The sequence below is a fragment of the Bombina bombina genome, chromosome 4 (assembly GCF_027579735.1).
Source record: "Bombina bombina isolate aBomBom1 chromosome 4, aBomBom1.pri, whole genome shotgun sequence".
Lineage (NCBI taxonomy): Eukaryota > Metazoa > Chordata > Amphibia > Anura > Bombinatoridae > Bombina > Bombina bombina.
This window is the reverse complement of record NC_069502.1, coordinates 28,562,882-28,851,239: the sequence shown is the minus strand read 5'-3', so window position 1 is coordinate 28,851,239 and position 288,358 is coordinate 28,562,882. Positions and strand designations below refer to the sequence as shown.

General features: G+C 38.0%; 1 protein-coding gene and 1 long non-coding RNA gene across 3 annotated transcripts in view; both read right to left on the bottom strand.

The window, feature by feature from the left end:
* The window catches only part of LOC128655224 (uncharacterized), a 23,651-nt gene extending 23,393 nt beyond the window's left edge, over nucleotides 1-258 (bottom strand). The window contains exon 1 of the long non-coding RNA XR_008401734.1: nucleotides 1-258. This exon is cut by the window's left edge and continues 164 nt beyond it. This is a non-coding gene — a long non-coding RNA (uncharacterized LOC128655224).
* A 116,993-nt stretch (nucleotides 259-117,251) lies between these two features.
* On the bottom strand, nucleotides 117,252-232,063 carry LOC128655856 (WAP four-disulfide core domain protein 3-like). Of its 2 annotated transcripts, none has more exons than XM_053709429.1 (7): nucleotides 231,911-232,063; nucleotides 177,524-177,709; nucleotides 172,748-172,897; nucleotides 172,247-172,387; nucleotides 170,960-171,109; nucleotides 122,001-122,145; nucleotides 117,252-117,567 (listed from the first exon to the last, which is right to left on the bottom strand). In XM_053709429.1, exons 1-7 carry the CDS (start codon nucleotides 231,984-231,986, stop codon nucleotides 117,537-117,539), a joined length of 879 nt encoding a protein of 292 aa, XP_053565404.1. In that variant the 5' UTR covers nucleotides 231,987-232,063; the 3' UTR covers nucleotides 117,252-117,536. The 2 variants fall into 2 exon arrangements, with proteins under 2 accessions (XP_053565404.1, XP_053565403.1); XM_053709428.1 differs by having other exon boundaries at nucleotides 177,524-177,712; nucleotides 231,911-232,061.
* Nucleotides 232,064-288,358: the final 56,295 nt, after the last annotated feature.

The following is a 288,358-nucleotide window of genomic DNA, read 5'->3' as shown; positions in this document are numbered from 1 at the left end:
CAAGGTTTCCCAGGGCAGTGACATCCACACCCACTGAAGCTCCTCACACCCAATGAAGCTCCTCACGCCCACTGCAGCTCCTCACACCCAATGAAGCTCCTCACGCCCACTGAAGCTTCTCACACCCACTGCAGCTCCTCACACCCACTGCAGCTCCTCACACCCACTGCAGCTCCTCACACCCACTGAAGCTCCTCACGCCCACTGAAGCTCCTCACACCCACTGCAGCTCCTCACACCCACTGAAGCTCCTCACGCCCACTGAAGCTCCTCACACCCACTGAAGCTCCTCACGCCCACTGAAGCTCCTCACACCCACTGCAGCTCCTCACACCCACTGAAGCTCCTCACACCCACCGAAGCTTCTCACACCCACTGAAGCTCCTCACACCCAATGCAGCTCCTCACACCCACTGCAGCTCCTCACACCCACTGAAGCTCCTCACACCCACTGCCTCAGGGAGATTTATTACTTTATTCTCATAAGGTAACTTATTTGTAGAATATAACATAAAACTGTCCCATGCCTTACATACTACTGACTAAAGTGATAGCAAGTGACACCCGGTATGGCTTCTGCACTACAGGTAACAACTATTCATTTTACAATGTTATGTAAAGAGGCTCCGTATGACCACAGGGGGTAACGCCTTACGGCTGCGTGCTGCTATAAGTGTATTTTTTTTATTAATCTCTTATAGTCTTTGTATAAAGTCACATTTACAAGCTGCATTTCTGAATTTTCCCCACTAATTGCACTCAAGTTATAATATTAGAGCATCCGGGTTTGTGCCAGTATTACAAGCTGAAAGTTAAAAGTTAGTATGAGCAAAAGATTCAGGCACACTAACTTCAGGAGGCACGCTAACTTCAGGCAGCACGCTAACTTCAGGCAGCACGCTAACTTCAGGCAGCACGCTAACTTCAGGAGGCATGCTAACTTCAGGAGGCACGCTAACTTCAGGCAGCACGCTAACTTCAGGAGGCACGCTAACTTCAGGCAGCACGCTAACTTCAGGAGGCACGCTAACTTCAGGCAGCACGCTAACTTCAGGAGGCACGCTAACTTCAGGCAGCACGCTAACTTCAGGCAGCACGCTAACTTCAGGCAGCACGCTAACTTCAGGAGGCGGCACGCTAACTTCAGGCAGCACGCTAACTTCAGGCAGCACGCTAACTTCAGGAGGCACGCTAACTTCAGGCAGCACGCTAACTTCAGGAGGCACGCTAACTTCAGGCAGCACGCTAACTTCAGGAGGCACGCTAACTTCAGGAGGCACGCTAATTTCAGGCAGCACACTAACTTCAGGAGGCACACTAACTTCAGGCAGCACGCTAACTTCAGGAGGCACGCTAACTTCAGGCAGCACGCTAACTTCAGGAGGCACGCTAACTTCAGGAGGCAAGCTAACTTCAGGAGGCACGCTAACTTCAGGCAGCACGCTAACTTCAGGAGGCACGCTAACTTCAGGAGGCACGCTAACTTCAGGAGGCATGCTAACTTCAGGCAGCACACTAACTTCAGGAGGCACGCTAACTTCAGGCAGCACGCTAACTTCAGGAGGCACGCTAACTTCAGGAGGCACGCTAACTTCAGGCAGCACGCTAACTTCAGGCAGCACGCTAACTTCAGGCAGCACGCTAACTTCAGGAGGCACGCTAACTTCAGGCAGCACGCTAACTTCAGGCAGCACGCTAACTTCAGGAGGCACGCTAACTTCAGGAGGCACGCTAACTTCAGGAGGCACGCTAACTTCAGGCTGCACGCTAACTTCAGGCAGCACGCTAACTTCAGGCAGCACGCTAACTTCAGGAGGCACGCTAACTTCAGGCAGCACGCTAACTTCAGGCAGCACGCTAACTTCAGGAGGCACGCTAACTTCAGGAGGCACGCTAACTTCAGGAGGCACGCTAACTTCAGGCTGCACGCTAACTTCAGGCAGCACGCTAACTTCAGGCAGCACGCTAACTTCAGGAGGCACGCTAACTTCAGGCAGCATGCTAACTTCAGGAGGCACGCTAACTTCAGGAGGCACGCTAACTTCAGGAGACACGCTAACTTCAGGAGGCACGCTAACTTCAGGAGGCACGCTAACTTCAGGAGGCACGCTAACTTCAGGAGGCACGCTAACTTCAGGCAGCACGCTAACTTCAGGCAGCACGCTAACTTCAGGAGGCACGCTAACTTCAGGCAGCACACTAACTTCAGGAGGCATGCTAACTTCAGGAGGCACGCTAACTTCACGAGGCATGCTAACTTCAGGAGGCACGCTAACTTCAGGCAGCACGCTAACTTCAGGAGGCATGCTAACTTCAGGAGGCACGCTAACTTCAGGAGGCACGCTAACTTCAGGAGGCACGCTAACTTCAGGCAGCACGCTAACTTCAGGAGGCACGCTAACTTCAGGAGGCACACTAACTTCAGGCAGCACGCTAACTTCAGGAGGCACGCTAACTTCAGGAGGCACGCTAACTTCAGGCAGCACGCTAACTTCAGGCAGCACGCTAACTTCAGGCAGCATGCTAACTTCAGGAGGCACGCTAACTTCAGGCAGCACGCTAACTTCAGGCAGCACGCTAACTTCAGGCAGCACGCTAACTTCAGGAGGCACACTAACTTCAGGCAGCACGCTAACATCAGGCAGCACGCTAACTTCAGGAGGCACGCTAACTTCAGGCAGCACGCTAACTTCAGGCAGCACGCTAACTTCAGGCGGCACGCTAACTTCAGGAGGCACGCTAACTTCAGGAGGCACACTAACTTCAGGCAGCACGCTAACTTCAGGCAGCACGCTAACTTCAGGAGACACGCTAACTTCAGGAGGCACGCTAACTTCAGGAGGCACGCTAACTTCAGGAGGCACGCTAACTTCAGGCAGCACGCTAACTTCAGGCAGCACGCTAACTTCAGGAGGCACGCTAACTTCAGGCAGCACGCTAACTTCAGGCAGCACGCTAACTTCAGGAGGCACGCTAACTTCAGGCAGCACGCTAACTTCAGGAGGCACGCTAACTTCAGGCAGCACGCTAACTTCAGGAGACACGCTAACTTCAGGAGGCACGCTAACTTCAGGAGGCACGCTAACTTCAGGAGGCACGCTAACTTCAGGCAGCACGCTAACTTCAGGCAGCACGCTAACTTCAGGCAGCACGCTAACTTCAGGAGGCACGCTAACTTCAGGCAGCACGCTAACTTCAGGCAGCACGCTAACTTCAGGAGGCACGCTAACTTCAGGAGGCACGCTAACTTCAGGCAGCACGCTAACTTCAGGAGGCACGCTAACTTCAGGCAGCACGCTAACTTCAGGCAGCACGCTAACTTCAGGCGGCACGCTAACTTCAGGAGGCACGCTAACTTCAGGAGGCACGCTAACTTCAGGCAGCACGCTAACTTCAGGAGGCACGCTAACTTCAGGCAGCACGCTAACTTCAGGAGACACGCTAACTTCAGGAGGCACGCTAACTTCAGGAGGCACGCTAACTTCAGGAGGCACGCTAACTTCAGGAGGCACGCTAACTTCAGGAGACACGCTTACTTCAGGAGACATGCTAACTTCAGGCAGCACGCTAACTTCAGGCAGCATGCTAACTTCAGGCAGCACGCTAACTTCAGGAGGCACGCTAACTTCAGGAGGCACACTAACTTCAGGAGGCACGCTAACTTCAGGCAGCACGCTAACTTCAGGAGGCACGCTAACTTCAGGAGGCACGCTAACTTCAGGAGGCACGCTAACTTCAGGAGGCACACTAACTTCAGGCAGCACGCTAACTTCAGGCAGCACGCTAACTTCAGGAGGCACGCTAACTTCAGGAGGCACGCTAACTTCAGGAGGCACGCTAACTTCAGGCAGCACGCTAACTTCAGGAGGCACGCTAACTTCAGGAGGCACACTAACTTCAGGAGACACGCTAACTTCAGGAGGCACGCTAACTTCAGGAGGCATGCTAACTTCAGGAGGCACGCTAACTTCAGGCAGCACACTAACTTCAGGCAGCACGCTAACTTCAGGAGGCACACTAACTTCAGGAGGCACGCTAACTTCAGGAGGCACGCTAACTTCAGGCAGCATGCTAACTTCAGGCAGCACGCTAACTTCAGGCAGCACACTAACTTCAGGAGGCACGCTAACTTCAGGAAGCACACTAACTTCAGGAGGCACGCTAACTTCAGGAGGCACGCTAACTTCAGGCAGCACGCTAACTTCAGGCAGCACGCTAACTTCAGGAGGCACGCTAACTTCAGGCGGCACGCTAACTTCAGGCAGCACGCTAACTTCAGGAGGCACGCTAACTTCAGGAGGCACGCTAACTTCAGGAGGCACGCTAACTTCATGAGGCACGCTAACTTCAGGCAGCACGCTAACTTCAGGCAGCACGCTAACTTCAGGCAGCACACTAACTTCAGGAGGCACGCTAACTTCAGGAGGCACGCTAACTTCAGGAGGCACACTAACTTCAGGAGGCACGCTAACTTCAGGCAGCACGCTAACTTCAGGCAGCACGCTAACTTCAGGAGGCACGCTAACTTCAGGAGACACGCTAACTTCAGGCAGCACGCTAACTTCAGGCAGCACGCTAACTTCAGGAGGCACGCTAACTTCAGGAGGCACGCTAACTTCAGGAGGCTGCTAACCTCAGGCAGCACGCTAACTTCAGGAGGCACGCTAACTTCAGGCAGCACGCTAACTTCAGGAGGCACGCTAACTTCAAGCAGCACGCTAACTTCAGGAGGCATGCTAACTTCAGGCAGCACGCTAACTTCAGGCAGCACGCTAACTTCAGGAAGCACGCTAACTTCAGGAGGCACGCTAACTTCAGGCAGCACGCTAACTTCAGGAGGCACGCTAACTTCAGGCAGCACGCTAACTTCAGGAGGCACGCTAACTTCAAGCAGCACGCTAACTTCAGGCAGCACGCTAACTTCAGGAAGCACGCTAACTTCAGGAGGCACGCTAACTTCAGGCAGCACGCTAACTTCAGGAGGCACGCTAACTTCAGGAGACACGCTAACTTCAGGAGGCACGCTAACTTCAGGCAGCATGCTAACTTCAGGCAGCACGCTAACTTCAGGCAGCACGAGGCACACTAACTTCAGGAGGCACGCTAACTTCAGGAGGCACGCTAACTTCAGGCAGCACACTAACTTCAGGAGGCACGCTAACTTCAGGCAGCACGCTAACTTCAGGCAGCACGCTAACTTCAGGAGGCACGCTAACTTCAGGCAGCACGCTAACTTCAGGTAGCACGCTAACTTCAGGAGGCACGCTAACTTCAGGAGGCACGCTAACTTCAGGCAGCACGCTAACTTCAGGAGGCACGCTAACTTCAGGAGGCATGCTAACTTCAGGCAGCACGCTAACTTCAGGCGGCACGCTAACTTCAGGCGGCACGCTAACTTCAGGCAGCACGCTAACTTCAGGCAGCACGCTAACTTCAGGAGGCACGCTAACTTCAGGCAGCACGCTAACTTCAGGAGACACGCTAACCTCAGGCAGCACGCTAACTTCCGGAGGCATGCTAACTTCAGGAGGCACGCTAACTTGAGGCACTTCACTAACTTCAGGCAGCACACTAACTTCAGGCAGCACACTAACTTCAGGCAGCACGCTAACTTCAGGCAGCACGCTAACTTCAGGAGGCACGCTAACTTCAGGCAGCACGCTAACTTCAGGCAGCACGCTAACTTCAGGCGGCACGCTAACTTCAGGAGGCACGCTAACTTCAGGAGGCACACTAACTTCAGGCAGCACGCTAACTTCAGGAGGCACGCTAACTTCAGGCAGCACGCTAACTTCAGGAGACACGCTAACTTCAGGAGGCACGCTAACTTCAGGAGGCACGCTAACTTCAGGAGGCACGCTAACTTCAGGAGGCACGCTAACTTCAGGAGACACGCTTACTTCAGGAGACATGCTAACTTCAGGCAGCACGCTAACTTCAGGCAGCATGCTAACTTCAGGCAGCACGCTAACTTCAGGAGGCACGCTAACTTCAGGAGGCACACTAACTTCAGGAGGCACGCTAACTTCAGGCAGCACGCTAACTTCAGGAGGCACGCTAACTTCAGGAGGCACGCTAACTTCAGGAGGCACGCTAACTTCAGGAGGCACGCTAACTTCAGGCAGCACGCTAACTTCAGGCAGCACGCTAACTTCAGGAAGCACGCTAACTTCAGGAGGCACGCTAACTTCTGGAGGCACGCTAACTTCAGGAGGCACGCTAACTTCAGGCAGCACGCTAACTTCAGGAGGCACGCTAACTTCAGGAGGCACACTAACTTCAGGAGGCACGCTAACTTCAGGAGGCACGCTAACTTCAGGAGGCACGCTAACTTCAGGAGACACGCTAACTTCAGGAGGCACGCTAACTTCAGGAGGCATGCTAACTTCAGGAGGCACACTAACTTCAGGCAGCACACTAACTTCAGGCAGCACGCTAACTTCAGGAGGCACACTAACTTCAGGAGGCACGCTAACTTCAGGAGGCACGCTAACTTCAGGCAGCATGCTAACTTCAGGCAGCACGCTAACTTCAGGCAGCACACTAACTTCAGGAGGCACGCTAACTTCAGGAAGCACACTAACTTCAGGAGGCACGCTAACTTCAGGAGGCACGCTAACTTCAGGCAGCACGCTAACTTCAGGCAGCACGCTAACTTCAGGAGGCACGCTAACTTCAGGCGGCACGCTAACTTCAGGCAGCACGCTAACTTCAGGAGGCACGCTAACTTCAGGAGGCACGCTAACTTCATGAGGCACGCTAACTTCAGGCAGCACGCTAACTTCAGGCAGCACGCTAACTTCAGGCAGCACGCTAACTTCAGGAGGCACGCTAACTTCAGGAGGCACGCTAACTTCAGGAGGCACACTAACTTCAGGAGGCACGCTAACTTCAGGCAGCACGCTAACTTCAGGCAGCACGCTAACTTCAGGAGGCACGCTAACTTCAGGAGGCACGCTAACTTCAGGAGGCACGCTAACTTCAGGCAGCACGCTAACTTCAGGAGGCACGCTAACTTCAGGAGGCACGCTAACTTCAGGAGGCTGCTAACCTCAGGCAGCACGCTAACTTCAGGAGGCACGCTAACTTCAGGCAGCACGCTAACTTCAGGAGGCACGCTAACTTCAAGCAGCACGCTAACTTCAGGAGGCATGCTAACTTCAGGCAGCACGCTAACTTCAGGCAGCACGCTAACTTCAGGAAGCACGCTAACTTCAGGAGGCACGCTAACTTCAGGCAGCACGCTAACTTCAGGAGGCACGCTAACTTCAGGCAGCACGCTAACTTCAGGAGGCACGCTAACTTCAAGCAGCACGCTAACTTCAGGCAGCACGCTAACTTCAGGAAGCACGCTAACTTCAGGAGGCACGCTAACTTCAGGCAGCACGCTAACTTCAGGAGGCACGCTAACTTCAGGAGACACGCTAACTTCAGGAGGCACGCTAACTTCAGGCAGCATGCTAACTTCAGGCAGCACGCTAACTTCAGGCAGCACGAGGCACACTAACTTCAGGAGGCACGCTAACTTCAGGAGGCACGCTAACTTCAGGCAGCACACTAACTTCAGGAGGCACGCTAACTTCAGGCAGCATGCTAACTTTAGGAGGCACGCTAACTTCAGGAGGCACGCTAACTTCAGGAGGCACGCTAACTTCAGGCAGCACGCTAACTTCAGGCAGCACGCTAACTTCAGGAGGCACGCTAACTTCAGGCAGCACGCTAACTTCAGGTAGCACGCTAACTTCAGGAGGCACGCTAACTTCAGGAGGCACGCTAACTTCAGGCAGCACGCTAACTTCAGGAGGCACGCTAACTTCAGGAGGCATGCTAACTTCAGGCAGCACGCTAACTTCAGGCGGCACGCTAACTTCAGGCGGCACGCTAACTTCAGGCAGCACGCTAACTTCAGGAGGCACGCTAACTTCAGGCAGCACGCTAACTTCAGGAGACACGCTAACCTCAGGCAGCACGCTAACTTCCGGAGGCATGCTAACTTCAGGAGGCACGCTAACTTGAGGCACTTCACTAACTTCAGGCAGCACACTAACTTCAGGCAGCACACTAACTTCAGGCAGCACGCTAACTTCAGGCAGCACGCTAACTTCAGGTGGCACGCTAACTTCAGGCAGCACGCTAACTTCAGGAGGCACGCTAACTTCAGGCAGCACGCTAACTTCAGGAGACACGCTAACCTCAGGCAGCACGCTAACTTCCGGAGGCATGCTAACTTGAGGCAGCACGCTAACTTCAGGAGACACGCTAACCTCAGGCAGCACGCTAACTTCAGGAGGCACGCTTACTTGAGGCACTTCACTAACTTCAGGCAGCACGCTAACTTCAGGAGGCACGCTAACTTCGGGAGGCACGCTAACTTCGGGAGGCACACTAACTTCAGGAGGCACACTAACTTCAGGAGGCACGCTAACTTCAGGAGGCACGCTAACTTCAGGCGGCACGCTAACTTCAGGCAGCACAAGGCACGCTAACTTCAGGAGGCACGCTAACTTCAGGCAGCACGCTAACTTCAGGATATCCTGACCCTGCAAACTCCTTCTCCCCATAGACTGCTATGGGGTGTGCTAAAAAAAACTATTAATTATAGCTTGCTCGCTAACCCAACACTACACTAGATCAACTGCTCTAAATCCAAAGGTGCGTTAAGAATACTTCACATTCCTCCGTTGGAGGAGTAGCTCTCTTTGCACGCTGTTCATGGTCCAGCGGCTCCAGAGGGTTGAATCAAGACCTACAACCCTTCTCCTAAACGAATAGGCCTTCGGCCGGACCCACACCGGCTATCTGGGCTACCCTGCCGCGGCATATTTTTTGCTGCAGCTTTTCGGCGGAAGTTTCAAACTAGCGGAGGCACCGCTACCTGTGCACAAAGGAAAAGACCTGGGACCTGCCTTGGTGACCAAGAAAGACCAGCCAAGTACTACAAACGTGGATTGCCCGCCTAAACTTCCACTCACCTTTGGGTGTCGACCGGGAATCCTGCTGAGGGGCGAAAAAAGAAAGCTCCTGCGCCCTCCTGGTAGGGCGAAGCAGGTTGAAGATGTCAGCTCCCTCCGTAGTATCCGGATGTTGGATCTTCGTTAGTGGCGGAGGTTTCTGAGAGTGTCACCGCTCTGCTGCCGTTCCGGTGGAAAGACGCACCTGGTTGGCGTCTGTGTTCCGTGACTTGCTGCATTGAAGTCTGGCCCTGCTCATACAGTAGCGGGTAAGAAAGAGAGGTTTCAGCAACGGGCATATTGTCTCCAGACCCTTCACTGGAAAACCGGTAAATTAAAAGGTGGGGAACATTAGTGTGTTTGGTCATCTAGGGCGGCGATCCCCTTGAAGCACTGGTACGTGAAACTTTTACATAGTGGGACATATCTCTTTTCTTTGGGGAATACATTATGGTATCTGTGCCCTGAAGTGGCTAAAAGTAAAGAAAAAATGTTACATAAAATCACTGATGCGGTATGAGATAAGGGAAAAAAAGGGGGACATATTGAAAATTCCTGAACTGGGATATTTAAAAGTTAAAGAAAGAAGAAAAAAAAAGAGAGAGGGAAATAAGGAAGAAAGGGGGAGTAATCCATATTAACCATGTTCACCTTTACACTGAACTTTATTCTGATCCCTGTCTAAAAAAACTTTTTGAGGAATACTGGGACTGTGCAATGGTTTTTGAATAATCCTCTCTAAAGAACTCCTGAAGAATATTGGGACTATGCAATGGTTTCTGACTAACAACAGTTTGGTTTTGCAGCTAAGAAACTGTAATTGTTAAATATTTATGAGTGTCCTTTTTCTTGTTGCTACCCGGGATGTTTTTGAACTTATTCTACACTGTCTAAATAATATATAGGTTATAAGAAGATTGATTGTGTCCTCAGGACCAATAGTAATATATATTGTGAGAGGTCATTTTTTATAAGGGTTGCCTCTTGTTTAAAAACATATAGTGTTGGTTTTCTTGGTTGATTTTCTTTTTTGTTTTTTGTAGTTTTTGCACGTTACTCACAGCCCAGGAAAGTGTAGGGGCAAAAGGGTAATTAGAAAGGGGGAAGAACTAAATAGGAAGAAAGAAGAAACATAAAAAAAGGAATATATATATACCCCCTCCCTTTACCTGGGTCATATATATATAATACACACTTTTCACTATATCTTTCTATTGGTAGTAAGATACACTAGTAAGTCAAGTACAGACTTTTTTCTTTGAATAAACTTTCAAATCACAAATAGGTCCGCACAAGTAGTTATTACCGGAAGACCATAATATATCTGTAATCTGTTTGGTCAGAATATTTGGTTATTCCGCTTCTAATATAAGTGTTTTATCACAGTTGGATTATAGTTCACATTGTTTTTTTTCTTTTTCTTTTTTTAGTTTTTTTTTTTTTTTTTTTTCTCTTTTTTCTTTATATATTGGCACTTTATTCCTTCATTTGTCTATGGAAAAATACCTCACTCAGACTAACCAACACTCTTCAAAAATGCCAACTAAACCTAGAGAGAAAAAAAAAGGGGCAGATGTGAGTCTTGATTCTGTTGAAACTCCTCTCACTGCTAATGATAATCAGTCTTTAATACTACAGTTTAGTAATCTATTCTCACCCCAGTTTGAGATTATTAAAAAGGAACTCAGTAGTATTTCATTAGAACTTAATACACTTAAAGGGACAGTATACTGTAAAATAGTTTTTCCCTTAATGTGTTTACAATTGCTTTTTTTACCAACTGCAGAGTAAAAAATTTATGAAAATTAGCTTTTTAAGGTTTATTTCTGTATATTAAAGCTCTGATTTTGTGTTTTGAAGCCACAACCTAATAAAATAGGTTGAGCTTGTAGGTATAATCAGATCTCATTACTGTATCACATTGTGCACATATACCTGTTTCTTTATCTTATATCTATCCTTAAAACAATCACCAATACTTTGAGAGAACAATGGAAAATCAACATTTTATTACCGTATCTCTGCTTTATCACACGGGGAGTGTAATTTCTTCTGCTGGCTGTGTTTACAAAGCTTATCTATAGCTGGTACGCGCGGCCACAAACTTTCAGAATAGGTGGGGATACCACATGCTAAATCAACAATTTCAAATGCCAATATAAGGGTAAAGGAGCTACTTGTAAACAATTTAATACACTCCAGCAGGTAAAGTGGATCATTGGAAACAAATTAAAGGAGAGAAAATTTTTGAGTAAACTGTCCCTTTAATACAGAAGTAAAACAATTCTCTATCAGAATGTCAGAAGCTGAGGATAGGATATCCGATCTGGAAGATACAATTAATAAACAAGAAAGTATCTTAAGTAAACAACAAGCTAAAATAAAAAATATTGAGGCAAGGTTAGAAGAACAAGAAGATCGCTCTAGACGAAATAACATCAGGATAGTAGGTATCCCTGAAACCCCAGAATATGACAATCTGATTGAATTTACCTCTTTAACTTTACCCCAAGCTTTAGGATTCCCTCCGCAGGCCTTACCCCTATCTATCGAAAGGGCACACAGAATCGGTCCTAGGAAACTTTCTGGAAATAGCCATAACAGAGATAGGGTCTGCATATTTAAACTTTTGAGGTTCCAAGATAAAGTTGAATTGTTGAGATTATATAGAAAAGTTGAAACATTTTCCATCAAGGATAAAAAAATCCTCCTATTTCAAGATTTCTCTAATGAGACAGTACAAAAAAGGAAAGCTATGTCCCCAATATGTACTGCAATGATAAATAAAGGAATAGAAGCACGTCTCATCTATCCCGCTAAGATTGTAGTAGAGCACAATGGTAATAAAATCCTCTTTTCTGAGGCCTCTAAAGTACAAGAATATATAGGGGCCCATTTATCAAAGGGCTTGCTGACCTGATCCGACACTGCGGATCAGGTCCGCAAGACCTCACTAAATGCGGAGAGCAATACGCTCTCCACATTTAACATTGCACCAGCAGCTCACAAGAGCTGCTGGTGCAACGCCGCCCCCTGCTGACTCGCGGCCAATCGGCCGCCAGCAGGGAGCTGTCAATCAACCCGATCGTATTCGATCGGGTTGATTTCCGGCGGTTCCTGTCCGCCTGCTCAGAGCAGGCGGACAGGGTTATGAAGCAGCGGTCTTTAGACCGCTGCTTCATAACTTGTGTTTCTGGCGAGTCTGAAGACTCGCCAGAAACACGGCCCTTCAAGCTCCATACGGAGCTTGATAAATGGGCCTGATAGACTCTATAGAATGTTAGAGGACCCTTATTTTAGTAGTCTGTGATATATTTGGCAGATTGAGTTTCTATTTTTAAATAATGAAACAGGATTACTTCAAATTGTCTAATTTTTTTACTTTTCCCGGTGTGTTCCCCCCCCCCCTTTTTTTTTTCTTTTTTTTTCTCTCTCCTTCTCTCTCTCCCTTGCCTCTCTCCCCCTTACATGTTAATGTTGAAATGGTGATGAAGTTGGTTGTATATATTGTGACTTGAGTTTAATGATATGTTTCACGCTAGGTAAAGTCTGATCTTTCACAGAGTTGTAAGAATATATGTATTAGCGTCTTTTGTGAAGAGTTTTCTTTTTTCTTTTTTGCTCTTCTCTAAATGGTTGATACAATAGGGAACTTAAGGATCCTTTCGTGGAATGTGGGGGGTATTAGTAATTCTGTAAAACGGAAACTTATTATTAAAAAACTGGGATCTCAAAATCCCAGTATTGTATTTTTACAAGAAACCCATTTAAAAAACCTAGAACTATCAAAGTTACATTGTAAGAGGGTAGGAGAGGTACTGGCGACTCCATGTAAAAATAGGAAGGCAGGGGTCGCTATTCTATTAAATAAGAATCTATCATACCAAATTTTATATTGTGAGTTAGACCCAGAGGCAAGATTTATGATAGTACAAATAAAAATCAATGGAGTTAGATTTATTTTATGTAATATATATGCACCAAACATATTCTCCAAAGTATTTTGGGAAATGTTAAAGAATAAATTATTCCCATTTGTAACGGAAAGAATGATAATAGGGGGTGATTTTAATCTCTCGCTTTGCCCGGTGATTGACAGATTTTCAAAAAAAAATCTGGCCTCATATAATAAACAAGTCAAATTTATGGAAAATTTTTGTTATCAATTAAAATTAACTGATATCTGGCGACTTCATAACCCTGATCAACGTATATATACATGTGAATCTAAAACATTTAGGACATTCTCCAGAATCGACTTTATTTTAGTATCAGAATCTCTATCACTACAAAAAATGGAAGCAGAAATTGGTGAGATAGTTATTTCGGATCATGCAGTTGTCTCTTTGTCGTTCCTTTTTCCTTTTAACCCAGCAAGAGGTAATTTAAATTTTATCTTCCCTGTAAAAGAATATGAAATTTAACCTATGGCTAAAACAAAAATGGAAAGACTATTGTACGTATAATATCTCATATTTTAACAAAATTGAAATCTTCTGGGAAGCCTCTAAAACATTCTTAAGGGGCGAAATTAAGGCATATATGTGTAAAAAGAAAAAGAAAGATAGAATGAGAGAAGTACAATTGGCCAACTTTGTTAGAAATAGTTATAAAAAATATATTAATGACCCTACGCTTGTCCACTGGGAATGTTACTCTAGAGCAAGAGCAGAAAGGGATATATTTTTTAAACAGAAATCCTTAGAAGAGGAGACTAAACTTAATATACGTTACAAGGGCTATTATGGATGTTCTGCAAAACACCTAGCAAATTTAATTAAAAGGAGGAAGAAAAAGAACTATATCCTATCAATTAAAGACCAAGATAATAGATATACCGAAGTAGCTGATATTAATAATATTTTTTTCTTATACTATAAAAATCTATATGCTCAGTCTAGTAACAATAAACAAAATCAAGAGAAATTTTGGTCTCAAATAAAAATCCCTCAAGTAGCAGATGATGCTCTTGAAAGTCTGAATTCCCCTATTTCGTTGAAGGAGATAGGGGATGCAATTGATAGAACTAAAGTAAATAAAGCTGCTGGGCCCGATGCATTCCCTGCAGAATTTTATAAGATCCTAGCGGATGAGATTAAGCCTACTTTGGAAAAACTTTTTAATACCTATTTTATGGGCGGCAGCCCACTTTCAGACTATTTTGCATCCGCTAATATCTCTCTTATACCAAAAAAAGATAAAGACCCTGAAGATATGGCCTCTTATAGACCGATCTCTGTACTAAATATAGATTATAAGATTTTAACTTCTATCTTAGCTACTAGACTAATGAAATGTCTTGATAAAATTATACATCAAGATCAAACGGGATTCTTGGTTGCTAGAAACTCATCGAAAAATATTCGAAAAATTATCACCCTTATAGACTATATTTGGAATTTAAACAAAGATGTTAGCAAACAATTTAGACATGATATTGCGCTTTTAACATTGGATGCTGTTAAAGCATTCAACTCCATAGAATGGGACTATTTATTTCAGACGTTGGAGAGATTTGGTTTTAAAAACCAATTCCTCCAATTTGTGCGTAACTTATATCATTCTCCTATCTCTTATCTTTTGATTAATGATACTCTTACTTCTGGTATAAGATTGCAAAAAGGTACCAGACAGGGATGTCCCCTCTCGCCCCTACTCTTTAATTTGGCGCTTGAACCTCTAGCGATCTGGTTGAGGCAAGTGATGGAAGGGGTTAATTTTGGTAAAATTTCTCTGAAAACCCTATTATATGCCGATGATTTGTTAATTTTTCTGTATAATACATCCAACTCTATTCCTATAGTTTTGGACGCTTTAAGTTTTTTTGGCTCTTTCTCCGGTTATAAGGTGAATTTTCAGAAAAGTGAAGTGATGTGGATTTCCAAACATAATATCAGGAGAACTAATATTCTGTTTAAAGAAGTGGAGATACTAAGATATCTAGGGATTTTCTTGCATAGAAACCCAGATAAATGGTATGATCTTAATCTTAAGCCTCTGTTACAGAAAATTGAATCTGATTTGAAGCTGTGGGCTGCTCTACCTCTATCATTATCAGCCAAGGTTAATCTTATTAAGACAATCATTTTTCCCCGTTTGCTTTTCCCGTTACAGAATCTACCTTTATTTTTTACCAAAACGGATTTACGGAAATTAAATACAAAATTCTCTCAGTTTATCTGGCAAGATAAGAAAAAGCCACGAATTGCTTTGGAAAAACTGACGTATTCTCGTGAAACAGCTGGCTTAGCTTTACCTAACATTAAGTTCTATAACAGTGCTGCCCTAGGGAAAATTGCAATAGATTGGCTGGCAGAAACAAATTGGTTCTCATCTAAAGAAATTGAAAGTTTTATGACATACCCATTTTCTCTCAAAGCATTACTACATATATCTATAAAAGAATTACCCAATAATATTAAGAGCTTAATCTCTATTAAAAATATAATTGTTGCTTGGTAAACTCTGTGTTCAATAACTGGTATAGAGTACTCCTTTTCTGAATATCTACCGATATTGGGTAATCCTGAATTTTCGCCGGGGATTAATCAAAAAATATTTAGAAGTTGGTCCAATAAGGGGCTTAAAGCAGTCCACCAATTGTTTACAGCCGATGGACAAATGGAAGAATTTGATCATTTGAGAAGTCAATTTAATCTACCAAGTAATAACTTTTTTTCCTATTTTCAAATCCTTCATTTTATAAAATCTAAGAAATGGAACGGCATTGAGGCAGCTGTATGGTCTGAGTTAAGAGCTTTTATTACTATTTCTAGAATCAAATCCCCTTCCATTTCACTATTATACAGTATTATGCTGTCTAAACAAAGCGACTCCTGGTTGGAAAATCTTAGCTCAAAATGGAGGGTAGCAATCCCGAGAATTGACCAAGATAAAATAAGAACTAGTTTTAAGTTAATTAATAAACTTCAAATACCAATAAGCTGGAAAGAGAGTCATATGAAGATAATCCATAATGCTTATTACACACCGCAGAGATTGGCCAAAATATACCCCAAGCAAAGCTACCCTTGTCCACGATGTTGCCATATAAATGCTGACAGCTTACATATGTTTGTATATTGTCCTAGAGTATATCAGTTTTGGAAAAAGGTAGCGTTTTGGTTTAATACTCTGTTTGGAACTAATATTTGTTTTGATTCTGATACTATTTTATTTTTTGATCAGTCTACCGGGGTGTCTTCTCCATATAGAAAAAGTGTAAATGTAATCATTCTCCTTGTTAGATATCTTATACTAAAGAACTGGAAAGCCAAAAAAATGCCGGGCTTCTCAGTATTCGTGAAGGAAATTCAAATGCATATAATTTTTGAATCTTTCCACTTGAGAGAAGCTAGGGAAAGAGAAATTAAGAAGTTTTTAGTAAGATGGTTACCGATTATTAAGTCATATCCAGAAGGAACTCAGAAAGGGATTTTATATCCATTTTTTAGTTCAGACAGTTTCTCGGATCTGGTCCTGCTGGGTGATTTCCCGGCGGAATGGATTAGGAGCTATAGAGATTCATAACACTAAAGCCCGGAACTGACTCAATTAGGAGGTGGAGGAGAGAGGTGGGGGAAGATGTGTTCCTTTTTTTTTTTTTTTTTTTTCTCTTCCTTTTTTTGTTGTTTTTTTTTTTCCTTGTCAAATAATAAATAAATAATAATAAAACTCTTATGCCAGAAGTGTAAAAGCAGATTTTGCAAAATTTATGTTTGATGTATTAAATCTAAAGAAAGTGAATAAGAGTTATTTCTATGGTAAATGATACGGTCTATGTAGACCTTTTCTGAGGATTCTGTGTTTTTGAAAGATTTCTACTGAAAAGGTGGCCCTGTGAGGTCTGTTTTTTTTCTTTGTTCTGTTGTTCTATATTTGTTACACTGATGGCATGTATAAATAAATAATAAAAAAAAAAAAAAAAGAATACTTCACATTCCTATGTTCTTACCATAGAATAAAATGTTCTTTTTATTTTTTTTATATATTTCTACATACATTAATATATATATGTCTTTGTTTTTTACTATATACATACACTATATATCTATATGAATATATACAAACATATAGATATTAGATAGACAGACAGTTGAGATATTAGATAGAGATAGATAGATAGATAACTAGATAGACAGACAGCTGAGATATTAGAAAGAGATAAATAGATACATAGATAGATAACTAGATAAACAGACAGACAGCTGAGATATTAGATAGAGATAGATAGATAGATAGATAGATAGATAGATAGATAGATAACTAGATAGACAGACAGATATTGATGCTAAAAATACAAAACAATTGTATATCTGTGCAATAAAGGATCTAGTCCTAAATGTGTATAATTTCACCTTCTGTAATAATCTTCTATTTGGACCTAAAAGAAAATGGCAGATGGTGAACTATGTAATCATAAATACAGCTTGTAAATGAAGAATCCGTACTCACATTCTTCTGAGCTTATAACTTAGCTCTCAAGCATACATATAAGGGCCTATTTATCAATCTTCATATGGTGCTTGATGCCGCGTGTTTCTCACAAGCCTTCAGACTCGCCAGAAACACAAGTTATGTAGCAGCTGTCTAAAGACCGCCGCTTCATAACCGGCCCGCCTGCTCTGAGGTGGCAGACAGACATTGCCGAAAATCAACCCGATCCAATACGATCGGTTTGATTGACACCCCCTGCTAGGGGCCGATTGGCCATGAATCTGCAGGGGGCGGCGTTGCACCAGAAGTTCACAAGAGCTGCGGGTGCAATGATAAATGCTGAGAGCGCATGCTGTCGGCATTTATCGGTGTGCAGCGGACATGATCCGCAATATCAGATCATGCACATATAAATACATAAATACACACATACACATATAAATACATAATACATATATACACATATAAATAAATAAATACACACATATACTTATAAATACATAAATACACATATACACATATAAATACACATATACACATATAAATACACATATATACATATATACATAAATACACATATATACACACACACACACACATACACACATATATGCACACATATATATATATACACACACACACATACATGTAGCCCAAAAGATCCGTACTCACTGCATTTTCTAGCGTAGCAAATTTATTCAAACATTAGTGACATTTCGGGAAACTCACTCTCCTTCCTCAGAGTGAGGTCGCTAAAATGTCACTACTGTTTGAATAAATTTGCTACACTTGAAAATCCAATGAGTGCAGATCTTTTGGGCTATTTAGATTCACCAGCCACTTTATTAGGAACACCTTGCTAGTACCCGATTGGAACCACTTTTGCCTTCAGAACTGTCTTAATTATTTATGGCATAGATACAACAGGGTGTTGGAAACATTCCTCAGACATTTTGGTCCATATTGACATGATAGCATCACACAGTTGCTGCAGATTTATCAGCTGCACATCCATGATGCAAATCTCCCACATGTGCTCTATCGGATTGAGATCTGGTGACTGTGGAGGCCATTGGAGTACAGTGAACTCATTGTCATGTTCAAGAAACCAGTTTGAGATGATTTGAGCTTTGTGACATGGGGCATTATCTTGCTGGACGTAGCTATCAGAAGATGAGTACACTGTAGTCATAAAGGGATGGACATGGTCAGCAACAATACTCAGGTAGGCCGTGGCATTTAAACGATGCTCAATTGGTACTAAGGGGCCCAAAGTTTGCCAAGAAAAAATCCCCCACACCATAAGACCACCACCTGTCTGAACTGTTGATACAAGGCAGGATGGATTCATGCTTTCATGTTGTTTATGCCAAATTCTGACCCTACCATCTTAATGTCACAGCTGAAATCGAGACTTATCAGACCAGGCAACATTTTTCCAATCTTCTATTTTGCAATTTGGTGAGCTTGTGCGAATTGTAGCCTCAGTTTCCTGTTCTTAGCTGACAGGAGGGGCACCCATTGTAGTCTTCTGCTGCTGTAGCCCATCTGCTTCAAGGTGCGACGTGTTGTGCGTTTAGAGATGGTATTCTGCATACCTTGATTGTAACAAGTGGTTATTTGAGTTACTGTTGCCTTTCTATCATCTCAAACCAGTCTGCCCATTCTCCTCTGATCTTTTTTTTCGTCCACACATCTGCCGCTCACTGGATATATTCTCTTTTTTGGACTACTCTCTGTAAACCCTAGAGAACGCTGTGTGTGAAAATCCAAGTAGATCAGCAGTTTTTTTAATACTCAGACCAGCTGTCTGGCACCAACAACCATGCCACCTTCAAAGTCACTTAAAACCCCTTTCATTCCCATTCTGATGCCCGGTTTGAACTTCAGCAAGTTGTCTTCACCACGTATAGATGCCTAAATGCATTGAGTTGCTGCCATGTGATTGGCTGATTAGCAGTTTGTGTTACCAAGCAATTGAACAGGTGTACCTAATAAAGTGTCCGGTGAGTGTGTATCAGTGGATCTGCTTCTGTCACCCTGGTAACGTATAGAGGATGTAAGAGCGCTTTACCCTGTTTGTTTCTTCATTATATACATACATATATATTTATATATACAGTATATTTATTTAGTTGTTACCGGCACTTCGCTGCTTTATATTAATCATACACAGTGTCTTTATAGTTAGCACATTACAGAGTTAAACCCCTACTTCTCTTCTAGTGATTCGATGAGGAATAAAGTAATTAGACAAAGAATGCCACATACATTAGCCCGTAGGTCACATACATTAGCCCGTACGTCACATACATTAGCCTGTAGGTCACATACATTAGCCTGTAGGTCACATACATTAGCCTGTACGTCACATACATTTTTTTTTATTTTTTTTTCTCTTCCTTTTTTTGTTGTTTTTTTTTTTCCTTGTCACCCGTTTCTGCAGAAAAAAAATAATAAATATGCCAGAAGTGTAAAAGCAGATTTTGCAAAATTTATGTTTGATGTATTAAATCTAAAGAAAGTGAATAAGAGTTATTTCTATGGTAAATGATACGGTCTATGTAGACCTTTTCTGAGGATTCTGTGTTTTTGAAAGATTTCTACTGAAAAGGTGGCCCTGTGAGGTCTGTTTTTTTTCTTTGTTCTGTTGTTCTATATTTGTTACACTGATGGCATGTATAAATAAATAATAAAAAAAAAAAAAAAAGAATACTTCACATTCCTATGTTCTTACCATAGAATAAAATGTTCTTTTTATTTTTTTTATATATTTCTACATACATTAATATATATATGTCTTTGTTTTTTACTATATACATACACTATATATCTATATGAATATATACAAACATATAGATATTAGATAGACAGACAGTTGAGATATTAGATAGAGATAGATAGATAGATAACTAGATAGACAGACAGCTGAGATATTAGAAAGAGATAAATAGATACATAGATAGATAACTAGATAAACAGACAGACAGCTGAGATATTAGATAGAGATAGATAGATAGATAGATAGATAGATAGATAACTAGATAGACAGACAGATATTGATGCTAAAAATACAAAACAATTGTATATCTGTGCAATAAAGGATCTAGTCCTAAATGTGTATAATTTCACCTTCTGTAATAATCTTCTATTTGGACCTAAAAGAAAATGGCAGATGGTGAACTATGTAATCATAAATACAGCTTGTAAATGAAGAATCCGTACTCACATTCTTCTGAGCTTATAACTTAGCTCTCAAGCATACATATAAGGGCCTATTTATCAATCTTCATATGGTGCTTGATGCCGCGTGTTTCTCACAAGCCTTCAGACTCGCCAGAAACACAAGTTATGTAGCAGCTGTCTAAAGACCGCCGCTTCATAACCGGCCCGCCTGCTCTGAGGTGGCAGACAGACATTGCCGAAAATCAACCCGATCCAATACGATCGGTTTGATTGACACCCCCTGCTAGGGGCCGATTGGCCATGAATCTGCAGGGGGCGGCGTTGCACCAGAAGTTCACAAGAGCTGCGGGTGCAATGATAAATGCTGAGAGCGCATGCTGTCGGCATTTATCGGTGTGCAGCGGACATGATCCGCAATATCAGATCATGTCCGCTGGCATCATGATAAATAGGCCCCCTTGTCTCTTCTTATTAGGCTCACAGACAAAACCAGGAATCAATTAAAGGTTAAAAATACATTTATTAATAAAAGGACGAGTTACTCGGGTGAACAACACCTTATAACAGAGACTGCTGTCCCATGGTAAGCCCACCCTCCTGGTGATGTCAGTTCGCATACACCTGACGCACATTCCTACTCATGCGCTAACCCCACATGAAAATATTAATATTTCATATCTTCTATTTATTCATAAATACATATTTCTACATACAGTATATCTGATGGTATTTTGGTACAATATATATATATATATACACCTGAATATATATCGGTATAGATATATACAGATATATATAGAAAAATCTATTTATAAATACTTAGAACATATTCTGTTATGTGCAGCACATTGGAATGTCACAGTAAATACACAGTATAACTCTTTTTACATGTTTTCATCTACCAAACTTCAAATGTACTTCTATATATGTATTTATATGTATACATATCTATTTATAGCTGTGTATATGTCTGTAAATACACACATACACATATAAATACATAAATACACACATATACATATAAATACATAAATACACACATATACATATAAATACATAAATACACACATATACATATAAATACATACATACACACATATACATATAAATACATAAATACACACATATACATATAAATACATAAATACACATGTACACATATAAATAAATACACACATATACATATAAATACATAAATACACACATATACATATAAATACATAAATACACATGTACACATATAAATAAATACACACATATACATACATAAATACACACATATACATACATAAATACACACATATACATATAAATACATAAATACACACATATACATATAAATACATAAATACACATGTACACATATAAATAAATACACACATATACATACATAAATACACACATATACATACATAAATACACACATATACATATAAATACATAAATACACATATAAATACATAAATACACACATATACATACATAAATACACACATATACATATAAATACATAAATACACACATATTCATATAAATACATAAATACATATATACACATATAAATAAATAAATGCACACATATACTTATAAATATACATATATAAACATATAAATACATAAATACACATATAAATACATAAATACACACATATACATATAAATACATAAATACATATATACACATATAAATACATAAATACATATATACACATATAAATACATAAATACACACATATACATACATAAATACACATATATACATATAAATACATAAATACATATATACACATATAAATACATAAATACACACATATACATATAAATACATAAATACATATATACACATATAAATACATAAATACACACATACACATATAAATACATAATACATATATACACATATAAATAAATAAATACACACATATACTTATAAATACATAAATACACATATACACATATAAATACACATATACACATATAAATACACATATATACATATATACATAAATACACATATATACACACACACACACACATACACACATATATGCACACATATATATATATACACACACACACATACATGTAGCCCAAAAGATCCGTACTCACTGCATTTTCTAGCGTAGCAAATTTATTCAAACATTAGTGACATTTCGGGAAACTCACTCTCCTTCCTCAGAGTGAGGTCGCTAAAATGTCACTACTGTTTGAATAAATTTGCTACACTTGAAAATCCAATGAGTGCAGATCTTTTGGGCTATTTAGATTCACCAGCCACTTTATTAGGAACACCTTGCTAGTACCCGATTGGAACCACTTTTGCCTTCAGAACTGTCTTAATTATTTATGGCATAGATACAACAGGGTGTTGGAAACATTCCTCAGACATTTTGGTCCATATTGACATGATAGCATCACACAGTTGCTGCAGATTTATCAGCTGCACATCCATGATGCAAATCTCCCACATGTGCTCTATCGGATTGAGATCTGGTGACTGTGGAGGCCATTGGAGTACAGTGAACTCATTGTCATGTTCAAGAAACCAGTTTGAGATGATTTGAGCTTTGTGACATGGGGCATTATCTTGCTGGACGTAGCTATCAGAAGATGAGTACACTGTAGTCATAAAGGGATGGACATGGTCAGCAACAATACTCAGGTAGGCCGTGGCATTTAAACGATGCTCAATTGGTACTAAGGGGCCCAAAGTTTGCCAAGAAAAAATCCCCCACACCATAAGACCACCACCTGTCTGAACTGTTGATACAAGGCAGGATGGATTCATGCTTTCATGTTGTTTATGCCAAATTCTGACCCTACCATCTTAATGTCACAGCTGAAATCGAGACTTATCAGACCAGGCAACATTTTTCCAATCTTCTATTTTGCAATTTGGTGAGCTTGTGCGAATTGTAGCCTCAGTTTCCTGTTCTTAGCTGACAGGAGGGGCACCCATTGTAGTCTTCTGCTGCTGTAGCCCATCTGCTTCAAGGTGCGACGTGTTGTGCGTTTAGAGATGGTATTCTGCATACCTTGATTGTAACAAGTGGTTATTTGAGTTACTGTTGCCTTTCTATCATCTCAAACCAGTCTGCCCATTCTCCTCTGATCTTTTTTTTCGTCCACACATCTGCCGCTCACTGGATATATTCTCTTTTTTGGACTACTCTCTGTAAACCCTAGAGAACGCTGTGTGTGAAAATCCAAGTAGATCAGCAGTTTTTTTAATACTCAGACCAGCTGTCTGGCACCAACAACCATGCCACCTTCAAAGTCACTTAAAACCCCTTTCATTCCCATTCTGATGCCCGGTTTGAACTTCAGCAAGTTGTCTTCACCACGTATAGATGCCTAAATGCATTGAGTTGCTGCCATGTGATTGGCTGATTAGCAGTTTGTGTTACCAAGCAATTGAACAGGTGTACCTAATAAAGTGTCCGGTGAGTGTGTATCAGTGGATCTGCTTCTGTCACCCTGATAACGTATAGAGGATGTAAGAGCGCTTTACCCTGTTTGTTTCTTCATTATATACATACATATATATTTATATATACAGTATATTTATTTAGTTGTTACCGGCACTTCGCTGCTTTATATTAATCATACACAGTGTCTTTATAGTTAGCACATTACAGAGTTAAACCCCTACTTCTCTTCTAGTGATTCGATGAGGAATAAAGTAATTAGACAAAGAATGCCACATACATTAGCCCGTAGGTCACATACATTAGCCCGTACGTCACATACATTAGCCTGTAGGTCACATACATTAGCCTGTAGGTCACATACATTAGCCTGTACGTCACATACATTAGACCGTAGGTCACATACATTAGACCGTAGGTCACATATATTAGCCTGTACGTCACATACATTAGACCGTAGGTCACATACATTAGCCCGTAGGTCACATACATTAGCCTGTAGGTCACATACATTAGCCCGTACGTCACATACATTAGCCTGTAGGTCACATACATTAGCCCATAGGTCACATACATTAGCCCGTACGTCACATACATTAGCCCATAGGTCACATACATTAGCCCGTACGTCACATACACTAGCCCGTAGGTCACATACATTAGACCGTAGGTCACATACATTAGCCTGTACGTCACATACATTAGACCGTAGGTCACATACATTAGCCTGTACGTCACATACATTAGACCATACGTCACATACATTAGACCGTAGGTCACATACATTAGCCCGTAGGTCACATACATTAGCCTGTAGGTCACATACATTAGCCCATAGGTCACATACATTAGCCCGTACGTCACATACATTAGACCGTAGGTCACATACATTAGCCCGTAGGTCACATACATTAGCCTGTAGGTCACATACATTAGCCCATAGGTCACATACATTAGCCCGTACGTCACATACATTAGCCCGTAGGTCACATACATTAGCCTGTACGTCACATACATTAGACCGTAGGTCACATACATTAGACCGTAGGTCACATACATTAGCCCGTACGTCACATACATTAGCCCGTACGTCACATACATTAGCCCGTACGTCACATACATTAGCCTGTAGGTCACATACATTAACCGTAGGTCACATGTGTATAAAGCTGCTGAACAGGAACCATAATGCCCTGAAGTCTTGTGCTATCTAATCAGCTGTCTGATCCTGCGCCTCCTGCTCTACTGGATACCTTACCCACAAGGTGAAGGTTCATGTGAATTTGTACAATAACAAGTTACCTGTGTAATATGAGGGTTAGTGTAAACAATCACTTTGTACAGTGTGTAATGACAATAACAAGTTACCTGTGTAATATGAGGGTTAGTGTAAACAATCACTTTGTACAGTGTGTAATGACAATAACAAGTTACATGTGTGATATGAGGGTTAGTGTAAACAATCACTGTGTACAGTGTGCAATGACAATAACAAGTTATACTATGCAAGGGTCACCGTGATAGAGCTTATCACTGGGCCCCTATAGGAGGCGCTTATTAAAATAGATTGATATTACAACTAACATCAGAACAAAAAGAAACAGTGTTATACACCAATTTGCTAACACAGTGCATAAAAAAAACTAAAAACAGCAAATATGTAAAGAAATAAATACAATACAGTGATATGTAGAACCCAATCTGGAAAGTCCAGCGAAACTCTTTAAATGTCCAACGGTATTTGAACAGGCTGCTCTCTGTCTTCACCCCACTGGATGATGTATTCTAAGACGTGAAACAAAAACAAAAACAGAGGCGCCACATGTGTAGATCAATAAAACCAGAAATCCAGTAAGAGTAGAATAAGGGTACTCACAAGCAAAGCGGCACTCTCTTGTGCCAAAAGGGGCGGGCTGGTTTTTTACAGCAAACCAGCTAGCTGTGCATTGCTAGCTTTGCAAAACTGCAAAGGAAGGAGGAGGAAGAGCTACAGTGCCCTTAGGTTACTGTTTAACTCTAATTTCCCATTTATCATCATTAGTTTTACGCTATTGATAAAGGTATAACCAGTGACATTACATTAGTCACAACTGCGCTTTCCCATTGGCTCTATAGCCATATGTAGGCATAATTACGTCACCCCTAGTAACCACAATGGGTTGAAACCACCGAGGCTTGAGCCGCAGTGATCATGTGACCACACGTCATTCCCTTTAGACGTAAATTACGGCAATAGCCTATTTGGCGCAACCACGATCACATGACATTATGATATGATCACGTGATCACACGTTATTACGGCAATAACTATTGGGTAGCTAACTTGGTACAACTTTGATCACATGACATTACGTCATGATCACATTTTATGCAGCCTAGAATGTAACCAATGGAATTTCCATGTCGGAACAGGCCCCCGATATGGCTGTAATCCCATTGGCTAGACACAGAACATATGCTAGTTTTTTACGAAAATAACATGATACATAATGAACAATCAAGACAGTCCATTATAGATCTAACCACTTATTTATATAGGAATATTAGAGACCTATAGATAAATGAAGTTATACAAATTGAAATTCAACTGAGGCACATATTTAGAACTAATTAACAGCACATATCCACAACAATGGGGAGTGTTTGGAAAGGAAGGACACGATAGGTTATCATTCTGTGTAAAGGAAGGGGAGGGTTCATTTGAACATTAGGTTACTAAACCCTATATAAAGGGCATTCATGCACTCCACATACATACAAGCCTGAGGAAACGGGGTGTCCCCCGAGAAACGCGTCGCAATATTGTATGGTCTATGGGGAGATAGGTTGTCATCACCCAGCTGTAATTTGTTATACCATTTGGTATTTTTATTTTGTACAATAAAATACTGATTTTATACTTTTACATAAGTCTGGTGTTGGTGTTACTACCCTCATAGCAGTAACCTAAGGGCACTGTAGCTCTTCCTCCTCCTTCCTTTGCAGTTTTGGACCAGTGTTTGATACCCGGGAGACAAACACCCTCCATCCATCTGACAGATGCACAGCTAGCTGGTTTGCTGTAAAAAACCAGCCCGCCCCTTTTGGCACAAGAGAGTGCCGCTTTGCTTGTGAGTACCCTTATTCTACTCTTACTGGATTTCTGGTTTTATTGATCTACACATGTGGCGCCTCTGTTTTTGTTTTTGTTTCACGACTGACAATAACAAGTTACCTGTGTAATATGAGGGTTAGTGTAAACAATCACTGTGTACAGTGTGTAATGACAATAACAAGTTACCTGTGTAATATGAGGGTTAGTGTAAACAATCACTGTGTACAGTGTGTAATGACAATAACAAGTTACCTGTGTAATATGAGGGTTAGTGTAAACAATCACTGTGTACAGTGTGTAATGACAATAACAAGTTACCTGTGTAATATGAGGGTTAGTGTAAACAATCACTTTGTACAGTGTGTAATGACAATAACAAGTTACAGGTGTAATATGAGGGTTAGTGTAAACAATCACTTTGTACAGTGTGTAATGACAATAACAAGTTACAGGTGTAATATGAGGGTTAGTGTAAACAATCACTGTGTACAGTGTGTAATGACAATAACAAGTTACCTGTGTAATATGAGGGTTAGTGTAAACAATCACTTTGTACAGTGTGTAATGACAATAACAAGTTACAGGTGTAATATGAGGGTTAGTGTAAACAATCACTGTGTACAGTGTGTAATGACAATAACAAGTTACCTGTGTAATATGAGGGTTAGTGTAAACAATCACTTTGTACAGTGTGTAATGACAATAGCAAGTTACATGTGTAATATGAGGGTTAGTGTAAACAATCACTGTGTACAGTGTGTAATGACAATAACAAATTACAGGTGTGATATGAGGGTTAGTGTAAACAATCACTGTGTACAGTGTGTAATGACAATAACAAGTTACCTGTGTAATATGAGGGTTAGTGTAAACAATCACTGTGTACAGTGTGTAATGACAATAACAAATTACAGGTGTGATATGAAGGTTAGTGTAAACAATCACTGTGTACAGTATGTAATGACAATAACAAGTTACCTGTGTAATATGAGGGTTAGTGTAAACAATCACTGTGTAAAGTGTGTAATGACAATAACAAATTACAGGTGTGATATGAGCGTTAGTGTAAACAATCACTGTGTACAGTGTGTAATGACAATAGCAAGTTACCTGTGTAATATGAGGGTTAGTGTAAACAATCACTTTGTACAGTGTGTAATGACAATAACAAGTTACAGGTGTAATATGAGGGTTAGTGTAAACAATCACTATGTACAGTGTGTAATGACAATAACAAGTTACAGGTGTGATAGGAGGGTTAGTGTAAACAATCACTGTGTACAGCATGTAATGACAATAACAAGTTACAGGTGTGATATGAGGGTTAGTGTAAAGAATCACTGTGTACAGTGTGTAATGACAATAAAAAGTTTCAGGTGTGATATGAGGGTTAGTGTAAACAATCACTGTGTACAGCGTATAATGACAATAAAAAGTTACATGTGTGATATGAGGGTTAGTGTAAACAATCACTGTGTACAGTGTGTAATGACAATAACAAGTTACAGGTGTGATATGAGGGTTAGTGTAAACAATCACTGTGTACAGTGTGCAATGACAATAACAAGTTAAAGGTGTGATATGAGGGTTAGTGTAAACAATCACTGTGTACGGTGTGTAATGACAATAACAAGTTACAGGTGTGATATGAGGGTTAGTATAAACAATCACTGTGTACAGGGTGTAATGACAATAACAAGTTACAGGTGTGATATGAGGGTTAGTGTAAACAATCACTGTGTACAGTGTGCAATGACAATAACAAGTTACAGGTGTGATATGAGGGTTAGTATAAACAATCACTGTGTACAGGGTGTAATGACAATAACAAGTTACATGTGTGATATGAGGGTTAGTGTAAACAATCACTGTGTGCAGTGTATAAGGACAATAACAAGTTACAGGTGTGATATGAGGGTTAGTATAAACAATCACTGTGTACAGTGTGTAATGACAATAACAAGTTACAGGTGTGATATGAGGGTTAGTATAAACAATCACTGTGTACAGGGTGTAATGACAATAACAAGTTACAGGTGTGATATGAGGGTTAGTATAAACAATCACTGTGTACAGTGTGTAATGACAATAACAGGTTACAGGTGTGATATGATTGTTAGTGTAAACAATCACTGTGTACAGGGTGTAATGACAATAACAAGTTACATGTGTGATATGAGGGTTAGTGTAAACAATCACTGTGTGCAGTGTATAAGGACAATAACAAGTTACAGGTGTGATATGAGGGTTAGTGTAAACAATCACTATGTGCAGCGTATAAGGACAATAACAAGTTACAGGTGTGATATGAGGGTTAGTGTAAACAATCACTGTGTACAGCATGTAATGACAATAACAAGTTACAGGTGTGATATGAGGGTTAGTGTAAACAATCACTGTGTACAGCATGTAATGACAATAACAAGTTACAGGTGTGATATGAGGGTTAGTGTAAACAATCACTGTGTACAGCATGTAATGACAATAACAAGTTACAGGTGTGATATGAGGGTTAGTATAAACAATCACTGTGTACAGTTTGTAATGACAATAACAAGTTAAAGCTGTGATATGAGGGTTAGTGTAAACAATCACTGTGTACAGTGTATAATGACAATAACAAGTTACAGGTGTGATATGAGGGTTAGTGTAAACAATCACTGTGTACAATGTGTAATGACAATAACAAGTTACAGGTGTGATATGAGGGTTAGTATAAACAATCACTGTGCACAGTGTTTAATGACAATAACAAGTTACAGCTGTGATATGAGGGTTAGTGTAAACAATCACTGTGTGCAGCGTGTAATGACAATAACAAGTTATAGGTGTGATATGAGGGTTAGTGTAAACAATCACTGTGTACAGCATGTAATGACAATAACAAGTTACAGGTGTGATATGAGGGTTAGTATAAACAATCACTGTGTACAGAGTGTAATGACAATAACAAGTTAGAGGTGTGATATGAGGGTTAGTGTAAACAATCACTGTGTACAGTGTATAATGACAATAACAAGTTAGAGGTGTGATATGAGGGTTAGTGTAAACAATCACTGTGTACAGCATGTAATTACAATAACAAGTTACAGGTGTGATATGAGGGTTAGTATAAACAATCACTGTGTACAGAGTGTAATGACAATAACAAGTTAGAGGTGTGATATTAGGGTTAGTGTAAACAATCACTGTGTACAGTGTGTAATGACAATAACAGGTTACAGGTGTGATATGAGGGTTAGTATAAACAATCACTGTGTACAGTGTATAATGACAATAACAAGTTACAGGTGTGATATGAGGGTTAGAATAAACAATCACTGTGTACAGTGTGTAATGACAATAACAAATTACAGGTGTGATATGAAGGTTAGTGTAAACAATCACTGTGTACAGCGTGTAATGTCAATAACAAGTTACAGGTGTGATATAAGGGTTAGTGTAAACAATCACTGTGTACAGCGTGTAATGACAAGAACAAGTTACAGGTGTGATATGAGGGTTTGTGTAAACAATCACTATGTGCGGCGTATAATGACAATAACAAGTTACAGGTGTGATATGAGGGTTAGTGTAAACAATCACTGTGTACAGCGTGTAATGACAATAATAAGTTACAGGTGTGATATGAGGTTTAGTATAAACAATCACTGTGAGCAGCGTATAATGACAATAACAAGTTAGAGGAGTGATATGAGGGTTAGTATAAACAATCACGGTGTACAGCGTATAATGACAATAACAAGTTACAGGAGTGATATGAGGGTTAGTGTAAACAATCACTGTGTATAGCGTATAATGACAATAGCAAGTTACAGGTGTGATATAAGGGTTAGTGTAAACAATCACTGTGTACAGGGTGTAATGACAATAACAAGTTACAGGTTTGATATGAGGGTTAGTGTAAACAATCACTGTGTACAGTGTATAATGACAATAAAAAGTTACAGGTGTGATATGAGGGTGGGTATAAACAATCACTGTGTACAGCGTACAATGACAATAACAAGTTACAGGTGTGATATGAGTGTTAGTATAAACAATCACTGTGTACACTGTGTATAATGACCATAACAAGTTACATGTGTGAAATGAGGGTTAGTGTAAACAATCACTGTGTACAGCGTGTTAGTGTAAACAATCACTGTGTACAGGGTGTAATGACAATAACAAGTTACAGGTTTGATATGAAGGTTAGTGTAAACAATCACTGTGTACAGTGTGTAATGACAATAACAAGTTACAGGTGTGATATGAGGGTTAGTGTAAACAATCACTGTGTACAGTGTATAATGACAATAACAAGTTACAGGTGTGAAATGAGGGTTAGTGTAAACAATCACTGTGTACAGTGTGTAATGACAATAACAAATTACAGGTGTGATATGAGGTTTAGTATAAACAATCACTGTGTACAGTGTGTATTGCCAATAACAAGTTACAGGTGTGATATGAGGGTTAGTGTAAACAATCACTGTGTACAGTGTGTAATGTCAATAACAAGTTACAGGTGTGTTATGAGGATTAGTATAAACAATCACTGTGTACAGTGTGTAATGACAATAACAAGTTACAGGTGTGTTATGAGGATTAGTATAAACAATCACTGTGTACAGTGTGTAATGACAATAACAAGCTACAGGTGTGTTATGAGGGTTAGTGTAAACAATCACTGTGTACAACGTATAATGACAATAAAAAGTTACAGGTGTGATATGAGGGTTAGTGTAAACAATCACTGTGTATAGTGTGTAATGACAATAAGAAGTTACAGGTGTGATATGAAGGTTAGTGTAAGCAATCACTGTGTACAGCGTGTAATTTTAATAACAAGTTACAGGTGTGATATGAGGGTTAGTGTAAACAATCACTGTGTACAGTGTATAATGACAATAACAAGTTACCTGTTTAATATGAGGGTTAGGGTAAACAATCACTGTGTACAGTGTGTAATGACAATAACAAGTTACAGGTGTGATATGAGGGTTAGTGTAAACAATCACTGTGTACAGTGTGTAATGACAATAACAAGTTACAGGTGTGATATGAGGGTTAGTGTAAACAATCACTGTGTACAGTGTATAATGACAATAACAAGTTACAGGTGTGATATGACGGTTAGTGTAAACAATCACTGTGTACAGTGTATAATGACAATAATAAGTTACAGGTGTGATATGAGGTTTAGTATAAACAGTCACTGTGAGCAGCGTATAATGACAATAGCAAGTTAGAGGAGACATATGAGGGTTAGTGTAAACAATCACTGTGTATAGCGTATAATGACCATAGCAAGTTACAGGTGTGATATGAGGGTTAGTGTAAACAATCACTGTGTACAGTGTGTAATGACAATAACAAGTTACCGGTGTGATATGAGGGTTAGTGTAAACAATCACTGTGTACAGTGTGTAATGACAATAACAAGTTACAGGTGTGATATGAGGGTTAGTGTAAACAATCACTGTGTACAGTGTATAATGACAATAACATGTTACAGGTGTGATATGAGGGATAGTGTAAACAATCACTGTGTACAGTGTGTAATGACAATTACAAGTTAGAGGTGTGATATGAGGGTTAGTGTAAACAATCACTGTGTACAGTGTGTAATGACAATAACAAGTTACAGGTGTGAAATGAAGGTTAGTGTAAACAATCACTGTGTACACTGTCTAATGACAATAACAAGTTACCTGTGTAAAATGAGGTTTAGTGTAAACAATCACTGTGTACAGTGTATAATGACAATAACAAGTTACAGGTGTGATAAGACGGTTAGTGTAAACAATCACTGTGTACAGCGTATAATGACAATAAAAAGTTACAGGTGTGCATCGAGGGTTAGTGGAAACAATCACTGTGTACAGAGTGTAATGACAATAACAAGTTACAGGTGTGATATGAGGGTTAGTGTAAACAATCACTGTGTATAGTGTGTAATGACAATAACAAGTTACAGGTGTGATATGAGGGTTAGTGTAAGCAATCACTGTGTACAGCGTGTAATTTTAATAAGTTACAGGTGTGATATGAGGGTTAGTGTAAACAATCACTGTCTACAGTGTATAATGACAATAACAAGTTACCTGTTTAATATGAGGGTTAGGGTAAACAATCACTGTGTACAGTGTATAACGACAATAACAAGTTAGAGGTGTGATATGAGGGTTAGTGTAAACAATCACTGTGTACAGTGTATAACGACAATAACAAGTTAGAGGTGTGATATGAGGGTTAGTGTAAACAATCACTGTGTACAGTGTGTAATGGCAATAACAAGTTACAGGTGTGATTTGAGGGTTAGTGTAAACAATCACTGTGTACAGTGTATAATGACAATAACAGGTTACAGGTGTGATATGAGGGATAGTGTAAACAATCACTGTGTACAGTGTATAATGACAATAACAAGTTACAGGTATGATATAAGGGTTAGTGTAAACAATCACTGTGTGCAGCATGTACTAACAATAACAAGTTACATGTGTGATACGAGGGTTAGTGTAAACAATCACTGTGTATAGTGTGTAATGACAATAACAAGTTACAGGTGTGATATGAGGGTTAGTGTAAACAATCACTGTGTATAGTGTGTAATGACAATAACAAGTTACAGATGTGATATGAGGTTTAGTATAAACAATCACTGTGAGCAGCGTATAATGACAATAGCAAGTTAGAGGAGACATATGAGGGTTAGTGTAAACAATCACTGTGTATAGCGTATAATGACAATAGCAAGTTACAGGTGTGATATGAGGGTTAGTGTAAACAATCACTGTGTACAATGTGTAATGACAATAACAAGTTACAGGTATGATATGAGGGTTAGTATAAACAATCACTGTGCACAGTGTTTAATGACAATAACAAGTTACAGCTGTGATATGAGGGTTAGTGTAAACAATCACTGTGTGCAGCGTGTAATGACAATAACAAGTTACAGGTGTGATATGAGTGTTAGTATAAACAATCACTGTGCACAGTGTTTAATGACAATAACAAGTTACAGCTGTGATATGAGGGTTAGTGTAAACAATCACTGTGTGCAGCGTATAATGACAATAACAAGTTACAGGTGTGATATGAGGGTTAGTATAAACAATCACTGTGTACAGGGTGTAATGACAATAACAAATTACAGGTGTGATATGAGGGTTAGTGTAAACAATCACTGTGTACAGTGTGTAATGTCAATAACAAGTTACAGGTGTGTTATGAGGATTAGTATAAACAATCACTGTGTACAGTGTGTAATGACAATAACAAGTTACAGGTGTGTTATGAGGATTAGTATAAACAATCACTGTGTACAGTGTGTAATGACAATAACAAGCTACAGGTGTGTTATGAGGGTTAGTGTAAACAATCACTGTGTACAACGTATAATGACAATAAAAAGTTACAGGTGTGATATGAGGGTTAGTGTAAACAATCACTGTGTATAGTGTGTAATGACAATAAGAAGTTACAGGTGTGATATGAAGGTTAGTGTAAGCAATCACTGTGTACAGCGTGTAATTTTAATAACAAGTTACAGGTGTGATATGAGGGTTAGTGTAAACAATCACTGTGTACAGTGTATAATGACAATAACAAGTTACCTGTTTAATATGAGGGTTAGGGTAAACAATCACTGTGTACAGTGTGTAATGACAATAACAAGTTACAGGTGTGATATGAGGGTTAGTGTAAACAATCACTGTGTACAGTGTGTAATGACAATAACAAGTTACAGGTGTGATATGAGGGTTAGTGTAAACAATCACTGTGTACAGTGTATAATGACAATAACAAGTTACAGGTGTGATATGACGGTTAGTGTAAACAATCACTGTGTACAGTGTATAATGACAATAACATGTTACAGGTGTGATATGAGGGATAGTGTAAACAATCACTGTGTACAGTGTGTAATGACAATTACAAGTTAGAGGTGTGATATGAGGGTTAGTGTAAACAATCACTGTGTACAGTGTGTAATGACAATAACAAGTTACAGGTGTGAAATGAAGGTTAGTGTAAACAATCACTGTGTACACTGTCTAATGACAATAACAAGTTACCTGTGTAAAATTAGGTTTAGTGTAAACAATCACTGTGTACAGTGTATAATGACAATAACAAGTTACAGGTGTGATAAGACGGTTAGTGTAAACAATCACTGTGTACAGCGTATAATGACAATAAAAAGTTACAGGTGTGCATCGAGGGTTAGTGGAAACAATCACTGTGTACAGAGTGTAATGACAATAACAAGTTACAGGTGTGATATGAGGGTTAGTGTAAACAATCACTGTGTATAGTGTGTAATGACAATAACAAGTTACAGGTGTGATATGAGGGTTAGTGTAAGCAATCACTGTGTACAGCGTGTAATTTTAATAAGTTACAGGTGTGATATGAGGGTTAGTGTAAACAATCACTGTCTACAGTGTATAATGACAATAACAAGTTACCTGTTTAATATGAGGGTTAGGGTAAACAATCACTGTGTACAGTGTATAACGACAATAACAAGTTAGAGGTGTGATATGAGGGTTAGTGTAAACAATCACTGTGTACAGTGTATAACGACAATAACAAGTTAGAGGTGTGATATGAGGGTTAGTGTAAACAATCACTGTGTACAGTGTGTAATGGCAATAACAAGTTACAGGTGTGATTTGAGGGTTAGTGTAAACAATCACTGTGTACAGTGTATAATGACAATAACAGGTTACAGGTGTGATATGAGGGATAGTGTAAACAATCACTGTGTACAGTGTATAATGACAATAACAAGTTACAGGTATGATATAAGGGTTAGTGTAAACAATCACTGTGTGCAGCATGTACTAACAATAACAAGTTACATGTGTGATACGAGGGTTAGTGTAAACAATCACTGTGTATAGTGTGTAATGACAATAACAAGTTACAGGTGTGATATGAGGGTTAGTGTAAACAATCACTGTGTATAGTGTGTAATGACAATAACAAGTTACAGATGTGATATGAGGTTTAGTATAAACAATCACTGTGAGCAGCGTATAATGACAATAGCAAGTTAGAGGAGACATATGAGGGTTAGTGTAAACAATCACTGTGTATAGCGTATAATGACAATAGCAAGTTACAGGTGTGATATGAGGGTTAGTGTAAACAATCACTGTGTACAATGTGTAATGACAATAACAAGTTACAGGTATGATATGAGGGTTAGTATAAACAATCACTGTGCACAGTGTTTAATGACAATAACAAGTTACAGCTGTGATATGAGGGTTAGTGTAAACAATCACTGTGTGCAGCGTGTAATGACAATAACAAGTTACAGGTGTGATATGAGTGTTAGTATAAACAATCACTGTGCACAGTGTTTAATGACAATAACAAGTTACAGCTGTGATATGAGGGTTAGTGTAAACAATCACTGTGTGCAGCGTATAATGACAATAACAAGTTACAGGTGTGATATGAGGGTTAGTATAAACAATCACTGTGTACAGGGTGTAATGACAATAACAAATTACAGGTGTGATATGAGGGTTAGTGTAAACAATCACTGTGTACAGTGTGTATTGACAATAACAAGTTACAGGTGTGATATGAGGGTTAGTATAAACAATCACTGTGTACAGTGTGTAATGACAATAACAAGTTACAGGTGTGATATGAGGGTTAGTGTAAACAATCACTGTGTACAGTGTGTATTGACAATAACAAGTTACAGGTGTGATATAAGGGTTAGTATAAACAATCACTGTGTACCACATACAATGACAATAACAAGTTACAGGTGTGATATGAGGGTTAGTATAAACAATCACTGTGTACAGGGTGTAATGACAATAACAAATTACAGGTGTGATATGAGGGTTAGTGTAAACAATCACTGTGTACAGTGTGTATTGACAATAACAAGTTACAGGTGTGATATAAGGGTTAGTATAAACAATCACTGTGTACCACATACAATGGCAATAACAAGTTAGAGGTGTGATATGAGGGTTAGTGTAAACAATCACTGTGTACAGTGTGTATTGACAATAACAAGTTACAGGTGTGATATGAGGGTTAGTATAAACAATCACTGTGTACAGTGTGTAATGACAATAACAAGTTACAGGTGTGATATGAGGGTGGGTATAAACAATCACTGTGTACCACGTACAATGACAATAACAAGTTACATGTGTGATATGAGGGTTAGTGTAAACAATCACTGTGTACAGTGTGTTATGACAATAAAAAGTTACAGATGTGATATGAGGGTTAGTGTAAACAATCACTGTGTACAGGGTATAATGACAATAACAAGTTACAGGTGTGATATGAGGGTTAGTGTAAACAATCACATTGTACAGTGTGTAATGACAATTACAAGTTACAGGTGTGATATGCGGGTTAGTGTAAACAATCACTGTGTACAGTGTGTAATGACAATAACAAGTTACAGGTGTGATATGAGGGTTAGTGTAAACAATCACTGTGTACAGTGTATAATGACAATAACAAGTTACAGCTGTGATATGAGGGTTAATGTAAACAATCACTGTGTACAGTGTGTAATGAAAATAACAATTTACAGGTGTGATATGAGGGTTAGTGTAAACAATCACTGTGTACAGTGTGTAATGACAATAACAAGTTACAGGTGTGTTATGAGGATTAGTATAAACAATCACTGTGTACAGTGTGTAATGACAATAAAAAGTTACAGGTGTGATAAGAGGGTTAGTGTAAACAATCACTGTGTACAGTGTGTAATGACAATAACAAGTTACAGGTGTGATATGAGGGTTAGTATAAACAATCACTGTGTACAGGGTGTAATGACAATAACAAGTTACAGGTGTGATATGAGGGTTAGTATAAACAATCACTGTGTACAGGGTGTAATGACAATAACAAGTTACAGGTGTGATATGAGGGTTAGTATAAACAATCACTGTGTACAGTGTGTAATGACAATAACAGGTTACAGGTGTGATATGAGGGTTAGTGTAAACAATCACTATGTGCAGCGTATAAGTACAATAACAAGTTACAGGTGTGATATGAGGGTTAGTGTAAACAATCACTGTGTACAGCATGTAATGACAATAACAAGTTACAGGTGTGATATGAGGGTTAGTGTAAACAATCACTGTGTACAGCATGTAATGACAATAACAAGTTACAGGTGTGATATGAGGGTTAGTGTAAACAATCACTGTGTACAGCATGTAATGACAATAACAAGTTACAGGTGTGATATGAGGGATAGTGTAAACAATCACTGTGTACAGAGTGTAATGACAATAACAAGTTACAGGTGTGATATGAGGGTTTGTGTAAACAATCACTATGTGCGGCGTATAATGACAATAACAAGTTACAGGTGTGATATGAGGGTTAGTGTAAACAATCACTGTGTACAGCGTGTAATGACAATAATAAGTTACAGGTGTGATATGAGGTTTAGTATAAACAATCACTGTGAGCAGCGTATAATGACAATAACAAGTTAGAGGAGTGATATGAGGGTTAGTATAAACAATCACGGTGTACAGTGTATAATGACAATAACAAGTTACAGGAGTGATATGAGGGTTAGTGTAAACAATCACTGTGTAAAGCGTATAATGACAATAGCAAGTTACAGGTGTGATATAAGGGTTAGTGTAAACAATCACTGTGTACAGGGTGTAATGACAATAACAAGTTACAGGTTTGATATGAGGGTTAGTGTAAACAATCACTGTGTACAGTGTATAATGACAATAAAAAGTTACAGGTGTGATATGAGGGTGGGTATAAACAATCACTGTGTACAGAGTGTAATGACAATAACAAGTTAGAGGTGTGATATGAGGGTTAGTGTAAACAATCACTGTGTACAGTGTGTAATGACAATAACAAGTTAGAGGTGTGATATGAGGGTTAGTGTAAACAATCACTGTGTACAGTGTGTAATGGCAATAACAAGTTACAGGTGTGATTTGAGGGTTAGTGTAAACAATCACTGTGTACAGTGTATAATGACAATAACAGGTTACAGGTGTGATATGAGGGATAGTGTAAACAATCACTGTGTACAGTGTATAATGACAATAACAAGTTACAGGTATGATATAAGGGTTAGTGTAAACAATCACTGTGTGCAGCATGTACTAACAATAACAAGTTACATGTGTGATACGAGGGTTAGTGTAAACAATCACTGTGTATAGTGTGTAATGACAATAACAAGTTACAGGTGTGATATGAGGGTTAGTGTAAACAATCACTGTGTATAGTGTGTAATGACAATAACAAGTTACAGATGTGATATGAGGTTTAGTATAAACAATCACTGTGAGCAGCGTATAATGACAATAGCAAGTTAGAGGAGACATATGAGGGTTAGTGTAAACAATCACTGTGTATAGCGTATAATGACAATAGCAAGTTACAGGTGTGATATGAGGGTTAGTGTAAACAATCACTGTGTACAATGTGTAATGACAATAACAAGTTACAGGTATGATATGAGGGTTAGTATAAACAATCACTGTGCACAGTGTTTAATGACAATAACAAGTTACAGCTGTGATATGAGGGTTAGTGTAAACAATCACTGTGTGCAGCGTGTAATGACAATAACAAGTTACAGGTGTGATATGAGTGTTAGTATAAACAATCACTGTGCACAGTGTTTAATGACAATAACAAGTTACAGCTGTGATATGAGGGTTAGTGTAAACAATCACTGTGTGCAGCGTATAATGACAATAACAAGTTACAGGTGTGATATGAGGGTTAGTATAAACAATCACTGTGTACAGGGTGTAATGACAATAACAAATTACAGGTGTGATATGAGGGTTAGTGTAAACAATCACTGTGTACAGTGTGTATTGACAATAACAAGTTACAGGTGTGATATGAGGGTTAGTATAAACAATCACTGTGTACAGTGTGTAATGACAATAACAAGTTACAGGTGTGATATGAGGGTTAGTGTAAACAATCACTGTGTACAGTGTGTATTGACAATAACAAGTTACAGGTGTGATATAAGGGTTAGTATAAACAATCACTGTGTACCACATACAATGACAATAACAAGTCACAGGTGTGATATGAGGGTTAGTGTAAACAATCACTGTGTACAGTGTGTATTGACAATAACAAGTTACAGGTGTGATATGAGGGTTAGTATAAACAATCACTGTGTACAGTGTGTAATGACAATAACAAGTTACAGGTGTGATATGAGGGTGGGTATAAACAATCACTGTGTACCACGTACAATGACAATAACAAGTTACATGTGTGATATGAGGGTTAGTGTAAACAATCACTGTGTACAGTGTGTTATGACAATAAAAAGTTACAGATGTGATATGAGGGTTAGTGTAAACAATCACTGTGTACAGGGTATAATGACAATAACAAGTTACAGGTGTGATATGAGGGTTAGTGTAAACAATCACTGTGTACAGTGTATAATGACAATAACAAGTTACAGCTGTGATATGAGGGTTAGTGTAAACAATCACTGTGTACAGTGTGTAATGAAAATAACAATTTACAGGTGTGATATGAGGGTTAGTGTAAACAATCACTGTGTACAGTGTGTAATGACAATAACAAGTTACAGGTGTGTTATGAGGATTAGTATAAACAATCACTGTGTACAGTGTGTAATGACAATAAAAAGTTACAGGTGTGATAAGAGGGTTAGTGTAAACAATCACTGTGTACAGTGTATAATGACAATAACAAGTTACAGGTGTGCTATGAGGGTTAGTATAAACAATCACTGTGTACAGCGTGTAATGACAATAACAAGTTACAGGTGTGATATGAGGGTTAGTATAAACAATCACTGTGTACAGGGTGTAATGACAATAACAAGTTACAGGTGTGATATGAGGGTTAGTATAAACAATCACTGTGTACAGTGTGTAATGACAATAACAGGTTACAGGTGTGATATAAGGGTTAGTGTAAACAATCACTGTGTACAGTGTATAATGACAATAACATGTTACAGGTGTGATATGAGGGTTAGTGTAAACAATCACTATGTGCAGCGTATAAGTACAATAACAAGTTACAGGTGTGATATGAGGGTTAGTGTAAACAATCACTGTGTACAGCATGTAATGACAATAACAAGTTACAGGTGTGATATGAGGGTTAGTGTAAACAATCACTGTGTACAGCATGTAATGACAATAACAAGTTACAGGTGTGATATGAGGGTTAGTGTAAACAATCACTGTGTACAGCATGTAATGACAATAACAAGTTACAGGTGTGATATGAGGGATAGTGTAAACAATCACTGTGTACAGAGTGTAATGACAATAACAAGTTACAGGTGTGATATGAGGGTTTGTGTAAACAATCACTATGTGCGGCGTATAATGACAATAACAAGTTACAGGTGTGATATGAGGGTTAGTGTAAACAATCACTGTGTACAGCGTGTAATGACAATAATAAGTTACAGGTGTGATATGAGGTTTAGTATAAACAATCACTGTGAGCAGCGTATAATGACAATAACAAGTTAGAGGAGTGATATGAGGGTTAGTATAAACAATCACGGTGTACAGTGTATAATGACAATAACAAGTTACAGGAGTGATATGAGGGTTAGTGTAAACAATCACTGTGTATAGCGTATAATGACAATAGCAAGTTACAGGTGTGATATAAGGGTTAGTGTAAACAATCACTGTGTACAGGGTGTAATGACAATAACAAGTTACAGGTTTGATATGAGGGTTAGTGTAAACAATCACTGTGTACAGTGTATAATGACAATAAAAAGTTACAGGTGTGATATGAGGGTGGGTATAAACAATCACTGTGTACAGCGTACAATGACTATAACAAGTTACAGGTGTGATATGAGTGTTAGTATAAACAATCACTGTGTACACTGTGTATATTGACCATAACAAGTTACATGTGTGAAATGAGGGTTAGTGTAAACAATCACTGTGTACAGCGTGTTAGTGTAAACAATCACTGTGTACAGTGTGTAATGACAATAACAAGTTACAGGTTTGATATGAAGGTTAGTGTAAACAATCACTGTGTACAGTGTGTAATGACAATAACAAGTTACAGGTGTGATATGAGGGTTAGTGTAAACAATCACTATGTGCAGCGTATAATGACAATAACAAGTTACAGGTGTAATATGAGGGTTAGTGTAAACAATCACTGTGTACAGTGTGTAATGACAATAACAAGTTACAGGTGTAATATGAGGGTTAGTATAAACAATCACTGTGTACAGTGTGTAATGACAATAATAAGTTACAGATGTGATATGAGGTTTAGTATAAACAATCACTGTGAGCAGCGTATAATGACAATAGCAAGTTAGAGGAGACATATGAGGGTTAGTGTAAACAATCACTGTGTATAGCGTATAATGACAATAGCAAGTTACAGGTGTGATATGAGGGTTAGTGTAAACAATCACTGTGTACAATGTGTAATGACAATAACAAGTTACAGGTGTGATATGAGGGTTAGTATAAACAATCACTGTGCACAGTGTTTAATGACAAAAACAAGTTACAGCTGTGATATGAGGGTTAGTGTAAACAATCACTGTGTGCAGCGTGTAATGACAATAACAAGTTACAGGTGTGATATGAGGGTTAGTATAAACAATCACTGTGCACAGTGTTTAATGACAATAACAAGTTACAGGTGTGATATGAGGGTTAGTGTAAACAATCACTGTGTGCAGCGTGTAATGACAATAACAAGTTACAGGTGTGATATGAGGGTTAGTGTAAACAATCACTGTGTACAGTGTGTAATGACAATAACAAGTTACAGGTGTGATATGAGGGTTAGTGTAAACAATCACTGTGTACAGTGTGTATTGACAATAACAAGTTACAGGTGTGATATGAGGGTTAGTATAAACAATCACTGTGTACAGTGTGTAATGACAATAACAAGTTACAGGTGTGATATGAGGGTGGGTATAAACAATCACTGTGTACCACGTACAATGACAATAACAAGTTACATGTGTGATATGAGGGTTAGTGTAAACAATCACTGTGTACAGTGTGTTATGACAATAACAAGTTACAGATGTGATATGAGGGTTAGTGTAAACAATCACTGCGTACAGGGTATAATGACAATAACAAGTTACAGGTGTGATATGAGGGTTAGTGTAAACAATCACTTTGTACAGTGTGTAATGACAATTAGAAGTTACAGGTGTGATATGAGGGTTAGTGTAAACAATCACTTTGTACAGTGTGTAATGACAATAACAAATTACAGGTGTGATATGAGGGTTAGTGTAAACAATCACTGTGTACAGTGTATAATGACAATAACAAGTTACAGCTGTGATATGAGGGTTAGTGTAAACAATCACTGTGTACAGTGTGTAATGAAAATAACAAGTTACAGGTGTGATATGAGGGTTAGTGTAAACATTCACTGCGTACAGTGTGGAATGACAATAACAAGTTACAGGTGTGTTATGAGGATTAGTATAAACAATCACTGTGTACAGTGTGTAATGACAATAAAAAGTTACAGGTGTGATATGAGGGTTAGTGTAAACAATCACTGTGTACAGTGTATAATGACAGTTACAAGTTACAGGTGTGATATGAGGGTTAGTGTAAACAATCACTGTGTACAGCGTATAATGACAATAAAAAGTTACAGGTGTGCATCAAGGGTTAGTGGAAACAATCACTGTGTACAGTGTGTAATGACAATTACAAGTTACAGGTGTGATATGAGGGTTAGTGTAAACAATCACTGTGTACAGTGTTTAATGACAATAACAAGTTACAGGTGTGATATGAGGGTTAGTGTAAACAATCACTGTGTATAGTGTGTAATGACAATAACAAGTTACAGGTGTGATATGAGGGTTAGTGTAAACAATCACTGTGCACAGTGTATAATGACAATAACAAGTTAGAGGTGTGATATGAGGGTTAGTGTAAACAATCACTGTGTACAGTGTGTAATGGCAATAACAAGTTACAGGTTTGATATGAGGGTTAGTGTAAACAATCACGGTGTACAGTGTATAATGACAATAACAAGTTACAGGAGTGATATGAGGGTGGGTATAAACAATCACTGTGTACAGCGTACAATGACTATAACAAGTTACAGGTGTGATATGAGTGTTAGTATAAACAATCACTGTGTACACTGTGTATATTGACCATAACAAGTTACATGTGTGAAATGAGGGTTAGTGTAAACAATCACTGTGTACAGCGTGTTAGTGTAAACAATCACTGTGTACAGTGTGTAATGACAATAACAAGTTACAGGTTTGATATGAAGGTTAGTGTAAACAATCACTGTGTACAGTGTGTAATGACAATAACAAGTTACAGGTGTGATATGAGGGTTAGTGTAAACAATCACTATGTGCAGCGTATAATGACAATAACAAGTTACAGGTGTAATATGAGGGTTAGTGTAAACAATCACTGTGTACAGTGTGTAATGACAATAACAAGTTACAGGTGTAATATGAGGGTTAGTATAAACAATCACTGTGTACAGTGTGTAATGACAATAATAAGTTACAGATGTGATATGAGGTTTAGTATAAACAATCACTGTGAGCAGCGTATAATGACAATAGCAAGTTACAGGTGTGATATGAGGGTTAGTGTAAACAATCACTGTGTACAATGTGTAATGACAATAACAAGTTACAGGTGTGATATGAGGGTTAGTATAAACAATCACTGTGCACAGTGTTTAATGACAAAAACAAGTTACAGCTGTGATATGAGGGTTAGTGTAAACAATCACTGTGTGCAGCGTGTAATGACAATAACAAGTTACAGGTGTGATATGAGGGTTAGTATAAACAATCACTGTGCACAGTGTTTAATGACAATAACAAGTTACAGCTGTGATATGAGGGTTAGTGTAAACAATCACTGTGTGCAGCGTGTAATGACAATAACAAGTTACAGGTGTGATATGAGGGTTAGTGTAAACAATCACTGTGTACAGTGTGTAATGACAATAACAAGTTACAGGTGTGATATGAGGGTTAGTGTAAACAATCACTGTGTACAGTGTGTATTGACAATAACAAGTTACAGGTGTGATATGAGGGTTAGTATAAACAATCACTGTGTACAGTGTGTAATGACAATAACAAGTTACAGGTGTGATATGAGGGTGGGTATAAACAATCACTGTGTACCACGTACAATGACAATAACAAGTTACATGTGTGATATGAGGGTTAGTGTAAACAATCACTGTGTACAGTGTATAATGACAATAACAAGTTACAGATGTGATATGAGGGTTAGTGTAAACAATCACTGTGTACAGGGTATAATGACAATAACAAGTTACAGGTGTGATATGAGGGTTAGTGTAAACAATCACTTTGTACAGTGTGTAATGACAATTAGAAGTTACAGGTGTGATATGAGGGTTAGTGTAAACAATCACTTTGTACAGTGTGTAATGACAATAACAAGTTACAGGTGTGATATGAGGGTTAGTGTAAACAATCACTGTGTACAGCGTGTAATGACAATAACAAGTTAGAGGTGGGATATGAGGGTTAGTGTAAACAATCACTGTATACAGTGTGTAATGACAATAACAAGTTACAGGTGTGATATGAGGGTTAGTGTAAACAATCACTGTGTACAGTGTGTAATGACAATAACAAGTTACAGGTGTGATATGAGGGTTAGTGTAAACAATCACTGTGTACAGTGTATAATGACAATAACAAGTTACAGCTGTGATATGAGGGTTAGTGTAAACAATCACTGTGTACAGTGTGTAATGAAAATAACAAGTTACAGGTGTGATATGAGGGTTAGTGTAAACAATCACTGCGTACAGTGTGGAATGACAATAACAAGTTACAGGTGTGTTATGAGGATTAGTATAAACAATCACTGTGTACAGTGTGTAATGACAATAAAAAGTTACAGGTGTGATATGAGGGTTAGTGTAAACAATCACTGTGTACAGTGTATAATGACAGTTACAAGTTACAGGTGTGATATGAGGGTTAGTGTAAACAATCACTGTGTACAGCGTATAATGACAATAAAAAGTTACAGGTGTGCATCAAGGGTTAGTGGAAACAATCACTGTGTACAGTGTGTAATGACAATTACAAGTTACAGGTGTGATATGAGGGTTAGTGTAAACAATCACTGTGTACAGTGTTTAATGACAATAACAAGTTACAGGTGTGATATGAGGGTTAGTGTAAACAATCACTGTGTATAGTGTGTAATGACAATAACAAGTTACAGGTGTGATATGAGGGTTAGTGTAAACAATCACTGTGTACAGTGTATAATGACAATAACAAGTTAGAGGTGTGATATGAGGGTTAGTGTAAACAATCACTGTGTACAGTGTGTAATGGCAATAACAAGTTACAGGTGTGATTTGAGGGTTAGTGTAAACAATCACTGTGTACAGTGTATAATGACAATAACAGGTTACAGGTGTGATATGAGGGATAGTGTAAACAATCACTGTGTACAGTGTATAATGACAATAACAAGTTACAGGTATGATATAAGGGTTAGTGTAAACAATCACTGTGTGCAGCATGTACTAACAATAACAAGTTACATGTGTGATACGAGGGTTAGTGTAAACAATCACTGTGTATAGTGTGTAATGACAATAACAAGTTACAGGTGTGATATGAGGGTTAGTGTAAACAATCACTGTGTATAGTGTGTAATGACAATAACAAGTTACAGATGTGATATGAGGTTTAGTATAAACAATCACTGTGAGCAGCGTATAATGACAATAGCAAGTTAGAGGAGACATATGAGGGTTAGTGTAAACAATCACTGTGTATAGCGTATAATGACAATAGCAAGTTACAGGTGTGATATGAGGGTTAGTGTAAACAATCACTGTGTACAATGTGTAATGACAATAACAAGTTACAGGTGTGATATGAGGGTTAGTATAAACAATCACTGTGCACAGTGTTTAATGACAATAACAAGTTACAGCTGTGATATGAGGGTTAGTGTAAACAATCACTGTGTGCAGCGTGTAATGACAATAACAAGTTACAGGTGTGATATGAGTGTTAGTATAAACAATCACTGTGCACAGTGTTTAATGACAATAACAAGTTACAGCTGTGATATGAGGGTTAGTGTAAACAATCACTGTGTGCAGCGTATAATGACAATAACAAGTTACAGGTGTGATATGAGGGTTAGTATAAACAATCACTGTGTACAGGGTGTAATGACAATAACAAATTACAGGTGTGATATGAGGGTTAGTGTAAACAATCACTGTGTACAGTGTGTATTGACAATAACAAGTTACAGGTGTGATATGAGGGTTAGTATAAACAATCACTGTGTACAGTGTGTAATGACAATAACAAGTTACAGGTGTGATATGAGGGTTAGTGTAAACAATCACTGTGTACAGTGTGTATTGACAATAACAAGTTACAGGTGTGATATAAGGGTTAGTATAAACAATCACTGTGTACCACATACAATGACAATAACAAGTTACATGTGTGATATGAGGGTTAGTGTAAACAATCACTGTGTACAGTGTGTATTGACAATAACAAGTTACAGGTGTGATATGAGTTTTAGTATAAACAATCACTGTGTACAGTGTGTAATGACAATAACAAGTTACAGGTGTGATATGAGGGTGGGTATAAACAATCACTGTGTACCACGTACAATGACAATAACAAGTTACATGTGTGATATGAGGGTTAGTGTAAACAATCACTGTGTACAGTGTGTTATGACAATAACAAGTTACAGATGTGATATGAGGGTTAGTGTAAACAATCACTGTGTACAGGGTATAATGACAATAACAAGTTACAGGTGTGATATGAGGGTTAGTGTAAACAATCACTTTGTACAGTGCGTAATGACAATTAGAAGTTACAGGTGTGATATGAGGGTTAGTGTAAACAATCACTTTGTACAGTGTGTAATGACAATAACAAGTTACAGGTGTGATATGAGGGTTAGTGTAAACAATCACTGTGTACAGTGTATAATGACAATAACAAGTTACAGCTGTGATATGAGGGTTAGTGTAAACAATCACTGCGTACAGTGTGTAATGAAAATAACAAGTTACAGGTGTGATATGAGGGTTAGTGTAAACAATCACTGCGTACAGTGTGGAATGACAATAACAAGTTACAGGTGTGTTATGAGGATTAGTATAAACAATCACTGTGTACAGTGTGTAATGACAATAAAAAGTTACAGGTGTGATATGAGGGTTAGTGTAAACAATCACTGTGTACAGTGTATAATGACAGTTACAAGTTACAGGTGTGATATGAGGGTTAGTGTAAACAATCACTGTGTACAGCGTATAATGACAATAAAAAGTTACAGGTGTGCATCAAGGGTTAGTGGAAACAATCACTGTGTACAGTGTGTAATGACAATTACAAGTTACAGGTGTGATATGAGGGTTAGTGTAAACAATCACTGTGTACAGTGTTTAATGACAATAACAAGTTACAGGTGTGATATGAGGGTTAGTGTAAGCAATCACTGTGTACAGTGTGTAATGACAATAACAAGTTACAGGTGTGATATGAGGGTTAGTGTAAGCAATCACTGTGTACAGAGTGTAATTTTAATAACAAGTTACAGGTGTGATATGAGGGTTAGTGTAAACAATCACTGTGTACAGTGTATAATGACAATAACAAGTTACAAGTGTGATATGAGGGTTAGTGTAAACAATCACTGTGTACAGTGTGTAATGACAATAACAAGTTACAGGTGTGGTATGAGGGTTAGTGTAAACAATCACTGTGTACAGTATGTAATGACAATAACAAGTTATAGGTGTTATATGAGGGTTAGTGTAAACAATCACTGTGTACAGTGTATAATGACAATAACAAGTTAGAGATGTGATATGAGGGTTAGTGTAAACAATCCCTGTGTACAGTGTGTAATGGCAATAACAAGTTAGAGGTGTGATATGAGGGTTAGTATAAACAATCACTGTGTACAGTGTATAATGACAATAACAGGTTACAGGTGTGATATGAGGGATAGTGTAAACAATCACTGTGTACAGTGTATAATGACAATAACAAGTTACAGGTGTGATATAAGGGTTAGTGTAAACAATCACTGTGTATAGTGTGTAATGACAATAACAAGTTACAGGTGTGATATGAGGGTTAGTGTAAACAATCACTGTGTACAGTGTATAATGACAATAACAAGTTACAGGTGTGATATAAGGGTTAGTGTAAACAATCACTGTATATAGTGTGTAATGACAATAACAAGTTACAGGTGTGATATGAGGGTTAGTGTAAACAATCACTGTGTACAGTGTATAATGACAATAACAAGTTAGAGGTGTGATATGAGGGTTAGTGTAAACAATCACCGTGTATAGTGTATAATGACAATAACAAGTTACAGGTGTGATATGAGGGTTAGTGTAAACAATCACTGTGTACAGTGTGTAATGACAATAACAAGTTACAGGTGTGATATGAGGGTTTGTGTAAACAATCACTGTGTGCAGCATGTACTGACAATAACAAGTTACATGTGTGATATGAAGGTTAGTGTAAACAATCACTGTGTACAGTGTGTAATGACAATAACAAGTTACAGGTGTGATATGAGGGTTAGTGTAAACAATCACTGTGTATAGTTTATGACAATAACAAGTTACAGGAGTGATATGAGGGTTAGTGTAAACAATCACTGTGTACAGTGTATAATGACAATTACAAGTTACAGGTGTGATATGAGGGTTAGTGTAAACAATCACTGTGTACAGCGTATAATGACAATAAAAAGTTACAGGTGTGCATCAAGGGTTAGTGGAAACAATCACTGTGTACAGTGTGTAATGACAATTACAAGTTACAGGTGTGATATGAGGGTTAGTGTAAACAATCACTGTGTACAGTGTTTAATGACAATAACAAGTTACAGGTGTGATATGAGGGTTAGTGTAAACAATCACTGTGTATAGTGTGTAATGACAATAACAAGTTACAGGTGTGATATGAGGGTTAGTGTAAGCAATCACTGTGTACAGAGTGAAATTTTAATAACAAGTTACAGGTGTGATATGAGGGTTAGTGTAAACAATCACTGTGTACAGTGTATAATGACAATAACAAGTTACAAGTGTGATATGAGGGTTAGTGTAAACAATCACTGTGTACAGTGTGTTATGACAATAACAAGTTACAGGTGTGGTATGAGGGTTAGTGTAAACAATCACTGTGTACAGTATGTAATGACAATAACAAGTTATAGGTGTTATATGAGGGTTAGTGTAAACAATCACTGTGTACAGTGTATAATGACAATAACAAGTTAGAGATGTGATATGAGGGTTAGTGTAAACAATCCCTGTGTACAGTGTGTAATGGCAATAACAAGTTAGAGGTGTGATATGAGGGTTAGTATAAACAATCACTGTGTACAGTGTATAATGACAATAACAGGTTACAGGTGTGATATGAGGGATAGTGTAAACAATCACTGTGTACAGTGTATAATGACAATAACAAGTTACAGGTGTGATATAAGGGTTAGTGTAAACAATCACTGTGTATAGTGTGTAATGACAATAACAAGTTACAGGTGTGATATGAGGGTTAGTGTAAACAATCACTGTGAACAGTGTATAATGACAATAACAAGTTACAGGTGTGATATAAGGGTTAGTGTAAACAATCACTGTATATAGTGTGTAATGACAATAACAAGTTACAGGTGTGATATGAGGGTTAGTGTAAACAATCACTGTGTACAGTGTATAATGACAATAACAAGTTAGAGGTGTGATATGAGGGTTAGTGTAAACAATCACCGTGTATAGTGTATAATGACAATAACAAGTTACAGGTGTGATATGAGGGTTAGTGTAAACAATCACTGTGTACAGTGTGTAATGACAATAACAAGTTACAGGTGTGATATGAGGGTTTGTGTAAACAATCACTGTGTGCAGCATGTACTGACAATAACAAGTTACATGTGTGATATGAAGGTTAGTGTAAACAATCACTGTGTACAGTGTGTAATGACAATAACAAGTTACATGTGTGATATGAGGGTTAGTGTAAACAATCACTGTGTACAGTGTGTAATGACAATAACAAGTTACAGGTGTGATATGAGGGTTAGTGTAAACAATCACTGTGTACAGTGTATAATGACAATAACAAGTTACAGGTGTGATATGAGGGTTAGTGTAAACAATCACTGTGTATAGTTTATGACAATAACAAGTTACAGGAGTGATATGAGGGTTAGTATAAACAATCACTGTGTACACTGTGTATAATGACAATAACAAGTTACATGTGTGAAATGAGGGTTAGTGTAAACAATCACTGTGTACAGCGTGTAATGACAATAGCAAGTTACAGGTGTTATATGAGGGTTAGTGTAAACAATCACTGTGTACAGTGTATAATGACAATAACAAGTTACAGGTGTGATATGAGGGTTAGTGTAAACAATCACTGTGTACAGTGTGTAATGACAATAACAAGTAACAGGTGTGATATGAGGGTTAGTGTAAACAATCACTGTGTACACTGTCTAATGACAATAACAAGTTACCTGTGTAAAATGAGGTTTAGTGTAAACAATCACTGTGTACAGTGTATAATGACAATTACAAGTTACAGGTGTGATATGAGGGTTAGTGTAAACAATCACTGTGTACAGCGTATAATGACAATAAAAAGTTACAGGTGTGAATCGAGGGTTAGTGGAAACAATCACTGTGTACAGTGTGTAATGACAATAACAAGTTACAGGTGTGATATGAGGGTTAGTGTAAACAATCACTGTGTACAGTGTATAATGACAATAACAAGTTACAGGTGTGATATGAGGGTTAGGGTAAACAATCACTGTGTATAGTGTGTAATGACACACTGGGTTTAAACAATCACTGTGTACGGCATACAATGACAGTAACAAGTTACGTGTGATTTGAGGGTTAGTGTAAACAATCACTGTGTACAGTGTATAATGGCAATAACAAGTTACAGGTGTGATATGAGGGTTAGTATAAACAATCACTGTGTACGCTGTGTATAATGACCATAACAAGTTACAGGTGTGATATGAGGGTTAGTGTAAACAATCACTGTGTACAGTGTGTAATGACAATAAAAAGTTACAGGTATGATATGAGAGTTAGTGTAAACAATCACTGTGTACAGCATGTAATGACAATAACAAGTTACAGGTGTGATAGGAGGGTTAGTGTAAACAATCTCTGTGTACAGTGTACAATGACAATAACAAGTTAGAGGTGTGATATGAGGTTTAGTGTAAACAATCACTGTGTACAGTGTGTAATGACAATAACAAATTACAGGTGTGATATGAGGGTTAGTATAAACAATCACTGTGTACAGTGTGTAATGACAATAACAAGTTATAGATGTGATATGAGGGTTAGTGTAAACAATCACTGTGTACAGTGTATAATGACAATAACATGTTACAGGTGTGATATGAGGGATAGTGTAAACAATCACTGTGTACAGTGTATAATGACAATAACATGTTACAGGTGTGATATGAGGGTTAGTGTAAACAATCACTGTGTACAGTATGTAATGACCATAACAAGTTACAGGTGTGTTATGAGGATTAGTATAAACAATCACTGTGTAAAGTGTGTAATGACAGTAAAAAGTTACAGGTTTGATATGAGAGTTTGTATAAACAAACACTGTGTACAGGGTATAATGACAAAAACAAGTTACATGTGTGATATGAGGGTTATTATAAACAATCACTGTGTAAAGTGTGTAATGACAGTAAAAATGTACAGGTTTGATATGAGGGTTAGTATAAACAATCACTGTGTGCAGTGTGTAATGACAATAACAAGTTACAGGTGTGATATGAGGGTTAGTGTAAACAATCACTGTGTACACTGTGTAATGACAATAACAAGTTACCTGTGTTAAATGAGGATTATTATAAACAATCATTGTGTACAGTGTATAACGATAATTACAAGTTACAGGTGTGATATGAGGGTTAGTGTAAACAATCACTGTGTACAGCGTATAATGACAATAGCAAGTTACAGGTGTGATATGAGGGATAGTGTAAACAATCACTGTGTACAGTGTATAATGACAATAACAAGTTACAGGTGTGATATGAGGTTTAGTATAAACAATCACTGTGTACAGTGTATAATGACAATAACAAGTTAGAGGTGGGATATGAGGGTTAGTGTAAACAATCACTGTGTGCAGTGTGTAATGGCAATAACAAGTTACAGGTGTAGTACAGTTTGTGACTACACTTGCTGAGTAAGCAGGTTAGTCACCCAAAAAAAGAAATGCTTATATACACTGAGATAATATCGTTTTAAATTATCATATATAGGTTACTGTCACTTGAGGAACAAGAGTATTTTTGTGTATTAAAAATTAACCTTTATTAGTATCTTTAAAAAGACAGCTTTTGTGGATGATAGTGCTGCCCTTAAAAATTAAAAACACTCTCACTGTGTTAGATGAATCAACAGCATATTCTCTTTATGTTAAAAAATTGTAACTGATCTTGTACGGTTTTTAGCAATAGATTTCAAATGAGCAGTATACTAAAGAGTTATATTGTATCACAGAATCCTGTTTGGCATATATTGGCTCTTTAATAGTATCCACATTGATGTGCTCATATATATAGAAATCTATATGTTATTAATAGATATATGCTAAAGCTCAAAAAAGTCCTGCTTGTGATATGACAATCTCAAGCTTCTGATATGTCTAGGTACAGGCAATCTATTGTGTACCTCTGGAGGTGACGGGCTATAAATAACCAATGAGACTTAAGTTATTATTTCAGATAGTTGGTTTTTACACCTCACTGTGGTGGGTAAATCATAAAATAGTGTGATAACCAGATATACCGTGTTTTATTTATAGCTGATCTCTCCGTTAAATAACACTGGTTATGGTGATAAACAGCATAGTTTACTCATAATGCTTGATGAGTGATACCTAGGGTGATATTCTAAATACTGCAGGGTGTGCAGAGAATACCCTTCTCAAATATATATGAGTTAATCAGTTTATGTTACAAATCGTAATCTATAATATTACAAGCTTATACAATTCATACTACTCACTAGACTTTATTATTCCGCCAAATAAAGGGCTAGTGAATTATCACTGATAGTATTTGGTTTGTAACATTTATAGAACGTAGTGTAACTGGATTGAGTCTAAGCTCTGGTGAAAGGCTAATTCTTTGAAACGATTGTGTTAGCGTGTGCTAACTGCTGGTAGTATTATAATAACTCCTAAGGCTGTAACATAAATCAGCGTCAGAGAAAAAAACCTATCTCTCAATTTCTCAGTAACAAACACCAAACCGAAGCTAAATTGTATGTGCTGTGTTTAGCTAGATTCTGTTAAAGTATTGAGCGTGAATTCGTATATCTGGCATTAGCGCCTATTCAGAGCTAAAGCGGCTAAGTCTTATGCAAATATTTTAAGTATTTTCAGTAAAGCATGCTGATATTTCTATATTTTAACAACAAGTGAGGCTTATTAAAAGTAAAGGAGACCCCTGACGCGGCGTTTCACTAACGCTACCTCAGAGGGGTTACGCGGGCCAACTAACATCCGGTGTTATATACCCGTATGTTGTGCTTGGATCTGAGTCCTGATTGGGCTATGGGTTGAATTATCTATTGGTTACAGGTGTGATTTGAGGGTTAGTGTAAACAATCACTGTGTACAGTGTATAATTACAATAACAGGTTACAGGTGTGATTTGAGGGTTAGTGTAAACAATCACTGTGTACAGTGTATAATGACAATAACAGGTTACAGGTGTGATATGAGGGATAGTGTAAACAATCACTGTGTAGAGTGTATAATGACAATAACAAGTTACAGGTGTGATATGAGGGTTAGTGTAAACAATCACTGTGTGCAGCATGTACTGACAATAACAAGTTACATGTGTGATATGAAGGTTAGTGTAAACAATCACTGTGTACAGTGTGTAATGACAATAACAAGTTACAGGTGTGATATGAGGGTTAGTGTAAACAATCACTGTGTATAGTGTGTAATGACAATAACAAGTTACAGGTGTGATATGAGGGTTAGTGTAAACAATCACTGTGTATAGTGTGTAATGACAATAACAAGTTACAGGTGTGATATGAGGGTTAGTGTAAAAAATCACTGTGTACAGTGTGTCATGACAATAACAAGTTACAGGAGTGATATGAGGGTTAGTATAAACAATCACTGTGTACACTGTGTATAATGACAATAACAAGTTACAGGTGTAGGTGTGAAATGAGGGTTAGTGTAAACAATCACTGTGTACAGCGTGTAATGACAATAGCAAGTTACAGGTGTGATATGAGGGTTAGTGTAAACAATCACTGTGTACAGTGTATAATGACAATAACAAGTTAGAGGTGGGATATGAGGGTTAGTGTAAACAATCACTGTGTACAGTGTGTAATGGCAATAACAAGTTACAGGTGTGATTTGAGGGTTAGTGTATACAATCACTGTGTACAGTGTATAATTACAATAACAGGTTACAGGTGTGATATGAGGGATAGTGTAAACAATCACTGTGTACAGTGTATAATGACAATAACAAGTTACAGGTATGATATGAGGGTTAGTGTAAACAGTCACTGTGTGCAGCATGTACTGACAATAACAAGTTACATGTGTGATATGAGGGTTAGTGTAAACAATCACTGTGTACAGTGTGTAATGACAATAACAAGTTACAGGTGTGATATGAGGGTTAGTGTAAACAATCACTGTGTGCAGTGTATAATGACAATAACAAGTTACAGGTGTGATATGAGGGTTAGTGTAAACAATCACTGTGTACAGTGTGTAATGAGAATAACAAGTTACAGGTGTGATATGAGGGTTAGTGTAAACAATCTCTGTGTACAGGGTATAATAACAATAACAAGTTACCTGTTTAATATGAGGGTTAGGGTAAACAATCACTCTGTACAGTGTGTAATGACAATAACAAGTTACAGGTGTGATATGAGGGTTAGTGTAAGCAATCACTGTGTACAGCGTGTAATTTAAATAACAAGTTACAGGTGTGATATGAGGGTTAGGGTAAACAATCATTGTGTACAGTGTGTAATGACAATAACAAGTTACAGGTGTGATATGAGGGTTAGTGTAAACAATCACTGTGTACAGTGTGTAATGGCAATAAGTTACAGGTGTGATATAATGGTTAGTGTAAACAATCACTGTGTACAGTGTATAATGACAATAACAAGTTACAGGTGTGATATGAGGGATAGTGTAAACAATCACTGTGTACAGTGTATAATGACAATAACAAGTTACAGGTTTGATATGAGGGTTAGTGTAAACAATCACTGTGTGCAACGTATAATGACAATAGCAAGTTACAGGTTTGATATGAGTGTTAGTGTAAACAATCACTGTGTACAGTGTGTAATGACAATAAGTTACAGGTGTGATATGATGGTTAGTGTAAATAATCACTGTGTACAGTGTGTAATGACAATAGCAAGTTACATGTGTGATGTGAGGTTCACCTGGAAATGTCACTTCACAGCAAAATAGCTTTCTTCCGTGAACTACCTAAGGAGCTCATTGCCGCAAACTCTTCAGACAAATAAAGGCTTAGATTAAAAGTTTTGTGTTAGCCTTAAAAATCAGCGTTGGCCGGTCCTAACGCTTCTTTTTAATGCCCGCTGGTATTACGAGTCTTGAAGGTACAGGCTCACCGCTCACTTTTTTGGCCAGACTTGGAAATACCGCAAATCCACTTACGTAAATTGCGTATCCTATTTTTAAATGGGACTTGCATAGCGCCGGTATTACGAGTCTGCCAAAATGTGAGCGGTACACCCTCTCCTGTCAAGCCTGATACCGCATTTTAAAGTCAATAGTTAAGAGTTTTACACTACAACGCTGTAGCAGAAAACTCTTAACTAAAGTGCTAAAAAGTACACTAACACCCATAAACTACCTATTAACCCCTAAACCGAGCCCCCCCCCCCCACATCTCAAACATTAAAATAAATATTTTAACCTCTAATCTGCTGAACCGGACATCACCGCCACTATAATAAATATATTAACCCCTACACCGCCGTACTCCTGCATCGCAAACATTAGTTAAATATTATTAACCCCTAATCTGCTGCCCTCAACATTGCCGCCAGTATATTAAAGTTACTAACCCCTAAATCTAAGTCTAACCCTAACCCTAACACCGCCTAACTTAAATACAATTAAAATAAATCTAATTAAAACCTACTATTAATAACTAAATAATCCCTATTTAAAACTAAATACTTACCTGTAAAATAAACCGTAAACTAGCTACAATATAACTAATAGTTACATTTTATCTATCTTAGGTTTTATTTCTATTTCACAGGCAAGTTTGTATTTATTTTAACTAGGTAGAATAGTTATTAAATAGTTATTAACTATTTAATAACTACCTAGTTAAAATAAAGACAAATTTACCTGTAAAATAAACCCTAACCTAAGTTACAATTACACCTAACACTACACTATCATTAAATACATTTCCTAAATTAAATACAATTAATTACAATTAAAAATGTTTATCTAAAGTACAAAAAAACAACAACACTAAATTACAGAAAATAATAAAGAAATTACCAGATTTTTAAACTAATTACACCTAATTTAATCCCCCTAACAAAATAAAAAAAGCCCCCCCCCAAAAAAAGCCCTACCCTACACTAAATTACAAATAGCCCTTAAAAGGGTGTGACAGACCCCTCTGTCAGTACTGGAAGGGTTAACTTTGTTCAGCTTTGATAAACTATTTTCTGAAAACAGGTTTCCTGACATCAGCTATTGTTTACTGTAATTAAGTTTAAGTGAAAAGCGTTCACATTGTTTAATCAGACTGCCAGGTGTCAAGAAGGACTCCCTTGTTTTCTTGTGTTTAATTGTTTATTTGGTTAAGTAATGCAATGCTATTGTATCCTGTAAAAGGGGATCTTCCCTCTATCTAATGTACTATCTCTTCCAATCCACCACCTAGGGAGTGTCAATTAGGTGGGAGACCTGCATAAATACTGGGCATATAGCCCTTAATAAAACACATTCTGTTTTACCTTCAAGATTGAGCTTGGTCTCATGTTTGGGGGGGGATTAATGGGTTTGTGTGTTGCTGATCCCGTATTCAGGGCATCTTTCCCCTGGTATTAACCCTTGATATCCGGGTTATACCATAACAACTGGTGGCAAGTGACAGGATGGTCCTTATCGCCCAGAAGAGCTACCCTTAAAGACCTGCTAGAACAATGGGGCCGACAAGCCAGTAACCTCAGGAAGAGGGAGATTATTACAATACTGACCGAGATGGACGGAGTACCAGGGCCCGAAGGAACCAATGAGCCCAGCATATCAGACAGAACCCCCGAAGAAGCAAGCTTTGACTGGGCGGTTAAAATAAGACTGGCACATTATGGCCCCAACCCGTCTGCTGAAATTATCGACTGGGTCATAGCAGCCGTGGAGGCCAACCTACTTCGCCAAAGTGGCGCTGCAGCAGTCCAAGTCACAGCAACCCCAGTGGAAAAGAGAAAGGTACATTTTGCAGCTTTTAAAAACTTCCTGGAAACAGAAGGAGAGATTGATGGGTACCTTGCGGATTTTGAGAGGCAATGTGCCCTACACAAGGTACCCGCAGAGGACTGGGTCACAATATTATCCGCAAGGCCAGCAAGGCTTTTCGGGCCATTCCGGATGAGGAAGTCGGGATTATAATGCTGTAAAAGAGGCGCTGCTCTCCAGGTATGCGGTTACACCGGAGGCATACAGGAGGCGGTTCAGAGACACTGTTAGACTAGCTGGAGATTCCTACGGCGAGTGGGCATGTAGGGTGCACCGCACAGCAGCTCACTGGATGGCAGGGTGCCAAGCCGTATCCGGGGAAGAGGTGCTGCAGCTATTCCTGTTGGAACATTGCAATATCCACAGGAATTAGAGAGTGGTTCGAGACCGTAAACCCTCCACACTGCATGAAGCTGCTCGCCTGGCACATGAGTATACGGATGCCCGCAAACTGGACACTGCTACCAGTAAGACCCCTGCCAGGGTGGAGTACCGACCCACAGTCACCCCAGCAGTTACCGGTTACCAAACCCCCGGCGCACCACTCTAGAGCACCACCTCCAACCACGAACAATCCTCAGCCAGCCCGGTTCAACTCACGGGAGTACTCACAGCCCATTCGGTGCTTCGGATGTAAGCAACTAGGGCACAAAAGACCAGAGTGTCCACTAAACCCAGCGAACCAAGCACAGTCCTGGAGAAGACCCGCCAGAACAAACCCATGTAACCCTCAGCCTGCTGCCCACTGCGTAGAGGAGGAAGAATGCTGGGGCATCCTACATGAAGCAGACCCCGTGCAAACTGCCCACCGGGATAACCGGCAGCAGCACCGGCAACTGGTTAAAGTGAATGGAAAGGAGGTCAGTGGTCTATTGGATACTGGTGCTACCATGACCTTGCTCCAAAAGATCTTGGTGTCTGAGAACCACCACACCAGAGACACTGTGGCTGTGAGGGTAGCAGGGGGCGCTGTGTTCCGCCTACCTGTTGCCCGGGTACATTTGGATTGGGGAGTGGGCTCTAGTTATGTGAATGTGGGGGTCATGAAGGACTTACCAGCTGATGTTCTCTTTGGAAATGACTTGGCCCCCCTTGTTTCTGCCTACGCTCCCATGGGTCCTGCCGATGTTAACCCTGTGACTACCCGTGCCCAAATCCGTGCCACCAAGACTGACCCACCTGCTGCTAAGCCCCAGGATGTTGAGCTCAGTAAATCTCTATCCGCTATTGATACGTGGAAGTCCCGTTACAACGCTGTGATGAAGGAGAAGAGTTAAGTAGAGGATGAAATGGTCACGTTAAACAATCACGTAACAGTGCTAGCGGGAGAGAAGAGGAGAGCAGAGGAAAAAGCACATTTAGAACGGGAATCTCTGCTAGACAAGCTACACTGACAGACCGCAGAAAACACCAGCTTGAGAGTGGGACATGAAACATTAAAGACAAACTTAGCTGGCTCATAGTGAGGTGCAGCAACTCAAGGGCACCCTACGTCAGTATGAAGGGCTTGTGGATACCTATAAAGAGCAGATACAAAAAACTCATAAAGAAGCCGATGAGATTTTTCTCCAACTGGAAAGAAGCGTCTCTGAAAACAAAAACTTGAAGGACTGTTTAGCCCTGGTCTGGGCACTGAAGAAGTTGAACCCTTATTTATACGGACAGGAATTCTCTCTCATAACGGGAATGCAGATGGATTGTCCCGGCAAACTGACATTCCTACCACCTCCTAGTCCGGTCATCCCCAAGTTGACCCGCCAAAGAGTCAAGCCGGGTCTGCCGGAGTGTACCACCAGGAGGGAGCCATGTGACAGACCCCTCTGTTAGTACTGGAAGGGTTAACTTTGTTCAGCTTTGAGAAACTATTTTCTGAAAACAGGTTTCCTGACATCAGCTATTGTTTACTGTAATTAAGTTTAAGTGATAAGCGTTCACATTGTTTAATCATACTGCCAGGTGTCAGGAAGGACTCCCTTGTTTTCTTGTGTTTAATTGTTTATTTGGTTAAGTAATGCAATTCTATTGTGTCCCTTAAAAGGGCGTCTTCCCTCTATCTAATGTACTATCTTCTTCCAACCCCCCATCTGGTCTCCTAGGGGAGTTCTGAATAAATACTGGGCACATAGCCCTCAATAAAACACATTCTGTTTTACTCTCAAGATGGAGCTTGGTCTCATGTTTGGGGGGAATTAACTGGGTTCGTGTGTATTCAGGGCATCTTTCCCCTAGTATTATCCATTGATATCCAGGTTATACCATAACAAAGGGCCTTTGCAGGGCATTGCCCCAAAGTAATCAGCACTTTTAGCTGAAAAAAAAATTACAATCCCCCCCAACATTAAAACCCACCACCCACACAACCAACCCTACTCTAAAACCCACCCAATCCCCCCTTAAAAAAACCTAACACTAACCCCCTGAATATCACCTTACCAGGAGACGTCTTCACCCAACCGGGCCGAAGTCCTCAACGAAGCCGGGAGAAGTCTTCATCCAAGCCGGACAAAGTCGTCCTCCAGACAGGCAGAAGTCTTCATCCAGACAGCATCTTCTATCTTCATCCATCCGGCGAGGAGCGGGTCCATCTTCAAGACATCCGACGCGGAGCATCCTCTTCAAACGATGGCTAAACACAGAATGAAGGTTCCTTTAAATGACGTCATCCAAGATGACGTCCCTTCAATTCCGATTGGCTGACAGAATTCTATCAGCCAATCGGAATTAAGGTAGAAAAAATCCTATTGGCTTATCCAATCAGCCAATAGGATTGAACTGGCATTCTATTGACTGATTGGAACAGTCAATAGAATGCCAGCTCAATCCAATTGGCTGATTGGATCAGCCAATAGGATTGAACTTCAATCCTATTGGCTGATTGCATCAGCCAATAGGATTTTTTCTACCTTAATTCCAATTGGCTGATAGAATTCTATCAGCCAATCGGAATTGAAGGGACACCATCTTGGATGACACCAACCTTTATTCTGTGTTTAGCCGTCGTTTGAAGAGGATGCTCCATGCCGGATGGATGAAGATAGAAGATGCCATCTGGATGAAGACTTCTGCCCGTCTGGAGGACCACTTTGCCCGGCTTGGATATAGACGTCTCTCGGTAAGGTGATCTTCAGGGGGTTAGGGTTAGGTTTTTTTTAAGGGGGGATTGGGTGGGTTTTAGAGTAGGGTTGGTTGTGTGGGTGGTGGTTTTAATGTTGGGGGATTTGTAATTTTTTTTACAGGTAAAAGAGCTGATTACTTTGGGGCAATGCCCCGCAAAAGGCCCTTTTAAGTGCTATTTGTAATTTAGTGTAGGGCAGGGCTTTTTTATTTTTGGGGGGGGCTTTTTTTAATTTTGTTAAGGGGATTAGATTAGGTGTAATTAGTTTAAAAATCTTGTAATTTGTTTATTATTTTCTGTAATTTAGTGTTTGTTTTTTGTACTTTAGATAATTTTATTTAATTGTAATTAATTGTATTTAATTTAGGTAATTAATTTAATTGTAGTGTAGTGTTAGGTGTAATTGTAACTTAGGTTAGGATTTATGTTACAGGTATATTTGTCTTTATTTTAACTAGGTAGTTATTAAATGGTTAATGTGCAATCACAGCCGCTACAGCTCATGGTCCCTCAAACAATGTTGTGTCGTGAGTTGATGACGTCATCCGCCGAACAAGCGTGTATTTAACCAGGTCTTCTTCCTTCTTGATCTAAATACCATACTAGGTTCCAGTGTTGTAGCTAGGGTGATTGGTTTCTTCGAAACAAATTTACAAGATCCCAATGTTTCTTTCAATATCTCATCAGTAGATAATAATTGTAGGTTGTTCTTAAGTATTTGTACTATTCGTGGAAATTGTTTAGTGTTTTCTGTTGTGAACAATATATCCCCTTTCTGAATGCCCTTATTCTTGGATTTTACATTGCTTTTGATATCTTTTGACTGTCCTATTTCAATTCTTGCTGCATTCAGTAACTCTGAGTCATAACCTCTCTTTTCCAGGCTTTTATACAGTTCCAATGACTGTTCCAAATAAACGTCTAGATCCTGAGTATTCCTCCTCAACCTTATTAGTTGGCCTCTGGGTATGGCACGGATAAGGTGACGCGGATGACACGATTTTGCATGTAAAATAGTGTTACCTGCACTTGATTTTCTAAACGTTCGTGACACTATTACCTTGTTCTCCATGTCACCCCTCAGGGCCACATCCAAAAAGTCAACACCAAGGTTACTGTGTATCCCTACAAATTTCAATCTCATGTCATTTGTATTTAGGAATAGTGATGTCGCGAACCTAAAAATTTCGGTTCGCGAACGGCGGACTCGAACTTCCGCAAATGTTCGTGAACCGGCGAACCGCCATTGACTGCAATAGGCAGGCGAACTTTAAAACCCACAAGGACTCTTTCTGGCCACAATAGTGATGGAAAAGTTGTTTCAAGGGGACTAACACCTGGACTGTGGCATGCTGGAGGGGGATCCATGTCAAAACTCCCATGGAAAATTACATAGTTGATGCAGAGTCTGGTTTTAAGCCAAAAAGGGCCTAAATCACCTAACATTCCTAAATTGTTTGGAATAACGTGCTTTAAAACATCAGGTATGATGTTGTATCGATCAGGTATGTAAGGGTTATGCCCGCTTGACAGTGACAGATCAAACTCCACGTGTAACGCACCGCAAACAACCGCAAACAGTCCATTTGCACAACCACGAGATAGATTTGATAGATAGATACATAGATTACATAGATCAATAGATGCAATATACATATGATAGATACTAATTACATAGATCAATAGATGCAATATACAATTGATAGATACGAATTACATAGATCAATAGATGCAATATACATTTGATAGATACGAATTACATAGATCACTCGATGAAATATACATGTGATAGATACAAATTACATAGATCAAAAGATGCAATATACAATTGATAGATACGAATTACATAGATCAATAGATGCAATATACGTTTGATAGATATGAATTACATAGATCAAAAGATGCAATATACAATTGATAGATACGAATTACATAGATCAATAGATGCAATATACATTTGATAGATACGAATTACATAGATCAATAGATGCAATATACATTTGATAGATACGAATTACATAGATCAATAGATGCAACATATATTTGATTGATACGATTGATAGTTAGATAGATTTGATAGATAAATTGATAGATTTGATAGATATATAATTTCCCTGACAGAGTATAACAATAAGACATGCGGTCTGGGACCCGTGGTGTGTTAAGTAGTACTATTCTTAGCAGTTTACTACTACCTGTTACCCCCCCTATCGGGGGAGGTCTATATGGCCTGCATTTTTGGAACAGGGAGATGGAAGAAGATGATTGGTCTGTCCTCCTACTTCAAATTTGGCCGAGATATGAGTGGTGTGTTAAGTAGTACTATTCCTATCAGTTTAATCACTGTTACGTGCCTTTTTTTTGGTTTGGGTTTTGTAGCCACAGTGCAGCACCAGTGGCCAGAAAAATTAGGTATTGTTTGACAGTTAAAAAGTGCCCTAAAACATTGCGGCTTGAACCATAGTTGTTGGCGGATAAGTCACACAAGTCATCCGCCATTCGAAGATAAAATACAGCAGCGTGTGTACCATTTGTAGCCCAAGGCAGCTCATCTCATCAGGCCTTTTTACTCTAATGATACTCAAATGTATCGCCCAATGTCAGTCCCTTAGGGATTCATCCCTCATTCATTTTAATAAAGGTTAGATAGTCAAGACTTTTTTGACCTAGGCGACTTCTCTTCTCAGTGACAAAACCTCCTGCTGCACTGAAGGTCCTTTCTGACAGGACACTTGAAGCGGGGCAGGCCAGAAGTTCGATTGCAAATTGGGATAGCTCAGGCCACAGGTCAAGCCTGCACATCCAGTAGTCAAGGGGTCCATCGCTCCTCAGAGTGTCGAGATCTGCAGTTAATGCGAGGTAGTCTGCTACCTGTCGGTTGAGTCGTTCTCTGAGGCTGGATCCCGAGGGGCTGTGACGATCCATAGGAGTTAAAATGGTCCGCATGTCCTCCATCAACAATACGTCTGGAAAGCATCCTGTCCTTGCGGGCGTGGTCGTGGGAGGAGGATTGCTTTCATCTCTTCCCCTGTTAGATTCCCGTTGTGCTGTGACATCACCCTTATACGCTGTGTAAAGCATACTTTTTAATTTATTTTGGAACTGCTCCATCCTTTCCGACTTGCGTGAATTCTGTAACATTTCAGTAACTTTATGCTTATACCGGGGGTCTAGTAGCGTGGACACCCAGTACAGGTCGTTCTCCTTCAGCTTTTTTATACGAGGTCCCTCAACAGGCACAACAGCATGAAAGACCCCATTTGCACAAGGTTGGATGCCGATCTAATCATGTCCCGTTCCTCGTCCTCACTGATCTCACTGAAGGTATCTTCTTCCCCCCAGCCACGTACAACACCACGGGTACCAGATAGGTGACAACAACGAGCACCCTGGGATGCCTGTTGTGCTTGGTCTTCCTCCTCCTCCTCCTCATAGCCACATTCCTCCTCTGACTCCTCTTCCTCACAATCCTCTTCCTGCATTGCTGCTGGTCCAGCAAGCGATGCTGATAAGGCTGTTTCTGGTGGTGATGGAGACCACAACTCTTCCTCTTCACGCTCATCTACGGCTTGATCCAGCACTCTTCGCAGGGCACGCTCCAGGAAGAAAACAAATGGTATGATGTCGCTGATGGTGCCTTTGGTGCGACTCACTAGGTTTGTCACCTCCTCAAAAGGACGCATAAGCCTACAGGCATTGCGCATGAACGTCCAGTAACGTGGCAAAAAAATCCCCAGCTCCCCAGAGGCTGTCTTAGCACCCCGGTCATACAAATACTTGTTAACAGCTTTTTCTTGTTGTAGCAGGTGGTCGAACATTAGGAGTTTTGAATTCGCAAATGAAGCGCCTCACTGGCAGGTTGTTTCAATGCTGGATATCTGACAAGTGCGCCATGGCCGTGTAGGAACGCCTGAAATGGCCACACACCTTTCTGGCCTGCTTCAGGACGTCCTGTAAGCCTGGGTACTTATGCACAAAGCGTTGTACAATCAGATTACACACATGTGCCATGCACGGCACATGTGTTAACTTGCCCAATTTCAATGCCGCCACCAAATTACTTCCGTTGTCAGAAACAACTTTGCCAGTCTCCAGTTGGTGCAGAGTCAGCCACTGATCCACCTGTGCGTTCAGGGCGGACAGGAGTGCTGGTGCAGTGTGACTTTTGGCTTTCAGGCAAGTGAACCCCAAGACGGCGTGACACTGCCGTATATGGGAGGTTGAATAGTACCTGGGGAGCTGGGGGGGGTGCCTGTTGATGTGGAGCAAGACGCAGCAACAGAAGAAGACTCAGCCGAGGAAGAGGTTATGGAAGAAGATGGAGTAGGAGGAGTAGAGGAAGTAGGTGTCACCAACTCCTCTGCAGAGCCACTCATTATATGCTTGTCAGCCATTAGCAGGTTCAACCAATGCGCAGTGTAGGTGATATACCTGCCCTGACCATGCTTTGCAGAACAGCTATCAGTGGTCAGATGGACCCTTGCCCCAACGCTGTGTGCCAGACAATTCCATTATTTCCTTTCGCACAATCGAGTACAGGTTGGGGATTGCCTTTTGTGAAAAGAAATTTCGGCCGGGTACCTTTCACTGCGGTGTCCCAATAGTAACAAATTTTTGAACGCCTCAGACTCCACCAGCTTGTATGGTAAAAGCTGGCGGGCTAAGAGTTTGATCAAAACAGCCAATAGAATGCGAGCTCAATCTGATTGGCTGATTGGATCAGCCAATCGGATTGAACTTGAATCTGATTGGCTGATTCAATCAGCCAATCAGATTTTTCCTACCTTAATTCCGATTGGCTGATAGAATCATATCAGCCAATCGGAATTGAAGGGATGCCATCTTGGATGACGTCCCTTAAAGGAGCCTTCATTCGTCGGTAGTCGTCGGTAAAGAAGGATGTTCCGCGTCGGCGGGATGAAGATTCAAGACCCGGCTTGGAAGATGACATCGCTCGGATAGAAGACTTCTTCAGCGCTTCTTGGAAGATGACATCGCCCGGATGGAAGACTTTTTCAGCGCCGCTTGGAGGATCAGTTCATCGGATGGAAGATTTCTTCAGCGCCGCTTGGAGGATCACTTCTGCCGGTCCGGGTCTCCTCTTCAGTTCCATCGGTGGCTCGGCTGAGTGAAGACGACTAAAGGTAGGATGATCTTCAGGGGATTAGTGTTAGGTTATTTTAAGGGGGGTTTGGGTTAGATTAGGGGTATGTGGGTGGTGGGTTTTAATGTTGGGGGGGTTGTATTTTTCTTTTACAGGCAAAAGAGCTGAATTCTTTGGGGCATGCCCCACAAAAGGCCCTTTTAAGGGCTGGTAAGGTAAAAGAGCTTTGAACTTTTTTAATTTAGAATAGGGTAGGGCATTTTTTTATTTTGGGGGGGTTTGTTATTTTATTAGGGGGCTTAGATTAGGTGTAAGTAGCTTAAAATTGTTGTAATATTTTTTAAATGTTTGTAACCTATTTTTTTTATTTTTTGTAACTTAGCTTTTTTATTTTTTGTACTTTAGTTAGTTCATGTAATTGTATTTAATTGTAGTTATTTGTAGGTAATTTATTTAATTTATTTAATGATAGTGTAGTGTTAGGTTTAATTGTAACTTAGGTTAGGATTTATTTTACAGGTAATTTTGTATTTCTTTTAGCTAGGTAGTTATTAAATAGTACTATTTAATAACTATTCTAACTAGCTAAAATAAATACAAAGTTACCTGTAAAATAAATATAATTCCTAAAATAGCTACAATGTCATTATTAATTACATTGTAGCTATCTTAGGGTTTATTTTACAGGTAAGTATTTAGTTTTAAATAGGATTAATTTAGTTAATAATAGAAATATTATTTAGATTTATTTAATTAATATTTAAGTTAAAGGGGTGTTAGGGTTAGTGTTAGACTTAGGTTTAGGGGTTAATAATTTTATTACAGTGGCGGCGGTGTAGTGGGGGGCAGGATAGGGGTTAATAAATGTATTATAGGTGGCGATGGTGTAGGGGGGCAGATTAGGGGTTAATAAATTTAATATAGGTTGTGGTGGGCTATGGGAGCAGCGGTTTAGGGGTTAATACATTTATTATAGTTGCGGCGGGGTCAGGGAGCGGCGGTTTAGGGGTTAATATGTATAGAGTAGCTTGCGGTGGGCTCCGGGAGCGGCGGTTTAGGGGGTAATAACTTTATTTAGTTGCGGCGGTGTAGGGGGGACAGATTAGCGGTGTTTAGACTCGGGGTACATGTTAGGGTGTTAGGTGTAGACCAGTGCTTTCCAAACTGTGTGTCGGGACACACTAGTGTGTCGGCAGCAGTGTGCAGGTGTGTCCCTGCTTCAGCACAAATTTTTTTAAATTTAATTTTTTTTTACATTTTTTTTTTTGGTTTCTGACTTTCTGCCTGCCTGCTTCGCATATCACATGGTTGACACGTGATTGATACCTAGGGGGGTCACAGATCATCTTAACATATTGGCGCAGCTCAGTGGAAACTGAAACTATTCCCATTGGCAGCACATTGGCTCCTGACTGCACTTGTAGACTCCTTAATTGGCTCGTGACTGCATGTGTAGTCTCTTTAATCGGCTCGTGACTGCATGTGTAGTCAGTGAGTGGGACAGCAGTGTGTTTGCAGCACGGGCAGTAGTCAATTGGACTCACCAAGCTCTGAGGGCGGCAGCTTAAACGCTGAGCTGAAGTCAGAGTTTTTTTTTTATGCAGCTAGCTTCCAGTAGTGCATTGCTGCTCTAGCTCTTGATATATGGATAGGAAAGGGAAGCTTAAAAATGCTTGATGATGAAATGCGAGTGTCTTTATCTAATATTCCACCAAATATTCTGAAATTGTGTTCATCCCATCAACCTCATACATCACATTAAAATAGTAAGTAGCCGTTGGTGTTATTAAACTTTTTTTAATTCTTGCACATACATACTGTTACTTGTAAATACATTTCATTATTATATCGTTTATGTTTGTGTCCGTATCTCTTAAAACAGTTTAACCTCCTTGTAACGGTACCAACCGGATACCAAGGGTTAACACCAGGGAACAATGTCCTGCATAGGGAATCAGCAGTTCACAACCCAGCCAGTTTTCAGGTTTTAAACAGAATAACTTTATTTGAAGGCAGCATACAGATTTATACAGGTTTTTGACCCCCCCCCCCAGATGGGGGTTGAAAGAATGTTGTACATTAGATAAAAGGGAGAAGCGCCCTTGACATGATACAATAGGATTATATTACTTAAACACTTCAACCACAGGACACTCTTGACTCTCCTTATCACTTAGGCGTTTCTCTCTGGGGGTGATCAAACAATAGAATGCTAAGCATTAATTAGATTGTAGCTGGAGCCAGCCACTTGTGGTTAGAAAATAAAGTTAACACTTTCAGTCCTGACCGAAGGGTCTGTCACAGACAACCTTTCTTACGTTATAGTCCAGAAGTGGCTAGGTTTGCCACAATGCTCCCCCAGAACCAAGCCGGCATACACAGTCTGATCCCAACGGATCGGCTTGGGGATGTCCGGGGCAACAACTTTCGGCTCAAGTAAGCTACGGGGTGTTCTCCGCCATCTGCTCCAACTTGGCTCAGTACTGCCCCCACCCCAAACATGGAAGCGTCTCTTCCCGGAGGGACTGGGCTTGGGTAGTCACAGGGTTAACATTAGCGGGATCCATGGGAGCATAGGCAGAAACAAGGGGGGCCAAGTCATTTCCAAGGAGAACATCAGCAGGTAAGTCCTTCTTGACCCCCACATTCACAAGTCTAGCGCCCACTCCCCAATCCAAATGTACCCTGGCAACAGGTAGGCGGAACACAGTGCCCCCTGCTACCCTCACAGCCACAGTGTCTCCAGTGTGCTGTTTCTCAGGCACCAAGTTCTCTTGAAGCAAGGTCATGGTAGCACCAGTATCCCGTAGACAACTGACCTCCTTCCCATTCACTTTAACCCGTTGCCGGTTATTCCGGTGGGCAGCTTGCACGGGGTCTGCTTCATGTAGGCTGCCCCAGCATTCTGGCACCTCTACGTAGCGGGCCACAGGCTGAGGATTATGTGGGATTCCGCCAGCGGGTCTTCTCCAGGACTGTGCTTGATTCGCTGCATTTAGGGGACACTCTGGTCTTTTGTGCCCTAGTTGCTTACATCCAAAGCACCGAATAGGTTGTGAGTAGCCCCGCGAATTGAACCGGGCTCTCTGAGGGTAGTTCGTGGCCGGAGGCCGTGTGGTATAGCGGTGCGCCGGGGGTTGGTAACTGGCAGCTGCTGGGGTGACTGGGGGTCTGTACTCCACTCTAGCAGTGGGCAATCGGTATACTGCTCCCCCTGCCCCTCGTACTGCCACGGATCCGCCAGTGGGTGCTGTATCCGGCACCAAATGGGGAGCTATCAGGGTTAAAGTAGCTCCCGAATCCCGAAGTCCCTGGACCGACATCACCTCATGCAGAATTCCCAGGGGTTCCTCGGCTTGGGTGCTCAACACCTCATGAGCGGCTGGCTCCGTTTGGTAATGGTGAGCAGCCGCCCTTGGGGCCAGGTTCTGTCTGACCTGGTTCCAAGCTTGTCTGCTCCGATTTTGGGTGCACTCACGTGCCATATGTCCCCACTGCTTGCAGGTGTGGCATTGTATATTAGCCCGTCCGTTGTTAGGCTGTAGTCCATGGTGCCTCCTGGCATCAAAATGCTGGTCTGCTAATCTGGCTGCTTCGGTTAAGGTGAGGGGTTTTCGATCTCTCACCCATTCTTGGGCTTCTGGGGACAAGCCGTTAAAGAATTGCTCCAACAGCATCAGTTGTCGCAATTCTTCCATGGTGGTAGCTTGGCTGGCCTGTATCCACCCCTGAGATGCTTGATCCAGCTTGTGGGCCCACTCTGCATGGGAATCTCTTTCTGGCTTGCGCAGGCCTCTAAACTTGCGCCGGTATGCCTCTGAGGTAATGGCATATCTTTCCAAGATCGCTCTCTTCACTTTAGCGTAATCCTTGCTGTCCTCTCTGGGTACAGCGCGATACGCTTCCGCTGCCCTACCGGCTAGCTTGCCTGCTAGCACCGGCACCCATACGGACTGCTCCAAATCATGTAACTCGCACAGTCTCTCAAAATCCTGTAAATACCCATCAATCTCATCCTTCTCCTCACAAAACATTTTAAATGCATGGTATGGGATTTTGGGTCTTACTGGGTTGCTGAGTGCGTCCAAAATGGATTCTGCTCGGGAGGATGCATTCCGCGGACTGTGTGCCATCACGTACTCCTGCACATCTGCCATTACCACGGATAGCATATCCCGTGGTACAGGTTGGGGTAAAAATTCCAGCCTGGTCCTCATTTCCCTCTGGTATAGGGTCTCCTCCATGGCTGCTGGAGGCGTAGCGCTGCGAGCTCTGTCTCCCTCCATCAGCTCAGCAATTAATATAGCCTTGGGTTTGCTGCTGCCTATCTTTCCCCTGGCTTCTAGCAGTTCCTTTTACGTTTGTCTCTTTAGCTTAGAATAATCCATCTCCATTCACTTCGGTCCCTGGTACTCCTTCCATCTTAGTCAGTATTGTAGTAATCCCCCTCTTCCTGAGGTTACTGGCTTGTGTAGTTGCTCTTCTGGGCGATAAGGTTCATTCCGTCGCTTGCCACCAATTGTAACGGTACCAACCGGATACCAAGGGTTAACACCAGGGAACAATGTCCTGCATAGGGAATCAGCAGTTCACAACCCAGCCAGTTTTCAGGTTTTAAACAGAATAACTTTATTTGAAGGCAGCATACAGATTTATACAGGTTTTTGACCCCCCCCCCCCCAGATGGGGGTTGAAAGAATGTTGTACATTAGATAAAAGGGAGAAGCGCCCTTGACATGATACAATAGGATTATATTACTTAAACACTTCAACCACAGGACACTCTTGACTCTCCTTATCACTTAGGCGTTTCTCTCTGGGGGTGATCAAACAATAGAATGCTAAGCATTAATTAGATTGTAGCTGGAGCCAGCCACTTGTGGTTAGAAAATAAAGTTAACACTTTCAGTCCTGACCGAAGGGTCTGTCACAGACAACCTTTCTTACGTTATAGTCCAGAAGTGGCTAGGTTTGCTGTTTGCCAGTACAACTGAATTACTGTGTCGCGAAATGATGTAGGTCTAAAAAGTGTGTAACCAACATAAAAAGTTTGGAAAGCTCTGGTGTAGACAGTTCCCATAGGAATCTATGGGATGTCTGGCAGCAGCGAACTTGTACTTTCGCTATGGTCAGACTCCCATTGATTCCTATGGGATCCGCCGCCTCCAGGGTGGCGGTCTGAAAACCAGGTACGCTGGGCCGTAAAAGTGCAGATCGTACCTGCTAGTTTTTTGATAACTAGCAAAAGTAGTCAGATTGTGCCGAACTTGTGTGCAGAACATCTGGAGTGACGTAAGAATCGATCTGTGTCGGACTGAGTCAGTCGGATCGAAGTTTACGTCACAAAATTCTACTTTTGCCGGTCTCTAGCCTTTGATAAATAAGGCGAATCAGCCTCGCCACAAATACGCTGCGGAATTCCAGCGTATTTGAGGTTGACGGCTTGATAACTAGTCCTCCATGTGCCTTCGCAAAGCAATTGTACCTAGGTGGGTGTTCGACTTCCCACAACTCAGTTTCTTTTGGCACAGGTTGCAAATGGCATCGCTGTTGTCAGAGGCAGACACACAAAAAAAATGCCACACTGCTGAGCTCTGCGATAACGGCATTCTGGTGGTGGCAACAGAATGCGTTGATTGGCGTGCTGTCTGGCTGACCCTGGGTGCCGATGCATGCTGTCTGACTGTGCCACTAGCTCCTTGCGACAACCTCCCCCTGATTCCAACTCGTCTCCTCCTCTCTGTCTCCCCATCTGAACTTTCCCCCTCTTCTTCTTCTCTTCTAGCGGGCACCCACGTGACATCCACGGACACATCAGTATCAACCGCTTCACTTGTATCTGACAAATCAACAAAGGAAGCAGCAGCGGGTACATGGCAAGTGGCCTCTGAACACTGTGCATAGTTGTAGGGTCTAAGGGAATCACAGCACCACGACCACGACGGCACCTGCGGGGTGGCCTGCCTCTGCCTGTCATTTTTTTTTAAATGTACACTTACACTACTATTAAACAAATTATCAGTGGTGGCACTGGGCAAGTGGGCACAGTATACGCTGTGAGCCTGACACAAAAAAGCAGACTGATGTTTCACAGTCCAAAAAGTTTTTTTTTTTAAATGTACACTTACACTACTATTAAACAAGATATGAGTGGTGGCACTGGGCAATGTTTATTTTTTAAATATTAAAAGTACTGTTACAACAAATATGAGTGGTGCCACTAACTTGGCAAGTGGGCCTGGCACACACGCTGGCAGGCAGGCAACTTCAATTAGATTACAATAGTAGACTGATGTTTCACAATCAAATTATTTTTTTATTAAATATTGACACTACTGTTATAACAAATATGAGTGGTGGCACTAGTTGGCAAGTGGGACTGGCACACACGCTGGCAGGCAGGCAACTGCAATTAGATTGCACTAGCTGACTGATGTTTCACAGTCAAAAAAGTCTTTGTTTGAAATATTTACACTACTGTTACAACAAATATGAGTGGTGCCATTAACTTGGCAAGTGGGCCTGGCACACACTCTGGCAGGCAGGCAATTTCAATTAGATTACAATAGCAGACTGATGTTTCACAGTCAAAAAAGTTTTTTTATTAAATATTTAAACTACTGTAATAACAAATATGATTGGTGGCACTAGTTGGCAAGTGGGCCTGGCACACATACTGGGAGGCAGGCAACTGCAATTAGATTACACTAGCTGACTGATGTTTCACAGTCAAAAACGTTTTTTTTTTAATATTTAGACTACTGTTATAACAAATATGATTGGTGGCACTAGTTGGCAAGTGGGCCTGGCACACACGCTGGCAGGCAGGCAACTGCAATTCAATTGTACTAGCAGACTGATGATTCACAGTCAAAAAAGTTTTTATTTTAAATATTTACAATACTGTTATAACAAATATGATTGGTGGCACTAGTTGGCAAGTGTGCTTGGCACACACGCTGGCAGGCAGGCAACTTTAATTAGATTATACTAGCAGTCTGATGTTTCACAGTCAAAAAAGTTTTTTTTTTTAATTTTTAAACAACTGTTATAACAAATATGATTGGTGGCACTAGTTGGCAAGTGGGCCTGGCACACATGCTGGGAGGCAGGCAACCGCAATTAGATTACACTAGCTGACTGATGTTTCACAGTCAAAAAAGTTTTTTTAAAAAATATTTACAATACTGTTATAACAAATATGATTGGTGGCACTAGTTGGCAAGTGGGCCTGGCACACACGCTGGCAGGCAGGCAACTGCAATTCAATTGGACTAGCAGACTGATGATTCACAGTCAAAAAAGTTTTTATTTTAAATATTTACACTACTGTTATAACAAATATGAGTCGTGGCACTAGTTGGAAAGTGGGCCTGGCACACATGCTGGCAGACAGGCAACTGCAATTAAATAATACTAGCAGACTGATGTAAAAGTTTTTTTTAAAAAAAGTTACACTAATGTTACAACAGATAGGAGTGGTGGCACTGAGGATGGAAGTAGACACAGTATATGTTGGCAGCCTGACACACAGGCTGGCACTAGTGGCAGGCTGGCCTGGCAACTAAAATTAAATAACACTAGAAGAATGATGTAAAAGTTTTTTTTTAAAAAATTTACACTAATGTTACACCAGATATAAGTGGTGGAAAACAGAGCAATTAATCACAGTATATGATGTGGGCCTGACACACAGGCCTGATGGAAAATGAAATTAGATTAGACTAGCAAAATGATGTAAAAGTTTTTTTTTTTTAAATTTACACTAATGTTAAGCAGATATGAGTGGTGGCACAGAAGAATTAATCACAGTATATGCTGTGAGCCTCACACACAAGCTGACAGGCAGGCAAATACAAAAAAAATGACAAAAAAAACAAACAAAAAACCCCCCACTTAAGTTCTAGCCCTAAAAAGGGCTTTTTGGGGGGGTGCTGTCCTTACAGCAGAGATCAGATGAGTCCTTCAGGACTGTAGTGGACACTGAATACACTAGCCTAGCTATCTATTTCCCTATAAAATCATCAGCAGCAGCACTAAACTTCCTCTCACTAAGAAAGCAAGATCGTAATGTATCTAAAATGGCTGCTGCCCAGGAGCTGGGAGGGTCTGTGAGGGAGTGTCTGCTGCTGATTGGCTCAAATGTGTCTGCAGACTGTGAGATACAGGGTCAAAGTTTCCTCAATGATGACGAATAGGGGGCGGATCGAACGCGAACAAGCTAAGATCGCCGGGAACTGTTCTCCGGCAAACAGTTCGCAACATCACTTTTTTAGGAATGTCATTAGTTCCCCAAAACGCTCTTCACCAAGGGGTTCATCGATAATAAAAACGGCATCATCGATGAATCTCTTGTACAGCAATATATTAGCCATAAAAGGGTTAAGAGGATCAAAAATATAATTAAATTCCCAAAAACACACATAAAGATTTGCAAAAGAGGGGGCATATTTCGCCCCCATTGCTGTTCCACAGCACTGAAGGTAAAATTAACCATCAAATGAAAATAAATTATGTGCAAGAAGAAACTCTAACACTGAACATATAAAGGAAATTGTATCTTCACTGAAGCTAGTAAATTTAGTAAGGAAATACCTGACCTTCAGGATGCCATTTACATGTGGAATAACAGTGTATAGCGACACAATATCCACCGCCGCCCATGTGTACCCCTCACTCCATATTAACCCATCCAGGCATTCCAATAAATGATGTGAATCTCTCAAATAAGAATGCAAGCCCTTGACTATTGGCTGTAAGATATCATCCATCCATTCGGACACTGGCTCCAAAATGGAGCCAATGCCCAAAACTATTGGCCTTCCTGGAGTATTCACAGGGTCCTTATGGATTTTGGGTAGGTAATGGAAGAGGGGCACAACTGGGTGGTCAGGGATGAGATGTCGTATGTCCTCTCACTAAACACACCTATTTCGACCCCATCATCTAATAAACTAGTCAGCTCCCTTCTGAACAAATTAGTAGGATTTCCTCTTAGATGAATATACGTATTAGTGTCTTGTAACTGGCGTTGTGCCTCTGCAAAATAATCTATTTTATTCATCACCACAATGTTACCTCCCTTATCGGAATTTCTGATTACAAAATCATCAATATTTTGCACAAGGCTTTTTTTTCCAAGGGAGTTAAATTAGAAGTATGTCTCTTAGTGTTACTCTCACTAACCTTATCCGCTAGCTGTACAATCTGCCTTTTTTTTTTTTTTTTTAAACATATTTTTTCTTTATTGAGGGATTCAAAATCATATACAGCTTCAACATTGAGCATTCCAAAGATAATGAGAATATCAGCATTACATGAGTCATCACTTTGACAATCTTACTTCTAAAAAACACAATAATAATAGCTGACAACAGTACATATAATATCACCTTGGAATCTCAAACCAAGTCTGCTCCTCTAATTTCTCTCATTATTGGAGTTCCATACATACATAAAAGGAAAGAGAAGAAAAGAAGAAAAAGAAGAAGTAAAAGAAAGAGAAAAAAAAAAAAAAAAAAAAAGGAGAGAGGAGAAAAGAAAAAGGGCCTGTACTAACTCTCTTTCCTCCACCCGGGGCCCCCACCCCTTCGCCTCAAAGAAATCATTGTCTCCAGAGATCAGGGTAACTCTCTGATAGAATTAATTGTAAAAAAAACGGTGAGTTACGAAAAATTTTTAATATCTGTAACTGGACCTCACTAGGTCTGCTCAAAATTACCTTATCCCATTTAGCAAAATATTTTCTTAATTTATTTTCCTCAAATATTAGCGGATCATATAGTTCTAGTAACATTTGATAGTGAACATTGTTTATAACTGACGCTATACTAGGAGCATTTTTCTCCTTCCATGCTTTGAGTATCATCTGTCTGACTAGGAGAATTAGAGTATTAATCAGAGGCTTATTATATGTTTTATTCGACACCAAGAAGAAGATAGCCAAGGGCTTCAATACAATTCTATCTGGCAGAAATCTATTCAACCAATATTCCACTTGTTTCCAAAGTTTGATCATTTTTGGGCAGGCATAGAATAAATGAAAAATGTCTGCTGACGGAAAGTTGCATCTATAACAAGACATATCCCCCTTCCATTTAGCCATCTTACTAGGCGTTAAATAGGCCCTATTAAGAAGCTTACAATGAGATTCTCTGATTGCCATACTGCTTGAAAATTTCCTTGCCCTATCAAAACTCTGCTGGAAAAAAACCCTGTCCAATTCAGGAAAGTCAAATTTCCAGATGGAAAAAAGGTTATCCACCTTCATCTCTGCCTCCTTCAATAACAGCAGTCTATAAATATATGATATAGAATGGTTTCCCTGTAAAAATCTGTTAATAACAGAATCAAGTGGACCCAAGGTCCAGGGGTCCTCGACCATAGGTTTCTTACTGTAATAGAAGTGTCTTATTTGTAAATAAGCATAGAAGGATCTTTTATCCAACTGAAATTCTCTAGTTAGTAATTCGAATGTTTTTATATGATTTGAAACTGGATCTACTACCTGATTCAGAAACCTCAACTCATTGGCAGCCCAATTCCTAAAAGCTGAGGATTCGCAGCCACCCTTAAAATCAGGATTACCCCTGATCGGTAAATAGCGAGAAAGTGTGTTTTCTATTTTTAATAATTTGCAGATTTTATGCCACGCTAGAACGACATTATAGAAAGTATGTTTTAATAGGAGATCCCGTACCTTTGCTGGGTGGGCAGTGTGTAACAGTGCCTTAAGGGCATATGGCGCTATGATACCCCCTTCCACATCAGAGCTAGCAATGAAATTTGCTCCTGTGAGCCAGTCTAGAGCAATTCGGGCGAGACATGCCAAATTGTAGTTTGCTAAATTTGGCAGAGCAAATCCGCCCAGATCTTTGGGATGCATTAACCTCGCTAATGAGATACGGGGTTTCTTTGGGGCCCAGAGAAAGATGGAACAGGCCGAATTAAACTTTTTAATATCAGCCCTCTTCAGAAATGAAGGGATATTCTGAATAAAAAATAATAATTTTGGAAGCGTTCGCATTTTGATCAATGCTATTTTTGCAGAGAGTGACAGGGGGAGTTTGCTCCATTTCTGGAATTCAGCTAAACAACTTCTCCAAATGGGGGCGAGATTCATATGGTACCATTGCTCTGGGTTTGCTGAAAGATTTATTCCCAGACATTTGATAGATTTATCAGTTACTTTAAAAGGGTTTTGAATATAACTCTTTCTATTCTTTATAATCCAGAGAATCTCGGACTTGGATAGATTTATTCTGTACCCAGCAAATTTACTGAATTCTGATAGAATATTAATTAAGATTGGGATATTTTTAGCAGAGTTTCTTATATAAAAGAGGATATCATCTGCGTAAAGAGAAAGCGTAACTTTATGTTGTTTTATTCTTATACCTTCCAAAATCTCTCGGCTCTTCACCGCCAGAGGTTCGATGGCAATATCAAATAATAATGGTGAGAGAGGGCACCCCTGTCTTGTTCCCTTATGCAGTATAATTGGGTCCGATAACAAATTATTAATATTAAGAAAAGATATTGGGTTCTGATAAAGGAGTGAGATATATTCATAGAAATGACCTAAAAAACCAAACTTGTTGAGAGCTGTTAACAAATGATCCCATAGGACAGAGTCAAAGGCTTTTTCTGCATCCACCGTTAACAACGCAAAATCTTGCTTCTGCCCTGACCCCGTCCTATGGGATGCTAAAATATATTCGATTATGGTCATAGCCCTTCTAATGTTTTTCTGTTCTGACCTGCCGGGAATGAATCCGGTTTGATCCGGATGAATCACATCCCCTATAACTTTTTTAAGACGGTTAGCTAATATATTTGCTAATAGCTTGTAATCGCTATTGAGAAGAGAGATTGGTCTATATGAGTCCATTAGATTAGGATCTTTTTCCTTCTTTAAGATAAGGGTAATATTTGAGGCGGTGAAAAACCGAGAGGGTCTAGAATGCAGCAGAAAATATTTATTGAACAGATCTGTGAGAGTCAAAACAATCTCCTCCGATAATATTTTATAAAATTCAATCGGTAATTGATCGGGCCCAGGTGCTTTCCCCAAAACTGCCTCTTTAATTGCGGTAAGTGTCTCCTCTGTGGTAATCTCATTATTCAAAACATTTAACTGATCTGAGGTGATTTTTGGTAGTTTAATGCTTTCCCAAAAAGACTTTTTCGCCTCTTGGTCAACTTCTGCAGGGGAGTATTTTTTCTGAAAGAATAGTTGAAATTGCTCAACGATATCTTTCGGAGTATTATACTTTTTACCCTCTGATATGATTGTTCCTATATAATTGTTTTTCCTCTTACTTTTAGAAATATTTGAGAGCATTTTAGCAGTCTTCGGGGAGAAAGTACCAAATGTAGCTTTGTTTTTCATATCTTCCTGTATCTGATTTTTAGATAGAAAAGTCTCTCTCTCACTCTTAGCCCTTTGATAACAGTCCCTGTGCAATCTATATGCCCCGAATGAATGTCAGCCACATTTCTGGGATGGATTATACGCAAAATTAGTTAATTACATAGATTCTCAATTGATTATAGGGGGCGATTTTAATAGTGTTTTTCTCCCTCAGCTGGATAGACTGAGAACTGGGGGCTCTTCTAGATCAAGAAAAGAGGCCAAAATATTGACCTCTTTTTCAAAAGGTCTCAAATTAAAGGATATTTGGAGAATCCAACACCCGGACGAGAAATTATTTACATGTGAATCGAAAGTACATCGTACCTTCTCAAGAATAGACATGTTTCTGGTATCTGAAAGATTACTGCAATTAGAGATGAACACAGATATTAAGAACATAATTCTATCTGACCATGCTATTATATCTCTCTCTATCCAGTTGAGGAACAGGGGGGCCGGTCTTGAGGCTAAATTTTTCTTTCCTAGCTTTTTGTATTCTAATATTCCCTTCAGAAATTGGCTGACTCAGAAATGGAAGGATTATGTATATCAGAACAAGGAATACATTCCTAAAACAGAAATATTTTGGGAGGCCGCAAAGGCCTGTCTAAGGGGGGAAATTAAGGCATATATGGTTAAAAGGAAAAGGAAGATTAGAGCGAGGGAAAGTCAACTGAACAATTATCTCAGAAATAAATTTGTTAAATATACTGATAATCCTAATAAGGACAACTGGGACTGTTATCAAACAGCTGTACAATCTGCCTTTAAACACTCTTTTGAAAGAGATGCAGGGCTTGTCCTCTATACTGGATAGGATAAAAATCCGATTTACTCTTCTTAGGTTTATATGGCCTGGTGTTTTGCAAAAGGGTATCACTATCAACATTTAATGATACCAATGTATTTAACGCACAAGCATCTTTAAAAGGAATACATTCATTACTTTTATTAGGAGCTTGATCACTATTCATGCAGTCCGAGTGTACATCAGGATTCAGACTGAAACATCTCTTCAAGGTTAATTTTCTCACAAACCTATTTACATCAAGCAAAGTAGTAAATGGTGAGAAATTCCGAGAGGGGGCAAAACCCAATCCCTTACTCAGTACACTGATCTGATCAGCACTCAAACTGCATGAAGAAGAAATATTGATTACACTTAAATCTAAAGTCCCATTTGCATTTAGGCCTTCTTTTTTCTGTGTGTTTTTCCTTTTGGATCTCCTGATTCTCCTAAAGGGACCTTCTGTTCCTTTTTTGAGACCTTTGGGCGTACCACTGGCTCTTCTCCATCTGTATCCTCAGCCGAGGTGACCTGCAGAGAATGGGAGCAAACAGAGAGAGAGAAGGTGGATACTTGGTAAAGATAACACTGTTGATGATGTGTATTATTTTCTGTTTTTAACAAATTGTCTGCATGTATCTTTAAATTTGTTATGTGTGGGCAAGTGTAAGGGCAACTAGTGCCCTATTTAATGATGGATGTTGTACACAATTATTGAGTCTCTGATGAAGCGCCACTAGGGGGCGTGAAACGCGTCAGGCTATCTACTTGTCTATGACTGTCTTGGTTATATTTCACCAATAAACCTGTGATATTCATTTGAACCCGTGTGCAGCCTTCCATTCGTATCAAATAGTTAATAACTATTTAATAACTATTGTACCTAGTTAAAATAAATACAAAGTTGCCTGTAAAATAAAAATAAACCCTAAGCTAGCTACAATGTAACTATTAGTTATATTGTAGTTAGCTTAGGGTTTATTTTATAGGTAAGTATTTAGTTTTAAATAGGAATAATTTAGTTAATTGTAGTAATTGTATTTAGATTTATTTAAATTATATTTAAGTTAGGGGGGGTTAGGTTTAGGGTTAGACTTAGGTTTAGGGGTTAATATGTTTATTATAGTGGTGGCGACATTGGGGGCGGCAGATTAGGGGTTAATAAATGTAGTTAGGTTGCAGTGACATTGGGGGCGGCAGATTAGGGGTTAATAAACATAATGTAGGTGGCGCCGATGTTGGGGGCAGCAGATTAGGGGTTCATAAGTATAATGTAGGTGGCGGCGATGTCCGGAGCAGCAGATTAGGGGTTAATAATATAATGCAGGTGTCGGCATTGTCGGGGGTGGCAGATTAGGGGTTAATAAGTGTAATATTAGGGGTGTTTAGACTCAGGGTTCATGTTAGGGTGTTAGGTGTAGACATAAATTTATTTTCCCCATAGGAATCAATGGGGCTGCGTTAGGAGCTTTACGCTGCTTTTTTGCAGGTGTTAGGTTTTTTTTCAGTCGGCTCTACCCCATTGACTCCTATGGGGAAATCATTCACAAGCACGTTTAGCCTTCTACTACTCTTACTTCTCTTCTAGTGACTTGATGAGGAATAAAGTAATTAGACAAAGAATGTCACATACATTAGCCCGTAGGTCACATACATTAGCCGTAGGTCACATACATTAGCCATAGGTCACATGTGTATAAAGCTGCTGAACAGGAACCATAATGCCCTGAAGTCTTGTGCTATCTAATCAGCTGTCTGATCCTGCGCCTCCTGCTCTACTGGATACCTTACCCACAAGGTTCATGTGAATTTGTACAATAGCAAGTTACCTGTGTAATATTAGGGTTAGTGTAAACAATCCCTATTATGTATATTTGTTTAGTTGTTACCGGCACTTTGCTGCTTTATATTAATCATACACAGTGTCTTTATATTTAGCACATTACAGAGTTAAACCCCTACTTCTCTTCTAGTGACTCGATGAAGAATAAAGTAATTAGACAAAGAATGTCACATACACTAGCCCCTAGGTCACATACACTAGCCCGTACGTCACATACATTAGCCTGTAGGTCACATGTGTATAAAGCTGCTGAACAGGAACCATAATGCCCTGAAGTCTTGTGCTATCTAATCAGCTGTCTGATCCTGCGCCTCCTGCTCTGCTGGATACCTTACCAACAAGGTGAAGGTTCATGTGAATTTGTACAATAACAAGTTACCTGTGTAATATGAGGGTTAGTGTAAACAATCACTTTGTACAGTGTGTAATGACAATAGCAAGTTACATGTGTGATATGAGGTTCACCTGGAAACGTCACCTCACAGCAAAATAGCTCATTGCGGCGAACGCTTCAGAAAAATAAAGTATTTTATACTTCATGACTGAAAGTTCCCTTTATTTGTTCCATTGTTAAATCCTAGAGTTTCACAAACGCAAGGATTTATCATCACTTTAAATGGAGCCCTATTATGTATATTTGTTTAGTTGTTACTGGCACTTCGCTGCTTTATATTAATCATACACAGTGTCTTTATATTTAGCACATTACAGAGTTAAAACCCTACTTCTCTTCTAGTGACTTGATGAGGAATAAAGTAATTAGACAAAGAATTAGACAAAGAATGTCACATATTACCATGACTTTGTAACTGCATCCTGTGCTAGTCATACATTGCATATTTTATCACCTTTATGTCTGCCCATCATGTTAAAAGTTAGTTTAATCAGATCAGGCCCATATATCTTTCTTATTATTTGCTAATGGTTTTATTTCCCCACATGGATACCTCTGTCTTATCTCTGTAATTTTTGAACTTTTGTTTTTGCTTGAATGACCCTTAGCTCAAATGTCCATAAATGCACCCTCCCCATTCCTTAACTTTTTTTGCAGGTCCATCTGACCCAATATATCTCTCTCCCTCAGCCTGATTTAAAATATATTCTGCCCCAGACTTGCAAGCAAAGACACAGACTTCCACTCAGCTGTTACACTGCCTTCTGCTAACAATGCAGTTGCTCCTGGAGGCAGGCAGAGCCTTGCCGTAGGGAGCTTTGACCATGGAGGAAGAGGCCCTTGTGATTGGGTGAGAAGGGGATGTGGGTGGAGCTTAGATGCTAGTATATAAAGCTGATCTGGGCGGGAAAGACAGCAGTTTGTTATTGAAAAATTATTGGAAGCATCTGTGACTACGTGTCTTTCCCGCCCAGTCCATGGCTTCTGTTGAGGATTTACTGGCGCAGCTGAAGGAGGCGGCAGAGTCCAGGGGACCTACCTGGTTGGAATCGCAGGTGCGGGCCTTGCTTGACATCCGCTCGGATCCGGTCCAGGAGCAGATGGTGACCTGGTAGAAGTTGTCCAGGCATTCCAGGTCTCCGGTCTGGCTTAGTCCTGATGGCGGTAGGCGACAGGGAGGCGGAAAGAAGAGCAGCTCTGGTTCAGGTAGGAGTTCGGATCATCCGGAGTCCTCTGATGCGACGGATCAAGTGGTGCCTCCGGTGGTGACATCAACAGAGATGATGAGCAACGGTGATCCGTAGCTGAGAGCCTATTCCAGGCGGTCCACCAAGGGTAAAGGGGGTGGTCCTAAGGTGGCGCATGGCCCGTGTGGGCCTGATCCTGTGGGGGAAGGGCCTTCTGGGCAGCAGGGGAGTTAAGGTCCAGCTGGGCCTCCTGATGATTTTTGGGGGGTTGTTGAGGATAGCGGGAGTGAGGGGGAGGGTGTTTGGTCTCCTGGCCAAGCCTTTGAGGTTAATGAGGGAGTGGTGGTAGGGCAACCCCTGCTTTGGGGGGTAGTAGCACAAGGGCTCTTGAGGGATGCCTCTTTAGGGATAGTGGGGTTGTGTCTGATAGGAGTTTGGTTAATGAAGATTATGGGTCTGGTGATGAGGAGGAGTTTGAGTTAGATGCAGGTGTTGTGGACTTATACTTAAATTCATCTGAGGAAGAATATGTCCCCCCTCCCCTGGGGCTCAGGGCAGTTCTGGGGTCCGCTTTAAGGGATTTAGTAACAGTTCTTTTTCTGGGGATAGGCCGGTGGGCCTCATGTCCCCTCCTGGGGGGATTTGGGTCTTCAAGGGTAGTGGAAGATTTCGGAGTGGGTACCTCACACGTCAGTTTTTTTTTCCAGGTACTGGCTCTGCGGGGCAATGGCCAGTGGCTCAGCCTGGTCCATCCATGGTGGCAGATGGGGTTGACGGCCTTGAGGAGGATTTCTCTCGCCTGCACTGCTCCTGGACGGAGTCTATTCATCTGGAGCCTGATGACAGCATGCACCAGGAGATTCGGCCTGTTGGCAGAAGGCAGGTGAGGCAGGTGTGTACAGACAAGGTGGGAGAGTTGTCTGGGGATCAAAGTGGGGCCAGGATATATAAGGCTGCTGCTAGAGGAGATAGGGGTGGACTCAAACGGCCTTATAGGCCTGGGGACTATGTTGGTGCATAAAGGGGAAGGTCGCAGAGACGGCCAGTGACTGAAGTTGCTTGGTCTGGTGGTGCTGGAGGCAGGGCCCCTAGGAGAGGGAGGGGTGGTTTTACGGCTAGGGATTCCAGCCTGCACAGGGGGGACAGGGAAGTAGAGGTTTTCCTCCCCTGGATATGTGTTCACGTTCTGCTGTTTTTCAGGATCAACCACGGCAGCCGGATCAGCCTGGGCCGGCGGCTGCCATAATGCCTGAAAGTGGACAACAGACAACAGAGCAACGCATGGGCGGGCTCTAGTCGGCGTCATCCTAATCTCAAATATTTTTTTTTATTTATTTTCTTTTTTTTCCGATTATTTAACCCATCTCTTTTTTCATTTACATCCCTTTGTTTAATTTCACCCCCAAGTTTTTATTTGTATTTGCAGGGATATAGATTAGAGATAGTTAGGGTCTAGATAGGTTAGGTAGTTCGTTTTGGGAATATTTAATTTAGGGTTTAGTTAGGTGATTTAGTGTAGTTAGATAAGCTAGGGACTTTAGTGTTAGGTTAGATTTAGGGAGGAAGGCAAAAGGGATGGATAGGCCTAGTGAAGTTGGGAGGAGGGTGGCTAGGGGGAGGGCAGTGGAGGGAGGGATAGAGGGAGGGGAGATAGGGAGTAGTATGGGCAGGTCTAGGGGCCGAGGTTTGGGTGGAGGATTTGTCCTTCCTCAAACCCTGGCAGAGGATGGAAGGAGAGAGGGTGGAAAAGTGGAGGTGGGCAGAGATAGGAGGAGTCAGCCACAACTAGGAACACAAAGAAGAGGGAGAGTGGGGCAGACTGTGGCAAGTAGGGGTGGGGCTGGTGGTAGCCTATCACAGCCTGCAGGGACAGAGGAGGGAAAGTGGGGCAGACTGGGGCAAGAGGGGTGGGGCTGGTGGTAGCCTATCACAGCCTGCAGGGACAGAGGAGGGAGAGTGGGGAAGACTGTGGCAAGAGGGGGTGGGGCTGGTGGTAGCCTATCACAGCCTGCAGGGACAGAGGAGGGAGAGTGGGGCAGACTGTGGCAAGAGGGGGTGGGGCTGGTGGTAGCCTATCACAGCCTGCTGGGACAGAGGAGGGAGAGATGGGCAGACTGTGGCAAGATGGGGTGGGGCTGGTGGTAGCATATCACAGCCTGCAGGGACAGAGGAGGGAGAGTGGGGCAGACTGTGGCAAGTGGTGGGTGGGGCTGGGGGTAGCCTATCACAGCCTGCAGGGACAGAGGAGGGAGAGTGGGGCAGACTGTGGCAAGAGGGGGTGGGGCTGGTGGTAGCCTATCACAGCCTGCAGGGACAGAGGAGGGAGAGGGGGCAGACTGTGGCAAGTGGTGGCTGGGGCTGGTGGTAGCCTATCACAGCCTGCAGGGACAGAGGAGGGAGAGTGGGGAAGACTGTGGCAAGAGGGGTGGGGTTGGTGGTAGCCTATCACAGCCTCCAGGGACAGAGGAGGGAGAGAGGGCTGGTCCCCAGTCACAGGAGGGAGAGTGGGGCAGACTGTGGCAAGAGGGGTGGGGTTGGTGGTAGCCTATCACAGCCTGCAGGGACAGAGGAGGGAGAGAGGGCTGGTCCCCAGTCACAGGAGGGAGAGTCTGTGTCTGCTGGCCCTTTAGGTGTGAAGGGCAGGCTAAGAGAGGAGAGGTACTCTGAGGAGGAGAAGGAGGCTCTTGTTGAGGCCTACTTGGAGAGGGCACAACGAGAAAAAAAAGGGGAGCATAGGTAAAGCACACAATTTTATCATGTATTTAAGCAGCAGGATAAAAAATACAAAAGTAAAAATATACTTGCATGTACAAGATAGAGGGTATGACGTGTTGCTGTCATCAGATACCTTAAAGTTCTCTCACACTTGTAGCCTTTTATAAGCATCTGTTAGTGCTGATTGGATACGTACAGTCACCATTGTGAAACCCCCCTTAACCCCTTAACATCCCTAATACTGCACTAAGTATGAAGATAACACTTGAACATTTTCTACTTAGTTCACATATTTATAAAACAAACACTGTCATTATGTAACACATTCTTGAGCCCTATGTAGTTAAACCTATATAGTGAAATAAATATACATTTGCACGCCCATAATTTTTATAGTTCAAAACATTCTGTAATATTATATAAATGCACTAAGGCATTAAACCTGATTTTGGCTATATTATACATCAGAATTAGAAGAACACTCACAAACAGTTTTTCTAGGAGATAGTATGATTTTATTGACATGCAACAGTAGATCCATATTTGTTTATAATACGGTTAAAATGACATTGGGTTTCAGTTAGTGAGTCTAAATACTAATATAAGGGAAATAAGAGGTTAATCGTATAAGCCAGGGATGTTTATTTCCAGACATTGATAATGTCTGCCTCTGTGTTAAACCCATGAGGCACTCTGGTGCGTAAGACAAAAATCCAGAAAGCTTTCCTTCTGTATAAGAGGCTATCAAGTTTTCCACATCTTTCTGGAGTCCTAACCTTGTCTATAACCAGCCATCATGGCCATTATGTTTTTCTATAAAGTGTTCTGCAAGAGAGGAGAGGGCACCTCAGCTGGGCGAGTCTCCGGAATAAGTTGTGGGAGGAGATACGAGTGGCAGTCAGCTGCTTAGGCCGCAATCGTTCTACTGCTACCATAAAGCATCGCTACCATGACTGCAGGAGGGAAACCACGGTAAGGATGGCACAGCAAGCTAAATATGCACGTGGGACAGGTGGTGGTTCTAGTAAGTGGATTCATCTGAAGTCATGGGAGAAGATGCTGTCTCATGTCATCTCTGGTGAAGCTGTCCTGGGATGCAAAGGACAATGGACACATCAGTGCCAGCTGAAGATGTCCATGAAGGTGAATATTAAATATCATATGTAATAAATGTTTTATTTTTGATTTACATATGGTTAGTAATCAACCCCAGGGCAGAACATTCTGTCATCTGAGATGTCATCGTAGAAAATGCAGCATGTCTGCAGAAAGAATGGGACACATGCAGGGACTGTTAGCATTCACTTTGCAGCAATGATCCACATAAGACTGTTCTCTTCAAACAGAGCTTTGCTCTGGCTGCACTGTGTAAGTCTTCCCTAATACAATGCATCCAGAGCAAAGTGCTGTTTGAAGAGAACAGTCAAATATGGAGCAGAGCTGCAAAGCAGCAGAGAATTTATTGTTGACTGACTCTCAGGGATTTTTTCAACCCCACCCCTAACCTTTTTTAAAGCTGTGATTTCTTTATGTAAGATGTTGTGAGCAATGCATCTTTTGTATAACTACATTTCTATCTTGTGATGTTTGATTAAGAGAAACAAATGTATTTGAGACATTTTAAAAACTTTGCTTTACTCTCCAGTTAATGAACACAGTGCAATTGAGCTGGTGTTTTGGTGTAACTGCCTAATTTAAAATGGAATTTTATTTCAAAAGGACCTGCAGAATATTTTTCACAAAAAAATCTCATCGCAGAAAGTGAAGAAAAGTTCTGCCTCTGAGGAAATCAATTGTTATTAAGCATCAGTGGAAAACATACCTTGGTAGATTGAGGACAAGTAATGTTTTACATGGTGCAAAGTCTGAGTTTCACATTTACTTAAGTTAGGGAAATTATATAACTATCAATCGTATCTATCAAATGTATATTGCATCTTTTGATCTATGTAATTTGTATCTATCAAATGTGTATTGCATCTTTTGATCTGCCTTGCTGCTCCTTTCAGGCAGGCCAGCTCTTTGCATACAGGCCCACAGACTCTGTAACAGATCTCTCTTGCAGGGAGAGGTGCAGCCAGAATGCAGGGTCAGAACCTCTGCAACTGGTATACTCGATTGTGCAAAAGGAAGTAACCTTACCATGGGTCCCAACCCGCACGTCTTTGTAATTCTCTGTCTGGGAAATTATATATCTTTCAAATGAGCTATTTATCTATCAAATCTATCTAACTATCAATCGTATCTATCAAATGTATATTGCATCTATTGATCTATGCAATTTTTATCTATCAAATGTATATTGCATCTATTGATCTATGCAATTCATATCTATCAAATGTATATTGCATCTATTGATCTATGGAATTTGTATCTATCAAATGTATATTGCATGTATTGATCTATGGAATTTGTATCTATCAAATGTATATTGCATCTATTGATCTATGCAATTTTTATCTATCAAATGTATATTGCATCTATTGATCTATGGAATTTGTATCTATCAAATGTATATTGCATCTATTGATCTATGGAATTTGTATCTATCAAATGTATATTGCATGTATTGATCTATGGAATTTGTATCTATCAAATGTATATTGCATGTATTGATCTATGGAATTTGTATCTATCAAATGTATATTGCATGTATTGATCTATGGAATTTGTATCAATCAAATGTATATTGCATCTTTTGATCTATGTAATTTGTATCTATCAAATGTAAATTGCATCTTTTGATCTATGTAATTCGTATCTATCAAATGTATATTGCATCTATTGATCTATGTAATTCGTATCTATCATATGTATATTGCATCTATTGATGTAATTTGTATCTATCAAATGTATATTGCATCTTTTGATCTATGTAATTGGTATCTATCAAATGTATATTGCATCTTTTGATCTATGTAATTGGTATCTATCAAATGTATATTGCATCTATTGATCTATGTATCTATCTATCAAATCTATCTATCTTGTGGTTGTGCAAATGGACTGTTTGCGGTTGTTTGCGGTGCGTTAAACGGGGAGTTTGGTCTGTCACTGTGAAGCGGGCGTAACCCTTACACTACCTGATCAATACAACATCATACCTGATGTTTTAAAGCACGTTATTCCAAACAATTTAGGAATGTTAGGTAATTTATGAAAAGTAAACAAGGAGGATCACACTACCAGTAAAGCGTTAAAACTCACAGCATACAGATAATCCAAATAGCCGATAGAGACCGATATTAGTCCAATACTGAATAGACAAACTTTCAGACAGAACTTCCCTCTTCACCTGCCACACCGCAAACGAACAATATCTTCCCATTTTATATGGAGACGATATATTGAAGGATATTATAAGTGATGGCTGTAAATTTGTTTATTCTAAGAATAGCACATTGGCTAATGTACTATCCCCCAGTATGCTCAAAACTAAAAGGAATAGAGATGATAGCTCATGGTTAAAACACAGTGGCAGCTTTAAATGCTGCAGTAGTCGCTGTAAAGCATGTGAGTACCACAATGTGACAAGTACCTTTACATCACATGTGACAGGAGAAAGCTTTAATGTACAGGGATGTGTCAATTGCAGTTCTTGCTATGTGATTTACTTAGTTGAATGCACCCTTTGTAAGGGTCAATACGTGGGTCTCACAACGCGTGATGTGAGAACACGTATAAGAGAACATCTAGGAGATATAAGAAATAAGGTACCCTGCTCAGAATTGAGCAGACACTTTATTTTTGAGCATAATCAATCTGTTAAATCCTTCAGCTGGAACATCATAGAAGCTGTTAAAACCCCAAGTCGAGGAGGAGATAGATCACAAATTCTAGGTACACAAGAGGTCTATTGGATATTTAAATTGAAGACACAGGTCCCCATGGGGTATAATTCTGAATATGACCTTGTAAATTTTTGGGAGTAATAAAGTCATTAGAATCATATCCAGATATCCAGACAATGTATGTTGCTGTTTAATCGTATATATTTTTGATTAAAAGTTTCAAGATAGGTTTAAAAAAATATTTGACAAATTGTCTATATATTTACTATATATTAAGAGCTAGTATTGCTTTTTTTAAAAAAAAATAATTATTACATGTAAATGATTTATACTTAATGTCTTGATTCTTTTAATATATTATTAATATACTGAATTTATCTGTGATGATATCTTGTACTGATTTTTAGGTCTCTTTGTCCCTAAGCTCTGTATACATATGTGTAATAACTTGTTTGCTTAATTACCTACACATAGGAATATTATTAGAATATTTTGAACATAGGATTATTTTTCAGTTTAATTATGAACATATACATTTAAAAGTTGTTTTTGTTTCTGAATTATTTCAATGTTAATTTATAAATATTTCCTAATGTGTATGATAGCTGTCTGATATAACTTCTTGATAATTTGGCCTTATCCACATTCCAGCAGTTAGCGTGTAAGGAGTTAAGTCCAGCAGGTAGAATTAATTAACTAATTAACTATAGATCTATGTAACAACTAAGTTTGTGGTCATAGGATATGGTCTATGAATACGGCAACAGCTAGCCGAAACGCGTTAGACCCTTTTCCATCACATTTTTAAATGTTTTTCTATATTCTACGCCTGTTTTAAATGGAACAATAAAGTATCTGTTTTTAGCTTACCTTTTTGGGACCGTTTCCTTTTTTCTATTTTTAGGTAATTTATGCCCTTTAAGGATTAAAACCAGACTCTGCATCAACTATGTAATTTTCCATGGGAGTTTTGCATGGATCCCCCTCCAGCATGCCACAGTCCAGGTGTTAGTCCCCTTGAAACAACTTTTCCATCACTATTGTGGCCAGAAAGAGTCCCTGTGGGTTTTAAAATTCGCCTGCCCATTGAAGTCAATGGCAGTTCGCACAGTTCGCAAGTTCGTGAACATTTGCGGAAGTTCACGTTCGACGTTCGCGAACGCAAAATTTTAGGTTTGCGACATCACTATTTGTGACTAGGAACATAGGAGATGAGAGGAAGAATCTTTAATTTATATTCTTCAAATTATTAACTACACATAAATTAAGTTGTTTGGAGAAGAAATTAGTATGTAGGATAGCGTTATGCTTATCTCAGGCAGTAATTAGTATGTAGGATAGCATTATGCTTATATCAGGCATTAATTAGTACATAGGATAGCCTTATGCTTATATAGACATTAATTAGTACATAGGATATCCTTACGCTTATCTCAGGTGGTAATTAGTGTGTAGGATAGCGTTATGCTTAGATAGGCATTAATTAGTATATTGGATATCCTTACGCTTATCACAGGTGGTAATTAGTATGTAGAATAGCGTTATGTTAATCTCAGGCAGTAATTAGTATGTAGGATAGCGTTATGCTTATCTCAGGCAGTAATTAGTATGTAGGATAGCCTTATGCTTATACCAGGCATTAATTAGTACGTAGTATAGCCTTATGCTTACATAGACATTAATTAGTACATAGGATATTCTTACGCTTATCTCAGGTGGTAATTAGTATGTAGGGTAGCGTTATGCTTAGATAGGCATTAATTAGTATGTAGGATAGCCTTATGCTTACATAGACATTAATTAGTACATAGGATATTCTTACGCTTATCTCAGGTGGTAATTAGTATGTAGGGTAGCGTTATGCTTAGATAGGCATTAATTAGTATGTAGGATAGCCTTATGCTTACATAGGCATTAATTAATACATAGGATAGCCTTATGCTTATATAGGCATTAATTAGTACGTAGGATAGCCTTATGCTTATATATGCATTCATTAGTATATAGGATATCCTTACGCTTATCTCAGGCGGTAATTAGTATGTAGGATAGCATTATGCTTATATAGGCATTAATTGGTATGTAGGATAGCCTTATGCTTATATAGGCATTACTTAGTATATAGGATTTCCTTACACTGATCTCAGGCGGTAATTAGTATTGTAAAACTCTTGAGAAAACTTAGGTTTCAACTTTTGGGAGGATCACAACTGCAGATAAAAAAAAGTATATTTGTATCACAAAGACAATTGGGCTATTATGACAGCATAGACCAAGCAGTCTGAGGTGAAATTTAATAAACTTAGGTAAGTTGCTGTTAATGCAAGCACAGCAAATCAAAGCACACTGATTTCTCAGATCTGTTATTGCCTCACAGATAGGAATCAGTGTAGAATTGCAAGTAATTATAAAAGTATTTTATGGTCACTAATAAGCAACACTATACATCCTTTATATACCTGCCTGCAATAAATTGAGAGATTATGCAGGAGTGGTTGTTTGTGCAAAAAAGAAGTGAGAGAGCAGCTTGATGTTTCTAGTTGTACTGTCTCTTTAAATAGCACACCGGAGCAGGTCTTGTGAATAAGCAAGTAAGTTGAAAGGAGCACAAAGTTTGTATAAGCAGAGTAGAGCTTTATATGTTATGGCTGTACATATATGCAGTTAAATGGAAAGCAGATTCTATTTAAGCAAAGCATTCTGTGCTGTTAAGCTCAAGATGTAATGTCAGCTTAAAACAGATAAATAGTCCTTACTTTACAAAGGTAGTCTCCCAGGCTTGTCTGTGTAATGCAGCAGGGAATGCACACAGCTTGAACTCCAGGCAGGCTGACAGGTTTAGTTCAGTACTTCAGTAGAAATAAATGAAGCTTGTAATTTTGCAAAGTAATGATGTCCGTTTGCAAACAGGTAGCAGAAGTGCAATGAATCCAATTAGGAAGGATCAAGAAAGGAGTCTGAAGGCTTAATTTCCAAGTAGCAGGAACAAGCAAACAAACTGTGAAACAGTACTATCTGCAATAACTAAGCACCTGTTTAATGTCAGGTGATCCCTTAAGTAAAGGGAAAGGTAAACCCATGTGATGTGGAAATGGAAGGAGAGATGCAAAACACAGAGTGGAATCCTCACATAAGCCCCCCTTCAAGGAAGCCGATCCTTGGCTAGTGATGTCGCGAACAGTTCGCCGGAGAACAGTTCCCGGCGAACATAGTTTGTTCGCGTTCACCGCTGCGGGTGAACACATGCGATGTTCAGTCTGCCCCCTATTTGTCATCATTGAGGAAACTTTGACCCTGTATCTCACAGCCTTCTGACACATTTGAGCCAATCAGCAGCAGACACTCCCTCACAGACCCTCCCAGCTCCTGGGCAGCAGCCATTTTAGATTCATTACGATCCTGCTTTCTTAGTGAGAGGAGCTTTAGTGTTGCTGCTGCTGAAATTATAGGGAAATAGTTAGCTAGGCTAGTGTATTTAGTGTCCACTACAGTCCTGAAGGACTCATCTAATCTCTGCTGTAAGGACAGCACCCCAAAAAGCCCTTTTTAGGGCTAGAACTTCAGTCGTTTTTTTTTTATTATTATTTGTTATTTTATTTGCATTTGCCTGACTTTCAGCCTGTGTGTGAGGCTCACAGTATATACTGTGATTAGTGCCACCACTGATATCTGCTTAACATTAGTGTAAATTTAAACAACAAAACTTTTAAATCATTTTGCTAGTGTAATCTAATTTCATTTTCTATCAGGCCTGTGTGTCAGGCTTACACAGCATATTCTGTGGTTAATTGCTGTGCCAGCAGCCACCACTCATATCTGCTTAACATTATTTTATTTTTATTTTTAAAAACTTTTAAATCATTTTTCTAGTGTAATCTAATTTCATTTTCTATCAGGCCTGTGTCAGGCTTACACAGCATACACTGTGGTTAATTGCTGTGCCAGCAGCCACCACTCATATCTGCTTAACATTATTGTAAATTAAAAAAAAACAACTTTTAAATAATTTTGCTAGAGTAATCTAATTTCATTTTCTATCAGGCCTGTGTCTCAGGCTCACACAGCATATACTGTGGTTAATTGCTCTGTGCCAGCAGCCACCACTCATATCTGCTTAACATTAGTGTAAATTTAAACAACAAAACTTTTAAATCATTTTGCTAGTGTAATCTAATTTCATTTTCTATCAGGCCTGTGTGTCAGGCTTACACAGCATATACTGTGGTTAATTGCTGTGCCAGCAGCCACCACTCATATCTGCTTAACATTATTGTAAATTTAAAAAAAAAAAAATTAAATCATTTTGCTAGTGTAATCTAATTTCATTTTCTATCAGGCCTGTGTATCAGGCTTCTGTGGTTAATTGCTGTGCCAGCAGCCACCACTCATATCTGCTTAACATTATTGTAAATTTTTTAAAAAAACTTTTAAATCATTTTGCTAGTGTAATCTAATTTCATTTTCTATCAGGCCTGTGTCTCAGGCTCACACAGCATATACTGTGGTTAATTGCTCTGTGCCAGCAGCCACCACTCATATCTGCTTAACATTAGTGTAAATTTAAACAACAAAACTTTTAAATCATTTTGCTAGTGTAATCTAATTTCATTTTCTATCAGGCCTGTGTGTCAGGCTTACACAGCATATACTGTGGTTAATTGCTGTGCCAGCAGCCACCACTCATATCTGCTTAACATTATTGTAAATTTAAAATAATACTACTTAGCACACCACGGGTCCCAGACCGCATTTCTTATTGTTATACTCTGTCAGGGAAATCATATATCTATCAAATCTATCTATTTATCTATCAAATCTATCTAACTATCAATCGTATCTATCAAATATAAATTGCATCTATTGATCGATGTAATTCGTATCTATCAAATGTATATTGCATCTTTTGATCGATGTAATTCGTATCTATCATCAAATGTATATTGCATCGATTGATCGATGTAATTCGTATCTATCATCAAATGTATATTGCATCTATTGATCTATGTAATTTGTATCTATCATATGTATATTGCATCTATTGATCTATGTAATGTATGTATCTAACTATCAAATCTATCTAACTCGTGGTTGTGCAAATGGACTGTTTGAAGTTGTTTGCGGTGCATTACACAGGGAGTTTGGTCCGTCACTGTGAAGCGGGCGTAACCCTTACACTACCTGATTGATACTACATCATACCTGATGTTTTAAATCACGTTATTCAAAAAATTTTTGGAATGTTAGGTGATTAAGGCACTTTATGGCTTAAAACCAGACTCTGCATCAACTATGTAATTTTCCGTGGGAGTTTTGCCATGGATCCCCATCCAGCATGCCACAGTCCAGGTGTTAGAAGTTCGAGTCCGCTGTTCGCGAACCGAAATTTTAAGGTTCGCGACATCACTATCCTTGGCTTGATGCTTAGGTCTGTGTGGGTAATGTCTGTGGAAATGAGAATGCAGCCTAGGGGCGTTGATATGAGTGTACGGTTCCCAACTATCCTCATCTGGCGAGTAGCCCTTCCACCTCACTAGATATTCTAACTGGCCATTGCATATTTCTAGAGTCCAGAAGGTCCAGAACCTCAAAGGAGTCATCATCAAGAGGTACTAGCTGTGGAGGGAGTATAGTCTTCGTTGTCGAAGAACTGGCAGGTTTTAGCAGGGAGACATGGAAAGTGGAATGAATGGGTAACGAAGATGGAAGATCCAAAGTAACAGCGTTGGAATTGATGACCTGAGTGATGGCAAACGGACCTATAAATAATCCGGCTAATTTTTTGCTAGGAACAGGTATTTTAATGTTCTTCGTTGAGAGCCAGACTTTATCACCCACAGCATATTCTGAAGACGGTCTTCTACAAAGATCGTAATATTTCTTTTGAGTAGCTTGTGCATTTTGGATGTTTTGACGTAAGAAGTGGAAGTTCTCAGCAATTTTTTGTAATAGATCATCTACTGAAGGAGATTTAAGAACCAGTGTGTCTTGTATGGAGAAAGTTGGATGATAGGCATAGTTAGCAAAAAACGGGGAGAGATTGGTTGAACTATGTTTGCTATTAACATCACAAAAACAGAACACTCCGGCAAACCTCCAGGCGTAAGAAAAAAACGTCCTTTATTTATAGCAGAAAACAAGCTAAAACATAAAAAATAAAAGCAAAGTGTCACAGCATGACTAGTGTCTGTTTCTACGTGTTTCGGCTATGATCAAGCCTTACTCATAGACATATCTATTACCCATCAGTCAGGGCTTAAATAGCCCTAGACTGATTAGTTAACCCTGTCCTGCTGTGGTTGAAAACACATTTAAAGGGGACCACACCAATGCAAAAAGAGAGATAAATAACCCTGGTGATAAACAAGTGTACATAATGAACGTTAAACAAATGTGCACATTCTTCAAATATTATTAAACAGACTTTGAAAAATGTCTACTTCCTTACAATGCAAAAATGGACCAATCTACATTAAATAAACCATATAGGAATCACAAATCCGTCTATACTTGTAGACAATATAAACCTAAGGACACTTTAACAAGCAGGTATCAAATATTGAAAAATTACAGAAAATTTGACTTTTACCTTCTAAGTCAGACATTCCTTCTATTTGGCACATATACATTACTTCTAGGTAAGCTCTATTAATAACTTTGTTCTTATAGCCTCTCTCCTTTAGCTGATTTTTAAGTATAATACTCTCTTTCTCAAAGTTCAGGTTACTCGAGCAGTTCCGTTTAATTTGGATAAACTGCCCCTTAGCAATGCCAAAACCCGTGTGGGGGGGATGATTGCTGCGTGCATGTAAAAATGCATTTGATGCAATAGGCTTACGATACAAAGTTGTATCAATATGACCACTGGATACATCCTCCATCAGGGTGATATCTAAATATGGAACTTCAGTCTGATGGTACATAAAAGTGAATTCCAAGTTCACTCTGTTATTTAAAAAATGGACAAATTCTTGTGCTTCCACTTGTGTGCCTGTCCACACCAACAGAAAGTCGTCTATGTATCTTTTATACACTTTGATACATTTTCTGTAGGGGTTTCTTTCTGCATAGATGTGGGACCACTCCCACCAACCCATGAAAAGGTTAGTGTATGCCGGAGCAAACTTTGCCCCCATAGCGGTCCCACGTCTCTGCAGAAAGAACTCTCCATCAAATTCAAAAAAATTATGTCTAAGTAGAAACTCAATAACCCTTAATAGGTACCTCTTCAATCCACTATCATAATTGCTGTACATGTTCAAAACAGTTTCAATAGCTTCTAAACCACATGAATGGGGGATGACAGAATAGAGCCCAACAACATCTATCGTAAGCCACGAGCAGTTGGCATCCCATTGCACTTCTTCCAGTGTCTTCAAAAGATGTTTTGTATCTCTTACAAAATAGGGCAACAGGTAGACTAAGGGCTGCAGGAGGGTCTCAACCCAACCGGACAATTTTTCAAACAATAAGCCTATACCTGATACAATAGGTCTTCCACGCACCTCCTCCAAGGATTTATGTACCTTAGGGAGGTGGTGGAAGATTGAGGTAACAGTTCTGGCCACAAAAAGAAAGTCTCTGGTATCTTGGTCAATTATACCCTCATGCAAGCCGTCGTCCAAAAGATGCCACAACTGATTTCGACTTCAACCGGGTTTCCTCTTAATTTACTATATACATTTACATCATAGAGTTGCCTTCTCACTTCTGCTATATAGTCAAATTTGTTCATAATAACTATACTCCCCCTTATCAGAATATTTGATAATAGTATCCCTTCTACTTTTCAACTGTGTGAGGGCCTGTTGTTGCAGTGTGTTCAAATTAGGGAAGACATGTTTGTGATTCTTAGCTAAGTCAATGAGGTCTTCCTCTATTCTGCGGTGGAAAGCTTCTAGGAAAGGTCCACGTTCTCTAGTGGGGTAAAAAACTGAACGGGGTTTAAAACCCCCATGTGCACTTCTAGTGTTGTGAGAGGTATCATAGGCAGAAGATTCAGAAAGAAGGTCATGCAAGGAGAGATAGTCACATGTGTCTGCAATATCTTTGGCTAGTTGTGTATTACCATATGTCATATCCTCAGTTTTGCTTTTGTTCCAGAAGAACTTTTTTAATGTTAAATCTCTAACAAGCCTATTTACATCGACTATTGTTTTAAACAAGTCAAAATTACATGTGGGTACAAATCCTAACCCTAGGCTTAATACCTGTTCCTCTTCTGGGGTGATCAATACATCAGATAAATTAATTATTTTCATATCCTGTACTTGTTGCGACCCACTCTTGCTCTCCTGTAACATCGTCTTCCTCTTTCTCCTCCCCCCTCTCTTTCCTTGATGTCCACCTGAAAAACCTGCTTATCATTAGTTTTGAAGCATGATTTCCCTGGGTGGTTTAAAGCAGTGATTTGCAACCTTTTTTTTGCCATGGCACACTTTTTTACATTAAAAAATCCTGTGGCACACCACATCCCAAAATTTTACAAAATCACACATTGTAGCCTAATACAGGATATATATACAGTATATATATATATATATATATATATATATATATATATATGTATACACACTGTACTGTGCTGTAATGCCATGCCTCCTACAAACTATACATTACATATTGACATTCATTCACAAACAATCATAATGAATGATTGTCTGTGAATGGATGTCAATGTCATGGTTGTAAATGATGCCTGATGAGCCTGTCACATACCTCCCAATATTTCAAAATTTTAAAGAGGGACACCCCCGCACTGTTGTCAGTCTGCCGCGGCACACCTGAGGATCTCTCGCGGCACACTAGTGTGCCATGGCACACTGGTTGAAAAACACTGGTTTAAAGGTCTAACGTCCCCTTCATTATCACTCAAGAATTCTAGTCTTCTGTCATCTAGAAGCTGTTCTGTGCTATTTCTCTCTGCATTAATTAACTTCTGTGAATTCCTGGTGATTATGGGATGAGTCCTAATAGTACTGTTTGTCTTCGGTCTAACTAAAGGTGTTTCTTCATCTGACAGACCACTAGAATCCCCTCTAGGGGATAATTCAGTTGTATCCTCATCAGAGGGTTCCGTATCACTGAAGGTAACTCTTCTCTTGTGCTGAGCTATTTTCCCTGAATCTTTGGCGAGATCTAAAACGCCTTTGTCTGGAACTAGTGGAGGTAGAATTATTGTGCCACACATAAACTCTATTAGTAGCATAATCAGTATTATCTCTATTAAATTTCTTCAATTTTAAATTGTCTAGTTCTGTTCTAAATCGATCTACTGTTTCTTGTAACAATTTATCCAGATCCTCAAACTTGGGGTGATCTACAAACTGATGTAGTTGGCCCTGTATCTTAACTACTTCTTCTCTTATGGTAACAAGCTGTATAGTTTTAAATTTAACAATCATGCCCATTAATTTCTTAGAACAGTCACTTAAAGTAGCATTCCACTCATTAATAAAATCCACATCATCAACCTGGAAGGTTGGAAATTTGTTTAGTCTCAGTCCTCGTGGGATTAAGTCCATCAACAAATATTTTTCAATGGCCCTTTTGTCCCACTAAACTTTATATTCTTTCAGAAGCATTTTTTCCATCCATAGGAAAGTCTCACTGATATTAAGTGTTGCTTGCTGTTTAATAAAGGTATCATCCAAGGTAAGTCTCTCAGTGTCAGTCTCAATTAGTGGTTTCAAAGAAAAAGAGCTTGTTTTCCCTACTTCCATTTTTGGCCTTAATGTATTTGGTATTCAGTCCAAATTACAATCCACAGTAAAAAAAAAAAAAAAAACTTTTTTAATTATGTTGATTCCGTGGGGCTTCAGGATAAATAACACTATGTGTCATAGTATAATAGTAGCAGTGTGGTAAAAAAGCTGAGCCCAGGAGAAAACAATAGAATAAACCATTCATAAACCACACACAATCTCTCGAAGTTGGCTGCAAGGCTTTTCTTAACTGTCACTAATAATCGGTCATTCACCCACTATGCACAAGCGGGGATATATTTTTATTTGCCAGCACAAAACACCTTAGACAGTCAGTAGGTAAATATAAGAAGAAAAGAATCTCACCGTTGGTCCGGTACCCCGGTCTCCTTTCTTTGTTGCATATACATAAGGAGCAGAAACAAAAAGGCCGGTACTTCCTCTTGACAGGTTTGCATGCACGCCGTCTCGACAGCAGGCCCCAATTCCAGTACATCTGTCACGGCCTCAGTGCTACCGCTCCACATCTGGACGTGCTCCTCCTACTGCTCGTGACGTGCTGATCTCCGATGATGTGTCCAGATGGGCCGCAAGAAGAAAGTAAACTCTGTGTGCTGTGTCCCCAGTGGCCTGAAGAAAACACCGCTTACTGCTGCTATTGATAACGCTGAGGTTCAAGCCAGGTAAAAATAGGTTTAGATATCACAAAAACAGAAAACTCCGGCAAACCTCCAGGCGTAAGAAAAAAATGTCCTTTATTTATAGCAGAAAACAAGCTAAAACATAAAAAATAAAAGCAAAGTGTCACAGCAGGACTAGTGTCTGTGTATGTTTGCTATTGTTGTATGCAAATTCTACCATGTAAAGATATAGGGCCCACTCTGTTTGCTGGTAGGAACAGTAGCAGTGGATGTACTGCTCTAGCCATTGGTTTAGACGTTCAGTCTGGCCGTTGGTCTGAGGATGAAAAGCTGTACTCAAACGATGATCTATCTGTAGATGTTGAGAGAGGGACTTCCAAAATTTTTAAGTGAACTGGACACCCCGGTCTGTTATGATATGAGGAATCCCATGGAAGCGTACAACAGAATTCAGGTAAAGCAGAGCGGTTTCGCTAGAAGTGGGAATCTTATGGTACGGGATGAACAGAGCCATTTTGGTGAGGATATCTGTGACAACCAGAATGGTGTTGTATCCAGAACTCAAAGGAAGTTCGACAATGAAATCCAATCCTATATGAACCCAAGGTCTTTCAGGGATATCCAACGGTATGAGGTGACCATAGGGTTTGTTCTTGTCCCTTTTGGAAGTGATGCATATCGTGCAGTTTTGAATGTAATCATGGACCGAATCAACCAGGTTTGGCCACCAATAATTTCGTGCCAGTAGATCCATGGTCCTTTTAATACCGGGGAGACCCAGTAATGGAGGATCATGATGTTTTTTGATTACCTCATTTCTGAGAACTTCTGGGATATATAATTTGGAGTCATGATAGTAAAGATCATTTTTGAGTGAAAGAGCATGGTGGGGAATCAGTTTATCAGATTGTAGAGCAGTTTGGAGTTGTAACTTGAATGTGGGCATCAAACCTAGGAATTTATCCGCAGGTATCATTGAAGTGGTTTCCTGGATATTCAGTGGTCTGGGATCTCTCCTGGAGAGTGCGTCGGCTTTGCCGTTTTTAGAACCGGGTCTGTATACGATCAGGAAGTTAAATCTACTGAAGTACAGACTCCATCTCACCTGTCTGCTGGAGAGTGTTTTGTTCTTCTGAAGGAATTCCAGGTTACGATGGTCAGTGTAGATAATTATTGGTTGTACCGTGCCTTCCAAGAGATGCCTCCAAGTGTCAAATGCTCGTTTAATTGCAAGTAGTTCTCTTTCTCCGATGGAGTAATTTATTTCAGCTGGAGAAAGTAATTTGGAATAAAAGGCGACCAGATGAAGCGGTTGTGTGAGACTTTTCCTTTGTGAAAGAATGGCTCCTAGGGCATAGTCTGATGAGTCAACCTCAAGCACAAACTGAAGAGAAGGGTCTGGAAACTGTAGAATAGGTGCATAGGTAAATGAACTTTTGAGATTGTTAAAAGCTTCATTAGCTGAGGTGTCCCAACGAAAAAGGTATGCAAGTGCTGATAAGCCTTGAGAGAGGTTTTATTTTCTGAGAGAAATTTCTAATGAATTTGCGGTAATAGTTACTGAAGCCGAAGAACCATTGTAGCTCCTTTCTATTAGTAGGTTGTGGCCAATTTCTGACAGATTCGACCTTGTTTTCTTGCATTTGAATACCCTTAGGTCCAATGGTATATCCAAGGAAGTCTATTTGTGTGGTGTGAAACACACACTTTTCTAATTTTGCGTACAATCTGTGAACTTGGAGTCTTGAGAGCACCCAGCTGACATGTTTCACGTGATCTTCCATGGTGTTTAAGTATATAAGGATGTCATCCAAATACACGACGACACAGATGTCAAGCAGGTCGTAGAAGACATCATTCACAAAGTACTGGAAGGTGGCATCACCAAATACTCAAAGAGGCCGTATCGGGTTCGAAATGCGGTCAGTCACTCTTTACCCTCTCTTATACGGACTAGATTGTAAGCCCCTCTTAGATCAAGTTTAGTGAGATCTTTGCATGTTGAAGACACTCGATGAGTTTGGGGATGAGGGGTAGAGGGGTAGAGGGTAGCGATTTTTTCTCGTTATTTTGTTTAACTCCCTGAAATCTATGATGGGTCGAAGTGAGTTATCTTTGTTTCTAACAAAGAAAAAAACAGAAGCTGCTGGTGAGACAGAAGGACGAATAAAACCTTTTTTAAAATTTTCAGCGAGGTAAGTTTTAAGGTGGTTCAACTCTGGTTGACAGAGAGGATATAAATGGCCAAAGGGAGGTGTGGTGCCAGGTTTTAAGTCAATAGGGCAATCGTAGGAATGATGGGGTGGTAAGGTCTCTGCCTCTTTTTTACTGAATACTTCTGTAAACTTTTTGTAAACCTGAGGAATCATGGGTTCTTCAGTCGAAGCCATTGCAGGCCAAGGACTATAGGAAAGAGTGGTGAGGTGATAACATTGAAACTAATATATTTTTTATGTGAATTAAGAGTGGTTACTAAAATGGGAACAGTGTGGTGTGTGATAGGTCCAGAGGAAATCTCAGAGCCGTCCACTACACGAATAAAAACTGGAGTCAATTTTTAATGAGAGGAATTTTATTAAGTGTAACAATAGATGTATCTATATAGTTCTCCTGTGCCCCTGTATCAATTATGGCCTCTTTCTTCAGTTGCTTGCAGTCCCACTGTAAAGAGAGGGGTAGAATGCAGTGAATAGGTTTGCTAAGCACAATCAAAGAAGTCAAATTTGGAGATGACTTACGGTTTTTGTTCTTGCGAATAGAAGCACAATTTCGTAGAGAGTGGGCGGCAGAACCGCAATACATACAGAGGCCCTTAGATTTACGTCTAAATCTTTCTTCTTCGGAGAGAGGGCCACGGATAAAACCTATTTCCATAGCCTCTGGGCTACTGGTGGATGAATGTGCATGATGGGTAGCCTGGATTGGTTGGATAGGTTTCTTATAAGGGGAATCAGCATAATATCGTTCCGACTTTCTCTCTCTTAGTCGTCTATCAATTTGCATGACCAATCTCATAAGGGCTTCCAGGGAATCAGGGAGGTCAGTACGAGTGAGTTCATCTTTAACCTGGTCAGAGAGACCTAATCTGAATTGACTTTTCAGGGCAGCTGCATTCCATTGGGAGGCGATTGCATGCTGTTTAAACTCAGTGATGCCTTGTCTTAACTTCAACAGTTTATTATCAGCAGTATGTTGAAGGTTAGAATCTGAATATAACTCATCCATGACAGCTAGGAAGGACTGTAGAGAGGAGAGTATTGGGCTTGAGATTCACGGGTGAATTACAACAACACACTATTTGTTTTTTAGATTTGGAACTCACTGGTAATCCTGAAAAAGGTACTATACTGACAGACACATATCGAAAACCAACGGCTGGAAATACCATACTCCATGCCAAATCATGTCATCCCCCTCATCTTATCAGATCAATTCCAAAGGCACAGTACATTAGAATGAGAAGAAATACTAACTCAAATGAGAAATTTAATTGTCAATGCACTGAGCTTACAAATCGACTCAAGCAGAGAGGATATTCGACAAAGGTCCTTAATGAATCCTTTGAGCAGATTAAATGTAAAACCCAAAGTGAAGTTATTACTTCTAAAAATAGATCAAAACAAGACTTCAGTAAGGATAAAATAATATTTACCACTAAATATTCTAAACAATTTAATGATATCAGAATGATCCTTAGAAAACATTTACATATATTGAAAGAGGATGAATCTTTGGGTAACATTCAAGAAAATTGTAAATTTGTGTCCAAAAAACCCCAGGTTGGTACTGTCATGAGATGCAGGACATATGCAGGACACAGCAATGATGGTACAACTCTATTTTATTACAGAGCATAGCAATACACATCCAGACAGGTTGATTGTACTAAACTAACTGCGACACAGACACCGGACCTAAGCCCCGCCCACCAGCTAGTGACATCACATCCTGCTATCATCACATCTTCCCCTTTTTCAAAGGCAAAGCATACATTCGCATATATTAAATAACAAGGTACACCAACAGGGTATACAACAACATTTTGTTTTAGAACATTATAAGAACAGATAGATTAGAAAACATGAACAAATAAATTACATCCTGACTTGGACATCGGGGTAGACTACCCTAGTCCACAGTGACCATGGGATTATTCTGCCCATACTTCCGGTCACTGTTCTAGCTAAAGTCAGTCCCTGTATCGGGCCGGAAGCCTCACCACTCTTCCGCTTGATGTAACTTTGCATGAACTGTCCTCTGATACAGAAGATGGTGAACAAGAGTCTGCTGGAGGCAAAGATATATCCCCGCTATGATCTTGCTGAGGGGAAGGCACCTCTCTTAGAACAGGAGATCCCACCGGCGGTGGTACTGAGGTATCCGGTTCCAGACTCTCAGGTACAGGCTGAAGATGTCTCCGGTTACGGCGTGTAACCGTCCCTCCCTCTGTAAGGACTGTGTAAGACCTTGGTTCTGGAGAGCGGCCCACTACCGTAGCAGGCGTCTTCCATTTCTTCTCATCATCCAGTTTAATTCTGACACTTTGGCCCGCTTTCAGTTCCTGTAAAGGCCTGACAGAATATCTCCTGTCGTAGAAGAAACGATAACCCTTTTTGGCCTCTTCATCCCTCCTAAGGACTTCGTCCCGAGGAACAGGGCCAGGCGGCTTGAAGACACCCACTGAGGGTAAAGTGGTGCGAATCTGGCGTCCTAGCATCAGCTGTGCCGGGCTAAACCCAGTGGCTTGAATGGGCGTCGCCCTGTATGACAAGAGGGCTAGGTACGGTTCAGATTGCTTTAGGATGAATTTTGTTGTTTGAACTGCCCTTTCAGCCATTCCGTTGGCCTGCGGATAATGTGGACTTGACGTGGAATGTACAAAATCATATTCCCTGCTGAAAGCACTGAACTCTGTAGAAGCGAACTGCATGCCATTGTCACTCACCAGCTCCATTGGAATGCCCCAGCGGGCGAACAAGCTCTTCAGGCGAATGATAACGGCCTGACTTGTGATATCATTCAGGGGTGCTATTTCCAAATACCTGGAATAGTAGTCGATAACAACAAGAAACTTTTTCCCGTGCAGTTCGCACAAATCAGCAGCTATTTTCTGCCACGGCCCCGCAGGCAGCGGAGTAGACATTAAGGGCTCCCTTCTCTGAGTAGGCCGGCGTTCCCGGCAAAAGGCACATTTAGACACGTGATTTGCAATGTCGGAGCTGATCCCAGGCCACCACACAGCTGTAGCTGCTCTTTCTCTGCACTTTGTAATGCCTAAGTGGCCATCATGAATCCTGTTTAACATCTCCTTCCTCATGCTGACAGGAATTACAATACGGTCTTGGAACAGCACCAACCCCTCCAGCTCCGTGAGCTGCGACCTCTCTGGCTGGTAAGCATTTAAAGACATCCAGGCTGCCCGGCTCTCGGGCCAGCCATCTCTTATGTACCTTATAACTTCTTGCAGATCTGTGTCCAAATATGTCTCTTTCTTTATCTCTTCCAGTTTCCTTGAAGAAATGGACTTAGAGGCCAGAACTGAATCAACATACACTTTTACATCCGATTCTGTAGAGGATTCTTCAGCAGCAGCCAGCGGGAGCCTGGACAGTGTATCTGCCACAACCAGCTGCTTCCCCTGCACATGCACTGCCTGAACATTGAACCTGAGCAGTCTCATTAAAAGTCTCTGGCATCTCAAGGGTGTTTTGTCGATGTCATAAGAATTGATAAGAGGGACTAGCGGTTTGTGGTCAGTTTCCAGACTAAATTTCTCCAAACCCACTAGATAACGCTGAAAGCGCTCACAGGCCCAAACTGCAGCCAGGCACTCTTTCTCAATTTGAGCGTATTTTGACTCCGCAGCCGTCAGTGTGCGGGAACAGTAGGCGATGGGCTGTAGTTTGTTGTCATTCAGCTGCAGGAGTGCAGCCCCCAACCCATAACTGCTTGCATCAGCACTAACCACAGTCTTTTTTGAAGGGTCGTAGAACCCCAGCACTGGGGCAGACCCCAGCAGGGACTTAGCATGCAGGAACGCTTTTTCTTGTGAGGGTCCCCAGACCCAGGCAACATCTTTCTTAAGCAACTCTGTGATAGGGTGCAAAACTGTAGATAAATCTGGAAGAAACTTGCCCACGTAATTTACTAGGCCCAATATCTGTCTCAGCTCATGTACATCAGAAGGGCTTTTCATCTGTTCGATAGCCCGAATTTTCTCGGGGTCCGGCTTGATGCCATCCCCGTTGATGATATGCCCAAAGTAGCATAATTCCGTTTTCCTAAAATGACATTTTTCTTTATTCAGCTTCAGCCCAGACTCTTTGATAGCCTGCAGCACACAACTCAAACGCTGATCATGCTCTTCCACTGTAGACCCATACACTAGAATGTCGTCCATGACGACTGCTGTGCCCACGTGGCCACTCAGGAGAGAACTCATTTCCCTCTGAAAGATCTCAGGAGCGGAGGATATCCCAAAGGGAAGTCTGCAGAAACAGAACCGACCTACCGGAGTGATAAAGGTAGTCAGTTTGCGGCACTTTGGATCCAGGGGGATCTGCCAAAAGCCGCTAGAAGCGTCTAATGTGGAAAAGAACTTCGCCCCAGCCAACTTCGGGGCTATATCTTCCAGTGTCGGCAGCACAAATCTCTCCCTCTTCACTGCCTCATTCAACCTTTTCAGGTCCACACAGATGCGCACCTTTCCGTTTTTCTTTGCAACTGGAACAATGGGGGCACACCAATCAGTTGCTTCAACAACCTCTTCAATAACCCCCATAGACTTCATGCGCATGAGCTCTTTCTCCACTTGAGGCATAAGCGGGAACGGAATTCTACGAGGAGTAGAAATACTGTACGGGACTGCGTCACTTTTAAGTGCTATACGGACAGGTTTGCAGCTCAGTAGGCCCAACTCGCCAAACATATCTTCAGAGATCTCATTCACTCTGGCCACGAGGCCCAAGTCACAGGCTGCTTTTCTGCTCAATAAACTGTTAACACACTGACCTCGGATCACATGCACCCACATGGTGAACTTCCTTTGTTTGTACTCACAGCTGGCAAGAAATTTCCCCACACAATCAATGCGGCCACCAGGACTATGAACATTTGTAGTAACCTTCGCCAGCTGGGGCTGTCGAGGCAGTCTCATAAATTCAGCAAAAGACATTACAGTGATATCTGCTCCTGTGTCAATCTTAAAATCAACATTGGCTCCCATTACAGTAAAGGTAACTTTCCAATCTTCCTCTGAGCTTGTCCGTTCCACAACAGACCCCACAAAAGACACTTCCTGACCCTCCTGGTCACTGTCCACCTGCATCTCCTTAATGTATTCAGTTTTACACACCACTTCAAAATGGCCTATTCTGTTACATTTTCTGCATCTTTTATCTCTGGCCGGGCATATAGCACTCTGATCATGAGCCCGGTAGCACCGTGTGCATCGGCCATGTTGCGCCCATCCACTTCTAGGCCTTTCCAGTACTTTAGATCTACCGCTCACACTGTGCCTTTCACTAGTAATTTTCCTAGACTGTTGCACTTCATCCACAATACTCTCAGACCTCAGATCAGCACTTTGCTTTTTCACCAGTTCACTCTGGCGGGCCATCCTAATAGCCCCGTCTAATGTTAAATCAGGCTCTAACTGCAGCTTCAGGGAGACTTCAGCATCTGCAATTCCAATAACTATTCTGTCTCTGATTTGCTCTTCTTTAGCAACACCAAACTCACAGAATTCAGCTAATTCATACAGGCTGCGCAAAAATGACTCCACAGATTCTCCCACACGCTGATTACGTTTGTGAAAACAAGCTCTCTCATGAATCACATTTCTTTTGGGCACAAAGTGGGCACTGAGTTTATCCATAACTATATCAAAGTTAACTTCTTCCCCTTCTTGGAAAGTAAAAGCATTGAACACTGGCTCTACATCTTTCCCCATAGAGTATAAAAGAGAATTAACTTGTACTTCACCACTCTCCTTGTTCAGTTTGGATGCAATCCTGAAGCGCTGAAACCGCTGACGCCATGTGGGCCAAGCTGCAGGCTGAGAAAAGTCAAAAGGCTCAGGTGGGGTAAACTTTGACATCGTCATCATCAGAAACAGAAGCGTAGTCCAGAACTTCTGACACCATGTCATGAGATGCAGGACATATGCAGGACACAGCAATGATGGTACAACTCTATTTTATTACAGAGCATAGCAATACACATCCAGACAGGTTGATTGTACTAAACTAACTGCGACACAGACACCGGACCTAAGCCCCGCCCACCAGCTAGTGACATCACATCCTGCTATCATCACAGGTACCAAGTATGGTAAATACAATTAAAAAGCAGGGGTGTGATTGGATAAGGAAAAAGGGCACTTATAAATGTGGTACCAGACCTTGCTTAACATGTGAGGTCATTAATAGAAGTGATACATTCACCAGTACAGTAACCAATGAGAGATTCTATATGGAGTTCTATGCTAACTGTAGGACTGAATTTGTTGTTTATTTAATGGAGTGCTCACTTTGTTCCCTTCAATATATAGGTCAGACGACCAGAGAGCTCAGATCGCGCATTAGAGAACATATTAGGGATACCAAGAACTACAATAAGGATTCGGCAGTAGCAGTACATTTCAATCAAACACATATGACCCACGTAGCACACATTACTGTTAAAGTTATAGATAAAATTCAGTCTCCCATCAGAGGGGGTAATAAGCTAAAACTGTTACTCAAGAGAGAACTATTTTGGATTTATAAATTAAAAACAACAGTACCTCAGGGTTTAAATAGGGAATGGGATATGTCTTATTTTGTAGAATAATTACCTATTTTTTCTTTAAGTTTTTTTTCTTTAAGAGATTTTTTAACCCTAATTTTAACCCTATTTTCACCCTTATACTTATCCGTAACAAGCTGCTATGTAGGGATACTAGTACTTTACCTTCATATGGCCAACATACATATATTAGAATGATTGTTTTATATACTATTCATTTCTAGTTTAATTATTATTAAACTCATATTTAGAAATCTAATCTAGCACTACTACAAACATCACATCTAGAAATTAAAACTTTAAGGCTAACTAAATTACAATCCTTATTTAGAGAAAGGTATTGATATGCTTATGTGCTTATGTCTTTTTGTTCTTTTTGTTCTCTTTCTATCTTTGAATTTCTCATATCATCTTATTAACCATACAGTTGACAGTGTTATGTTTAAATTTCAATTTGTATATGTTTCTATGATCATGGGTACATTAGTGTTTAAATTATGCTCAATCTCTCATATTACCCATATTATTTGTTTATTATTTACAGTGATTTTCTTCATTTATTTACTAAGAACTGTTTTTTCCATGTTTTTGGCAAGTGCTAAGTGAAGGCAAGCAGTTTTAAACACTAATTTGTTCAGGTGTTTTCTCAGCTTTGCCATCATTCGGTACTTCCCCTTTAAATAGTAGGGGTTGTACTATTACACCTTACTCCTATGATTAAGTGCCAAGCATAGGCACGAAACATGTAAGGAGGTTCCTATCCTGCTACCCTTTGTATCTATATATATTTTGCCTAATGGCTTTTTAATGGATTAATAAAGTATTGTATTTTTAAACATACCATTTTTTTTTTACCTCTGCTTGTTGCTGCCGCACTCTTTGTTTTTCAGAGAGTATTGGGCTGTTGGACTCAAACAAGGTATCCGCGCATATGTGGGGTTCACCACGTAAATAACTGATCATTGTTAACACTTTGGTGTTCTCATTGGGATAAGTGATAGGCTTCAAATTGAAGGTGAGAACACAGGCATTCCTAAATTGCCGATATGAATGTCTATCTCCATTAAACAAATCTGGAGGTAGGTTCAGTTGTATCCTGCACAGCAGCTGGTTTGCTGGTAATTGTATCCTTTATAACTTTCCTTAGTGTTTCATTTTCAACTTTTAATTCTCTCAGACCCTGGCTGAGTTCATCCACCCGTTGTGACAGGTTATAAACAATATTTGGGAGATCTGCTGGATCCATAATCAATAGGCTTAGTTATTCTGTAAAACTCTTGAGAAAACTTAGGTTTCAACTCTTAGGAGAATCACAACTGCAGATGAAAAAATATATATTTGTATCACCAAGACAATTGGGCTATTATGACAGCATAGACCAAGCAGTCTGAGGTGAAATATAATAAACTTAGGTAAGTTGCTGTTAATGCAAGCACAGCAAATCAAAGCACACTGATTTCACAGATCTGTTATTGCCTCACAGATAGGAATCAGTGTAGAATTGCAAGTAATTATAAAAGTCTTTTATGGTCACTAATAAGCAACACTAAACATCCTTTATATACCTGCCTGCAGTAAATTGAGAGATTATGCAGGAGTGGTTGTTTGTGCAAAAAAGAAGTGAGAGAGCAGCTTGATGTTTCTAGTTGTACTGCCTCTTTAACCCCTTAATGACCAACGACGTATGGGGTACGTCCTGCAAAAAAATGCAGTTAACGACCAAGGACGTACCCCATACGTCGTTGGTCTTTGAAAGCAGTGGAAGCGATCCTGATCGCTTCCAGCTGCTTTCATGTTATTGCAGTGATGCCTCAATATTGAGGCATCCTGCAATAACTGTTTTTAGCCATCCGATGCAGAGAGAGCCACTCTGTGGCCCTCTCTGCATCGGCTATCGATGGCCGTTATCGTTGGTGGGTGGGAGCTCATCCAGGGAGGCGGGTGGGCAGTCATTGGTGGAGGAGGGGGGAGGGATCTTGTGCGGGTGCGTGCGCGTGCACGAGAGCCGTGCACGGGCGCGCGTGCACGTGAGATCTATGAAAACAGCATCAATATGCTGTAGATCTGGAGGGTGGGAGAGAGGACTGGGGAGGGTGGGATTTTGAAATGAAGGCATCTGGGAGAGGGTGGGGGGTTGGATGTTGAGGGGGGGCAGCTACACTACAGAAATAAAGAAAATATTTAATAAAATTAAAAAATTAAAATTATTATTTTGCAAACTGGGTACTGGCAGACAGCTGCCAGTACCCAATATGGCGCACAATAAAGGCAGAGGGGGGGGGGGGGGTTTAAGAGCTGTTTGGGGGGGATCAGGGAGGTTGGGGGCTAAGGGGGGTCCTACACAGCAGAAGAATTATTATAAAAAAAAAAAAACCTAACCCCCCCCCAAAAACTTTTATTTTAGTACTGGCAGACTTTCTGCCAGTACTTAAGATGGCGGGGACAATTGTGTGGTGGGGGAGGGAAGGGAGCTGTTTGGGAGGGATCAGGGGGTGGGATGTGTCAGGTAGGAGGCTGATCTCTACACTAAAGCTAAAATTAACCCTGCAATCTCCCTACAATCTACCTAATTAACTCCTTCACTGCTAGACATAATATACGTGTGATGCGCAACGGCATTTAGCGACCTCCTAACTACCAGAAAGCAACGCCAAAGCCATATATGTCTGCTATTTCTGAACAAAGGGGATCCCAGAGAAGCATTTACAACAATTTGTGCCATAATTGCACAAACTGTTTGTAAATAATTTCAGTGAGAAACCTAAAATTGTGAAATATTTAAAGTTTTTTTTAATTTGATCGCATTTGGCGGTGAAATGGTAGCATTAAATATACCAAAATGGGCCTAGATAAATACTTGGGGTTGTTTACTACAATACACTAAAGCTAAAATTAACCCTACAAGCTCCCTACATGCTCCCTAATTAACCCCTTCACTGCTGCGCATAATACACGTGTAGTGCGCAGTGGCATTTAGCGGCCTTCTAATTACCAAAAAGCAACGTAAAAGCCATATAAGTCTGCTATTTCTGAACAAAGGGGATCCCAGAGAAGCATTTAAAACCATTTGTGCAATAATTGCACAAGCTGTTTGTAAATAATTTCAGTGAGAAACCTAAAGTTTGTGAAAAAAATTGTGAAAAAGTGATACCAAAATGGGCCTAGATCAATACTTTGGGATGTCTTCTAAAAATATATATATACATGTTAAAGGATATTCAGGGATTCCTGACAGATATCAGTGTCCCAATGTAACTAGCGCTAATTTTGAAAAAAAGTGGTTTGGAAATAGCAAAGTGCTAGTTTTATTTAGTGCCCTATAACTTGCAAAAAAGCAAAGAACATGTAAACATTGGGTATTTCTAAACTCAGGACAAAATTTAGAAACTATTTAGCATGGGTGTTTTTTGGTGGTTGTAGATGTGCAACAGATTTTGGGGGTCAAAGTTTGAAAAAATTGTTAGATATAAGATATGATGAAAATAATGATATCTTTAGAAAGTCCATTTAATGGCGAGAAAAATGGTATATAATATGTGTGGGTACAGTAAATGAGTAAGAGGAAAATTACAGCTAAACACAAACACAGCAGAAATGTAAAAAAGCCTTGGTCCCAAACGGTCAACAAATGGAAAAGTGCTCTGGTCACTAAGGGGTTAAATAGCACACCGGAGCAGGTCTTGTGAATAAGCAAGTAAGTTGAAAGGAGCACAAAGTTTGTATAAGCAGAGTAGAGTTTTAGATGTTATGGCTGTACATATATGCAGTTAAATGGAAAGCAGATTCTATTTAAGCAAAGCACTTTGTGCTGTTAAGCTCAAGATGTAATGTGAGCTTAAAACAGATAAATAGTCCTTACTTTACAAAGGTAGTGTCCCAGACTTGTCTGTGTAATGCAGCATGGAATGCACACAGCTTGAACTCCAAGCAGGCTGACAGGTTTAGTTCAGTACTTCAGTAGAAATAAATGAAGCTTGTAATTTTGCAAAGCAATGATGTCCATTTGCAAACAGGTAGCCGAAGTGTAATGAATCCAATTAGGAAGGATCAAGGAAGGAGTCTGAAATGAAGGCTTAATTTCCAAGTAGCAGGAACAAACAAACAAACTGTGAATCAGTATTATCTGCAATAACTAAGCACCTGTTTAATGTCAGGTGATCCCTTAAGTAAAGGGAAAGGTAAAACCATGTGATGTGGAAATGGAAGGAGAGATGCAAAACATGGAGTGGAATCCTCACAAGTATGTAGGATAGCATTATGCTTATACCAGGCATTTATTAGTACGTAGAGTAGCCTTATACTTATATAGGCAATAATTAGTATATAGGATATTCTTGCGCTTATCTCAGGCTGTAATTAGTATGTAGGATAGCATTATGCTTATATAGGCATTAATTGGTACCTAAGATAGCCTTATGCTTATATAGACACAGAGGCATAGCTAGGAACTGCAGGGCCCAGGTGCAAGAATCTAAGAATGCCCCCCCCCCCAAAAAAAAAAAAAACAACCAGGTGAATTTGATAAAAAATAAATAAAAAAAATTACATTTATCACAGAAAAAAAAATGTGAATCAGATTACATGTCTACAAAAGGAGGCACCCTGTGCCCACAGTCTGTGAGATGGTCTGACCCCCTATTACTGTATATAGTGACACTGCTTAACCCACCAGTACTGTATATAGTGAGTCAGTGACACAGTCTGTAATCTGCCGGTGAGATGGCTGGCCTGACCCTACCCGCCCCCATACTTTATAAAGTGACCAGAGTAGTCTGTGACATGGTCCAGCCCCCCTTACTGTACATAGTGGTACTGTATAGACTGACACTGTTTACCCCCCGCTCCCCCATGCTGTAGTAACAAGGTCTGTAATTTGCTGGTTCCACAAACATACACAAACATACACATAGTCACATACATACACACACACACCTTACACACACACATAAACACCAAAGAGTAAAACAGAAACACTAACCCCTGTAGTCAGAGACACTAGTGACACATCATGTCACACTCACATTATATCAGTGCAGGCAGTGGCAGGTCAACGTTTTTCCTTGAAAATTTTTTTTTAAGCTGGGCCCAGTCACAGTTGCAACCCGCTGCACCCCCTGTAGCTTTGCCCCTGTATAGGCATTAATTAGATATAGGATATCCTTACGCTTATCTCAGGCGGTAATTAGTATGCAGGATAGCATTATGCTTATACCAGGCATTAATTAGTATATAGGATATCCTTACGCTTATCTCAGGCGGTAATTAGTATGCAGGATAGCATTATGCTTATACCAGGCATTAATTAGTATATAGGATATCCTTACACTTATCTCAGGCGGTAATTAGTATGCAGGATAGGATTATGCTTATACCAGGCATTAATTAGTATATAGGATATCCTTACGCTTATCTCTGACGGTAATTAGTATGCAGGATAGCATTATGCTTATACCAGGCATTAATTAGTATATAGGATATCCTTACGCTTATCTCAGGCGGTAATTAGTATGCAGGATAGCATTATGCTTATACCAGGCATTAATTAGTATATAGGATATCCTTACACTTATCTCAGGTGGTAATTAGTATGCAGGATAGCATTATGCTTATACCAGGCATTAATTAGTATATAGGATATCCTTACGCTTATCTCAAGTGGTAATTACTATGTAGGAAACCGTTATGCTTATCTCAGGCCTTTTTTAAAGTCCACCACATTGTATTCCTTTACCAAATCTAATGGAAGTTAGACAATAATATAATTCTAGTGGAGCAGATTATTATTATTTGGATGACAATCACTTAATTGCTAAAAGGACATGAAGCCCATTTCTTGAATCATAGAAACTCACTCTTTCAAATTATTATTAGCACTGCGAAATCTGTTGGTGCTCTACAAATAACCGATAATAATAATAATAATAATAATTTCTTAAATCATAGAAACTCACTCTTTCAAATCTTATGATTGATTTCTAATCAGGGATAGGCAAGGTGTCCGTACATGAACACTGGTGTCTGTGACTGGCCCTTGCAGTGTCCGCCACCCGTTTTGTGGAGGGGAGGGAGGAGTAGGACAGAGATGAATGCTGGTCCTCACTGCTCCTTGACCCAAGCGGCGCTACGCTTAGTAGCGGGAAAGTGAGGGAAGAAGCAAGCTGCCTGCAGTCAACTAACCGTGAGTCATGACCCGTCCCAATTCCTTGATCTGTGCGGCAGTGTGGTGCTGGTGTCTGTGTGTAGAAGACCGCTGCCTACCTGAAAAACCTTACGTAACCAAGTAACCAACCAACCAACCATGATGATCATGCATTAATTATGCAGACTTTCAATATAACAAAAATAAAATAAAAGGTAATACCACAAGCAATCTTAATATAAATGTTATTTTAAACTTGTTTGATTAGATGACTAATTTGTACTTGTGGAACTAGACCAGGGGCATCCAACGTGCAGCCCATTTAACAGCAAAGTGTTGCTCTACTGACTTATAGAAACATAGAATATGTCGGCAGATAGGAACCATTCGGCCTATCTAGTCTGCCCAATTTTCTGAATACTTTCATTAGTTCCTGGCCTTATCTTATATCTAGCATAACGTTATGCCTATCCCATGCATGTTTAAACTACTTTACTGTCTCTACCACTTCTGCTGGATAGCTATTCCACCATGTATCCACTACCCTCTCTGTTAAGAGACTGGTTTTTGATGTTTTTAAATTTAAAATCTACCTTGGTGTCCTTCACTAACGTCTGTACTTTTAAAACTGTCCGCCACAGCCTTGGTCTGTGCCTATCCCTGTTTCTAATGTGAAGGGATTATTAAATTCTCTTGAAATTTCCATAACCTCCTAAATAAGAACAGTGCTGTGAGGTATTATCCATTGTTATTACAGTCAGCTGACAGCGGAGACACAGGAGCCTTCATTGGAAAAAACAAACCAACAAAAAACAAACAAACACGATTACAGCTTTTGTTTGAGGGGACTCCAGCTTGTCTATGTATTGTGGGGGGCAACTTAGGGCACACCAGACTTCTTGATGTAGTTCCATATGCCTATATGTCAGGTGATCACTGATGCCTAGCTCTTCATCTCATAGACACAGAGGGGGCTCTCCTTTTTCAGAAGTCACTGTAGTGCTCAGAGGCGTAATTAGAAACCACAGGGCCCAGGTGCAAGAATCTAAGAAGGGGCCCCCCACCGCCCCTCCCCCCTCCAAAAAAAGGTGAATTTAATACATTTTATTTTTACATTTAACACAGAAAAAAAATGTGAATCAGATTACATGTCTGCAAAAGGAGGTACCCTGTGCCCACAGTCTGTGAGATGGTCTGACCCCCTATTACTGTATATATATATATATATATATATATATATATATATATATATATATATATATAGTGACACTATTTAACCCACCAGTATTGTATATAGTAAGTTAGTGACACAGTCTGTAATCTGCTGGTGAGATAGCTGGCCTGACCCTACCTGCCCAGTACTTTATTAAGTGACCACAGTAGTCAGTGGCATTGTCCACCCCCCCATAATGTATATAGTGGTACTGTATAGTGACACTGTTTACCCCCTGCCCCCCCATGCTGTAGTAACAAGGTCTGTAATTTGCTGGTTCCACAAACACACACACATACACATACATGCATAAATACACACAGTCACATACATACACACACACACATAAACACCAATGGGTAAAACAGAAACACTAACCCCTGTAGTCATGTCACACTCACATCATATCAGTGCAGGCAGTGGTAGGTTAACGTTTTTTATAAAAAAAAAATGTAAACATTTTTTTATAAAAAATATATTTTTTTTATTTTTTTTTAAAGCTGGGCACCCACCGTCAGGGGCCCAGTCGCAACTGCGACCTCTGCACCCCCTGTAGTTTCGCCCCTGGTAGTGCTTGTTTTGGGGTTAAACCCATCATAAAAGTAAATTCCAGAGCAGAAATGGTAATAAACATGACTGTGGTTGCATATTAATAATGATTTATTGTTTACAATATTCATATACAGAAAAAAGAGAAGACGGAAAACCACTAATCCTGGTAAATATTACAGATATATTAAGCCTCAGCTATGTATTCCAGAGACATGAAACAAGACTGTATAACAGGACACAATTGTGTAAGATGCACAGAGTTGTATTCACAGCTGATGTTTCACGCAAGGTCTGTACAGCTTTACATAAAAGGAAGCCAACATAAGATTCTGTTCCATTGGGTCCGTTGTCATCAGTCTCTTGCTTGTAGTCACTCCAATTTCTGGATACTCTCTAATAAACTATACAAAGATAGAATGTTATTAGCAAACACCAAATGTCAAGTCACCACAACAAAATAATCAGGTATCACCTGTCTTATCTACATAGGATGGTAGCCTTTGATCTTTCTATACAGGCCTTGGGGTTTGAGTTGCTTGATATCATCTCTTGGAAGGGTTCAGCTTTCTTTACTATAGCAAAAGGTGATTTTCCAGTTACACAGTTATTACAGTAACAAATAGAGAAAAAACTCTCCTTGCTGGGGTTAATCATTTTCAGCCAGAAAAAAATGTGCAAAACTGTAATATTTTTGTATTTATCATTTTACAGCAGAATAAGAGCTGAAAAGCAATAAATACACATTTTTACACAGGTCATTAAAGGGATAGATAGGACAGAAATGAAATGTGCATAAATGCATTTTAATATGACATAAAAGCATGTAATAATACTCTGGGTGTCTAATTAAGGCTAATTATACTCTGTGGTATCTACTCTAGGCTAATAATACACTTTTAGGCTAATAATACTCTGTGGTGTCTACTTTAGGTTAATAAAACTTTGTAGTGTGTACTGTAGGCTAATACTCTGTGGTAACTACTGTAGGCTAAGTATACTCTGTAGTATCTACTGTAGGCTAATCATACTCTGTGGTGTCTACTTTAGGCTAAGTATACTCTGTAGTATCTGCTGTAGGATATTAATACTCCGTGTTGCCTACTCTAGGCTAAAATACTCTGTGGTGTCTAATCTAGGCTAAAATACTCTGTTGTGTTTAATCAAGGCTAATAATACTCTTTGGTGTCTACCCAAGGCTAATAATACTCTTTGCTGTGCACTGTAGGCTAATACTACTCTGTGCTGTGTACTCTAGGCTAAAATACTCTGTGGTGTGTACTCTACGCTAATAATACTCTGTGGCATGTACTCTAGGCTAATAATACTCTGTGGTGTGTACTCTAGGCTAATAATACTCACTGGTATCTACTGCAGGCTAATAATCATCTGTGTTATATACTCTATATAGTCTTATAATACTCGGTGGTGTCTATTGTAGGCTTATACTTTGTGGTGTCTACTTTAGACTAATAATACTCTGTGGTTTGTACTGTAGTCTAATAATACTCTGTGGTGTGTAATGTAGTCTAATTATAATATGTGGTATGTACTGTAGGCTTATAATACTCTGTGGTGTCTACTCTAGGCTAATAATACTATGTGGTGTGTACTGTAGGCTATGAATACTCTGTGGTGTTTATTCCAGGCTATTAATACTCTGTGGTGTGTACTCTAGGCTAATAATACTCTGTGGTGTCTAATCTAGGCTAATACTCTGTGGTGTCTAATTTAAGCTAATACTACTCTGTGGTGTCTAATTTAGGCTAATACTCTGTGGTGTCTAATCTAGGCTAATAATACTCTGTGGTGTCTAATTTAGGCTAATAATACTCTGTGGTGTGCAATCTAGGCTAATAATACTCTGTGGTGTCTAATTTAGGCTAATAATACTCTGTGGTGTCTAATCTAGGCTAATTATACTCTGTGGTATCTAATTTAGTCTAATAATACTCTGTGGTGTGTACTCTAGGCTAATAATACTCTGTGGTGTCTAATCTAGGCTAATACTCTGTGGTGTCTAATTTAAGCTAATACTACTCTGTGGTGTCTAATTTAGGCTAATACTCTGTGGTGTCTAATCTAGGCTAATAATACTCTGTGGTGTCTAATTTAGGCTAATAATACTCTGTGGTGTGTAATCTAGGCTAATAATACTCTGTGGTGTCTAATTTAGGCTAATAATACTCTGTGGTGTCTAATCTAGGCTAATTATACTCTGTGGTATCTAATTTAGTCTAATAATTCTCTGTGGTGTGTGTTATATGCTAATAATACTCTGAGGTTTGTATTCTAGCCTAATACAATTCTGTGGTGTCTACTCTTGGATAATTATTTTCTGTGTTGTGTACTGTAGGCTCATATTACTCAACTGTTGCCTAAAAATACTCGGGTGTCTACACTAGGCTAATAGTACTCTGTGGTATCTACTCATAATACCCTCTGGTGTCTACTGTATGCGTATAATATTCTACAGGGTAAACTGTAGGCTAATAATACTATGGGCTGTCTACTCATAATACCCTCTGGTAAGTACTGTAGGCGTATAATACTCTACGGGGTAAACTGTAGGCTAATTATACTCTGTAGTGTCTACTCATGATGCTGTCCTGTGTACTGTAGGCTAATACTACTCTAGGGGGTAGACTGTAGGCTAATGATAATCTGTGCTGTGTACTGTAGGCTAATACTACTCTACGGGGTAAACTGTAGGCTAATGATACTCTGTGCTGTTTACTCTAGGCGTATAATACGCTACTCTATGGGTAAATTTTAGGCTAATAATATTCTGTGGTGTGTGATACTCTGTGGTGTCTACTCATGATACTCTGTGCTGTGTACTGTAGGCTAATACTACTCTATGGGGCAAACTGTTGGCTAATAATACTGTGCGCTGTGTATTGTAAGCTAATAATACTCTACGGGGTAAACTGTAGGCTAATGATACTCTGTAGTGTCTACTCATGATACTCTGTGCTGTGTACTGTAGGCTAATACTACTCTACGGGTAAATTTTAGGCTAATAATATTCTGTGGTGTGTACTCATGATACTCTATGCTGTGTACTGTAGGCTAATACTACTCTACGGGTAAGTTTTAGGCTACTAATATTCTGTGGTGTCTACTCATGATACTCTGTGCTGTGTACTGTAGGCTAATACTACTCTATGGGGTAAACTGTTGGCTAATGATACTTTGTGTTGTGTACTGTAGGCTAATACTACTCTATGGGTAAATTTTAGGCTAATAATATTCTGTGGTGTCTACTCATGATACTCTGTGCTGTGTACTGTAGGCTAATACTACTCTATGGGGTAAACTGTTGGCTAATGATACTTTGTGCTGTGTACTGTAGGCTAATACTACTCTATGGGGTAAACTGTTGGCTAATGATACTTTGTGTTGTGTACTGTAGGCTAATACTACTCCATGGGGTAAACTGTTGGCTAATGATACTCGGCGCTGTGTATTATAAGCTAATAATACTCTACAGGGTAAACTTAGGCTAATAATACTCTTTAGTGTCTACTCATTATACTCTGTGCTGTGTACTGTAGGATAATACTAGTCTACAGGGTAAACTTAGGCTAATGATACTCTGCAGTGTCTACTCATGATACTCTGTGCTGTGTACTATATGCTAATACTACTCTATGGGTAAATTTTAGGCTAATAATATTCTGTGGTGTGTGATACTCTGTGGTGTCTACTCATGATACTCTGTGCTGTGTACTGTAGGCTAATACTACTCTATGGGGTAAACTGTTGGCTAATGATACTTTGTGCTGTGTACTGTAGGCTAATACTACTCTATGGGGTAAACTGTTGGCTAATGATACTTTGTGTTGTGTACTGTAAGCTAATACTACTCTATGGGGTAAACTGTAGGCTAATGATACTATGCGCTGTGTATTGTAGGCTAATACTACTCTATGGGGTAAACTTAGGCTAATGATACTCTGTGCTGTGTACTGTAGGCTAATACTACTCTATGGGGTAAACTGTTGGCTAATGATACTTTGTGCTGTGTACTGTAGGCTAATACTACTCTATGGGTACATTTTAGGCTAATAATATTCTGTGGTGTCTACTCATGATACTCTGTGCTATGTACTGTAGGCTAATACTACTCTATGGGGTAAACTGTTGGCTAATGATACTTTGTGTTGTGTACTGTAGGCTAATACTACTCTATGGGGCAAACTGTTGGCTAATGATACTTTGTGTTGTGTACTGTAAGCTAATACTACTCTATGGGGTAAACTGTTGGCTAATGATACTCTGTGCTGTGTACTGTAGGCTAATACTACTCTATGGGGTAAACTGTTGGCTAATGATACTTTGTGCTGTGTACTGTAGGCTAATACTACTCTATGGGGCAAACTGTTGGCTAATGATACTTTGTGTTGTGTACTGTAAGCTAATACTACTCTATGGGGTAAACTGTTGGCTAATGATACTCTGTGCTGTGTACTGTAGGCTAATACTACTCTATGGGGTAAACTGTTGGCTAATGATACTTTGTGCTGTGTACTGTAGGCTAATACTACTCTATGGGGTAAACTGTTGGCTTATGATACTTTGTGCTGTGTACTGTAGGCTAATACTACTCTATGGGGTAAACTGTTGACTAATGATACTTTGTGTTGTGTACTGTAGGCTAATACTACTCTATGGGGTAAACTGTTGGCTAATGATACTTTGTGCTGTGTACTGTAGGCTAATACTACTCTATGGGGCAAACTGTTGGCTAATAATACTCGGCGCTGTGTACTGTAAGCTAATAATACTCTACGGGGTAAACATAGGCTAATAATACTCTTTAGTGTCTACTTACAGTACATCAGGGTCGGAGCACTGTTTTGCACACTGTTGGGTGCAGCACTTCTTGGCATCTGGACAGTCCCCATCACTTTCACACTCTGGTGCCGGAATCGGAAGGATACAGTTTTTTAATGAAGCTGGGCAGCTACCAGGCTTCACTACAATGAAAAACATTTGTACAATAAGATTATTAAATGCAATGCAAATAGTGTTACTATTGTTGTATCTGTCTCTCTGTCTATGTCTACTTAGCTGTGAAAAACTGAAATTATTTAATTGCTGGAAAAAGTTTGACTTTTTAACAAAACTGATAACTTCTAGATTGTATTTGTTACCTCTATTCTCTGGCTTAGTAAAATGATCACATGTATTCTCAGTCACATCAGACAAAGGGGCCTAGTTATCAAGCCGTCAACCTCAAATACGCTGGAATTCCGCAGCGTATTTGTGGCGAGGCTGATTCGCCTTAGTTATCAAAGGCTAGAGACCGGCAAAAGTAGAATTTTGTGACGTAAACTTCGATCCGCCGGACTCAGTCCGACACAGATCGATTCTTACGTGACTCCAGATGTTCCGCACACAAGTGCGGCACAATCTGACTACTTTTGCTAGTTATCAAAAAACTAGCAGGTACGCTAGGCACTTTTCTGGCCCAGCGTACCTGGTTTTCAAACCGCCACCCTGGAGGTGGCGGATCCCATAGGAATCAATGGGAGTCTGACCATAGCGAAAGTACAAGTTCGCTGCTGCCAGACATCCCATTGATTCCTATGGGAGCTGTCTACACCTAACACCCTAACATGTACCCCGAGTCTAAACACCACTAATCTGTCCCCCCTACACCGCCGCAACTAAATAAAGTTATTACCCCCTAAACCGCCGCTCCTGGAGCCCACCGCAAGCTACTCTATACATATTAACCCCTAAACCGCCACTCCCGGAGCCCACCGCAAGCTACTCTATACATATTAACCCCCAAACCGCCGCTCCCGGTGCCCACCGCAAGCTACTCTATACATATTAACCCCTAAACCGCCGCTCCCGGAGCCCACCGCAAGCTACTCTATACATATTAACCCCTAAACCGCTGCTCCCTGACCCCGCCGCAACTATAATAAATGTATTAACCCCTAAACCGCCGCTCCCGGAGCCCACCGCCACCTACATTATACCTAGTAACCCCTATCCTGCCCCCCCCTATACCGCCGCCCTCTATAATAAAGTTATTTACCCCTATCCTGCCGATCCTGCACCTCGCCGCAACTAAATAAATAGTTTAACCCCTAAACCGCCACTCCCGGACCCTGCCGCAACCTATATTAAATTTATTAACCCCTAATCTGCCCCCCCTACACCGTCGCCACCTATAATACATTTATTAACCCCTATCCTGCCCCCCACTACACCGCCGCCACTGTAATAAATTTATTAACCCCTAAACCTAAGTCTAACACTAACCCTAACACCCCCCCTAACTAAAATATTAATTAAATAAATCTAAATAATATTTCTATTATTAACTAAATTAATCCTATTTAAAACTAAATACTTAATTTTAAAATAAACCCTAATATAGCTACAATATAAATAATAATTATATTGTAGCTATCTTAGGATTTATTTTTATTTTACAGGCATCTTTCAATTTATTTTAACTAGGTACAATAGCTATTAAATAGTTATTAACTATTTAATAACTACCTAGCTAAAATAAAGAGAAATTTACCTGTAAAATAAAAACTAACCTAAGTTACAATTACACCTAACACTACACTATACTTAAATAAATTATTACTATTTAAAACTAAATACTTACCTGTAAAATAAACCCTAACGGCTAGATTTGGAGTTTGGCGGTAAAAGGGCTGTTAACGCTCCGCGGGCTTTTTTCTGGCCGCACCATAAATTTAACTCTGGTATCGAGAGTTTAAACAAATGCTGCGTTAGGCTCCAAAAAAGGAGCGTAGAGCATTTTTACCGCAAATGCAACTCTCGATACCAGAGTTGCTTACGGACGCGGCCGGCCTCAAAAACATGCTCGTGCACGATTCTCCCATAGGAAACAATGGGGCTGTTTGAGCTGAAAAAAAACCTAACACCTGCAAAAAAGCAGCGTTCAGCTCCTAACGCAGCCCCATTGTTGTCTATGGGGAAACACTTCCTACGTCTGCACCTAACACTCTAACATGTACCCTGAGTCTAAACACCCCTAACCTTACACTTATTAACCCCTAATCTGCCGCCCCCGCTATCGCTGACCCCTGCATTACACTTTTAACCCCTAATCTGCCGCTCCATACACCGCCGCCACCTACGTTATCCCTATGTACCCCTAATCTGCTGCCCTAACATCGCCGACCCCTATGTTATATTTATTAACCCCTAATCTGCCCCCCACAACGTCGCCGACACCTACCTACACTTATTAACCCCTAATCTGCCGAGCGGACCTGAGCGCTACTATAATAAAGTTATTAACCCCTAATCCGCCTCACTAACCCTATCATAAATAGTATTAACCCCTAATCTGCCCTCCCTAACATCGCCGACACCTACCTTCAATTATTAACCCCTAATCTGCCGACCGGAGCTCACCGCTATTCTAATAAATGTATTAACCCCTAAAGCTAAGTCTAACCCTAACACTAACACCCCCCTAAGTTAAATATAATTTTTATCTAACGAAATAAATTAACTCTTATTAAATAACTTATTCCTATTTAAAGCTAAATACTTACCTGTAAAATAAATCCTAATATAGCTACAATATAAATTATAATTATATTGTAGCTATTTTAGGATTAATATTTATTTTACAGGCAACTTTGTAATTATTTTAACCAGGTACAATAGCTATTAAATAGTTAAGAACTATTTAATAGTTACCTAGTTAAAATAATAACAAATTTACCTGTAAAATAAATCATAACCTAAGTTATAATTAAACCTAACACTACCCTATCAATAAAATAATTAAATAAACTACCTACAATTACCTACAATTAACCTAACACTACTCTTGCCGGATAGGAGGAAGACTTTGGAGCACCGGATTATGGATCGCCAACCCCCGCTTGGGTTGGATGAAGATCTTGGAGCCAGGACGGATCGGTGATACCTGGATGGTGAAGACAAGGTAGGAAGATCTTCAGGGGATTAGTGTTAGGTTTATTTAAGGGGGTTTGGGTTAGATTAGGGGTATGTGGGTGGTGGGTTGTAATGTTGGGGGGGGGGTATTGTATTTATTCTTTTACAGGCAAAAGAGCTGAAATTCTTGGGGCATGCCCCGCAAAGGGCCCTGTTCAGGGCTGGTAAGGTAAAAGAGCTTGTAACTTTTTTAATTTAGAATAGGGTAGGGAATTTTTTATTTTGGGGGGCTTTGTTATTTTATTAGGGGGCTTAGAGTAGGTGTAATTAGTTTAAAATTGTTGTAATATTTTTCTTATGTTTGTAAATATTTTTTTATTTTTTGTAACTTAGTTCTTTTTTATTTTTTGTACTTTAGCTAGTTTATTTAATTGTATTTATTTGTAGGAATTGTGTTTAATTAATTTATTGATAGTGTAGTGTTAGGTTAATTGTAGGTAATTGTAGGTAGTTTATTTAATTAATTTATTGATAGGGTAGTGTTAGGTTTAATTATATCTTAGGTTAGGATTTAATTTACAGGTAAATTTGTTATTATTTTAACTAGGTAACTATTAAATAGTTCTTAACTATTTAATAGCTATTGTACCTGGTTAAAATAATTACAAAGTTGCCTGTAAAATAAATATTAATCCTAAAATAGCTATAATATAATTATAATTTATATTGTAGCTATATTAGGATTTATTTTACAGGTAAGTATTTAGCTTTAAATAGGAATAAGTTATTTAATAAGAGTTAATTTATTTCGTTAGATGTAAATTATATTTAAGTTAGGGGGGTGTTAGTGTTAGGGTTAGACTTAGCTTTAGGGGTTAATACATTTATTAGAATAGCGGTGAGGTCCGCTCGGCAGATTAGGGGTTAATAATTGAAGGTAGGTGTCGGCGATGTTAGGGAGGGCAGATTAGGGGTTAATACTATTTATGATAGGGTTAGTGAGGCGGATTAGGGGTTAATAACTTTATTATAGTAGCGCTCAGGTCCGCTCGGCAGATTAGGGGTTAATAAGTGTAGGCAGGTGTCGGCGACGTTGAGGGGGGCAGATTAGGGGTTAATAAATATAATATAGGGGTCGGCGGTGTTAGGGGCAGCAGATTAGGGGTACATAGGGATAACGTAGGTTGCGGCGGTTTACGGAGCTGCAGATTAGGGGTTAAAAAAAATATGCAGGGGGCGGAGTCAACCGCTGAACAGAGCAGCAGCACGAGTTGAGAGCTCTGCCAATTTAATCAGCATAAAATACATTTTAGCTAGCTAATACCTATTAAAACAGTGCCTAACTTCTACTTAAGGTAGTTAGACAAGCCTTATACCAGCCTGTGAACTTTAGGCTGCAAGAATTTGCCGTGACCTGGTTCCTGACCCGGCATTGGGAAGCTGGCCGCTGAATCGCTGGGTGCCTGCCACAGTACATCCTCTACAGCCTCCACTGCTTCGGAGGGTCGGGGCTCCGCTCCGAAGCACTTGTGGAGTCACTTGCAGATAGGAGGAGGTGTGACAGATCCTCGTACGAGGCACCTCATTGATAACATCCACCGCATCTGCAGCGACAGCGACAAATCTACCGACTGCGGTAGTGGATGCAAGCCTATCGCTCTGTGCTTAAGTCAGTGCCTCACTATATTACTAACCCCGCTTACGGCAGACACCTAATTCACCGCACCAGGGACTTTTGCAGCGACGCCACAGTCTTGAGTGGCGCGAACGGCCGCCATTTTAGGCCTCACAGAGCAGAGTGACGAAGTGCTTCCACACGCTCCCTTTAGTCGCCAAGCACCAACCACAGTCTCCTGGTCACCTTAAACTAAGCCCTCCAACAAATAAAGCTTAATAGGGGGTTTCCCTTGTGTGTCCTAACAGACTGTTTCATCCCACGTTAAGCGTCCTGATTCTGGGGAGACTCACGTGGAGGACTTAGGTCTGTTGCTCCTGACCCAGCTTGAGCCGCTTTTCCCCTTCTTTCATTTGATTGGGACTTAAGGAGCTATTTACCACAATTAGGTGAACTTTTAGCCGTGCTTCACATAAGCACCAACATACCGCCATAACGAAGTCACTCTACAATAAGAAGTTCCCGAAGACCCTACCTGCAATAACCTTCTTTACTCAGAGCGCTCACTGCCAGCTGTCCAGCTTGATCGCCACTGCTGCCCGGAGGGTCGGGGCTCCGCTCCGGTGCAGCAGCTACACACTACTCAGGCATCTGACGAAAGGAGGTCTCCCCGCGCTGTCGGCAACTGAGCCCCTTCTCACCTTGGACCCTGAGAGGCTGAGCCCGATCACCATTTGGCCCTACTGAAGGCGATCCCTGAAGGTCTAACTACACCACTTGTGCTTTGGCGCGAATAGTCGCCATTTTGCGGCCTAAGTTCTTACAGTGCCGCCGGCCTGCATGTGAAGAATCCTGTTCCGGACCCCATCAGAGATCACCGGAGGGTGAGGTAAGGAAGTCTGTTTGCACCTCACATGTCTACATGCCCTCTCATTAAGTTACTATCCCAGAGACCGGGAAAACCACTCTGACCAAGCTACCATCCCTGAAGTCTTGCCTGTAACAAGGGCAATTATATTTGTTGGTCACCCAGCCTTCTCACCCTCCTCCTAATAGCCCTGAAGATTAATATTGGATAGACTTCACCTCACTATCTAGCCTGTGGGGCGCCGGGAACTATCTAACCTGACTCTTTCAGACCTATTTACAGCTCCGCAGGGCCCAGGGAGCCTGAATAGTCTGCTGGTCCTTGGGACTTCCACTTACAAGGACCCTTGCATTGCCTTAGACCCTTTCTGATCACTCCTGGTCTCTCACTGGAAAGCAGGTCCTCATTTAACATAGTGCATGAAAGAAACTCTTTCTTCTAACTACCTTAATGAATCAACACACTCTGTTTTACTGTATCACTGTGGTTTGACCACAAAACACAGCTATCAAGCTTCCATAGTCCCAGCTTATTCCATCTGGGGTCATCCCTCACCACTATACAGTGTAACAGTTATATGGATGTTACTGGAACTGGTTTTCTTAATTAATATCATAGCTGCTGCGCCAGCTCAGGTGTCCCTGTGCTTCTTGTACAGGGTGTAGTGTTTTTTTTTTTTTTATTTTTTATTTATTTAACCTGCTTTTTCCTTTGTACAGGTTTACTCCTATGTTGCACACCCCACATACAGCTAGCATAAAAGCCTATAACACTGATTAATCAACTGCACCTTATTATTGAATCAGTTTAACTGTACATAACTCATATTTCCACCATCACTGTAAATACTGGTCTCTCACAAAAGGCTCTCGTGATCTAACCTGACATATATATTTACCTAAACCTACCAAGTAGTTTCACTAACAGTTACTCCCTGGGGCGCATATACATAGACACACATATTGACACGCCCCCCTAGCCACACACATACTGACACGTTGTTGCACCCACACTCACTACGCATAGCCTGATCTTCCCACATAGTACCACCCCTACTGAAACACACCTTTTGAAACCCTATATCTTGAAGAGCATCATCTACACCTGCACTCCTGACCCAACAGCTTAAGGTCTTAATAGCAGGGTATCTTAAACACCCCTACTCAGTATTCTGCTGAGTCACACTGTCTGTTAACCCTCTCTGGCACCTCTCCCTTTCCGGCCCAGCCAGTCTGGGTTGGTCACTTCCCTTTTCCTTTTTCCCTTCTACACAGTCGTATCCCATTACTCCCTGGGGTGCCAGTGACACATCTATTCACATTTGTATGTTGGGACCGAAAGGTTCAATTTCTACCCATTATGTGCTGCTGTAACAAAATGTCATAAATATAGAAGGTGTTATTGACCCCTGCTCCGCAGTCTAGCAATACATGTCAGAATTAGTAAACTTTACTATACGGTGCTTTATGCTTTTTTAGATTGTTTTCAGAGTGCTATATAATAGAAGGTTGGTGTTAATTTTTAACTTACAGGCATACCTAACAGTCTTAACAAAATGCCCCATGGGTCCAGACGACAGGGGACACCCTCCACTAACACTCAGAAGACTGTTTATGATCATTTTACTCAATCAGGAAAGGAATCTAACCCTATCACCAATGAGGAGATGAGCGACCCTGAATCGATAGATGCTGAATCTCAATCTAGTGTGCGCTCAGAAGCGCCATCACATCACTACATTACTAAAGCTACCCTACAACATATGTTAGCCAGTCAAACACGCTCTATCACCCAGGAAATTCAACGGTCCTCTGCGGAACTGAAAAAGGAAATCTCAGAGATTGGAGAAAGGGTCGAAGCACTAGAGCGGAAACAGGATGATTTAGCAGTAGACCAATCAAACCTACTCAATTACTCTGAAACCCTAGCAGATCAGATGACTCAACTTGAGTTTAAAATGGCAGACATTGAAGACAGATCTCGCAGAAACAACATCCGGTTTAGGGGCATCCCAGAAACTATAGAGAATGCCCAACTCCAACCCTACCTAAAGGAGCTATTTACAGAACTCGTGGGCACCCCAGATGGACACACTGATACAATGGAAAGAGCCCATAGAGCCTTAAGATCACGACTTACTCCCGCTGACAAACCAAGGGATGTAATTGTCTGCTTTCACAGCTACATATATAAAGATAAACTTATACAAGCAGCCTTCAAAAGGCCGCCTATGCCTGAAAAATTCAAGGATGTTCAACTCCTGCCTGACCTTTCAACTCATACACTACAGTACCGTAAAACCTTTCAACAAATCACTCTGACACTCAGGAAGGCTAATATTAAGTACAGGTGGGGCCATCCTACAAATCTAGTAGTCACCAGAAATAACCAGAGCCACACAATCAACTCTATACCTCAAGGTATGGCTCTCCTGGCAACATGGGGCTTACACCAGGAGCAACCTCCACCAGTACAGCCGACATACCCAAAGCTGAGAGCTTCGGCTCCCGAATGGACTATCAAAGAGCAAAGAGCTAAGAAACCTAAAACTAACCCACCGTAAACACACGTCTGGTACCCTTTAATGGAACTTATCTAGACTTCATTTAATCTGGAAGTTTGACCTGTCTTCAACAGATCATAACTGAGATTGAGTTAAAGTTTTAAAAAGTTTACTATTAGATAGTACAATTAAGTTATGTGTTTGATTGTTATTTTAAGGTTGTTGTCTTAATCTAAGTATTGCTCATATGTAATAGCAAGTTAATTTACTATGTTTACTGCGGAGCAGGGTCCACTTCAAAGACCCCTGTTTCTGTTCGCTTCTCGCCCCCCCACAGGCAGCCCACACTAGGGCTCCACCATAGCGAACTATTTTCGCTAACTCTCCTTCACTTTATCTGTTGCCTATTCCCCTCCCCTTGTCCTCCCCACCTACACTGACTCTTATTATTAAAAGACTTGACCTGCTCCCCACACCTCCCTATGCCACCCCTCAAAATACTAACCCATAATGTAAGAGGCCTAAATTCCCCACATAAGCGCAGCCTTTTAGCTAGATCACTCAAATTTCATAACCCTGACGTAGCATTCCTTCAGGAGACACATTGGTCATCAGACAACCCTCCCTACACAATATCTAAAGATTACACTGTCCTCGAACACACCTCTTTTTCAAAAAAAGCCAGAGGTACGGCAATTTTAATCCATAAAAGAATAGCTTATGAACCAATCCAAGTCCTAAAAGATCCCCAATCTAGATTTCTCATTCTAACATGTAAACTAGACCACACTGATCATACCTTAGTCTCTATCTATCTACCTAACTCACATCAGCCTAGATACCTCAAGCGGATCCTACACACAGTTGACCGGATAAAAATAGGCAGAGTCTTACTAGCTGGGGACTTCAATATGACTTGGGACCCAATACTAGACAGAAAAAGAACTTCCCGGACAAAACACACTACCCCTCCTGCTCAACTATTCCAAAAGTTCAGACAAATCATTACTCACTTCTGCTACTTCGATGTATGGCGTTCACTTCATGCCAGGGATAGAGACTACACTCACTTCTCATTTCCTCATAAAACATACTCCAGACTCGACTATGTTTTTTGCTCGGCAGAAACCCTTGACCAAGTCAAACACTCTACCATCTCCCTATGCCCATGGTCTGATCACGACTTAGTCACAGTAACCCTCCGTTCAGTGGAACGACATCATGTTAAGCCTTCATGGCGCCTCCCGCAGGACATCCTACAGGATGCTGCATTTAAGGAAACCTTGAGACAAGACATAGCCTTCTACTGCCAAACTAATGACAATAATCAGGTCAGAGACGACACACTATGGGGGGCGGCAAAGGCCACCTTTAGGGGTCTCATAATTAAAAAACAAGCTCACCTCAAAAAACTTTCTGGCCTACCCCTTTCCAAATCTCATATCGAATTACGTCGTCTAGAACTCCTAAACAGAAATACTCCCTCAGATGAAAACACAGCTCAAATTATACAGATTAAAAATCATATTAACCAACTAGAGCTAAAACGCACTCAGGCTAATTTATTTAAACTGAAACAGATTACTTACCACAAGAGTAACAAAGCAGATACACTATTAGCAAATAAACTTAAAAATAGGACAAGCACCTCAAGAATACATCAGATTCAATTTGAAAACCAGACATACCGTAAACCCTCAGACATTGGTACTTGCTTTGAGAGATTTTACTCAAACCTATACAATTTAGAAAAAAATGCAAGCGACAAACTAACTCCTGTTGACAAGATTAGCTCCTTCCTTCACAACTTAAATCTCCCCTCATTGTCGCCTGACGACCAAGAAACACTCTCATCCCCCTTCACCTCTAAGGAAATCAAATACGTAATAAAGCATCTAAAACCTTTCAAAACTCCGGGCCCAGATGGCTACTCGGCAGCCTTTTACAAAACATACACAAACGAACTAACCCCACTACTCTTAAGATTTTTTAACTATGCTAGAGAACAGGGTAGGTTTAGTCAGGAATTCCTGGAAGCAACGGTGATTACTATCCCTAAGCCCCAAAAAGACCCATCTTTATGCTCCAATTACAGGCCAATCTCCCTAATTAATTTAGACATTAAAATTTACGCTAAATTATTTGCTACACGCATATCTAAATTACTCCCGAAACTCATAAACCTAGACCAAGTAGGATTTATCCCTCATCGCGAAGGACCAGACAATACTAGACGTCTCTTAAATATCTGCACTGAATCCACCAGACTAAATAGGCCATTCTCTGTAATCTCATTAGATGCAGAGAAGGCTTTTGACCGTGTTAGATGGTCCTACTTATGGGAAACCCTTAAAATCTTTGGTTTCCCAGATCAAATTATCAAAGCGATACAGGCCCTTTACTCCACTCCCACAGCAGTAGTTAGAGGCCTAGGCTTTGCCTCACCCCCCTTCCCAATATCTAATGGCACCAGACAAGGGTGTCCACTCTCACCCCTTCTTTTTGCCCTGGCAATCGAACCATTAGCAGAACAAATCAGACAAGATATAAAAATTGATGGCATCCGCCTACATGGCACTATCCACAAAATTGCACTCTTTGCAGACGACATCACAATATTCTCATCAGACCCCCTATCTTCATTCCCGAGACTGATAGAAATCTTAAACTCCTTTGGAGACATGTCACATTACAAGTTAAATCTAGATAAAACAGAAATCTTTACTTGGGGAATTCCACAGAACACAGTTGACACCCTCAGAGTCCGATATAGAGTCCACTGCGTCAATAATTTTATCTCCCATTTAGGCGTTAAGATATCGAATAATATCCCTCAGATGATCAAAGACAACTACCTGCCCCTTTTAACCGAACTGCGCACCCTGAAAGACAAATGGGACTACACTTATATCTCATGGATAGGTAGGTTAACAGCCCTTAAAATGTCTTTTCTACCTAAAATTACTTATTTATTTAGATGTCTACCTCTCCGTATCCCGGGATATCTCCTTCGCCAATTTCAGAGTGAATTTACAAAATATATATGGCAACACAAACCCCCCAGAGTGGCGCATAAAATCCTTCAAAGCCCCCTTAGTAGAGGAGGTATAGCCTCCCCATCAATAACTAGGTATTATCGCAATGGGGTGCGAAAGATTCCCCTAGCAAATGGAAAACCATAGAACAAGCCTCCCTCCCAAGCCATATATTTTTACCCGATTTAATTTGGATCCCTGCCCATCTAAGACGTACCTCAGACATTAGCAATAACATAATACGAGAATGCCTCACCATATGGGATAAGCTAAGACACTACCCACACATCGCCCCACATCCTTCACCTATTACCCCCTTGACAGGTCTCCTACGAGGCTTACCTGACTCTCATCCTAATACTTGGACAAGAATTGGAATACAAACAGTAGCTGACCTCTGGGTTACTTCACCTTCCCCGCACTTCGTGACACTCTCAGAAATAAAAGCTAGCTCCAACTTACCCAGGTACATGACATACGAATACACAAGACTAAAGAGCTTTCTTATTAGCTGGGGATTTCGACCTGAGTTACACCGACCCCGTACACTCTGGGAAACGACTTGGCAACAAGGTAACAAACTTCACAGACCATTGTCAATGCATTACACCTTAATAGGAAACACAGACTCTGAGAATAAACTTCCTCACTTGCTCGCATGGGAATCAGTGCTGAACTTGACCCTGTCTCCACAAATATGGCATCATGTCATTTCCCTCACTAAAAAAGCACTACACTGTGTCACACTCTTCGAAACATATTATAAACTCTTAACGAACTGGTACCTTACCCCTGCGAGACTTAACAAAATGTTTGTCTCTACCTCTCCTTTATGCTGGCGTAATTGTGGCAAAAAGGAGACTCTCTACACATATGGTGGGAATGCCCCAGGTTAAAACCCTTGTGGAGTACCTGCTTCCGTACACTAGGGAGATTAGGCATAACACTTCCTATAACCCCTTCTAGTGCCCTCTTACACATAGGCATTACTAAACTTCCTAAACATCAAGCATACCTAACAATCTATTTGCTAACAGCTACTAAAGCGACAATAGCCAAGGCTTGGAAAACCGAGACGCCCCCAAAATGGTCATGCATCCTAAACTATATGGCATACATCTACAATATGGAGAAACCTATTTTTTACTCTCTGAATAATTCAGACCTATTTGAACTAGTGTGGGCAGACTGGCAATCTAATCACTCCATTACTTGGACCCCGAACTCCAGAGTAAACGCACACTAGGCAACCTTCTCCATGTACCATCCGCATATGAACTAAACCTCTGCCTCTAATAACAACCCCTCCTTTCCTCCCTCCCCAGTCCCTCCCCCCACCCCAGTCAACTCACCTCATCTGACTCGAACTATACTCTGTTCATTTTCCTCATTTTATGAACACATTCTGATCTGGCACATTTTTAGTGTATCATTTTTTTTTTTTTGTTCATACTTTCTGTAGGAGCCTGCGAGCTCCAAATTGTTTATTATGTCACTATCATATTTGAGAAATCTTTACTAATAAAAATTTTGAAACTTAAAAAAAAAAAAAAAAAAAAAAATATGCAGGGGTCAGCGATAGCGGGGGCGGCAGAATAGGGGTTAATAAGTGTAAGGTTAGGGGTGTTTAGACTTGGGGTACATGTTAGAGTGTTAGGTGCAGACGTAGGAAGTGTTTCCCCATAGGAAACAATGGGGCTGCGTTAGGAGCTGAACGCTGCTTTTTTGCAGGTGTTAGGTTTTTTTTCAGCTCAAACAGTCCCATTGTTTCCTATGGGAGAATCGTGCACGAGCACGTTTTTGAGGCTGGCCGCGTCCGTAAGCAACTCTGGTATCGAGAGTTGCATTTGCGGTAAAAATGCTCTACGCTCCTTTTTTGGAGCCTAACGCAGCATTTGTTTGAACTCTCGATACCAGAGTTAATTTTATGGTGCGGCCAGAAAAAAGCCCGCGGAGCGTTAACAGCCCTTTTACCGCCAAACTCCAAATCTAGGCCTTTATATTTATATCTTGTTACTCACTGTATATGTATATGTTGTTACTCACTGTATATTTATATCTTGTTACTCACTGTATATTTATATGTTGTTACTCACTGTATATTTATATCTTGTTACTCACTGTATATTTATATGTTGTTACTCACTGTATATTTATATGTTGTTACACACTGTATATGTATATGTTGTTACTCACTGTATATGTATATCTTGTTACTCACTGTATATTTATATCTTGTTACTCACTGTATATTTATATGTTATTACTCACTGTATATTTATATGTTGTTACTAACTGTATATTTATATCTTGTTACTCACTGTATATTTATATGTTGTTACTCACTGTATATTTATATGTTGTTACACACTGTATATGTATATGTTGTTACTCACTGTATATGTATATCTTGTTACTCACTGTATATTTATATGTTATTACTCACTGTATATTTATATGTTGTTACTCACTGTATATTTATATCTTGTTACTCACTGTATATTTTTATGTTGTTAGATACTGTATATTTATATCTTGTTACTCACTGTATATTTAATTCTTGTTACTCACTGTACATTTATTTGTTGTTACTCACTGTATATTTATATCTTGTTACTCACTGTATATTTATATGTTATTACTCACTGTATATTTATATCTTGTTACTCACTGTATATTTATATGTTGTAAATGTATATTTATATCTTGTTACTCACTGCATATTTATATGTTATTATTCACTGTATATTATATGTTGTTACTCACTGTATATTTATATCTTGTTACTCACTGTATATTTATATCTTGTTACTCATTGTTTATTTATATGTTGTTACTCACTGTATATTTATATCTTGTTATTCACTGTATATTTATGTTGTTACTCACTGTATATTTATATGTTGTTACTCACTGTATATTTATATGTTGTTACTCACTGTATATTTATATCTTGTTACTCACTGTATATTTATATCTTGTTACTTACTGTATATTTATATCTTGTTACTGTATATTTATATGTTGTTACTCACTGTATATTTATATGTTGTTACTCACTGCATATTTATATCTTGTTACTCACTGTATATTTATATGTTGTTACTCACTGTATATTTATATCTTGTTACTGTATATTTATATCTTGTTACTCACTGTATATCTATATGTTGTTATTCACTGTATATTTATATGTTGTTACTCACTGCATATTTATATCTTGTTAATCACTGTATATTTATATGTTATTACTCACTGTATATTTATATCTTGTTACTCACTGTATATGTATATGTTGTTACTCACTGTATATTTATATGTTGTTACTCACTGTATATTTATGTTGTTACTCACTGTATATTTATATCTTGTTACTCACTGTATATTTATATATTGTTACTCACTGTATATTTATATCTTGTTACTTACTGTATATTTATATGTTGTTACTCACTGTATATTTATATGTTGTTACTCACTGTATATTTATATCTTGTTACTCACTGTTAATGGTTGTGAGAGGAGTATGATTACTTTCACCTCTTCCCCTGTTATATTCCCGTTGTGCTGTGACATCACCCTTATACGCTGTGTAAAGCATACTTTTTAATTTCTTTTGGAACTGCTGCATCATTTCCGACTTGCGGTAAATCGGTAAAATTTCAGGCACTTTATGCTTATACCGGGGGTCTAGTAGCGTGGACACCCAGTACAGGTCGTTCTCCTTCAGCTTTTTTATACGAGGGTCTCTCAACAGGAACGACAGCATGAAAGACCCCATTTGCACAAGGTTGGATGCCGAGCTACTCATGTCCCGTTCCTCGTCCTCAGTGATCTCACTGAAGGTATCTTCTTCCCCCCAGCCATGATAGGTGACAACAAGCACCCTGGGATGCCTGTTGTGGTTGGTCTTCCTCCTCCTCCTCAAAGCCACATTCCTCCTCTGACACCTCTTCCTAACAATCCTCTTCCAGCGTTGCCGCTGGTCCAGCAAGCGATGCTGATAAGGCTGTTTCTGGTGGTGATGGAGACCACAACTCTTCCTCTTCACGCTCATCTACGGCCTGATCTAGCACTCTTCGCAGGGCACTCTCCAGGAAAAAAAACCAAATGGTATGATGTCGCTGATGGTGCCTTCAGTGCAACTGACTAGGTTTGTCACCTCTTCAAAAGGACGCATGAGTCTACAGGCATTGCGCATGAGCATCCAGTAATGTGGCAAAAAAATTCCCAGCTCCGTAGAGGCTGTCCTAGCACCCTGGTCATACAAATAGTCGTTAATGGCTTTTTCTTGTTGGAGCAGGCGGTCAAACATTAGGAGTGTTGAATTCCAACATGTCGGGCTGTCGCAAATCAAGCGCCTCACTGGCATGTTGTTTCGCCGCTGGATATCTGAAAAGTGCGCCATGGCCGTGTAGGAACGCCTGAAATGGCCACACACCTTCCTGGCCTGCTTCAGGACGTCCTGTAAGCCTGGGTACTTATGCACAAAGCGCTGTACGATCAGATTACACACATGTGCCATGCACCGCACATGTGTCAACTTCAATGCCGCCACCAATTTTCTTCCGTTGTCACTAACCACATTGCCGATCTCCAGTTGGTGCAGAGTCAGCCACTGATCCACCTGTGCGTTCAGGGCGGACAGGAGTGCTGGTCCGGTGTGACTCTCTGCTTTCAGGCAAGTCAACCCCAAGATGGCGTGACCCTGCCGTATCCGGGATGTGGAATAGTACCTGGGGAGCTGGTGGGGTGCCGTTGATGTGGAGCAAGATGCAGCAGCAGAAGAGGATTCAGCCAAGGAGGTTATGGAAGAGGATGGAGTAGGAGGAGTAGAAGAGGTGGCAGCAGGCCTGCCTGCAAGTTATGGCGGTGTCACCAACTCCTCTGCAGAGCCACGCATTCCATGCTTGGCAGCCATCAGCAGGTTTACCCAATGCACAGTGTAGGTGATATACCTGCCCTGACCATGCTTTGCAGACCATTTATCTTGTTACTCACTTTATATTTATATGTTGTTACTCACTGTATATTTATATGTTGTTACTCACTGTATATTTATATGTTGTTACTCACTGTGGCCTCTAGTTTAAACGCGTATACTTTACCTGCCTTCGCCGGCCCAATACGCCTGCCTAAGCTCGCCTACCATCGCCTCCGCGGAACTGAAAAATCTCGCCAAAGTTATCAATCAATCCGTCAAAAAGCCACGCACCAAGTACAGGGCGATGAGCAGCGGACTGTGATAGTTATCACTCATCCGATCTCGCTGCTCTTCGGCTTTTTGACAGCTTTATTGACAAGCTGTCACTAAGCACCCACACTAACTACACTGTTCTACACCCTATACCGGCGCCCCCGGAGCCCCCCACAACTAAATAAAGTTATTAACCCCTAAACCGCTGCTCCTAGACCCCGCCGCAACTCTTAGAAATGTATTAAGCCCTAAACCGCCGCTCCCGGACACCGCCGCCACCTACATTATACCTAGTAACCACTATCCTGCCCCCCCTATACCGCCGCCCTCTATAATAAAGTTATTAACCCTTATCCTGCCGATCCCGGACCTCGCTGCAACTAAATAAATAGTTTAACCCCTAAACCGCCGCTCCTGGACCCCGCCGCAACCTATATTAAATGTATTAACCCCTAATCTGCCCCCCCCTACACCGTTGCCACCTATAATACATTTATTAACCCCTATCCTGCCCCCCTATACTGCCGCAACCTATAATACATTTATTAACCCCTATCCTGCCCCCCCTACACCGCCGCCACTATAATAAAATTATTAACCCCTAAACCTAAGTCTAACACTAACCCTAACACCCCCTAACTTAAATATTAATTAAATACATATAAATAATATTTCTCTTATTAACTAAATTAATCCTATTTAAAACTAAATACTTACCTTTAAAATAAACCCTAATATAGCTACAATATAAATAATAATTATATTGTAGCTATCTTAGGATTTTTTTAACTAGGTACAATAGCTATTAAATAGTTATTAAATATTTAATAGCTACCTAGATAAAATAAAGAGAAATTAACCTGTAAAATAAAAACTAACCTAAGTTACAATTACACCTAACACTACACTATACTTTAATAAATTATTCCTATTTAAACTAAATACTTACCTGTAAAATAAACCCTAATATAGCTACAATATAATTAATAATTACATTGTAGCTATTTTAGGATTTATATTTATTTTACAGGCAACTTTGTATTTATTTTAGCTAGTTAGAATAGTTATTAAATAGTTATTAACTATTTAATAACTACCTAGCTAAAAGAAATAAAAATTACCTGTAAAATAAATCTTAAGTTAAGTTACAATTAAACCTAACACTACACTATCATTAAAGAGACATGAAACCCACATTTTTTCATTTGTGATTTAGAAAGAGCATGTCATTTTAAACAACTTTCTAATTTACTTCCATTATCTCATTTGCTTCATTCTCTTGATATCACTTGCTGAAAAGCATATCTAGATATGCTCAGTAGCTGCTGATTGGTTGCTGCACATAGAGGCCTTGTGTGATTGGCTCACACATGTGCATTGCTATTTCTTCAACAAAGGATATCTAAAGAACTGAGCAAATTAGATAATAGAAGTAAATTGGAAAGTTGTTTAAAATTACATGCCCTATCTGAATCGTGAAAGTTTAATTTTGACTAGAATGCCCCTTTAAATTAAATAAATAAATTACCTACAAATAACTACTATTAAATTAAATTAAATAAACTAACGAAAGTACAAAAAATAAAAAAGCTAAGTTACAAAAAATAAAAAAAAACAATTTACAAGCATTTCAAAAATATTACAACAATTTTAAGCTACTTACACCTAATCTAAGCCCCCTAATAAAATAACAAAGCCCCCCAAAATAAAAAAATGCCCTATTCTATTCTACATTAAAAAGTTAACAGCTCTATTACCTTACCAGCCCTTAAAAGGGTCTTTTGCGGGGCATGCCCCAAAGAAAACAACTCTTTTGCCTGTAAAAAAAAATACAACCCCCCAACATTAAAACCCACCACCCACATACCCCTATTCTAACCCAAACCCCCCTTAAATAAACCTAACACTACCCCCCTGAAGATCATCCTACCTTTAGCCGTCTTCAGCCAGCCGACCCACCGATGGAACTGAAGAAGAGATCCGGAGCGGCAGAAGTCATCATCCAAGGGGCGCCGACGAAGTCTTCCATCTTATTGAAGTCATCATCCAAGGGGCGCTGAAGAGGTCTTCCATCCGATTGAAGTCTTCATCCAAGCAGCGTCTTCAATCTTCATCCATGTTGAGCGGAGCAGAGCCATCTTCAAACAAGCCGACGCAGAGCCATCCTCTTCTTCCCGACGACTAACGACGAATGACGGTACCTTTAAGTGACGTCATCCAAGATGGCGTCCCTTCAATTCTGATTGGCTGATAGGATTGAAGTTCAATCCGATTGGCTGATCCAATCAGCCAATCAGATTGAGCTTGCATTCGATTGGCTGTTCCGATCAGCCAATAGAATGCAAGCTCAATCTGATTGGCTGATTGGATCAGCCAATTGGATTGAACTTCAATCTGATTGGCTGATTCAATCAGCCAATCAGATTTTTCCTACCTTAATTCCGATTGGCTGATAGAATCCTATCAGCCAATCGGAATTGAAGGGACGCCATCTTGGATGACGTCACTTAAAGGTACCGTCATTCGTCGTTAGTCGTCAGGAAGAAGAGAATGGCTCCGCGTCGGCTCGTCTGAAGATGGTTCCGCTCCGGATGGATGAAGATTGAAGATGCCGCTTGGATGAAGACTTCAATCGGATGGAAGACCTCTTCAGTGCCCCTTGGAGGATGACTTCAATCGGATGGAAGACTTCTTCAGTGCCCCTTGGATGATGACTTCTGGCAATCCGGATCGATTCTTCAGTTACATCGGTGGGTCGGCTGTGAATGGTGGGTTTTAATGTTTGGGGGGGTTGTTGTTTTTTTTACAGGCAAAAGAGCTGTTTTCTTTGGGGCATGCCCAGCAAAAGTGCCTTTTAAGGGATGGTAAGATAATAGAGCTGGTAACTTTTTAATGTAGAATAGGGTAGGGCATTTTTTATTTTGGGGGGCTTTGTTATTTTATTAGGGGGCTTAGATTAGGTGTAAGTAGCTTAAAATTGTTGTAATATTTTTTAAATCTTTGTAAAAAAAAATTGTAATTTTTTGTAACAGCTTTTTTAATTTTTTTGCACTTTAGTTTATTTAATTGAATTTAATTGTAGTTATTTGTAGGTAATTTATTTAATTAATTTAATTATAGTGTAGTGTTAGGTTTAATTGTAACTTAGCTTAGGATTTATTTTACATGTAATTTTGTATTTCTTTTAGCTAGGTAGTTATTAAATAGTTAATAACTATTTAATAACTATTCTAACTAGCTAAAATAAATACAAAGTTACCTGTAAAATAAATATAAATCCTAGAATAGCTACAATGTAATTATTAATTACATTGTAGCTATATTAGGGTTTATTTTACAGGTAAGTATTTAGTTTTAAATATGAATAATTTAGTTAATGATAGTGTAGTGTTAGGTGTAATTGTAACTTAGGTTAGTTTTTAATTTACAGGTAAATTTCTCTTTATTTTAGCTAGGTAGCTATTAAATATTTAATAACTATTTAACAGCTATTGTACCTAGTTAAAAAAAATTGAAAGTTGCCTGTAAAAATAAATAAATCCTAAGATAGCTACAATATAATTATTATTTATATTGTAGCTATATTAGGGTTTATTTTAAAGGTAAGTATTTAGTTTTAAATAGGATTAATTTAGTTAATAAGAGAAATATTATTTATATGTATTTAATTAATATTTAAGTTAGGGGGGGTGTTAGGGTTAGTGTTAGACTTAGGTTAGGGGTTAATAATTTTATTATAGTGGCGGCGGTGTAGGGGGGCAGGATAGGGGTTAATAAATTTATTATAGGTTGTGGCGGTATAGGGGGGGCAGGATAGGGGTTAATAAATTTATTATAGGTGGCGACGGTGTAGGGGGGCAGATTAGGGGTTAATAAGTTTAATATAGGTTGCAGCAGTATAGGGGTTACTAGGTATAATGTAGGTGGCGGCAGTGTCCGGGAGCGGCGGTTTAGGGGTTAATACATTTATTATAGATGCCGTGGGGTCTAAGTGCGGCGGTTTAGGGGTTAATAATTTTATTGAGTTGCGGGGGGCTCCGGGGGCGCCGGTATAGGTGTTAATACATTTTTTTATTTGCGGTGGTGTAAGGGGGGGAAAGATTAGGGGTGTTTAGACTCGGGGTACATGTTAGGGTGTTAGGTGCAGACGTTTCCCATAGGAATCAATGGGATGTCTGGCAGCAGCGAACATGAACTTTCGCTATGGTCAGACTCCCATTGATTCCTATGGGATCCGCCACCTCCAGGGTGGCGGTTTAAAAACCAGGTACGCTGGGCCGGAAAAGTGCCGAGCGCACCTGCTAGTTTTTTGATAACTAGCAAAAGTAGTCAGATAGTGCCGAACTTGTGTGTGGAACATCTGGAGTGACGTAAGAATCGATCTGTGTCGGGCTGAGTCAGGCGGATCGAAGCTTACGTGACTAAATTCTACTTTTGCCATTGTCTAGGGCTTGATAACTAAGGCGAATCAGCCTCACCACAAATACGCTGCAGAATTTCAGCATATTTGAGGTTGACAGCTTGATTACTAGGGGTCTGTATATTTATGTTGTTACTCACTGTATATTTATATGTTGTTACTCACTGTATATTTATATGTTGTTACTCACTGTATATTTATATCTTGTTACTCACTGTATATTTATATCTTGTTACTCACTGTATATTTATATGTAGTTACTCACTGTATATTTATATCTTGTTACTCACTGTATATTTATATGTTGTTACTCACTGTATATTTATATGTTGTTACTCACTGTATATTTATATCTTGTTACTCACTGTATATTTATATGTTATTACTCACTGTATAATTATATGTTGTTACTCACTGTATATGTATATGTTGTTACTCACTGTGTATTTATATCTTGTTACTCACTGTATATTTATATGTTGTTACTCACTGTATATTTATATCTTGTTACTGTATATGTATATCTTGTTACTCACTGTATATGTATATGTTGTTACTCACTGTATATTTATATCTTGTTACTCACTGTATACTCTTGTTACTCACTGTATACTGTATAGTGTGTTACTCACTGTATATTTATATGTTGTTACTTACTGTATATTTATATGTTGTTACTCACTGTATATTTATATGTTGTTACTCACTGTATATTTATATCTTGTTACTCACTGTATATTTATATATTGTTACTCACTGTATATTTATATGTAGTTACTCACTGTATATTTATATCTTGTATATTTATATCTTGTTACTCACTGTATATTTATATGTTGTTACTCACTGTATATTTATATGCTGTTACTCACTGTATATGTATATGTTGTTACTCACTGTGTATTTATATCTTGTTACTCACTGTATATTTATATGTTGTTACTCACTGTATATTTATATGTTGTTACTCACTGTATATGTATATGTTGTTACTCACTGTGTATTTATATCTTGTTACTCATTGTATATTTATATGTTGTTACTCACTGTATATTTATATCTTGTTACTGTATATGTATATCTTGTTACTCACTGTATATTTATATGTTGTTACTCACTGTATATTTATATCTTGTTTCTCACTGTATATTTATATCTTGTTACTCTATATTTATATGTTGTTGCTCACTGTATATTTATATGTTGTTACTCTATATTTATATCTTTTTACGCACTGTATATTTATATCTTGTTACTCATTGTATATTTATATCTTGTTATTCAATGTATATTTATATCTTGTTACTCACTGAATATTTATATATTGTTACTCACTGTATATTTATATGTAGTTACTCACTGTATATTTATATCTTGTTACTCACTGTATATTTATATGTTGTTAATCACTGTATATTTATATGTTGTTACTCACTGCATATTTATATGTTGTTACTAACTGTATATTTATATCTTGTTACTCACTGTTAGTGATGTCGCAAACTTAAAATTTTCCGTTCGCAAACGGCGAACGCAAACTTACGCAAAAGTTTGCGAAGAGGCGAACCGGGCGAACCGCCATTGATTTCAATAGGCAGACAAATTTTAAAACCCACAGGGACTCTTTCTGGCCACAATAGTGATGGAAAAGTTGTTTCAAGGGGACTAACACCTGGACTGTGGCATGCTGGAGGGGGATCCATGGCAAAACTCCCACGGAAAATTACATAGTTGATGTAGAGTCTGGTTTTAATCAATAAAGGCCATAAATCACCTAACATTCCTAAATTGTTTGGAATAACGTGCTTTAAAACATCAGGTATGTTGTTGTATCGATCAGCAGTGTAAGGGTTATGCCCACTTCACAGTGACAGACCAAACTCCCCGTTTAACGCTAGTGATGTTGCGAACAGTTCGCCGGATAACAGTTCCCAGCGATCTTAGCTTGTTCGTGTTCGCTGCGGCGGGCGAACATATGCGATGTTCAATCCTCCCCCTATTCGTCATCATTGAGGAAACTTTGACCCTGTATCTCACAGTCTGCAGACACATTTGAGCCAATCAGCAACAGACACTCCCTCCCAGACCCTCCCAGCTCCCGGGCAGCAGCCATTTTAGATTCATTACGATCCTGCATTCTTAGTGAGAGGAGGGTTAGTGCTGCTGCTGGTGATTTTATAGGGAAATTGATAGCTAGGATAGTGTATTTAGTGTCCACTACAGTCCTGAAGGACTCATCTCATCTCTGCTGCAAGGACAGCACCCCAAAAAGCCCGTTTTAGGGCTAGAACTTCAGTCTTTTTTTTTTTTGTATGTGAAGCTCACAGCATATACTGTGATTAATTGCTCTGTGCCACCACTCATATCTGGTGTAACATTATTGTAAATTTAAAAAAAAAAAAACTTTTACATCAGTTTGCTAGTGTAATCTAATTTCATTTTCCATCAGGCCTGTGTGTCAGGCTCACAGCATATACTGTGATTAATTGCTCTGTGCCACCACTGATATCTGGTGTAACATTAGTGTAAATTTTTAAAAAAAAAACCTTTTACATCAGTTTGCTAGTGTAATCTAATTTCCTTTTCCATCAGGCCTGTGTGTCAGGCCCACAGCATATACTGTGATTAATTGCTCTGTGCCACCACTGATATCTGGTGTAACATTAGTGTAAATTTAAAAAAAAAAAAACTTTTACATCAGTTTGCTAGTGTAATCTAATTTGATTTTCCATCAGTCCTGTGTGCCAGACCCACAGCATATACTGTGATTAATTGCTCTGTGCCACCACTCATATCTGGTGTAACATTAGTGTAAATTAAAAAAAAAAAACTTTTACATCAGTTTGCTAGTGTAATCTAATTTCATTTTCCATCAGTCCTGTGTGTCAGGCCCACAGCATATACTATGATTAATTGCTCTGTGCCACCACTGATATTTGGTGTAACATTATTGTAAATTTTTTTAAAAAAACTTTTACATCAGTTTGCTAGTGTAATCTAATTTCATTTTCCATCAGGCCTGTGTGTCAGGCTCACAGCATATACTGTGATTAATTGCTCTGTGCCACCACTGATATCTGGTGTAACATTAGTGTAAATTTAAAAAAAAAAAAACTTTTACATCAGTTTGCTAGTGTAATCTAATTTCATTTTCCATCAGGCCTGTGTGTCAGGCTCACATCATATACTGTGATTAATTGCTCTGTGCCACCACTGATATCTGGTGTAACATTAGTGTAAATTAAAAAAAAAACTTTTACATCAGTTTGCTAGTGTAATCTAATTTCATTTTCCATCAGTCCTGTGTGCCAGGCCCACAGCATATACTGTGATTAATTGCTCTGTGCCACCACTCATATCTGGTGTAACATTAGTGTAAATTTAAAAAAAAAACACTTTTACATCAGTTTGCTAGTGTAATCTAATTTCATTTTCCATCAGGCCTGTGTGTCAGGCCCACAGCATATACTGTGATTAATTGCTCTGTGCCACCACTGATATATGGTGTAACATTAGTGTAAATTTAAAAAAAAAAAAAACTTTTACATCAGTTTGCTAGTGTAATCTAATTTCATTTTCCATCAGTCCTGTGTGCCAGGCCCACAGCATATACTGTGCCTAATTGCTCTGTTTTACACCACTCATATCTGGTGTAACATTAGTGTAAATTTTTTTATAAAAAACTTTTACATCAGTCTGCTAGTGTAATCTAATTGCAGTTGCCAGGCCAGCCTGCCACTAGTGCCAGCCTGTGTGTCAGGCTCCCAGCATATACTGTGCCTACTTCCATCCTCAGTGCCACCACTCCTATCTGTTGTAAAATGAGTGTAAATTTTTTAAAAAATTTTTTACTTCAGTCTGCTAGTGTTATTTAATTGCAGTTGCCTGCCTGCCAGCGTGTGTGCCAGACCCACTTTCCAACTAGTGCTACCAATCATATTTGTTATAACAGTAGTGTAATTTTTAAAAAAAAAAAAACTTTTTTGACTGTGAAACATCAGTCTGTTAGTGTAATCTAATTGAAGTTGCCTGCCTGCCAGAGTGTGTGCCAGGCCGCCCACTTGCCAAGTTAGTGGCACCACTCATATGTGTTGTAACAGTAGTGTAAATATTTAAAATAAAAACTTTTTTGACTGTGAAGCATCAGTCAGCTAGTGTAATCTAATTGCAGTTGCCTGCCTGCCAGCGTGTGTGCCAGGCCCACTCGCCAACTAGTGCCACCAATCATATTTGTTGTAACAGTAGTGTAAATATTTTTAAAAAAACTTTTTGGACTGTGAAACATCAGTCTGCTATTGTAATCTTATTGCATTTGCCTGCCTGCCAGTGTGTGTGCCAGGCCCACTTGCCAAGTTAGTGGCACCACTCATATTTGTTGTAACAGTAGTTTAAATATTTAAAAAATAAACATTTTTGACTGTGAAACATCAGTCTGCTTTTTTGTGTCAGGCTCACAGCGTATACTGTGCCCACTTGCCCAGTGCCACCACTCATATCTTGTTTAATAGTAGTGTAAGTGTACATTTAAAAAAAAATAAACTTTTTGGATTGTGAAACATCAGTCTGCTTTTTTGTGTCAGGCTCACAGCGTATACTGTGCTCACTTGCCCAGTGCCACCACTCATATTTTCTTTAATAGTAGTGTAAGTCTACATTTAAAAAAAAATGAAAGGCAGATGCAGGCCACCATGCAGGTGCCATTGTGGTCGTGGTCCTGTGATTCCCTTTACCCTACAATAATGCACAGTGTTCAGAGGCCATGTGCCATGAAAGTTCTGAGGAGGACCTAGTTGAATCGCTAACACAGGACAACCAATCTTCTACAGCTTCCGCTCGGAACCTTGACGCACCATCCACCTCCAGCTTAGCTGCGGGCACCTCTCAAGTGACCAGTGCCACTCGCCCACCTGCCGCCACCACCAACACTAGCACCACAGCCGCTTCACTTGATCTGTCAGAGGAGTTATTGACACATCAGTTGGAAGAAATGAGTGATGCACAACCATCATTGACAGAGGATGTAGATAACAGTGATATGTCTCAGTCAGGCAGCATTACAGACATGGACGTACGGTGTGATGATGATGGTGATGTTGTACCCGCTGCTGCTTCCTTTGTTGATTTGTCAGATACAAGTGAAGCAGTTGACGATGATGCGTCCGTGGATGTCACGTGGGTGCCCGCTAGAAGAGAAGAAGAAGAGGGGGAAAGTTCAGATGGGGAGACAGAGAGGAGGAGGAGGAGACGAGTTGGAAGCAGGGAGAGGTCGTTGCAAGGAGCTAGTGGCACAGTCAGACAGCATGCATCGGCACCCGGGGTCAGCCAGACAGCACTCCAATCAATGCATGCTGTTGCCACCACCAGAATGCCGTCATCTCAGAGCTCAGCAGTGTGGCATTTTTTTTGTGTGTCTGCCTCTGACAACAGCGATGTCATTTGCAACCTGTGCCAAAAGAAATTGAGTCCTGGGAAGTCCAACACCCACCTAGGTACAACTGCTTTGTGAAGGCACATGGTCTCACATCACAAACGCCGATGGGATGAACACATGAGTAGAAGCAGCACACAAACTCAAAGTCGCAATCCTCCTCCTGGTCCAGCATCTTCAGCCACGTCAACCACTGCTGTCCTCCTTGCCCTCTCTCAACCATCTGCCACTCAGTCTCTCTTACGTAGCAGTTCCTGGTCATCTGCACACAGTCAGGTGTATGTCAAGGATATGTTTGAATGTAAGAAGCCAATTTTCCAAAGTCACCCACTTGCCCGGCGTCTGACAGTTGGCTTGTCTGAACTCTTAGCCCGCCAGCTTTTACCATACAAGCTTGTGGAGTCTGAGGCGTTCAAAACATTTGTATCTATTGGGACACTGCAGTGGCAGGTACCCAGCCGAAATTTATTTTCACAAAAGGCAATCCCCAACCTGTACTCGATTGTGCGAAAGGAAGTAATGGCATGTCTGGCACACAGCCTTGGGGCAAGGGTCCATCTGACCACTGATAGCTGGTCTGCAAAGCATGGTCAGGGCAGGTATATCACCTACACTGCATATTGGGTAAACCTACTGACAGCTGCCAAGCATGGAATGCATGGCTCTGCAGAGGAGTTGGTGACACCGCCACGACTTGCAGGCAGGCCTGCTGCTACCTCCTCTACTCCTCCTACTCCATCCTCTTCCATAACCTCTTCCTCGGCTGAGTCCTCTTCTGCTGCTGTGCCTTGCTCCACATCAACGGCACCCCCCCAGCTCGTGGATCAGTGGCTCACTCCACACCAACTGGAGATTGGCAAGGTTGTTTCTGACAATGGAAGTAATTTGGTGGCGGCATTGAAATTGGGCAAGTTGACACATGTGCCATGCATGGCACATGTGTGTAATCTGATTGTAAAACGCTTTGTGCCTAAGTACCCAGGCTTACAGGACGTCCTGAAGCAGGCCAGGAAGGTATGTGGCCATTTCAGGCGTTCCTACATGGCCATGGCGCACTTGTCAGATATCCAGCGGCGAAACAACCTGCCAGTGAGGCGCTTGATTTACGACAGCCCGACATGTTGGAATTCAACACTCCTAATGTTCGACCGCCTGCTACAACAAGAAAAAGCTGTTAACGAGTATTTGTATCACCGGGGTGCTAGGACAGCCTATGGGGAGCTGGGGATTTTTTTGCCACGTTAATGGACGCTCATGCACAATGCCTGTAGGCTTATGCTTCCTTTTGAGGAGGTGACAAACCTAGTCAGTCGCACCGAAGGCACCATCAGTGACATCATACCATTTGTTTACTTCCTGGAGCGTGCCCTGCGAAGAGTGCTGGATCAGGCCGTAGATGAGCGAGAAGAGGAAGAGTTGTGGTCTCCATCACCACCAGAAACAGCCTTATCAGCATCGCTTGCTGGGCCAGCGGCAACGCAGGAAGAGGATTGTGAGGAAGAGGAGTCAGAGGAGGAATGTGGCTTTGAGGAGGAGGAGGAGGAAGACCAAGCACAACAGGCATCCCAGGGTGCTCGTTGTTGTCACCTATCTGGTACCCGTGGTGTTGTACGTGGCTGGGGGGAAGAAGATACCTTCAGTGAGATCAGTAAGGGCGAGTAACAGGACAGGATTAGCTCAGCATCCAACCTTGTGCAAATGGGGTCTTTCATGCTGTTGTGCCTGTTGAGGGACCCTCGTATAAAAAAGCTGAAGGAGAACTACCTGTACTGGGTGTCCATGCTACTAGACCCCCGGTATAAGCATAAAGTTCCTGAAATGTTACCGAATTCCCGCAAGTCGGAAAGGATGGAGCAGTTCAAAATAAATTAAAAAGTATGCTTTACACAGCGTATAAGGGTGATGTCACAGCACAATGGGAATCTAACAGGGGAAGAGATGAAAGTAATCCTCCTCCTCCTCACACAACAATGCCGGCAAGGACAGGACGATTTCCAGACATGTTGTTGATGGAGGACATGCAGACCTTTTTAACTCTTCTGCATCGCCACAGCCCTTCGGGATCCAGCCTCAGATAAAGACTCAATTGACAGGTAGCAGACTACCTAGCATTAACTGTGGATCTCAACACTCTGAGGAGTGATGGACCCCTTGACTACTGGGTGTGCAGGCTTGACCTGTGGCCTGAGCTATCCCAATTTGCAATCGAACTTCTAGCCTGCCCCGCTTCAAGTGTCCTGTCAGAGAGGACCTTCAGTGCAGCAGGAGGTATTGTCACTGAGAAGAGAAGTCGCCTAGGTCAAAAAAGTCTTGATTATCTCACCTTTATTAAAATGAATGAGGGATGGATCCTGAAGGGACTGACATTGTGCGATACATTAGAGTAAAAAAGGCCTGATGAGATGAGCTGTCTTGGGCTAAAAATGGTACACACGCTGCTCTATTTTATCTTAGAATGCCGGATGACTTGCGTGACTTATCCGCCAACAACTAGGGCTCAAGCCGCAATGTTTTAGGGCACTTTCTAACTGTCAAACAAACATCAATTTTTCTGGCGGCTGCAACAATACCTAATTTTTCAGGCATTTGTACATGCCTAATTTTTCTGGCCTCTGGTGCTGCACTGTGGCTACAAAACCCAAACCAAAAAAAAGGCATATAACAGTGATTAAACTGTTAAGAATAGTACTACGTAACACACCACTCATATCTTGTGGCACAGTAGATTGCACGCACAGTGCCCCAAATTTGAAGTAGGAGGACCGTCCCGGTTCCGAAAAATTATCTCCAGGTTCCTAAAAACGATGCCATACCTGTACTCGATTGTGCAAAAGGAAGTGATGGCATATGGGGTCTTTCATGCTGTCGTGCCTGTTAAGGGTCAGGAACCCTTGTATAAAAACATGCGGTCTGGGAGTCATGGTAACTAGGTTGTGTTAAGTAGTACTATTCTTAGCACTTTAATCCCTGTAACTCCCCCTATCGGGGGAGGTCTATATGGCCTGCATGATCACCCTGACAAATTATAACAACAAGACATGCGGTCTGGGACCCATGGTAACTAGGTTTTGTTTATATTAGCACTTTAATCCATGTTACTCCCCCTATCTGTGTAGGTCTATATGGCCTGCATGATTACCCTGAGAAAATATAACAACAAGACATGCGGTCTGGGACCCATGGTAATTAGGTTGTGTTTAGTAGTACTATTCTTAGCACTTTAATCACTTTTACTCCCCTTAGCGGGGGAGGTCTATATGGCCTGCATGATTACCCTGACAAAGTATAACAACAAAACATGTTGTCTGGGACCCATGGTAACTAGGTTGTGTTAAGTAGTACTGTTCTTAGCATTTTAATACCCTTTAGTCCCGATATCGGGGGAGGTCTATATGGCCTGCATGATTACCCTGACAAAGTATAATAATAAAACATGTGGTCTGGGATGTGTCAATAACTCCTCTGATGTGTCAATAACTCCTCTGATGCGGTCTGGGATGTGTCAATAACTCGTCTGACAGATCAAGTGAAGCGGCTGTGGTGCTAGTGTTGGTGGTGGCGACAGGCGGGCGAGTGGCACTGGTCACTTGAGAGGTGCCCAAAGCACAGCTGGAGGTGGATGGTGCGTCAAGGTTAGGACTAGGAGCGGAAGCTGAAGAAGATTAGGTGTCCTGTGTTAGCCATTCAACTTGGTCCTCCTCAGAACTTTTCGCGTCCCTGGCACCTGGCCTCTGAACAATGTGCATATTTGTAGGGTCTAAAGGAATCACAGCACCACGACCACGACGGCACCTGCGGGGTGCCTGCCTCTGCCTGTCATTCTTTTTAAAATGTACACTTACAATACTATTAAACAAATTATGAGTGGTGGCACTGGGCAAGTGGGCACAGTATACGCTGTGAGCCTGACAAAAAAAAACAGACTGATGTTTCAAAGTCAAAAATGTTTATTTTTTAAATATTAAAAGTACTGTGACAACAAATATGATTGGTGGCACTAGTTGGCAAGTGGGCCTGGCACACACGCTGGGAGGAAGGCAACTGCAATTAGGTTACACTAGCTGACTGATGCTTCATAGTCAAAAAAGTTTATTTTTTTAAAATATTTAAAATACTGTTATAACAAATATGATTGGTGGCACTAGTTGGCAAGTGGGTCTGGCACACACGCTGGCAGGCAGGCAACTGCAATTCAATTGCACTAGCAAACTGATGATTCACAGTCAAAAAAGTTTTTATTTTAAATATTTTCAAAACTGTTATAACAAATATGATTGGTGGCAGTAGTTGGCAGCAAGTGGGCCTGGCACACACGCTGGGAGGAAGGCAACTGCAATTAGATTACACTAGATGACTGATGTTTCACAGTCAAAAAAGGTTTTATTTTAAATATTTACAATACTGTTATAACAAATATGATTGGTGGCAGTAGTTGGCAGCAAGTGGGCCTGGCACACACGCTGGCAGGCAGGCAACTGCAATTCAATGGCACTAGCAGACTGATGATTCACAGTCAAAAAAGTTTTTATTTAAAATATTTACAATACTGTTACAACAAATATGATTGGTGGCGCTAGTTGGCAAGTGGGCCTGGCACACACGCTGGCAGGCAGGAAATTGCAATTCAATTGCACTAGCAGACTGATGATTCACAGTCTAAATTTTTTTATTTTAAATATTTACAATACTGTTATAACAAATTTGATTTGTGGCACTAGTTGGAAAGTGGGCCTGGCACACACGCTGGCAGACAGGCAACTGCAATTAAATAACAATAGCAGACTGATCTAAAAGTTTGTTTTTAAAAAAGTTACACTAATGTTACAACAGATAGGAGTGATGGCACTCAGGATAGAAGTATGCACAGTATGTGCTGGCAGCCTGACACACAGGCTGGCACTAGTGGCAGGCTGGCCTGGCAACTAAAATGAAATAACACTAGAAGACTGATGTAAAAGTTTTTTTTTACAAAATTTTAAATAATGTTACACCAGATAGGAGTGGTGGACTGGCATTGAGGATGGAAGTAGGCACAGTATATGCTGGCATCCTGACAGTGTCTGACACAGGCTGGCACTAATGGCAGCGAGGCTGGCCTGGTATCTAATATTAAATAACACTAGAAGAAGACTGATGTAAAAAAAAAAAAAAACATTTAAATTTACACTAATGTTACACCAGATATAGGTGGTGAAAAAAAGAGCTATTAATCACACTATATGATGTGGGCCTGACACACAGGACTGATGGAAAATGAAAATAGATTACACTAGCAAAATGATTTAAAAGTTTTTTGTTTTTTTTAATTTACAATAATGTTTATGAGTGGTGGCTGGCAAAGCAATTAACCACAGTATATGCTGTGTGAGCCTGAGACACAGGCCTGATACAAAATGAAATTAGATTACACTAGCAAAATGATTTAAAAGTTTTTTTTTAATTTACAATAATGTTAAGGAGATATGAGTGGTGGCTGCTGGCACAGCAATTAACCACAGAAGCCTGAAACAGGCCTGATAGAAAATTAAATTAGATTACACTAGCAAAATTATTTAAAAGTTTTTTTTAAAAAAAATACAATAATGTTAAGCAGATATGAGTGGTGGCTGCTGGCACAGCAATTAACCGCAGAATATGCTGTGTAAGCCTGACACACAGGCCTGATAGAAAATGAAATTAGATTACACTAGCAAAATGATTTAAAAGTTTGGTTGTTTAAATTTACATTAATGTTAAGCAGATATGAGTGGTGGCTGCTGGCACAGAGCAATTAACCACAGTATATGCTGTGTGAGCCTGAGACATAGGCCTGATAGAAAATGAAATTAGATTACACTAGCAAAATGATTTAAAAGTTTTTTGTTTTTTTAAATTTACAATAATGTTAAGCAGATATGAGTGGTGGCTGCTGGCACAGCAATTAACCACAGTATATGCTGTGTAAACCTGACACACAGGCCTGATAGAAAATAAAATTAGATTACACTAGCAAAATGATTTAAAAGTTTGGTTGTTTAAATTTACACTAATGTTAAGCAGATATGAGTGGTGGCTGCTAGCACAGAGCAATTAACCACAGTATATGCTGTGTGAGCCTGAGACACAGGCCTGATAGAAAATGAAATTAGATTACACTAGCAAAATGATTTAAAAGTTTTGTTGTTTAAATGTACACTAATGTTAAGCAGATATGAGTGGTGGCTGCCAGGCTGGCACAGAGCAATTAACCACAGTATATGTTGTGTGAGCCTAAGACACAGGCCTGATAGAAAATGAAATTAGATTACACTAGCCAAATGATTTTTTTTTTTTTTTTTTCAATTTACAATAATGTTAAGCAGATATGAGTGGTGGCAGCTGGCACAGAAATTAACCACAGTATATGCTGTGTAAGCCTGACACACAGGCCTGATAGAAAATGAAATTAGATTACACTAGCAAAATGATTTAAAAGTTTGGTTGTTTAAATTTACATTAATGTTAAGCAGATATGAGTGGTGGCTGCTGGCACAGAGCAATTAACCACAGTATATGCTGTGTGAGCCTGAGACACAGGCCTGATAGAAAATGAAATTAGATTACACTAGCAAAATGATTTAAAAGTTTTTTTTTAAAATTTACAATAATGTTAAGCAGATATGAGTGGTGGCTGCTGGCACAGCAATTAATCACAGAAGCCTGACACACATGCCTGATAGAAAATGAAATTAGATTACACTAGCAAAATGATTTAAAATTTTGTTGTTTAAATGTACACTAATGTTAAGCAGATATGAGTGGTGGCTGCCTGGCTGGCACAGAGCAATTAACCACAGTATATGCTGTGTGAGCCTGAGATACAGGCCTGATAGAAAATGAAATTAGATTACACTAGCAAAATGATTTAAAAGTTTTTTTTTTAAATTTAAAATAATGTTAAGCAGATATGAGTGGTGGCTGCTGGCACAGCAATTAACCACAGTGTATGCTGTGTAAGCCTGACACACAGGCCTGATAGAAAATGAAATTAGATTACACTAGCAAAATGATTTAAAAGTTTTGTTGTTTAAATTTACACTAATGTTAAGCAGATATCAGTGGTGGCACTAATCACAGTATATGCTGTGAGCCTCACACACAGGCTGAAAGCCAGGCAAATGCAAATAAAATTACAAATAAAAAAAATAAAAAAACGACTGAAGTTCTAGCCCTAAAACGGGCTTTTTGGGGTGCTGCACTGGGCAAGTGGGCACAGTATACGCTGTGAGCCTGACACAAAAAAACAGACTGATGTTTCAAAGTCAAAAATGTTTATTTTTTAAATATTAAAAGTACTGTGACAACAAATATGATTGGTGGCACTAGTTGGCAAGTGGGCCTGGCACACACGCTGGGAGGAAAGCAATTGCAATTAGGTTACACTAGCTGACTGATGCTTCATAGTCAAAAAAGTTTATTTTTTTTAAATATTTAAAATACTGTTATAACAAATATGATTGGTGGCACTAGTTGGCAAGTGGGTCTGGCACACACGCTGGCAGGCAGGCAACTGCAATTCAATTGCACTAGCAGACTGATGATTCACAGTCAAAAAAGTTTTTATTTTAAATATTTTCAAAACTGTTATAACAAATATGATTGGTGGCACTAGTTGGCAAGTGGGCCTGGCATACACGCTGGGAGGAAGGCAACTGCAATTAGATTACACTAGATGACTGATGTTTCACAGTCAAAAAAGGTTTTATTTTAAATATTTACAATACTGTTATAACAAATATGATTGGTGGCAGTAGTTGGCAGCAAGTGGGCCTGGCACACATGCTGGCAGGCAGGCAACTGCAATTCAATGGCACTAGCAGACTGATGATTCACAGTCAAAAAAGTTTTTATTTAAAATATGTACAATACTGTTACAACAAATATGATTGGTGGCACTAGTTGGCTAGTGGGCCTGGCACACATGCTGGCAGGCAGGAAATTGCAATTCAATTGCACTAGCAGACTGATGATTCACAGTCTAATTTTTTTTTATTTTAAATATTTACAATACTGTTATAACAAATATGATTGGTGGCACTAGTTGGCAAGTGGGCCTGGCACACACGCTGGCAGGCAGGCAACTGCAATTCAATTGCACTAGCAGACTGATGATTCACAGTCAAAAAAGTTTTTATTTAAAATATTTACACTACTGTTATAACAAATTTGATTCGTGGCACTAGTTGGAAAGTGGGCCTGGCACACACGCTGGCAGACAGGCAACTGCAATTAAATAACAATAGCAGACTGAAGTAAAAGTTTGTTTTTAAAAAAGTTACACTAATGTTACAACAGATAGGAGTGATGGCACTCAGGATAGAAGTATGCACAGTATGTGCTGGCAGCCTGACACACAGGCTGGCACTAGTGGCAAGCTGGCCTGGCAACTAAAATGAAATAACACTAGAAGACTGATGTAAAAGTTTTTTTTTTACAAAATTTAAAATAATGTTACACCAGATAGGAGTGGTGGACTGGCACTGAGGATGGAAGTAGGCACAGTATATGCTGGCAGCCTGACAGTGTCTGACACAGGCTGGCACTAATGGCAGCGAGGCTGGCCTGGTATCTAATATTAAATAACACTAGAAGAAGACTGATGTAAAAAAAAAAAAAAAAAAATTACACTAATGTTACACCAGATATAAGTGGTGAAAAAAAGAGCTATTAATCACACTATATGATGTGGGCCTGACACACAGGACTGATGGAAAATGAAAATAGATTACACTAGCAAAATGATTTAAAAGTTTTTTTTTTTTTTAATTTACAATAATGTTTATGATTGGTGGCTGGCACAGCAATTAACCACAGTATATGCTGTGTGAGCCTGAGACACAGGCCTGATAGAAAATGAAATTAGATTACACTAGCAAAATGATTTAAAAGGTTTTTTTTAATTTACAATAATGTTAAGGAGATATGAGTGGTGGCTGCTGGCACAGCAATTAACCACAGAAGCCTGACACAGGCCTGATAGAAAATGAAATTAGATTACACTAGCAAAATTATTTAAAAGTTTTTTTAAAAAATTTTACAATAATGTTAAGCAGATATGAGTGGTGGCTGCTGGCACAGCAATTAACCACAGAATATGCTGTGTAAGCCTGACACACAGGCCTGATAGAAAATGAAATTAGATTACACTAGCAAAATGATTTAAAAGTTTGGTTGTTTAAATTTACACTAATGTTAAGCAGATATGAGTGGTGGCTGCTGGCACAGAGCAATTAACCACAGTATATGCTGTGTGAGCCTGAGACACAGGCCTGATAGAAAATGAAATTAGATTACACTAGCAAAATGATTTAAATGTTTTGTTGTTTAAATTTACACTAATGTTAAGCAGATATGAGTGGTGGCTGCCAGGCTGGCACAGAGCAATTAACCACAGTATATGTTGTGTGAGCCTAAGACACAGGCCTGATAGAAAATGAAATTAGATTACACTAGCCAAATGATTTAATTTTTTTTTTAAATTTACAATAATGTTAAGCAGATATGAGTGGTGGCAGCTGGCACAGAAATTAACCACAGTATATGCTGTGTAAGCCTGACACACAGGCCTGATAGAAAATGAAATTAGATTACACTAGCAAAATGATTTAAAAGTTTTTTAAAAAAAATTAAAATAATGTTAAGCAGATATGAGTGGTGGCTGCTGGCACAGAGCAATTAACCACAGTATATGCTGTGTGAGCCTGAGACACAGGCCTGATAGAAAATGAAATTAGATTACACTAGCAAAATGATTTAAACGTTTTGTTGTTTAAATGTACACTAATGTTAAGCAGATATGAGTGGTGGCTGCCTGGCTGGCACAGAGCAATTAACCACAGTATATGCTGTGTGAGCCTGAGATACAGGCCTGATAGAAAATGAAATTAGATTACACTAGCAAAATGATTTAAAAGTTTTTTTTTTAAATTTAAAATAATGTTAAGCAGATATGAGTGGTGGCTGCTGGCACAGCAATTAACGACAGTGTATGCTGTGTAAGCCTGACACACAGGCCTGATAGAAAATGAAATTAGATTACAATAGCAAAATGATTTAAAAGTTTTGTTGTTTAAATTTACACTAATGTTAAGGAGATATCAGTGGTGGCACTAATCACAGTATATGCTGTGAGCCTCACACACAGGCTGAAAGCCAGGCAAATGCAAATAAAATTACAAATAAAAAAAATAAAAAAACGACTGAAGTTCTAGCCCTAAAACGGGCTTTTTGGGGTGCTGTCCTTACAGCAGAGATTAGATGAGTCCTTCAGGACTGTAGTGGATACTGAATACACTAGCCTAATTATCTATTTCCCTATAATGTCAGCAGCAACACTAAAGCTCCTCTCACAAAGAAAGCAAGATCGTAATGAATCTAAAATGGCTGCTGCCCAGGAGCTGGGAGGGTCTGTGAGGGAGTGTCTGCTGCTGATTGGCTCAAATGTGTCAGAAGGCTGTGAGATACAGGGGGGTAGTTATCAACGTGTCTACTTTTCCTGCCTTCGCCGGTTCAATACGCCCGCCTAAGCTCGCCTACCATCGCCGCCGCGGACCTGCAAAAATTTGCCTAAGTTATCAAAAAAGCTGTCAAAAAGCCGCGCACCAAGTATGGGGCGATGACTGTGATAGTTATCACTCATCCGATCTCGCTGCTCTTTGGCTTTTTCACAGCTTTCTTGCTAGCCTATCACTAAGCACTCACACTAACTACACTATTCTACCCCCTATACCGGCGCCCCCGGAGCCCCCCGCAACTAAATAAAGTTAGTAACCCCTAAACCGCTGCTCCTAGACCCGCCGCAACTCTTATAAATGTATTAACCCCTAAACGGCCGCTCCCGGACACCGCCGCAACCTACATTATACCTAGTAACCCCTATCCTGCCCCCCCTATACCGTCGCTCTCTATAATAAAGTTATTAACCCCTATCCTGCTGATCCCGCAGCTCGCCGCAACTAAATATATAGTTTAACCCCTAAAACGCCGCTCCCTGACCCCGCCACAACCTATATTACATTTATTAACCCCTATCCTGCCCCCCCTACACCGTTGCCACCTATAATAAATTTATTAACCCCTATCCTGCCCCCCACTACACCACCGCCACTGTATTAAAATTATTAACCCCTAAACCTAAGTCTAACACTAACCCTAACACCCCCTAACTTAAATATTAATTAAATAAATCTAAATAATATTTCTATTATGAACTAAATTAATCCTACTTAAAACTAAATACTTACCTTTAAAATAAACCCTAATATAGTTACAATATAAATAATAATTATATTGTAGCTATGTTAGGATTTATTTTTATTTTACAGGCAAATTTCAATTTATTTTAACTAGGTACAATTGCTATTAAATAGTTATTAACTATTTAATAGCTTACATAGCTAAAATAAAGAGAAATTTACCTGTAAAATAAAAACTAACCTAAGTTACAATTACACCTAACACTTCACTATACTTTAATAAATTATTCCTATTTAAAACTAAATACTTACCTGTAAAATAAACCCTAAGATAGCTACAATATAATTAATAATTACATTGTAGCTATCTTAGGATTTATATTTATTTTACAGGTAACTTTGTATTTATTTTAGCTAGTTAGAATAGTTATTAAATAGTTATTAACTATTTAATAACTACCTAGCTAAAAGAAATACAAAATTACCTGTAAAATAAATCCTAACCTAAGTTACAATTAAACCTAACACTACACTATCATTACATTAATTAAATAAATTACCTACAAATAACTACAATTAAATACAATTACATAAACTAACTAAAGTACAAAAAATTTAAAAAAATAAGTTACAAACATTTAAAAAATATTACAACAATTTTAATCTACTTACACCTAATCTAAGCCCCCTAATAAAATAACAAAGCCCCCAAAAATAAAAAAATGCCCTACCCTATTCTAAATTAAAAAAGTTCAAAGCTCTTTTACCTTACCAGCCCTTAAAAGGGCCTTTCTTGGGGCATGCCCCAAAGAATTCAGCTCTTTTGCCTGTAAAAGAAAAATACAACCCCCCCAACATTAAAACCCACCACCCACATACCCCTAATCTAACCCAAACCCCCCTTAAAAAAACCTAACACTACCCCCCTGAAGATCATCCTACCTTGAGTCATCTTCACTCAGCCGAGCAGCGATGGAACCGAAGAGGAGATCCGGAGCGGCAGAAGTTATCCTCCAAGGGGCGCTGAAGAAATCTTCCATCCGATGAAGTGATCCTCCAAGCGGCGCTAAAGTCTTCCATCCGATGAAGTGATCCTCCAAGCGGCGATGTCATCTTCCAAGCGGGGTCTTCAATCTTCTTCTTCAGGATCCATCTTCATTCCGCCGACGCGGAACATCCTTCTTTCCCGACGGACTACCGACGAATGAAGGCTCCTTTAAGGGACGTCTTCCAAAATGGAGTCCCTTCAATTCCGATTGGCTGATAGGATTCTATCAGCCAATCAGAATTATGGTAGGAAAAATCTGATTGGCTGATTGAATCAGCCAATCAGATTGAGCTCGCATTCTATTGGCTGATCGGAAGGATAACTTCTGCTGCTCCGGATCTCCTCTTCAATTCCATCATCGGCTCGGCTGAGTGAAGACGACTAAAGGTAGGATGATCTTCAGGGGGGTAGTGTTAGTTTTTTTTAAGGGGGGTTTGGGTTAGATTAGGGGTATGTGGGTGGTGGGTTTTAATCTTGGGGGGGTTGTATTTTTCTTTTACAGGCAAAAGAGCTGAATTCTTTGGGGCATGCCCCACGAAAGGCCCTTTTAAGGGCTGGTAAGGTAAAAGAGCTTTGAACTTTTTTAATTTAGAATAGGGTAGGGCATTTTTTTATTTTGGGGGGCTTTGTTATTTTGTTAGGGGGCTTAGATTAGGTGTAAATAGCTTAAAATTGTTGTAATATTTTTTAAATGTTTGTAACTTATTTTTTTTATTTTTTGTAACTTAGCTTTTTTTATTTTTTGTACTTTAGTTAGTTTATGTAATTGTATTTAATTGTAGTTATTTGTAGGTAATTTATGTAATTAATTTAATGATAGTGTAGTGTTAGGTTTAATTGTAACTTAGGTTAGGATTTATTTTACATGTAATTTTGTATTTCTTTTAGCTAGGTAGTTATTAAATAGTTAATAACTATTTAATAACTATTCTAACTAGCTAAAATAAATACAAAGTTACCTGTAAAATAAATATAAATCCTAAGATAGCTACAATGTAATTATTAATTATATTGTAGCTATCTTAGGGTTTATTTTACAGGTAAGTATTTAGTTTTAAATAGGAATAATTTATTAAAGTATAGTGTAGTGTTAGGTGTAATTGTAACTTAGGTTAGTTTTTATTTTACAGGTAAATTTCTCTTTATTTTAGCTAGGTAGCTATTAAATAGTTAATAACTATTTAATAGCTATTGTACCTAGTTAAAATAAATTGAAATTTGCCTGTAAAATAAAAATAAATCCTAAGATAGCTACAATATAATTATTATTTATATTGTAGCTATATTAGGGTTTATTTTAAAGGTAAGTATTCAGTTTTAAATAGGATTAATTTAGTTCATAATAGAAATATTATTTAGGTTTATTTAATTAATATTTAAGTTAGGGGGTGTTAGGGTTAGTGTTAGACTTAGGTTTAGGGGTTAATAATTTTATTTCAGTGGCGGTGGTATAGTGGGGGGCAGGATAGGGGTTAATAAATTTATTATAGTGGCGATGGTGTAGGGGGGGCAGGATAGGGTTTAATAAATTTAATATAGGTTGCGGCGGGGTCCGGGAGCGGCGGTTTAGGGGTTAATACATATATTATAGTTGCGGCGGGGTCCGGGAGCGGCGGTTTAGGGGTTAATACATATATTATAGTTGCGGCGGGGTCAGGGAGCGGCGGTTTATGGGTTAATACATATGTTATAGTTGCGGCGGGGTCAGGGAGCGGCGGTTTAGGGGTTAACATGTTTATTAGAGCTTGCGGTGGGCTCCGGGAGCAGCGGTTTAGGGGGTAAACACTTTATTTACTTGCGGCGGTGTAGGGGGGACAGATTAGGGGTGTTTAGACTCGGGGCACATGTTAGGGTGTTAGGTGCAGACATCTCCCATAGGAATCAATGGGATGTCTGGCAGCAGCGAACTTGTACTTTCGCTATGGTCAGACTCCCATTGATTCCTATGGGATCCGCCGCCTCCAGGGCGGCGGATTGAAAACCAGGTATGCTGGGCCGTAAAAGTGCCGAGTGTACCTGCTAGTTTTTTGATAACTAGCAAAAGTACTCAGATTGTGCGGAACATCTGGAGTGACGTTAGAATCGAACTGTGTCGGATTGAAGCTTACGTCACAAAATTCGACTTTTGCCGGTATCTAGGGCTTGATAACTTAGGCGAATCAGCCTCGTCACAAATACGCTGCGTAATTCCAGCGTATTTGAGGTTGACGGCTTGATAACTACCCCCCACAGGGTCAAAGTTTCCTCAATGATGACAAATAGGGGGCGGATCGAACATCGCATATGTTCGCCCGCAGCAGCAAACGCGAAAAAGCTATGGCCTAGATTTAGAGTTGGGCGGTAGCCGTCAAAACCAGCGTTAGAGGCTCCTAACGCTGGTTTTTACCGCCCTCTGGTATTTGGAGTCAGTCATTAAAGGGTCTAACGCTCACTTTTTAGCCGCGACTTTTCCATACCGCAGATCCCCTTACGTCAATTGCGTATCCTATCTTTTCAATGGGATCTTTCTAACTCCGGTATTTAGAGTCGTGGCTGAAGTGAGCGTTAGAAATCTAACGACAAAACTCCAGCAGCAGAAAAAAGTCAGTAGTTAAGAGCTTTCCGGGCTAACGCCGGTTTATAAAACTCTTAACTACTAACTACTGTGCTCTAAAGTACACTAACACCCATAAACTACCTATGTACCCCTAAACCGAGGTCCCCCCACATCGCCGCCACTCGATTACATTTTTTTAACCCCTAATCTGCCGACCCCCACCTACGTTGTCCTTATGTAACCCTAATCTGCTGCCCCTAACACCGCCGACCCAAATATTATATTTATTAGCCCCTAATCTGCCCCCCTCAACGTCGCCTCCACCTGCCTACACTTATTAACCCCTAATCTGCCGAGCGGATCTCACCGCTACTATAATAAAGTTATTAACCCCTAATCCGCCTCACTCCCGCCTCAATAACCCTATAACAAATAGTATTAACCCCTAATCTGCCCTCCCTAACATCGCCGACACCTAACTTCAATTATTAACCCCTAATCTGACGACCGAATCTCGCCACTACTGTAATAAATGTATTAACCCCTAAAGCTAAGTCTAACCCTAACCCTAACACCCCCCTAAGTTAAATATAATTTAAATCTAACGAAATAAATTAACTCTTATTAAATAAATTATTCCTATTTAAAGCTAAATACTTACCTGTAAAATAAACCCTAATATATCTACAATATAAATTATAATTATATTATAGCTATTTTAGGATTTATATTTATTTTACAGGTAACTTTATATTTATTTTAACCAGGTACAATAGCTATTAAATAGTTAAGAACTATTTAATAGCTACCTAGTTAAAATAATTACAAAATTACCTGTAAAATAAATCCTAACCTAAGTTACAATTAAACCTAACACTACACTATCAATTAATTAAATAAAATACCTATAATTACCTACAATTAAACCTAACACTACACTATCAATAAATTAATTAAATACAATATCTACAAATAAATACAATGAAATAAACTAACTAAAGTACAAAAAATAAAAAAGAACTAAGTTGCAAAAAATAAAAAAATATTTACAAACATCAGAAAAATATTACAACAATTTTAAACTAATTACACCTACTCTAAGCCCCCTAATAAAATAACAAAGACCCCCAAAATAAAAAAATGCCCTACCCTATTCTAAATTACAAAAGTTCAAAGCTCTTTTACCTTACCAGCCCTGAACAGGGCCCTTTGCGGGGCATGCCCCAAAGAATTCAGCTCTTTTGCCTGTAAAAAAAATACATACAATACCCCCCCCAACATTACAACCCACCACCCACATACCCCTAATCTAACCCAAACCCCCCTTAAATAAACCTAACACTAAGCCCCTGAAGATCTTCCTTTCTTATCTTCACCATACCAGATTCAGATCCAGAAGAGCTCCTCCGATGTCTTGATCCAAGCCCAAGCGGGGGGCTGAAGATGTCCATGATCCGGCTGAAGTCTTCATCCAAGCGGGAGCTGAAGAGGTCCATGATCCGGCTGAAGTCTTCATCCAAGCGGGAGCTGAAGAGGTCCATGATCCGGCTGAAGTCTTCTATCAACGGCATCTTCAATCTTCTTTCTTCCGGATCCATGTTCATCCCGCCGACGCGGAACATCCATCTTCACCGACGACTTCCTGACGAATGACAGTTCCTTTAAGGGACGTCATCCAAGATGGCGTCCCTCGAATTCCGATTGGCTGATAGGATTCTATCAGCCAATCGGAATTAAGGTAGGAAAATTCTGATTGGCTGATGGAATCAGCCAATTAGAATCAAGTTCAATCCGATTGACTGATCCGATCAGCCAATCAGATTGAGCTCGCATTCTATTGGCTGATCGGAACATCATTGAATCAGCCAATCAGATTGAACTTGATTCTGATTGTACGATTCCATCAGCCAATCAGAATTTTCCTACCTTAATTCCGATTGGCTGATAGAATCCTATCAGCCAATCGGAATTCGAGGGACGCCATCTTGGATGACGTCCCTTAAAGGAACCGTCATTTGTCGGGAAGTCGTCGGTGAAGATGGATGTTCCGCGTTGGCGGGATGAACATGGATCCAGAAGAAAGAAGATTCAAGATGCCGTTGATAGAAGACTTCAGCCGGATCATGGACCTCTTCAGCTCCCGCTTGGATGAAGACTTCAGCCGGATCATGGACATCTTCAGCCCCCCGCTTGGGCTTGGATCAAGACATCGGAGGAGCTCTTCTGGATCGATCGGTGAACCTGGTATGGTGAAGATAAGGTAGGAAGATCTTCAGGGGCTTAGTGTTAGGTTTATTTAAGGGGGGTTTGGGTTAGATTAGGGGTATGTGGGTGGTGGGTTGTAATGTTGGGGGGGGGGCTATTGTATGTGTTTTTTTTACAGACAAAAGAGCTGAATTCTTTGGGGCATGCCCCGCAAAGGGCCCTGTTCAGGGCTGGTTACTTTTGTAATTTAGAATAGGGTAGGGCATTTTTTTATTTTGGGGGTCTTTGTTATTTTATTAGGGGGCTTAGAGTAGGTGTAATTAGTTTAAAATTGTTGTAATATTTTTCTGATGTTTGTAAATATTTTTTTATTTTTTGTAACTTAGTTCTTTTTTATTTTTTGTACTTTAGTTAGTTTATTTCATTGTATTTATTTGTAGATATTGTATTTAATTAATGTATTGATAGTGTAGTGTTAGGTTTAATTGTAGGTAATTGTAGGTATTTTATTTAATTAATTTATTGATAGTGTAGTGTTAGGTTTAATTGTAACTTAGGTTAGGATTTATTTTACAGGTAATTTTGTAATTATTTTAACTATTTTAGCTATTAAATAGTTCTTAACTATTTAATAGCTATTGTACCTGGTTAAAATAAATACAAAGTTACCTGTAAAATAAATATTAATCCTAAAATAGCTACAATATAATTATAATTTATATTGTAGCTATATTAGGATTTATTTTACAGGTAAGTATTTAGCTTTAAATAGGAATAATTTATTTAATAAGAGTTAATTTATTTCGTTAGATTTAAATTATATTTAACTTAGGGGGGTGTTAGTGTTAGGGTTAGACTTAGCTTTAGGGGTTAATACATTTATTAGAATAGCGGTGAGCTCCAGTCGGCAGATTAGGGGTTAATGTTTGAAGTTTGGTGTCGGCGATGTTAGAGAGGGCAGATTAGGGGTTAATACTATTTATTATAGGGTTATTGAGGCGGGAGAGAGGCGGATTAGGGGTTAATAACTTTATTATAATAGCGGTGCGGTCCGCTCGGCAGATTAGGGGTTAATAAGTGTAGGCAGGTGGAGGCGACGTTGGGGACGGCAGATTAGGGGTTAATAAATATAATATAGGGGTCGGCGGTGTTAGGGGCAGCAGATTAGGGGTACAAAGGGATAATGTAAGTAGCGGCGGTTTACGGAGCGGCAGATTAGGGGTTAAAAAAATATGCAGGTGTCAGCGATAGCGGGGGCGGCAGATTAGGGGTTAATAAGTGTAAGGTTAGGGGTGTTTAGACTCGGGGTACATGTTAGAGTGTTAGGTGCAGACGTAGGAAGTGTTTCCCCATAGCAAACAATGGGGCTGCGTTAGGAGCTGAACGCGGCTTTTTTGCAGGTGTTAGGTGTTTTTTTCAGCTCAAACAGCCCCATTGTTTTCTATGGGGGAATCGTGCACAAGCACGTTTTTGAAGCTAGCCGCGTCTGTAAGCACCACTGGTATTGAGAGTTGAAGTTGCGGTAAATATGCTATACGCTCCTTTTTTGGAGCCTAACGCAGCCATTCTGTGAACTCTCAATACCAGCGGTATTTAAAAGGTGCGGCCAGAAAAAAGCCAGCGTAGCTAATGCACCCCTTTGGCCGCAGAACTCTAAATCTAGGCGTATGTTTGCCGGGAACTGTTCTCCGGCGAACTGTTCGTGACATCATTAGTTGTTACTCACTGTATATTTATATGTTGTTACTCACTGTATATTTATATGTTGTTACTCACTGTATATTTATATGTTGTTACTCACTGTATATTTATGTTGTTACTCGCTGTATATTTATATCTTGTTACTGTATATTTATATGTTGTTACTCACTGTATATTTATATGTTGTTACTCACTGTATATTTATATCTTGTTACTCACTGTATATTTATATGCTGTTACTTACTGTATATTTATATATTGTTACTCACTGTATATTTATATGCTGTTACTCACTGTATATTTATATGTTGTTACTCACTGTATATTTATTTGTTGTTACTCACTGTATATTTATATCTTTTTACTCACTCTATATTTATTTCTTGTTACTCACTGTATATTTATATCTTGTTACTCACTGTATATTTATATGTTGTTACTCACTGTAAATTTATATCTTGTCACTCACTGTATATTTATATCTTGTTACTCACTATATATTTATATTTTGTTACTCACTATATTTATATCTTGTTACTCACTCTATATTTATATGTTGTTACTCACTGTATATTTATATCTTGTTACTCACTGTATATGTATATGTTGTTACTCACTGAATATTTATATCTTGTTACTCACTGTATATTTATATGCTGTTACTCACTGTATAATTATATATTGTTACTCACTGTGTATTTATATCTTGTTACTCACTATATATTTATATCTTGTTACTCACTGTATATTTATATGTTGTTACTCACTGTATATTTATATGTTGTTACTCACTGTATATTTATATGTTGTTACTCGCTGTATATTTATATCTTGTTACTGTATATTTATATGTTGTTACTCACTGTATATTTATATGTTGTTACTCGCTGTATATTTATATCTTTTTACTCACTCTATATTTATTTCTTGTTACTCACTGTATATTTATATGTTGTTACTCACTGTATATTTATATGTTGTTACTCGCTGTATATTTATATCTTGTTACTGTATATTTATATGTTGTTACTCACTGTATATTTATATGTTGTTACTCGCTGTATATTTATATCTTGTTACTGTATATGTATATCTTGTTACTCACTGTATATGTATATCTTGTTACTCACTGTATATTTATATGCTGTTACTCACCGTATATTTATATCTTGTTACTCGCTGTATATTTATATCTTGTTACTCACTGTATATTTATTTCTTGTTACTCACTGTATATTTATATGTTGTTACTCACTATATATTTATATCTTGTTACTGACTGTATAATTATATGTTGGTACACACTGTATATTTATATCTTGTTACTCACTTTATATTTATATGTTGTTATTCATTGTATATTTATATGTTGTTACTCACTGTATATTTATATCTTGTTACTCACTGTATATTTAGATCTTGTTACTCACTGTATATTTATATGGTGTTACTCACTGTATATTTATATCTTGTTACTCACTGTATATTTATATGTTGTTACTCACTGTATATTTATATCTTTTTCCTCACTGTATATTTATATCTTGTTACTCACTGTATATTTATATCTTGTTATTCACTGTATATTTATATGTTGTTACTCACTGTATATTTATATCTTGTTACTCACTGTATATTTATATGTTGTTACTCACTGTATATTTAGATCTTGTTACTCACTGTATATGTATATCTTGTTACTCACTGTATATTTATATGTTGTTACTCACTGTATATTTATATCTTGTTACTCTCTGTATATTTATATCTTGTTATTCACTGTATATTTATATGTTGTTACTCACTGTATATTTATATCTTGTTACTCACTGTATATTTATGTTGTTACTCACTGTATATTTATATCTTGTTACTCACTGTATATGTATATGTTGTTACTCACTGTATATTTATATCTTGTTACTCACTGTATATTTATATGTTGTTACTCACTGTATATTTATGTTGTTACTCACTGTATATTTATATCTTGTTACTCACTGTATATTTATATGTTATTACTCACTGTATTTTTATATGTTGTTACTCACTGTATATTTATATGTTGCTACTCACTGTATATTTATATCTTTTTACTCACTGTATATTTATATCTTGTTACTCACTGTATATTTAAATGTTAGTCATATCATTGTTTTTATATATTGCTGCAATATCCACTGATGTTTTATTGCTTGTTTTGGGAACCAGTTATTAAGTAGCTGTGTAACAATGTTTTATTGCTTATTTACAGAATCAGTTATTAAGTAGCTGTGTAACAATTTTATTGCTTGTTTGGGGAATCAGTTTTTAAGTAGCTGTGCAACAATGTTTTATTGCTTGTTTAGAGAACCAGTAATTAAGTAGCTGTGCAACAATGTTTTATTGCTTGTTTAGCGACCCAGTTATTAAGTAGCTGTGCAACAATGTTTTATTGCTTGTTTAAGGGATCAGTTATTAAGTAGCTGTGCAACAATGTTTTATTGCTTGTTTGGGGAATCAGTTATTATGTAGCTGTGCAACAATGTTTTATTGCTTGTTTAGAGAACCAGTTATTAAGTAGCTGTGCAACAATGTTTTATTGCTTGTTTAGAGAACCAGTTATTAACTAGCTGTGCAACAATGTTTTATTGCTTGTTTAGGGAACCAGTTATTAAGTAGCTGTGCAACAATATTTTATTGCTTGTTTAGCGAACCAGTTATTAAGTAGCTGTGCAACAATGTTTTATTGCTTGTTTAGGGAACCAGTTATTAAGTAGCTGTGCAACAATGTTTTATTGCTTGTTTAGGGAACAGTTATTAAGTAGCTGTGCAACAATGTTTTATTGCTTGTTTAGGGAACCAGTTATTAAGTAGCTGTGCAACAATGTTTTATTGCTTGTTTAGGGAACCAGTTATTAAGTAGCTGTGCAACAATATTTTATTGCTTGTTTAGCGAACCAGTTATTAAGTAGCTGTGCAACAATGTTGTATTGCTTGTTTAGGGAACCAGTTATTAAGTAGCTGGGCAACAATGTTTTATTGCTTGTTTAGGGATCAGTTATTAAGTAGCTGTGCAACAATGTTTTATTGCTTGTTTAGGGAACCAGTTATTAAGTAGCTGTGCAACAATGTTTTATTGCTTGTTTAGGGAACCAGTTATTAAGTAGCTGTGCAGCAATGTTTTATTGCTTGTTTAGGGAACCAGTTATTAAGTAGCTGTGCATTAATGTTTTATTGCTTGTTTAGGGAACCAGTTATTAAGTAGCTGTGCAACAATATTTTATTGCTTGTTTAGCGAACCAGTTATTAAGTAGCTGTGCAACAATGTTGTATTGCTTGTTTAGGGAACCAGTTATTAAGTAGCTGTGCAACAATGTTTTATTGCTTGTTTAGGGATCAGTTATTAAGTAGCTGTGCAACAATGTTTTATTGCTTGTTTAGGGAACCAGTTATTAAGTAGCTGTGCAACAATGTTTTATTGCTTGTTTAGGGAACCAGTTATTAAGTAGCTGTGCAGCAATGTTTTATTGCTTGTTTAGGGAACCAGTTATTAAGTAGCTGTGCAACAATGTTTTATTGCTTGTTTAGGGAACCAGTTATTAAGTAGCTGTGCAAAATGACCTGAGAGAAGAGGGGGCCTTCAAGGGCTTAGAAATTAGCATATGAACCTCCTAGGATTAGCTTTCAACTAAGAATACCAAGAGAACAAAGCAAAATTGGAGGTAAAAGTAAATTGGAAAATTGTTTAAAATTACATTCTCTTTCTGAATCATGAGTTTATTTTGGACTAGACTGTCCCTTTAAGTAACTGTGTAACAATGTTTTATTGCTTGTTTTGGTAACCAGTTATTAAATACTTGTGTAACAATGTTATTGATTGGTCAGTGTTCCTTTAAGTTGAGGGACTCTGGCTTAGTCTTTATTCATATTATTAAGTGACTTGTGGAGGCATGAAACGCGTAAGGAGTTTTGTTTGCAACCCTTCCCTATGTTTTAACTATGATAATAAAAGTTCAATTTTACCTTTATTTTTTCAGTGCCTCTGTGTGCAGCTTTTAGACTAAAAGAGGAACACATTTATGTTTCACTAAGCAAATGGAAAGATATATAAATAAATATTGATTTAAATGTTACCATTTAGGGCCTTCACACATTGCATTTTTCCGCCATAGTAACAGCACTTCCTGGGAACCAGACAATCAGCATCACTTCTGCAAATCTTTGTATCCAGATCTTGCATACAAGAAAGATTCTCTACATATGAAGGGCAGAAACCAGGATTCTCTGTGTAGAAAAACAGAGAAAGAGAAACAGAATATGAGAGAGAGAGATAATATGAAGTAATTAGAGAGAGAAAGAGAGAGAGACAGAGGGAGAGAGACAAAGAGAGAGAGAGAGAGAGAAAGAGAGAGACAGAGAGAGAGAATGTGTGTGTGTGAGAGAGAGAGAATGTGAGAGAGAGAGAGAATGTATATGAAAGAGAGAGAGAGAGAATGTGAGAAAGAAAGAGAATTTACAGAATGACACAAATGACAGCTTTTAACTATATTGATAAAAGCTTGTGATACTAAAATGATTAGATTAATAATATCTGGGATAAGCCACAAGGGTCTTTACACACATATTACTGGGAGGCATGAGTTTAACATCAGTAGATAAGACCCCTGTTACAATGCACTATTCTGTTGAAAGTATTGATCACAATATGGAGCAGAGGTGAGACCCACAGTCTGATTTTTCATCTGTAATTAGGGATGGGTGGATCTGTTCTATATTAAAGGGAGAGGGGCTTCAGCTACGTCTTTTTTGGGTCCCTTTGGGTTGTCAGTGCAGCACTGACTTTAAGCTACATACACTCACCCTTATCCCCTATGCCCTGATCAGCACACAACACATTATCTGCCCTAATACATATTCACTACATCACCAGCCCCTTGTATACTGCAGTATATATAGTTCTGCCCATCTGTTCCCTGAGCAAACACAACAGCAAGGTCTCTTTATAACCGCACTTAGCATTAACTGCACCTACTGTACGTACGTGTGACATATTCATTTTATAAAAATAATAAAAAGGCAGCGTCTTATATCTCAGTGCCTGAGACTGACGCTTCTACAGTATATACTCCAACATAAATAATTAGTTAGTTCTCAAATTAATGGTCTAGTTTGATATTTTTTTGTCTTCATATTCATGCAGGAACTTTTATTTTGTGGATTTTTCCCCAGATTATAGCTGATAAAACATGTTTCCCAATCTTAGTCACACTGAGCTACAGGTAAATATGTTTATTAGATGCACAACTCACACCTAATGCTAATAACATACAGCAGTGTGATGTCAGCTAGCAGGCTGGGTTTTCATGCAAGTAGCACACACAGATAATAGTTTATAAAAAAAAACATCACATTGTCAAGTACCTGGCTTTACATCAATGCATTTCATCCCACACTGGTGACAACACTTTTGCTTCCCAGGGCAATCATCATCCTGTTTGCACCGAGGCTCTGGCATAACAACTGGGCACTTTAGAACATCCACAGGACACTGCCATGGCTTTACTGTGATCAAAAAGCAAAAGATTAAATGACTTTTAAATGAATTAAAACTTTTTTACTACTTATTAAGTCTATCTGGAGAGTGAATTATTAGTAATTACTACAAATACCTCACAGGGCTTGTCAATAAATCATAGATCTGTACAGGATCATTAAACTATACAACCTCTGCAGAAGCAGAGAGAAAGGAAGCAGTGGCCCTCTGCTTGTTAACTTGTAGTTGCAGGGTCACACAAGAGACTCTGTGCTCCGAGTGGCATCTGCAGCTTGATAAACAGAGCCCTGTCAGTGCTTCCCATAAGTCATTATAACAGTAGTAGCAATTAAGCAACAGTCTGTCTATAAGTTATATTTGTCACTTACTGCTCACTGTGGCAGTGCACTGGCGTCTGCAGTTAATGAAACAGCATCTCTCGGTCCCGGGGCACTGCTGATCACTGTGACACTCATAAGGCAAGGGCTTGATTGTAGCGCAGGTGCCACAAAAAAAGAACGGGCACTGTCCATTTTTTTCTGTAGGAAAATGTCAGATGTTATATTAAAAATGATCAGGATTATTAAAATAAGAGAATGCTACCTATCTTATATCTACTTATCTGTATATGTCAGTATCTGTCTGTGTATATATGAAAGTTTAAATTCTAATACTAGTTATAAAGGGCATTCTCACCCTTTATACCTACTAGGGGAAGCAGAGAACAAAAAGGGACAAAATAATGCAAAAAAACAGCTCTAATGTGCTAGAGATTTTTATTATTGCACTATTGCTTCCATATAACCTTTCCATTAGTTAAATGTATTGTTAAAATCAGCTTCATAGCAACAATATACTACTGACACAGTGCTAAACTAATGACAACAGGCATATGTGTGTAGCACCAATCACCAGCTAGCTTCTTTCAATCAAGAACACCAAAAGATTAGAGAATAAAGTAAATTGATCACTGAAATCATTTGCCTGCTCTGTCTGAAACATGAAACTTTCATTTTGACTTTACTTTTCTATCAAAAGACTAGTTAAAAAAAAATAGAAAATGACATAGAAAAAGTGTTTTAGCTATTTTTTTAATTGTTAATGAATTATCTAGGACTAGATTACGAGTGGCACAAAGCAAAATGGAGTTTATCACTGCTGTCTGCGCGCGTTTGTTTTTTCACTCATATTCCAAGTTCAAAGTAAACAAGATCAATTGAGCACAATTAAATTTAACGTGCATCGGGGAAATGCGACCTCAGAGCTGTTGTTAACTGTTTAGCGAAACATTTATAATATATATATATACTGTTTAGCGAAACATTTATAATATATATATATACTGTTTAGCGAAACATTTATAATATATATATACTGTTTAGCAAAACATTTATAATATATATATACTGTTTAGCGAAACATTTATAATATATATATATATATATATATTCTGTTTAGCGAAACATTTATAATATATATATATATATATACTGTTTAGCAAAACATTTATAATATATATATACTGTTTAGCGAAACATTTATAATATATATATATATACTGTTTAGCGAAACATTTATAATATATATATACTGTTTAGCGAAACATTTATAATATATATATATTGTTTAGCGAAACATTTATAATATATATATACTGTTTAGCGAAACATTTATAATATATATATATATATATACTGTTTAGCGAAACATTTATAATATATATATACTGTTTAGCGAAACATTTATAATATATATATATACTGTTTAGCGAAACATTTATAATATATATATACTGTTTAGCGAAACATTTATAATATATATATATACTGTTTAGCGAAACATTTATAATATATATATATACTGTTTAGCGAAACATTTATAATATATATACTGTTTAGCGAAACATTTATAATATATATATACTGTTTAGCGAAACATTTATAATATATATATATACTGTTTAGCGAAACATTTATAATATATATATATACTGTTCAGCAAAACATTTATAATATATATATATACTGTTTAGCAAAACATTTATAATATATATATATACTGTTTAGCAAAACATTTATAATATATATATATACTATTTAGCGAAACATTTACAATATATATATATATACTGTTTAGCGAAACATTTATAATATATATATATATATATACTGTTTAGCAAAACATTTATAATATATATATATACTGTTTAGCGAAACATTTATAATATATATATACTGTTCAGCAAAACATTTATAATATATATATATATATATACTGTTCAGCAAAACATTTATAATATATACTGTTTAGCAAAACATTTATAATATATATATATACTGTTTAGCAAAACATTTATAATATATATATATATACTGTTTAGCAAAACATTTATAATATATATATATACTGTTCAGCAAAACATTTATAATATATATATATATATACTGTTTAGCAAAACATTTATAATATATATATACTGTTTAGCGAAACATTTATAATATATATATATATATACTGTTTAGCGAAACATTTATAATATATATATATACTGTTTAGCGAAACATTTATAATATATATATATACTGTTTAGCGAAACATTTATAATATATATATATATATACTGTTTAGCGAAACATTTATAATATATATATACTGTTCAGCAAAACATTTATAATATATATATATACTGTGTAGCGAAACATTTATAATATATATATACTGTTTAGCGAAACATTTATAATATATATATACTGTTCAGCAAAATATTTATAATATATATATATATATATACTGTTTAGCAAAACATTTATAATATATATATATACTGTTTAGCGAAACATTTATAATATATATATACTGTTCAGCAAAACATTTATAATATATATATATATATATACTGTTCAGCAAAACATTTATAATATATACTGTTTAGCAAAACATTTATAATATATATATATACTGTTTAGCAAAACATTTATAATATATATATATATACTGTTTAGCAAAACATTTATAATATATATATATACTGTTCAGCAAAACATTTATAATATATATATATATACTGTTTAGCAAAACATTTATAATATATATATACTGTTTAGCGAAACATTTATAATATATATATATATATACTGTTTAGCGAAACATTTATAATATATATATATACTGTTTAGCGAAACATTTATAATATATATATATACTGTTTAGCGAAACATTTATAATATATATATATATATACTGTTTAGCGAAACATTTATAATATATATATACTGTTCAGCAAAACATTTATAATATATATATATATATATATACTGTGTAGCGAAACATTTATAATATATATATATACTGTTTAGCGAAACATTTATAATATATATACTGTTTAGCGAAACATTTATAATATATATATATATATATATACTGTTTAGCGAAACATTTATAATATATATATATACTGTTCAGCAAAACATTTATAATATATATATACTGTTTAGCGAAACATTTATAATATATATATATATACTGTTTAGCGAAACATTTATAATATATATATATATATATATATACTGTTTAGCGAAACATTTATAATATATATATACTGTTCAGCAAAACATTTATAATATATATATACTGTTTAGCGAATCATTTATAATATATATATATACTGTTTAGCGAAACATTTATAATATATATATATATATATATACTGTTTAGCGAAACATTTATAATATATATATATATATACTGTTTAGCGAAACATTTATAATATATATATACTGTTTAGCGAAACATTTATAATATATATATATACTGTTTAGCGAAACATTTATAATATATATATATACTGTTTAGCGAAACATTTATAATATATATATATACTGTTTAGCGAAACATTTATAATATATATATACTGTTCAGCAAAACATTTATAATATATATATATATAGACATATAAACACAAAAAACATGTGTACACATTTAGACCTTTAGAAGTGCATTTGCGCCCCTTGCAGTTCAGTAGATGAAAACATATAAAATCATATTTATACAATATTTATATTTAATACATTGTTATACTGTGTATTTAATGTAAATATTTCACATTTCACTGTTCTACACATAAAAAGTATTTCTAAATATATATTCCTATATATATATATATATATATATATATATATATATATATATATATATATATATATGTATATATCTATATATAATCATGTATATAAATAGGCATAGATATCTAGTGTATCAAAATACTATCATATATATATATATATATATACTGTATATACGCAAGTCAGGTTATCGGACAAACGAAAACAGTTTAATTTTACCTTGTAATACAAGCACTAACCTACATACGCAAAAAAAACCTTACTTCTAGTGCAGTTAATGCTTGTTAAATAGTGATCCACTTGTAATCTGGCCCATAGTTATTTATTCTCTTTTTAATTGGCATTTTGTGTATGTGATTGTGGATTTCTACAAATGACACCATAACCTATGGAATAAAACTGTATCCTGTCTCTCTTTCGTGTGTCTGTATATCTGTATCTATCCGTCTGTCTATATCTATCTGTCTGTCCGTCTGCCTGCCTCTCTATATCTATCTATCTATCTATCTATCTATCTATCTATCATCTATCTATCTGTCTATATGTATCTGTCTATCTGTCTGCTGTATATCTGTCTGTATGTATCTGTAGAATGTATATCTATCTGTATGTCTGTCTACTGTATATCTATCTGTCTGTATGTATCTGTCTATTTGTCTACTGTATATGTATCTGTCTATCTGTCTACTGTATATCTATCTGTCTGTATGTATCTGTCTACTGTATATGTATCTGTCTGTCTATCTGTCTATCTGTCTACTGTATATGTATCTGTCTACTGTATATGTATCTGTCTGTCAATCTGTCTATCTGTCTACTGTATATGTATCTGTCTATTTGTCTGTCTGTCTACTGTATATCTATCTGTCTGTATGTATCTGTCTACCGTATATCTATCTGTCTGTATGTATCTGTCTACCGTATATCTATCTGTCTGTATGTATCTGTCTACTGAATATCTATATTTCTGTCTATCTGTCTACTGTATATCTATAAGTCTGTCTATCTGTCTCTATCTATATTTACAGCCTCTCCTATACTTACTTTGCAAGGGCGTCACACAGCTCCTTGTGCATCCGTACAAACAGCACTTCTTGTTTCCCGGGCACTGACTGTCTACGCTACATTGTGGCTTTGGTGAAAATGGTAATAGCTTACAAAGTGGGTAGTCCAATTCATTAGGGCAGGAGCCAGGTTTTACAAACGGTTTCGGAATGATGATAAGTTTTTCTGCTAAAAGAAATAAATGTATTTCAGTCACATGTAGTATTCATAATAATAATAATAATCATAATAATATTTATAGTAATAATAATAATAATAATAATAATCATAATAATATTTATAGTAATAATAATAATCATAATAATATTTATAGTTATAATTATAATAATAATAATAATAATAATAATAATAATAATAATCACAATAAGAATAACAGCAATAATATAATAGTAATAATAATCATAATAATAATAATAATCACAATAATATTCATAGTTATAATAATTACAATAATCAAAATAAATAATTACAATAATCACAATAATAATACTCATAATAATCACAATAATAATAGTAATCATAATCATAATAAGAATAGTAATCATAATTATAATCATAACAATAATAATAATAATAATCACCACAATAATAATCATAATAATAATAGCAGTAATAATAATAATCATAATATGTATATATAAAATGCTTCTGTACACGTATACAAAATACTGATAATCTTATCAATTTATATATTTTTTACATTTTTATTATTATTAATAATAATAATAAGGAGGAAACGTTTCTTGTCTTTTGATTTAATCTGTTACACCATAAGCTATATAATCTCTAGCTTTAAACAAGGACAGTGTACAGTAAAAGTGATACAGATAACACACATTTAAGTAATAATCACATACGGCTAGATTACGAGTTTTGCGTTATGAGCGTCTCAGTGCTAACTTGCAAGTTATTGTAACGGCTCACCTCCCTATAGCGCTGCTATTACAGGTTTGCAAAAAAACGGCATTAGCAGGCAATATGGTTGCTTTGAGCTCCATACGGCACACAAATACCAGTGCTGCTTTGAGCTGGTTTTATGTGCTCGTGCACAATTTCCCAATAGACATCAATGGGGATAGCTGGCTAAAAAAAAAGTATAACAACTGCAATAAAGGAACATAAAGCTCCGTAACGCAGCCCCATTGATTCCTATGGGGAAAGAAAAATTTATGTTTACACCTAACACCCTAACATAAACCCGAGTCTAAACACCCCTAATCTGCCGCCCCCGACATCGCCGACAACTACATTACTTATTAATATCTAATCTGCCGCCCCCGACATCGTCGCCACCTACATAAATTTATTAACCCCTAATCTACCACCCCCAACGTCGCCTCTACTGCCCCCGACATCGCAGACAACTACATTACATTTATTAACCCCTAATCTGCCGCCCCCGACATCGCCGACAACTACATTACTTATTAATACCTAATCTGCCACCCCCGACATCGCTGACAGCTACATAAATTTATTAACCCCTAATCTGCCGCCCCCAACGTCGCCTCTGCTGCCACTATACTAAAGTTATTAACCCCTAATCCTCTGGTCTCCCACATCACTAACACTAAATAAATATATTAACCCCTAAACCTAACCCTAAGTCTAACCCTAACCCTAACACCCCTAACTCAAATATAATTAAAATGAATCTAAATAAAAATTACTATCATACCCTAACTAATTCCTATTTAAAACTAAATACTTACCTGTAAAATAAACCCTAAGCTAGCTACAATATAACTAATAGTTACATTGTAGCTATCTTAGGTTTTATTTTTATTTCACAGCTAAGTTTGTATTTATTTTAACTAGGTAGACTAGTTAGTAAATAGTTATTAATTATTTACTAGCTACCTAGTTAAAATAAATACAAATTTACCTGTAAAATAAAACCTAACCTGAGATACACTAAAATTAAATAAATTACATTAATTAAATACAATTAACTAAATTACAAAAAAAATAAACACTAAATTGTACAAAATAAAAAAAGAAATTATCAAATATTTAAACTAATTACACCTAATCTAATAGCCCTATCAAAATAAAAAGTCCCCCCAAAATGAAAAAAAAAAACCCTAGCCTAAAAAACTGCCAATAGCCCTTAAAAGGGCCTTTTGCGGGGCATTGCCCCAAAGAAATCAGCTGTTTTACCTGTAAAAAAAAATGCAAACAACCCCCCTACAGTAAAATCCACCACCCACACAACCAAACCCCTAAATAAAATCCTATATAAAAATCTAAGCTCCCCAATGCCCTGAAAAGGGCATTTGGATGGGCATTGCCCTTAAAAGGGCATGTAGCTCTTTTTCTGTGCCCAATCCCCTAATCTAAAAATAAAACCCACCCAATAAACCCTTAAAAAAACACTAACCCCCGAATATCCACTTACCATTTTTGAAGACCGGACATCCATCCTCATCAAGCCAGGAGAAGTCTTCATCCAAGCGGCAAGAAGTCCTCAACGAAGCTGGGAGAATTATTCATCCAAGCGGCAAGAAGTCGTCCTCCAGGCGGGCAGAAGTCTTCATCCAGACAGCCTCTTGTATCTTCATCCTTCCGACGTGGAGCGGCTCCATCTTCAAGACATCCGGCACGGAGCAACCTCTTCTTTCGACTCCTCTTGAAGAATGAAGGTACCTTTAAATGACGTCATGCAAGATGACGTCCCTTGAATTCCAATTGTCTGATAGAATTCTATTAGCCAATCAGAATTAAAAGTGAAAAAAATCCTATTGGCTGATGCAATCAGCCAATAGGATTGAGCTTCAATCCTATTGGTTGATCGAATCAGCCAATAGGATTGAGGTTGAATTCTATTGGCTGATTGGAACAATTTGAGGGACGCCATCTTGGATGACGTCATCTAAAGGAACCTTCATTGTTCAAGAGGAGTTGAAAAAAGAGGATGCTCCGCGCCAGATGTCTTGAAGATGGAGCCGCTTTGCGTCGTAAGGATGAAGATAGAAGATGCTGTCTGCATGAAGACTTCTGCCCGCCTGGAGGATGACTTCTTGCCACTTGGATGAAGACTTCTCCCGGCTTCGTTGAGGACTTCTGCCCGCTTGGATGAAGACTTCTCCCGGCTGGATGAGGATGGATGTCCGGTCTTCAAAAACTGTAAGTGGATCTTCAGGGGTTAGTGTTATGTTTTATTAAGGGTTTATTGGGTGGGTTTTATTTTTAGATTAGGGATTTGGGCACAGAAAAAGAGCTAAATGCCCTTTTAAGGGCAATGCCCATCAAAATGCCCTTTTCAGGGCAATGGGGAGCTTAGGTTTTTTAGATATGATTTTATTTGGGGGTTTTGGTTGTGTGAGTGGTGGGTTTTACTTTTGGGGGGTTGATTGTATTTTTTTTAACAGGTAAAAGAACTGATTTCTTTGGGGCAAAGGCCCTTTTAAGGGCTATTGGCAGTTTAGTTTAGGCTAGGTTTTTTTTTATTTTGGTTGGGCTTTTTTATTTTGATAGGGCTATTAGATTAGGTGTAATTAATTTAATTGATAATTTCTTTTTTATTTTGTGTAATTTAGTGTTTATTTTTTTGTAATTTTGTTAATTGTATTTAATTAACGTAATGTATTTAATTTTAGTGTAATGTTAGGTGTTAGTGTAACTCAGGTTAGGTTTTATTTTACAGGTAATTTTGTATTTATTTTAACTAGGTAGTTAGTAAATAGTTAATAACTATTTACTAACTAGTCTACCTAGTTAAAATAAATACAAACTTGCCTGTAAAATAAAAATAAACCCTAAGCTAGCTACAGTGTAACTATTAGTTATATTGTAGCTAGCTTAGGGTTTATTTTACAGGTAAGTATTTAGTTTTAAATAGGAATTATTTAGTTAATTATAGTAATTTTTATTTAGATTTATTTTAATTATTTTAAAGTTAGGGGTGTTAGGGTTAGACTTAGGGTTAATGTTAGGTTTAGGGGTTAATAACTTTAGTATAGTGGTGGCGGCGATGTTGGGGGTGGCAGATTAGGTGTTAATAATATTTAGTGTTTGTGAAGCGGGAGTGCGGCGGTTTAGGGGTTACTATGTTTATTATAGTGGCAGCGATGTCCGGAGCGGCAGATTAGGGGTAGTTAATAATTTTATTTTAGTGTTTGTGATGTGGGAGGACCTCGGTTTAGGGGTTAATAGGTAGTTTGGGTGTTAGTGTACTTTTTAACACTTTAGCTATGAGTTTTATGATACAGCTTTGTAGCACAAAACCCATAACTACTAACTTTAGATGGCGGTACGAATCTTGTCAGTATGGGCTGTACCGCTCCCTTTTTGGCCTCCCAGGCAAAACTCTTAATACCGGCGCTATGGAAGTTTTGGCGTTACGGCCAAAAAGGTGTGCAGTGCAGCTATACCTAAAAGACTCGTAATAGAAGCGGTAGTGAAAAAGCAGCGTTATGAGCCATAATGCAAAATTTGTAATCTGTCCGACTGTTATCTTAAATATTCCATATTTAGCTGTTGTTCAAGATTGTGAAAAAACATAATTTATGCAAGAATTTACCTGATAAATTCATTTCTTTCATTTTGGCAAGAGTCCATGAGCTAGTGACGTATGGGATAGCAATACCCAAGATGTGGAACTCCACTCAAGAGTCACTAGAGAGGGAGGGATACAAATAAAAACAGCCATTTTCCACTGAAAAAAATAATCCACAACCCAAAATATAAATTAATTCTCATAAATGTGAGGAAAAAACTTAAATCAAAAGCAGAAAAATCAAACTGAAACCGCTGCCTGAAGAACTTTTCTACCAAAAACTGCTTCCAAAGAAGCAAATACATCAAAATGGTAGAATTTAGTAAATATATGCAAAGAAGACCAAGTCGCCGCTTTGCAAATCTGATCAACTGAAGCTTCATTCTTAAAAGTCCAGGAAGTAGAAACTGATCTAGTAGAATGAGCTGTAATTAACAAATAGACTAGAAGTCTTGCTGAAATCTTTAGTAGCTTCAACATAATAGTTCAAAGATCTCAATACATACAAAGAATGTAAAGATCTCTCAAAAGAATTCTTAGGATTAGGAAACAAGGAAGGAAAAAACAATTTCTCTATTAATATTGTTAGAATTTACAACCTTATTAAAGATTTTAAAAGAAGTCCACAAAACTGCCTTATCCTGATGAATAATCAGAAAAGGAGATTCATAAGACAGAGCGGATAATTCAGAAACTCTTCTAGCAGAAGAGAGAGCCAAAAGAAACAACACTTTCCAAGAAAGTAGTTTAATGTCCACAGAATGCATAGGCTCAAACGGAGGAGCCTGTAAAGCCTTCAAAACAAAATTAAGACTCCAAGGAGTATAGATTTATTTAATGACAGGCTTGATACAGACCAAAGCCTGCACAAAACAATGAATATCAGGAAGTTTAGCAATCTTTCTGTGAAATAAAAAAGAGCAGAAATGTGTCCTTTCAATGAACTTGCAGACAAACCTTTATACAAACCATCCTGAAGAAACTGTAAAATTCTAGGAATTCTAAAAGAATGCCAAGAGAATTTATGAGAAGAACACTATGAAATGTAATTCTTCTAAACTCGATAATAAATCTTTCTATAAACAGATTTATGAACCTGCAACATAGTATTAATCACTGAGTCAGAGAAACCTCTATAACTAAGCACTAAGTGTTCAATTTCCATACCTTCAAATTTAATGATTTGAGATCCTGATGAAAAAACGGACCTTGAGATAGAAGGTCTGGCCTTAATGGAAGTGGACAAGGCTGGCAACTGGACATCCAAACAAGATCCGCATACCAAAACTTGTGAGACCATGCTGGAGCCACCAGCAGCACAAACAATTGCTCCATGATGATTTTGGAGATCACTCTTGGAAGAAGAACTAGAGGCGGGAAAATATAAGCAGGTTGATAACACCAAGGAAGTGTCAATGTATCCACTGCTTCTGCCTGAGGATCCCTGGACCTGGACAGGTACCTGGGAAGTTTTTGTTTAGATGAGGTGCCATCAGATCTATTTCTGGAAGCCACCACATCTGAACAACTTGAGAAAACACATATGGGTGGAGAGACCATTCTCCCGGATGTCCCGCTTCCCAATTGTCTATACCTGGGATATGAACCGCAGAAATTAGACAGGAGCTGGATTTCACCCAAACAAGTATCCAAGATACTTCTTTCATAGCTTGAGGACTGTAAGTCCCACCCTGATGATTGACATATGCCACAGTTGTGATATTGTCTGTCTGAAAACAAATGAACGGTTCTCTCTTCAACAGAGGCCAAAACTGAAGAGCCCTGAGAATCGCACAGTTCCAAAATATTGATTGGTAATCTTGCTTCTTGAGATTTCCAAACCCCTTGTGCTGTCAGAGATCCCCAAACTGCTCCCCAACCTGGAAGACTTGCATCTGTTGTGATCACAATCCAGGTTGGACAAATGAAAGAGGCCCCTAGAATTATACAATGGTGATCTAACCACCAAGTCAGAGAAAGTCGAACATTGGGATTTAAGGACATTAATTGTGATATCCTTGTATAATCCCTGCACCATTGGTTCAGCATACAAAGCTGGAGAGGTCTCATATGAAAACGAGCAAAGGGGATCGCGTCCGATGCTGCAGTCATGAGACCTAAAACTTCCATGCACATAGCTACTGAAGGGAATGACTGAGACTGAAGGTTTCGACAGGCTGCAACCAATTTCAAACGTCTCTTGTCTGTTAGAGACAAAGTCATGGACACTGAATCTTTCTGGAAACCTAAAAAGGTTACCTTTGTCTGAGGAATCAAAGAACTTTTTGGTAAATTGATCCTCCAACCATGTCTTCGAAGAAACAACACTAGTTGATTTGTGTGAGATTCTGCAGAACGCAAAGACTGAGCAAGTACCAAGATGTCATCCAAATAAGGAAACACGGCAACACCCTTCTCTCTGATTACAGAGAGTAGGGCACCTAGAACCTTTGAAAAGATTATTGGAGCTGTCTCTAGGCCAAAAGGAAGATCAACAAATTGGTAATGCTTATCTATAAAAGAGAATCTCAGGAACTGATAGTGATCTGGATGAATCTGAATATGAAGATATGCATCCTGTAAGTCTATTGTGGACATATAATGCTCTTGCTGAACAAAAGGCATAATAGTCATTATAGTCACCATTTTGACTATCGATTCAAAATCTTTAGATCCAAAACTGGTCTGAATGAATTTTCTTTCTTTGGGACAATGAATAGATTTGAATAAAACCCCAGACCCTGTTCCTGAAATGGAACTGGCATGATTACCACTGATAACTCAAGGTCTGAAACACACTTCAGGAAAGCCTGAACATTTACTGGGCTCGCTGGAATGCATGAGAGAAAAAATTCTTCTCATAGGTGTTCTTACTCTGAATCCTATTTTGTACCCCTGAGAGACAATACTCTGAATCCAATGATTTTGGACCGAATTGATCCAAACATCTTTGAAAATTTTAATCTGCCCCCTACCTGTAAGGAGGTTAATTATCCCTTTAAGAAGCTCAGCTGCAGATTACTTCTTTTGCTATGAGTTAGTGGATACAGTACGTAATACACAGTTTATTTATAAAACAGGAGTAATAAACCTGGTTGTTGTTTGTGTCACTGAGGTTTTAGAATCCCCTTATATATATGAAGGGTATCTTTGTAGCAGTGAGTTTAATTATTATTGCAAGCAAGCAAGTTTTATTATATAAAGTCTGTAACAAGTATGAAGTTGCACAGATTAATTAATCCCAGAGATTCCGTTACTGAAGTTCAGGCTTTTGTAGTTATGTGATGAATATCAAAGGCTGTATTAATGAATACCTTGAATCATGCAGGATATATAGTTGGATATTACTTTTCTCCGGAATAATAATTACTTGGTATCAAAACAGTTCATCAATGCGTTTTTATTTAATAAGCGATGGTAAAGTTACCTTATTTGTTCCTTGCTGAATGAGGCTGACTTACACTGCAAACGGTTGCTCAGGTTCTGTCCCCGGCGTTTCCCTGCAGCGTGTGATGGCGGAAGCCTGTGTTGGGGGAGGGTTCAGCTTCAGTATATGGCTGTAGTACAGATGCCGATACGGTACGAAACAAACTGACTGATTTACAAGGCAGAGACAGCAGTGGTGAGAGTTGTGATATCCTTATCACTTCGATGTAATTTAGTATAACTCTTCTGAGGATTTGATGAATTGAGTTGCAGATTGATTGGTGTATTCAGCCACAGACGATGAAGTTGAATTTGTCCTTGTGAGACTGGAAAATAGTTAAACAGTGGATTTATCCCTTCTCAGGTGTATTTCAAGTTTAGCTCAGGTCTTCAAGAGTTTGTAGGTCAAACGAAAATTACTAAGCAGTGATTGCCAGGAAGTTGCAGGATTTTAACAGGAAAGCAACCAATAGGTGGAGAGAAAGGAACGTTACTGCTTAAAGGTACAGTGTCCCTGACATGATCCCCCCCCTAAGGGAGCTGTTCCACAGCTACCGGATGAGGACGATCTGGGTGTCTCCGATGGAAAGCAGAAATCAATCTGGGAGCTTTGAGGTTGTAAGCAGGTTCCCAAGAGTCTTCATCTGATGAGAAGTTTTTCCAGCGTATCAAATACTGTAATTTGCCAGAGCGCATACGAGAGTCCAAAATGGAATGAACCTCATACTCATTAGGGTCCAGAACAGTTGGAGGTGGAGGAAGTAAAGTGCTGGTGTCACGTAATTCTCCATAAGGCTTTAATAAAGATACATGTATGGTGGGATGGATCTTTAAATTATCAGGAAGTTCTAAAGTAACTGCATTTTGATTTACTATTCGTTTTATTGAATATGGTCCAATGTAAAGACTTGCCATCTTCTTACTGGGAATCTGTAGTCTAAGATTCTTTGTGGACAACCAAACTTTGTCTCCAATGGAATATGCTGGGGGTACCCTTCTACGAAGATCATAATACTTCTTTTGGACATCCTGGGCATCTTTGATATTTTGATGTATATAGTTAAAGTTATCCACAAGGGAGTTATGCAAATCGTCCACTAAAGGTGAATCAATGGTTTCTTGTGTAGATAATGTAAAAGTTGGATGGTACCCATAGTTCGCGTAAAAGGGAGTAAGTTTCGTAGAGGAGTTGACAGAATTATTATAAGCAAACTCTGCCATTGAGAGGTAATCCATCCAGTCGTTTTGATGATAAGCACAAAAACATCTTAGGTACTGTTCCAACCACTGGTTAATTCGCTCTGCTTGGCCATTTGTCTGCGGATGAAAGGATGTAGAAAACCTGTGATCCATGTGTGTTAGTTTGCAGAGGTTGGTCCAAAAACGAGAGGTAAACTGGGAACCTCTGTCAGTTGTGAGAGTTGGTGGTATTCCGTGTAGTCTGACTATATGGTGCAAAAAGAGTTGAGCTGTCTCTGATGAGGTTGGGAGTTTATGGTATGGCAGGAAATGTGCCATCTTGGTGAAAATATCCACAACAACAAAAATTGTAGTTTGACTTTTAGATATTGGTAAGTCCACAATAAAATCCATGGATAAATGTTGCCATGGTTTTGTAGGAACTGGAAGAGACATGAGCAATCCATATGGAGGTTTTCTTTCAGATTTGGAAGTAGTGCAAATTAAACAGGTTTTAACATACTGGTGTATAGTTTTATCCATCTTGGGCCACCAGAAAGTTCTCTTAATAAGTTCTGATGTTCTTCGGAAGCCTGGATGACCAGAGAGTGGTGAGTCATGTAAAGTCTTCAGTATAGTCGATCTCATGCCTTGGGGTACATAAATTTTATCACCATGATATAGAACCCCGGATTTAGTTGTAAGAGTGGAATGCTCGGATGTGACATCTTTTCTGTCTTTGATTGTGTGTTCTTTGATTTGTGACATAAGGGATGACGTTAATCCAATAAATCTTTCTTTTGGTATTACATCAGTGTTGATATACTCATTTTCTGGTTTTACTGGTAATCGTGACAAAGCATCAGCTTTCCCATTCTTATTAGCTGGTCTGTAAATGATGTTGAAAGAGAATCTAGAGAAATACAAGCTCCATCTGACTTGTCTCGCAGAAAGAGTCTTGTTACTTTGTAAGTATTGCAGGTTTTTGTGGTCAGTAAAAATCTTAATGGGGTATTTTGTACCCTCTAGTAAGTGTCTCCAATGTTCTAGGGAGAGTTTTATTGCTAACAGCTCTTTGTCCCCAATCGGATAGTTCCTCTCAGCTGAAGACATGACTTTGGAGAAATAAGATATTGGGTGAATGGGACAATCCGGTGACGTCTGTTGTGATAGTATTGCTCCTATGGCGTAATCGGAGGAGTCTACTTCTAGAACATAATACAAGGTTGGGTCAGGAAACCTCAAAATAGGTGCAGAAATGAAACAGTTCTTCAAGGTTTGGAAAGCTGAGTAAGCATCTGGAGTCCAATGGAATACAACAGACGAACTAGTAAGTCTGGAAAGTGGTTTTGCAAGTTTTGAGAAGTTTTTTATAAATTTCCTGTAATAGTTGGAAAACCCAAGAAATCTCTGGAGATCTTTTTTGGTCTTTGGTGTAGGCCAATTCTTCACAGCATCCACCTTTTCTTTCTGCATTTCTATGCCATAAGGTGAAATGTTATAGCCGAGGAATGACACTCTGTCGGTGTGGAACATGCATTTTTCTAGTTTTGCGTAAAGCTTATGTTGTCGTAACCTGGAGAGGACACTCCTCACATGTGCGACATGATCTGTATAAGATTTAGAATAAATTAAAATGTCGTCTAAGTATACGACTACACAAATGTCAAGAAGGTCACGGAAAACGTCATTTATGTAATGCTGGAATGTGGCGGGAGCATTACATAAACCAAAAGGCATGACCAAATATTCGTACAACCCATACCTGGTTCTGAACGCAGTAAGCCATTCATGACCTTCTTTAATTCTTATCAGGTTGTACGCTCCTCTTAAATCAAGTTTAGAGTATATAGTGGCTTCCGAGAGACGCTCAATTAACTCGGGTATTAGAGGGAGTGGATAACGTTTTTTTATCGTAACTTTGTTCAGTTGCCGGTAATCGATGATAGGCCTGAGACTTGAATCTTTATTTCGGACAAAGAAGATTCCCGCACCAGCTGGTGAGGTTGAAGCCCTGATAAACCCCTTCCTGAGATTTTCTTCCAAGTAGGTCTTTAAATGATCCAACTCAGGTTGACTGAGAGGATATAGGTGTCCGTAGGGTATAGTTGCTCCAGGTTGAAGTTCTATCGGGCAATCATACGGACGATGTGGTGGTAAAGTTTCTGACTCAGTTTTACTGAAAACATCGGAGTAGTCAGAATATTCAACAGGCAAAGCCGGAGTATTGGTATCAGTTTTTAACAGGATTTTATCTTGATTGCAATGATGTAAACAATATTGCGAGTTGAATGACACTTGTTGGGGAGTCCATGTTATTTGGGGGTTATGGTGCTGCAACCATTTAATGCCTAGAACAACAGGGAAATGAGGAGAAGGTAATACATCAAAAGAAAGTAATTCACTATGACCAGCAACAGAAATCTGTATGGGTATGGTGTGGTGAGTTATTGGACCAGTAGTAATTGTAGAACCATCAATGACACGGACACAGATGGGGTTTGCTTTTTGAATGATTGGAATTTTATTTGATTTTACAGTTTCTGCATCAATGATACTTCCATAGGCTCCAGAATCAATAATTCCATCAAGTGTCAACTGGCTTTGGTCCCACTGTAGGGAAAGAGATAAAATGCAGTAAGCAGATTTGTTAGCGTTAATGACTGATGTATAGATAGGGTTTAACTTACTTCGTTTATTTTTTTGTAGTGTAGGGCAATCTTGTACTGTATGTGCAGGGTTGGCACAGTACAAACATAGAGATTTAACCCTTCTTCTGAGTCGTTCCTCAGGAGTTAAAGGGCCTCTTATTATTCCAATTTCCATGGGTTGGTCTAATTGTTTAGTTGTAGAGGGAGCCTCCCTAGGTGGTAGAAAAGTAGAAGGTCTAGGACGAGCATCTATTGCATAACGCTCAGCGCGTCTTTCACGTAACCTGCGGTCCATTAAGGTGGCTGTACGCATGAGTGCTTCCAGAGATTTGGGTAGTTCAATCCGAGCTAGCTCATCCTTTAAATTATCAGCCAGACCAAGCCTAAATTGATTCCTGAGAGCCACTTGGTTCCATTGTGAATCTGTAGCATACAATTTAAAATCAGTTATGTAGTCCTCCACTGGTCTCTTACCTTGTTTTAGATTTCTCATAGAGGATTCTGCTGTGAGTTGAACGTCAGTGTCTTGGTATAATTCATCCAAGGAAGTAAAGAAATCCTCTAAGCTTCCCAATAAGGGGTCATCTGTTTCACAGAGGTTGTCTGCCCACGTGCGAGGCTCACCCCTGAGGAAAGAAATTGTACTCAAAACTTTAACCCTCTCAGTAGGGTATGTTCTAGGCTTTAAGTTGAATAGCAATTGACAGGAGTTCTTAAACTGTCTGTAAAGTTTACGATTCCCAGAGAATGGCTCTGGAAAAGCAATCTGTGGTTCTGGGGTTAAATCATGATGTGAGGGTCTAGTCGAAATGGAATCCCTAATTATGTTCCTGAGGGATTGATTTTCAATTTGTAAGTCATGCACTGCTTGTGCTAATTGATCTACCTTCTGTGTGAGGTTATACACTACTTGAGGAAGCTCTGCTGGCTCCATACTGGTGGCTTAGTAATTATGTAAGGAGGTTATTATCCCTTTAAGGAGCTCAGCTGCAGATTACTTTTTTACCTATGAGTTAGTGGATACAGTACGTAATACACAGTTTATTTATAAAACAGGAGTAATAAACCTGGTTGTTGTTTGTGTCACTGAGGTTTTAGAATCCCCTTATATATATGAAGGGTATCTTTGTAGCAGTGAGTTTAATTATTATTGCAAGCAAGCAAGTTTTATTATATAAAGTCTGTAACAAGTATGAAGTTGCACAGATTAATTAATCCCAGAGATTCCGTTACTGAAGTTCAGGCTTTTGTAGTTATGTGATGAATATCAAAGGCTGTATTAATGAATACCTTGAATCATGCAGGATATATAGTTGGATATTACTTTTCTCCGGAATAATAATTACTTGGTATCAAAACAGTTCATCAATGCGTTTTTATTTAATAAGCGATGGTAAAGTTACCTTATTTGTTCCTTGCTGAATGAGGCTGACTTACACTGCAAACGGTTGCTCAGGTTCTGTCCCCGGCGTTTCCCTGCAGCGTGTGATGGCGGAAGCCTGTGTTGGGGGAGGGTTCAGCTTCAGTATATGGCTGTAGTACAGATGCCGATACGGTACGAAACAAACTGACTGATTTACAAGGCAGAGACAGCAGTGGTGAGAGTTGTGATATCCTTATCACTTCGATGTAATTTAGTATAACTCTTCTGAGGATTTGATGAATTGAGTTGCAGATTGATTGGTGTATTCAGCCACAGACGATGAAGTTGAATTTGTCCTTGTGAGACTGGAAAATAGTTAAACAGTGGATTTATCCCTTCTCAGGTGTATTTCAAGTTTAGCTCAGGTCTTCAAGAGTTTGTAGGTCAAACGAAAATTACTAAGCAGTGATTGCCAGGAAGTTGTAGGATTTTAACAGGAAAGCAACCAATAGGTGGAGAGAAAGGAACATTACTGCTTAAAGGTACAGTGTCCCTGACACTACCAGCTGAGCTGGAATGAGGGCCGCACCTTCATGTGGACTCGGGGGCTGGTTTTGATCTCTTAAATGGCTTGGATTTATTACAATTTGAAGAAGGTTTCCAATTGGAAACAGATTCCTTGGGGGAAGGATTAGGTTTCTGTTCCTTATTTTGTCGAAAGGAACAAAAACGGTTAGAAGCTTTAGATTTATACTTACCGTATTTTTCGCTCCATAAGACGCACTTTTTTCCCTTTCAAAAGTAAGGGAAAATGTCTGTGCGTCTTATGGAGCGAATTTAACTGATAAAAAAAAAAAATTAAGAAATGACACCGCACAGCAATGTTCCCTCATATGTGTCCGGCCGCGCATTGATTTTAATAACACACCCACACTACTTTGTAGTGCTGATGTTCCCTCGGCCTCTAATGAGTGCGGCAGCAAATTGATTTAATTGGCCCTGCACACCTGTCAATCAAGGCCGGCGGCCACGCATCACAGGGGGCATTGATCATTCTGGAGCCCTTAGCACGCTAACAGTCTGTCAGCGGCAGACCGGCAGTGGTACAGTGCGCACTGCACAGTTGGGGTAGCAGCATTGTGGCGTGGACTGTATGTGTAAAGGAGCGGTGAAAGGCAGGAGCGTGCTGCCTGCTAAAGAGGACCAATATACAAGACTGACTAGCACATGTGAGTGTCACAGCAAGGTGATCAGCGCAGCGACAGGTTCTCTCACACTCTTTGGTGCACCTCCTGTGTCTGTGTCCATCGGTCCAATATAAGCAAGTAAGTAAAGTTGTCTAGCACTGCAGGGTTCATCATGGTCGGTGCCCCCCAGCCTCCAGGCTATGACTGTCCCGGACCCTGCCTCTCCGGTGTAGACAGTTTGTGGAATTGGCAATCTGGCTCCTTATTCCTTAATGATCATGTAACTTAAGTTACTTAGCACAATCCATGACACAGCTTTTTTTCATAGACACAGAGATAAAACTCAGAGGGGAGGTTGGCGGGAATAGAAATTTCTACTCCCGCCAACCTCCCCTCTGAGTTTTGTCTCTGTGTCTATGAAAAAAAGCTGTGTCATGGATTATATATTATATACAGGTATATGCAAGTCTGTGTAAGTTTTCTTCCCCATAAAGGTAACTGCTGATGAAGTCACTAGGGCATTGCAGCACTCATGCCGCTGTTTTACCCTACCTATCATTTTGGCAGCATAATCATTCCCTCTCACTGCTATTTGATCATTCTAGTGCTGCTGTGGTAGGGAAATATGTGCCCTTAGAAACATAGAAAAGTACGGTAGTTTAATGTTTACCATATCAGTGTAGCTTGCCCAATGAGAACAGGAAAAGAAATCAGAAAGTTTTGTGTATTTATAGTTAGTTATTGTGCTAATAGCTTCCTTTCTACTCTTGTGCAGGTCAACACCCTATCTTGTCACTTAAACTAAAATTGCTATATTATACATAAATAAATCTGTGTATTATAAATATGTATGTGTGTGTGTATAGTTTATGTACCCTGCTCTTCATTTTAAAATTATAAATGAAACTACACCTTTTAAAACACTAAAGCAGTGATGGGCAATTAAAGCCATATGAAACTTGTACTCTAAAATTTACTCCATTCTCTTCTTGGTATCCTTTGTTGAAAGTAGGTAGATTCAGGAGTGTGGGCACTATATGGCAATTTTTTCTTGTTTTCCTCCTCTAAAAACTAGGTGCGTCTTATGGTCAGGTGCGTCTTATGGAGCGAAAAATACGGTAGGTCTTTTATCCTGAGGCAAAAAACTCCCTTCCCCCCAGTGACAGTTGAAAATATTGATTCCAACTGAGAACCAAATAATTTATTACCTTGGAACGAAAGAGATAGCAATCTGGACTTAGAAGTCATATCAGCATTCCAAGATTTGAGCCACAAAGCTCTTCTAACTAAAATAGCTAAAGACATAGATTTAACATCACATCACAAATGAAATTATTAGCATGTTGAATCAACTTAACAATGCTAGACAAATCATGATCCGATACTTGTTGCGCTAAAGTTTCCAACCAAAAAGTTGATGCAGCTGCAACATCAGCTAAAGAAATTGCAGGCTTAAGAAAATGACCTGAATATAAATAAACTTTCCTTAGATAAGATTCAAGCTTCCTATCTAAAGGATCTTTAAAAGAAGTACTATCTTCCGTAGGAATAGTAGTATGTTTAGCAAGAGTAGAGATAACCTTCTCAACTTTGGGGATCTTTTCCCAAAACTCCAATCTAACTGCTGGCAAAGGATACAATTTTTTAAACCTTGAAGAAGGAATAAAAGAACTACCAGGCCTATTCCATTGTTTAGAAATCATATCAGAAATAGCATCAGACACTGGAAAAACCTCTGGAATAACCACAGGAGGTTTATAAACAGAATTTAAATGTTTGCAAGTTTTAATATCAAGAGGACTAGTTTCCTCAATATCCAATGTAATCAACACTTCTTTTAACAAAGAACAAATATACTACATTTGAAATAAATAAGAGGATTTGTCAGTGTCAATATCTGAGGCAGGATCTTCTGAATCAGATAGATCCTCATCAGAGAAGGATAATTCAGTACGTTGTCGGTCATTTGAAATTTCATCAACCTTATGAGAAGTTTTAAAAGACCTTTACGTTTACTAGAAGGCGGAATGGCAGACAAAACCTTCTGAATAGAATCAGAAATAAATTATTTTAAATTTACAGGTATATCTTGTGCATTAGATGTTGAGTGAACAGCAACAGGTAATGAACTACTACTGATGGATACATTCTCTGCATGTAAAAGTTTATCATGACAACTATTACAAACCACAGCTGGAGATATAACCTCCACAAGTTTACAACAAATGCACTTAGGTAGAACTGTTATCAGGCCGCAGAGTTCCAACAGTGATTTCTGAGACAGGATCAGATTGAGACATCTTGCAAATGTAAGAGGAAAAAACAACATATAAAGCAAAATTATCAATTTCCTTATATGGCAGTTTCAGGAATGGGAAAAAAATGCAAACAGCATAGCCCTCTGACATAGAAAAAAGGCAAATAGGAATGGGGTCTAAAATAATGAAAATATTTGGCACCAACAATGACGCACAACAAACAGAAAAATTTTTTTTTGCGCCAAAAACATCTGGAAAAGATACACTCGCGTCATAGAAGACTTAACCTTGTGAAGGACTTGGCGTCAACTTGGACGGCGGAAATGACAAATTTGCGTCAACGAACTTAACTTCGCGCCAAAAATATCTTGCGCCAAGAATGACGCAATAAACTTTGGCATTCTGCGCCCTAATTCTGCCCGCAAATTTAAAAGACAGTCAAATTGAAAAAGCGACTATACCGCAGATAAGAAATAAATCTTTCATAAAAAAGCATTTCCCAGATATGAAACTGACAGTTTGCAAAAGGAAATATACTGAAAACCTAAATCATGGCAAATATAAGTACAATACATATATTTAGAACTTTATATAAATACATAAAGTGCCAAACCATAGCTGAGGTGTCTTAAGTAATGAAAACATACTTACCAAAAGACACCCATCCACATATAGCAGATAGCCAAACCAGTACTGAAACAGTTATCAGTAGAGGTAATGGAATATGAGAGTATATCGTCGATATGAAAAGGGAGGTAGGAGATTAATTTCTATGACCGATAACAGAGAACCTATGAAATAGATCCCCGTGAGAAAAAACATTGCATTCAATAGGTGATACTAACTTCACATCCCTCTGACATTCACTGTACTCTGAGAGGAATCGGGCTTCAGCCTGCTGAGAAGCGCATATCAACGTAGAAATCTTAGCACAAACTTACTTCACCACCTCCATAGGAGGCAAAGTTTGTAAAACTTAATTGTGGGTGTGGTGAGGGGTGTATTTATAGGCATTTTGAGGTTTGGGAAACTTTGCCCCTCCTGGTAGGATGGTATATCCCATACGTCACTAGCTCATTGCCAATTACATGAAAGAAATAAAGCTTTCTTGCTGTATCTAAAATCTCTAAGGTTTTAAAGGGAAGGAGCAGTAAAGCTTAAAGCTTTAGACCTGGTAAGCTCTTTTCCTATAGGAGGATATTTCTGTAAAGTTTTTACACATTGTGTCTCATTTCTTTCTTCGCAGGTTTTTTTCTGTCTACTATTTTTGTTATATTTTTATTTTTTGTTGTAATTTTGTGCACTGAACTATTTTTCTACACTGGACAAGCACAGAGCAAATTGACTTTTATTCTATCCACTTTGGACACTCATAGGACTTCTGGAAATTGTTTAGGACATATTTAAGACACTTCACAGATTTGTTTTGGATTTTTCTGGAATTTTTTCGATTTTTTTGGATTTTTTAGGTATAAATTTTAGCACTCCTTGAATATTCAAGGACACCGCACACACAGTCATTTTTTAACATTTTTCACATTTGGATTGTTTTAATATTTTAACACAATATTTTTACACGGTCACTCACCACGAATTTATTTTTATTTTTATTTTCATTGCTGTTTACTACTTTTACTAGTTTTAAACTATAATCATTGTTTTTTATTATGTTCCTTTGGTAATACATAGGGACATATTGTACCGCATTGGGACACACTCAACAGTTTGTTCCTCATTACAGAGATTGATTGATTTTATATTTTATATTTTTAGACTAGTGGTTTTATAATTTTAGCGTGGATCCATGCAGATGTATATTTATATGTGAGTAAAATATATGTAAATAAATCCTCATTTTTAACCTTAGCCTCTGTATTGTTGGCGCCTGAGTATACCCTTTACACTTCTGTTCACACCTGGTGGTAGCTAGGTACCACCGTCTCAGGCATATAAGGTTTGGTTGGCGCTGGGATACACCTCCCCTTTTCATTATAAGCTTGGGGTAAGTAGACTTTACATTTTTACTTTCTACTGACAATATAAAATTCTTTGCTTTCTAGTCTTTTGGCCCCATATAGCATTCTTCATACTGACAAAGATATCACAAAGAGAACTTGTCCGAGTGCCGGGAGTAAAACAGAAACCAATAACACTTTACACCAGCTGAATGGTTTAATGATTTGCATTTCGCTTTTAACTCCACTAAATAAACCAGAATTTCTAAATGTAGCCACCAATCAGCAAGTGCTACCCAGGTTCTGAACCAAAAATGGGCCAGATCCTAAGCTTACATTTCTGCTTTTTTTAAATAAAGATTCCAAGAGAACGAAGAAAAAATGATAATAGATGTAATTTGAAAGTTGCCTAAAATTACTGCTCTATCTATATCATGAAAGAGAAAATGTGGGTTTCATATCCCTTTAATTGAAAGAAAAGCACTAGCTAGTTCCCAGGTAAGTTGACTGCTGTGACATCACAAGTCCTTTAACAAAATGGGAACTGGCATCTGTTTTTACTGTTTAAATTTATACTGGAAGTGCAATTTCAAAAAAGAAAATTGTACTTAAAAACAAAAAATATTTTTTTTAAATAAAAATAAATATATAAATAAATTGTATTTGTATGTCACATCTAGAATAAGACAGAAATCATAAACACAGACGCTGGCTTGGAACATGTTAATCACAGGCAATTTGTTTCAGGGGTGTTTATAATTGTTGGTCTTAAGACCTAAATTTGACTTGGATTATTGTTATTAGCAGTGGAGATATTTTACTTTAAAAATTATTGCAGTAATGAGTTTTTAACAGTTTCTGGCAGATGAGTATTAGAGCTGGTTGGTTGGTTGGTTAACTAATCATGTAATATTTCTTGGTATAATGATCTCACTCACCTGTATTTAATACCTAAGGGTTAATTAATCATGTAATATTTATTGGTATAATGCACTCACTACCTGTATTTAATACCTAAGGGTTAATTAATCATGTAATATTCTTGGTATAATACTCCCGCTCACCTGTTTTTACTACCTAAGGGTTAATTAATCATGTAATATTTATTGGTATAATGCTCTCACTCATCTGTATTTACTACCTAAGGTTTAATTAATCATGTAATATTTACTGGTATAATGCTCTCACTCACCTGTATTTACTACCTAAGGGTTAATTAATCATGTAATATTTATTGGTATAATGCTCTCACTCACCTGTATTTACTACCTAAGGGTTAATTAATCATGTAATATTTATTGGTATAATGCTCTCACTCACCTTATTTACTACCTAAGGGTTAATTAATCATGTAATAGTTATTGGTATAATGCGTTCGCTTGCCTGTATTTACTAACTAAGGGTTAATTAATCATGTAATATTTATTGGTATAATGTTCTCACTCACCTTATTTACTAACTAAGGGTTAATTAATCATGTAATATTTATTGGTATAATGCTCTCACTCACCTTATTTACTACCTAAGGGTTAATTAATCATGTAATATTTATTGGTATAATGCTCTCACTTGCCTGTATTTACTACCTAAGGGTTAATTAATCATGTAATATTTATTGGTATAATGCTCTCACTCATCTGTATTTACTACCTAAGGGTTAATTAATCAAGTAATATTTATTGGTATAATGCTCTCACTTGCCTGTATTTAGTACCTAAGGGTTAATTAATCATGTAATATTTATTGGTATAATGCTCTCACTTGCCTGTATTTACTAGCTACGGGTTAATTAATCATGTAATATTTATTGGTATAATGCTCTAACTCCCCTGTATTTACTACCTAAGGGTTAATTAATCAAGTAATATTTTTTGGTATAATTATCTCACTTGCCTGTATTTACTACCTAAGGGTTGATTAATCATGTAATATTTATTGGTATAATGCTCTCACTTGCCGTATTTACTACCTAAGGGTTAATTAATCATGTAATATTTATTGGTATAATGATCTCACTTGCCTGTATTTACTACCTAAGGGTTAATTAATCATACAAAAAACAGTCCCTCCCCGTTTTCAATAAATGAGCTAAGCAAATATGTGAATAAGTCCAAGTTGATCCATTATGATAAAAAGTCAGAAACTTTATTAGAAATATTAAAGGAAGGCAGACTCCAAAAATAGTTACTGGGTGAACAGCATAGAACAAGATAAAGATAACTTGGACTTATTCACATATTTACTTAGCTCATTTATTGATAACGGAGAGGGACTGTTTTTTGCATTTACATGTGGAGTACAGGGACTGCATCCCCCCTTTTTTCATCTCCGTTGTTCAGTCTTTTGAGCCGCACCAAGGGAGAGCCGCAAATCACAGAGGGTGCATCCAGAGGCGGGACTTATGGAGTTTACACGCAGAGCGCAGTGACGAGGTGTTTCAACAAGCTGAGGTATGCCGTCAGCTGTATCGGATTGAACAGGCTCCATTCTCTTGGATCGCTACAGGTACTATTGGAGCTTCACATTGTATTATCTGCAGAGGAGGCAAACAGTTTACCCGGATAACTGCAGTCATACAAATCTAAGCGGACATTTAAACTCGGAAGCGAATGTTTGCCGGTGCAGTAAGTAATAATCTACATCATTCATTGTATTACTTACGTGTGTATTTGCTCAGTACCTATTTATGGAGACCTGTAATAGCTTTCACATCATACAGCCTTTTTGACATTTGACTCAACAAAGTGACTACAGGATTAGTGCCAGTGGCTCTGTTCAGGACTTAACATATTACCCGGGACTCTTTTTACTTTATGAATGACTACCGGATGGGATTGTTAACCTGTATACTCACTATTAAATCTAAGCATACGGGGTTCAAACCCAAGTCCGTCTTCTACCCTACTAAGGAGAGAGGTCCCTTTTTGGAGGCCTTTCACCATAGGGTGGAAGAGGATTTGATTAAATTTACCAAATATCATAGAAGAGATCAAAACAATTTGTCCATGGAACAGCTGCGTGCCCTTGACAGCCTGAAAGAAAGAGATACGATTGTCATTAGACAGGCTGACAAGGGAGGGAGTATAGTTGTAATGGACAAAGTATCATATACCCAAGAAGCAGAACATCAGATTAAAGATCCTGAAGTTTATATTAACTTGCACAAATACCCCACAGCTGATTTTAAGCGTGAGTTGGTGAATTTGCTAAACGATGGGCTGGAACTAGGGATTCTTGACCAAGAAACTTTTGATTTTTTAAATGTTCAATCACCAGTTATTCCTATCTTCCATCACCTCCCCAAGGTTCATAAATCCTTGGAGGAGGTGAAAGGAAGACCGATCGTTTCAGGAATAGGTTCTTTATTTGAGAACCTTTCAGGCTGGATTAAGTCTCTGCTCCAGCCCATCGTCTACCAATTACCTTCTTATTTGAAGGATACCACTCACCTTCTTAACAGCTTGGATAAAGTCTCCTGGAATGAGGAGTGTGAATGGCTGACCATTGATGTGGTCAGCCTTTACTCCACTATACCACACGAACATGGATTAGAGGCTATTAAATTTTCTCTTGACATGTATACAACCTTTGATGATAGTCTTAAAGGATTTGTGATCAGGGTCATAAAGTTCCTCCTTGAACACAATTACTTTAAGTTTGGGGATGGTTTCTACCTGCAGAGATGTGGGACCGCTATGGGGGCTAAATTTGCCCCCTCCTATGCCAACCTATTTATGGGTTGGTTGGAGCGGTCCCACATCTTTGGGGAACAGAACCCATTTAGGTCCAAAATTAAGATATACAAGAGATTTATTGATGATCTCTTGTTTGTGTGGACGGGAGGAACTCAAGATAAGGCAGATTTCATTAAGTATTTAAATGACAATCAGGTCAATCTCAAATTCACTGCTGAATCAGGAATTGCAGAGATACCATATTTGGATGTAATCCTTAAGGGGTCAGTTTCCACAGGCAAAGTAGCTACTAGTCTATATAGAAAGCCCATATCTTCTAATACCATCCTCCACGCAAAATCCTCACATCCAAAACATACTGGGTTTGGCGTAGCAAAAAGCCAGTTTATCAAACTCAAGCGCAATTGCACTTTTGAGTCAGATTTTTTAGTTGAGGAAGATAGGTTGAGGTACCAATTAATGGAGAGAGGGTATTCAAATAAGACAGTAAATAGGGCTTTGCTTGAAGTCAAGAGACTAGATAGGGACATACTCCTACAGGGTTGTAAAAATAAAAATAAACATAGAACCCAGGATGACAGACCTTGCTTTGTCATGACTTACAGTCCCTAGTTCGAGGAAATATGCAATATTGTGAAAAGGCATTTAACAATTGTGACAGGAGAAGACAGTTTGAAGGACTATGTGTCAAAGGGATGTAGCTTTATTCCCAAGAGGGGTGCAACATTAGGCAATATATTATCGCCATCCATGATACAAAGTAAGAATAAGAGAACTAGCAGCTGGCTCACCTCCAAAGGTCATTATAAATATCACTTCTCACAATGCATAGCTTGCAATCATATGAGACCCACTAAACACTTTCAGTCTTATGCAACCCAAAACGTATTTGACCTAAGTGAGTGTACGAATTGTCGCACAAAATATGTGATCTATCTTGCAGAATGCTCCCAATGTAAATTACAGTATGTGGGGTGCACCTCAAGGGAGGTGCGCTCACGTATAAGGGAGCATTTAAAAAATATTGAGCAAGAAATAGATTGTTCAGATCTTGTGCGACATTTCATACAAGTGCATGATAAAAAGGTTACCACGTTTAATTGGTGTGTAATCGAACGCATACAAACAGGTCCCAGGGGTGGGGATAAAACAGCAAAGATGTTCCACAGAGAAGCCTTTTGGATATTTCTATTGAGAACCAGAAGACCTCATGGCTTCAATATTAGTGGCGACATAATTAATTTTTGGAAAAGAATTTAACTTTGGTGTCTTTTGAAAATTCTTTAAGACACATATTTTTGATTATACCCATTTTAGCACAGCATAATTTGGGTGATATAGATAAAAGCCCAAATAAGTATTTTCAATAAAGAATAATATTAGCTTTGAAAATTTAAGTGTAAATGTGTTTACAGTCAGCTAATTAAACAGGGCTTAACACAGTAGGCAAATAATATTCTGTCATGTTATTTTGTTTTTGTTTTATTTATTTTTTATTTTTATTATCTTTCTTTACACGCTTTCTATGGAACCATATATCACAATTGTTTAAGTTCATTTATTCATTCCACCATGTGCCCAGATGAGTTTCAAGGTTTGTTTTTTAGAAAATTCAGCCACAGTGTTTTTGTATTAATTTAATTAAGGTGGCTACTTAAAGATTGATTAGCCACTAAGAGAGCATCTACGATTAAGGCATACTAGCCGAAACGCGTCAGGTGCCATTCTAACAAAGCAGTTTTTACTACCTGACAAGTTGTATCCTGTGAAGGAGAAATAAAAAGTTCACTTAACTTTTTCTGAGGCTCGCTGGTTTTTTTCTTTACGTCTGAACCTGTATACTCTGTTTCATCTATTACTGACTGGTCACTTATTACGCTCAGCACTGACACCATAACTGCTGCTATAATTACTATACAAGTGATTACCGGAAGGATTTGCTAAACATCACTAATTGTTTTTGGCTTGTAATACACTACGCTTATTTGTTGGCAATAGCAGTGAATTGCCAATACCACTTCTGCAGCTGGTCAATATGTGTTTAAGGCTGCACACTAAAAGTGTATTCAAGACATTATAGATATACAACAAGTTTTGATAACACTGCTTAGCTCATATAGGTCCCAGGCCAGCTGTATACCGTTATATTTTTTCGTCTGTTTCTGTTAATTAATCATGTAATATTTCTTGGTATAATTATCTCACTTGCCTGTATTTACTAGCTAAGGGTTAATTAATCATGTAATATTTATTTGTATAATGCTCTCACTTGCCTGTATTTACTACCTAAGGGTTAATTATTCATGTAAGATTTCTTGATATAATGCTCTCACTTGCCGTATTTACTACCTAAAGGGTTAATTAATCATGTAATATTTATTGGTATAATGCTCTCACTCGCCTGTATTTACTACCTAAGGGTTAATTAATCATGTAATATTTATTGGTATAATGCTCTCAGTCACCTGTATTTACTACCTAAGGGTTAATTAATCATGTAATATTTATTGGTATAATTCTCTCACTTGACGTATTTACTACCTAAGGGTTAATTAATCATGTAATATTTATTGGTATAATGCTCTCAGTCACCTGTATTTACTACCTAAGGGTTAATTAATCATGTAATATTTATTGGTATAATTCTCTCACTTTACGTATTTACTACCTAAGGGTTAATTAATCATTTAATATTTATTGGTATAATGCTCTCACTAACCTGTATTTACTACCTAAGGGTTAATTAATCATGTAATATTTATTGGTATAATGCTCTCACTAGTTTGTATTTACTACCTAAGCATTAATTAATCATGTAAGATTTATTGGTATAATGCTCTCACTTGCCTGTATTTACTACCTAAGGGTTAATTAATCATGTAATATTTATTGGTATAATGCTCTCACTAACCTGTATTTACTACCTAAGGGTTAATTAATCATGTAATATTTATTGGTATAATGCTCTCACTAGTCTGTATTTACTACCTAAGGGTTAATTAATCATGTAATATTTATTGGTATAATGTTCTCACTTGCCTGTATTTACTACCTAAGGGTTAATTAATCATGTAATATTTATTGGTATAATGCTCTCACTTGTCTGTATTTACTACCTAAGGGTTAATTAACTAATTTAATTTACAGGCGCATACCACCCAGAATACAGGGGGCTGTGCCACAGGACAGTGCATAAGGTTGTTAAGGAACCCTAAATTTGGTGGCGATTAACTTTAAGGCCTAAAAGAGGAAGAAGTCTGATTTGAAAAGAGGAAGAAGAAGATATCTGTATAGAAAGAAAAAAGAGGGAGACTTTTTGGACACAATTATTGTGTAATGGATATATCACTTTCCGGTCTTCTCCTTTTCCCCCCATCCTTTTCCCTCTATTCTCCCTATATATTTCTATGGGGTTTGAGCTACTTTCTAAGAGACATTGAGGTATATATGTCTGATGCGTAATGGAGCTATGTAACATAATAGGTGTAGGTGTAAGTACATGGAAACAATATATATACCTGGCTAATTAAACATTATAAAGCTTCACTGGAGAAAATGTTATAAATGCTATGCAATGACCTATTAATGCAGTTATAATAGATAGGCTGCATATGCCATATAGTGTTTATTTAACCTAAGAATTACTAAGTGAATGTTATTCTACGAACTTTAACCATTTACAGGATTAGATATAAGGGTTTTGTGTGCTTTAATCTTTTAAAAATAATCAAAGAAGGTACTGCTAATAGACTGCCTATGTTTTACAAGATAATATATTGTCAGTGAGTTAAAAGGAGGTGGTAGATACTGTGTTTTGAGATTATGAGCCAGATGAGGTATAAGTGAGTAAGGGTCTGTAGTCTAAGATCCAGGTTCGCAGGGGCAAGGCAAAGCTCTATTAAAGGTCACTTGTCTCTGATTTAGATATTTCACATACACTTTATTTCTTTAAAAAAAAAAAATCTCACACAATTTGGCCAGCAGAGTGCGCTGACCAGAAGATTGATTGTCTTGTTTTCCTTTTTTGTATTTCATTTTATTTTTTACACTTGAAATAACACTGACACTGTGTTTTTTTGGGCACAGATAACACAATATATGGTGTGACGATTCTGCTCTCAGGATCCATACTCCCGCTAGGGGGGAGAAATATATTTCACTATCCTTGTCGGATACTCTAACACAGATTTTATTTTCGCACATTTTTTTTATATATATGGAAAAATTTATTAAAACAAGATCACCAGTCATGCCTCCCAAAACCAAAGATAAAAAATATCAAGTAAAGGTATTGAACAGGTCGCAGAAATTAATCTAGATGAGTCACATATAAATACAACGGATCCACACTCACTTATGCAACAAATTTCAGATTTAATACTACCTCAGTTTAACAACATAAAACAAGAAATAGCTACATTATCCAACGAAATCAGACAATATGCTAGCAGGTTAAATGAAGTAGAATCAAGGATCTCTAATGTAGAAGACCTGGTATACAATGTAGACCAAACACTAACTTTACATAACCAACAGATGCTTGCTATGCAGACCAAAATAGAAGACTTAGAAGATAGAGCCCAAAGGAATAATATCAAGATAGTGGGGCTGTCTGAGTCAACTGAATTTAAAGATCTAATTACCTTTGCATCCCAAACTTTACCACAATATCTAGTAATACCTTTGGAGGAACTCCCAATAAAAATAGAGAGAGCACACAGAATAGGTATTAAGAGATCAGAGCAAGACTATACAAAGGGGAGACCTATCATGATTAAAGTATTAAATTTCCAGGATAAGGTCACCCTATTAAGACAATACCGTAAACAACATGAATTTATGATAGCCAACAGTCAGATTTTTCTATTCCAAGACTTCTCAGCAGAGACAAGTAGTAAAAGGCGTGAGATGGCTCCCTATTGTACCAAGTTGATTGAAGCTAAATGGCCAGCGCTGATGATTTATCCAGCAAAAATCTGTGTGGAAATCAACGGTACAATGAGGACCCTTCTGACAACTACTGAGGCTAAAGATTTCTGTCTAGAACAGGGTTTGTGACAAGTATATTTTCCGGATCAAATGAAAAGCCATAAGGGCAAGATGTTGACCAAACAAGTTGTGTTTTTGTTGTTTTTATTCTTTTCTGTAAAGTACATTGGAATGTTATGCGGAATCTGTTTTAAGCAATTTTTTGTGGGTTTTTATCGGAGATGGCCGGGTGTGTCAGAGGGGGGGGGGGGGGGGTAGGCTGCTTAGAGAAGATAGCCCTGTGTCACTAAATGAGCTCAGGATAAAACTAGGAAGATGGAGAAAATTAATTTTTTATCCTGGAATGTAGGCGGCATCTCATCACCCATAAAGAGAAAGTTAATGCTAAAACAACTAGGACAACTTAAGCTGAGTGTGGTTCTGTTACAAGAGACACATTTAAAGCCCTTCGAAGCTGAGAAATTAAAAAGCAAGTGGGTAGGGCAAGTAGTAGCATCACCGTACTGTGGTAGGAAAAAAGGTGTAGCAATATTATTTAATAAGGACTGTGAATACAAAATAATAAACCAAGAAATAGATACCCAGGCGAGATACATAATTAGATATACAAATTGATAATTTAAATGTAATATTATGTAATGTATATGGCCCAAATAAGATAGATGACGGGTTCTGGGAGGGGCTGAGTAATAAACTGATGAAATATATAGGGAAGAATATTATCATAGGGGGGATTTCAATTTGACACCAGTGCCCCTAGTAGATAGACTTAAATGTAGTCAAACCAGGAATATCAAAAAAGAAGGCAGGATAATTTCATGAAAGGGCTTAGAGTGCAGGATATATGGAGAGATCAAAACCCTGATGTACGCGCATTCACATGTGTATCAAAAACATTCAAGACCCTTTCAAGAATTGATTTTTTTTTAAGTTCAGAAAATATGTTGGGTATGAACAGGAAAACGGATATCAAAGAAATATGTATTTCAGACCATGCGATCATAACATTAGAAATCCAGAACATAGCTCAAACTGGGGGGGGGGGGGGGGGAGATTGCATAATTAGATACCCCAGACACCTATCGTACAATATACATTTTAAGAATCATATTTTAGAAAAATGGAAGGAATATACATTTTTCAACAGCAGCTATATAGGTAAATGGGAGATATATTGGGAAACAGCTAAAGCATATATCAGAGGGAACATTAAAGCATACATGTGTAAATGGAAGAAGAAAAATAGGGAGCGGGAGTGTCAACTTAATAACCAAATTAAAAATGCATACAGAGCCTATATAAGCAATGCCAATCCACAGACTTGACTTAAATATCAAAATAGTAAACAAGAGAAAGATATATTCACAAAACAAATGGCTATACAACAAGATGAGAAAGACAGAGCCAAATACAGAGGATTATATGGAAGATCCGCTAAATATATAGCCAGATTAATCAAAATGCAGAGACAAAGGAATTATATATCAGCTATCAAAGTAGGGGCATATAGAGCAAGCACGACTAATGAAGTGAAGCAGTTAATGTTTAAATATTTTAAAGAGCTTTATACAAACTCTGTAGTGGATTCTCAGCATAAAACAGAGTTTTGGGACCAAATAGAAACTAGGAAATTTGAAGAGTCAGATATAGATAGGTTGAATTTACTAATAACAGAAGAAGAGGTAGCCCAGACTATTAGTCAGATGAAAAATAATAAGGCACCGGGACCTGATATGCTCCCGGCTGAATTCTATAAAATGCTAGGTATTGAAATCATACCTACTCTTACCAATCTTTATAATAGTTACTTCTTAAAAGGGGAAATGCACTCTAAATATTTCGCTGCATCCTCCATCACGTTAATCTTGAAAAAAGGTAGAGATCCAGAAGATCCAGGATCCTATAGACCGATACCATTACTAAACAGGGATTATAAGATTTTAACCACTATCATAGCAAACAGACTCAAACAAATCCTACTTAAAATTATACATATAGACCAGGTAGGTTTTATGATGGGACGTAATCCAGCTAGAAATATCCGTAAAGTTCTTATTACATTAGATCAATGTTGTCAAGGATAGTCCAGACCTAGCGGTGCTGGCGATAGATGCTGAAAAAGCTTTCGATGCTATAACCTGGGACCACCTTTTCACATCATTAGAGATGTTTGGAGTACAAGGGAATATTGAGTCCTTTATAAAACTTATATACGGGGATCCGACGTCTAACATAATTATTAATAATGAAACCACACCAGATATTGTGATTAAAAAAGGTACAAGGCAAGGCTGTCCATTATCTCCGATGCTGTTTAACCTGTCAATAGAGCCACTAGCTAGCAGGTTAAGAAAAGAACTAGAAGGTATTAAAATCCACCAGCAGAAGGTGGTTCTCTCTTTATTTGCGATGACTTATTATTATTATTTCTTTCTAATACTCCAAATAGTATTAAACAACTTTTGGATATTATAAAGCAATTTAGTTCATTCTCTGGCTATAAAGTCAATGTAGATAAATCAGAGATTATGTGGCTGCGTGGTGCAAGCCAGAAGCATAAAGGTTGCCCCTTCAGAGAAGTAGATCAGATTAAATACTTAGGCTTAATTATTACTAGAAATCCGAAACAATGGTACGACAAAAATATTACACCATGTCTGGATAAATGCATAGCAGACTGCAAAAGATGGAGCGCTCTACCTATTAACATCTCTGCCAGAGTGATGCTAATTAAAACAACAATTTTCCCACGAATATTATACCTTCTGCAGAATTTACCTATTATAATAAAACAGAAAGACTGTGTTAGGTTTAATAGGATGTGTAATAGTTTTATCTGGGCAGGAGGGAAAATAAGATGCTCAGCAGAGATAATAACTCTCCCCCTTAAAGCTGGGGGGTTAGCGCTTCCAAATCTCCAATAATACAATCTAGCCGCATTGGAGAAATATGCAATAGACTGGATTACCGATGGAAATTATGTCTCTTCTGGAGCGTTAGAAGCAGATATCTGTGCATCTTATACACTGAAAGCACTTCTGCATTGTGAGACAAAAAACCTCCCAAAAAAGATTATGCAGCAGTTAACGTTTAACAATATAATAGTGGCCTAGCATAAACTTGGTAAAGGAGTAGGAGTGAATATGTGTAAGTCAAGGTACCTACCGATCCTAGGGAATCCTAAATTTAAAGCAGGATGCAGTGAAAATAGAGTCTTCCATAGATGGCGTAGGAAGGGTATTGTTAATATCATACAACTAGAGGATAATATAACGCATATAGTTAAGTCATTTGATTAACTAAAAGGTGAATACCAGTTATCTAATACAGATTTCTTTGCCTACTTGCAAATCAAGCACTTTCATAATGAATTACAGGCTAAATGTGGGAATGATTGGTCACTAGGAGGATTAGATAAAATCATTACAGTGTTTGCACAAAAGAAATGCTCAATCAGCATGAGCTATAATTTTCAAATGAACCATAAAATAGAAACACATCTACAGATGCTGAAAGGTAAATGGAGGAAGACACACGTTATATTGACAAGGGAGTAACTAGTAGATAGTTTCAACACAGTAATTAGGACAACTAAGGTTACTACTTGGAGAGAATCACACTTTGAAATAATTAATCAATTGTATATCACACCTAGTAAAATAGCAAGGTAGTATAGGAATAAGGATATAGTATGCTATAAATGTGGTGCCAAAGAAGCAGACCTAGAACATTGCTTGTGTGTCTGCCCAAAAATTCGGCAGTTCTGGCATCAAGTACAATTTTGGTTAAATAAGTGGCTAGACCAAAAATTACAAATAAATAGTAAAATGGTGCTTTGTTTATACCAGGGTACAGACTGGCATGAGAACCCCAGTCTCATCAACACGGCAATCCTCCAAGGTAGAGCACTGATTTTAGGTAATTGTAAAGCTTCAAAAGCACCCAGCATCGCACATTTGTGAGAGGGATGAAGAACCAGATGATTCTGGAACAATACGATATTTGTTTTGATGCAAAGAAATCTATAAAAAGGTTTTTCCACAAATGGTTAAAATAATAGAAGCCGAGTCAGTGGATGTGCAATTCCAAATTATTAAACCTTTAATTAAGTCAAAGATAGTTAAAACTCTGATTGCTAAGGAGGAATTGCCGAGTTCCTGGAGTAGTCTGCTATAAGAAGTATCGTTTGAAATCCAGTAGGGTACCTCCCAAGAACCCCCCCCCCTCTCTGAACACACCAGAAGTAAGTCTGACCGAACTCTGAGAGAAACCCACGCTTGCGTTTTTCGTTTTTGTTTTTTTTTTTCTTGTTGCTGCTTTTTTTTTCTCTTTTGTTCTGCAGTTCCACTGTATTTTTTTTTTTTTTTTTCTCATTTTGGATTTTTTCCGACGTATTCTTTTTTCTTCTTTTTTCTTTTTTTTAACTATGTGTTGTTTTTGTACCCCAAGATGTTAAGCTTTGTAACAAAAGGGGTCTCTAGAGAATGCTGTATACTATTGAATTTTGTAGGGGGGACAAGGAACTCTGTGATATTTTGAGAATAATTGCATCTGTTTTGTTTAAATGACCTTGACTCCCCAAATATATATAAATATATACAGTATGTGTAAGAATAATAATAAAAAAAAATCGTAATATTTATTAATGTAATGCTCTCACTTCTCTGTATTTACTACCTAAAGGTTAATTAATCATGTAATATTTATAAGTATAATGCTCTAACTCCCCTGTATTTACTACCTAAGGGTTAATTAATCATGTAATATTTATTGGTATAATGCACTCACCTGTATTTACTACCTAAGGGTTAATTAATCATGTAATATGTATTGGTATAATGCTCTCACTTGTCTGTATTTACTACCTAAGGGTTAATTAATCATGTAATATTTATTGGTATAATGCTCTCACTTGCCTGTATTTACTACCTAAGGGTTAATTAATTATGTAATATTTATTGGTATAATGATCACACTCACCTGTATTTACTACCCAAGGGTTAATTAATCATGTAATATTTATTGGTATAATGCTCTCATCTGTCTGTATTTACTACCTAAGGGTTAATTAATCATGTAATATTTATTGGTATAATGCTCTCACTCACCTGGATTTACTGCCTAAGGGTTAATTAATCATGTAATATTTATTGGTATAATGTTCTCACTCATCTGTATTTACTACCTAAGGGTTAATAAATCATGTAATATTTCTTGGTATAATGCACTCACTACCTGTATTTACTACCTAAGGGTTAATTAATCATATAATATTTATTGGTATAATGCTCTCAGTTGCCTGTATTTACTACCTAAGGGTTAATTAATCATGTAATATTTCTTGGTATAATGCTCTCACTTGCCGTATTTACTACCTAAATGGTTAATTAATCATGTAATATTTATTGGTATAATGCTCTCACTCACCTGGATTTACTACCTAAGGGTTAATTAATCATGTAATATTTCTTGGTATAATGATCTCACTCACCTGTATTTACTACCTAAGGGTTAATTAATCATGTAATATTTATTGGTATAAGGAACTCACTTGCCTGCATTTACTACCTAAGGGTTAATTAATCATGTAATATTATTGGTATACTAATCTCACTCGTCTGTATTTACTAACTAATGTTTATTTAATCATGTAATATTTATTGGTATAACGCTCTCACTTGCCTGTATTTACTCCCTAAGTGTTTTATTAATCATGTAATATTCCTTGGTATAATGCTCTCATTTGCCTGTATTTACTACCTAAGGGTTAATTAATCATGTAATATTTATTGGTATAATGCACTCACTTGTCTGTATTTACTACCTAAGGGTTAATTAATCATGTAATATTTATTGGTATAAGGAACTCACTTGCCTGTATTTACTACCTAAGGGTTAATTAATCATGTAATATTTATTGGTATAATGCACTCACCTGTATTTACTACCTAAGGGTTAATTAATCATGTAATATGTATTGGTATAATGCTCTCACTTGTCTGTATTTACTACCTAAGGGTTAATTAATCATGTAATATGTATTGGTATAATGCTCTCACTTGTCTGTATTTACTACCTAAGGGTTAATTAATCATGTAATATTTATTGGTATAATGCTCTCACTTGCCTGTATTTACTACCTAAGGGTTAATTAATTATGTAATATTTATTGGTATAATGATCACACTCACCTGTATTTACTACCCAAGGGTTAATTAATCATGTAATATTTATTGGTATAATGCTCTCATCTGTCTGTATTTACTACCTAAGGGTTAATTAATCATGTAATATTTCTTGGTATAATGCTCTCACTTGCCGTATTTACTACCTAAATGGTTAATTAATCATGTAATATTTATTGGTATAATGCTCTCACTCACCTGGATTTACTACCTAAGGGTTAATTAATCATGTAATATTTATTGGTATAATGTTCTCACTCATCTGTATTTACTACCTAAGGGTTAATAAATCATGTAATATTTATTGGTATAATGCACTCACTACCTGTATTTACTACCTAAGGGTTAATTAATCATATAATATTTATTGGTATAATGCTCTCAGTTGCCTGTATTTACTACCTAAGGGTTAATTAATCATGTAATATTTCTTGGTATAATGCTCTCACTTGCCGTATTTACTACCTAAATGGTTAATTAATCATGTAATATTTATTGGTATAATGCTCTCACTCACCTGGATTTACTACCTAAGGGTTAATTAATCATGTAATATTTATTGGTATAATGCTCTCACTCACCTGGATTTACTACCTAAGGGTTAATTAATCATGTAATATTTATTGGTATAATGTTCTCACTCATCTGTATTTACTACCTAAGGGTTAATAAATCATGTAATATTTATTGGTATAATGCTCTCACTCACCTGTATTTACTACCTAAGGGTTAATTAATCATGTAATATTTATTGGTATAATGCTCTCACTTGTCTGTATTTTCTACCTAAGGGTTAATTAATAATTTAATGTTTCTTGGTATAATGCTCTCACTAATCTGTATTTACTACCTAAGGGTTAATTAATCATGTAATATTTATTGGTATAATGCTCTCACTCACCTGTATTTACTACCTAAGGGTTAATTAATCATGTAATATTTACTGGTATAATGCTCCTGCTCACCTGTATTTACTACCTAAGGGTTAATTCATCATGTAATATTTATTGGTATAATGTTCTCACTTGTCTGTATTTACTACCTAAGGGTTAATTAATCATGTAATATTTATTGGTATAATGCTCTCAGTTGCCTGTATTTACTACCTAAGGGTTAATTAATCATGTAATATTTATTGGTATAATGTTCTCACTTGTCTGTATTTACTACCTAAGGGTTAATTAATCATGTAATATTTATTGGTATAATGCTCTCAGTTGCCTGTATTTACTACCTAAGGGTTAATTAATCATGTAATATTTCTTGGTATAATGCTCTCACTTGCCGTATTTACTACCTAAATGGTTAATTAATCATGTAATATTTCTTGGTATAATGCTCTCACTCACCTGGATTTACTACCTAAGGGTTAATTAATCATGTAATATTTATTGGTATAATGTTCTCACTCATCTGTATTTACTACCTAAGGGTTAATAAATCATGTAATATTTATTGGTATAATGCTCTCACTCACCTGTATTTACTACCTAAGGGTTAATTAATCATGTAATATTTATTGGTATAATGCTCTCACTTGTCTGTATTTTCTACCTAAGGGTTAATTAATAATTTAATGTTTCTTGGTATAATGCTCTCACTAATCTGTATTTACTACCTAAGGGTTAATTAATCATGTAATATTTATTGGTATAATGCTCTCACTCACCTGTATTTACTACCTAAGGGTTAATTAATCATGTAATATTTACTGGTATAATGCTCCTGCTCACCTGTATTTACTACCTAAGGGTTAATTCATCATGTAATATTTATTGGTATAATGCTCTCAGTTGCCTGTATTTACTACCTAAGGGTTAATTAATCATGTAATATTTATTGGTATAATGTTCTCACTTGTCTGTATTTACTACCTAAGGGTTAATTAATCATGTAATATTTCTTGGTATAATGCTCTCAGTTGCCTGTATTTACTACCTAATGGTTAATTAATCATGTAATATTTCTTGGTATAATGCTCTCACTCATCTGTATTTACTACCTAATTGTTAATTAATCATGTAATATTTATTGGTATAATTCACTCACTCATCTGTATTTACTACCTAAGGGATCATTAATCATGTAATATTTATTGCTATAATGCTCTCACTTGCCTGGGATTTACTACATAAGGGTTAATTAATCATATAATATTTCTTGGTATAATGCTCTCACTTGTATGTATTTACTACCTAAGGTTTAATTAATCATGTAATATTTATTGGTATAATGCTCTCACTCATCTGAATTTACTAACCAAGGTTTAATTAATCATGTAATATTTATTGGTGTAATGCTCTCACTTGCCTGTTTTTACTACCTAAGGGTTAATTAATCATGTAATATTTATTGGTATAATGCTCTCACTTGTCTGTATTTACTGCCTAAGGGTTAATTAATCATGTAATATTTATTGGTATTATGCTCTCACTCGTCTGTATTTACTACCTAAGGGTTAATTAATCATGTAATATTTCTGGTATAATGCTCTCACTTGCCTGTATTCACTACCTAAGGGTTAATTAACCATATAATATTCCTTGGTATAATGCTCTCACTTGTCTGTATTTACTACCTTAGAGTTAATTAATCGTATAATATTTATTGGTATAATGTTCTCACTTGTCTGTATTTACTACCTAAGGGTTAATTAATCATGTAATATTTATTGGTATAATGATCTCACTCACCTGTATTTACTACCCAAGGATTAATTAATCATGTAATATTTTTTGGTATAATGCTCTTACTCACCTGTATTTACTACCTAAGGGTTAATTAATCATGTAATATTTCTGGTATAATGCTCTCACTTGCCTGTATTCACTACCTAAGGGTTAATTAACCATATAATATTCCTTGGTATAATGCTCTCACTTGTCTGTATTTACTACCTTAGAGTTAATTAATCGTATAATATTTATTGGTATAATGTTCTCACTTGTCTGTATTTACTACCTAAGGGTTAATTAATCATGTAATATTTATTGGTATAATGATCTCACTCACCTGTATTTACTACCCAAGGATTAATTAATCATGTAATATTTATAGGTATAATGCTCTCACTCGTCTGGGATTGCTAACTAAGGGTTAATTATTTATGTAATATTTATTTGTATAATGCTCTCACTCACCTGTATTTACTACCTAAGGGTTAATTAATCATGTAATATTTATTGGTATAATGCTCTCACTCACCTGTATTTACTACCTAAGGGTTAATTAATCATGTAATATTTAATTGTATAATGCTCTCACTTGTCTGTATTTACTACCTGTGGGTTAATTAATCATGTAATATTTATTGGTATAAAGCTGTCTCTCTTCTGTATTTACTACCTAAGGGTTAATTAATCATGTAATATTTATTGGTATAATGCTGTCACTGTTCTGTATTTACTACCTAAGGGTTAATTAATCATTCAATATTTATTGGTATAATGCTCTCACTTGCCTGTATTTACTACCTAAGGTTTATTTAATCATGTAATATTAATTGGTATAATGTTCTCACTTGCCCGTATTTACTACCTAAGGGTTAATTAATCATGTAATATTTATTGGTATAATGCTCTCACTCACCTGTATTTACTATCTAAGGGTTAATTAATCATGTAATATTTATTGATATAATGCTCTCACTAACCTGTATTTACTACCTAAGGGTTAATTAATCATGTAATATTTCTTGGTATAATGATCTCACTCACCTGTATTTACTACCTAAGGGTTAATTAATCATGTAATATTTATTGGTATAAGGAACTCACTTGCCTGTATTTACTACCTAAGGGTTAATTAATCATGTAATATTTATTGGTATAATGCACTCACCTGTATTTACTACCTAAGGGTTAATTAATCATGTAATATGTATTGGTATAATGCTCTCACTTGTCTGTATTTACTACCTAAGGGTTAATTAATCATGTAATATTTATTGGTATAATGCTCTCATCTGTCTGTATTTACTACCTAAGGGTTAATTAATCATGTAATATTTCTTGGTATAATGCTCTCACTTGTCTGTATTTACTACCTAAGGGTTAATTAATCATATAATATTTATTGGTATAATGCTCTCACTTGTCTGTATTTACTACCTAAGGGTTAATTAATCATGTAATATTTATTGGTATAATGCTCTCACTATTCTGTATTTACTGCCTAAGGTTTAATTAATCATGTAATATTTATTGGTATAATGTTCTCATTTGTCTGTATTTACTACCTAAGGGTTAATTAATAATGCAATATTTATTGGTATAATGCTCTCACTCGTCTTTATTTACTACCTAAGGGTTAATTAATCATGTAATATTCCTTGGTATAATGCTCTCACTAGTCTGTATTTACTACCTAAGGGTTAATTAATCATGTAATATTTATTGGTATAATGCTCTCACTTGCCTGTATTTACTACCTAAGTGTTAATTAAGCATGTAATATTTATTGGTATAATGCTCTCACTCGTCTGTATTTACTACCTAAGGGTTAATTAATCATGTAATATTTATTGGTATAATGATCTCACTCACCTGTATTTACTACCTAAGGGTTAATTAATCATGTAATATTTATTGGTATAATGCTCTCATTTGCCTGTATTTAGTACCTAAGGGTTAATTAATCATGTAATATTTATTGGTATAATGATCTCACTCACCTGTATTTACTACCTAAGGGTTAATTAATCATGTAATATTTATTGGTATAATGCATGGTCTCTATTTACTACTTAAGGGTTAATTAATCATGTAATATTTATTGGTATAATGATCACACTCACCTGTATTTACTACCTAAGGGTTAATTAATCATATAATATTTATTGATATAATACATGGTCTCTATTTACTTCTTAAGGGTTAATTAATCATGTAATATTTATTGATATAATGCACTCACTCACCTGTATTTACTACCTAAGGGTTAATTAATCATGTAATATTTATTGGTATAATGCACTCACTCACCTGTATTTACTACCTAAGGGTTAATTAATCATGTAATATTTATTGGTATAATGCTCTCACTCACCTGTATTTACTACCTAAGGGTTAATTAATCATATAATATTTATTGGTATAATGCACTCACTCACCTGTATTTACTACCTAAGGGTTAATTAATCATGTAATATTTATTGGTATAATGCACTCACTCACCTGTATTTACTACCCAAGGATTAATTAATCATGTAATATTTCTTAGTATAATGCTCTCACTCACCTGTATTTACTACCTAAGGGTTAATTAATCATGTACTATTTATTGGTATAACGCTCTCACTCACCTGTATTTACTACCTAAGGGTTAATTAATCATGTACTATTTATTGGTATAATGCTCTCACTCACCTGTATTTACTACCTAAGGGTTAATTAATCATGTAATATTTATTGGTATAATGCTCTCACTTGTCTGTATTTTCTACCTAAGGGTTAATTAATAATTTAATGTTTCTTGGTATAATGCTCTCACTAATCTGTATTTACTACCTAAGGGTTAATTAATCATGTAATATTTATTGGTATAATGCTCTCACTCACCTGTATTTACTACCTAAGGGTTAATTAATCATGTAATATTTACTGGTATAATGCTCCTGCTCACCTGTATTTACTACCTAAGGGTTAATTCATCATGTAATATTTATTGGTATAATGTTCTCACTTGTCTGTATTTACTACGTAAGGGTTAATTAATCATGTAATATTTATTGGTATAATGCTCTCAGTTGCCTGTATTTACTACCTAAGGGTTAATTAATCATGTAATATTTATTGGTATAATGTTCTCACTTGTCTGTATTTACTACCTAAGGGTTAATTAATCATGTAATATTTATTGGTATAATGCTCTCAGTTGCCTGTATTTACTACCTAAGGGTTAATTAATCATGTAATATTTCTTGGTATAATGCTCTCACTTGCCGTATTTACTACCTAAATGGTTAATTAATCATGTAATATTTCTTGGTATAATGCTCTCACTCACCTGGATTTACTACCTAAGGGTTAATTAATCATGTAATATTTATTGGTATAATGTTCTCACTCATCTGTATTTACTACCTAAGGGTTAATAAATCATGTAATATTTATTGGTATAATGCTCTCACTCACCTGTATTTACTACCTAAGGGTTAATTAATCATGTAATATTTATTGGTATAATGCTCTCACTTGTCTGTATTTTCTACCTAAGGGTTAATTAATCATGTAATATTTATTGGTATAAGGAACTCACTTGCCTGTATTTACTACCTAAGGGTTAATTAATCATGTAATATTTATTGGTATAATGCACTCACCTGTATTTACTACCTAAGGGTTAATTAATCATGTAATATGTATTGGTATAATGCTCTCACTTGTCTGTATTTACTACCTAAGGGTTAATTAATCATGTAATATTTATTGGTATAATGCTCTCATCTGTCTGTATTTACTACCTAAGGGTTAATTAATCATGTAATATTTCTTGGTATAATGCTCTCACTTGTCTGTATTTACTACCTAAGGGTTAATTAATCATATAATATTTATTGGTATAATGCTCTCACTTGTCTGTATTTACTACCTAAGGGTTAATTAATCATGTAATATTTATTGGTATAATGCTCTCACTATTCTGTATTTACTGCCTAAGGTTTAATTAATCATGTAATATTTATTGGTATAATGTTCTCATTTGTCTGTATTTACTACCTAAGGGTTAATTAATAATGCAATATTTATTGGTATAATGCTCTCACTCGTCTTTATTTACTACCTAAGGGTTAATTAATCATGTAATATTCCTTGGTATAATGCTCTCACTAGTCTGTATTTACTACCTAAGGGTTAATTAATCATGTAATATTTATTGGTATAATGCTCTCACTTGCCTGTATTTACTACCTAAGTGTTAATTAAGCATGTAATATTTATTGGTATAATGCTCTCACTCGTCTGTATTTACTACCTAAGGGTTAATTAATCATGTAATATTTATTGGTATATTGATCTCACTCACCTGTATTTACTACCTAAGGGTTAATTAATCATGTAATATTTATTGGTATAATGCTCTCATTTGCCTGTATTTAGTACCTAAGGGTTAATTAATCATGTAATATTTATTGGTATAATGATCTCACTCACCTGTATTTACTACCTAAGGGTTAATTAATCATGTAATATTTATTGGTATAATGCATGGTCTCTATTTACTACTTAAGGGTTAATTAATCATGTAATATTTATTGGTATAATGATCACACTCACCTGTATTTACTACCTAAGGGTTAATTAATCATATAATATTTATTGATATAATACATGGTCTCTATTTACTTCTTAAGGGTTAATTAATCATGTAATATTTATTGATATAATGCACTCACTCACCTGTATTTACTACCTAAGGGTTAATTAATCATGTAATATTTATTGGTATAATGCACTCACTCACCTGTATTTACTACCTAAGGGTTAATTAATCATGTAATATTTATTGGTATAATGCTGTCACTCACCTGTATTTACTACCTAAGGGTTAATTAATCATATAATATTTATTGGTATAATGCACTCACTCACCTGTATTTACTACCTAAGGGTTAATTAATCATGTAATATTTATTGGTATAATGCACTCACTCACCTGTATTTACTACCCAAGGATTAATTAATCATGTAATATTTCTTAGTATAATGCTCTCACTCACCTGTATTTACTACCTAAGGGTTAATTAATCATGTACTATTTATTGGTATAACGCTCTCACTCACCTGTATTTACTACCTAAGGGTTAATTAATCATGTACTATTTATTGGTATAATGCTCTCACTCACCTGTATTTACTACCTAAGGGTTAATTAATCATGTAATATTTATTGGTATAATGCTCTCACTTGTCTGTATTTTCTACCTAAGGGTTAATTAATAATTTAATGTTTCTTGGTATAATGCTCTCACTAATCTGTATTTACTACCTAAGGGTTAATTAATCATGTAATATTTATTGGTATAATGCTCTCACTCACCTGTATTTACTACCTAAGGGTTAATTAATCATGTAATATTTACTGGTATAATGCTCCTGCTCACCTGTATTTACTACCTAAGGGTTAATTCATCATGTAATATTTATTGGTATAATGTTCTCACTTGTCTGTATTTACTACCTAAGGGTTAATTAATCATGTAATATTTATTGGTATAATGCTCTCAGTTGCCTGTATTTACTACCTAAGGGTTAATTAATCATGTAATATTTATTGGTATAATGTTCTCACTTGTCTGTATTTACTACCTAAGGGTTAATTAATCATGTAATATTTATTGGTATAATGCTCTCAGTTGCCTGTATTTACTACCTAAGGGTTAATTAATCATGTAATATTTCTTGGTATAATGCTCTCACTTGCCGTATTTACTACCTAAATGGTTAATTAATCATGTAATATTTCTTGGTATAATGCTCTCACTCACCTGGATTTACTACCTAAGGGTTAATTAATCATGTAATATTTATTGGTATAATGTTCTCACTCATCTGTATTTACTACCTAAGGGTTAATAAATCATGTAATATTTATTGGTATAATGCTCTCACTCACCTGTATTTACTACCTAAGGGTTAATTAATCATGTAATATTTATTGGTATAATGCTCTCACTTGTCTGTATTTTCTACCTAAGGGTTAATTAATAATTTAATGTTTCTTGGTATAATGCTCTCACTAATCTGTATTTACTACCTAAGGGTTAATTAATCATGTAATATTTATTGGTATAATGCTCTCACTCACCTGTATTTACTACCTAAGGGTTAATTAATCATGTAATATTTACTGGTATAATGCTCCTGCTAACCTGTATTTACTACCTAAGGGTTAATTCATCATGTAATATTTATTGGTATAATGTTCTCACTTGTCTGTATTTACTACCTAAGGGTTAATTAATCATGTAATATTTATTGGTATAATGCTCTCAGTTGCCTGTATTTACTACCTAAGGGTTAATTAATCATGTAATATTTATTGGTATAATGTTCTCACTTGTCTGTATTTACTACCTAAGGGTTAATTAATCATGTAATATTTATTGGTATAATGCTCTCAGTTGCCTGTATTTACTACCTAAGGGTTAATTAATCATGTAATATTTCTTGGTATAATACTCTCACTTGCCGTATTTACTACCTAAATGGTTAATTAATCATGTAATATTTCTTGGTATAATGCTCTCACTTGCCTGTATTTACTACCTAAGGGTTAATTAATCATATAATATTTATTGGTATAATGCTCTCACTCACCTGTATTTACTACCTAAGGGTTAATTAATCATGTAATATTTCTTGGTATAATGCTCTCACTCATCTGTATTTACTACCTAATGGTTAATTAATCATGTAATATTTCTTGGTATAATGCTCTCACTCATCTGTATTTACTACCTAATTGTTAATTAATCATGTAATATTTATTGGTATAATTCACTCACTCATCTGTATTTACTACCTAAGGGATCATTAATCATGTAATATTTATTGCTATAATGCTCTCACTTGCCTGGGATTTACTACATAAGGGTTAATTAATCATATAATATTTCTTGGTATAATGCTCTCACTTGTATGTATTTACTACCTAAGGTTTAATTAATCATGTAATATTTATTGGTATAATGCTCTCACTCATCTGAATTTACTAACCAAGGTTTAATTAATCATGTAATATTTATTGGTGTAATGCTCTCACTTGCCTGTTTTTACTACCTAAGGGTTAATTAATCATGTAATATTTATTGGTATAATGCTCTCACTTGTCTGTATTTACTGCCTAAGGGTTAATTAATCATGTAATATTTATTGGTATTATGCTCTCACTCGTCTGTATTTACTACCTAAGGGTTAATTAATCATGTAATATTTCTGGTATAATGCTCTCACTTGCCTGTATTCACTACCTAAGGGTTAATTAACCATATAATATTCCTTGGTATAATGCTCTCACTTGTCTGTATTTACTACCTTAGAGTTAATTAATCGTATAATATTTATTGGTATAATGTTCTCACTTGTCTGTATTTACTACCTAAGGGTTAATTAATCATGTAATATTTATTGGTATAATGATCTCACTCACCTGTATTTACTACCCAAGGATTAATTAATCATGTAATATTTTTTGGTATAATGCTCTTACTCACCTGTATTTACTACCTAAGGGTTAATTAATCATGTAATATTTCTGGTATAATGCTCTCACTTGCCTGTATTCACTACCTAAGGGTTAATTAACCATATAATATTCCTTGGTATAATGCTCTCACTTGTCTGTATTTACTACCTTAGAGTTAATTAATCGTATAATATTTATTGGTATAATGTTCTCACTTGTCTGTATTTACTACCTAAGGGTTAATTAATCATGTAATATTTATTGGTATAATGATCTCACTCACCTGTATTTACTACCCAAGGATTAATTAATCATGTAATATTTATAGGTATAATGCTCTCACTCGTCTGGGATTGCTAACTAAGGGTTAATTATTTATGTAATATTTATTTGTATAATGCTCTCACTCACCTGTATTTACTACCTAAGGGTTAATTAATCATATAATATTTATTGGTATAATGCTCTCACTCACCTGTATTTACTACCTAAGGGTTAATTAATCATGTAATATTTAATTGTATAATGCTCTCACTTGTCTGTATTTACTACCTGTGGGTTAATTAATCATGTAATATTTATTGGTATAAAGCTGTCTCTCTTCTGTATTTACTACCTAAGGGTTAATTAATCATGTAATATTTATTGGTATAATGCTGTCACTGTTCTGTATTTACTACCTAAGGGTTAATTAATCATTCAATATTTATTGGTATAATGCTCTCACTTGCCTGTATTTACTACCTAAGGTTTATTTAATCATGTAATATTAATTGGTATAATGTTCTCACTTGCCCGTATTTACTACCTAAGGGTTAATTAATCATGTAATATTTATTGGTATAATGCTCTCACTCACCTGTATTTACTATCTAAGGGTTAATTAATCATGTAATATTTATTGATATAATGCTCTCACTAACCTGTATTTACTACCTAAGGGTTAATTAATCATGTAATATTTCTTGGTATAATGGTCTCACTCACCTGTATTTACTACCTAAGGGTTAATTAATCATGTAATATTTATTGGTATAAGGAACTCACTTGCCTGTATTTACTACCTAAGGGTTAATTAATCATGTAATATTTATTGGTATAATGCACTCACCTGTATTTACTACCTAAGGGTTAATTAATCATGTAATATGTATTGGTATAATGCTCTCACTTGTCTGTATTTACTACCTAAGGGTTAATTAATCATGTAATATTTATTGGTATAATGCTCTCAGTTGCCTGTATTTACTACCTAAGGGTTAATTAATCATATAATATTTATTGGTATAATGCTCTCACTTGTCTGTATTTACTACCTAAGGGTTAATTAATCATGTAATATTTATTGGTATAATGCTCTCACTATTCTGTATTTACTGCCTAAGGTTTAATTAATCATGTAATATTTATTGGTATAATGTTCTCATTTGTCTGTATTTACTACCTAAGGGTTAATTAATAATGCAATATTTATTGGTATAATGCTCTCACTCGTCTTTATTTACTACCTAAGGGTTAATTAATCATGTAATATTCCTTGGTATAATGCTCTCACTAGTCTGTATTTACTACCTAAGGGTTAATTAATCATGTAATATTTATTGGTATAATGCTCTCACTTGCCTGTATTTACTACCTAAGTGTTAATTAAGCATGTAATATTTATTGGTATAATGCTCTCACTCGTCTGTATTTACTACCTAAGGGTTAATTAATCATGTAATATTTATTGGTATAATGATCTCACTCACCTGTATTTACTACCTAAGGGTTAATTAATCATGTAATATTTATTGGTATAATGCTCTCATTTGCCTGTATTTAGTACCTAAGGGTTAATTAATCATGTAATATTTATTGGTATAATGATCTCACTCACCTGTATTTACTACCTAAGGGTTAATTAATCATGTAATATTTATTGGTATAATGCATGGTCTCTATTTACTACTTAAGGGTTAATTAATCATGTAATATTTATTGGTATAATGATCACACTCACCTGTATTTACTACCTAAGGGTTAATTAATCATATAATATTTATTGATATAATACATGGTCTCTATTTACTTCTTAAGGGTTAATTAATCATGTAATATTTATTGATATAATGCACTCACTCACCTGTATTTACTACCTAAGGGTTAATTAATCATGTAATATTTATTGGTATAATGCACTCACTCACCTGTATTTACTACCTAAGGGTTAATTAATCATGTAATATTTATTGGTATAATGCTGTCACTCACCTGTATTTACTACCTAAGGGTTAATTAATCATATAATATTTATTGGTATAATGCACTCACTCACCTGTATTTACTACCTAAGGGTTAATTAATCATGTAATATTTATTGGTATAATGCACTCACTCACCTGTATTTACTACCCAAGGATTAATTAATCATGTAATATTTCTTAGTATAATGCTCTCACTCACCTGTATTTACTACCTAAGGGTTAATTAATCATGTACTATTTATTGGTATAACGCTCTCACTCACCTGTATTTACTACCTAAGGGTTAATTAATCATGTACTATTTATTGGTATAATGCTCTCACTCACCTGTATTTACTACCTAAGGGTTAATTAATCATGTACTATTTATTGGTATAATGCTCTCAGTTGCCTGTATTTACTACCTAAGGGTTAATTAATCATGTACTATTTATTGGTATAATGCACTCACAAAAACTAGCTCCAAGTAAAGTAGTTATATCCAAAAAGAACAACATACACCACCCCACACTTAATGTAAATAAAAGAATGAAAGCAGGAGTCTTTAAATGTAACAAATCACGATGCAACATGTGTAGTTACATAACACATGGGCATACATCTGTGAAATGTCATACTACAGGGGAAATATTCCCCATTAAAAACAGAATAGATTGTGGCACAGAATATGTGATTTACGTTCTGACCTGCAGATGTGGCCTGCAATATCTGGGCCGTACCTGCAGGAAGATACGTACGAGGTGGAGTGAACACCTAAGAAATATTAAAAAACTATCACTTAAACATAGTGTATCTAGGCACAGTACAATCCAGCACTCTGGACATCAACATACATATGGTATAACTCCGCTTGAACACTTACCCTTGCAAATAGGTCTCAACAGGTACATCCACCTGCGCCAGATAGAAACATACTGGATATACAAATTCCAGTCCCTGTTCCCCTCTGGCTTAAATGAAGTCATTGATCTGGCAGCCTTCTAGACTTCTGGTTACTGCTCCCAATATGTTATTGTTATTTTTGCCTTTTTTTTCATTCATAGTTTAGATTTTCACGAAACCACCTCACACAGTGAAGTTCACATATTTATAATTTATTATTAATATTTCATTTTTAATCATAGTATTTTCATACTACTAATATTGATATTTCATCCACAGCATTTTCATGTTACATTAACTATTTAGCCCCTCTTTTTCCTTACACACAGTTAGACACTTAAGTTTGTAACATGAGTTATTTACCCTTCCCTTGGCACTTTTTCATTTTCCACCCCAACCATTATTCACACCCTACTATAGCATTCACTGTTAGACTATTCTCCATTCCCTCTTTTTCCTCACACATTTTCAGACACATATTCTCACAATACCAGTTATTTCATTTTATTTTCCTGTGGCAGTTTACATTTCAATCTATATTCAATCAGTATCACTACACAACCACTAGAATTTCACTCCGCACTGTTACTTGGAATATATACCTTATTAGGTATATAGGTCACATCATCGAGTTAAGACTCGTAATTTATAAATGTTGTTGTTAGGGCAATAGCCATACACTGAATACTTCAGGAATAACGCCATCCGCTATTACAGCACAGACGGAATCTTTGTATGCACCTCAATACCGTTTAATCCAAAAGACCTTCACTATCTTCACCATTGCACTAATGTTTCACAGACCACAACAACACACGGCTACAGTAGCACTCATTATAAAGCTAAAAGGGATGAGATCATTGCTTACTTTCCCTTCGTAACATCAATAGAAATATGCCAAACAATGTAGACATAGAGATATATCATTGTTATGATTACAATAGTTACCAAGGAAACATCGACAGCTTCACCAATCACTGACTAACTTACAGAAAGACATTGATTGGTCAGATGGAACACACCCACACAAACACACTAAATTTGATCCCCACGTCATGCGACTATAACCAATAGAATGGTGGTAAAAGGAACCAATAGGAGGGGAGTATTTACGCTTCTGTAAACATCAATACATGACATTTATTGATTCACGATCTGACTTCAATAGGATATAAAATTTAATAAAAGCTACATAGATTGCGATGTTATTGGTTGATCTGATAGAACAAACGAATGTACACACTACAATCTGTATTCATTGATGTGTAAAAAACTTTACACCACACAGGGCACTTACACACCTTTAATAGTTAAACAAAAGGCAGAACTTCCCATCAATACAAAAGGGAAAGGGAAGGGGGGTCATTTCTCTTGCTCATTACTTACATCATTTAGGGAATTTGTACACACGCTAGGAATTTTGGACATATATTTGTATATATATAGACATTATGTTTATCATATATTGAATTTGATTAAGAATGTATACATTTGTAATTGCAAACGTGGTGTTTACTTATTTACACATATATATATAGGAGAGCAACAGCTCACCTACAACTCAGAGAATTGGTATAGTCTAGACAGGTGTACCATATCAACTAATTGAGAATCACAATTCACTACAGGGAGGTTAAATGTTTAGCAGTAGGGTATATAAGGCAGTGATGGGTAGATATATGTTTTTTATGCCTGATGAAACGGTCTGAGAACCGAGAAACGCGTTGCAGCATTTGGGGATCATTTAACACCCCATTATCCACCTATACCAGCAACTATTGTGTTGTTGTTTGTTTTTAAAACCTTGTATTTTTTAATAAATTTGGATACATTTTTTACTCCTTGAGTGGATTTCATTCTACCCTACATCTGCCTATACCCATATACAAAGATCAGCCCAATACCTGAGTGAGCCAATTGGGATTTCTATACACCTGAGACATCACTACCAAGATACTACTTGTTTGGGTGAGCTGCCACACCTACTGTAATCTGCAGCCTGCTTCCACAAGCACATTGGTGTGCTCCGTGAGTATGTGAGTACCCTCTGTACTAAGAAAATACTATTGGTTATATCATTAATAGTCTGCACATGTAGTGCTTGTACTTTATGTCTCTATTCTAGCACCTACACCTCTTGCTAAGAGTGCCTGTCAGTGGGTGAGCTGTCACACCTCTATAATTCTGCAGCCTGTCTCTACTAGCACATGAGTGTGCTCTATGAATATGTGAGTACCCATTTGGCTTGAGCTGTGTCATTTGATTATTGTGAACTTGACGATACCACACATGAGGCGCCCCTCTGTTTTTCTTCATTCTCTCTAGTTTTACCTGAACCTGGGATTTACAAAAGCTAAATGAGGAATATTTATGAGCACTAACGCTCAGCCAGATTACGAGTTTTACTTTATGAGTGACTCGCTAATATCTTGTAAGTTGTTTACACTGCCCACCTTTAAAAGCGCTGCTATTACAGGTTTGCAAAAACCCAGTGTTTGCGGGCAATATGGCTGCATTGCGCTCCATACTGCACACAAATACAAGCGCTTCTTTGAGCTGCTTTGACGTGCTTGTGCACAATCTCCCTATAGACAGCAATGGGGAGAGCAGAGTAAAAAAAGCCTAACACCTGCAATCATGGTGAGTAAAGCTCCGTAACGCAGCCCCATTGATGTCTATGGGGAAAGAAAATGTATGTTTATACCTAACACCCTAACATAAACCCTACATCTAAACACCCCTAATCTGACGGCGCCGACATCGCCGACACCTACATTACACTTATTAACCCCTAATCTGCTGCCCCAATGTAGCCGCGACCTACATAAATTTGTTAACCCCTAATCTGCCGCCCACAACGTCGCCGCTGCCACTATACTAAAGTTATTAACCCCTAAACCTCTGGCCTCCCACATCACTAACACTAAATATATTAACCCCTAAACCTAACCTGAAGTCTAACCCTAACATAACCCTAACACCCCTAACTTTAATATAATTAAAATAATTCTAAATAAAACGTAATAACTAAATATTTCCTATAAATACTTACCTGTAAAATAAACCCTAAGCTAGCTACAATATAACTAATAGTTACATTGTAGCTATCTTAGGTTTTATTTTTATTTCACAGCTAAGTTTGTATTTATTTTAACTAGGTAGACTAGTTAGTAAATAGTCATTAACTATTTACTAGCTACCTAGTTAAAATAAATTCAAATTTACCTGTAAAATAAAACCTAACCTGCCTCACACTAACACCTAACATTACAATAAAATTAAATCAATTAAATTAAAAAAATACATTTATCTAAATTACAAAAAAATAATATACACTAAATTACACAAAATAAAAAAAGAAATTATCAAAAATAAAAACAAAATTACTCCTAATCTAATAGCCCTATCAAAATAAAAAAGCCTCCCCAAAATAAAAAACCCTAGCCTACAATAAACTAACAATGGCCCTTAAAAGAGCTTTTCGCAGGGCATTGTCCCACAAAAAAGGCATTTGGATGGGCATTACCTTTAAAAGGGCATTTAGCTCTTTTACATTGCTCAAAACCCTAAGCTAAAAATAAAACCCACCCAATAAACCCTTAAAAAAGCCTAACACTAACCCCCGAAGATCGACTTCCAGTTTTTTAAGACCGGACATCCATCCTCATCCAGCCGGGAGAGGTCTTCATCCAAGTGGCAAGAAGTCCTCAATGAAGCCAGGAGAAGTCTTCATTCAAGCGGCAAAGAAGTCATCCTCCAGGCGAACAAAAGTCCAGACGGCATCTTCTATCTTCATCCTTCCGGCGTGGAGCGGGTCCATCTTCAAGACATCCGGCGCAGTGCATCCTCTTCATACGGTCCCAGTCGTACACTCAAGGTTCCCTTTAAGGGATGTCATCCAAGATGGCGTCCCTTGAATTCCGATTGTCTGATAGAATTTTTATAAGGGCAATGCCATCCAAATGCCCTTTTCAGGGCAATGGGGAGCTTAGGTTTATTTAAATAGGATTTTATTTAAGGGGTTGGTTGTGTGGGTGGTGGGTTTTACTGTTGGGGGGTGTTTGTATTTTTTTATACAGGTAAAAGAGCTGATTTCTTTGGGGCAAAGCCGCGCAAAAGGCCCTTTTAAGGGCTATTGGCAGTTTAGTTTAGGCTAGGGTTTTTTTTTATTTTGGGGGGGCTTTTTTATTTTGATAGAGCTATTAGATTAGGAGTAACTAGTTTAAATATTTGATAATTTCTTTTTTATTTTGTGTAACTTAGTGGGATTTTTTTGTAATTTAGTTAATTGTGTTTCATTAATGTAATTTATTTGATTTTAGTTTAATGTTAGGTTTAACTGTAAGACAGGTTAGGTTTTATTTCACAGGTACATTTGTATTTATTTTTACTAGGTAGTTAGTAAATAGTTAATAACTATTTACTAACTAATCAACCCTAACTAATCAACCTAGTTCAAATAAATACAAACTTACCTGTGAAATAAAAAAAAAAAAACTTAAACTAGATACAATATAACTATTAGTAATATTGTAGCTAACTTAGGTTTTATTTTACAGGTAAGTATTTATTTAGTTTTAAATAGGAATTATTTAGGTATTAATTGTAATTTTTATTTGGAATTATTTTAATTATGTTAAGTAAGTGGGTGTTAGGGTTACATTAGGGTTAGGATTACGTTAGGGTTAAGGTTAGATTTAGGGTTAGGTTTAGGGGTTAATAACTTTAGTATAGTGGCGGCGACATTGGGGCAGCAGATTATTGGTTAATAAGTGTAGTTAGGTGGGTGTGATTTTGGGGGCAGCAGACTAGGGGCTAATAACAGTAAAGTAGGTTGCAGCGATGTTAGGGGCAGCAGATTAGGGGTTAATAAGCTCATGTAGGTGGCGACAACATTGGGGCAGCAGATTAGGGGTTAATAATATTTAACTAGTGTTTGTGATGCGGGAGTGCGGCGGTTTAGGGGTTAATATGTTTATTATAGTGGCGGCGATTAGGGGTTAATCATTTTATTTTAGTGTTTGCGATGCGGGAGGGCCTTGGTTTAGGGGTTAATAGGTAGTTTATGGGTGTTACTGTACTTTGTAACACTTTAGTTATGAGTTTTATGCTACAGCTTTGTAACGTAAAACTCATAACTACTGACTTTCAAGTGGCGGTACAGATCTTGTAGTTATAGGCTGTACCGCTCACTTTTTGGCAAACTCGTAATACCGGCGCTATGGAAGTCACATTGAAAAAGGAAAGGTTTCTTTTGAAAGCTGCGGTAGTTACGTTGTGATACGGCCAAAAAGGTGTGCGGTACAGCTAAACCTACAACTCCTGTAATACCAGCGGTAGTGAAAAAGAGCCATAACACTGCTTTTTCACTGATAGCGCACAACTAGTAATCTAGCTGATTGTTTGCAATATTACAGCTAAATCTGCACAATCTCATTCATATTATTGTCTGTAATAATAAATAGTAGAACAGGTATTTAGTGATGTGCACAAGCCTCTCATTAGCATCACATATTATTGTCTGTAATAATAAATAATACAACAGGTATTTAGTGATGTGTACAAGCCTCTCATTAGCATCAGATATTATTGTCTGTAATAATAAATAATACAACAGGTATTTAGTGATGTGCACAAGCCTCTCTCATTAGCCTTACATATTATTGTCTGCAATAATAAATAATACAACAGGTATTTAGTGATGTGCACAAGCCTCTCTCATTAGCATCACATATTATTGTCTGCAGTAATAAATAATACAACAGGTATTTAGTGATGTGTACAAGCCTCTCATTAGCATCAGATATTATTGTCTGTAATAATAAATAATACAACAGGTATTTAGTGATGTGCACAAGCCTCTCTCATTAGCCTTACATATTATTGTCTGCAATAATAAATAATACAACAGGTATTTAGTGATGTGCACAAGCCTCTCTCATTAGCATCACATATTATTGTCTGCAGTAATAAATAATACAACAGGTATTTAGTGATGTGTACAAGCCTCTCATTAGCATCAGATATTATTGTCTGTAATAATAAATAATACAACAGGTATTTAGTGATGTGCACAAGCCTCTCTCATTAGCCTTACATATTATTGTCTGCAATAATAAATAATACAACAGGTATTTAATGATGTGCACAAGCCTCTCATTAGCATCACATATTATTGTCTGTAATAATAAATAATACAACAGGTATTTAGTGATGTGCACAAGCCTCTCTCATTAGCCTTACATATTATTGTCTGCAATAATAAATAATACAACAGGTATTTAGTGATGTGCACAAGCCTCTCATTAGCATCACATATTATTGTCTGTAATAATAAATAGTAGAACAGGTTTTTAGTGATGAGTACAAGCCTCTCTCATTAGCCTCACATATTATTGTCTGTAATAATAAATAATACAGAAGGTATTTAGTGATGTGCACAAGCCTCTCTCATTAGCCTTACATATTATTGTCTGTAATAATAAATAATATTACAGATATTTAGTGATGTGCACAAGCCTCTCTCATTAGCATCAGATATTATTGTCTGTAATAATAAATAGTAGAACAGGTATTTAGTGATGTGCACAAGCCTCTCTCATTAGCATCAGATATTATTGTCTGTAATAATAAATAGTAGAACAGGTATTTAGTGATGTGCACAAGCCTCTCTCATTAGCATCAGATATTATTGTCTGTAATAATAAACAGTAGAACAGGTATTTAGTGTTGTGCACAAGCCTCTCTCATTAGCATCACATATTATTGTCTGTAATAATAAATAGTAGAACAGGTATTTAGTGATGTGCACAAGCCTCTCATTAGCATCAGATATTATTATCTGTAATAATAAATAATACAACAGGTATTTAGTGATGTGCACAAGCCTGTATTATTAGCATCACATATTATTGTCTGTAACAATAAATAATACAACAGGTATTTAGTGATGTGCACAAGCCTGTATTATTAGCATCACATATTATTGTCTGTAACAATAAATAATACAACAGGTATTTAGTGATGTGCACAAGCCTCTCATTAGCATCACATATTATAGTCTGTAATAATAAATAGTAGAACAGGTATTTAGTGATGTGCACAAGCCTCTCTCATTAGCATCACATATTATTGTCTGCAATAATAAATAATACAACAGGTATTTAGTGATGTGCACAAGCCTCTCTCATTAGCATCACATATTATTGTCTGCAATAATAAATAATACAACAGGTATTTAGTGATGTGCACAAGCCTCTCTCATTAGCCTTACATATTATTGTCTGTAATAATAAATAATACAACAGGTATTTAGTGATGTGCACAAGCCTCTCTCATTAGCATCACATATTATTGTCTGCAGTAATAAATAATACAACAGGTATTTAGTTATGTGCACAAGCCTCTCTCATTAGCATCACATATTATTGTCTGTAATAATAAATAATACAACAGGTATTTAGTGATGTGCACAAGCCTCTCTCATTAGCATTGCATATTATTGTCTGTAATAATAAATAATACAACAGGTATTTAGTGATGTGCACAAGCCTCTCTCATTAGCATCACATATTATTGTCTGTAATAATAAATAATACAACAGGTATTTAGTGATGTGCACAAGCCTCTCTCATTAGCATTGCATATTATTATCATATACTCACCTAGAATCTGTGCTGTGGCAGAAGTCACTGTGCCCAGAACGAGCACCAGGAGGAGGGAGCCGGTTGCTGGAGTCATGTTGGTCTCTAGTTAATGATCTGATGATTGCTCCGTCTCACACTGGGATTTATACCCTGACTTCAGTGATGAATTTAAAGGGGACAAGGAAGAAGAAAATGGTTGGGAAAGTCCACAACAACCTAAACAATCATCTAACACACCTAACATAGGTCACCCAGATCTTAGAATATCTCACATTCCAGTGATCAGAAGATATGTGTTTCATTATGTACATTATTGTGTCCTTAAGCCACGAGTCATATTGTTTGTATAATAAAGTATTGTAATATAATGCGCTGCTTTTAATTTGCTTAACCCCCTCAGCACATTGAGTTGTTTGTTAAGCGAGAGCACATCAAAGAAACCTATTACTTCCTAAAGCACTTTATCCATACAGCAAAGTAAAGTATTTAAGGCTAGATTACAAGGGAGGCGCTAACTGTTGTGCACAAGCAAAAATGGGTTCATAGCGGCTCTTTGCACGTGTGAGAAGAAATGTGCATATTTTTTTTCATTTATTATGTGTCGGGATAGCGCAAATTCAGAGCTCTAGTTCACTGTTTCACAAGAAAACAAATGTGCAGAACATCAAAATGACATTACAAAGTACGTTACAGTCATAATATCATTATCTAATTGTTAAAAAAAGATATTCCTCAAAGATATGAGAACTCAGGTGTTAACAAAAAAAGTCTGCAAAGGGCTTTGACATAGGGATACATAAATATACATGTCTAAAGATAATATATATATATATATATATATATATATATATATATATATACACATACACAGTATCCAGCAAAAGGGAGTACACCCCTCACATTTATGTAAATATTTTATTATATCTTTTCATGTGACAACACTGAAGAAATGACACTTTGCTACAATGTAAAGTAGTGAGTGTACAGCCTGTATAACAGTGTAAATATTTTATTATATCTTTTCATGTGACAGCACTGAAGAAATGACACTTTGTTACAATGTAAAGTAGTGAGTGTGCATCCTGTATAACAGTGTAAATATTTTATTATATCTTTTCATGTGACAACACTGAAGAAATGACACTTTGTTACAATGTAAAGTAGTGAGTGTACAGCCTGTATAACAGTGTAAATATTGTATTATATCTTTTCATGTGACAACACTGAAGAAATGACACTTTGTTACAATGTAAAGTAGTGAGTGTACAGCCTGTATAACAGTGTAAATATTTTATTATTTCTTTTCATGTGACAACACTGAAGAAATGACACTTTGTTACAATGTAAAGTAGTGAGTGTACATCCTGTATAACAGTGTAAATATTTTATTATATCTTTTCATGTGACAACACTGAAGAAATGACACTTTGCTACAATGTAAAGTAGTGAGTGTACATCCTGTATAACAGTGTAAAAATTTTATTATATCTTTTCATGTGACAACACTGAAGAAATGACACTTTGCTACAATGTAAAGTAGTGAGTGTACATCCTGTATAACAGTGTAAATTTGCCGTACCCTCAAAATAACTCAAAACACAGCCCTTAATATCTAAACCATTGGCAACAAAAGTGAGTACACCCTTAAGTGGAAATGTCCAAATTGGGCCCAAAGTGTCAATATTTTGTGCGGCCACCATTATTTTCCAGCACTGCCTTAACCCTCTTGGTAATGGAGTTCACCCGAGCTTCACAGGTTGCCACTGGAGTCCTCTTCCACTTGTCCATGACGACATCACAGAGCTGGTGGTGTATGTTAGAAACCTTGTACTCCCCCACCTTCCATTTGAGGATGCCCCACAGATGCTCAGTAGGGTTTAGGTCTGGAGACATGCTTGGCCAGTCCATCACCTTTACCCTCAGCTTCTTTAGGAAGGCAGTGGTCATCTTGGAGGTGTGTTTGGGTTCATATCATATTGGAATACTGCTCTGTGGCCCAGTCTCCGAAGGGAGGGGATCATGCTCTGTTTCAATATCACAGTGCATGTTGGCATGTATGGTTCCCTCAATGAACTGTAGCTCCCGAGTGCCGGCAGCACACATGCAGACCCAGACCATGACACTCTCATCACCATGCTTGACTGTAGGCCTCACCTGGTTGCCGCCACACACGCTTGACACCATCTGAATCATTTAAGTTTATCTTGGTCTCATTGGACCACAGGGCATGGTTCCAGTTATCCATGTCCTTAGTCTGCTTGTCTTCAGCAAACTGTTTGCAGGCTTTCTTTTGCATCATCTTTAGAAGAGACTTCCTTCTGGGATGACAGCAATGCAGGCAAATTTGATGCAGTGCACGGTGTATGGTCTGAGCGCTGACAGGCTGACCTCCCACTCCTTCAACCTCTACAGCAATGCTAGCAGCACTCATACATCTATTTCCCAAAGGCAACATCTGGATATGACGCTGAGCACATGCACTCAACTTCTTTGGTCAACCCTGGCACGTCCTGTTCTGAATGGAACCTGTCCTGTGAAACCGCTGTATGGTCTTGCCCACTGTGCTGTAGCTCAGTTTCAGGGTTTTAGCAATCTTCTTATAGCCTAGGCCATCTTTATGTAGAGCAACAATTCTTTTTTTTCAGATCCTCAAAAAGTTATTTGCCATGAGGTGCCATGTTGAACTTCCAGTGACCAGTATGAGAGAGTGTGAGAGCAATAATACAAATTTAACACACCTGCTCCCCATTTACATCTCAGACCTTGTAACACTATTGAGTCACATGACACCAAGGAGGGAAAATGGCTAATTGGGCTCAACTTGGACATTTCCACTTAGGGGTGTACTCACTTTTGGTGCCAATGGTTTAGACATTAATGGCTGTGTGTTGCGCTATTTTGAGGGGGCAGCATATTTACACTGTTATACAGACTGTACACTAACTACTTTACATTGTAGTAAAGTGTCATTTCTTCAGTGTTGTCACATGAAAAGATATAATAAAATATTTTCAAAAATGTGAGGGGTGTATTCACTTTATGGGATACTGTATATCATATGTGTGTACATATGTATTTATGTACTTATATGTGCATATATGTATTTACAGACTTCTATAACCATATAAACACATACATATATATATACAGTGTTTCCCCGAAAATAAGACCGTGTCTTCTATTAATTTTTTGCTCCCAAAGATGCGCTAGGTCTTATTTTCAGGGGATGTCTTATTTTTCCATGAAGAAGAATACGGTACACATTTATTGCTGAACAAAAAAAAAAGAAAATTTATTGCCTGTATACGGTAGGAAATGTAGTCCTCCTGTGTCATTTTGATTCCCCCCTCTGATCCTCCTGTGTTATTTTAAGTGATCCCCCCACCCCTTTATCAGACATTTCCCCCCTACCTCGCTCTATAAACCTTTAACCCATATCTTCCAATCTAACATCTACTAAATTGGGGTCAGAGACAATACGCCTGACTCTCAACAGTTGACTTTTTGGGAGAGAGTTTATCAGGGATGGAGAATGTGCACTGTCATAGTGTAACAAACTGTTACGATCAGTACTTTTCCTGAATAAATCAGTTTTTAAAGTGCATCCATCCTTAATAACTCTGGTGTCCAGAAATTCAATGGTTTCCTCATTCCATGTTAGTTTAAATGTGAAATGTTAGTGGCAGCATTCAGATCTGCCACAAATGCCATTAGGGTTCCAACGTTGCCCAGCCACACCCCAAAGATGTCATCTATGAAGCGCCACCAGGTGGCGCCACATAGAGTAAACCAACTGTTACAAAAAACAAATTTTTCTTCAAATATATTCATAAAGATGTTGGCGTAGTTTGGGGCGACGTTGGAACCCATGGCAGTTCCCTGGATCTGCATATAGAAATTGTCTTCAAAGAGAAAATAATTGCAATTTAGTACCATATCAAGTAACTGTAATAAAAAGTCAACCTTCTGTCTATTCAATTTAGGATCATTTGCAAGCACTGACTCTATAGCTCCCAGACCACTGGCATGTGTAATAGAGGTATATAAACTGTCTACATCTAAGCTAAAAAGAATAAACTTACTTGAAGAAAAGTTTAAAGTATCCAATTTGAGAAGGAAATCGCTGGTATCCTTAATAAAAGATGTAGACAGTTCTACATAAGGTCTAAACATCCGGTCTAAAAAAAAAGATACATTAGTCAATACAGAGTCAGTGCTTGCAATGATAGGACGACCAGGGGGGGTTTCAAGATTTTTATGTATCTTTGGAAGGACATACATAACTGGAATGTGGGGATGTTTCACTGTTAGAAACCTAACCAAATCTTCATCTATCAAATTATTTCTTAAGGCAGTATTTAATACATGATCCAATTCTTTTTGTATAGAGAATAAAGGATTTTTTGTTAGTTTCTTATATACAGTGGTATCCTCTAATTGCCTGTAAATTTCATTGATATAATCACTTTAAGACATTATAACTAAAGCTCCACCCTTATCGGCTCTTTTCAGTATGATATCTCTCTTTAGTTTTATTGCTTCCAAAGTTTCAAATTCCTTTTTATTAAAATTCACTAATTTTTGATTGTTATTTTGACAGTGTTTCCTATAGTTAAATTTCTCATTAACTTCAGTAATATGTTTAAGGGTGGAGCTTTAGTTATAATGTCTAAAAGTGATTATATCAATGAAATTTACAGGTAATTAGAGGATACCACTGTATATAAGAAACTAACAAAAAATCCTTTATTCTCTATACAAAAAGAATTGGATCATGTATTAAATACTGCCTTAAGAAATAATTTGATAGATGAAGATTTGGTTAGGTTTCTAACAGTGAAACATCCCCACATTCCAGTGATGTATGTCCTTCCAAAGATACATAAAAATCTTGAAACCCCCCCTGGTCGTCCTATCATTGCAAGCACTGACTCTGTATTGACTAATGCATCTGTTTTTTTAGACCAGATGTTTAGACCTTATGTAGAACTGTTTACATCTTTTATTAAGGATACCAGCGATTTCCTTCTCAAATTAAAACTTTAAACTTTTCTTCAAGTAAGTTTATTCTTTTTAGCTTAGATGTAGACAGTTTATATACCTCTATTACACATGCCAGTGGTCTGGGAGCTATAGAGTCAGTGCTTGCAAATGATCCTAAATTGAATAGACAGAAGGTTGACTTTTTATTACAGTTACTTGATATGGTACTAAATTGCAATTATTTTCTCTTTGAAGACAATTTCTATATGCAGATCCAGGGAACTGCCATGGGTTCCAACGTCGCCCCAAACTACGCCAACATCTTTATGAATATATTCGAAGAAAAATTTGTTTTTTGTAACAGTTGGTTTACTCTATGTGGCGCCACCTGGTGGCGCTACATAGATGACATCTTCAGGGTGTGGCTGGGCGACGTTGGAACCCTAATGGCATTTGTGGCAGATCTGAATGCTGCCACTAACATTTCACATTTAAACTAACATGGAATGAGGAAACCATTGAATTTCTGGACACCAGAGTTATTAAGGATGGATGCACTTTAAAAACTGATTTATTCAGGAAAAGTACTGATCGTAACAGTTTGTTACACTATGACAGTGCACATTCTCCATCCCTGATAAACTCTCTCCCAAAAAGTCAACTGTTGAGAGTTATTGTCTCTGACCCCAATTTAGTAGATGTTAGATTGGGAGATATGGGTCAAAGGTTTATAGAGCGAGGCTATCCACAAGCTTTAATTAAAAAAGAAATAAAATCTGTTTTGTCTACTCCAAGAGAAAGTCTATTACAGACTACAAATAAGAGAAAGGAGACTGACAAAGACAGTAGATTAGCCTTTGTCTCAGAATTTTGCAGCCTCAGCCCAGCTATACAAAAAATAGTGAGGAAACGTTGGAATATATTGAGTGAATGTAACCCTAACATTCTAGAATTCCAGAAACCACCAATGCCTGAATACAAACGTAGCAAAAATCTCCATGATCATTTAATCAAGGCAGATATGGGATCTAAAACATTTATGAATCAAAGATATATAACTACCAACAGATGTGGTTCATATGCATGCCTAAACTGTTCATGTTGCGGGAATTTGATTAAAGGCCCTGTGTTCTATCACCCATGTAATGGGAAAAAATATCACATCAAGGGATACTATACCTGCAACACTGACTATGTTATCTATCTAATTAAATGTCCCTGTGGGCGGAGCTATATTGGAGAGACAACAAGGAGTGTACGCAATAGAATTATAGAGCACAAAAGCTCTATAAGAATTAAAAATCTAAAAGCTCCAGTCGCTGAACATTTTTTAGATAAAAAACATGCCATAAATCAACTCCGTTTTCAGATCATTGACCATGTCCCTAAATTACGTAGAGGTGGGGACAGGGAGAAAATGCTAAAACAGCGTAAAGCATTCTGGATTCATGAATTGGGTACCATGTATCCCAATGGCATGAATACGGATTGGGACTTGTCAGTGTTTCTTTAGGGACATTATCTCTGTGAATGAACTTAAAAATTTAAAAATCAAAACTTAAAACCTAAAATTTAAATATTCTGATAATTAACTTTGAATTTAATATTGCACTTTAAATTCTATTTGTAATTTTGAACTAAATTGTTGAGGTGTCTATTTCTGAGTATTTTTTGTACATTGCACTTTAAATTTTGTACATTGCACTTTAAATTCTATTACTAACTTTGAATTATATAATTGAGGTGCTAATTATGGAGCATTTTTTGTACATAATTTAAATGTGTTATATGATAAGTATATCCAGTATATAAGAGGTTAACTCTTACCTGTGTTTTTAGCGCCACCTGGTGGTAGATTGCTATATAAGGTGTTTGAATTTATTGTACACATTAGCTTGACAAAGAGACAGAAGTCTCGAAACGTTGCTGTTTGCCCTGCTGTCTCAAGAATAAATATCTATGCTGTCACTACTCTCTGTTTGTGATATTCTGACCAATCTATCTGCCAGTATAATTCCACCCTTACATCGGTCATTCACACTCTGGCCCCTCCAACCTTAGCTCAGAAACCACACTCTCATCCTCAGCCCTGGCATACTCCTCTGACATGATACCTATGCAGATGCTCCTGTACTGCTGAGCAATATTGGAGGAAATCTCGGAGTTCAGCTGACTTTCTTCACTACAAGTTCATCCTGAACTCCAACTATTCTGCCCTCAATCTTTATAAGCAACAATATTTTTCTAATCTCATCTCTACTCTTTCCTCTAACCCTAAACGTCTGTTCTCCACGTTCAACACTCTTCTCCGCCCACCCCCACCTCCTAACACAACCTCTCTCTCAGCTCAAGATTTTGCAAGCCACTTCAAAAACAAAATTTGCTCCATCAGAAGTGAAATCAGCTCTCATTATACTTCCAATCTCCCACCCCCTCAAAAGCTCACAATCACCCAAAACCCAAATATCCAAAAATGCAGCTCTTTTGCCCCTGTTAATGAGGATGAAGTTTCTGCCCTTATACTGTCCTCCCACCTCACTACCTGTCCCCTCGACCCCATCCCCTCACAGCTACTCCCCTCCCTCTCTTCTACTCTCACCCCCATACTCACACACATTTTCAACCTCTCCCTCAGCACTGGTATATTTCCCTCATCTCTAAAACATGCAATGGTCACACCTATCCTCAAAACTTCCCTTGATCCAATCTCCCCTTCCAATTACCGCTCTATTTCCATACTCCCTCTTGCCTCAAAGCTCCTTGAAAAGCTAGTTTACGCACGTCTATCCCATTTCCTTACACTAAACTTAAACTAAACTAAACTTGACCCACTGCAATTTAGATTTCATTCCCATCACTCTACAGAGACAGCAATTATCAAGGTTATCAATGACCTACTTACAGCAAAATCCAAAAGGCTACTTCTCTCTGCTTATCCTCCTTGACCTGTCTGCAGCCTTTGACACTGTTGACCACCCTCTTCTGCTCCAAACCCTCCAATCCTTTGGCATCTGTGACACAGCTCTCTTGTGGTTCCCTTCCTATCTGACTAACCGTACATTTAGTGTAGCCTTCTCCGGAGCATCCTCTGCCCCGTTACCACTTTCTGTTGGGGTACCTCAAGGCTTTGTCCTTGGTCCCCTTCTCTTTTAAATCTACACGTCGTCACTAGGTTCCTTAATAAAGTCCCATGGGTTTCAATACCATTTGTATACCGATGACACCCAAATCTACCTCTCTGCACCAGACCTACCTCCTTCCTTACTAACCCGTGTCACTAACTGTCTTTCTCACATCTCATCTTGGATGTCCTCTCACTACCTTAAGCTAAATCTCTCCAAAACTGAACTCCTTATTTTTCCCCCTTCTTCCAATGTCTCCACCCCCAAAATTTCTATATCTGTTGATAATTCCATCATTACCCCTACCCCACACGCCCGATGTGTTGGGGTCACACTTGACTCAGATCTTTATTTCACTCCTCACATTCAGTCCTTGGCTAAAGCCTGCCGCTTCCACCTTAAAAACATTGCTAAAATTAGACATTTACTTACAAAAGATACAACCAAGATTTTAATCCACTCTCTCATCCTTTCCCACCTTGACTACTGCAATTCTGTCCTCTCTGGTCTACCTAGCTGCCGCATAGCTCCTTTACAATACATTATGAATGCCTCTGCCAGGCTCATCTTCCTTACTCGTCGCTCTTCATCTGCTGCACCTCTCTGCCAATCCCTTCACTGGCTTCCTCTTGCCTCTAGGATTAAACATAAAATCCTCACCCTGACATATAAAGCTCTCAACTGCACTGCTCCCCCCTACATCTCAGAACTGGTCTCTAGATACTCTCCCTCCCATCCCCTTCGAACAGCTCAGCATCTCCTCCTCTCTTCCTCTCTTGTTACTTCCTCACATTCCCGTTTACAGGACTTCTCCAGACTGGCCCCCATCTTGTGGAATTCCCTGCCTCGCTCCATAAGACTCTCCCCTAGTTTTAACAGCTTCAAGCACTCCCTAAAATCTCTACTATTCAGGGATGCATACAACCAACACTAACCTTTCCTAACGCCATTGCTTTCCCCTTGAACCCCTTAGATTGTAAGCCTATGAGCCCAGCTGTTTACAGATTGCTTCATAAGAGCCGACTACAACAGTGAAACTCTCGGCAGGGCCCTCTACCCACTTGACCCCTACAAAAGCTATCCTGTACACCGACTATGTGTACAGCGCTGCGGAATCTGTTGGCGCTCTACAAATACCTGATAATAATAATATTAGTGTGTATATATATATGTGCATATATATACATATATATATATGTGTGTGTGTGTGTGTGTATGTATATGTATATATGTGTATATATATATATATATGTATATATGTATATATATATATATATATATATATGTATATATGTGTATGTATATATATATTTATATATATATATATATATATGTATGTGTGTATATATATATATATATATATATATATATATATATATATTTATATGTGTGGCAAACCTAGCCACTTCTGGACTATAACGTATGAAAGGTTGTCTATAGACTGTATATTGTGCTATGTAGATGTGACAGACCCTTCTGTCAGCACTGAAGGAGTTAACTGTGTTCAGCTTTAGCCTCAGCTATTGTGCACTGTCATTAATGTTATTGATAAACAGTCCATTGTTTAATCACCCTCAGAGAGAAAACGCCTAAGTGATAAAAAGAGCCAAACGTGTCTGGTGTTTAAGTTGTTATCTGCCTAAGTAAAGTAATGTACAACATTCTTTCAACCCCCCTTCTGGGGGGTCTGACCTGCATAAATACTGGGCATATGAGCCTTAATAAAGTCATTCTGTTTTAAACCTGAAAACTGGCTGGGTTGTGAATTGCTGATTCCCTATGCAGGACATTGTTCCCTGGTGTTAACCCTTGGTATCCTGTTGGTACCGTTACAATATGTATGTATATATATGTATACATACATATATATATATATTTATATATATATATATATGTATATGTATGTATATATATATATGTATGTGTGTGTGTGTGTATATATATATATGTGTGTGTGTGTGTGTGTATATATATATATATATATATATATCTGTGTGAATAAATAGAACATAGTCTGCTATGGTAAAAACACTGGAATGTGAGACATTAATATTTATATGTTGCTTTAGCGCACTTGAGAATATGCTACCGGGTTTGCATGACTTGTTTGGTATTAGGTTTTTTCCCCCTCTTTGTGCTGCATTGAAGTCTATGGGGGAATATGTTAACACGTCGTGATATTGAGACTTCTGCTTTTTAGGGTATGAAGTTACCGCTTGTGCAAAACTTTTTTACTTTCAACTTGTAATACGAGTGCAACCTGTCGTGCACAAAAACCTTAAATCTAGCGGATTTAACCCGCAAGTGGGAGCACAAACTACAGCTCTGCTTGTATTCTATCCCTTAGATATTCTGGGATTAAAAAAATATATTCTCAGCCTATATCGCCCTATTCCGACCATTCCTGAAGTCCTTGTTTTCTTTATCATCTAATGGCCAACAACAGGTTTCATTGGATACTCATGGAATTATTCAAAGAGTTCATCCTCTATAGTCAAATGAACAGTTATTATACAAAATAAGTGATTATGATATAAGGATATAGTCATATCTATACAATTATTGTTATATTCCGATTCCAGATAAGTTCTGGGGAATCTTCTCACCTCACCAAAGTAAAAGTGACTATAATATAATACTGCCTTTATATTATTAGCAACAGGTAACGCCAAAAGCTTATTCACATATGGTGGAGTCAAAAAGACTTGATTTTATACTTTCAGGAAAACAGTACCACCTCATCACCACCACATCACCAACTCATCACCACATCACCACCTCATCACCACCTCATCACCACATCACCACCACCTCATCACCCCCTCATCACCACCACCTCGTCACCACCTCATCACCACCTCATCACCACCTCATCACCACCACATCACCACCACATCACCACCACATCACCATCTCATCACCACCTCATCACCACCACATCACCACCTCACCATCACCACCTCATCACCACCTCATCACCACCTCATCGCCACCTCATCACCACCTTATCACCACCACATCACCACCACATCACCACCTCATCACCACCTCATCACCACCACATCACCACCTCATCACCACCTCATCACCACCACCTCATCACCACATCACCACCTCATCACCACCTCATCACCAACTCATCACCACCTCATCACCACCTCATCATCACCTGAGCCACAGCACAAATAGTACACAACTATGCAGTTTTTATAGTTATAATAAATCAGTAATAATCAAAGCAATCAACATAACATATCCAGTAACTTGTATCCACATAGTAAATATCATTATCTCCAGTGATAACAATTGCACTTTTATTATAACATGTATAATATCTAAAACCAACCTTCACAGGCTGTAGAAAGGCAACTTAGGTAATTACTATCATTGAAAGGAAATTGGCATGGTGCAAAAATGAAATAGGAAAATATATTAACAGTATTAATCTTTTACTAACTTGCTACAGATGTAACATTAGAGATATACTCACCTATGGAAAAAACTATATCAATGTGTCCAATAAGCATCTATCATTAACCATATTAGCATCAAATATTATTAGGCCTCATAAAAAAACGCAATAACATTTAGATTTATATATCTAGTCAATCTCCAGCAATTAAACTACATAACTATATATATTTACCACATGACCACCTTTCACAATGATAGAATGGAATAACTATATCAAACCCTATACATATATCACAATTTGATACACAACAGACCATAACAGTTTCTATCACACCCACTGCTAAACAGTCATTTGGTAACTTACAAGAATTCAGTGTAGCTTGCGGCAGCCGTATGAATATCCTATTCTATGGGAATTAAAGGTTTTCCCTTGGTGTGATTCCTATTTCCTACAGCAGATAGAAATAGTAACTTAGGCGTATTCTATATCTAGGGTTGTAAATAACCCACGTCTCATCTGGCCCCCTCTCCTAATCACTGAACACTATAACAAAGTAAAATATAATCAATTTGGATAAAATACCACCTGGGTATAGGATGAACCGCCTAGGCTATCAAATCTCCTTACGCCTGGATTCGCTCTAGTGGTGAAAAGGTGGATGACACCTTGATCTCTAGTGATATATATTGCTCTCCTCAATTCCTTTCACCTCAATGTTGTCTCCCCTTTTCCTTTCTGATCCCTTGTCTTTTATGTAGGCTGTTCTCATTATCCAGGGATCTGCCTTAGGGGTTTACTTGGGGGCTGTCTTATGCCTTTTTGGTCCCTACAACTTAATCATTAAAGGGTTATTTATGTAATCATTAATGTTACCTGTCCACTAGAGGTCACTATGTGATTAAATATCCCTTGGTTATTTTCTTAAATTCTTTAAGGATTGTCTCTTATTTCTTAGATAATGTAGTTGGAATATGCTATAATCTTTGTGTTGCTTATAAAATTGACGATTGATACATTTAGAATGTGTCATTATCCCAAAAGAAAATATACATCTGCATATATATCAGTGCTATTTTATTACATATACATATATATATATATATATATATATATATATATATATATATATATATATATATATATATATATATATATATATAGGCGTATTTATGATCATGTGTTTTCATATAATCATTTAATTGTAATGGTTTCTCAGATATTCCATAATTCATGATCATTATCAGACTGTATCCTTTAAAGATATATATGTATATATATACAGCTGGGAGTCTGATGGCGGTGTGTCACGGTGGGGGTAAGTAGGTATTTAAGTTGTGCTGTGATTAATGTCTGTAAGTGGTCTGAGGACGGGGGAGACCCCGAAAACGTTTACCATTAAACGATTTATTCAAACGGAGAGTGCCTTCTTTGCTGTGTAGATATTTGACTGTTTGAAAGTGCACCCCGGCAGCTGGATGATAAAAAAAAAAAAAAAAAAAAAAAAAAGTGTGCTGGTTCCCTGCTTCTATTTGTATACGTATTGATTGGACCTACAGCACCTTGTGGAAGAAATTGTCCACACCCTGGGATAACTGACTGGGACACTATTTGCTTAGCAGATTGATTCTGCTAAATTGTTTTTAAAACGGTGACGGTGTGGTGCAGCATTTGTTGTTGTAATATTAAACACAGACTGAAGTATGAGCCAAGAGGACACGGAGGCCTCTCAGGTGGATGATCAGCTTGAAGATAACATAGAGGGAGCTAATGTGTTCCAATTCTCTGAAGTTGATGCAAATAGAATCCGGTTTGATGCCATTACTATCAGAAAACAAAGGGAACAACCTGATCAGATATTTAACTATGTTGTGAAACTAAGGAAGAAGAAAATTGATTTACAGCTTCATGGGTGTTACTTATCAGAATACCATAGGAAGGCATTTATTCCAAAAGGATTTAGGATTAAGAACATACCCACTATTGGGCGTAATAACCCCACTTTCTGCCTTAAGTGGTGTGGTATTCTGAACAAGGGCTCTCTAGATTTGATGTTGTTGGTCATACAAGAGGTAAGTGACCAATTAAAACAAATTGAATTAGAACTACAGAACTTTGAGTCTACTCATATGATTAAACTTACTGAGGATCCCAGTGAGGCATGGCTTGATAAACTAAAAGCAAGCATTGATACCTATGAGAAAGAACTGTTAACCTTTAAAGAACGTAAATGGGAAGCAGTAACACAGGACTACAAAGAAAAGCGCATTTACAAATGGCTGCTTGGTCCCCAAGAAAGGGGTAACTTTTCTAGGTACAGACGTGCACGAGTGTTCAAGCCAAGGTCACTGACTACAGTGGAGAGCTCGGATAACAGCTCTGATCCAGAAGGTCATTTGCCCACTCGGAGTGAGTTCCCTCAGGGATCCCAATCTATGACTACTCGCTCAAAAAAACAAGCAGGGCATAGGCCACACCAGAGGCGGGGGCGACGTGGGTCGCAGAGCAAGAGGGAGACCTCCTCGGCAGTGGCGCAAATAGACAACACTGATGGGTCTAGTAATATCATTATGAATCTAAGCTCATATGTTCTGACCAAATCTGAAGAAGCAGTATTGCAGAAAGGTCTAAAATTTATCCCAACCTTATATGCAAACAAATTTTTTCTCAATGTTGATCTCTTTAAATTTCAGAGATCCTTGAGGTTGAATGAACACTTTGGGATCCCCAAAGAGGAACCAGTGGGTTTACGTAAAAAGGGCAAGTTTGATCCAAAAAGCACTAATGCAAGCATTGCCACTTATGCAAGAATGACTAAGGGGGACATGATGAGAGATCTTCATGACCATAAAAACAGCTTTAGGAATAACTTGAATAGAGAACAGCGCCTAGCTCTCAAAAGCTTACAGAATAACAAAGATTTGGTGATACAGGAGGCGGACAAAGGAGGGGCCCTGGTCCTGCAAGACTATCGTGATTATAAGCAGGAAATTGTGCAGCAATTATCCGATGGTGATACATACAGACGGCTACCGGGCAATCCTACTGGATCCTTTAAGACAAGAATTGACAACTATCTGGAATGTCTTTACCAACAAGGCATTATTGATAAAGCCCTGAGGGATTACTTACAAGTTGAGCATCCTATTGTCCCTGTGATCTACACCCTGCCGAAGGTGCATAAAAATCCAATCACACCTCCAGGAAGACCAATTGTGTCAGCCAGGGGATCTATTTTACAACCCCTGGCTACTTTTGTAGACAGTATTCTGCAACCAATCGTGAGGCACACTAGTTCCTTTCTTTTGGACTCCATTGAGCTTATCCAGCTGTTGAAGACCTATCGTACATCTAGTGAAGATGAGCTTCTGGTCACATTGGATGTGACCAGTTTATATACCGTGATTCCCCACGAACAGGGAATGGCTGCTGTTTTGAACCATCTTCTTAGACACCCTTATATTGGCCCTCCGGTTGATGTGATGTCTGAACTATTGGACTTCTGTTTAAGATGCAATTATTTTAAATTCGAGAGGGACTTTTTTCTACAGATCTCAGGAACAGCGATGGGGTCCAATGTGGCCCCATCTTATGCGAATCTGTTTATGGCCCACTTTGAAACGGTTGCCACCACTGCCTTTGAAGATCCTAGAATAAGGTTATACCGACGGTACATAGATGACCTCTTCCTTATCTGGTGTGGTACAGAGGATGAGTTACTGGTGTGGTATTCAGAAGTAAACAATGAGAATCCACAAGTACAATTTAAGATGACCTATGATGTACATACCATCAACTTCCTGGATTTAAGGATTTTCAAGGAGAACACAGTCATCAGTACAAACTTATACCACAAAGAAACTGACTGGAATTCATTACTGGATGCCACAAGCTGTCACCCTCCTAGTTTGAAAAAATCACTGTCAAGGTCACAGTTTAAGCGTGTGGTACGCAATAATAGTAATCAAGAAAGGAAGGAACAGCAACTACAGGAGATGTACAAGAAATTTACGGACCGTGGATATGGATCTAAGTATCTTGATCAGTTATTACTGGAAGCATCAGGGCTTACACAGGAACAGGCACTCACTAAGGTGGAGAGAGATAAGAGTGAGAAGAAAATTATTTTTACCACCATCTTTTCACCTGAAAAACTACAGTTCTCCAATATTTTGAGGGAACATTGGGACATTTTGGAGAGTGACAAAACATTACCCTTTGCATCCTGTGTGTCACCACTGGTTGGGTTCAAGCGTGGGAGATCACTGAAAGACATGTTATTAAGACCCGACAACAGTGACAGTTATATGCCTAGTACATGGTTAAAAACCACGAAAAAAGGTTGCTTCCGCTGCAGTGGTTGCACTACCTGTGGTGGGCTAACCCAGAGTAACACATTCCAACATCCATGGTCTAATAAGAAGTACCACATCCTGCATAGGGTTACTTGCACAACCACGTATATTGTGTATTTATTACATTGTCCGTGTGCTAAATTTTACGTGGGTAAGACCCAGGATGATCTCAGGACGAGGATGGCGAACCACCGGTCAGCGATTCGGCTGGCAATTAAGAATGGCGATTCAGACCAACCGGTGGCTCGCCACTTCAGTACCAGTGGGCATGCTGTGTCTGACCTTCGATATATCATCATAGACCACGTCCCACGCAATCCTAGGGGGGGTGACAGGGGCAGGCGTCTACTACAACGGGAGTCTCAGTGGATTTTTAATCTGGAGACTATGTACCCAAAGGGGCTGAATGTCCAGTTGGACTACCAATGTTTTTTGTAAAAGTTGTAGTAGATGTATGCCCACTGCCTCCTTCATGTTAATATGAGAGCTAAAGCTAATATGAATATGTACGTCCATTGCTGCAATGAGTATATGCAGTGAAATTTTAGTACAGTGGATGATCTTTACAGCTGGGTTCCCCATTTATAATAAAGTATCTGCTTAATTGAGGATGCCTATCAGGTATTGAAGATGGTAGATTGGGGGGTGCTTCGTGGTAAAGTAACACTTCCTTGAGCTCAATCTCTTTTGGTCTGTGAAATGGGTACTGTGCTAATGGTTTTGACTATGTACTTAAGTCCAGTTGGGGGCATGAGTTTAACACATTAAGAGTATTGTCAGTACGCACAGGCAGCCCCTCTATGTAAATATGAATATAAATTCTCGCATAAAGTTTTGCAGGGATTAGAATGTAAAAAAACATTATATGTGTAACTTGTGAAGATAGCATGGGGGGTAGGTACGATCTGTGCAAATTACATTATGCTTAGTGTAAGGTAGAAATATCGATATGTAACACAGTACCATCTTCAGCTATTTTACTATATTGCTGCATTAGTTTTTGTTATGTTGATTTTAACTTTCGCTTTTTATTTGGTAGTTGGTCCCCGTCGGCTCCCCTTAGTTCCGGGCGCGCATGCGCAGTTGCGCTACACGGAAGCTGGGAGTCTGATGGCGGTGTGTCACGGTGGGGGTAAGTAGGTATTTAAGTTGTGTTGTGATTAATGTCTGTAAGTGGTCTGAGGACGGGGGAGACCCCGAAAACGTTTACCATTAAACGATTTATTCAAACGGAGAGTGCCTTCTTTGCTGTGTAGATATATATATATATATATATATATATATATACACATACATACATATATACACACACATTTACACACACACACATATATATATATATATAAATAAATACACACACACACACACATATATATATATATATAAATAAATAAATACACACACACACATATATATATATAAATAAATACACACACAAACACACACACACACACACATATATATATAAATAAATACACACACACACACACACACACACACATATATATATATAAATAAATACACACACACACATATATATATATATATATATATATATATATAAATAAATAAATAAAGGAATAACCCTGTAGAAAGAAATTGAAGAGACCCCACTAGGAAGCAGGGCATGGGGTGAGAGAAAGGACAAGGGGGTGGGCTAAGCAAAGGGTTGATAAGGGGCTGACAGGAAGTAGCAACAAACATTTGGAAAATAACAAGCACTGATAGCAGGAGCAGCACGGTGGGCAAATTAGGACTACAGTCTTTGCTTACCTGTCATGGAAGCTTTACTTGCTGAGCTGATGAAGGTGGCCAGAGAGAAGGGAGCAGGCTGGATTCAGGAGCACCTGGGCGCAGCAGAGAAAGCAGCCGGAGGAGGAGAGGAGGAGAGGCCAGGTCCTAGCGTAGCTGGGCCCAGGAGGAGTGAGAGGCCCACAAGGAGATCCAGACCGCCTGAGCGTTTGAGCCCTGAGGCGGTAAGAAGGAGGTCGGGCAGAGGCGCCGGTGGGGCCTCAGGGAGGATGCCAGAAGTGGTTCGGCAAGAGGCGGGACCGGTGAGGACGGCCAGGCCCAGGGCAGGCTCGCGGCCTAGTGCGGCTGATGCGGGAGCGGAGACGGCCCGGCAGGCGCAGTCGAGGCCTCAGTTGCGGAGGAGCGGCAGGAGATCCGGGGACCTGCAGGATGGAGAGCGGGCCACAGCGGGACCGGAAGCGACGGCCAGGCCGGGTACAGGCTTGCGGCCTACAGCAGCGCGGCCGGATGAGGCGACGGCCAGGCCGGGTACAGGCTTGCGGCCTACAACAGCGCGGCCGGATGACGTCACGGCCCGGCGGTCGCAACCGGGCCTTGGGACCAGAGGAGTGAGCAGCGGAGGTCACCGGGCGCAATCGGAAGGAGCAGGTGAGAGCGGGAGGGGGGGGGGGCTCCGGGGGCTTAAGCCTTGCACCGGGAGGGGCCGGGGGGGGGCGGCTTAGGAGGGGGGTGCCCGTAGGCAAGATGGGGCACAAAAAAGGAACTACCGGGCCAGGGGCAGACCAAGCAGGGTAAGGGCCGCAAAGGGCGGCATCCAGAGGACATAGTTGGAGGCGGCAAGGGAATTTGAGAGGAGGGGGGGGGGCTCAATGCAGCAGGCAGGAAGGCGTAAGGTGTAGGTGGAGGATTTGCAGGTGGGGACAGGTTCAGAGGCCATAGGATGTGAGGCGGATGGGAAAGAGAGATGAGGTTCTGGGAGCGGGGTGCCTGGGGACCACAGGTAATTATTGAGGGGAGAGGTGGGAGTCAGGGGGTGATACCCTTAGCAACTGGATGTACTAGCAAGCAGTTAGGGGATGAGGGCCGGTAGGAGAAACAGTGTGTGGGGGGGGGAGTAGGGGGAGATCTGAGGCAGGGATAGTTGGGAGGGGGGAGGGAAGAGGACAGGGAGTCTGTTAAGGGGTGCGGTGTTGGGTAGGGGGTACCTATGCTGCAGGGTGGGGGTGTGGATATAAATAAAAAAAAATAAAAAAAAAAATAAAGGGGGGTGAGTGAGTTAGCACAAGGGAGAAGGGGGGGGGATTGAAGGGGTTTAGGGGGGGGGAGGGGGATAGGATGCTGGAGGTGTGAAGGGAATGATGTTGATGTTATGATTTGTTTTACAGAGGGAAGGGCCGCTACGGCCCGGGGAGAGGTGGCGGGCAATGCCACAAGGGAGATCGATGATATGGAGCTGTGGACGGAGCCACCGCTTGAGCTGGACACCAGCGGTGACTTCGAGGAGGAGGAGGATCCGTTGGAGGGCACATCGGCAGGAACGGCGACGGCTGGCCAGGTAGGGGGGATGGATACACTGGCGCAGCTATTGAGGTTGTTGTCCCCACCACGGGGAGGGGTCAGGCCAGGAAGTGGTGAGGGGAGGCCAGAAAGGGGGGATGATGTGACGGGTTTGATCTCTTTACAGACGGCAAGACCAGGACGTGATACGGGGAGGGATCCCACTCCCCTGAGGAGGCAGGACACAGATAGGGGGCACAGAAGGTCACGGTCGCCAAGGCGCAGGAGGAGAAGAGGAAGGGAGGCGTCGTCGCCCACCTGGGCCAGGTTGGAGAGGTCAAGAGACAGGAGCAGAGGCGGCAGGGGGAGGTCCCCTGCCAGGAGAGGGACGGCGAGACGCATACTGGAGGTAGACGGAGCGGGGACGGCCGGGAGGCCTAGGGGCTCCAGTCGGGACGGACGCATGCCAGAGGCGGGAGTCTCTGAGGAGAGGAGAAGACTAGGACCGGCAACAGCGGTGCAGTCAGCAGGTGAGGCGGCTGCGCTGCTCCCTAGGATGAATGAGGGTTTGTCTGGGGAGCGTGAGTTGATACTGACAGGGTTGAAGGGCTTGATTGCTACATTGGAGAAGGCTCAGGGGCAAAGGGGTTCGCCGGCGGCGGCATGGGCGCAACCGGCAGGTGAAGCGCAGAGCGGAGGGGCTCAGGCAGCATCTGGTACGGGGGCTGCAGTCGGTGCGGGGACTGGAGAGACGCTGAGGGTTCCAGAGGATGCATTAAGGAGACCGTGTCTATGTTCGGTGGGGCCTCTGGGAATACACCTCACCAGTGAGCTGAAGGAGAAGATCTGGAAACGTGAATTTCTGGAAATTTTCTCGCTGCTCCCCTTGGATCAGGTACTGGAGGTGAAGGAGGACGATAAGGAGAAAGGTAAGAAGGAAGACTAGGAGAGGAAGAAGCGGTGGAGGAAGTTGCCGAAGACGTTTGGGAATTGGTCCAGGGCATTTCGCATCATGGCGAGCGTGGTGTGCGAGAAATTCCCAGAACAGGGGTCGTCCCTTTTCTGTTACTACGATGAGATCGGGAATGCGTATGGGACATACGGTGGAACGGCGTGGTGGCGGTATGACGAGAGGTTCCGGCAGCGAATGGCGGTTAGGGCTGAGATGCGGTGGGATGATAGGGACATGGGCATCTGGTTAGAGATCATGACGCCCCTGAGAGGGGGTCAGTCCTTTCGGGCAGGCGGCCAGGGACCTTGGAGCAGGGGCGGGAGCGGAAACACAACAACAGCAATACGGAAGGGCCTCTGCTTTCAGTTTAATGAGGGGCAATGCAAATTCGGGGCATCATGCAAGTACAAGCATGAATGCTCGGGATGTGGGGGAATCCACTCTCTTGCCAAGTGCTTCAAGAAAGCGAGGCAGGGAGGAAAACCCGGGGAGGTGGGTAGTGCGAGCGCGGACCCCAGTGAGGGTCGAAAAGATGGTGCCATGGCTAAAGGAATACGCCAATGGGGGCAAGCACTGTGTTGGTGTTAAAAGAGTTAATGTTATCTAATGTTATTTAATGTTATTTATGTTATAAGTTATGTTAATAAAGGAGCTGCGGCCTTTCAATCCCAAAGAAGGTGTGAGGTGTTTTTGTGGGGGGGTTTGTTACAATGGCAACTTGACTATGTGGGGTCAAGGAATAACCCTGTAGAAAGAAATTGAAGAGAGGGTAATGTGACCCCACTAGGAAGCAGGGCATGGGGTGAGAGAAAGGACAAGGGGGTGGGCTAAGCAAAGGGTTGATAAGGGGCTGACAGGAAGTAGCAACAAACATTTGGAAAATAACAAGCACTGATAGCAGGAGCAGCACGGTGGGCAAATTCCCGCCCTCCCTCCCTGGTGATAGGCTTCAAAACTGTCGCAGCTGTGTTGGGGTGCTTGCCCTGGGTGGTAGAGGCTTACGCCTGTTATGATGTGATGGGACTTCCTGTTTCAACAGCAGGGGGTTGGTTTGATGGTGGTAGCCCCTCCCTTGGGTAGGGCGGGGCTTGTGGAACGTGGAATGGGGGCAAGCACTGTGTTGGTGTTAAAAGAGTTAATGTTATCTAATGTTATTTAATGTTATTTATGTTATAAGTTATGTTAATAAAGGAGCTGCGGCCTTTCAATCCCAAAGAAGGTGTGAGGTGTTTTTGTGGGGGGGTTTGTTACAATGGCAACTTAACTATGTGGGGTCAATACACACACACACACACATATATATATATATATATATATATAAATAAATACACACACACACATATATATATATATAAATAAATAAATACACACACACACATATATATATATATAAATAAATAAATACACACACACACACATATATATATATAAATAAATAAATACACACATTTATGCACAGACCTAGATATACTGGCACAATTGTTTTACCTTTTTTTTGCACCTCAGACAAACATTATAACAAACTCTATAGTTTAGTAAAAATAAACACTTGTTGTTTGCAATCTCTTTATAGGACAATGTTCTTCCTGGTGTGCAGTGGATTAGAGATTAATATTCTTTATCTGTATATGTTTGCCCTCCATTGTCTGTTCAGGTTTGGCTAGTAAATGTCTCAAGGAGTTGTAAATGAAAATCTATGGAGCCAACACAGATCAAAGTGGCCTTGTGTAATTCGAAGGGGAATTTCAGGTCATGCTATGTCCTCCATTTTGTCCATTTTATTTATACATATAAAGGTGCATTTATTTTCCATATTCTCCCACTTATAGATGCTCCAACAATGTTCATATAAATATACAGTATACACTAATTGTCATATAACTGCATGTAACAGACACTACTATACAGAATATGTACAGATACTGATATAAATATACAGTATACACTAATTGTCATATAACTGCATGTAATAGACACTACTATACAGAATATGTACAGATACTGATATAAATATACAGTATACACTAATTGTCATATAACTGCATGTAACAGACACTACTATACAGAATATGTACAGATACTGATATAAATATACAGTATACACTAATTGTCATATAACTGCATGTAATAGACACTACTATGCAGAATATGTACAGATACTGATATAAATATACAGTATACACTAATTGTCATATAACTGCATGTAATAGACACTACTATGCAGAATATGTACAGATACTGATATAAATATACAGTATACACTAATTGTCATATAACTGCATGCAATAGACACTACTATACAGAATATGTACAGATACTGATATAAATATACAGTATATACTAATTGTCATATAACTGCATGTAACAGACACTACTATACAGAATATGTACAGATACTGTTATAAATATACAGTATATACTAATTGTCATATAACTGCATGTAATAGACACTACTATACAGAATATGTACAGATACTGTTATAAATATACAGTATACACTAATTGTCATATAACTGCATGTAACAGACACTACTATACAGAATATGTACAGATACTGATATATATATATATATATATATATATATATATATATATATATATATATATATATATATATACAGTATACGCTAATTGTCATATAACTGCATGTAACAGACACTACTATACAGAATATGTACAGATACTGATATAAATATACAGTATACACTAATTGTCATATAACTGCATGTAATAGACACTACTATACAGAATATGTACAGATACTAATATAAATATACAGTATACACTAATTGTCATATAACTGCATGTAATAGACACTACTATACTATACAGAATATATACAGATACTGATATAAATATACAGTATACTAATTGTCATATAACTGCATGTAATAGACACTACTATACAGAATATGTACAGATACTGATATAAATATACAGTATACACTAATTGTCATATAACTGCATGTAATAGACACTACTATACAGAATATGTACAGATACTGATATAAATATACAGTATACACTAATTGTCATATAACTGCATGTAACAGACACTACTATACAGAATATGAGAGTCTTGAAAAAGGTCTATGTTTGACCGAAACGCGTCGACTGGTGAGTAGCATTCCAATTTATATACCTGTTTGAAAAACCATCTGCACTATTATTATTTCTTTTGGCAGAAGGAATAAAAAACCTGGGTGACGCTGGAGCTGCAAATTGTCTATTTGACGCTGAAGCCCAACCCCCGCTACAGGCAATTATACCTCACATTGGCCTAGATTTGGAGTTTGGCGGTAAAAGGGCTGTTAACGCTCCGCGGGCTTTTTTCTGGCCGCACCATAAATTTAATTCTGGTATCGAGAGTTCAAACAAATGCTGCGTTAGGCTCCAAAAAAGGAGCGTAGAGCATTTTTACCGCAAATGCAACTCTCGATACCAGAGTTGCTTACGGACGCAGCCAGCCTCAAAAACGTGCTCGTGCACGATTCTCCCATAGGAAACAATGGGGCTGTTTGAGCTGAAAAAAAACCTAACACCTGCAAAAAAGCAGCGTTCAGCTCCTAACGCAGCCCCATTGTTTCCTATGGGGAAATCCGATCAGCCAATAGAATGCGAGCTCAATCTGATTGGCTGATTGGATCAGCCAATCGGATTGAACTTGATTCTGATTGGCTGATTCCATCAGCCAATCAGAAAATTCCTACCTTAATTCCGATTGGCTGATAGAATCCTATCAGCCAATCGGAATTCGAGGGACGCCATCTTGGATGACGTCCCTTAAAGGAACCGTCATTAGTCGGGAGACAACGGAAGAAGAGGATGGATCCGCGTCGCCTGCTTCAAGATGGACCCGCTCCGCACCGGATGGAAGAAGATCGAAGATGCCGCTTGGAGAAGATGTTTGCCGGTCCGGATGTCCTCTTCTTGCCGGATAGGAGGAAGACTTTGGAGCCTCTTCTGGACCTCTTCAGCACCGGATGATGGATCGCCAACCCCCGCTTGGGTTGGATGAAGATGTTGGAGCCAGGACGGATCGGTGAACCTGGTATGGTGAAGACAAGGTAGGAAGATCTTCAGGGGCTTAGTGTTAGGTTTATTTAAGGGGGGGTTTGGGTTAGATTAGGGGTATGTGGGTGGTGGGTTGTAATGTTGGGGGGGGGTATTGTATTTATTCTTTTACAGGCAAAAGAGCTGAAATTCTTGGGGCATGCCCCGCAAAGGGCCCTGTTCAGGGCTGGTAAGGTAAAAGAGCTTGTAACTTTTTTAATTTAGAATAGGGTAGGGAATTTTTTATTTTGGGGGGCTTTGTTATTTTATTAGGGGGCTTAGAGTAGGTGTAATTAGTTTAAAATTGTTGTAATATTTTTCTTATGTTTGTAAATATTTTTTTATTTTTTGTAACTTAGTTCTTTTTTATTTTTTGTACTTTAGCTAGTTTATTTAATTGTATTTATTTGTAGTAATTGTGTTTAATTAATTTATTGATAGTGTAGTGTTAGGTTAATTGTAGGTAATTGTAGGTAGTTTATTTAATTATTTTATTGATAGGGTAGTGTTAGGTTTAATTATATCTTAGGTTAGGATTTATTTTACAGGTAAATTTGTTATTATTTTAACTAGGTAACTATTAAATAGTTCTTAACTATTTAATAGCTATTGTACCTTGTTAAAATAAATACCAAGTTGCCTGTAAAATAAATATTAATCCTAAAATAGCTATAATATAATTATAATTTATATTGTAGCTATATTAGGATTTATTTTACAGGTAAGTATTTAGCTTTAAATAGGAATAATTTATTTAATAAGAGTTAATTAATTTCGTTAGATGTAAATTATATTTAAGTTAGGGGGGTGTTAGTGTTAGGGTTAGACTTAGCTTTAGGGGTTAATCAATTTATTAGAATAGCGGTGAGCTCCGGTCGGCAGATTAGGGGTTAATAATTGAAGTTAGGTGTCGGCGATGTTATGGAGGGCAGATTAGGGGTTAATACTATTTATTATAGGGTTAGTGAGGCGGGTTAGGGGTTAATAACTTTATTATAGTAGCGCTCAGGTCCGCTCGGCAGATTAGGGGTTAATAAGTGTAGGCAGGTGTCGGCGACGTTGAGGGGGGCAGATTAGGGGTTAATAAATATAATATAGGGGTCGGCGGTGTTAGGGGTAGCAGATTAGGGGTACATAGGGATAACGTAGGTGGCGGCGCTTTGCGGTCGGAAGATTAGGGGTTAATTATTTTAAGTAGCTGGCGGCGACGTTGTGGGGGGCAGGTTAGGGGTTAATAAATGTAATACAGGGGTCGGCGGGGTTAGCGGCAGCAGATTAGGGGTACATAAGTATAACGTAGGTGGCGGTCGGCAGATTAGGGGTTAAAAATTTGAATCGAGTGGCGGCGATGTGGGGGGAGCTCGGTTTAGGGGTACATAGGTAGTTTATGGGTGTTAGTGTACTTTAGGGTACAGTAGTTAAGAGCTTTATGAACCGGCGTTAGCCAGAAAGCTCTTAACTCCTGCTATTTTCAGGCGGCTGGAGTTTTGTCGTTAGAGCTCTAACGCTCACTTCAGAAACGACTCTAAATACCGGCGTTAGAAAGATCCCATTGAAAAGATAGGATACGCAAATGGCGTAGGGGGATCTGCGGTATGGAAAAGTCGCGGCTGAAAAGTGAGCGTTAGACCCTTTAATCACTGACTCCAAATACCAGCGGGCGGCCAAAACCAGCGTTAGGAGCCTCTAACGCTGGTTTTGACGGCTACCGCCGAACTCCAAATCTAGGCCATTGACTGATAAACTACAGAAAGAGGAATTACCTAAACTTGGAAACACTTTAACTTTGACTTTTAACGAAGAAATTTTAGTCACACACTTTTTTAATTTAGATAACAGTTTGGCGGTTGCAATCATGTTGGTCACTAGTGATATTTGAGGGATATATTGGTGCACGTTTTATCATTTGGGAGACGTTTGTGGATTAAGCTTTGATTCTGAACACCCATTTTGACACTAATTTTGTATTGTAAAATTCTGGATTTCTGCTTTCAAATATCGATACACATTATTTTTTGACGACTGAAAACTATATACTTTTTTATTTATATTCTTTTTTATTTATATATACTTTTTTTGCACTTGGGACCTGTAAAATAACACCAACTGAATCCTCTATCTTTATTTTTGGATTGTATTTTTGGCACCAACCAAAATTTATATTTTGAAATTTATATTTTGTTATATTTTGTTGAATTTGTTTTTTTCACGAATAACCTGTTACACAATTAGCTTAAATAGAGCACACATCCTCTTTCCTTTTCGCTAGCGGAGAACGGTCACTGATCCTTTAAAGGTACAGCTGATCGGTTCAATTCTTGCCACATATAACTTAAGGGACTTATTTGGAAAGAATATCCACAGAGAGACAAAAAAACCACTCTGGCCTTGGTCATGTGTTAAAGTTATTATCATACACAACCGCATTAGAGATATCTGTAAATAGTCTGTTTTATACTGTACAAATATTCTAGCAGGTAACATTGTTATAGAATCATATGCTTTTCTGCATAATCTGCGAACCGGTCTGATAACCATAGTAGGTAGCACTGTTATAGGATCGGTTATAATTCCAATTTTAATTTTATTTTTTGAGATATACTATATTTTTCTGGTCTGATTACTATAGTAGGTAACACTACTATAGGATCGTTTTTTACTCTATTTTTTACTCTAATTTTGGAAGTTTCTGAGTTACCAAACTTGAGAAATCCATAATTACTGCAGGTACTACAGATAAACACTGTTGTAGGACCAATTGTTTTATTAATTGGTTTATTATTTAGAAGGCACCTTATATTGTCATAAAGCATTATGTGGATCCATGTTAGTTAAATCCACTATATATATATATATACCAAATTTGGACACTAATTGTTTTAAACCTTCAAAGTATTGTCAAGAACTTATGTTTTAATATTTGGAATAAACCACTTTGTTTTAACCCAATTGTGAAGAAATTGGTTTCACATTCTGAACCCTGCCGGTTCGCTGGCGCTTTGATATTTTCTGATTTTACTATACAGAATATGTACAGACAGTGATATAAGTATACAGTATACACTAATTGTCATATAACTGCATGTAATAGACACTACTATACAGAATATGTACAGATACTGTTATAAATATACAGTATACACTAATTGTCATATAACTGCATGTAATAGACACTACTATACAGACTATGTACAGTACTGATATAAATATACAGTATACACTAATTGTCATATAACTGCATGTAATAGACACCACTATACAGAATATGTACAGATACTGATATAAATATACAGTATATTGGTAATATTGGTATCCTACAGCGCTGCGTTTGGTGACCTCTTGCTCCTGTCTGATGTGGGTCCCCCAAATGCCCACTAGGTTAATAGAATGTGAAAGGATAAATAGATAGGAGCGCCAGGAAAAATATATAGGCAAGGTCTTATATGATTGGTAATTGTAGTTCTGATGTTAGACTCTGAGTTAGGATAGCTTATATGAGATGTTCAGAAAAATTTCTCTATATGAAATCATGTGTTATAAGGATAGACTTGGAACTTGGGTATAATGTAATTAACAAAGAATATTTATTACAATTTGCACAAAATATCGTATAATTAAAAACAACTGGGTACAATTCACAGAATATTACATAGTTAAAACAATTTAAGTACATGGATCCATATTGATAAAATCCTATTACATATAAAGGTGTCTTAAAAGATGATCTAAAAACAGATGTGGCTGTATTAATATAAAATACTGTGAGTCTCACATATACAGTATGGTGGTGAGGTCGTACTGGAGACAGACCTCCCTAGTATAGTAAACACAACAATTGTATAGAAAAAAGCAATAATATCGATATACCAAGAAAATTGAGTAAAAAGAGTTGAACGTTGTGATCAAAAAATATATATTTAAAACGTTGTGATCAAAAATTGTATGTTAAAATATATTTAAAACACTCTCAAGGAATGAGATCTACAAAAACAGTTATAATTAGCATGTGGATAATTTAGAGTAGGGATGTGGTCTACAAAAACCATATACGTGTATTTCAATACAAATATGTGTGTATCAAAACAAATCTCAAAGATCAAAAAATTGTGAAAATACTGAAAAAATGATAAACAAATCTCAAAAAGTAAAAATTGTGAGAATACTGAGAAAATGATAAAAAAATGATAAAAAACTTGTGATAAAAAACAATGTGAACAACAGGTGTGTGCTCAAATTAGTGTGATTTAAAAAGTCATTGTTGGAGGTGTGGAAGTTTCCTGGAATTCAGTCCGTTTGGTATAATGGTCCTTTGGGGATCCTTTGTTTGTAATCCTAAAAAGGCATTCGAAGTCCAAAAAAATGTTTGAAGATCCAAAGTGTAAAAAAATAATAATATATACAAAATTTTGTATATATTATTATTTTTTTACATGTACTTAAATTGTTTTAACTATCTAATATTCTGTGAATTGTACCCAGTTGTTTTTAATTATACGATATTTTGTGCAAATTGTAATAAATATTCTTTGTTAATTACATTATACCCAAGTTCCAAGTCTATCCTTATAACACATGATTTCATATAGAGAAATTTTTCTGAACATCTCATATAAGCTATCCTAACTCAGAGTCTAACATCAGAACTACAATTACCAATCATATAAGACCTTGCCTATATATTTTTCCTGGCGCTCCTATCTATTTATCCTTTCACATAAATATACAGTATACACTAATTGTCATATAACTGCATGTAATAGACACTACTATACAGAATATGTACAGATGCTGATATAAATATACAGTATACACTAATTGTCATATAACTGTATGTAACAGACACTACTATACAGAATATGTACAGATACTGATATAAATGTACAGTATACACTAATTGTCATATAACTGCATGTAACAGACACTACTATACATAATATGTACAGATACTGATATAAATATACAGTATACACTAATTGTCATATAACTGCATGTAATAGACACTACTATACAGAATATGTACAGATACTTATATAAATATACAGTATACACTAATTGTCATATAACTGCATGTAATAGACACTACTATACAGAATATGCACACATACTGATATAAATATACAGTATACACTAATTACATATAACTGCATGTAACATACACTACTATACAGAATATGTACAGATACTTATATAAATATAGAGTATACACTAATTACATATAACTGCATGTAATAGACACTACTATACAGAATATGTACAGATACTGATATAAATATACAGTATACACTAATTGTCATATAACTGCATGTAATAGACACTACTATACAGAATATATACAGATACTGATATAAATATACATTATACACTAATTGTCATTTAACTGCATGTAATAGACACTACTATACAGAATATGTACAGATACTGATATAAATATACAGTATACACTAATTGTCATATAACTGCATGTAACAGACACTACTATACAGAATATGTACAGATACTGATATAAATATACAGTATACACTAATTACATATAACTGCATGTAATAGACACTACTATACTGAATATGTACAGATACTGATATAAATATACAGTATACACTAATTGTCATATAACTGCATGTAACAGACACTACTATACAGAATATGTACAGACACTGATATAAATATACAGTATACACTAATTACATATAACTGCATGTAATAGACACTACTATACAGAATATGTACAGATACTGATATAAATATACAGTATACACTAATTGTCATATAACTGCATGTAACAGACACTACTATACAGAATATATACAGATACTGATATAAATATACAGTATACACTAATTGTCATATAACTGCATGTAATAGACACTACTATACAGAATATGTACAGTACTGATATAAATATACAGTATACACTAATTGTCATATAGCTGCATGTAATAGACACTACTATACAGAATATGTACAGATACTAATATAAACATACAGTATACACTAATTGTCATATAACTGCATGTAATAGACACAACTATACATAATATGTACAGATACTGATATAAATATACATTATGCACTAATTGTTATATAACTGCATGTAATAGACACTACTATACAGAATATGTACAGATACTGATATAAATATACAGTATACACTAATTGTCATTTAACTGCATGTAATAGACACTACTATACAGACTATGTACAGATACTAATATAAACATACAGTATACACTAATTGTCATATAACTGCATGTAATAGACACAACTATACAGAATATGTACAGATACTGATATAAATATACATTATGCACTAATTGTTATATAACTGCATGTAATAGACACTACTATACAGAATATGTACAGATACTGATATAAATATACAGTATACACTAATTGTCATTTAACTGCATGTAATAGACACTACTATACAGAATATGTACAGATACTGATATAAATATACAGTATACACTAATTCATATAACTGCATGTAACAGACACTACTATACAGAATATGTACAGTACTGATATAAATATACATTATACACTAATTGTCATATAACTGCATGTAACTGACACTACTATACAGAATATGTACAGATACTGATATAAATATACAGTATACACTAATTGTCATATAACTGCATGTAATAGACACTACTATACAGAATATGTACAGATACTGATATAAATATACAGTATACACTAATTACATATAACTGCATGTAACAGACACTACTATACAGAATATGTACAGATACTGATATAAATATACAGTATACACTAATTACATATAACTGCATGTAATAGACACTACTATACAGAATATGTACAGATACTGATATAAATATACAGTATACACTAATTACATATAACTGCATGTAACAGACACTACTATACAGAATATGTACAGTACTGATATAAATATACAGTATACACTAATTGTCATATAACTGCATGTAACAGACACTACTATACAGAATATGTACAGATACTGATATAAATATACAGTATACACTAATTGTCATATAACTGCATGTAATAGACACTACTATACAGAATATGTACAGATACTGATATAAATATACAGTATACACTAATTGTCATATAACTGCATGTAATAGACACTACTATACAGAATATGTACAGTACTGATATAAATATACAGTATACACTAATTGTCATATAACTGCATGTAACAGACGCTACTATACAGAATATGTACAGATACTGATATAAATATACAGTATACACTAATTGTCATATAACTGCATGTAACAGACACTACTATACAGAATATGTACAGATACTGATATAAATATACAGTATACACTAATTGTCATATAACTGCATGTAATAGACACTACTATACAGAATATGTACAGATACTGATATAAATATACAGTATACACTAATTGTCATATAACTGCATGTAACAGACACTACTATACAGAATATGTACAGATACTGATATAAATATACAGTATACACTAATTGTTATATAACTGCATGTAACAGACACTACTATAGAGAATATGTACAGTACTGATATAAATATACAGTATACACTAATTGTCATATAACTGCATGTAATAGACATTACTATACAGAATATGTACAGATACTGATATAAATATACAGTATACACTAATTGTCATATGCATGTAACAGACACTGTAAGTAAATATTTTCTATGCCTGTTACTAACTAACTACCCCAAATACGCTTTTTATCAATAGCATTTCATTAACATATCTCTACCGTATATCAGAAATCTTGCCTGCAAATTTAATTGTTTTCCAAACCCACTATGTGGGTATCCTTTGCTCTGTACCAATCCGTTTACAATACCTAGGTTTCAAAATGGCGCTTTAATTAAACACAAAGTTATTGGTTTAAGTATTTTGAACATGCAGTGCTGAAAATAGTGGGCAGGATAACGTGACATCATCGGCAAATAAAATATATAACTTTTCGAACGTTATGAAACTTCGTTTTGGAGAAAATATAGGTCAGTAGGTTTTAATTAATGTTTATTAACTTTAATATGTTAGTTGTTTAGCTTAAAAATTATAACAGAAAGTAATCCTTTAAATAAAATAAAGACAGAGACTTAGATTTGGATAAAGATCTGGCCACAGCCTGTTTATTAAATAACACATAACTTTAAATAACACTTATAAATTAACCATTGTTAAAACACAATAACCTGATGAAAATCAATAACCATTTTCATTTGTATTTTGCCAGCACCAATATAATGTATAATCCACTTTCCAATCCACCATTTTATTTATTGACCAGGCCGTCTTTATTTCCTCTGGACATAGCAAGGTGCCCAGTCCGTATTTATTTAACTCTTTCTCCAGCTTCAAGGGACCCCGTGCCCAAGTAGCAGATTACCCAGCTCTCCCACCCCTTGGGGAGGCTACCCAACAAAATACATTTTTTGCCATGGTCATAAAATTTTGGTGCCTAGCACAACCGCCACAAACTGGAAGGATAAAAGTTCTGCCACCCCTCACATCAAAATTTTTAATTTCTCTTGAATGTTGAGAATGAAGAGCCGGAGCCCAAACTCGTTCAAATGAACGCCATCACACCTATAAAACTCTCCAACACCCACATCCTCCAAATCATCATGGTAAACCACTGCACCCCCAACTTTTTTTTACAAAAGAAGCTACAAGCTTGTTTACTTTTTGCCTATTGTTATCCAGACAACATTGATCCCAGGCTGCCCGCCAGATCAGACGCGGCACAATATTGGACCACACGATCATTACGTTCGGAAACAAAACCTTTAGCCTTGCACAGTCATTTTCAATCCGCCACACAAGGTCTCTCTGAGGTATGAAACCCAAATCATTACCTCCAGCGTGTATGACTAACACCTGTGGAGGGGGGAAATTCTTCGCATTCTCCAAAACCGTGGCCAAAAGGCTGTCCCACCAGAGGCCCCTCACTCCAAACCACAGAAACACTGCCTTCTCCTTCTCAAAACCCAGCTGCAATCCGTTTTCCTTCAGCAGAGCTGCTCTCTTCGCCCAGTAAACAAAAGCATAGCTAGGCTAGTGCATTTACAGTCCAGAAGGACTCCACTCATCTCTGCTGCAAGCACAGCACCCCAAAATTCCCTTTTTAGGGCTATATTTTGTGCCGTTTTTTGTTTTGTTTTTTCGTTTTTTTTTTTATTAGCATTTGCCTGGCTTTCAGGCTGTGTGTTTAAGGCTCACAGCATATGCTGTGATTACTGCCACCACTGATTTCTCCCTAACAACATTAGTTTAAATTTAACTAACCAAAAAATTTAATTATTTTTCTAGTGTAATTTTTTTTCATTTTCTATCAGGCCAGTGTCACACAGCATATACTCTGGTTCACTGCTCTGTGCCAGCCAGCAGCTACCAGTGTTAATTTCCGTTTATAACATTATTTTAAATTTAAAAAAAAAAATATGTATTTTGCTAGTGTAATCTAATTACATTTACTATCAGGCCTGTGTCTGTCAGGCTCACTCAGCATTAATATACCTCATTTTTTTTCAGTCTTTTGGTTAATTGGTCTGTGCCAGGCAGCCACCCAGCACTCATATCTATTCTTCTTCACCTTAATTTTAATATAAAAAAAAAGTTTAAATTTGTTTGCTAGTGTAATCTAATATAATTTACTATCCGGCCTGTGTGTTTTGCTGACATACAGAGCCTACTGTGTTTACTTGCTGCCCTCCCTAGTCTATGAGCCACGACTCATATGTGTTTAACCTTTTTTTAATTTCCCCCCCCAAAAAAATAATTTCAATCATTTTTCTAGTGTAATCTAATAGTATTTTCTATCAGGCGTGTGTGTATCCGACTTACAGAGCCTACTGTTTTTAATAGCTGCCCTTCCAAGGCTATCAGCCACGACTCATATGTATGTGCTTAACCTTTTTCTTAAAATTTCCAAAAAAAAGTCTTTAAATCATTATGCTAGTGTAATCTAATTGTATTTTCTATCAGGCCTGTGTCTAACTGTCTATCTGACTTACACAGCATACTGTTGTTATAATTGTTGCCCTACGTAGCAGCCAGCCAGTGCGACCACTCATAGAGTCATATGTGCATTGCACTTCTTAACATAATTTTAATATTAAAATCTAAAATTTTAAAATATTTTGCTAGTGTAATCTAACTTAATTTTCTATCAGGCCTGTGTTTTTGTCACTTACACAGCATACTGTGTTAAATTGCTGCCCTTCCTACCATCCACGACTCATATCTGCCAGCCTGTGTGCCAGGCCCAACTAGCCAATTAGTGGCACCAATCACAATTCTTGTAACAGTATATAAAAAAATAAAAATCATAATTTTTTGGACTGCAAACATTCAGTCTCCTAGTGCCATTGAATTGCATTTACCTCCTGCCTGCCACTGCCAGCCTTTTGTGCCAGGCCGTCTAGCCAACTATTTACACCAATCATAATTGTTGTCACAGACAGTATAGTTACTAATTAAAATTAAAAAAATTTGATTGTTGATCTTAATCCTCAGTTTGCTCGTGCCCTAGAATTGCAATTTTCTACTGCCTTCAAAGCCTGTGTGCCAGGCCTACTTGAAAAATATTTACACCAATCATAGTTGTTGTGACAGTATTCTTAATAATTAAAAATTAAAATTGTTGGTAATATTTGTTGAGAATCCTCAGTTTGCTGGTGCCATTGAATAGCACTTTCCTGCTGCCTTGCAGCCTGCTGTGAGCCAGGCCCACCTAGCCAATTGTTGCCAGCAATCATATTTCTTTTAACAGTATTGCAAAAATTGTCAATCATCACTGTTTAGACTGTCAGTAATCAGTCTCCTAGTGCCCTTGAATTGCATCTACCTCCTGCCTGCCATCCTTTTGTGCCAGGCCGTCTTGCCAACTATTTACACCAATCATAGGCCTAGAGTTAGAGTTGGGTGGTAGCCGTCAAAACCAGCGTTAGAGGCTCCTAACGCTGGTTTTTACTGCCCGCTGGTATTTGGAGTCAGTCAGGAAAGGGTCTAACGCTCACTTTCCAGCCGCAACTTTTCCATACCGCAGATCCCCCTACGCCATTTGCGTATCTTATCTTTTCAATGGGATCTTTCTAACGCCGGTATTTAGAGTCGTGGCTGAAGTGAGCGTAAGAAATCTAACGACAAAACTCCAGCCGCAGAAAAAAGTCAGTAGTTAAGAGCTTTCTGGGCTAACGCCCGTTTATAAAGCTCTTGACTACTGTGCTCTAAAGTACACTAACACCCATAAACTACCTATGTACCCCTAAACCGAGGTCCCCCCACATCACCGCCACTCTATTAAATTTTTTTAACCCCTAATCTGCCGACCGCACAACGCTGCCACCTACGTTATCCCTATGAACCCCTAATCTGCTGCCCCTAACACCGCCGACCCCTATATTATATTTATTAACCCCTAATATGCCGCCCCCAACATCGCCGCCACCTACCTACAATTATTAACCCCTAATCTGCCGACCGGAGCTCACCGCTACTATAATACATTTATTAACCCCTAAAGCTAAGTCTAACCTTAACCCTAACACCCCCCTAAATTAAATATAATTTAAATCTAACAAAATAAATAAACTCTTATCAAATAAATTATTCCTATTTAAAGCTAAATACTTACCTGTAAAATAAACCCTAATATAGTTACAATATAAATTATAATAATATTGTAGCTATTTTAGGGTTTATATTTATTTTACAGGCAACTTTGTATTTATTTTAACCAGGTACAATAGCTATTAAATAGTTAATAACTATTTAATAGTTACCTAGTTAAAATAATTACAAATTACCTGTAAAATAAATCCTAACCTAAGTTAAGTTACAATTAAACCTAACACTACACTATCAATAAATATATTAAATAAACTACCTACAATTACCTACAATTAAACCTAACACTACACTAGCAATAAATTAATTAAATACAATACCTACAAATAAATACAATTTTATAAACTAACTAAAGTACAAAAAATAAAAAAGAACTAAGTTACAAAAAATAAAAAAATATTTACAAACATTAGAAAAATATTACAACAATTTTAAACTAATTACACCTACTCTAAGCCCCCTAATAAAATAACAAAGCCCCTCAAAATAAAAAAATGCCCTACCCTATTCTAAAATTAAAATAGAAAAGCTCTTTTACCTTACCAGCCCTGAAAAGGGCCCTTTGCGGGGCATGCCCCAAAGAATTCAGCTCTTTTGCCTGTTAAAAAAAAACATACAATACCCCCCCAACATTACAACCCACCACCCACATACCCCTAATCTAACCCAAACCCCCCTTGAATAAACCTAACACTAAGCCCCTGAAGATCTCCCTACCTTGTCTTCACCACACCGGGTCCCGATCTGTCCAGAAGAGCCTCCGAAATCTTCATCCAAGCCCAAGCAGGGGCTGAAGAGTGACGTCCATCCTCCGGCTGAAGTCTGGATCCAAGCGGCAAATGAAGAAGTCCATCTTCGGGAAGAAATCTTCATCCTATCCGGGCAGAAGAGGACATCCGGACCGGCAAACATCTTCATCCAAGCCGCATCTTCTATGTTGTTCCATCGGATGACGAGCGGCTGATCTTGAAGACCTCCGGCGTGGATCCATGCTCTTCGTTCGACGTCCAACTGAAGAATGAAGGTTCCTTTAAGGGACGTCATCCAAGATAGGATTCTATCAGCCAATCGGAATTAAGGTAGGAAAATTCTGATTGGCTGATGGAATCAGCCAATCAGATTCAAGTTCAATCCGATTGGCTGATCCAATCAGCCAATCAGATTGAGCTCGCATTCTATTGGCTGTTCCAATCAGCCAATAGAATGCAAGCTCAATCTGATTGGCTGATCCAATCAGCCAATCGGATTGAACTTGAATCTGATTGGCTGATTCCATCAGCCAATCAGAATTTTCCTACCTGTACACAAACTAAACTGGCGACAAACTCCCCTTCCTGAAACCTCTTACCTAGACCTTCCCCTAGTAATGACGCGCCTAACTCCTCCCTCTGGGTCAAGGACCCCTCCACCTACGTACCTCCGTCTACAGGATTTTCAATACTCCAGTAACCCGCTTGCTTGCTCTGCTGCAAAGTGTCCCTGGAATATTTTTTGAAATTTTGGCAACTATGCACTAATTGTCATATAACAGCATGTAATAGACACTACTATACAGAATATGTACAGTACTGATATAAATATACAGTATACACTAATTGTCATATGACTGCATGTAATAGACAATACTATACAGAATATGTACAGATACTGATATAAATATACAGTATACACTAATTGTCATATAACTGTATGTAATAGACACTACTATACAGAATATGTACAGTACTGATATAAATATACAGTATACACTAATTGTCATATAACTGCATGTAACAGACACTACTATACAGAATATGTACAGTACTGATATAAATATACAGTATACACTAATTGTCATATAACTGCATGTAACAGACACTACTATACAGATTATGTACAGATACTGATATAAATATACAGTATACACTAATTGTCATATAACTGCATGTAATAGACACTACTATACAGAATATGTACAGATACTAATATAAATATACAGTATACAGTAATTGTCATATAACTGCATGTAATAGACACTACTATACAGAATATGTACAGATACTGATATAAATATACACTATACACTAATTACATATAACTGCATGTAATAGACACTACTATACAGAATATGTACAGTACTGATATAAATATACAGTATATACTAATAGTCATATAACTGCATGTAATAGACACTACTATACAGAATATGTACAGATACTGATATAAATATACCGTATACACTAATTACATATAACTGCATGTAATAGACAATACTATACAGAATATGTACAGATACTGATATAAATATACAGTATACACTAATTGTCATATAACTGCATGTAATAGACACTACTATACAGAATATGTACAGATACTGATATAAATATACAGTATACACTAATTGTCATATAACTGCATGTAACAGACACTACTATACAGAATATGTACAGATACTGATATAAATATACAGTATACACTAATTGTCACATAACTGCATGTAATAGACACTACTATACAGAATATGTACAGATACTGATATAAATACACAGTGTACACTAATTACATATAACTGCATGTAATAGACAATACTATACAGAATATGTACAGATACTGATATAAATATGCAGTATACACTAATTGTCATATAACTGCATGTAACAGACACTACTATACAGAATATGTACAGATACTGATATAAATACACAGCGTACACTAATTGTCATATAACTGCATGTAATAGACACTACTATACAGAATATGTACAGATACTGATATAAATATACAGTATACACTAATTGTCATATATCTGCATGTAATAGACACTACTATACAGAATATGTACAGATGCAGATATAAATACACAGTATACACTAATTACATATAACTGCATGTAATAGACACTACTATACAGAATATGTACAGATACTGATATAAATATACAGTATACACTAATTACATATAACTGCATGTAATAGACACTACTATACAGAATATGTACAGATACTGATATAAATACACAGTATACACTAATTACATATAACTGCATGTAATAGACACTACTATACAGAATATGTACAGATACTGATATAAATATACAGTATACACTAACTATCATATAACTGCATGTAATAGACACTACTATACTGAATATGTACAGATACTGATATAAATATACAGTGTACACTAATTGTTATATAACTGCATGTGACAGACACTACTATACAGAATATGTACAGATACTGATATAAATATACAGTATACACTAATTGTCATATAACTGCATGTAATATACACTACTATACTGAATATGTATAGATACTGATATATACAGTATACACTAATTACATATAACTGCATGTAACAGACACTACTATACAGAATATGTACAGATACTGATATAAACATACAGTATACACTAATTGTCATATAACTGCATGTAATAGACACTACTATACAGAATATGTACAGATACTGATATAAATATACAGTATACACTAATTGTCATATAACTGCATGTAATAGACACTACTATACAGAATATGTACAGATACTGATATAAATATACAGTATACACTAATTGTCATATAACTGCATGTAATAGACACTACTATACAGAATATGTACAGCTACTGATATAAATATACAGTATACACTAATTGTCATATAACTGCATGTAACAGACACTACTATACAGAATATGTACAGATACTGATATAAATATACAGTATATACTAATTGTCATATAACTGCATATAATAGACACTACTATACAGAATATGTACAGTACTGATATAAATATACAGTATACACTAATTGTCATATGCATGTAACAGACACTGTAAGTAAATATTTTCTATGCCTGTTACTAACTAACTACCCCAAATACGCTTTTTATCAATAGCATTTCATTAACATATCTCTACCGTATATCAGAAATCTTGCCTGCAAATTTAATTGTTTTCCAAACCCACTATGTGGGTATCCTTTGCTCTGTACCAATCCGTTTACAATACCTAGGTTTCAAAATGGCGCTTTAATTAAACACAAAGTTATTGGTTTAAGTATTTGAACATGCAGTGCTGAAAATAGTGGGCAGGATAACGTGACATCATCGGCAAATAAAATATATAACTTTTCGAACGTTATGAAACTTCGTTTTGGAGAAAATATAGGTCAGTAGGTTTTAATTAATGTTTATTAACTTTAATATGTTAGTTGTTTAGCTTAAAAATTATAACAGAAAGTAATCCTTTAAATAAAATAAAGACAGAGACTTAGATTTGGATAAAGATCTGGCCACAGCCTGTTTATTAAATAACACATAACTTTAAATAACACTTATAAATTAACCATTGTTAAAACACAATAACCTGATGAAAATCAATAACCATTTTCATTTGTATTTTGCCAGCACCAATATAATGTATAATCCACTTTCCAATCCACCATTTTATTTATTGACCAGGCCGTCTTTATTTCCTCTGGACATAGCAAGGTGCCCAGTCCGTATTTATTTAACTCTTTCTCCAGCTTCAAGGGACCCCGTGCCCAAGTAGCAGATTACCCAGCTCTCCCACCCCTTGGGGAGGCTACCCAACAAAATACATTTTTTGCCATGGTCATAAAATTTTGGTGCCTAGCACAACCGCCACAAACTGGAAGGATAAAAGTTCTGCCACCCCTCACATCAAAATTTTTAATTTCTCTTGAATGTTGAGAATGAAGAGCCGGAGCCCAAACTCGTTCAAATGAACGCCATCACACCTATAAAACTCTCCAACACCCACATCCTCCAAATCATCATGGTAAACCACTGCACCCCCAACTTTTTTTTACAAAAGAAGCTACAAGCTTGTTTACTTTTTGCCTATTGTTATCCAGACAACATTGATCCCAGGCTGCCCGCCAGATCAGACGCGGCACAATATTGGACCACACGATCATTACGTTCGGAAACAAAACCTTTAGCCTTGCACAGTCATTTTCAATCCGCCACACAAGGTCTCTCTGAGGTATGAAACCCAAATCATTACCTCCAGCGTGTATGACTAACACCTGTGGAGGGGGGAAATTCTTCGCATTCTCCAAAACCGTGGCCAAAAGGCTGTCCCACCAGAGGCCCCTCACTCCAAACCACAGAAACACTGCCTTCTCCTTCTCAAAACCCAGCTGCAATCCGTTTTCCTTCAGCAGAGCTGCTCTCTTCGCCCAGTAAACAAAAGCATAGCTAGGCTAGTGCATTTACAGTCCAGAAGGACTCCACTCATCTCTGCTGCAAGCACAGCACCCCAAAATTCCCTTTTTAGGGCTATATTTTGTGCCGTTTTTTGTTTTGTTTTTTCGTTTTTTTTTTATTAGCATTTGCCTGGCTTTCAGGCTGTGTGTTTAAGGCTCACAGCATATGCTGTGATTACTGCCACCACTGATTTCTCCCTAACAACATTAGTTTAAATTTAACTAACCAAAAAATTTAATTATTTTTCTAGTGTAATTTTTTTTCATTTTCTATCAGGCCAGTGTCACACAGCATATACTCTGGTTCACTGCTCTGTGCCAGCCAGCAGCTACCAGTGTTAATTTCCGTTTATAACATTATTTTAAATTTAAAAAAAAAAATATGTATTTTGCTAGTGTAATCTAATTACATTTACTATCAGGCCTGTGTCTGTCAGGCTCACTCAGCATTAATATACCTCATTTTTTTTCAGTCTTTTGGTTAATTGGTCTGTGCCAGGCAGCCACCCAGCACTCATATCTATTCTTCTTCACCTTAATTTTAATATAAAAAAAAAGTTTAAATTTGTTTGCTAGTGTAATCTAATATAATTTACTATCCGGCCTGTGTGTTTTGCTGACATACAGAGCCTACTGTGTTTACTTGCTGCCCTCCCTAGTCTATGAGCCACGACTCATATGTGTTTAACCTTTTTTTAATTTCCCCCCCCAAAAAAATAATTTCAATCATTTTTCTAGTGTAATCTAATAGTATTTTCTATCAGGCGTGTGTGTATCCGACTTACAGAGCCTACTGTTTTTAATAGCTGCCCTTCCAAGGCTATCAGCCACGACTCATATGTATGTGCTTAACCTTTTTCTTAAAATTTCCAAAAAAAAGTCTTTAAATCATTATGCTAGTGTAATCTAATTGTATTTTCTATCAGGCCTGTGTCTAACTGTCTATCTGACTTACACAGCATACTGTTGTTATAATTGTTGCCCTACGTAGCAGCCAGCCAGTGCGACCACTCATAGAGTCATATGTGCATTGCACTTCTTAACATAATTTTAATATTAAAATCTAAAATTTTAAAATATTTTGCTAGTGTAATCTAACTTAATTTTCTATCAGGCCTGTGTTTTTGTCACTTACACAGCATACTGTGTTAAATTGCTGCCCTTCCTACCATCCACGACTCATATCTGCCAGCCTGTGTGCCAGGCCCAACTAGCCAATTAGTGGCACCAATCACAATTCTTGTAACAGTATATAAAAAAATAAAAATCATAATTTTTTGGACTGCAAACATTCAGTCTCCTAGTGCCATTGAATTGCATTTACCTCCTGCCTGCCACTGCCAGCCTTTTGTGCCAGGCCGTCTAGCCAACTATTTACACCAATCATAATTGTTGTCACAGACAGTATAGTTACTAATTAAAATTAAAAAAATTTGATTGTTGATCTTAATCCTCAGTTTGCTCGTGCCCTAGAATTGCAATTTTCTACTGCCTTCAAAGCCTGTGTGCCAGGCCTACTTGAAAAATATTTACACCAATCATAGTTGTTGTGACAGTATTCTTAATAATTAAAAATTAAAATTGTTGGTAATATTTGTTGAGAATCCTCAGTTTGCTGGTGCCATTGAATAGCACTTTCCTGCTGCCTTGCAGCCTGCTGTGAGCCAGGCCCACCTAGCCAATTGTTGCCAGCAATCATATTTCTTTTAACAGTATTGCAAAAATTGTCAATCATCACTGTTTAGACTGTCAGTAATCAGTCTCCTAGTGCCCTTGAATTGCATCTACCTCCTGCCTGCCATCCTTTTGTGCCAGGCCGTCTTGCCAACTATTTACACCAATCATAGGCCTAGAGTTAGAGTTGGGTGGTAGCCGTCAAAACCAGCGTTAGAGGCTCCTAACGCTGGTTTTTACTGCCCGCTGGTATTTGGAGTCAGTCAGGAAAGGGTCTAACGCTCACTTTCCAGCCGCAACTTTTCCATACCGCAGATCCCCCTACGCCATTTGCGTATCTTATCTTTTCAATGGGATCTTTCTAACGCCGGTATTTAGAGTCGTGGCTGAAGTGAGCGTAAGAAATCTAACGACAAAACTCCAGCCGCAGAAAAAAGTCAGTAGTTAAGAGCTTTCTGGGCTAACGCCCGTTTATAAAGCTCTTGACTACTGTGCTCTAAAGTACACTAACACCCATAAACTACCTATGTACCCCTAAACCGAGGTCCCCCCACATCACCGCCACTCTATTAAATTTTTTTAACCCCTAATCTGCCGACCGCACAACGCTGCCACCTACGTTATCCCTATGAACCCCTAATCTGCTGCCCCTAACACCGCCGACCCCTATATTATATTTATTAACCCCTAATATGCCGCCCCCAACATCGCCGCCACCTACCTACAATTATTAACCCCTAATCTGCCGACCGGAGCTCACCGCTACTATAATACATTTATTAACCCCTAAAGCTAAGTCTAACCTTAACCCTAACACCCCCCTAAATTAAATATAATTTAAATCTAACAAAATAAATAAACTCTTATCAAATAAATTATTCCTATTTAAAGCTAAATACTTACCTGTAAAATAAACCCTAATATAGTTACAATATAAATTATAATAATATTGTAGCTATTTTAGGGTTTATATTTATTTTACAGGCAACTTTGTATTTATTTTAACCAGGTACAATAGCTATTAAATAGTTAATAACTATTTAATAGTTACCTAGTTAAAATAATTACAAATTACCTGTAAAATAAATCCTAACCTAAGTTAAGTTACAATTAAACCTAACACTACACTATCAATAAATATATTAAATAAACTACCTACAATTACCTACAATTAAACCTAACACTACACTAGCAATAAATTAATTAAATACAATACCTACAAATAAATACAATTTTATAAACTAACTAAAGTACAAAAAATAAAAAAGAACTAAGTTACAAAAAATAAAAAAATATTTACAAACATTAGAAAAATATTACAACAATTTTAAACTAATTACACCTACTCTAAGCCCCCTAATAAAATAACAAAGCCCCTCAAAATAAAAAAATGCCCTACCCTATTCTAAAATTAAAATAGAAAAGCTCTTTTACCTTACCAGCCCTGAAAAGGGCCCTTTGCGGGGCATGCCCCAAAGAATTCAGCTCTTTTGCCTGTTAAAAAAAAACATACAATACCCCCCCAACATTACAACCCACCACCCACATACCCCTAATCTAACCCAAACCCCCCTTGAATAAACCTAACACTAAGCCCCTGAAGATCTCCCTACCTTGTCTTCACCACACTGGGTCCCGATCTGTCCAGAAGAGCCTCCGAAATCTTCATCCAAGCCCAAGCAGGGGCTGAAGAGTGACGTCCATCCTCCGGCTGAAGTCTGGATCCAAGCGGCAAATGAAGAAGTCCATCTTCGGGAAGAAATCTTCATCCTATCCGGGCAGAAGAGGACATCCGGACCGGCAAACATCTTCATCCAAGCCGCATCTTCTATGTTGTTCCATCGGATGACGAGCGGCTGATCTTGAAGACCTCCGGCGTGGATCCATGCTCTTCGTTCGACGTCCAACTGAAGAATGAAGGTTCCTTTAAGGGACGTCATCCAAGATAGGATTCTATCAGCCAATCGGAATTAAGGTAGGAAAATTCTGATTGGCTGATGGAATCAGCCAATCAGATTCAAGTTCAATCCGATTGGCTGATCCAATCAGCCAATCAGATTGAGCTCGCATTCTATTGGCTGTTCCAATCAGCCAATAGAATGCAAGCTCAATCTGATTGGCTGATCCAATCAGCCAATCGGATTGAACTTGAATCTGATTGGCTGATTCCATCAGCCAATCAGAATTTTCCTACCTGTACACAAACTAAACTGGCGACAAACTCCCCTTCCTGAAACCTCTTACCTAGACCTTCCCCTAGTAATGACGCGCCTAACTCCTCCCTCTGGGTCAAGGACCCCTCCACCTACGTACCTCCGTCTACAGGATTTTCAATACTCCAGTAACCCGCTTGCTTGCTCTGCTGCAAAGTGTCCCTGGAATATTTTTTGAAATTTTGGCAACTATGCACTAATTGTCATATAACAGCATGTAATAGACACTACTATACAGAATATGTACAGTACTGATATAAATATACAGTATACACTAATTGTCATATGACTGCATGTAATAGACAATACTATACAGAATATGTACAGATACTGATATAAATATACAGTATACACTAATTGTCATATAACTGTATGTAATAGACACTACTATACAGAATATGTACAGTACTGATATAAATATACAGTATACACTAATTGTCATATAACTGCATGTAACAGACACTACTATACAGAATATGTACAGTACTGATATAAATATACAGTATACACTAATTGTCATATAACTGCATGTAACAGACACTACTATACAGATTATGTACAGATACTGATATAAATATACAGTATACACTAATTGTCATATAACTGCATGTAATAGACACTACTATACAGAATATGTACAGATACTAATATAAATATACAGTATACAGTAATTGTCATATAACTGCATGTAATAGACACTACTATACAGAATATGTACAGATACTGATATAAATATACACTATACACTAATTACATATAACTGCATGTAATAGACACTACTATACAGAATATGTACAGTACTGATATAAATATACAGTATATACTAATAGTCATATAACTGCATGTAATAGACACTACTATACAGAATATGTACAGATACTGATATAAATATACCGTATACACTAATTACATATAACTGCATGTAATAGACAATACTATACAGAATATGTACAGATACTGATATAAATATACAGTATACACTAATTGTCATATAACTGCATGTAATAGACACTACTATACAGAATATGTACAGATACTGATATAAATATACAGTATACACTAATTGTCATATAACTGCATGTAACAGACACTACTATACAGAATATGTACAGATACTGATATAAATATACAGTATACACTAATTGTCACATAACTGCATGTAATAGACACTACTATACAGAATATGTACAGATACTGATATAAATACACAGTGTACACTAATTACATATAACTGCATGTAATAGACAATACTATACAGAATATGTACAGATACTGATATAAATATGCAGTATACACTAATTGTCATATAACTGCATGTAACAGACACTACTATACAGAATATGTACAGATACTGATATAAATACACAGCGTACACTAATTGTCATATAACTGCATGTAATAGACACTACTATACAGAATATGTACAGATACTGATATAAATATACAGTATACACTAATTGTCATATATCTGCATGTAATAGACACTACTATACAGAATATGTACAGATGCAGATATAAATACACAGTATACACTAATTACATATAACTGCATGTAATAGACACTACTATACAGAATATGTACAGATACTGATATAAATATACAGTATACACTAATTACATATAACTGCATGTAATAGACACTACTATACAGAATATGTACAGATACTGATATAAATACACAGTATACACTAATTACATATAACTGCATGTAATAGACACTACTATACAGAATATGTACAGATACTGATATAAATATACAGTATACACTAACTATCATATAACTGCATGTAATAGACACTACTATACTGAATATGTACAGATACTGATATAAATATACAGTGTACACTAATTGTTATATAACTGCATGTGACAGACACTACTATACAGAATATGTACAGATACTGATATAAATATACAGTATACACTAATTGTCATATAACTGCATGTAATATACACTACTATACTGAATATGTATAGATACTGATATATACAGTATACACTAATTACATATAACTGCATGTAACAGACACTACTATACAGAATATGTACAGATACTGATATAAACATACAGTATACACTAATTGTCATATAACTGCATGTAATAGACACTACTATACAGAATATGTACAGATACTGATATAAATATACAGTATACACTAATTGTCATATAACTGCATGTAATAGACACTACTATACAGAATATGTACAGATACTGATATAAATATACAGTATACACTAATTGTCATATAACTGCATGTAATAGACACTACTATACAGAATATGTACAGCTACTGATATAAATATACAGTATACACTAATTGTCATATAACTGCATGTAACAGACACTACTATACAGAATATGTACAGATACTGATATAAATATACAGTATATACTAATTGTCATATAACTGCATATAATAGACACTACTATACAGAATATGTACAGTACTGATATAAATATATACAGTATACACTTATTGTCATATAACTGTATGTAATAGACACTACTATACAGAATATGTACAGATACTGATAAAAATATACAGTATACACTAATTACATATAACTGCATGTAATAGACACTACTATACATATTATAAACAGATACTGATATAAATATACAGTATACACTAATTGTCATATAACTGCATGTAACAGACACTACTATACTGAATATGTATAGATACTGATATATACAGTATACACTAATTAGAGATAACTGCATGTAACAGACACTACTATACAGAATATGTACAGATACTGATATAAATATACAGTATACACTAATTGTCATATATCTGCTTTTAACAGACGCTACTTTACAGAATATTTAAAGATACTGATATAAATATACAGTGTACACTAATTGTTATATAACTGCATGTGACAGACACTACTATAAAGAATATTTACAGATACTTATATAAATATACAGTGTACACTAATTGTTGTATAACTGCATGTAATAGACACTACTATACAGAGTATGTACAGATACTGATATAAATATACAGTATACACTAATTGTCATATAACTGCATGTAATAGACACTACTATACAGAATATGTACAGATACTGATATAAATATACAGTATACACTAATTACATATAACTGCATGTAATAGACACTACTATACAGAATATGTAAAGGTACTGATATAAATATACAGTATACACTAATTGTCATATAACTGCATGTAACAGACACTACTATACAGAATATGTACAGATACTGATATAAATATACAGTATACACTAATTGTCATATAACTGCATGTAACAGACACTACTATACTGAATATGTATAGATACTGATATATACAGTATACACTAATTACATATAACTGCATGTAACAGACACTACTACACAGAATATGTACAGATACTGATATAAATATACAGTATACACTAATTGTCATATAACTGCATGTAATAGACACTACTATACAGAATATGTACAGATACTGATATAAATATACAGTATACACTAATTGTCATATATCTGCATGTAATAGACACTACTATACAGAATATGTACAGATACTGATATAAATATACAGTATACACTAATTGTCATATATCTGCATGTAATAGACACTACTATACAGAATATGTACAGATACTGATATAAATATACAGTATACACTAATTGTCATATAACTGCATGTAATAGACACTACTATACAGACTAAGTACAGATACTGATATAAATATACAGTATACACTAATTGTCAAATAACTGCATGTAATAGACACTACTATACAGAATATGTACAGATACTGATATAAATATACCGTATACACTAATTGTCATATAACTGCATGTACCAGACACTACTATACAGAATATGTACAGATACTGATATAATTATACAGTATACACTAATTACATATAACTGCATGTAATAGACGCTACTATACAGAATATGTAAAGGTACTGATATAAATATACAGTATACACTAATTGTCATATAACTGCATGTAACAGACACTACTATACAGAATATGTACAGATACTGATATAAATATACAGTATACACTAATTGTCATATAACTGCATGTAACAGACACTACTATACAGAATTAGTGATGTTGCGAATTGTTCGCCGGCGAATAGTTCCCGGCGAACATAGCTTGTTCGCGTTCGCAACGGCGGGCGAACATATGCGATGTTCGATCTTCCCCCTATTCGTCTTAATTGAGTAAACTTTGACCCTGTATCTCACAGTCTTCAGACACATTCCAGCCAATCAGCAGCAGACCCTCCCTCCCAGACCCTCCCAGCTTCTGGACAGCAGCCATTTTAGATTCATTCGGAAGCTGCAATCTTAGTGAGAGGAGGGACAGTGTAGCTGCTGCTGATTTAATAGGGAAATTGATAGCTAGGCTAATGTATTCAGTGTCCACTACAGTCCTGAAGGACTCATTTGATCTCTGCCAATTTTAGGGCTAGAACATCACTCAGTTTTTTTTCCCTCTGTAATCTAATTGCAGTTGCCTGCCTGCCAAGCCACTTGCCCAGTGCCACCACTCATATCTGGTATAACAGTAGTGTAAATTGAAAAAAAACAAAACTTTTTGACTGTGAAACATCTGTCTGCTAGTGTAATCTAATTGCAGTTGCATGCCTGCCAGTGTGTGCCAGGCCCACTTGCCCAGTGCCACCATTCATATCTGGTGTAACAGTAGTGTAAATTGGAAAAAAAAACTTTTTTGACTGTGAAACATCAGTCTGCTAGTGTAATCTAATTGCAGTTGCCGCCTGCCTGCCAGCATGTGTGCCAGGCCCACTTGCCCAGCGCCACCACTCATATCTAGTGTAACAGTAGTGTAAATTTAAAAAAAAAAACTTTTTTCACTGTGAAACATCAGTCTGCTAGTGTAATCTAATTGCAGTTGCCTGCCTGCCAGCGTGTGTGCCAGACTCACAGCATATACTGTGCTCACTTGCCAAGTGCCACCACTCATATCTGGTGTAACAGTAGTGTACATTTAAAAAAAAAAAAAACTTTTTTGACTGTGAAACATCAGTATGCTAGTGTAATCTAATTGCAGTTGCCTGCCTGCCAGTGTGTGTGCCAGGCCCACTTGTCCAGTGCCACCACTCATATCTGGTGTAACAGTAGTGTAAATTTAAAAAAAAAACTTTTTTGACTGTGAAACATCAGTCTGCTTGTGTAATCTAATTGCAGTTGCCTGCTAGCATGTGTGCCAGGCTCACTTGCCCAGTTCCACCACTCATATCTATTGTAACAGTAGTGTAAATTAAAAAAAAAAAACTTTTTTGACTGTGAAACATCAGTCTGCTTGTGTAATCTAATTGCAATTGCCTTCCTGCCAGCGTGTGTGCCAGGCTCACAGTGTATACTGTGCCCACTTGCCCAGTGCCACCACTCATATCCGGTGAAACAGTAGTGTAAATTTAAAAAAAAAAACTTTTTTGACTGTGAAACATCAGTCTGCTAGTGTAATCTAATTGCAGTTGCCTGCCTGCCAGCGTGTGTGCCAAGCCTGGACAGCAGCCATTTTAGATTCATTCGGAAGCTGCATTCTTAGTGAGAGGAGGGACAGTGTAGCTGCTGCTGATTTAATAGGGAAATTGATAGCTAGGCTAGTGTATTCAGTGTCCACTACAGTCCTGAAGGACTCATCTGATCTCTGCCCTTTTTAGGGCTAGAACATCAGTCAGTTTTTTTCCCTCTGTAATCTAATTGCAGTTGCCTGCCTGCCAAGCCACTTGCCCAGTGCCACCACTCATATCTGGTGTAACAGTAGTATAAATTGAAAAAAAAAAACTTTTTTGACTGTGAAACATCTGTCTGCTAGTGTAATCTAATTGCAGTTGCCTGCCTGCCAGTGTGTGCCAGACCCACTTGCCCAGTGCCACCACTCTTATCTGGTGTAACAGTAGTGTACATTTAAAAAAACAAATTTTTTGACTGTGAAACATCAGTCTGCTAGTGTAATCTAATTGCAGTTGCCTGCCTGCCAGTGTGTGTGCCAGGCCCACTTGCCCAGTGCCACCACTCATATCTGGTGTAACAGTAGTGTAAAGTTAAAAAAAAAAAACTTGTTTGACTGTGAAACATCAGTCTGCTTGTGTAATCTAATTGCAGTTGCCTGCTTGCCAGCGTGTGTGCCAGGCCCCCTTGCCCAGTGCCACCACTCATATCTGTTGTAACAGTAGTGTAAATTTTTTAAAAAAAAACTTTTTTGACTGTGAAACATCAGTTTGCTAGTGTAATCTAATTGAAGTTGCCTTCCTGCCAGCGTGTGTGCCAGGCTCACAGTGTATACCGTGCCCACTTGCCCAGTGCCACCACTCATATCTGTTGTAACAGTAGTGTAAATTTTTAAAAAAAAAAACTTTTTTGACTGTGAAACATCAGTTTGCTAGTGTAATCTAATTGCAGTTGCCTGACTGCCAGCGTGTGTGCCAGGCCCACTTGCCCAGTGCCAAAACTCATATCTGTTGTAACAGTAGTGTAAATTTAAAAAAAAAAACTTTTTTGATTGTGAAACATCAGCTTGCTTGTGTAATCTAAATGCAGTTGCCTGCCTGCCAGCGTGTGTGCCAGGCCCACTTGCCCAGTGCCAACACTCATATCAGTTGTAACAGTAGTGTAAATTTAAAAAAAAATAACTTTTTTGACAGTGAAACATCAGTCTGCTAGTGTAATATAATTGCAGTTGCCTGCCTGCCAGCGTGTGTGCCAGGCTCACAGCGTATACTGTGCCAACTTGCCCAGTGCCACCACTCATATCTGGTGTAACAGTAGTTTAATTTAAAAAAAAAAAAACTTTTTTGACTGTAAAACATCAGTCTGCTAGTGTAATCTAATTGCAGTTGCCTGCCTGCCAGTGTGTGCCAGACCCACTTGCCCAGTGCCACCATTCATATCTGGTGTAACAGTAGTGTAAATTGGAAAAAAAAAAAAAAAACTTTTTTGACTGTGAAACATCAGTCTGCTAGTGTAATCTAATTGCAGTTGCCTGCCTGCCAGCGTGTGTGCCAGGCCCACTTGCCCAGTGCCACCACTCATATCTGGTGTAACAGTAGTGTAAATTAAAAAAAAAAAACTTTTTTGACTGTGAAACATCAGTCTGCTAGTGTAATTTAATTGCAGTTGCCTGCCTGCCAGCATGTGTGCCAGGCTCAAAGCGTACACTGTGCCCACTTGCCCAGTGCCACCACTCTTATCTGGTGTAACAGTAGTGTACATTTAAAAAAAACAACTTTTTTGACTGTGAAACATCAGTCTGCTAGTGTAATCTAATTGCAGTTGCCTGCCTGCCTGCCAGTGTGTGTGCCAGGCCCACTTGCCCAGTGCCACCACTCATATCTGGTGTAACAGTAGTGTAAATTTAAAAAAAAAAACTTTTTTGACTGTGAAACATCAGTCTGCTTGTGTAATCTAATTGCAGTTGCCTGCTTGCCAGTGTGTGTTAGGCCCACTTGCCCAGTGCCACCACTCATATCTGTTGTAACAGTAGTGTAAATTTTTAAAAAAAAAACTTTTTTGACTGTGAAACATCAGTTTGCTAGTGTAATCTAATTGAAGTTGCCTTCTTGCCAGCGTGTGTGCCAGGCTCACAGTGTATACCGTGCCCACTTGCCCAGTGCCACCACTCATATCTGGTGTAACAGTAGTTTAAATTTAAAAAAAAAAACTTTTTTGACTGTGAAACATAAGTCTGCTAGTGTAATCTAATTGCAGTTGCCTGCCTGCCAGCGTGTGTGCCAGGCCCACTTGCCCAGTGCCAAAACTCATATCTGTTGTAACAGTAGTGTAAATTTAAAAAAAAAAACTTTTTTGATTGTGAAACATCAGTCTGCTTGTGTAATCTAAATGCAGTTGCCTGCCTGCCAGCGTGTGTGCCAGGCCCACTTGCCCAGTGCCAACACTCATATCTGTTGTAACAGTAGTGTAAATTTAAAAAAAAATAACTTTTTTGACAGTGAAACATCAGTCTGCTAGTGTAATATAATTGCAGTTGCCTGCCTGCCAGCGTGTGTGCCAGGCTCACAGCGTATACTGTGCCCACTTGCCCAGTGCCACCACTCATATCTGGTGAAACAGTAGTTTAATTTAAAAAAAAAAAACTTTTTTGACTGTGAAACATCAGTCTGCTAGTGTAATCTAATTGCAGTGTCCTGCCTGCCAGCGTGTGTGCCAGGCCCACTTGCCCAGTGCCACCACTCATATCTGGTATAACAGTAGTGTAAATTTAAAAAAAAAAATAACTTTTTTGACTGTGAAACATCAGTCTGCTAGTGTAATCTAATTGCAGTTCCCTGCCTGCCAGCGGGTGTGCCAGGCTCACAGTGTATACTGTGCCCACTTGCCCAGTGCCACCACTCATATCTGGTGTAACATTAGTGTAAATTTAAAAAAAAATACTTTTTTGACTGTGAAACATCAGTCTGCTAGTGTAATCTAATTGCAGTTTCCTGCCTGCCAGTGTGTGTTCCAGGCCCACTTGCCCAGTGCCACCACTCATATCTGGTGTAACAGTAGTGTAAATTTAAAAAAAAAAACTTTTTTGACTGTAAAACATCAGTCTGCTTGTGTAATCTAATTGAAGTTGCCTTCTTGCCAGCGTGTGTGCCAGGCTCACAGTGTATACCGTGCCCACTTGCCCAGTGCCACCACTCATATCTGGTGTAATAGTAGTGTAAATTTAAAAAAAAAAAACTTTTTTGACTGTGAAACATCAGTCTGCTAGTGTAATCTAATTGCAGTTGCCTGCCTGCCAGCGTGTGTGCCAGGCCCACTTGCCCAGTGCCAAAACTCATATCTGTTGTAACAGTAGTGTAAATTAAAAAAAAAAAACTTTTTTGATTGTGAAACATCAGTCTGCTTGTGTAATCTAAATGCAGTTGCCTGCCTGCCAGCGTGTGTGCCAGGCCCACTTGCCCAGTGCCAACACTCATATCTGTTGTAACAGTAGTGTAAATTTAAAAAAAAATAACTTTTTTGACAGTGAAACATCAGTCTGCTAGTGTAATATAATTGCAGTTGCCTGCCTGCCAGCGTGTGTGCCAGGCTCACAGCGTATACTGTGCCCACTTGCCCAGTGCCACCACTCATATCTGGTGAAACAGTAGTTTAATTTAAAAAAAAAAAAAACTTTTTTGACTGTGAAACATCAGTCTGCTAGTGTAATCTAATTGCAGTGTCCTGCCTGCCAGCGTGTGTGCCAGGCCCACTTGCCCAGTGCCACCACTCATATCTGGTATAACAGTAGTGTAAATTTAAAAAAAAAAAATAACTTTTTTGACTGTGAAACATCAGTCTGCTAGTGTAATCTAATTGCAGTTCCCTGCCTGCCAGCGGGTGTGCCAGGCTCACAGCGTATACTGTGCCCACTTGCCCAGTGCCACCACTCATATCTGGTGTAACATTAGTGTAAATTTAAAAACAAAATACTTTTTTGACAGTGAAACATCAGTCTGCTAGTGTAATCTAATTGCAGTTTCCTGCCTGCCAGTGTGTGTTCCAGGCCCACTTGCCCAGTGCCACCACTCATATCTGGTGTAACAGTAGTGTAAATTTAAAAAAAAAAACTTTTTTGACTGTAAAACATCAGTCTGCTTGTGTAATCTAATTGCAGTTGCCTGCCTGCCAGCGTGTGTGCCAGGCCCACTTGCCCAGTGCCACCACTCATATCTGTTGTAACAGTAGTGTAAATTTAAAAAAAAAACTTTTTTGACTGTGTAACATCAGTCTGCTAGTGTAATGTAATTGCAGTTGCCTTCCTGCCAGTGTGTGTGCCAGGCCCACTTGCCCAGTGCCACCACTCATATCTGTTGTAACAGTAGTGTAAATTTAAAAAAAAAACTTTTTTGACTGTGTAACATCAGTCTGCTAGTGTAATGTAATTGCAGTTGCCTTCCTGCCAGTGTGTGTGCCAGGCTCACAGTGTATACTGTGCCCACTTATCCAGTGCCACCACTCATATCTGTTGTAACAGTAGTGTATTTTTTTCTTTTTTTTTTTTTGTGTGATTGAATTGTGGTTCAAAAACTATAATAGTTCTTACAGGTTACAAAGCTTACCTGTAGATAGTGCAAATTCTTTTACAGGAGTAAGTTTGTCTACTTAGATAGGCCCATAGCTTAAATGCGACTCTTATTATTTTCTAATTGGCAAGAAACAGAAAAGATAAAAAGAAAAGGGGAAACAAAAGGCACAGCAGGGTTATGGGGTCAAAAGGGGTTCCCTTTCGAATGTTATATGTTTTCCCATTGAAACAATCAACCAGATAATCAATTAGACCTTGAAGGCAGTGGATTATGGATATATACAATGTACCAGTTCAAAAAACTAGCCCTGACTAGTATCAGTTTGACGTATTTTGACTAATATTAGTAAATCTGTGCTGAGCAATATACATTAACCCTTTTGCATTGTCTGTCCATTTGTATATACACTATATCATGAAGTAATAAATGATTATACGGTGTTTTGTTATTTATAGTCATACATTTACCTTGTTAAAATACCGTTTAACAACAGTCTATAATCAGATTACTATATATAGTCAATATTTGTTCTAATACAATTAATAGGAGAATCCTTTCCCGTTTAAGGGGAAGCAGAAAAGAATATTTAAGGAGGTATAGCTATATATAATATGCAATCTCTTGTATCTAGCAGTGAAGATAATTCGAATTAACGTATTTACAGTAGATCTATCTTTTTTTTTTTTTTTTTTTTTTTTGTAACAAGCAAAATTATCCAAGTACCAATCATATCATTGGTTTAGGATCAAGCAATGCCCCTATTATACCATATTATTTGTATGCCACTATTCACATCAGAGTGCATAAACAGATCGCCAAAGGTGGCATTCTATACATAGGGATGCGCATTCATGTACTGTGTGAGGACACCACTGATAAGCGGGGGGCAATGGTGACAGGAAAATGTCACGTTTCTGTCTTAGCCAGTTCCTTCAGTATTATGAATTTTTCAGAATGTTATTTGTCCCTGTGAAGAGCAGGCAAATACAAGAAAAACAAAAAGGGCCTTTTTTTTCAGGAACAGTCTCAGTTATTATTAGCCGGACAGTCTCCAGGTTGTTAACTGGGTAATAGGGAGCCCCAACTGGGCCTGTGCAATTTACTTGTACCAAGCTTTAGGCCAACTTTTTCCTCCTTTACCCTTTACTGGAAAGCCTCTAACTTATACTCCAACACTCTTGTAGTCACAGCTTTGTGCCCATCTCAAAGTTTCTCTTAATAAACATTTAACAGTACCTTATGCATAACTTGTAGGTTCGTGAGGCAATAGTCTCGCTGAGTTCACTGACCAAACTGCACTCACCTCTCTTGGCCGCTGTACTGTCTCCCCTCTCTGATTTCCTTACCAGAGTCCACAAACACGCGGGGGGGTTCCTCTAAGCAAATGGCTTGTTACGTTGTGTAAATGCTGTGCTGACAATCACCTCCGTGTCTCTATCGTCACGGCTCTTGCAGGCTAGGTACGGCTCCAAGGCGCTGTGTTAGTGTTGGGTTCACGCCCACCTCTAGCGTCGCATCCGATGCTGCTCAGTAGGCCCAGGTGGCGAGCCTCCATACACCTGAGGTATAGAC

Bases quoted from the DNA above. Each gene is read 5' to 3' on its own strand.
- LOC128655856 (XM_053709428.1), bottom strand. From the start codon at position 231,986: ATGACTCCAGCAACCGGCTCCCTCCTCCTGGTGCTCGTTCTGGGCACA. The intron at 172,388-172,747 runs GTAAGTGACAAA...TTTTGATCACAG, and splicing joins GTGCACTGCCACAGTGAGCA to TAAAGCCATGGCAGTGTCCT. The intron at 122,146-170,959 runs GTAACATTTAAA...TTTTCATTGTAG, and splicing joins ATGTGTGAAGGCCCTAAATG to TGAAGCCTGGTAGCTGCCCA.